This window comes from Solanum verrucosum, unplaced genomic scaffold (assembly GCF_900185275.1).
Source record: "Solanum verrucosum unplaced genomic scaffold, falcon-dt-bn FXZP01000177.1, whole genome shotgun sequence".
NCBI lineage: Eukaryota > Viridiplantae > Streptophyta > Magnoliopsida > Solanales > Solanaceae > Solanum > Solanum verrucosum.
The window spans coordinates 2,474,780-2,763,137 of NW_026020401.1; the positions used below are offsets into that span (position 1 = coordinate 2,474,780).

Sequence of the window (288,358 nt, forward strand, 5' to 3'; positions counted from 1 at the left end):
TTCAACTAATTTATTCTTGTTTTTTAATAGATTGAGCCTCAGAAAGAGTTGATATTGTTCTTTCAATTTGATGCTTATGTATGCTTCAATTAGTCTTCTGCTTGAAGTCAGCCAGAATGAGGGTTCGCTTGGGGATCATCAATGATTCTCGAATGCTGGCCACGTCTAGGTTGTAGGATCGGGGCGTGACAAATTAATGTTATGTAAGAAATTATTACTAAGGTCAGGGTTTTGAAGGAGGATATGATGGTGGGAGGTTGTGAAAATGTTTTGAAAGTATAGCTAAGAATACTAGCTTGACTGAAAATCCAATCTCCATTATCGTCTTTAAAGAAAGAAATATTATTCCTATGTCTCTAATTAAGGACAAAGACGTGATAAAACTTAGTATTTGTGTCACCGTCGTAGGTTTAATTTAGACGGGAGTGCATACACCAATGGTCCTCCTCTATTTTAAGAATATCATTATAATCCGAGATAAGGTGAATGCTTAGGTTTTGGATGAAAAGATTGCTACAAAAAAAAAGGGTTATTTTGAATACCCTCCAATCTAGCAAGGACGTGATTTTTCCTTTTATTAAAGTCCCCAAAGGTGATTCTACTTCAATTCTTAATAGTAGGAAAAAATAATGATAAGCTGGGATAAGATCCCGATTAAACCAACTGTCCGAGACAATAGCTTTAAAATATTAGTGAGCATACCAATAATTTTCAAGACGAAAATATTTATTATTATTGTGATGATCCAAATTATCAAGCCGAATAAGGAGAGAGAATGGTCAGAATAAGTATGGGGAAGGTGAGTTATAGAAGCTAAACTTGAGTTTAAAGTTGATTTGCAAAACGTCTATCAAGTCTTTTCAGAAAAAGACATTTTCCATATTTATGGTTTGACCAGATATAATGTCTTCCCTTAAATCCTAAATCTACCAGGCCATACTAATTAGTACAATTAAAGAATCTATTTGCCATAGTCCAGCTAATGTGGTTACCACCACATTTATTCGCTTGACATGTAATATCACTAAAATCACCTTCTACAAATCAATGACTATAAAAGTTATCTTTAATACATCTAAAGTTATCCCAAAGGGTATCCCTATGCATTAAGTTAGGGCTATCATAAATAATGGATATGAGCCAAAGGGAATTATTAGGTAATACGTTAACCATAACGTGCAATTCTTGGAAGGTTTGCCTCATACTAGTAATTTTAACCTGGTCCTCATGCCAAAGGATAACAATATCCTCAGAGTGCCCAATGGCAGAAGCTTCAATGATTCCAGTAAAAAATTGTATTCATTTTTAATAAACTCATAGCTCTCCATCTTTGTTTCTCAGAGCCAAGATACACTAGGTATGAATATTGAGAAGATTAAATATTCCTTCTAAAAGCTACATTGTTCGCTTCCCTACTTTTTTAGATAACCAAAGTAGGATTTCTATTCATCATGAATGGATAGAGGTTAGGTATCTCCTGATTCTTTAGAGGCATTGTCCTGATAGTGGGAGTCACCACCACCACAAGTTTCACCGCCCATCTGTTGATTGGGGGACGAAGACCTATGGAGCATTTCTTCAGTGATGGTGGTTATAGGAAGATGTACTTCTTGTCTTCCGTCTCTGGGAACAACATAAGGGCCGCTTCTTTTAGATTTATTATTTCAGTGAATGAGGTCGTACAATGTGTTTCTTCTGCTCCCATGTTTATGATACTTTAATTAGTTTTACTTTTTTATTATGTCGCGTGTAACGGGAAAAGTCATATTTTTAATTTTTATTTGAATTTGTATGGAGTATAATTATTGTTATAATTGAAATATCTAGCAATTTTTTAATTATATCAAAATTATTTAAAGTTCACCTTGTTTAATTTTTAATATCTAATCACGAGTTTAATTTTAATTAATATATTTTATGCGAAAGTTTTTTTACTTTTTTTTTTAATTGAAAGTTGTCCTAGACCACTAATTTATTAATTAAAAGATGTCAAAATAAATAAAAGACAGTGTCAAAGCTGGTCAAACAAACAAAATAAAAAAGGGAAAAATAAGTAAATACCCCGTAAAAGCAAATTAATTACAAACATATACCCCTTTACATTCATACCCCACTAAATAATTACACTATATACCCCCTTACTAATTTCGCTTAACTGATACTAAATCAGTATCATATACTGTATTGGTATCATGAAGGCTGATAATTTCGCTTAACTGATACTAAATCAGTATATATATATTGTATTGGTATCATTAAGGTTTCTTGTTCAAAAATTACAAGTATCATTGACTAATATGTAATTTCTGAACAAGAAACCTTAATGATACCAATACAGTATATAAATACTGATTTAGTATCAGTTAAGCGAAATTATCAGCCTTCATGATACCAATACAGTATATGATACTGATTTAGTATCAGTTAAGCGAAATTATCAACCTTAATGATACCAATACAGTATATGATACTGATTTAGTATTAGTTAAGCGAAAATTATCACCCCTAATGAATGGGGGGTATGGGCTGTAATTATTATGAGAGAATGAGTATTTCAGGAATTACTTTGAATTTAGGTATGAATTTGTAATTATTTTGAATTTTATGGCTCATTTATGTAGTTTTCCCAATAAAAAATTGAACATGTAAGCCCACAAAGGCCCAAAACCTAAAAATAAAAACAATATAAAACATGATAAACCTAGAAGTAGCAAAAGAGAACCAACTAAAAGTCATTTTTCATCGCAGCTTTCAAGCGACGGTAACTTTAATTAGAAAACCAGCGCCGCTCTCGATGATCAACCAACTTCGATAAAATAATCACTTATATAACTCTCTTTATCATAGATCTTATATGGGAATAGCTCAAAGAGCTTGAATCAATTTCATCCAGGACACCTATAAGTTATTTAGGTGTCATGAAATCTATTTTTTTTTTTGAATTGTCTCTTTGCTATATTTTCAGTCATTTTTATTAAAAGGTATCTATATCCCTTCTTAATTCAGTAGAATTTATAAAATATTTGAATTCGACTAATTTATTCTTGTTTTTTAATAGATTGAGCCTCAGAAGGAGCTGATACTGCTATTAGAAGAAAAAAACAATAACAAATTCCTTGTTTTTTTAAAAAAAATTCACAACGCCAATCACCAACTCGTGCCTGGTAAGCTTACAATAAATTCTATTGTTATACATTTGTGTTATACAAATTGTTGGTTAATCCTTAAATTGTGCTATTGTTTTGTGTGAGTTTTAATTATGTTTTTTAAAATTTTATTATACACTTGAAATTAATTTGTTACTCTTTTGAGTCAATTTACTATATAATTGATAAAAGAAATCTTACATGAAAGATATAATTGTGGTTGTTAAAAACATATTATTATTTCGTTATTTTTTTTACTTAATTTATTATAGGATATTATCTATGCTGTACATTTATGATATAACATGTATAAGTTAGTATGCCAGAGAAAAAATAACAAATAAATTAAATATAATATTCAAATCGTCATGAGATTTTAGTGAATAAGAAATTTTAAATATTTGATGTTCATTTATTTACTTCTCAAAATTCTTTTAACATTATCTAATATTTTGCTTATTTTTTGCATTGTCTTTTTGGTGGTTGAATAATGAGTAGATTAATTTTTAAGCTAAGTAATATTTTAAGGAGAGGAGTTTCTAATAAGAGTGCTTATCTAAAATAAGAAAAATGTGGTCCAAATGGGCAATTCTGAATTTTTACTTCTTTACCATTTTGAAGCTTGAATTTAAATAGGAAAAAAGTTACTAGACTTTTTATACTAACGCAAATTTCAATAGTATATATACATATATAAAATAGATCTAGTTTAATACATAAAATTATTATGAAATTACCTTTAGAAGTATTAGGCATAGAAAGACGGTGATTTGTTGTTCTATAAAATAATTTTATACCCATTTTATGAAAATTCGGTCCTTCTCTAGTGAATTGATCAAAAAATAAATTTGTTAAATATGTGTCGTCATCGAAAAATGTACAAGTGTGAAGTAGCAATTTTTGAAAACAACTATTACTAAATAAGTGCTATTAAATTTCTGAGATAATTACAAATTTGAAAAGATTATTTATGCTTGAAAAGAGAAATTTCTTCCTCCTATTTATTCAGAGAAAGAAGTATTTAGATGAAGTGTTATATTTAAGCGGTGTAGAACCAATTACTGAAGATGCAAAAAAATTAAGTGACGGTATCTACAATTTGTACTCCTAACAAGATATGCTTAATCAATTTATGCAATAAAATCTTATTTGATTAATTCAAGATGCTAAGGATCTAAAGTTAATGAATTTCAAAGTGAATTTACATTTTAAGTTTTTACATATCCTTATATAATTTTATCATATATATAGTCAGAACCTGACTTGTTTAAAATTGAATTATGAGTATTATTTTTGCATTTTGAATTCTTTTATAAAATAGTATTCATGTCTTAATCCTGAACAAATTAGATTTGACTATATATATGACAAAAACTATGTATACATATTTTAAAAAATTAAAATGTAAAATCACTTAAAATTCATTAATTCTATATCATGACGACCTAAGAATTAATTAAATAAAATTATGTAACTGATTGAGCATGTCTTGTTGGGAAGACAAACCGTAGACATTATAATTTAATTTTTTTTACATTTTTAGTGATTGCTTTTGGGCCACTTCATCTGCATTCTTTAGATTGTTTATTTTTGAATAAATAGGAGGATTTTTTTTCTCCAGGCATCAATAATTCGTAATCATTAGTGAAATATTCAGCAAAAGTTGTTTTTAAAAAATTACTAGCTGTCACTTGTACATTCTTTGACGGCAACACATCAATATTATTTTTTTGTGAATTCATTGGAGGAGAATCAATCTTCATGACACGTTAAGATTTTTCTTAGAACAAGTCACTTGTTTTTCTATGCTTAGCAATTTTCAAAAGTGACTTAATGCTAATTTTATGTATTAAACTAGATTTATTTTGTATATGTATATATATATTAATTGAACTTGTGTTGACATAAAAGGCCTAGTAAATTTATTTTCATTCAAGTTCAAACTCCAATTGTAGGATCATAAGAATTTAGTTTTAATTCTAGTTAATCGGATAAGTCTCGAGCATGTTAATCATTATTTGTATGTTTATAATGTATTAGTTTATGAGATCGCGCTTTATGTTGTACCCTTTTTAAAGAATATATAATTTTTTAATAAAATCGCATGTATATTATTATTTAATTAAATAATATATTTGAGTTATAAAATATAAATTGAAGAAGAAAATATCTTCTTATGATTTTTGACTTTGCTAGAATTAAAAATAAAAAAAATTAAAATACATAGATTAAAGAAAAAATATTGATTGTAATATTTTTATTTATGTTCTCACTTTACCAAGTAAGAATTCAGAGTGGTAATAAACAAGAGAGGTAAGAGGATCATCACCTCCTTCCCTGAAATTGAAATGTTTAGTTAAAAAATCAAACATAAATTGAAAGGGAGGGGGGGGATTTGGTTGTTTTCTCGAAAAATATCATATAATTTAAACTTAGCAAATTATTTTATTTTTCTATTGTGATACTTTAATTAGTTTTCCCTTTTTATTATATCACATGTAACGATAAAAATATCATATTTAAAATTTTATTTGAAGTATAATTATTGTTATAACCAAAAAATCTAGTAATATTTTTAATATTGAAATAAAAAAATAATTTTTGCCTTCTTTAGTATTTTACTACGTTGCTTAAAATTGATTTGTACTTTTGAAGTCAATTATAATTGATAAAATATCTTATATTGACAATATAATTATAATTTATTACTTGAAATTATTCATCATTTTTCTGAGTCAAATTATAAGTTATTAATAATAGCCCATATAAGTTAGTATTCCAAATAAAAAAAAATAAAAGCAAACAAAATAAATGCAATATTAAAAATCTAAATTAGATTTAAACAAAATAAATGCAACATAAAAAAAATCTAAATTAGATTTTACTGAAGACGAAACTTTAAATATTCAATGTGAATTTATTTTTCTTTTCAAAAAGGAATTTTTTTAAAAAGCAAATACACTTTCTCTAAAATAGTGTTAAGATTAATAACTAATGATAGAGAAACAACTAAATATGCATTAGCTAGTGAACAACTAAACATGCATTAGTGACTTGCTCTTTGCGATAATCTTTAAGTTCAATTTACCTCTCACTTAAAATTGCATTGTTATCTTTATTGCTCCTCGTTTCCCCCCGTTAAATTTTCTTCTTCATCTTGATGAAGCTGCAATAAAATAATTTGATCATTTTTCTTTGATGAATTTTATATTATCATCAAATTTTCTTTTTCATTTTGATGGACTTGCAGCAAATTATTTAATAATCTCTCTTTGATGAATCTTATATCGTTAACAAATTTCCCTTCTTCATTTTGATGAACTTGTATTTGACTATTATAAAAATATATCTATGATCTTCATAAAAATGTTGTCCATATTGGCACATCACACATCAAGAAAACACATCCACGATCTTCATAAAAATGATGGGACGTGTCCTCTTTTTTTAGTTATTAAAGACATGGTCGATAAAAAAATTGAAGGAAAAATAAAAAATAAAAAAGAAGAAAAATATGTACTAATAAAAAAGAAGGAGAAAACAAAAACGAGCATCCAATAAGTACTCCATAGATTAGGGATGTCAATGGGGAAGTGCGGGTTGATTATTATTTTTTATTGAACCATTTTCATTTACTATCTTGAATATTTTAATAGTTTTAAAGAAATTATCTTAATAAATAATGTTTTGTCACTCTTAACATGTAAAAAATTAAAATTAGGTTTGAACCCACATAAAATCACATATACCGCAATCCGCCCCGCCCGCATTAATTTTTAAAAAATCTCACTTCAACCCGCCCTGCACAACCTTAAACCCATACCGTCCCGCCCACATTAGTTTTTTAAAAAACCCACTTCAACCCGTCTCGCCCCGCATAGCTTTACATTCACCCCGCTCCGTTGTCATTTGTACCATAGATGATTGCTATTTATAGATGAATTAAGTCATAAGAATTGGATAGAAGGAACTTGAGAAGAAATATTATTTAAGTAGAGAATACAATTAGATGGAGATCTTTTTGTAATTCATATGATATAATTAGATATAATGAAAACGATTGAATTCTTTTAATTATTAAATAAATTAATTAGTGAAAAGAATGAAGGGAAAAAATAAAAATAAAAATAAAAAGAAGATAAAAGATAAATATTTTTCAGGCATAAAGAGGTGACATATCACCTTGTCTATATTTGATTTTATTATATATGTAGATTTTTTTACGCGTATAATATTTTGTATTACTTTTAGTTACAAAATTAGATCTAAATCATTTAATATTATTGTTGTTGTTACCTTTAAAAGATATTCTAAATTAAGACAATATTTTTTTATAATCTAATTAGTTTGAGCTTGAAATATCTAAGAAGATCTCAAAGAATTGAAGAGTGACCTCATATATACGCATTGGGCATCCATAATGCCTTTTAGAAGGGTAGTTTTGCATGTTGTTATATGGATCACTATATTAAGCATGTCGTTTGAAATAACTGGAGCAAAATAGAAAATAATAGAATTACTTGCTTTTACGAGTACCGATAGGTTCTGAAAATAATATTCAGTGAAAATCTTACAAATGTTTAATGAGAAATAAAATGTCTTTCTAATTTTTATGTGACTGATTTTAATATGAATTATAGTTATGGCACCCTATTCCTTTAAAGATCATGCATGAGGAAGTTCGATTGTTATTTCTTGATTGCAAGAAAAAAAAAGTACACAATAACACTTGGATGATCTCAACTAGCTTAATGTAGTTTGATAATTGATGTTTATGTGGTTAGCTTGGAATAACGATCATAGTTAAGATTTTAGCAACTAAAAAAAAATCAATTTTGAGATTATCGCCATATTTGTACACTGCATTCAAATTTTATCATGGTCTTTATATATTTTCAAAAAATAATTGAAAAAAACAGATAATATAATACAAATAAGCGGGAAAGAAGTGAATATTTTCAAATACATTATTGTGTGATCTTATAAAAGACATATTCATATACATATATTAGTTAAATTGAATGCAAGAAACTTGTGAAAGTCAACTTTTATTTTTTATAGGATAGAGCCCAAGAATTGTTGGACCAACACTAGGATAAAATGAATAGATCTATTACGAGACTATAAAAGAAGAGATGAATATAAGATTTTATGGCCTTGCACCTCAAAGAAAGCATGATTATGACATTGGGTCCTACTTCTAATCTTTATGAACATCACTCTCAAACACTATATTAGTTAGGTTTCTTTAAGTTGAAGAATAAATTGTGAGTTTTGTTGATATTTTAGTACTAATGTATATTTGAATCTATTTGTTAATATTTAGATTATTATTGTCACGATTCAATTCTTCGTGAGAGACACTCGCACTAAATCTCCGGTGAAAGAACCAATAATATACTAATACGCAAGCAACTAAGCATCAAAAAGGAATAGTTCTTATTAATTAAAGGAAACAATCTTTAATATGAACAAAAAATATTCCTTTTAAAATCTAAAAATCGTGTATCAAAACATCTACGTGGTCTAATATGAGATGCAACCTCAAAACAAAAAGTGTCTAACTCCTAAAAATAGATTAGAGAGAAAAGATGAACACATAGTATCTCAGAGGAAACAACTCATTCTTGGATTTAGAAAGTGTTGGACTCACAACTAAGTTCACAAAGCAACCGCTGAAATATGCCTTGTACTCAATAAAAAAAGAGCAAGTGCAGTATCAGTACACAAATTTACAACGGGATCTTATCACTTTATAAAGTCTTGTACTTGGTTCATAATGTGATTTAACTTATTGAGATCTTATCACTTTATTATTTCAGGTACTTGAACCTCTCCATAAGATTTCAAGAAGCGTTGTGTCGTAGGCTCTGCAAAAGCACATGTATGCTATAGGAATCTTATAGACCATTTGGTAGAGTGTAGTAGAAAAAATAATGCATTAGTTTTGTGTATTAGTGGTACCTTGTTTGATATATTTTTTTAGCCTATGTTTTCATTAGTTATACACTCTATTGTGTATTGAGGTATATGTATTACTAATACCATGGATTTTCATGTATTAATATATAATGCAAGGCTTTTAGCATGGATTTTTTTTTATGTATTAATGCATACATTAGCATGATTAAAGACTCAATTGCCCCTCAACTTTTTTTACATCCTTTCCATCATATTTGTGGAGGGTATCTTTGTAAATATATATTTTTTTTAAAAAAATTATGCAATGCATGTTATTTTTAATATATCAAACCAAACAATTCATAAAATGTAATGCAAGCATAACTAATACAATCGTTATTAATACACTATATTTAATATTATTTCTATACATTCTACCAAATGACACCTTAGTTGCTTATATCTCCCCCTCATGTTAGACAAACTAACATATATTTCAATCGATTTTGGAGAAGTACTCATCTTTGTGCATCATGGCATGTTTATTAGTGATATACCGCACATAAAAGTTATTAGGTGAAAGATATTTAATTTCTAACACTAAATCAATTCAAAGAAAAAAATTAATCATGATTTATTAGTTTGATGCATACAAATATCGTTGTATGCAATATATCATAATTCAAATCATTACATCAAGTTTTGTTATCATGAGCAATAATTTAGTTATTTATCTGAGGTAATGTAAAATTTTCTTAGATATTAATTATAACATAATCAAGATGAATTATTTTGTTTACACAATCTGAAAGTTGTTCTCTTAACTCAATTATTTTGCATAGTTAATTTTGTGAATGTCAACATGTAGGGTGGGAATAAACACACATATACTCATCTTATAGATGCATCTATTTAACATATCACATGACAGGTGAACGATTCGTATTCACTTTTTTATACTTTTCAGATTCTACGGAATTCAGTACCAATATTAGTTGATCTACTCAACTTCTCATGAAAATAAACAACATAAAGAATTTTTGAAAAATTCTAGTTCTTCAATGTATGTTTGAATATTTAATAGGTACATCTTTTAGATGACTAAATTATTCGTGCCAGCTGATAAAGTTATTTGTACTAGTAAACTCCAAATTTATCATGACATGTGTCTTTTATTTTAGTGAATTTTGATTTATTAATTATTATTACATGAATAAATTTCAAATTTATTTCCTTTCAATTACTTTACCTCTCCTAGAGGTGTTGTGATATCATCACAATAAAGTGCACATCCGTATTGATAAAGTTTATTAAATGATAGAGAAAATACATAAAAATTTCTATGAACTTCGCAGCAAAACTTACTTTAGTACTTTAGCTTTATGGGTAATTATTTATCCGCTAATCTCTTTTCAAGTGAATTTAAATACACCCAAACAACTGATATGGCAAGACAAAAAATTAATTGTGCGTAAATACCAAAAATTAAAGAGAAAAAGAATAAGTGAGCCCCAATTTTTTTATTTTTAGCCAATAATCTTTCTTTCCTTCATCTTCCTCATACCCTACCACCCTCCCGCCCTTAGTACAACCAGCCCCTTCATCTTCCTCATACCCCACCACCCTCCTCTGGCCCTCAACCACCATTTGCACCACCTCTTTCTTCTTCGTCACTCCCAACCTTTTTGTATTTCTTCAAAACTCCCATCCCGGCCTTATTTCTCCTCTTCAAACCCTCATCTTCTTTCTTTACCTCACCTCCTCAACCATCACTTGCCTCGCTCTCTTCCTCTTCCTCTTCTTCTTCCTCTTCCTCTTCCTCCTCCTCCTCCTCCTCCTTCTTCTTCGTTGAATATTCCATCTTCTTTCTCTTTCTTCGCAACCCCCCCCCCCCTTCCCATTTCTTTTCATTCCGTAAAAGAGTGTGATTAACGGGGGGGAAATAGAAAAATCAACAATTTGTTCTTGCTTCAAAATTATTAATTATGACAATGTTTGAATGTAACGAAACTTGAAGCTCTTTTTAATGAAAAATCTGCAATTCTTTCGTCTCAAATTAAATTTTCAATCATTATTTTGATAATGTGTTTTAAAAATTAAATGTGTTTTTGTGACAATGATTTTGAGATTTTTGATCAATCTTTCAATCGTGACTAAGTTTGTTCAATTGCAATCGTGACCGAGTTGAGGAACATGCACTCTCATTTTTTTGAATTTTTTTTTGCTTTGTTCATGGGGGATTTTATGTATTTTCTGTAAATGCTATCATATTCACTTCAGGAAATGATTTCGTATTTTTAGCATTTATCAAAAGTTCTCATTCTTCTTGAATGAAACATAATCATCTGAGCATATAAAATTATGATAGATTTGTACCCCATTCCATGTTCATATGCATTAATCAATCACTTGTCTTCTTTCAAATATATTATGCACTATTACCACATTTACTTCGTGAGCATATCAAGTGAAACAAGTTTCATGATTTTTCATAAAAACACATTATTTTACTTTAAATATCATTATAATGCATTGAGGCTTAAATTTATCGTTTTACCCATAAAAAACATTTTAAGGCCCTAATAGATGAGACTTAAACCCAATATCTTATCATGATAATACATAGGGACTTTAATCCAATATATTATCCTTTAAATGCAATGATACTTGAATCTATCGTCTTATCCATAATGAAATTTAAAAAATACTATCGATTCCGATAATAATATATTTCTTGCAACTCCAATCAAAATTTAAGTGGAGTTATTATTATTATTATTCACTTTCTTGAGACATATCCAAAGAAAGTAGTAGCTGCATCACTATTTTACTAGAGCACACAAGATGAGCACACATATAATCAACGAACTTCTATTAGATATAATATATAGTAATAATAATTCTCATCTTATGAAAAGGATATCATCCTTGGCCCATAGAATAATAATGAGGGTTGGAGTTTCATAAAATCAATCAATTATTCCTAAAAAAGAATTACATCAATTGAGAATCTAGTTCGTCCATTGAGTTAATGATGTTGTTCCCAATAATTTTAACTAACTTAAAAGAAACGCTAAGTAATGTCAAACAATACTTGCAAGAAAAATATATAATTAAAGTTCATATATAGCTAATTCATGTACATCAATATTAATAGGTCAAGAACCATATCTTAAAATTATAAAGCTATAAAATCGATATTAATTTAATTACGTTTGGTATAACGTAAACTATTATTCATGAATTTACAATGCATATTCATGTTTTAATAAGAAAAAAATGACTTGATCCCAATCCGACCCTCACTAGAATTTCTAATTTTTCTATATAACACAATAAATATATATTTATTTTATAACAATAATTATTTATATTATACTTTATACTTACTATAATAAAGGGCTAGAAGTTCAGCAGGCTTATTTGGTACTTCAGAGCGCAGCGTTCAATAATACGGTGCATTACATCGCCTTCATCAGATTTGTTTGGTTCGTCTCTTTTTATCTCTTCTCAGGTACGTGTGTATCTCCTTCTCTGTGCTCTGCTTTTGGGTTGATCTCGAGCTGTGTTTTTTTCGTTTAATTTCTCCTTTTGGGCCAATTTATCTCTTTTCTGTGCGATTTGGCGTCTTTGGATGTGTATGTGTGTTTGTTTGAACTAAATTTGGGGCTTTTTGGTTCTTTCGGCGATTTGTAATTTTGAGGCCCTTGAAGCACTGCTTTGGTGGCTCTAGGGTTGAGCCTCCTTGTTGATAAAAGTACTTTGTCAATTCAATGTCAATGTTTCCGTTAATGATGAAGTTTTGTGGGGATTCTACATCCTATAAGGCCAGTTACTGAATTCAATTTCTAATTTTTAACCATCTTAATTCGAGCACCGGAACATCAATTTTTTTAAAAAATAAATGTAAAAGAAAAAACTTTAACTTATTGGTGACTTGGGTGTAGTAGAGAAGATAAGTGTTACTTGTAACTTGGAAGCATACTTAAATTTTCAACTCTTTTTATAAGTTTAAGATGGATTGAAGGTATTATATGTGGACTTTACTTTGTGAGTTGTGAAGATTTTCAGGTTTGAGTCCTTTTAAAGTTTATTTTAGTTAACTCTGTATACTTGCATTAATGATGCAGGAAATTGCTGTGATAAAGGAAATTGAGAACATGACTGACGATAGAAGAGTTCACCCAGATTGTCGGAATGCTTCGAACCCTTATCATGAATGCAGCGAATATTGCTTCAAAATAATAGCGGAAGTAAAGAAGCAAATGAGCAAAGCTGAAGCAGGTAAAAACTGAATTTTAAGTTGCAACCCTGGAGTACTTTGACATTTTTTGGCACTAGCAATTCAATTCATATCACAAAAGTTGAACCATTTGACTCTAGTTGTTTGCACTAACCCAAAGATCAAAAAACAAAGCAAACAACAACAATTAACAATACAAAAAAATTAAATAGAAAATGTTGTCTTCTTTTTTGTTTATGTCTTTTTTTGCTGCGTAGTCAAGCTTATTTAACCTTTGGTTGAAGATACTGATGGGTATTGTTTCACTTGCCATTCTAGGGGTCCTTGGTATTACTAGGTTTTTTCCCTTGCAGACAACTGTAGTATAATGATTTGACATCCAAGTGTATATTCAGACTGTTGCAGCTTTAAAGGAGTTGTAGTAGAGCAATCAAAGAAAACGTTATACCGGAGAGAGTGACCAAGCAATCTTTGCTAGTTATAGATGGAAAAGTGAGAGCACAAGGTGTTAGCTGATTGAGAGACATATATAGTTGTGTTGTCTCCTGCATCACTGAGATCAAAATAGTTGGTAACTGGTAATTAAGTAAGTGAGGTGTTGGAAAATATGGCTGTCATGTCAATAGTACAATTATCAGTATGGAGTAGACATGGTGGTATAGTATGTATTGGAGCTGAAAACCACCTTCAGAAAACTTGAGATATATTCCTGCCGAACAGAGAAGTAAGAATTAAGAAAGGTAATTGGCGGTTTGTTGAAGAACTCTACCCGACTTGCCCCTAAAATATTCTATCCTTACACTATTCATGCCTATTACACAAGCCTATCTTTTTCTACTCATACTAGGGGCAACCTAATCTCGCAACCACTTTTCTTTCAATATATCCTCCCAATTTTTAGTAATAGGATTGGTGCAAATATTTGTTGGTAGAAAATAAGACCACTATCATATTACCAAGATTATAGTTAAGTTAGTATAAAATAAATGATGTATAGTTCAAGATTAAGGCAAGTTTTTTTAATAAAACCTTATGCTACCCGTATCTTTGTGGGTGTAAAATTTCATTTTCCCTATTTTCCTACCTATCAACTTTCTCTTCCCATGTGGGCAGGGTCAAATTTATGTATCTACAATTAACCATAGGGAAGGGCGAAGCTTGGTGTCCTGTTTTCCACACCTTGGAGCTTCATGAATTTGAGACTTGTGGATGCAAAATCCTTACATACTTCTAGTGCCTGAAATACAGATTTGCCTGTCAAACATGTCTGCAGTACAGGGGAGTGGGGAAAAGTAATTAATGGTGTCAATAGTAGTTCATGGGACGGGGAATAGTACATTTTTTGTGAATGTTGTATTGGGACATCATGTAAAGTGTGATCGGTTTTTTGTGTTAATGCCATTGACATTGAGTAGATAAATGAGGATCTATATATGCTGAAGTGGAACTTTATCATGTCAGCAAGAGACAAGATACTACACTACACTGGTTAAGCCACACACTTCAATTAGGTTGCACTTATATGTGGTCAATGCTTAGCTAACATATGAAATCTAATGATATGAGATTGTTAAGAACCTCCTGACTTAACTAATGCCAAAATTCCTTGGCTTTATTTTAGCTTTTATTGATTGGGCTTTGAGTTTTTGATTTTCAGAAAGCTAGCAAAGAGTTATGGAAGTAGTATCGTCATGCCCCAAATCTGGATGGGGCAAACAAGTACCATATGAACATATATGCTATGCAGATTATCTATGCCAGGTGTTATATCAAAGAACTATATATTGATGACTACTGATAAGGATTATACATGCCTATAACAAGGCATGACCAACTGATACAAAAGACAACACCATAGTGTCCATGTAGCCTCTAAAAGAGTAAGAAACTTGTTGATAAAAAAAGAAGAGTAAGAAACTTTGCAACTGTCTAGCAGTCGGGATAAGGCCCCACCATACCCATACTTAACAAATGTATACAACAAAATAGAATACTAATTTACTCCTTGTTCCCTTTCATTTAATATAGGCTACATTTAGAAGTAGCTCAATCAAGTAGGAAGTCGAAATAAATAACTTAACTAAGTAGATAGTCCAAACACTTAGGACGTTTACGGTAGTAGGTGAAGCACATAGCTCAAGCAAGCAAGTGACTTTATCCCATATTCATTTGTATTTGCAAGTCTCATTCCCTCAAACAATATTCTTCACTTTAGTATAGTTGAATAGTTAGACTTTGACTCGAATTTAGCCTCACTTTCACATATTTAAATAAATTTCTGACGTTAACTTAGTCGCACATATGTTGAAAGGTATAGGGTATTACAATAATTTGCTAGTATGATAAGCTCTTGCCTGTTAACCTCTCTTCTGCCCACGATGAGCCCAACAATGGTTCTTTCCATCACGTGGCTTGAACCCCCAATCTTATGGTAGGAGGTGAAAGGTCTTTACTACTATGCTGTACCGCTATTTCTTTTATAACCATGGTGTGCATGTCAACTTGTGCGCATTTCATATAATTCCACGAAGTACTTGCTACCTCCCACCAACACAAGTATCAGGTAACCTATATACCAAGACTTGGACAGATAAAAAGAAATTACCTAATGTTTTTGCCTCTATTGGAATTTGAACCTGAGACGTCATGATTTTCAACCATTTTATTGACCACTAGCCACACCCTTGGGATGCCTATACCTCTATTATCATCTTTTAAGCGTTACTTGCATTGGTTGCAGGAAGAAAACTATACTTAAATCAAAGATATAAGTATTTCAAGCATGATTTGTTGGAGATGCTAACATGTTAGGCTTAACTAGTAAAGCTCACATAAGTGTTTCCTCGAGCATTTCCGTTTGCTAGCACTTTTGTTTCTAAGGAGAGCTAATGCCTAATGTTTGCTCCCGTAGAATGGCAAATTTGTTGTTCTTTCCTAGCCTGACCTTCTTTATGCGGTATCAGGTGTATTGCAAGCTAATACTATTGATGTTCATCGCTCCTCGGTTGTGAGTTCCGATGGGGGTGAAGGTGCCCCTGATGAAAGGGATGTTGTTGAAAGTCACAGTGATGCAGATGATCAGGCTGATGGAGAGGATAATATGGGACAAGACTCCGCGAATCTCACAGGGAGGAAGAAGAAGTTATTTGAATTGAGGTTAAAAATGGTAATTGCAAATATGATTCTTTTCTGTTCATTTAGAAATCAATGCTATAATTCTGTTGACTTCTCTATTTATTACTCCATCCTTTTCAATTTGTTTGTCTTGCTTTCCTTTTTAAATCTGTTTAAAATGAATGCCACTTTCTATATTTAGCAACTCTTTACACTCAAATTTAAGCCATAAGATTCAAATGGCATTTTGGTACACTACATAAATATTTTGTTCAAGACCACAAGATTCAAAGCCTTCTTTATTTTCTTTAATTCCGTGCTGAATCAAATTAAGGCAAACACATTGATATGGAGGGAATATTTCGTTTTCTTCTTTTTCTCAAAAAAATATTTCATTTTCTTGTTTTCTTTTCTTCTTTATAGTATCTTCTATCAAATTATTTATATTCTAGCTTGTGGAATTTTATGCAGAATGAGGCAAGAAAAGCTAATCAATCTGCAATGGTAGCAGAGAAGAAAAAAACAGAAGCTCCACCAGAGTCTAGGGGAATGTCCAAGCAAAAATGGATCGAGGAGAGGAAGAAGAAAATTGGGAAGTTGTTGGATGCCAATGGGTTAGATATGAGCAAGGCATATATGCTAGATACACAAGAGTCTGCAGAGGTTAAGTACAAGAAGTGGGAGAAGGAGCCTGCTCCAGCTGGTTGGGATGGTATGACTGATTTTTCATCACTGTTCTATTTCCAGACCCCTACCCCCACCCCTCCACCAAAAAACAGAGAAAAGAAAAAACTTTACATGATTACTAAAGCTCTCAGATATAGCATGAAATGTGTCTCTTAGAAAAGCTCGCTTTGTTGCGTCCAAAAGAATCATTGTCTCCTTAGCTAATAATAAGTTTTAAAGGGTTCAATACTCTAGCCTTAGCTGCTCAGTGAGATTTATGTGTGATTCTCCGCTTCTTTTAAAATGGTCAATGAGGAAGTAAATTCTTGACCATCATGATTCGTTGGTATCAACTCTTAAAAGAAATGACAGTGTATAGGGCTTTTAGAAATGCACATTAAGCTGTGCCTGAGTTGCTTCAACTACTTAAGAGTGTTTATAGACTTAATAGTATGACGTAGAGAAGAATTTGACATGGGAAAGCTAAATTGATGTGTTCACTGTGTAACAGAAAAGTATTATTTAGCAAAATGATGGATTACATAAGAACGGGAGACCAGTTGGAATAGGATTTCAAAAGAACTATGTTTTAGAATATATCTCCACATAAGGGACAAATCAACTACAGTTTGGTGGAATGTGTCCTGATTTACACTTTTACTTTAGGAGGATAACGAAATTAGTGTGTATCTATTTCTAGAAATTTCAGCTTGGTAAACCGATTTGTATTTTGATCTTACAACAACTACTATGCCTCAATCCCAAGCTAGTTGAGGTCAGTTGCATAATTCATCAATATCATAAATGCTCTGTTTGTCCATAGTATTTCAATACTCCCTACTTGAGCATTATCTAATGCTAGGGGTTCTCTAATATATTATAGTGGTTACATCTCTAAAATACTAAATACTAGTCCTCTAGTTGGTATCGTCTGTACGGATTTTCAACTTGCACTATTTTCTAACTTTTTGCTAGGTCTACCAAAATTTTGTGATATTTTAGATCTTTTGTGATAAATGATAATTTCCTTGCATGTGGTTTTAGATCTACCTCCTATTTTAACACCTTCAATCATCATGTTGTCTCATCTAAGAACCGGTGCATTCAGAAGCCTATGTAACACGTTGCGAAACCATCTCAAGCGACATTCTCTTATTTTATCCGTTATATGTGCTACTTGTCCCGTCTAATGGAGGGATGTGTTCATTTCTGATCTTAGTTAATCTCTGTAAGACTGCACATCCATTTTAACATTCCCATTCTTGTGACACTCAATTTGTCGATTTGTTGGGCTGTAGAAGCCCAACATTCACTCTGTTATAACATTGTTGGTATTATAGTTGTTTTATAGAAGCCTTTCACTTTGGTAGATATCTTCCTAGCACATTACACTCCTGCTGCACTCCTCCATATCAGCCATCGTACTTTAATCCTATGTGGAACATCTTCATCTATCATTTTATTCTATTGGAACATTGAGCCTAGATGTCTAAACGGTCTAGGTACCTCAATTCATCCTATCTGACATCAATGCATGCTGAGATTTAATGTATCTAATTGGAAAAGGTTTACATTTTTATGGTTGTGGACGTTGTGATGTTGCAACTGGGAATTAGTTGGACTCCTTCAATTGAATTAAATTATAATATTCTATCATTTTCAAATTTTCTTTATGGATATTTTTATAGAGCTATGTTGGGAGAAGTTATAATCATCTGTGACTATGACTGTCTATTCTGGCAAAAATTCTCATGTATTTGCCCACCTTGGATTATCTAGCTTGAATTTAAGGTAGAAAAATGAACTCCGGTTTTCTGGGTATTGATTGTGCAATTTGTATTGTCATGCACAGAATTTTCGAACTGCTAGCCCGTAAGGGAAAGTTAGAATTCTTTTCAATTTCCTGTCATATGCTTCTGTAGAGCAGTAGTAAATATATGATATATTTCTGAGCTTGCAGTGAGACATGGTAAAAGTATCCGATTTTCTTATAGTTCAATCCCTTGTTTAGAAAATATTGTCGACCTTCATTGATGATCCTTCTTTTTTCCCTGGCACTTCAGAAGTTTTGGATTGTGATGCAGATGTATATGGTGAAGCTGATCTGATTTCCTTACCTATGTTATTTGTCATTTTTCAGTTTTTAATCAGAAGACGCTATACGATGCATACAAGAAGCGCACAAAGAATGTTGCTGTTGATGTAGATGAGTACAATAGAATGAAGGAAGCTGACCCAGAATTTTATCGAGAAGCTTCTAGTCTACAGTATGGGAAGGTAAGCTTCAGCCATGATACTTAGCTTTGTTTGTTTTTATTAATTTCAGACTTCAGAAAATAGGCTACCCTACACTAACATCTTTCACTTGTACAGGCACCAAAATTATCAGACGACAAGATAGAGAGGATGGTGAAGGAGCTCAAGGACAGGGACGAGAAGCGCCAATCATTTAGTCGGAGGAGAAAGTTCCATGAAGAGAAAGACATTGACTCTATTAATGATCGTAACGAGCACTTCAATAAAAAGATTGAGCGTGCCTTTGGAAAATACACCTTGGAGATCAAGAATAACCTTGAGAGAGGAACTGCTTTGCCTGATTGAGGTATTAACATGCCATGTCAGTGTGTGTTTTTCTGTATCCTAGAGCAGTCTTGTGACGGGGATGCTCCTTGATCTGTTGCTTTCCTGTATCATGATTTCAGTTAATGTCAATTTCTCTCTCTCAACCTGATGCAAATGCTTGGTGGTGGTTAATTATGGTTCATCTTATAAACCTCATTATTAGCAAGAAACTTTTTTATTATTGACAACAAAAATGTAAATATCTAATATCCTTTCCCCTCCCTAAATGAAAAGGTTTGAATAGGGAAATGATCTATTAAAGGTATGAGCTTTTCTTTTGTGACTGTGATATGATTATTACTGGCCATTTGATAAATAAGCAGATGCTGACAGAAGGATTCTCATTCTTAGCAATTTATGCATCCAAATGAGGGTGCTTAAATATGCTTGCAGAGAGGGTCAGGTGATGTAGAGTGATTTTTTAATGGTTTGGCTACAATCTGCACAAAGTTCTCTCGTGAATGGTGAGTTGTGTACGTAGAAAGGGATCCCCTTTATCACCTCGTATTAGAGCTGTCAAAATGGGTTGATCCAATTCAATCCAACCCAACCCTAATGGGCTAGAGAGTTAAATGGGTTGGGACGGGTTGATCCTTTTAATTAAAGGGCCTATAAAATAGCAGCTCAACCCGGCCCTAAGCGGGCCACAGGTTGGCCCTTCAACCAAAAAATGAACAATATTACTCTCTTAGAAAGAGTATCTAAGAGTATCGAACGTTGACGTCTATGAACACGACATCAATGCATACAAATTTTCATTTATGAATAACACACTTCGGTGAATACTTACAAAAATACATTTATGAATCACACACTTCGATGAATACTTACAAAGATACTTAATAGTCAGCGTAAGATTTAACGGAAAAATGTTGATAATTCCGCCATTCCTCACAAAAAACTAGCTAGTTTAAAAGACTTGATTTTTTATTTTTAAAAATATTTATTAATAAAAACTTTACAAATAAAACACTACTAAAAATATATATAAAAAATATTTTTAAATATTCGTAGCCCACGGGATGGCCTATGAGGCAAGTGGGCCAAATGAGGCTGTGCTAAAAAGCTTCGTTCCTAAATAGGCCAAAAAAATTAAGCCCAATTCCACTTAATTCAAGGGTTGGGTTGGATCGGCGTAGCGGATCAAAGCCCATTTTGATAGCTCTACCTCGTATATGTTGGGTTAAATCATTTCTGGGCTTTGGTTATGCATTTTTGAGTTTTGCTATTACTGAAGCTATTGCCTTGTAGGGTGCTGGTGTCAACGGGTTTTCCAACCTATTGCAAAATCCTTTTCTTGACAATAGTTAATAAGAGGTTCACCCATGACTAAGATGTCTATGTAGTTCTTGTAGGCAGGGACTGGAGAAATGGACTAGTTTGAGTGTTGAATCATCTACAAAGCATTACGTTCAACATCTGCAAATTGAGTGAAACTAACCATGATCTCTGTGCCACACCATGGGGGCATAGAACACTTTTTATTTTCACTTTCTTGCAAAACTATTAAATGACTGACATATGGTACCATTTTATTATAATATCCAAATTTGAATCAACGTTTTTAATTTCTAAACCCTTTCAAAATAGTGGTATGATCTGCATATACTCTACCTTTTTCAAATCCTATCGGTAGGATTACACTATTATATTGTTGTGGTGTGACTCAAGTCTTAAATTATCCAAAATGAAAAAGGAGAAAAGTTATCACTAGTAAACTAACTTGCTGTGGTACTGCCAATTCTGTTTTGATGATACAAAATAAAGCAAATGGCTTTATGCTGAGTTAGAAAAAGATAATGGGGACCTACAATTGTTTAGGTTTTTGGTCCTTCCATGTGAATCCACAGTAAAGGCACTTCTCGATTCTAGCACCCTCCCCACTTCACATGACAAGTGTGCCTTTTTTGGTCTCTCTATAAATAAAATAAATACTCCCATCTCTCTTTTTTCTTCTTTCTTTACTACTCTATCCGTTCATTTTATTTCAAAAATATTTTTCTTACTTTTATTGGTTATTTTTATTATAGGGAAAAGAGTCAAAATTATCCTTGAATTATGCAAAATAAATTACTTATACTCTCCGTTACATTTTGAAATTAAAAATATTCATGTCGTTATAGAAATCGTCTACAAATACTCTTAAGCGTTAACAACCCTAATTTTTAATGATGTGATAAGTCATATGAAATTAATTCCTCCATCTAAGCGTTGCCAATTAAGATTTATTATAAAAAGACGACAAGTCAAACTAATTCATATAAAATTGATAGTGTGAGTTTATTTGTTGAAGCGTGGAAATTCAAAGAGAAGAGAAGGAGTATGATTTTTAACCTTTTCATTACCGTTGGTTGCTTTTTCTTGATTTAGTCGTATTGTTTGTCTTCAAGTCAAAAAGAGTTGATGCAGGCACTTGTCATGCCAACCCTGCAATAATTTTACAGACTCAACCAAAGAGAGACCCATATGCATAGAAGAGCATCTTTGTTTTCTTTAGGAGACACGTGGCACCATCATGTGGAAAATGGTCTCAAATATCAATAAAAATTTTGAGTATCTAAAGGGGTTGAAAGAAGCTCTTTAAATGATTCCATTAAGTGGGTGTCCACCATTCAATTCCCACCCAAAAAAAAAAAAGTTTACCTATAATACAATTTTGCGAAAATGTTCGATAGAAAATACAGTATATTAGTGACGGAATCAAAAAATTTAACTTAAGCAGTTTAAAATTTAGATGAACCCCTAATTATAAATTGGCTCCATCCTAATATTAATATAATTATGGCTCGTTTGGTGTGAGGGATAAAAACATTTATAGTCATGAAATTATAAAATAGTCCTAGGATTAAATTTTGAAGTCTTGTTTGGTTGCCATATTTGGAATAACTTATCTCATCATTTATATCATAGTGATGGGATAAGTATCTCATATACATGATGAAATAAGTTATTTCAAAATAACTAATCTCAAAATAATTAATCCTGGGATAACTTGTTTCATCCACCCCTTAGTGTTTACTAGATATACATGCTCTTACATTATTTGCTCTATTGAGGTTTTCATGGAAGTTTTAGTGGACAAGGTACTTATACACAGTTATACTAGTATCCGATAAGGTGAAATTTATTTGGGGGGGTTTCAATTTCACAGGAGAGAAGAATTTGAAAGAGAAAAGACAAAAGACCTCTCTACTGCTCTCATACCAAATAAATACACATCCAAAAACTAACATTAAAGATGAAACTGTACCAAACGAACAAAATAAAATAAAAAAAAGGTTCATACATTAATTAATTAATTAATCTTCATACACAAAATCAAACAATTAAACAAGAAAAATTTGAACTTGTGAATGAAATTTCTCTTCTTCTCTGCCTGGTTGATAACAACACTTGCTTAGTTGGTTTGGTTGCTGCGGAAAGATCCCAAAGCTTTAACAGCTCCAGCTCTCAATATAAACTGATGGTATATTGCTGCTGCCATTGCTCCCACCATTGGTCCAACCCAGAATATCCACTGCAACAATTTATACGAGTAATAATTGTTATATAGTGTCGTCGATGTTAATAACATTAAATCTGTCGTAAATTAGTAAAAACATACTTGGTCATCCCAGATTTTTTCGTCGCCGTAAATAACTGCAGCTCCAAAGCTCCTAGCTGGGTTAATACCAGTTCCAGTAATGGGGATGGTAGCCAAATGAACCATGAAAACAGCAAATCCAATTGGAAGAGGAGCCAAAACCTTCATGTTCAAATTAAATACTTTTGAGTTAGTATTGAAAAGAACAAAAAACAGAGCATACCACTGCACCACTATACTTTAGTGAACAACAGTATTTATTTGTCGTCTATTTCAGAACTACAAGACCCAAAAAACAGAGCAAACAGGGAAGTTACTACTATTCAACAACATATATTCAGATTTATATTTGTTGTCTATATATGAATTTGAAACTTTTAAAATTCAAGTTTTGTCTTGTGAGAGGGTAGCTACTTACAGGGACATGGGAATCGCGAGCGCTTCTTTTTGGGTCAGTAGCAGAGAAGACGGTGTAAACAAGCACAAAAGTTCCAATAATTTCAGCACCCACAGCAGTTCCTTTGTTGTAACCAGGTTGCACAAAGTTAGCACCACCACCTTCTGTGTTGTAGTAATGCTTCATGAACAACTTAACGAAACCAACACCACAAATAGCACCAAGTGACTGTGCAATTATGTAAGCAACTGCTCTTATCAATGACACTTTCCTTGCCAAGAACAACCCAAATGTCACCGCCGGGTTAATATGACCACCTTCAACAACAACAAAAAAGTAGTTCCGTTACTTCTTTTTCTCTCTACTTTACAAAGAGGACAGAGATCTAGAACCCATAACTATTTCTGAAATTATGGATTCAAAATTAAACATTTCTTGAAATTTTAGTGATTTTAGACACATATTAATGATTCATGCCAAAAACATCAGACTCAGTTGGACCCATGAACTCAAAATACAAAGTTAGCTCAAATCAAAATTCGAAAGTTGTAGTTTTACCAGAAATTCCAGCAGTACAGTAAACAAGAACGAAGATCATGCCACCAAAAGCCCACGCAATTCCAAGAATCCCAACACCATCACATTGGTCGAGAGCGTTGAGTTTCTTGTGGCCGATAACAGTAGCAACGGTGACATAAAGGAAGAGAAGGGTGGCGATGAATTCAGCTATAACAGCTCTGTAAAAAGACCATTTGGTAAGCTCAGCCATGTCAAGAAGAGGAGCTGGAGGAGGGTCAACATAGTCCTTTCCATGATGATGAGCTTGTCCTTCTTCAATTACGTCCTTCGACATTTTTTTTTTAGAAGTTTGGCAGTGAAAGAAACAGAGCTTTTTTGAGTTTTTGGTTTTTGAGTGAGTGAGGAAGATGATGAATTTGTGCTAGCTTTTAAGGGGATAAGGAAAGGGTATTTAAGGAAATTTAACTGAGTAAACAACGAAATATTCCTGTCAACAAGATAATCATAATTAAGCAAATCATAATATAATAATAATGGTTATTTAATGCAAATTCTAGTTGTTTCTAGCTAATTGTTGTCTTCATTTGAGTTTCCTTTAACTGACATATTTTTTATTTTATTAATCTAATGCTTAATTAACAAGTTTGTTAAATTTAATTAACAATACTAAGTAAAATTCATTGTATTAGAATGATTTTATATGTGTACACTATTATATAGGTGGTGTAGGGCTTAAATGCAGTTCAATTTAACTTATGAAATTTTTTGTTAAAATATTTTTTATTAGATATATTCAATCATATCAAAGGAAAAATATTAAGTAATTACATAAACTATAAGAAAAAACATGCAGAAAAATTAATCATTCTTTTCAGCCGTAATATGAATAGGCATTTCATTCATCAGTTTATTTATTAAATTAACTCATCAAATTTTGATATGTTTAAATTTAAGAAAATACTCCTTAATAACCCATATATTTATTAGTTTAATTTATTTTAATTCTCTTGAATTCAATTCAAACTCGTCTTACTTGACATCCTACTTTTGACCTACTTCATTGATCTTTAACTCATGCTGTTATGTGTCTAATGATTTTTAATTATTGTTGTTATGCTAGAGTGTTCTTTACTTCTTTTATCTTTATATATCAATCATATATATACAAATAGACCACAAGTTTATTCTTAACTTGTAACTATACCCTATAAGAATTCAAAAGTATATTTCTTTAATCTTAATTTATGTGATATTTTTTGTTTCTTGAGAGTCAAACAATTTAAGTTTGATCAACAATTTACACATGGAATTTTTAAATTTTTTTAAATAAATTTATATATTTATAAACTACGTAAAAAGTACTATAAGTCACAATAATTAACAATTTATGTATGAAAGTTTCATAATCAAATATAAATTTGTTTGAATCTCGAAATTCAAAAAGTGTCACATAAATTGAAACGGATGGTAAATGTTAGCACCAATTTAGAGGAGGTAGGGGGTAGTTGGGGGTGGGTGGGAGAAAGAGAGACAGCAAGGCCATGTGAGGCTAATCATCTGTTGATCTCTACTCAGTACTCACTACTGAGTTGTTTGTGGGCACTTTTGTCTTCACCCTTAAAAAAACCACCCCAATCCCTAGTACTCTTTTCCTGTCCACCCCCACCTCTCTAACGGTTACATATCTTTTTCTTTTTTTTTTCAATATAAATATGTGTTATATATCTTTTATTCTTTATTGAAATTTTAGTGTTGTTTTGATAGGACGTATGAAAATTGTGTTAAATATAATGCATTGATTTGATAATGTTAATATTAGTTTTAGTTTGTTTGCATTAGTAGTGTTGATTACTTGCATTAGTTATATCAAAATTATTATTTGTGTAGTATTTGATTTGATGTATTAAAGATAATATGTATTGTATAATTTTTTTTGTTATCCTCTACAACTACTATAGAAAAAATGTTTGAGAAGGTTTTGAATGACAATTGTGTTTCTAATCACATTAATGCATTATGCATATATTAGAAACTCCTTGCATGACCAATACCTTGAATTACTAATTATACATAGCTTAATACTAAATAATATGAACAAATAAGTTGAAGAAGTATACCAAATAAAACACTAGCAATTCACTACACTAAATATACATTATTATTTTTCTAATGCACTCTATCAAATGACCTTTTAATTTCAAATCAAACCAGGTACCAAACACCGTAATGAAATGAAAAATTTCCTTCATTTTTAACTAAAAGTTTTGAGTCGTGTTTTAAAAATTAAAAATTTCTTCAAACCTCTAGTAAGAATCATTAGAATCTCACGTAATAGACTTTCTGCAACTTTAATTCGAATTAATTGAGACAATAAATTTTTAAATATCTTGATAGTTTTACTCAGGTATAAGTATTTTTAAAATACATGTTATAAAACTCCCAAATTAATTTTAAACAAACTAATTAACATCTACTGCCAAAAATTTCCTTAAAGCAAAAGAAGATATGGAGTCTAATCTACAAAATTTAGAACCAAATAATTCATAATTTGACTTGTAAGGATTTGCTCCTTAATATTTAGTCTAAATGGCTAATCCAAAATCAAGAAATTCATGGAAAAATTGACTCTTCCAATATCAAAACATTAACGTAAAAGTAAAACATTTTTAAGTTGTTGGTAAGAGTTCTTCATGTTCATATAAAGTAAAAGAGTTACTCCCTTTTATTTCAAATAGAATAAATTCTTTCTAAATTAGAAAATAAATTAATTTAAACAATTTTTTATTATAATAATAATATATTCACTGTAATCCTACAATTATAAGGTTTGACGAGATAGGACTTACTCAATTTATATCCATCTCTATAGGATAGAGATGTTATTTTCGTTTCGATAAACATTGACTCGAAAAAAAAGTTTGCCAAACAATATTATTAAAAAATATGACAACACAATAACAAATATACAAAACAAAATGAAGGGTCAAAAATGCCCTTAACCTATTAGAAATAGTTCAAAAATGCCCTCCTTCCACCTATTGATTTAAAAATGCCCTCAACATTGAAAAAAAAAAAAAAAAATGTAATTTCTAAATAATTCTACCAATAAGAAAAATAGGAGAGGACGGTAGTCCTTCCTCTCCCTCAAAAACTCCAACAAGATTCAAATATATCTACACTAATCTCCTATTTTAATTCTCGACCGTAAATCTCAAAAGTAACACAGTCTTTATATATAATCTATAAAAATGAACGATAGTTGCCTCCTAGTTAAGGAAAGTGTAAAGTAAAGCTGAAAATTACGTGAAGGTGGTAGTGGGATCAGGATGTTTTTGTATGAAAATCATTTTTGCCCATCCCTTTACCTTTTCTAAAGTAATTTTAATTTTAATTAAATGGTGTTCTTTTTATTATATTATTATAGTTGTACAAACTTGGATAGACAAAACAAATTTGCTGTCCTTATCTGGAATTAATTAATTGTGTAGCATAAGGAATATATTTATTTGAATGTAGATGCTTAAAAAGGAAACCATTTAATTTATTCTTATTGTTATTGGCTGTAGTATTTTGATCAATCATCATTATTATAATTGAAATGACTCATTACATCCTTGTGGATCATATAGGAACTCATTATTATTTTTTTTATGATAATCTTAGGTGTCTTAATATATTAAGATGCACAATTAACTAAGTAATGACAAATTCAGTCAGTCAACTTGTGGTAAAAAAGAAAAAAATAACTTATTGGAATGTGAAAACAAATAGTTTATCGTGTGGCTCGAAACTGAATTTTGTTCATTAGTTTGGTTGGATATGTTGTTATTTACTATTAGGGTTAAAAACAGTACAGTACCGTTACACATTCTTTAGAAGCTGCAAATTCACAACTTTCCTTTTTTCTTTTTGTCCTTCCTTTCATTTTTGTAAAAGTTAAGTTGGAGATATTGATCTAACCTATTGAAGAGCGTAAAGTGGAGTCTGAGTTTAGGAGGGTAAAGTGTACGCAAATGTTATCTTACTTCAAAGATATATAAATTGTTTTTGATAACACCCTTGGCTCAAGAACAACACTAAATGGAAAAAAAATCAATTTATTTTGAAATAAAAAGGATATTATAGACTTTTTAAATTTTTGACCAAATTTTCTGACCATTTAGCATTACCCTATATGTTCCATAAAGAGGAGCCTGAACGGAAGAGGATAAAGTGTACACAAATATTACTTTACCTCAAAGATAGAGAAATTATTTTTAATTACATCCTCGGTTCAAGAAAACACAACCCAAAGCAACTCAAAAAAGAAGTAATACTAACAATATTATATATATAGAGAGAGAAAATAATATGATAATCGAATAATAAAAATAAAAGAATAAAAAACTATGCGAGAATACTATAACTATTAGTATGAATATATATTAAGTAAATGTATTTTTATCTATCATAATTTGTGTCCTCCGCATGTTCCACAAATTATACGATATTGATACTTCTTTTTTTAAAACAATATACTAATAAAAAATAGGCCCATTATGTAATAGACTTATCAAAAAGAAGCATGTGAAACACAGCTGGCAATAGTTTTAGCTAACCCCACAAACTCCTCACTACTTTTTTATCTTTCTCACCAAACTTTTATCCCTTTTGCCAAACGTTGCAAATGAGGACGCTATTTGTTTTTTTGAACAATTTTTGCAATATTTTATGTCTCTTCAATTTGATTTGAGGGTTGTGAACTTTACATACAACTATAAATAATAACATATTTAGTATAATTTTACACGAAAAATTGAAAAAATATAAGATATATACAAATATTATTATTATTATTATTTTCGTTAGATATATATTATTTTTGATAGATTCTCAGCTCAAAAAAGCTAATATAATAAAAACAGAATAGACCAGAAACAAAACAACAAAAGAGTTCAATAAGCAAAAGCAAACAAAATTATGTTAAAATTGAAAAAAAAAAAGATACTTGTAAGTACTACTTAAAACTACTAAAAAAGAAGAAGAGAGGATTGATTACCTACCAGTTTTCCATCTTAATTTGTGATTTCCAAATTATATAGGATTGTGAAGTTTAATATATCATGGTAAAAGTAAAATTATTATTAACTTGCTCATTTTCATGATAAAACACAATTTATAGTTAGTTTCTTTTAGAGTAATATATAAAAGATTATTGTCTCATTGATATGTTGTCTTTTAGCTGAGAATTTAATTTTTAGAGTAAGAATGGACCATTCATTATTACAATTTTCATACCGTTGTACCAAATCCGTCAGGTCTCTTACCCGTGATTTTGAACATTGCATTAATTAATACCATATTTGTACTCTACCTATAGGCTATAAAATTAAACTTTCAAAATTTTTGATTTTAAATATATCATAATATTATCATAAGGGGTCTTTTGGTTATTTGAGATTATAATTCAAGAATTATAACCAAATAAAATCACGCAAAAATAGTGCCATTTTATGAGTAGCAGAAATTTCTAGAAAAGTAATTGGCTTATATCCTAAAAAAAAATAAAAAAATTGAATTTGGTGGAGCCAAATACAAGATTCTGGTAGACGTATCCAGGGAGTTGTTTCACAGAACCAAATAAAGACAGCGACACGTAATCGGCTTATTTAGAGGGGTTCAGTTGGTTCACGTGAATTCATGCCTTTTCATCTAAATTATATATATTACTGTTATATTTTAAAAAAAATATTTAAATAGAAAGGCGTGAATCCACATTAAAAATAACATATAATAATACCATAATGATTGAGTGCACTTCTCTAATCAAAGATATAAATTTAAATCTTATATCTATCTTATTTTTGTTAGTAGCACCCCTCCAAGTGATTATCGGTAACACTTTTGACATTTCACTCAATTTTTCTTTTCTTTTTTTGCTTTAATCTTTCGAAATTTTCAAGTGTGTAACATTGGAAATTTCTAAGATAAATTAGCACGGTAAAATTTTCATATAATTAAATCAAATGTGTATATCAAAATTTAAAACTAGTAGTATTATCTATGTTGGACCTATAATTTTTAAAATTTAACGATTCAGTGCTAAGAATGTAAATGCCAAATTAATCAAATTTATATCTAATAGTGCACCCATCATTCCAATCTATGATAAATTTAGTAATTATTTAATTTATTAAATATTTATTTTAGACTATACAATCACATTTTTTAGTTTATATTTAATTAAACTATATCATATAAATTGAAATAACGAAACATTTCGAGAGGGTTCTTTTAGCCGTTGGAAAAATAGAAAGAAATTTTTTAATTGGTCGATATATTGAATGCAGTGAATTTGTGGCCGTGAGGGAAGTGACGGCAAATCCACCTAATTCGCCTTCTTACAGAAAGCGATCCGACATCACATGCTGTTTGGATCCCATCTTTATTACACTATCCAATTTAGAGGGCGGATATGTTATGGTATTAAAAATTTCGATTCGATAATTTTAATTTGTGAAAATATCATATTATATTAATAATTATTAAATTATTTTGATATGATTTAGTATTTTATAATATGATAAATAGATTTATATAATAGAGAATTATGATTTCATATTTTATGAGATATGTTAATTGTTTTTTCATTCATTTTTATTTGTCTATTATATTAAAAATAGTTGTCAAATAATAGTTGTTCAATTTGTAAAATCAAGAGATAATTTATCATCTTGTGTCTATACTATTCAATATCTAATACTCACTATGTCCAATAATATTTATCCACTATTGCCTTGACACACCACTTAAGAAACTACTACTTATAATTTATAAATACAATGTCTTGAAAAATGTAATAAAGAAATTACTATAATTATTGATAATGGTAAATTAGGGACTAAGAGTGAAATTATCCATTGATTTCATAAAGTGCACAAGTATTGTTGAACATCCCCAAATAATATAGTGGACAACTATTATTAGGCGGATGGAGTACATTTCTCAAAGCATCTATAATAAATTAAATATATTCAAAGGGTAATGTAATAACATAACTCTTTATTATTTATTGTTTCTTAAAGCGTGTGCCAAATCAATACTCTATGTTCCTAATTACTTGTCCACTTATTCTTTTTAGTTGTCCCTAATTACTTGTCCATTTTGACAAATCAAGAATGACAATTTTTTTCTTATTATACCCTCAATTAATTACTTTGAAAAAAGGTAAAATTTATTGAAAATCTTAAGTTTTTAATTCATCCACTTCGTAATCAATAGGAGTAAAATAGTAAACTCACTATGTCAATAATTATTTTTTTAATATGTATGTCAATTTAAAAGTGGACAAGTAATTATCGACAGAGGGAGTAGTAAACAACTATTATTGGACATAGAGGGTATATAGTACTAATACTTTATGTTTATACAAATATTCATTCATTAATCAGTGACACAAAAAAATATATTTCAATCAAAATAAAGTACACCAAAATGTCAGTAAAAATCAATACAATATTCGGTATTTCAATACAATTTTTTTTACCGATATCGGATAATATATCAAGTACCAAAAAAATTTGTAATATGCATCAGATGTCACAATATTATAATCCCAATATCAGAAAATCCAAATTTGACATATAATTTGATATGTACCTACCATTCACACTCTTAATAATCTAATACGTAGCATCCTTTAGTTAGATTCGGACTACTCTTTTTCTAAACTTAACAAAATTACAAAAAAAGTAATCAGAAACTTTATAACTCTAGTGACAATGCCATTCCCTCAGGAAGGTTATATCGGTAAAATTTTACATACTTTAAAGAGGGCACTTGGCCATGAAAAATTAAATAATTTTTACTTTTTTTGAAATTTTTTGAGTTGAAGTTGAAATTGTGTTTAATCCTAAGCTTGACAAAGAATATTTAGAATTCATTTTGACCTTTTCCAAATAATTGTTTTTTAAAAAAATCACCTTTTTAAGACGTTTGGTAAATTTAAGATAAATTTGGATATCAGTTCTTTAAGATAATATTTTAAAAATGTGATACACAAGCACATCAAATCAGAGTATAAAGTTTATAGATTTGAGATTTAAATTCCTCTATTAACTAGATTTGAAATTATTAATTTATACATATTTAATAAATATTTAAAAATAAACATAAAATTTGGATCAAATTATTGAATTTGGACGAACTGTAACAAAAGTTCCAACTCTGTGACTGATGGAGTATTATTTTGATAAATTTTTCTGAACTAAATTAGACTACGATAGCCTAGATTTAAATGTGTGTTCCTACTTCCTAATAAAATATGTTAGTGAATTAGCTTTAAATTGATATCCTCATAAATATGACTCGTTTAATTTGTCTCTAATTCCCTTTTCAGTATAATAAATATGTGTTAAACTGTTGACATCGACATCCATTAATGTTACCAAAAAAAAAGAAAATAAAAACATGAATAATAAGAAAGTGAAATTGTTAGATTTCTAGCAATATTATCATTTTATTCACCATAATAGCAGGATATTTGGGAGAGATTGAACGTTATGGCAACACTGTGAGAAGTCACTAAAATTCAAACTTGAGACACAACAGTTTTACGAGTCAAGATTTGCATCATGGGGTACCAAAATATAAACAATAAACACATGAAAAAAATATACAAAATAAATTTTATTAGTTGAAGCAAAATATAGTTACATTTTAACTTGACAAGATACATAATAATAATGATAAAGTATGTGTCATTTTAGTTGTTTAAAAATAAAAAACAATGGTAGCAATCAAAAAGTATTACTCTACTACTATTAACTTTGCTAGTAGGGATGAAACTAACTCATAACCTTAGGAAATTTTGGCAACCCCTTAATCATTGTGCTGGACTTTCAGCGAAGGGGTGTCAAGCGAGTATAGGGTAGCTTCGCTCCTACACGAGAATCACTATGGTAAAGCTGGTAAATCTACAATTTTAAAAGTGGATTTAGAATTTAAAATTTATGAATTTCTATTGCGATCTTAACTTAATTCTACAGTAGTAACTGAATTCACAATCAAATATTCATAAACATTTTAGTTAATTTTATAATATAAATATAGAATTTGGACAAAAGCTACTATCCATAATCGGACCTCCACTAATGAACCAATTTACCATATATAATAGGCCAAAAGGGCATCAACCATTTCCCTTGCAAGAAAATGGAATGACTTGTCTTTTTCTTTTTGTGTTATTTTATACTATAGTTCTAGTTTGCTTGTAATTTGACGTATGTTGTCCTATGCATATGTAAATAGTATCTGTGTACCTGGCATTATGATTCTTGAATAGTGATGGACCACGTTTCTGTCCACTTGCCTGGATTCTACGTGTAATATTGTATTTATATGGAAAATAATAATGCAAAAGAACATGAAAAAAAACAAATTTAAAACCCTCAATAATACACACCGCCAAAAATGCACTCATTGAGGTTCATGCAAAGATATGAAGCATGAAATCCCAAAAAAAATTTAAAAAATAATTCTCTCTGGTGTAACCAACAACTCAACGTATTAAACAAGGGAGAGTTGTATATTTGGCCGCTTATAATAAATAAATAAATATATATTTGTCTGGCATGTTGGATATATATCTTGATGAGATGTAATTGACTCCTTTTGTATTGAAGATACTGTTTTTTTAATGTATAATACATTATAACATACTATTCCATTCCGTGTAATGGGAAGAGACGTGACTTATAGATATAAAAAATAAATGAAATAATACAATGTATCCTCCTATTCAAGGAAACACATGATGAAATTCACCCAAATCAACTCCCTCAATCATGCACATTGTTTTTTTTCTTTTTCAAAAATTTGAAATAATCATCCTACTAGAGAATATTTCCTCCGTCCAATAATAGTTGTCGACTATATTAAAAATTGATATCCGACAATACTTGTCTAATTTAAAAAATTAAGAGATAAGTTACCTTTTGTGTCTATTTTACCCTTGATATTAAATATTATTTTCATCTAACACATTTTTCAAAGCATTAAATTTAATAAAGTCAAAAGACAATATAGTAATATTACTCGTATTATTTATTGTTTCTTAAAGAATATGCAAAATTAATAGTGGACAACTATTGTTGGACAAATGGATTATAAAAATCTCAAGTAGGATGAATATAATTAGATTGATCAATTATTCTTGACATATTTTTGAAGTCTCACATTTCTTGCTGTTGAAATATACAGGAGTGGAGTTAAATTAATTTTAACAATTTCTAGCTTGTATAGTTGGTGACTTTGACAATGTGCCCCTGAGTCCTAACTTTCTCAAACTTTTTTATAATAACTTCGTTTGATCGGATATTTTTAATTACTATAATAAGATATTGTTATAAGAAACATACAATATGATATAATATGAAAGTTTCAGAAAAATCTTAGGTCATTAAAATGAAATGCTATTATAAAAAAATGATTGTTACGTAGAGATCTAATGTTAACGTCCCCTATAATGAATCTAGTCATTGAACGTTGCAAGTCAAAATTCGAGTTAATGTATATTGGATTAGGAGTTTGTAAAGAGATTTTCTTTTTTCGACTTATAATGTTGGTTCCTTCCTGCCATCTCTTGAATTAAAGTACTCAAAAATTAGATATTTTCTACGTATATTTCCATTACATTCAAATAACACTAAATACAACAAGGATGAATTAATCACCCTTCTGAAACAAAAAAATAACTTCCTACTACAACTGAAATGAGAAAGTGAACCCTCCTTACTGCAAATAACTACTACACAGAAAAAAAAAACCTGATAAGTTAAAGTAATCTAATTTCTTTTTAAAATCTTTCATGTGTAAGATTGTTGGTAGACTAAAGGGTGCTAACATCTGCAAATTTTAAATAAATTGATTTTGTATGCAATTTCACATGGGAATACATCAGTTGTTTCAGGATAAGATTGCACGATTAAAATGAGTATCTTAATGGTTTTCCATGCACATAGAAATAGAAAATGAAAAGATAAGTAAATGAGATCCCATCTGTTTTTGTCCAAATGTATTAATGACAGACATGGCCTAGCAAAAGAGTAGACTAGACCTTTCAGAACTTGGACTGACAAGGTTGTACTACTATTTAAGTTTTACCACTCGTGTGATTCACAATATCACTTACAATTTACTAGGAGTACAAGATAAGAGGGATTATTCAGGTGTAAACACAATTTTCAGTCATCAAAATAACAAAAAGATGAAAGCTTTCTAGAGAGAGTAACAACACAAAGAAAACTTATAATTTATGACATTCTTAAGAAACTACTTACTAGACATGTCATGGTCAGAGTAATGATCGAACAAAATACTTGCTTGGTGACTTACTATTTGGATTGACTTTTGGCTTTTAGCTTTTGACTTATGATTTATAAGCCAAAAGTTATAAGTTGGTGATGCAACATTTGACTTATTTTTGTTATTTGACCTTTAAAACAAGAGCTTATAAACACTTTTTAACTTTATTCAAACACTTCAAAACTATTTAAAAATTATTTTAACTTAAAAACACCTAAAATAAGTCGATCCAAACGAGTACTTAGTTAAGAAATAAAGTTGCATCTTTGCTATCAGCTATAACTTTTGGCATAATGATAACACAAGATAAAAGTTTCAAGAATTCTAATCGCATTGTACACATCATAAATGTAAAGAGTTTGTCTACATATTTTGTTTTGGACTTCTGGGACAATCTTCGCCTATGACCCCAAAATCTTTTTTTTTTTTGAGAACTTAAAACTGAAAGTAGAATCAAGACTACAAATTACTACAAAACAATGTCACCTAAAAGCAGATGCTATTTAAGAATCACTTATAGATTTAAACATTTGAGGTACTGATCATCATAGATACTTACACAAGAAAATATCTGTCACTGTGTACATTTATAGACTCCTTGCTGTGGTACTGCTTCATCTCTACAGAGCAGCAGAGTATGATAGGTTATTTTCATTCATCATCCTTTTTATGCACAAGTTGAATCACCTCAACAACCATGACTGTTAGCATTCATAAATGGCTCACTAGTACACGTAGATGAGATACTGCATTTTTTTCTACTGAGACAAGTTCTGCATCTTGCACTTGTTGACAGTAAAGAGAAAGAAATCTATTTATCAAGAGGCACAAAGCGCGTCTTAGCAAGTTTGATAAGTCTTTACTATCATACAACAACATATCCAGTGTAATCTCACAAGTGATAAGTCTACATATCTAGTGTAGTGATAAGTCTTACTATCAAATTAGGATGAATTTACAACTGAATTCGTGAGTGTGATCATATAAGCTCTACATTTAAATTCTGTCAATAAAAAGTGGTTTATTAGATAGTACTGATACTGAGTGATAAGCAATCTAAAATCTCTTCATTCATCTAAGAAAATCTTGAAGCTGGTTGAATCTGATTGTTTTGGCAGGGCAGAGCTAGTAAGGGTTCAGTGGAGAGTTACACTATTTATACATGGTTTAAATTATTATTTATGTATTTATAGTAGTTGTTGAACCCCATCGACTTCTTCCTAATTGTTAAAATTATTAATGAAATTCTGGCTCCGCCATTGTGTTTTGGAATAGTAAGTCTAATCTTTTGTATCTTATCCAAGGCCCTGGATAGAGAATAGACATGTCTTGTATGTCAATTGTACTTTATTCAAAGCAGTTATTTCCTTCAATGGACCCAACTAAATAAGGATAACGACCTTACTTGTGTGAGCCGTGAGGAGCTAATGGACCTGGGAAATCATTTCTGTACGAATCGTGTCACAATCCAACGGACCTGTTCAAGAGAATTCAACAAAAAGCAACGTGATGTTATTCTTCTAACAAATATCAATTCAATGAGGCAATAAATGTTCTCTTTGATAATTGGTGAACTAGATCAATACTTACAATGTTATTTTGAGGATCTCTCCAATAAAATCCTTGAATAAAAATCACAGCTATATTTGATGTTATGAGAATAAAGATACTAAGAGAATGCTTTCCCATCCACTCTAAAACGAACATCAAGCGCCTCCAACCATAAATATCCACCTAAAGTTCATAAGATTCGCAGGACTATCAACTTTTTAAATCAGAGTGAAAGCGACAAGTGATGATTATATTAAACAAAAGAGACACGCAAGAGGGTTTGTATTTTAAAACTAACCAATAGATATAACAAACAGAATGTGATTCCAGCAGCACCTGAGGTTACCAGCATATAACTTATCGTGTACAATGATTTGTTTAATGGCATGCCTGAAAGGAAAAGAACACAAATGTCACATTTCACGGTGGCTAGAAGCATTTTTGTTTTGAATCAAATTGAAAATTTGTTAGTTACTCCAGTTGATTATGCATTGATACCAAAAGTAAAAAAAGACGTACCTACGAAATCAAGGAATAAACCAACTGCAAGAAGTGAAAGTGAGAGGATTGACCAATTGTATAACCGTCCTTTATGATCCTGAACAGTCATATAAATTACATCCATCAATTATATGCAGTATTGTAATAATCTGGCACTAAGGCAAATCTATTTATGCTAAAGTTGTATGCCAGTACCACGATGCAAATATACTTTTATGGAAATATTAGACATATAGGAAAACTCTTTTCGGGAAACCACCACTTATGCAGTTCAATACATAACAATGATGAAGCCGTCTAATTGGGACCAAATCAAAATAGAAAACTGTTGGATTGCTTGAGACCTGAAGCATTCCTTCGACTTCTCCTGAAAAAATCTTTTCCCAACACTCCCAAGACTCGGGATAGAAATAGAGGTAAATCAGTCAGCAAATGATACCCCATGGCTCACCTGAAATTGGACAAGTATGTGACCATACTGGAGGCCAATGATGGATGTAGCAGCAGCTGTTAGTGAACTGGAAAAAGATAACCAACGGCAGAAGTTGTTAAACAACAAACTAGAGAATAAGTAAAATTAGAAACATGACATGACTAAATAATAAGTACATTTCATAAGAGAATTTGAGGTGAAGAATAATGAGAGATTTGTTACCTTACAATGCCTTCAGGATCAAAAGCGGCATGACACCAAGAAGGCATACTCTCAGAAACTGTGTCTCTGTTGGATCCATTGCATTCCTGTGAAAGATTAATATTGGTCATGAAGTGGCTAACTGTGAGGTCTGGACATAAGAGTGTCAGCAGTGCAGTTCAGTATAAGACTACCTTCATATTTCTATATACAGGTTTTGCATAGAGGTGATCTATTCCAAGAATATAGCGATCAATCATAGCAGCAGAATTACATGCAGGTCCAAGGTCTCCTCTAACAGAACATTTTACCTGGAAGTAGCAACAAAATTTACCATCTTATATTACAAATATAAGATAACTGATAGAAAAAGTTCTCCAACTCGATCAATTAGGAATAGAACTGATCATACACAAAGCGGTAACAAGGGACCAGTCATTTTTAAGGTTCTATTGGATTAAAGTGATAATAAGCTTCTATAGGATAAGAATTGATCACAAAAGTTCTTGACTTTGAGCAAGTGTTTTACATGCTAAATCCAAGGTACAAAAATTAGTACTGATATCACTCAAAGCAGTAATGACTCATCACATTCATCTTTAAGCTTCTGTAGAGTTCTTAATGTGTTACTTGGAGCCACTCACATAGTCACATTGTTTTACTTTGTAGAATATAGTTCAGGTTAAGGGGAATAGAAAGCAAACAGCTGCTAACCTCATAAATGGTGCTTCCAGTTGACTGCGACACACTGAATTGCCAGTCAGGGACATACAGGCCATATATCAACCCACAATGTATAGCAGACAATAGGAACATGATACACCTACAAATGAAGTAAAATGTTGTTAGGTAAAATTAGAGACAAAGATAACCATAGAGGACAAGAAACAATACTATATAAAAAGAAGATCGATAATAAGACTGCCAATATCATTGCAGTTGGACTCACTAGTTCTCCAAATAACCAATGAGGCCTAGTCCAAGTAGTTAGGTTGAAACCTTGTACCAACATGTCATGAATTTGACTTGCACCAGTGACAAGCTAGATTTTTATCTAATTTAAAGGGGATTAATGCCTACTTACGAGAAGTTGTTTTTTTCATAATTCTTAAATGAAGTTCACAGTATGCATAACAAGACACACTTATGGTTCCACTAAGGAAAAGAATCTGGCACGCGAGTAATACCTTCATGATGCAGAAACAGAAGATATATGTAGTACTCCAAACAATTGCACAATCAAAAAAAAAAATCTACCTGAAAATCAGGAATGTAGTTGTCTTACCATTGGCAAATATAATTTCTGAAAAGGGCAACTCTTTTCATCTCTTGACATGGAAGCCATATCTCGCACAAAGCTGCTATAATATATCCAACAGCTATTCTCTGCATAAATGAAAAGAAATGTATACTATTCTGAATAAGTAATAGAAATGAACAGGTTACATGCATAAGTTCTTCATCTGCACCTATCTTTTGACCTAATGACTAGTAATCCTTCTAACAAGAAAATGAGAACTTCTTATAATAATCAGGGAAACCAGATTAAGATGCTAAGAATCAGCATCTATCACAAAAATAGCTTAAATAGGAAAGTTAATCCAAAGCACTTCACTGAAACTAAAAAGAACAACAAAAGAAATACCTTACAGGCTAAAGCAGAGGAACAAGGGGCACAAGTGAAAGCAGTCTTTAGAAGTCTAACTAAGAAAGACTTACGAACCACTTAGGAAGGATAAGAAACATAGCTACAAAGAAAAAGAAGTCATTGGAGGCAATGCGACGACACTCATCTCCACTGGCAATGCTACTGAAACTGAAACGACACTTATCTTGTAGGTAATCTAGTCATCTCATACCACGGTAGCAAAAAAGCAAGAAAAAAAATAAAATCAGAGTTACCTGCAAAATTCCCATCCATCGTATTCTTTCAATATCTACACCATAGGTTAAACCAGTTATGCCATGCAAGTAACCCCCTGAAATGAAACAAATGTGGAATCACAATTGTCCAACAACATCAAGTTTAGATATCTCATACAAGAAAATGATATACTATGAACAAAATCAGAAGACAACAGTAGTGTAGTAGTGTTGGAATCTCGTAAATATCCTAGGATCTTCGAAATATAGTATAGCTTGATTTACTCCTGAAATTATGTATTTTGATTCTCTTTTCTGTTTCTTAGAATATGAACACGTAGATATTTCAACCCCAATGGCTTGAAGAATAATTAAGCTGAGGTTCTCTCAATTCTCTTTTCATTTGTCTTACTTTCGAACATGATATCAGAGCCAGTGTAAAACTTAATCTTCAGTGCAACTACCAGCGGAGAAGAAACTCCTGTCACTGTGCATTATTCCAGTGAGTCTGCAACAATTAGTCAAAATCTGCAGGCATTGAACCTCAACCAATACTACCACTGTGTTTGGAACCCTTCGGCAAACCAACCCCAGAAAACCCATTATCATCAGACTATTCACGTGTTGTCACATGCCGGGAAGAAGTTTGATTTTCCGGCGAGATTAACCCATGTGCCGGTGCATGCGAGGGATTCCTGCTACTTTCTGGTGACGTTCATTCTTCTATGTAACTCGCCTCCTCAACTCGACATCACCCATCCAAATTCCACTGCTTTCTGACCAACTTCCCAACTAGGCAGTCCACTTCTCCGGCGAGTACTGATACATGATTTACATAGGGGAGATAAGGGATATAATTCCTTAGGGATGACATGCAAGCATTTCAGTTGGTTATGTTAGTTAGGATTTTTTGAATACACTAAGGGCGGGAAAGTTTGTTAGTGGCAGTTGGCCTCAGCCAAGTTAGATCTGATCCAAGTACAACTATCTGGAGAAGTAATCCTCTATTGATTGATCATGAATACATTTATATTTGTCTCAATTGCAATCCTCTACTTCTATATTTCTCTTCCCTCATTTGGCTCAATTACATTTCACTCGAATTCCTCTGTAGGTTTCCTGTTTTAGCTTAGAATTCTCGAGCTTCAAGTTGAGCTCTTGCAATTCTGTTAACAGTGGTATCAGATCTATTGAATCCTTGGCATCAATAGCGAAGGTAACTACTAAGGCAATTGGAGAACCAACCAGTGGAACCCCTTGCGTGAGATGATGCAGAATATAATAACATAAATTGGAGATTTAGCAGGTAAAGTTTCATCTCTAAAAAAATTGGATCAAATAGTACTTGAATTGAAGAATCAATTAGCAGCTTCTGGGGAGACTCGAAGGAATAAAACCCCATTGGAACAGGAGTGAGGTCCTTCCCGGAATGGCCATTAAGAAGAAAGAGTACAAAGGGAGAGAGAAAGGAGTCCTAACAGTTACAATTCTCAGTTCTCACCACTCAAATTTCACTCGATGGTCAAGAATGGAGTTCTTGCAATTTAATGGAGAAGATCTGAGGTCATGGTTATTCAAGATCGAAGAATAGGCATCTCATTGAGACGCTCGTTCCCTATTCATACAATATCATAATTTGTTGCATTTTTCAGGGATGCAATTTTCATATTCTATTATCTCATTAATTGTATGCCATCCTCGACTATCCATAATATTATGTCTTCTTTCTCTTCCACCTCATGTCTCTGAGAGCACATGGTTTGTTCACAACCTTACCCCAAAAACAATAAGTTAGTTCCTTGTGCCCTTAAATGTGAATTTCTAGGTTACTAGAGGGCACAAAGGGGATAGCGATGCTATTCACCTGATCTTCAGCAGTTCACCAATGTCTTATGTTTGTTAATGTTAATTTCTTTGAAACCCAACCATTCTTCACAAATCTAGGTGATCGCCTAGACATTTCTGAGGTTGTTAGTAGTTCTATCATTTGGAGATTCAATCACTATCTTCCCCTTCATCATCACCTACAACTCCAATTCCCTTACCTATAGCTCCATTTCTATCACCTAAAACTCCAGTTCAACTTTCAACCTTCTACAACTCCACCACTCTTAATTTATCATCGCCTTCAACGTCCAACATCACATACAATGATTCACATCTTATACTGAATCCTTTGCCTACTAGGGACTTGTCTTTCCCTAGTCCACTGATTGCATTCCAAAAGGCTATCCAATCCACTCATAATCCCAATCCCCATTACACTTGTTTGAGCTATCATCGTTTATTATCACTTCATTACGCCTTCGTGTGATCTTTGTCCTCTATTTCTATCCCTAAGTCCACAGGTGAAGCGCTATGTCATCCCGAATGGCAATAGGCCATGATCGAAGAGATGTACTCTTGACATGCTAGTGGTACTTGGAAGCTTATTCCTCTACCTCTAGATAAATCTATTGTTCGTTGTCGGTGGTTGTATGCAGTCAAATTGGTCGACTTAAAGCCTGCCTTGTTGTCAAAAGTTATACTTATTTGGACTTGATTATAGTGATACTTCCTCTCCAGTGGCTAAAATAGAATCTTTTGTCTTCGTATATCCATAATTGTTGTTAGTCATTGGCCTCTTTATCAGCTAGACATTAAGAATACTTTTATCCATCGTGATATTGCTCAGGAGGAGTCTAGTTGTCTTGTATGCCAGTTGTGTCGGTCCTATATGGTTTGAAATAGTCGCCTCGAGCACAATTTAGTAAGTTCAGCATGGTATTCAAGATTGGTATGACTCGCAGTGAGGCTGATCATTCTGTATTCTATCAACATACTTCTCATAATTTGTGCTTTTATATGATCGTTTATGTTGATGGTATAGTCATCACAGGCATGATGAAAATGGTATAATTAAATTGAATCAACATCTCTTTCAACATTTCCAGAAGGACCTAGGCACGTTGTGGTATTCTCTGGGCATTGAGGTAGCGCAATCCAAATTAGGAATTGTCATCTCATAGTGTAAGTATGCCCTAGACGTTCATAAGGAGACAAGTATGACAGGTTGTAGACCCATTGACACTCATATCGACTCGTTTAATAGACAAATATGACAATTATAGGCCCATAGACACTCTTATCGACCTGAGTATAAAACTTATGACTACGAAAGAAAATCTCTAGTAATCCTGAAAGGTATAGGTAGCTAATCAGTAAGTTGAACTATCTCCAGTTACTTGGCCTAACATTGCTTTTCCTACGAGTGTTGTAGATCAGTTTATGGAATCTCCATGTTATAGTCACTGGGATGCAGTTGTTCGTATTTTTCAATGCATAAAATCATAGCAAAAAATTGCTTTATGAGGATTGAGGTCATGAGAAGATTGTTGGATACATAGATGCCGATTGGGCATGATCACCTTTTTAGAGACGATGTTTAGATATTGTGTTTTGGTAAGAGGTAATGTGGAGGAATCTTAGAAAATTAACAACAAAAGTGATTGCTCGATCTAAGTGCAGAAGCTGAATACCAAGCAATGGTTGTGGCAACTTGCAAACTAGTTGGATTAAGCAGTTGGTCAAAGAATTGAAGTTTGGAGAAATTAGTCAGATGGATCTTGTGTGCAATAACCAAGATACTCTTCGTATTGCATCAAGTCTGATGTTTCATGAGAGAACTAAACACATTGAGATCAATTGTCACTTCAACAACGACAACAACAACAAGTGAAATCCCACAAGATGGGTAGGGGAAGGTAGAGTGTATGCAAACCTTACTTCTTCCTCCACGGGTTGTTTCCAAAAGACCCTCGGTTTTAGATAAAAAACAACTCTTGGGAGACATTATCACAAAATTCGTGAGTCAAATGTTCAACTTATAGATATTTTCACCAAGTCCCTCGTATTAGCTACATTTGTAACAAGTTTGGTACATTGATTTATATGAACCAACTTGAGGGGGAATGTTAGAATCTCGTAGATATTCTACAATATTTCTAGGATCTTTTAAATGTTGTACATCTTGATTTACTCCTGTACTTGTGTAATTTGATTCTCTTTTCCTTTCTTAGAATAATCAGTTTCTCTGAATTCTTGTTTCGTTTGTCTTACTTCCTAATAAGAAGAAAAGGTCATCAAGAGCAAAGTAGGAAAGCCAAAGCAGAATCCAACAATTTGTATCCTAGCTAAAGACATATGTTAGAAGATGTATATTATGTTACTTGGTACAGTAAAATCTTCAATTTTAACTATTTTCTGCTGATGCTTTTCCTCTCGGGAATTAAACTACAGTACTTTCACGCTCAACATTGTCTTCTCATTGAGCTTAACGTACCTGTAAATTTACATTCTTGTTGATTAAGCATCTTTCTTTCTTCATATTGTTTGCTGTCCATTGTGGAAGGCGTTTAAACTTACCTCGTCTATTTAACTAGCTGAAGCTAGCCGAGATCGAGAGCTTTCTTTACATAGAGCTCCTAGATTGTACAGAAGCTGATGGACCAAGGCTTAAAATGCCAGACAGAGACGAGCTAGCTGGTCTTTTAAATGTAGCAAGTTCTCAAGAAGAAACACATTCCATCATTGAACTTCCTTTTATTTGTAAGAACTGGAGCAATATCCTATCTAGTATACCACAAAATTAAAACAGCCTCGTTTGTTGCAATGTATGGGGTATAGAAGATCCATTTCAAAAGACATATACACAGGCTTATAGTTGCAGAATATTGTTAAGGGTTGACATCAGTAGTGAGCCGTAATATTGATTTGAGAAATGCCAGCACACAAAATTACCTTGAAGGAAAATGCCAAGGACAAAAAGTTTCAAGGTCCTAATCACAACTTTCAAGGTTGCCCCAGTTCTGTCTAAAACTATCTGCAGTTTTGAAAGAGGAAAAGGTTCAGAAAGTGCTAAGAGCAACACAACCACCTGGTGACAGGCATGATCTTACTAATACGATTTAATTATAAATTGACAGCACATAGTATAGATATCTTTCAAAATGATTGGGTTTATGTCCATGATTTTATCTGAAGATCAAAGTATAGATACCTTATTTACAATTGCCAGGGAAACTCCAACAACAAAGAGGAAGAAAGGCATTACAAAGTCTGCCAAGCGGACACCATTCCATGGAGAGTGAGCAACGCTGGGAAAAACAGAACCAGCGTAATCCACAAGTATCATAAGCTGAAAGCAAATTAAAATCATAAGATGAAAATTTGGTGAAATTCCTACAAGCGAGAAGGAAAAGAGAAGAACTCGATCTTAATATAACTGCGTACAAGGAGTGTTATCAGAATCATCGTTAAAGAAACAAAGCAATTAATCCAAACCTTAAAGCAAGGAGTTGATTAATTAAAGAAGCATCTTTACAAATTACAATGGAGTTTGAGAATTGTTATCTACAGGGACGGATGCAAGTAAGTGTAGTTGTTAGCACGAATAGAACAATCTAAAGGTTTCTGAAACTTAAAAGAGGTGGCAATATCTTCTTTGTGAATGTGGTTTCAAGGTTTGTATTTTAAAGATTGCTTTGAGATAGATTTCTCTAGAACCAGGGGAGCACGAGATACAAAAGGGGATCAAAATGTCCCATCAATAAAGTGATAGCTTTCTACTCAATTGCTCTACTATTTTCTTCTCTCCATTTTGGCCTATTGTACTATCAAGTTTAGGGAAAAAGAAAACAAAAATTCATTTTTCTGTATTCCGTAGTTTCTGGACAGGTTATAAAGCAGAAAAAGACACAGAGAGAAGCCGTGGACTAAACCAACTCCAGGTTCCGATATTCCCGAGAGCAGGAAAAATCCTTCAATCTTCATAACATGCATATGAAAAAAATAAAAAATCATGCATACGGAGTTGTCAAGATCAATACATTCAAACGAACTAGAGAAATGAAGCTCAGAATTTGAATTTCATTTCAAAGCAAACAAAAGAATCAACATCTAGCTGATCGACAGCTTCGTCAAAAATTCAAATTGCAAAATTCTTTTTAAAAGCTGGCTATTCTAGGCGGAATCTTAATCTGTTATCTCATCAGTAAACAAAATCGTAAAAGTTAAATTTGCTTACAAAAACGCAGATGCCCCGAAACACATCGATAGAAACAACACGAGAAGAAGGTGTCGTAGTTTTCCTATGAGTTGCTTCACTTTCACGCTCAGCTAGCACCTCTTCCCCGCCGTTGTTGCTCCCTAGTAACGGCTCATTTTCTGCCATTTCTGAGCTCCTAACTCAACTCTCTGTAAAGCAATATGAGACAAGTATATATATATATATGGAGAAAAAGAGAAGTTTAAGCTTTGTTTGATGCGTTTGTGACAAGGACCAAGTATGAGAGTGGGGCCAAATAGTTGACCCATTTCTCTCCACAATATATAAATATATTTATTTATTTATTTTTCAATTTTTTTCAACTCAATAAATCACAACCTTTGTTATAGTCTCCAACCTTTCGATAAAACACTTTGTGATAACCTGTTTATTCGTGCATTATCAACCACATAGGAGACACAAATTTTATTAAACAAGCCTCGTGAGCTCATGACTGCGTAACAAAGGAAGGTTGGAATCAATGGTAGGCCTCTCCCTCAATATCATTCAATAATAAATGGTAGCAACAATATATTTTTCTTTCACTTTTCTTTTCTTCACACTTTCGTCTACTGCTTCTGTCCAAACTAAACAAGTTGATAACCTTTCTCTTTTAAGTAAAACATTCACCAAACAGTCAACAGTGAAGAAATTATAGTCTTGTTTGTTTGTTTGTTTGTTGTGTCAAATGGACGGATTGAGCTTAAATTTAAAAGGTTAAAATGAATTGAATTAAAAATTATGTTGGATCATAACGTATTCAAGTTTATTTTGGACTAAACTGGACTAAAAATTGAATTGAATCATGACTCACTCATTTCGACCTGCTTAATCTAAACAATATTGACATACAGTAAAACCTCTATAAATTAATATAGGTGGGACCATGAAATTTTATTATTTTATAGAGATATTATTTAATCGATAAATTAATATTTATTAATTTAAAGAACGATTTGAGATTTAATGAAGGTTAATTTTGATTATATCAAAATAATTGCATCTTACTAATTTATGTATCATATTTATTGATTTCACATAAAAAAAATATTATACATAAAGTACAACGAATACATCAAAATCATTATATCTTACTAATTTCAACCTTGTGATGTTGGGATAATAAGAGCTTTCAAGATGTATTATCGTAACAGACTCTATCGTAGGATATTAGAAGGCTATGAAGTGGGACAAACTGATTGGCAAAGATTAATGTTTTGGTTGCTATCAGTTTGTAATCCCTGCTTGGACAACAAATGTTCAGCAAGAGACAATAGCAAATTGTTTTCGACATTATAAAATTCGTTTGGGGGATGCAATCTCAGAGAATTTGAATGAACCCACTTGTGAAAACGTCATTCATGAACTCGAGGTCATGATTAATGATCTTGGTTATCACAATAAAATGGTTGTAACCTGTTGGATTATTCGGGTGAAAATGATACATGTTCAGAGGTCCAGAGCTTAGAAAAAAATGTGGATACCATCGGAAAAAACAATGTTGATGATGAAGTTGAATATGATACTATACCTTTGGAACTAGTTAAGCATAAGGAATCACTTATCACATTTAGAACTCCTCACAATTTTATGGTGCAGTTCAAAAAGACAACATCGGAGCTCTTGGATGCAATAAGAAAAGTTAGAGATAAGCTTCAACTAGATTTAAATTTTAAGAAAAAACATTACACAATAGAATCATATTTCACTAAATTATCAAAGATATATTTGTACTTTTAAAGAATTATTAATTTATGATAGAGAAAATACATAATTAACCCATTAAACTTAGGCTCTTTTTTGAAGAAGACACCTTAAGTTTGCAGATGTCCTATTACCCCACGAAACCATTTAAATCCACAATAAATACGTCATTTTAACCCATTTTCATGACAATTGTGATTTCACACTACAAAAGCGCGTGAAAGGGTAAAATTGCAGCCCCAAACCAATAAAAAACTGACACATGACATTGTTAAATCAAAGTGAAAAGAGTCCCACGTTTCTTTTTCCCAAACCACCATTAATGGCTGCTGAGAGCTTTTCTCAACAACAAAAATTGGTTTTTTACCACGCGAAGCGAATTTCTTTACTGTATACTCTATCATCTAGTTTTAGCAGTCCATCTTAAGGTCTTTTATAAGAAAAATCTACTTAACAACGACATAATACTTGATCAATTTAGCACCTAATTTACCTTTCAACAAAGAAATTTGAACCCATTTCCGTTCATATAGTTTCTCAAGATCAAAAGTATCAAAGAATCTATTCGTACAAATTCAAAAAAAATGTGAAATTCACTTATAGAACTCAAAGCTAGTCTTAATTTCGGAATACCCACAAAGCTAAAAAGGATTAAACTAATTTTTGGGGAAAAAATTGAAATCAAACACTAAATAAATAGCCAAAACACTAAAAAATAACACACAAAACTTACATAAATATATATTTACAAAGAAATTCAGAAAAAAAAATTCTTTTTAAGTGAAGTAAATCTAAAAGAATTGGGAAAAGGAATTGGAAAAGATGAACATGATTTTTTCTAAAAAGGTTTAAGGGTTAAAATGTGAGTGGGCCAGGATTTTACCCGACCCACTATTAAACAAGTAAGAAAATAAAAAAATATTATTTTATTTGGGGGTGAAACACATGCACGGATTATGAGATTGCAAATATTGTAAAAATAGTGTATTTAAAATTGTTGGAAATGGTTGGATGGGGTAATAGGACCCCACAAACTTTAGGTGTCTACTTCAAAAAAGGGTACAAGTTTGATGGGGTAATTATGTATTTTCTCTTTATGATATTAACGGGACCATATATTTATATAAGGGGTCTTCTGAAAATATATTATCTTATTATTTTATCGAAATTGGTGATTTTTTCCATTGGCCCAAGTCGAGACCGGAGGAAATTATTATTTTAGAGAGATTATTAATTTACCGAGTATTAATTTATAGAGGTTTTACTGTACTTATGTAATTTATAAAAAGAAAAGAGATCAAATTCGCTAAAAAAAAATCCAAAAAATAATAGACCTAAAACTCGAATTGAAATTCAAGACTTAAGACTCGGGCAAAGAGAGACGATCAGACCTAAAAATCGAGACACAAGACCCAACCCCGCCATGAAATTCGAAATCCAACACCAATCTTGATTTGAAACTCGAGATCCGAACATGACCTGGACCGAAACTTGATCCCGACCTAAGACCTGATACTGACCCGAGATCCATCCAGGCCCCGACCCGGGATATGAGACACGACCTTGACCTTAACCTGGAACCCGAGACCCAAAATCCAACCCCGATTTGAAACTTGAGATTTGATTTCAACCTTGACCTGGGACCCAAGACTCGATCCGAGATCTGATCCGGATATGATGAAAAATATTTGGGCAATATTTGTGATTTTATGAAGACAATCATTTTAAAATGGGTAATGTTTGAATGAGTTAAATTTACATAGTTCTAAATTATCTTAAGCTCAATTCATAAAAAATCTGGATAAGTTGGGCGAGTTCTTTGTTTTTGGACTCAATTTAACACCATAGTGAGTTGGAAATATTTTTTTCTTTTCTTTTTGTTAAACATCCACTATACAATTTCCAGTAGAAGAATTATAAGATAGAGAATCAGATCCACAAACAAGCTGAAAGTTCAGTTTACCTACTAATCTATCAAAATTTTCATATTTCTCATAAAACAAAAGTTTCCTCAAAAGGAAAAACAAAACATGTTATAACTTTTTTTGTTGTTGTACTTGATTTTATATCTTTGATTAAATAAAAGACACTTCAATTCTAATCCAACAATTTGACTAATGCCTCTTGTCCCAAACACTTTACAAGGACGGATTTCTTGTCTGAAAGGTTATCATGGCTTGCTTTATTTTTCCTTTATCCTCTCCTTTTTCTCTGTTTGGTGTATTATTTTCTTTCTTCTTTATTTATGTATTATCGACATATTTATATGACAAAACCATTTATAATTTTATAATTATAATTTTAAATAGAAAAAAATAACCATTACTAACCGAATTACATTGGCAAAATTGTAAATATATTTCCATAGTAGCTACCTTCAAATCAACTTTTACAAGCCGAATGTAGTAGGGAAAACAGAGACATAGGGTGTGTTTTGTATGAAGGAAAACATTTTTCAGAAAATATTTTCCAATTTTTTTAATGTTTGATTGGGTAAAATATTTTGGAAAGTGTTTTCTAAATCAACTCATTTTCCTCAAATTTAAGAAAAATAACTTCCCTTAAAAAATTAAGGAAAACATTTTCCAAAACTTTCCTCCAACTTCAAATTACAATTTTTTTGATGAAAAAATCAATTTTTTCTGTTTAAATAATAAATTTAAAGCTTATTTAAAAAAAATATTTTTCAACTTCAATTTTTTTATCTTTTTACCCCCCCTCACCCCGACCCCCCTCCCGCCATCCCCCTACCACCCCCCACCCACCCAAAAAAAAATTAAGTTTATTTTTTCAATATCAATTCAAAAATTATTTTCTACTCTCTAGTAAAAATAAAAGATATTTTCTCAAAAATATTTTTTATTCATAAATCAAACACTAAAAAAAAAAATCGAAAAATATTTTCTACTGACCAACCAAACATGAGAAAATAAGTCAAAGATGTACTAGTTTTTCGGAAAAAACATTTTCTAGAAAAACACATTTTTCATGAAAAACATTTTTGTTCATACCAAACATACCCATAATGTCATTAAAACAACCACAAAATGAGGCTACAGATCCGACTGAAACAAACATGTCATTGAAACAATCACACAATAAGAACAATGAAACATAAGATCTAACAAATCATCCTGCCACACCCAAGTATAGTTGTGCAGCCACTTAATGAGGAGATAAGACCAGAAAAGAAATTCACATGAATAAGATACGAAGCTATAACTTCACATATACAACTCTTATCTATGATTAACATTGGTTCTTCTCATAATGCACTACTCATTGGTCCAAGACCATCACACCGTATCGCCACCAAAGTGGACTTCTCCAACTCTTAGTCACACTCAAACTCTCAACTGAGTGTCTAAAGCGGGCTTCAAGGTAAGAACCATTATGTGCCTTCAAATACAAAGCCCATGTAAGGCTAGTCACAACAGGCAACATACACTCCTAGTCTAACATCCTTCTGTGACAGAAAACAGCACAACCAAACCAATGCAGTAAGAGTAAAGAAGCTAAAGGCACCAATGAGGACAAACACAAGAAACAATAAGAAATTCCAATAATAGATCAATGAAAATGGACATCAGCTACCAACATGATTTTATCTTCAATTTTTACTTAGAACACAACAAACCATGGCATAACAGAGCAAAAGAAGTTCAACTGAAAAGCCAGAAGGTCCGAGAAACAACAGTCACACACTTACTAATATAAGTTATTCATAGCATCTACTAAAGTATATTGCAGATATATCATCAGCAGATATGGACGCTTAGCAGACTCAAATTCACTAGACTGCCCAAGCATTCTCCCTCTTGACTTCTTCCTCTTCCTCAGGAGTGAAGTCGTTCTTGATGTTAAGTATTTTACGAATTTCTTCAGGGGTCTTCCCTTTGATCATGTCAGCAACTGTCTGACATGTCAGGTCAATCAGGCTCTTTATGTTTAAATGGTTGGCAGCCTGTAAAGAGACAAGGCAAAAGATTTAATGCAACAACAATAGATACTTAACCTCTATACAAGCTCTCAACAACAACATACCAAGTGAAATCTCACAAAGTGGTGTCTGGGGGAGGGTAGAGTGTACGCAGTCCTTACCAATACCTCGGAGAGGTAGAGAGGCTGGTTCCGAAAGACCCTCTGCTCAAGCAACTCCAAGCAGTAATAGAACAAAAAAACAAGTGGAGAAACATGGCAACGAATAACAAAGCAGTAACAATTAACCGTAACAACACCCGCAGGGTGAAATCACCTAAACACAGTAAACCTCAAAAACAAGCTCTCAACAGAAAAAGGGAGGGTCCATTGTAAATCATTAAATGCTAATAGCAATAACTAAAAAGAAATGGAAACCAACAAGTAAGCCCAGTAACAGCAGTATGCAAAATTTAACAGTTAAAAAACACATTCAACAATTGTAAGCCACTCTATGATTCAAAATGCCCAGGCAAGAACTCAGGAGGTGGAACAAAGAGGCATATCAGACATGTAAACAAAATATGCTGCAAACATGTCCATATAGCATTTACTTCTTAAAAAAATAGGAAATAAACTAAAGTATGATTACATGTTCTAAATGTAAAATATATGCTTCACTCTAATTTTACAATTACAAGCATGTTTTAGTTTTATTTTCAATTTTAGTGTTACAGAAAATCTTCTTAGTTCTTACCCAATGTTTTAGAATGAGCCACTATAGTACTGTACTGTTGTACTAAGCAATATAAAGTTCACTTGACCATGACAAAGGGAAATGTTTTTTGCCAAATATAACAGACTAATAGAACTATAGAAGTAGCAGTCAAACACCATTTCATTACTTCAAACAACTACAACCAACTGCGATATATTGTATACTACAACAAAACGACTACACATAGAAATGTCCTTGGAGCCAAACAAAGAGGAATGGATATAGAACAAATGTTCTAGTTTGGGACTGAGACATAATTGATTGATTAATTTATTCATGACCACCCTAATAAACTCAATGTATATTACCAATGAAGCTTAAACATGAGTAAACTAGAGCAGAAACTCAGTGTATGGAAGAGTCAGCAAACAAAAGCCAAGTAGATACGCAATGGTAGTCGAAAGTAAAAGTTGAATTGACAAACTACCATAGATCCACAAAATAAACAAAAACTACCAAAGAATTACCAAATTGATCACAAAAAACTAATAATCTTCTGGTTAATTTTATATGGAGGGGTGCTTGACTGGGAATGGAGTTCAATATAGAAAAAGAAAGTTCTAACACATAGAAAAGTACTTTTTAGTTAGAACATGTGATCTAAACATGTCATGACATTATCATCGCCTATAAGAGCATGTGACTAATGGTAAATGGAAAATTAAAGAACTTCCAAATATAGAAACGTTCATTCTTTATGGTTTAGAAATTGTTCTTTTCTTTTTCTGAAATGGCTTATTTGCTACTGCTTTGATATGTTTTTATTTGAGCCGAGGGTCTTCCGGAAACAACCTCTCTAACTTCACAAGGTAGGGGTTAAGGCCCCAGACCCCACTTGTGGAATTACACATGGTATACTGTACATACTAACAAGTAAAATCGTGGGTTTAATAATTTACACAGTTCTACCAACAAGAAGTCATCTTTTTGGAATAGAATAATAAACAAAGACTATTGAGATCAATAATATACACAACTACCAACAAGGAACAAACATAAATGAAGGAAAACAATCAAGCCCTAAAAGCACTTCATCCGTTCTCAGTTATATGAAACTTTTTTTTATGACCGTGGTGTCTGGGCTAGCTTTTATGCACCTTGACTAATTTCATGGGATACTTGTCATCTCCCACCAGCAACAGGTACCGCATAACTTTGTCACTGAGACTAGGACGGATGGAAAAAATCACCTAGTACTTTGTCTCCACTGAAAATTGAAGCTAAGACTTCATGGTTCTTAACCATTTCATTGACCACTAGGCCACATCCTATAAGAGCATGTCACTAAGGGTAAATGGAAAAGTTAAAGAACTTCCAAATATAAAATGTTCATTCTTTTTGGTTTTGATACTGCTCTTTTCTTTTTCTAAAATAACTTATTTGTTCCTGCTTTAATATGTTTTACTAGAGCCAAGGGTCTTTGGGAAACTACCCCTCTACCTTCACAAGGTAGGAGGTAAGGTCCCAGACCCCACTTGTGCAATTACACATAGTATGTTGTACATATTGACAAGTAAAATCATAGTTTTAATAATTTACACAATTCTACGAATAAGAAGTCATCTTTTCAAAATAGACTAATAAACAAAGATTGCTGAAATTAATAATATACACAACTACCAACAAGGAACAAACATAAATGAAGGAAAACAATCAAGCCAAAAAAATACTTTATCATTTCTCAATTATATGACTTTTTTTTATGACTGTGGTATTTGGGCTGACTTTTACACACCTCGACTAATTCCACGAAATACCTGCCATCTCCCACCAACGACAGGTACCAAGTAACTCTATCACCAAATGGTTCTCAACATTCATCAACCATTAGGCCACACCCTATAAGAGCATGTCACTAAGGGTAAATGGAAAATTCAAAGAACTTCCAAGTATAAAAATGCTCATTCTTTTTGGTTTTGATACTACTCTTTTCTTTTTCTAAAATGGGTTATTTGCTCATTCTTTAATATGTTTTACTAGGGCTGAGGGTCATTGGGAAACAACCCCTCTACCTTCACAAGGTAGGAGGTAAGGTCCCAGACCTCACTTGTGATATTACACATGGTATGTTGTACATATTAACAAGTAAAATCGTGGATTTAATAATTTACAAAGTTCTACCAACAAGAAGGCATCTTTATAGAATAGACTAATAAACAAAAGACTGTTGAGATTAATAATATACACAACTATCAACAAGGAACAAGCAGAAATGAAAAACAATCAAGCCAAAAAAGCACTTCATCAGTTCTGAATGTGGTGTTTGGGCCAACTTTCACGTACTTCGACTAATTCCACGGGATACCTGCCACCTCCCACTAGCAACAAGTACTAAGTGACTCTGTCACGAGGTTAAGACAGAGGAGGAAGAATCACCTAGTGTTTTTTGTCACCTGTGGGCATCATAACCTAATATCTCATGGTTCTCAACCACTTCATTAACCACCAAGCCACACCTTAGTTGCTATATGACACTTCTATAGGAGTCACATAGTTTATTCGACCATAAGTTATTGACTTTTGTCTCTTTCTAGTTGTTTAGATAAATTAATTAAGGAATAAACAATCACGCACACCAAAAATTGAACAATCCCACCGACGTAATAAAAAACCTATAGGAATCAATTAAGCATCGAAAGTCTTTAGATCCTCTTTAGCAGTCTTATCTTCAGCTTTAGGAACCTCCACATGGCGCTTGCAGTATTCGATGACTTTGGTTAAGATCTTGCTAGTAACGTTGGGTATAGGGATGGTGGTGTTAGTGCAGTCATCCTCTATCATATGTTTAATGATCATCTTTGAAGGAGAATTATGAACTGATCGACAAACCCTATTTGTAGGTTAGAGAGAAGAAAAAGAGGCAAGAGTGAGAAAACCTTGTAGGATTTGGTACTTATATTACTTTTATTTATTTATATTTATATTCATTTTTTATATTATCCCTTATTTAGAAATGACAGCTTCTTGGACGAACATGGCATTACAAAATTGGACCAAAAGCTATTTAGATTATACTGTGATGCATTTAACATTTTGCTATTTGTGGCCCTATTTGATTGGCTATTAAATTTCATTCATTTTTTGGGAGACATCTTTATTCTGAAATATCACACGTGTCTTTATTTGCTTATTCATTATACTTACTACAAAATATAGACCTTGGCTTTCTCTTTCCACTTCCCACAGGTTCAAATATCTCTTCATCTACTCAAAGCTCTCTTCATCTTCCATTTTCTGAAAGTGTTGTTGTAGTTTAAGGTATTTCTTCTCCCTTTGTTCTTCTTCTCTCTTCAATTTTCTTTGTGCTCAAATGATAAAATGAGACTGGCAGTTTTTATTATGTATTTTGATTCTCTTTTTTTGTTTCTTAGAATATGTACACTTAGCTATTTAAACCCCAATGGCTAAAAGGAATAATCAAGCTAAGGTTCTCTAGATTTTCTTCTCATTTGTCTTACTTTCGAACATGATATCAGAATCAACGTAAAACTTAATCTTCTGTGTAACTACCAGCGGAGAAGAAACTCTTATCCACTGTGCATCATTCCAATGACTGTGCAATAATTAGTTAGAATCAGCAGGCATTGAGCCTCAACCAATACCACCACTGTGTTTGGAACTCTTCGTCAATCCAACCAAAGAAAACCCAATCAGACTCTTTACGTGTTGTCACACGCCGGAGAGAATTCTCATTTGCTGGTGAGATTTACCCATGTGCTGGTTCGTGCGAGGGAGTCCAGCGACTCTTTGGCGACATTCATTCTTCTGTGGAACTCGCCACCTCAATTCAACATCACCCATCCAAGTTCCACTGCTTTCTGACAACTTTCCAACTAGGTAGTCCACTTCTCCGGCGAGTGCTGATACATGATTTACATAGGGGAGATAAATGATAGAATTCGTTAGGGATAACATGTCAACATTCAGTTGATTATGTTAGTTAGGAGTTTTTGAATACACGAAGGGCGGGACAGTTTGTTAGTGGCAGTTGGCCTCATCCAAGTTAGATCTGATCCAAGTACAACTATACAGTGAAGTAATCCTCTATTGATTGATCATGAATTCATTTACATTTGTCTCAATTACATTCTTCTTCTTCTACAATTCTCATCCCCCATTTGTCTCAATTACATTTCACTCGAATTGCTCTGTAGAGTTCCTGTTTTAACTTAGAATTCTCTAGCTTACAGTTGAGTTCCTGGAATTCTGTTAACGGTGGTATAAGAGCTATTGAATCCTTGGCATCAATGGCGAAGGGAACTAAGGCAATTGGAGAACCAACAAGTTGAGCCCCTACTTTAGAGGTAGGAGAATTGTGAGATGATGCAACAATTGGAGTTTTAGCCAGAAAAGTTTCATCTCTGAAAAAATTGGATCAAACAGTACTTGAATTGAAGAATCAATTAGCAACTTCTGGGGAGACTCAAAGGAATAAAACCCCATAGGAATAGGAATAAGGTCCTTTCCGAAATGGCCAATAAGAAGAAAGAGTACAAAGGGAGAGAGAGAGAAATGAGTCCTAACAGTTACAATTCTCACCACTCGAATTGCTCTATGGTTAAGATTCAAGAATGGAGTTCTTGCGATTTAATGGAGAAGATCTGACGTCATAGTTGTTCAAGATTGAAGAATAGTCATCTCATTGAGACTCTCATTCCCTATTCATACAATCGCATATTTGTTGTGTTTTTTCGGGATGCAATTTTCATATCCTATTATCTTATTAATCGTATGCCATCCTTAGCTATCTAGAATATTATATTTTCTTTCCCTTCCATCTTGTTTCTTCAAGAGCATGTGGTTTGCTCACAACCTTACTCCAGAAATAATAAATTAGTTCCTTCTGCCCTTAAATGTGCATTTCTAGGTTACTAGAGGACACAAGAGGGATATCAATGGTATTCACCGGATCTTCAACGGTGCCTTATGTTTGTTGATGTTACTTTCTTTGAAACCCAGCCATACTTCACCAATCTAGGTGATTACTTAGACAATTTTGAGGTTGTTACAAATTCCATCTTTTGGAGATTCAATAATTATCTTCCCTTCATCATCACCTACAACTCTATTTCCCTTACCTATAGCTCCAGTTCAATCACCTACAACTCTAGTTCAACATTTCAACCTTCTACAACTCCATCATTCTTGATTTATTGTCGCCTTCAATGTCCAACATCACGTACAAATGATTCAAGTCTTAAACTGAATCCTTAGCCTACTAGGGACTTGTCTTTCCTTAGTCCACCAATTGCATTACGAACATGTATTTAGTCCACTCGTAATCCCTATCCCCATTATACTTGTTTGAGCTATCAAAGTTTATTATCATTTTATTATGCCTTTATGTAATCACTGTCTTCTATTTCTATCCTTGAGTCCACAAGTGAAGCGCTATGTCATCCTTAATGGCGACAAGCTATGGTCGAACAGATCAAACTTTGTTGTTCAGCATCTTGAACAAGCCATCCCTTAGGAGGTATTATTAAAAGATCTCAATTCCTAATGAAATGGATGTAGCAGTAGTTTGTTGGAGCCCAGAGTTTTTACTTGATCCACGCTATGTGATGTATTTTTTTACATGTTAGTGGCACTTGGAAGCTTGTTCCTTTACCTCCAGGTAAATCACTTGTTGGTTGTCGATAGTTGTATCCAGTCAAAGTTGATTCAGATGGTCAAATTGGCCGACTTAAAGCCCACATTGTTATCAAAGGTTATCTCATTCAAATTTCACACTGAGCTTTTGATATATGCGTCCCAGTACTATACTCAAATATTTGGACTTGATTATAGTGATACTTTCTCCCCATGGATAAAATAGCATTTTTTGCCTTCATATATCCATGATTGTTGTTAGTCACAGTGTTTAGGGAACCATTAAGCGGAAAAAAGCAATAAGGCCCCGCTTCACGCTTTAAGCGATCTAGCGCTCGCTTTAAAAGATGAAGCGCTCACATACTCATTCTAGTGTGTGAAGCGTAAAAGGCTCGCATCGCTTCACTTCATCGCTTTAAGTGATGAAGCGCTCGTTTTCCTGAACACTGGTTAGTCATTAGCCTCTATATTAGCTAGACATTAAGAAAGCTTTTATCCATCGTGATATTGCTTGGCGGAGTCTGAGGTCTTGTATGCCAGTTGTGTCAATCCAATATGATTTGAAATAGACCCTTGAGCACAGTTTGATAAGTTCAGCATGGTCATTCAAGAGGTCGGTATGACTACGTATGAAATTCAAAAATCATTCATATTTGGCACTTGAGGAGGTCAATCTTAAGTGTTGGAAGCTACTGCTAAGAGACTCCCCCTCATCTAGAAAGGATAGGCAATTGAGAGAGAGTGAAGACGATCATTTTGTATTGTATAGACATACTTCTTATAATTTGAAGGGGAGCCTTGGAGTAATTGATAAAGTTGTTACCATGATATTAAGTGGTCACAGGTTCAAAACTTGGAATCAACCTCGGGCAGAAATGCAATGTAAGACTGTGTAAAATAGTCCTTTATGGTTGGGCCCTACCCCAGACCCTGCACATAGCGGGAGACTTAGTGCACCGGGGTGCCCATTTTATACTTCTTATTATTTTTTCTTTTAAATTGAATCAACATCTCTTCCAACATTTCCAGATGAAGGACCTAGGCAAATTGAGGTATTCTCTAAGCATTGAGGTCACACCTGCAAATTAAGAATTGTCATCTCATAGTGTAAGTTTGCCCTAGATATTCTTAAGGAGATAAGTATGACAAGTTGTAGACCCATTGATACTCATATTGACTTGTAATAGACAAATATGATAAGTTGTTACCTTACAATGCCTTCATGATCAAAAGCAGCATGACACCAAGAGGGCATACTCTCAGAAACTGTCACTGTTGGATCTATTTCATTCTTGTGAAAGATTAATATTGGTCCTAAAGGGGCAAACTGTGAGGTCTGGACATAAGCATGTCAGCGGTGCAGTTTAGTATAAAGTTACCTTCATATTTCTATATACAGGTTTTGCATAGAGTGATCTATTCCAAGAATATAACGATCAATCATTCCAGCAGAAATATATGCAGGTCTAATATCTCCTCTAACAGAAATTTTACCTGCAAGTAGCAATAAAATTTACCATCTTATATTACAAATATAAGATAACTGATAGAAAAAGTTCTCCAACTTGATCAATTAGGAATAGAACTGATCATACACAAAGTGGTAACAAGGGACCAGTCATTTTTAAGGTTCTATTGGATTAAAGTAAAAATAAGCTTCTATAGGATAAGAATTGATCACAAAAGTTCTTGACTTTGACCCTTCGGGGTGGCCCAGTGGTTTGGGCTTGGGACTTCTATGTTGGAGGTCTCAAGTTCGAAACCCCTTGCTAGCGAAAGCAAGGGGTTTGCCTTCTGGGTCGAGCTCGTCGCACCGGGCTTTCCTAGTGCGAGTTACCTCTCCTATGTGGTTTGTGAGCTATTGCATAGGAGCGGGGGTTTTACCCTGTGCGCACCCAAAGGGTAGCGGCTGCGGGTTTCCCTTGTCATAAAAAAAAAAAAAGTTCTTGACTTTGAGTAAGCGTTTTACATGCTAAATCCATGGTAGAAAAAGTAGTACTGATATCACTCAAAGCAGTAATGACTCATCACATTCATCTTTAAGCTTCTGTAGAGTTCTTAATGTGTTACTTGGAGCCACTCACATAGTCACATTGTTTTACTTTTTAGAATGTAGTTCAGGGTAAGGGGAATAGAAAGCAAACAGTTGCTAACCTCATAAATGGTGCTTCCAGTTGACTGCAACACACTGAATTGCCAGTCAGGGACATACATGCCATATAACAACCCACAATGTATAGCAGACAATAAGAACATGATACACCTACAAATGAAGTAAAATGTTGTTAGGTAAAACTAGAGACAAAGGTAACCATAGAGGACAAGAAGCAATACTATATAAAAAGAAGATTGATAATAAGACTGTCAATATCATTGCAGTTGGACTCACTAGTTTTCCAATAAAAACACACAAATTTCTCTTGTTTTGCCTCTTTAACCACCTGTTTATATCCAATGAGGCCTAGTCCAAGTAGTTAGGTTGAGACCTTGTACCAACATGTCATGGATTTGACCTCCACCAGCGACAAGCTAGATTTTTATCTAATTTAAAGGGTATTAATGCCTACTTGTGAGAAGTTCGTTTTTTTCATAATTGTTAAATGAAGTTCACAATATGCTTAACAAGACACACTTATGGTTCCACTAAGGAAAAAAATCTAGCACGCGAGTAATTCCTTCATGATGCAGAAACAGAAGATATATATAGTACTCTTAACAATTGCACTATCAAAACAAAAAATATACCTGAAAATCAGGGATGTAGTTGTCTTACCATTGTTAAATATAATTTCTTTTTTTTGAGAAGCTAACAACTTGTATTCTATTCCAAAATAAAAACCAAAACCTGCCACAACAAATTACAAGTTCCTAATTACAATTGTGGAGAGTAGCAGGAAGATCTTTAATCCTATAGCAAAATTTACACGGAACCTAAAACTGATTCTAGATCTACCATGTACTCCTGTTTACACCAACAAAGAAACAAAACCAAGCAGTTCATCTTAATCTTCTGGATGGAATTACTCTTGTTTTGGAAGCATCTGAGATTTCTTTCTTTCCACACAGACCACTAGATGCAAGCCGAAATGATTTTCCTTCTTTCTTTATGCCCAGTAATGCTTGCATAACTGCTCCATAACTTCAGAGTCTGTGTAACTTTCCTACGCATAACCCATTTCATGCCCTTCTGATTGATAAAAACACTTCACAAAATATTGGTTATTCTATAGTGAAGGAATAAATGGTTGACAGTCTCTACTTCTTCTTCATTACTTAGAAGGCACCTAGGACTCCGTTGAATATTTCTTTTCATAAGATTTTCCCGGGTCAAAACTGCCTGCTTAGCAAGGAGCCAAGTAAAACAAGACACTTTGTAGGGGATTTTAGTAACAGTCAGAGGATTTTAGTTTTCCATATCAACTTTCTTGGCCACCCATTCCTCTGACTGTTACAAGGATTAAATTTTTTGTACTACGCTCTTCTAACACTAAAATTGTCCCGATTGTGATCCTGCCATCCCAAACTATCTTGTGCATCAATAGTTCCTTTGAACTGCCCCTAGACCTTGTAAAACTCCACCAACCTTTGGATCTCCCAATCATTTAGAGGTCTTCTAATTCCACCCTAGGTTTGACCACCTCTCCACTACAGTCTACAGTGGCCCTTTGCTCTTGGTTTAGGGTGAAAGTATCCGGAAACAAGGTTTTTAAAGATCCTTGTTCTAGCCATCTATCTTCCCAAAAAGAAGTTTTCTTACCATTACCCAATTTAATATTGCAGTTTCCTCTGAGCTTTGGCCAATGGTTTTTGATGGCTCTCCAATGGCATGATTCGTAAGTGCTAGTGACCATTTTAGTTATCCAGAGATCCTCCATTTCATATTTGGCCTGTATTACATCTTTCTGCAGAGCTTGCTCACTGGAAGCAAATCTCCATAGCCACTTCATCATAAGTCATTGGTTTTGAATTTTTAAATTCCTTATCCCCATCCTCTATGCCTGTTTACTCTCAATCAGAGTATCCCCTTTTACCAAGTGGAATTTCTTGGTTTCACTATTTCCTTCCCACATGAAGTTCCTCCTCAAAGCATCAAGTCTGTCAATAACACCATCAGGAATAGGGAAAAGTGACATCATATAGATAGGCATAGAGTCCAAAACACTTTTGATGAGTGTTAATCTTTCCTCCTAAAGAAAGGTACTGACTCTTCCAATTCGCCAACCTTTTTTCATATTTTTCAATCACCCCATTCCAAATGCCTATAGATTTGCTTTTGGCTCCCAAGGGCATCCTTAAGTATGTAGTTGGTAGGTCCCTGTCCTTCCGCCCAAAATCCTAGGGATACAAGAAACTCTTGTTCCAATTAATGTGAAGCCTTGAGATAGCTTCAAAAAGAACAAAGATTACCTTATTAAAATCTTGAGTTGGTTCTTGTTAGCATCACAGAAGACGAGTGTCATCTACATATTGTAAGTAAGTAATCTCCAGATCATCCCCCACTCTACTGGATACCCTAAAACCTCCCAACCACAACTCTTCTTGAGCTATTTTCAACATATCGTTTAACCCTCCATAACGATAATAAATAGAAAGGGAGTTAATGGATCTCCTTGTCATAAACCTCTATGTGAAGAGTAAAAACCTGTAGGAGAGCCATTTATTAGAACTGAGAATTTCACAGTTGATGCAAAACTTCATCCATCTTAACCATCTACCTCCAAAACCCCTTTTACAAAGAGTCTCCAACAGGAACTTCCAATTGAGGTGGTCAAAAGCTTTTTGAATGTCTAGCTTACATAGGATGCCTGGGGCATTGCTTCTAGTTCTAGCATCAACACACTCATTTTCCATAAGAATGGCACTTGACATGAAAGCCATATCTCGCATAAAGGTGCTACAATATATCCAACAACAATTCTCTGCATAAACGAAAAGAAATGTATACTCTTCTGAACAAGTAATAGAAATGAATAGGTTACATGTATAAGTTCTTCATCTGCACCTATCTTTTGACCAAGTGACTAGTAATCCTTCTAACAAGAAAATGAAAACTTCTTAAAATAATCAGGAAACCAGATTAAGATGCTACTCTTGAAGAATCAACATCTATCACAATAATAGCTAAATAGGAAGTTAATCCAAAGTACTTCACTGAAACTAAAAAGAACAACAAGAGAAATACCTTACAGGCTAAGGCTCGAACAAGGGGCACACATGAAAGAAGTCTTTAGAAGTCTAACTAAGAAAGACTTATGAGCCACTTAGGAAGGATAAAAAACATAGCTACAAAGCAAAAAAGTCATTGGAGGCAATGCGACGACACTCATCTCAACTAGCAGTACTACTGAAACTGAAACTACACTTATCTTGTAGCTAATCGAGTCATCTCATACCATGGTAGCAAAAAAGCTAAAAAACATAATATCAGAGTTACCTGCAAAATTCCCATCCATTGTATTCTCTTAATATCTACACCATAGGTTAGACCAGTTATTCCATGCAAGTAACTCCTTGAAAAAAACAAATGTGGAACTGGAATCACAATTGTCCAACAACATCAAGTTTAGATATCTTATACAAGAAAATGATATACTATGAACAGAATCAGAAGACAACAGTAGTGTTGGAATCTCGTAAATACTCTAGGATCTTATAATATAGTATAACTTGATTTACTCCTGAAATTATGCATTTTGATTCTCTTTTTTGTTTCTTAGAATATAAACACTTAGATATTTCAACCCCAATGGCTTGAAGTAATAATTAAGCTGATGTTCTCTCAATTCTCTTTTCATTTGTCTTACTTTCGAACATGATATCAGAGCCAGTGTAAAACTTAATCTTCTGTGCAACTACCAGCGGAGAAGAAACTCCTGTCACTATGAATCATTCCAGTGACTCTACAACAATTAGTCAAAATTTGAAGGCATTGAGCCTCAACCAATACCACCACAGTGTTTGGAACCCTTCAGCAAATCAACCCCAGAAAACCCATTATCATCAGACTATTCACGTGTTGTCACACGCCGGGAAGAAGTTTGATTTTCTGGTGAGATTAACCCATGTGTCGATGCGTGCGAGGCATTCAAGCTACTTGCTGGTGACATTCATTCTTCTATGTAACTCGCCTCCTCAACTCGACATCACTCATCCAAGTTCACGGCTTTCTGACAACTTTCCAACTAGGCAGTCCACTTTTCTGGCAAGTACTGATACATGATTTACATAGGGGAGATAAGGGATAGAATTCCTTAGGGATGACATGCAATCATTTCAGTTGGTTATGTTAGTTAGGAGTTTTTGAATACACTAAGGGTGGGAAAGTTTGTTAGTGGCAGTTGGCCTCAGCCAAGTTAGATCTGATCCAAGTACAACTATCTGGAGAAGTAATCCTCTTTTGATTGATCATGAATACATTTATATTTTTCTCAATTGCAATCCTCTACTTCTATATTTCTCTTCCCTCATTTGGCTCAATTACATTTCACTTGAATTCCTTTGGAGGTTTTCTATTTTAGCTTAGAATTCTCGAGCTTCAAGTTGAGCTCCTGCAATTCTGTTAACAATGGTATTAGAGCTATTGAATCCTTGGCATCAATAGCGAAGGGAAATACTAACGCAAATGGAGAACCAACCAGTGGAACCCCTACTTCAACGATTGGGGAATTGCATGAGATGATGGAGAATATGATAGCAGAAATTGGAGATTTAGTAGGTAAAGTTTCATCTCTGAAAAAATTGGATCAAACAGTACTTGAATTGATGAATCAATTAGCAGCTTCTAGGGAGACTCGAAGGAATAAAACCCCATTGGAACAAGAGTTAGGTCCTTCCCGAAATGGCCATTAAGAAGGAAAAATACAAAGGGAGAGAGAAAGGAGTCCTAACAGTTACAATTCTCACCATTCAAATTTCACCCAATGGTCAAGAATGGAGTGCTGTCAATTTAATGGAAAAGATCTGAGGTCATGGTTGTTCAAGATCGAAGAATAGGCACCTCATTGAGACGTTTGTTCCCTATTCATACAATATCATAATTTGTAGCATTTTTCAGGGATGCAGTTCTCATATTCTATTATCTTATTAATCGTATGCCATCCTCGACTATCCAGAATATTATGTCTTCTTTCTCTACCACCTCGTTTCTCTGATAGCACATGGTTTGTTCATAACCTTACCCCAAAAATAATAAGTTAGTTCCTTGTGCCCTTAAATGTGAATTTCTAGGTTGCTAGAGGGCACAAAAGGGATATCGATGCTAATTGCCTAATCTTTGGCAGATCACCAATGCCTTATGTTTGTTAATGTTAATTTCATTGAAACCCATTCACAAATCCAAGTGATCGCTTAGACATTTCTGAGGTTGTTAGTAGTTCTATCTTTTGGAGATTCAATCACTATCTTCCCTTTCATCATCACCTACAACTCCAATTCCCTTACCTATAGCTCCAGTTCTATCACCTAAAACTCCAGTTCAACTTTCAACCTTCTACAACTCCATCACTCTTGATTTATCATCACGTGCAATGTCCAACATCACATACAAATGATTCACATCTTATGATGAATCCTTTGCCTACTAGGACTTGTCTTTCCCTAGTCCACTGATTGCATTCCAGAAGGCTATCCAATCCACACTCGTAATCCCAATCCATATTATACTTGTTTGAGCTATCATCGTTTATTATCTTCATTACGCCTTCGTGTGATATTTGTCCTCTATTTATATCCCTAAGTCCACAGGTGAATGGCTATGTCATCCCCAATGGCGATATGCTATGATTTAAGAGATGTATTCTTGACACGCTAGTGGTACTTGGAAGTTTATTCCTCTACCTCTAGATGAATCTATTGTTGGTTGTCGGTGGTTGTATGCAGTCAAATTGGTTGACTTTAAGACCCATAGACACTCTTATTGACTTGATTATAAAATTTTTACCACAAAGAGAAGCCCTTTAGTAATCCTGAAAGGTATAGGTAGCTAATCGGTAAGTTGGACTATCTCACAGATACTTGACCTAACATTGCTTTTCCTGCGAGTGTTGTAGATCAGTTTATGGAATCTCCATGTGATAGTAACTGGGATGCAGTTGTTCATATTGTTCAATGCATAAAATCATAGAAAAAAATTGCTTGATGAGGATAGAGGTCATGAGAAGATTGTTGGATACATAGATGCTGATTGGGCATGATCACCTTTTCATAGGCGATATTTAGATATTGTGTTTTGGTAGGAGGTAATGTGGTGGAATCTTAGTGCAGAAGGTGAATACCGCGCAATGGTTGTGGCAACTTGCAAACTAATTGGATTAAGCAGTTGGTCAAAGAACTGAAGTTTGGATAAATTAGTCAGATGGATTTTGTGTGCAATAACCAAGCTACTTTTCGTATTGCATCAAGTCTGATGTTTCATAAGAGAATGAAACATATTGAGATCAATTGTCACTTCAACAACGACAACAACAACAAGTGAAATCCCACAAGATGGGTAAGGGAAGGTAGAGTGTATGCAAACCTTATTTCTTCCTCCATGGGTTGTTTCCAAAAGACCCTCGGTTTTAGAGAAAAACAACTCTTGGGAGACATTATCACAAAATTCATGAGTCAAATGTTCAACTTATAGATATTTTCACCAAGTCCCTCGTATTAGCTACATTTGTAACAAGCTTGGTATATTGATTTATATGAACCAACTTGAGGGGGAGTATTGGAATCTCGTAGATATTCTATAGTATTTCTCGGATCTTGTAAATGTTGCACATCTTGATTTACTCCTATACTTGTGTAATTTGATTCTCTTTTCCTTTCTTAGAATATGTACACTTAGTTATTTAAACCCCAATTGCTCGAGGGAATAATCAGTTTCTCTCAATTCTCGTTTTGTTTGTCTTACTTCCTAATAAGAATAAAAGGTCATCAAGAGCAAAGCAAGAAAGCCAAAGCATAGAAAATCCAACAATTTGTGTCCTAGCTAAATACATATGTTAGAAGATGTATTGTATTATGTTACTTGGTATAGTCAAATCTTCAATTTTGACTATTTTCTGTTGATGCTTTTCCTCTCAGGAATTAAACTACAGTACCTTCACGCTCAACATTGTCTTCTCGTTGAACTTAACCTACCTGTAAATTTACATTTCTTGTTGCTTAAACATCTCTCTTTCTTCATGTTGTTAGCTGTCCATTATGAAAGGCCTTTATACTTACCTGGTTTATTTAACTAACTGTAGCTAGCCAAGCTCGAGAGCTTTTTTTACATGCAGCTCCTAGATTGTACAAAAGCTGATGGACCAAGGCTTAAAATGCCAGACAGAGGCGAGCTAGCTGGTCTTTTGAATGTGTAAGTTCTCAAGAAGAAAAACGTTCCATCATTGAACTTCGTTTCATTTGTAAGAACCGGAGAAATATCCTATCTAGTATACTACAAAATTAAAATAGACTCATTTGTTGCAATGTATGGGGTATAAAAGATCCATTTCAAAAGACATATATACAGGCTTATAGTTGCAGAATATTGTTAAGCGGTTGACATCAGTTGTGAGCCGTAACATTAATTTGAGAAATGCCAGCACACAAAATTACCTTGAAGGAAATGCCAAGGATAAAAAGTTTCAAGGTCCTAATCACAAATTTCAATGTTGCCCAGTTCTGTCTAAAACTATCTGCAGTTTTGAAAGAGGAAAAGGTTCAGAAAATGCTAAGAGTAACAACCACCTGGTGACAGGCATGATCTTACTAAGACGATTTAATTATAAATTGACATTACATAGTATAGATATCATGATGCAAGTCTGAGCATTATGCATCATAAGCCTATATATTTCATAATGATTATGTTTATGTCCGCGATTTCATCTGAAGATCAAAGTATAGATACCTTATTTACAATTGCCAGGGAAACTCCAACAACAAAGAGGAAGAAAGGCAAGAAATCTAGAGTAATGTAAAAAAAAGCTCTCAAACACAATAACCGATGAATGGTCTAACTCAGTAGGACCCCCCTCTCCTATGTCCTCCGGTGATCCTTCTGATCACCGAATTTCATTTCCCTTTTCTTTTCTTTCCCACTGTCCTTGCATGTGAGTTCAAATAGAAGATAGTATTTACTTTGTAGTTGGATTCAAGTCCTACGACATCACAAGAACACCTGGTACGGCGGGAGCCTGGTACGACTGGACAGAAATAAATAGAAATTGTATTACGGGAACAACTTTTAATGAGAAGTCAATGGAATGGATCGTGCAGATTTTACGGGAGGCATCATTGACAAGGGGGAATATGGTGAAGAGATGGAAGAAAAAAGATGATTTCTCAGAAGTTTTTTGCTCGAGGAACTACAATAAATATGGGCGCTACATCAGTTTAATAAATGTAAAAGGCAGGAGGAGGGAAGTTATCATCATTCCTGAATTAAATTTTAACTCAGGGTGGTTAAGCTTTACGGAAAAGGTTGGAAGATTCATTAATAGTCGTAGAAAGTTAATGAATGGGGGCAATCACAGGCTGGTGAGCAGAGACATGCCATATGCTACAGTGCTAAGGAGCATTACATGGGCTAATAAAGATTCAAAACTTGCTGAAAAAGAGAAGGCAACTCTAAAAGGGGATACAATCTTTATCAACGATGATCCAGAGGAGTACAGTGAAGTGCTAAAGAGAAGTTTGGTGGGTGCATTTGAACCTAGAGCCGAAGAAACAGTGACCCTGTCAGAAATCAGGGAATGGGCTAATCGACTGTGGAAACAAACACATAGCTTGAACATCTATGAAATGGGCAATGGACTCTTTCTATTTGAGTTTGCACTTAGGGTTACAACAGAGCAAGTGATTGAAGGAAATTGGGAATGGATGAATAATCCAGTTATCCTCCAATGGTGGAATCCAACAATAGGTACGAGATGCGGAAGGAGTAAAGAAAATTCAACTTGGGTAAAAATTGTAGGGTTGCCTTTGCATTTTTGGGATCAGAAAATTTTCAAGGTCATCAGAGATTTCTGTGGGGAGTGGGTAGAGACGGAAGAGGAAACCCAATTGAGAAATCATCTCAAATGTGCAAGAATCAGAATCAAAGGAGATAGGGCATACATACTCAAAGAAGTGACCATCGACGGGGGCGGAATATGTTACACGATGCAAATTTGGGCAGAATCACCGGTAAGAGTGTTTGCCGGACAAGACCTGAACTCCGAGGTCAGTACCCAGCGGTCACGAGGTGGAAAACCACTGGGTAAAGGTGAGGATCCTCTACAAAGTCAAAAAGTAATTGTTACAGTTGGTAGAGCACGTGTTGTGACAAAGACATGTGGGCAGTCCTCCAAATCAAACGAAATAGTGGGTCGGGGCGAGCCCAACTCAAAACAAAGCCCAATTCTAAGATTGGTGCCAGAACAAAATAAAAAGGGAGTCCTGGTCAATAAAAAGTTTGACTTGGCACGTGATAAGCAGGGGGAATCTCTAGAAGGGTTAAGTGGCATCAAGGAATTAGTGACGCAGTTCTTACAGGCTTACAACAAATGGGAAACCTCGAGTATGGTGGAAAACACCAACATCTTTGCTCATAAAAATAGAGAGTCGGTAAGCAAGACGAAAGAGGCTGTTGAACTTCTATGCAACAAAGCAAAGGGGATTGATCATTCTAAGGATTTTGGGGAGATTTCAGGGGTACAAGAACTAGTGGAAGGAGGCATGCAAATTCAACAGATTCATGATGCGGAGCCGGTTTCCATACAAAACCCTAGGTACCATACAGACTGCGAGATTGAAGCATCCAATTGGGTAAAGTCACATATTTTGGAGCTCAGTAAAACTTATGGAGTGGCATTTGAAGGTTTCAGGGAAGAAACACATGTATTACTAATGAAGCTCGATGAAAGAAAGAGTGTGATGGAAAATAAAAGGGTAAATAGTGCAGCGTCAACACCTCGTCACAGAGGAATTGGCAAGAATGAGTTGAAGAACCTACAGTCAGACTTGAGCGAGGAGGTCGAAGGTGCAAGGAACAAAGGGAGAGTCCTATCACTAACTCTTAAATGAAAGTAAATATTTTATCATGGAGCGTTAGGGGGATTAACAAGATTTCAACAAGGAATCTGGTTAAGAGCTCTCTTCTAAAATGGAGAGCTGATGTTTATTGCCTTCAGGAGACAAAAATCAATAAAGATGTAGAGGGATAGCCAAACAATTATGGTCTAGTAGATGGATGAAATGTGGGTATTCTGAAGTTAATGGTAGTAGTGGGGGGATACTAATTATGTGGGACTCAAGAGTATGGATGGGTAGTTGTGTGGAGGAAGGCAAATAGTCAATCACTTACAAATTTGAAGCTGTCCACGATGGTTTTTGTTGGTTTCTAACTAGCGTATATGCTCCACACACCAGAGCTGAGAAACTGGAGTGCTGGGAAGAAATTGCAGCAGTTAGGGAGCTATGTGGAGGCCCCTGGGTCACCTGTGGGGACTTTAACACTGTCAGAACAATGGCAGAAAGGAGAGGATGCAGAAGAATAACCAATGTAATGGCTGATTTCTTGAGTTGGATAGAGGATATTGAGTTACATGACCCTCATCTAAATGGTGGGACCTTTACCTGGTACAAAGGGGCTGACCACTACAGTGCTGCGAGACTAGACAGGTTTCTCTATTCAATTGAGTGGGAAGTACAATTCAGAAACATAAGGCAACAAATTATGCCTAGAGTTATATCTGATCACAACCCAGTTATGCTACAATGTGGTGATTTGGGAACAGAGAAAGGCTTACTTCAAATTTGAGAACTGGTGGCTTAATGTAGAAGGTTTCAATGATCTAGTCCAGAACTGGTGGAATGGTTTTGTTGTGGAAGGATGCCCAGATTTCAAATTCAGTATGAAGCTAAAGATGCTAAAACATAAACTTAAAGAGTGGAGCAGGGTAACTTTCGGGGAACTTAACAACAAGAAGAATATCTTGTTAAGTGAGCTAGCTGAGATGGATCTGATCCAGAATGATAGGGTGCTAACAGAGGATGAGATGATGATTAGAGCAACAGTTCTAGTCGAGCTAGAAGAATTAACGAAGAATGAAGAGTCCAGGTGGAGACAGAAGTCCAGAGTGTTATGGCTGAAACAAGGCGATAATAATATCAAGTTCTTTCAAAGAGTAGCAACAGCTCATAGGAGGTGCAACACCATCGACAGGCTGAGTATCAATGGGGAAGAGAATAAAGATCCAAAAGAAATCAAAGATCATATAACGAAGTTCTACAAGAAGCTATACACTGAATCAGAAAGTTGGAGGCCATAATTTGTGATGACAAATTGCCCAAGAATAAGCCAAGAGGAGCAGGAATGGATGTAGAGACCATTTTCAGAAGAGGAAGTGGTACACATTATCAAATTGTGCGATGGAGACAAAGCCCCTGGTCCAGATGGTTTTAATATGCTTTTTTCAAGGAGTGTTGAGGGATCATAAAGAGTGATGTGATGCAAACAATCCACAATTTCCATCAGAATGAAGTGTTTGAAAGATCCTTGAATGCCACTTTTGTGGTATTAATCCCCAAGAAGCTCGGAGCTACGGAACTCAAGGATTTTAGGCCAATAAGTTTGATTGGTGGAATGTACAAAATCATCGCTAAGCTGATCACCGAGAGAATGAAAACAGTGATGGGGAGACTGATTGATGAGCACCAAATGGCTTTTTTGAAGGACAGACAGATAATGGATGCCTCTTTATTGGCTAATGAGTTGGTGGACTCTAGGGAAAAACAAAAGATACCAGGTATCCTATGCAAATTGGATATAGAGAAGGCATATGACCATGTCAACTGGAACTACCTCTGGAAAGTTCTGAGTGAAATGGGGTTTGGGAGGAAATGGGTGAATTGGATCAAGTTTTGCGTGTCAACAGTGAAGTTCTCAATCATTATAAATGGGAGCCTTGAAGGGTTTTTTCAATCACAAAGGGAATTGAGACAAGGAGATCCCATGTCTCTTTTCTTATTTCTCCTAGAAATGGAGGGACTCAACTACATGGTCAGAAAGGCTAATGAAATGGGGTGGATAAGAGGTTTTGGTGCATATACAAATAGAGCTAATAATATGGAGGTCACACACCTTCTATATGCGGACGACTCTTTAGTGTTCTGTGGTGCAGAAGTGTCACAAATTATACATTTGAGGGCAATACTAACCATTTTTGAAGGCATATCAGGACTACATGTGAACTGACAGAAGAGTTGCTTGTTCCCGGTTAATCAAATTAATGACATGCAAGGCCTTGCCAACAACCTGGGCAGCCAAATAACTTCTTTTCCCACCAAATACCTGGGGATGCCCTTGGGCGCCAAGAACAAAAAATTGGAAGTATGGAGTGAAGTTTTGGAGAGAAGTGAAAGGAAGCTGTCAAGGTGGAAGAGTCAATATATATCCCTGGGAGGTAGATTGACTCTCATAAAATCAGTTCTGGATGCACTTCCGACTTATATGCTAAATCTTTTTCCACTACCAAAAAGTATTGGAAAGAAACTCAACAAGCTGAGAAGGGTTTTCCTCTGGCAAGGAAATAAAGAGAAGCAATGACACAACCTGGTTAAATGGGAAGAGGTGACAATGAGCAAAGCACAAGGAGGTCTGGGCATTAAGAAGTTGAGTACTCAGAACACCAGTCTGCTGCAAAAATGGTTGTGGAGATTCTGTTGTGAAGATATGGCATTATGGAGGAGGTTTATTGCTGAGAAATATGGCCTACAAAGCAACTGGATAACTGAAGAGGTGAATGGCACTTTTGGGTGCTCTGTATGGAAAACCATCAGGAGAATGTGGCCTGATTTCAGTGCAAAGGTGACCTTCAAAGTGGGGAATGGTTTGAAGACCACTTTCTGGAATGAGACTTGGTTAGGTGATGTAAATCTGAGGATACTTTTTCCTGATCTGTACATTATCAGTCTACAGCAGAATGACACTATAGCGCAAATGTGGACCCCTCAAGGTTGGGACCTTATGTTCAGAAGGGCTCTAAATGATTGGGAGGTTGGAAGAGTAGCAGACCTACTGCATGCTTTAAACTTGTTTCCAGGCACTGTCACAGAGCCTGACAAACCAGTTTGGAGACTGCATAGCAGATGGGTTTTTACAGTTAAATCATGCTATTGGGAGAGGAATACCAATCATTCATTGACAATAGTTTGGCCCTGGAAATTAATTTGGAAAATTAAGGTTCCTTTAAAAGTTGCATGTTTCACTTGGTTGGTAATTAGAAGAGCTTGTCTCACCCATGAAGTGCTACAAAGAAGAGGTATACAGATCTGTTCAAAGTGCTACATGTGCGGACAGAAGACTGAAGTAAATGGTCATCTGTTTCTGCATTGCAAAATAGCTACAGATCTGTGGAACATGTTCGTTTGTATACTCGGGGTTAACTGGACAATGCCCAGAACCACTTTTGAGGTCCTAACACACTGGCAAGGAATCGGAAAGAGAGGATCAAAAGAAGACTGGTGGAAAAATATCTTTGCTTGCATATGGTGGCCACTATGGAAGGAAATGAATGGGAGATGTTTTGAAGGAAAGGTTAGCAGCCCAGAGGATATCAAGATGAGATGTCTTAGTCTTTTGTATTTTTGGTGTAAGCAAAATTTAGTGGGGGAAATAGATAGCCTTGTGGAGTTTAAAAGCCAATTGTAAAGTTAGTTTTGTCTTTTTGGATTTGAGTATGATGGCACCCCCTGGGGGTTTGTAAATCCCACCTCATCGATTTTGATGAGTTCCTTTGTGTGAATACAAAGTTACCTATTTCAAAAAAAAAAAGAGGAAGAAAGGCATTACAAAGTCTGTCAAGCGGACATCATTCCATGGGGAGTGAGCATTGCTGGGATAAATAGAACCAGCGTAATCCACAAGCATCATAAGCTGAAAGCAAAAAACAAATTAAAATCATAAGCTGTAAATCGGTTCCTACAAACGAGAAGGAAAAGAGAAGAAATCTATGTTAATATAAATGCGCACAAAGAGAGTTATCAGAATCATCGATAAAGAAACAAAGCAATCAATCCAAACCTTAAATCAAGGAGTTAAGTAATTAAAGAAGCATCTTTACAATGGACTTTGAGAATCGTCATCTATAGGTACAGATGCAAGTAAGTTTAGTTGTTATGAGCACGAATAAAACGATCTAAAGGGTTCTGAAACTTAAGAGAGGTGGCCATATCTTCTTTGTGAATGTGGTTTCGAGGTTTGATTTTAAATATTGCTTTGAGATAAGATACTTAGGTTAACACTTTTCTCTAGAACCAAGGGAGCATGAGTTAAAAAGGGGATCAAAATATCCCTAGCTTTCTACTAAATTTCTCTACCATTTTCTTCTCTCCATTTTGGCCAATATGAGTTCGTTCATCTTGTACTATCAAGTTTAGGGAAAAAGAAAACAAAATTCATTTTTCTGTATTTCGTAGTTTTCTGGACAGGTTAACAATCAGAAAAAACAAAGAGAAGTTGTGGACTAAACCAACTCCAGGTTCCGATATTCACGAGAACATAAATAAAAAGGAAAAAATCCTTCAATCTTCCTAACATATATACATCTGATCGACAGCTTCGTCAAATTTTCAAATTGCAGAAATTCTTCTAAAAGTTGGCTATTTTAGGCGGAATCTTAATCTGTTATCTCATCAGTAAACAAAATCTAGGTAGAAATTAAATTTGCTTGCAAAAACGCAGAGGCCTTGAAAAACATCGAGAGAAACAACACGAGAAGAAGGTGTAGTAGTTTTCCTTTGAAGGGACGAGCTCATGACCTGGGAGACCCTTGTACTTGGTTCTATTTGTCAATTGAACCCTTATACTCACGATTTTGTCAACTGAACCCTTAAACTTATTAAAACACAATATTTTAAACACATTTGACCATTGACCAAACTTATGTGACACTAATATTGCTGAGATGGAAAAATATTTGACTGCACGCGTCTTAAAGCAAGTGAATATATATTTTTATATTAAAAATCATAAAAAAATAATGTAAATTAAAAAGAGAAAAAGTCAACCCATCAATCCCCTATCACATCCCACTCCCTCGCCTGTAACTTTCTTCTTCCTTCAGCCCCACACCCCCACCCTCTCCTTCTTCCTTGAAACCACCCACCACCCCACCCTACCCCACCCCCTTCTTCTTCTTCTTAACACCCACCCCCACCACTCACCTTACCTAACCAAATCTCTTATCTCAACCATTTTAGTTTATTTAATTTTAAAATTCAAAATTCTTCTCTATGAATCTTGGTCAATTTACACACTTCTGAAATCTAGGTTTTCGAATTTTGTTTGTGAAAGATTGAAGTTTAGATAATTTTTAAATCTTGAAGAGTAATGATGTATACTGAAAAGTTGAAAAACTTTATGAAGAAGCTTGAAGAATAACAAATGGGTTTTGTGAATTTATGAAATTAATTCAAAATTATGAAGAAAAATTATTGGGTTTGTGTTGGTAAGCTTTTAGTGTAAAAATAAATTCATGTCAAATAGGAAGAATTAGACTGTAACACCCCGTATCCGAAAATAGAGATTTCAGATTTCTGGTGTTACAGATGGCACTCACGGACACCATCCACGGACCGTAGATGGACTCACGGTCCGTCCTGCAGGTCCGTGATTCGTGACAGAAAACTTCTCCAGAACTCAGTCAGAAAATTTGGCTAAGTCCCGACTCACAGACAGACCCACGGTCCGTGGATCGAGACTTCCCTTACCAGCCTCTGACACAAACTACGGTCGACCAGCACGGACAATCATTCGATCCACGGTCCGTAGGTCTGACCGTAGATGGGGTTAGAAGCTAGTTAGATGAAAAATATTGATGGGTCAACTGCAGATGGTCATAACTTTTAGCACAAAAATAATTATGTATCCCATAACCTATGGTTAGATAGATAATTGAATTATCTTTCCAACTCCACTGAGTTTGCTAAATTCCAACCTCCGAGTAAAAAGTTATGCCCGTTTTAGTGAAGCCCTGTCGTGCAGACTCGACCTACGGACCCAATTGACGGACCGTCAGTCCCGTCCGTCAGTCACTCCGATAGCAGCTAATTCAGGGGTCTTTTGGTCTTTTCCTATTTCATTTAACCCCTAAGATACGTCGTTTAGACCCTAAATCATGAGGTTTTAATTAGTTTAAGCCTAGAAACATAATTAGAACTTACCTTAGTCAAAATCATTAATCAAAACTTAGAAAATTAGAATCAAGAAGGAGAAAAAGGTCAAGAACCCTAGTTCAAGAACGCAGCGAGGTTTCTTCAGTTCCAGCCCCGAAATCGAAAGATTTCTCCGTGGAATTCGTCACCAGGTATGTGGGATTTCACTAGTGGGTTCCTTTTGCCCATTAGGTCCCTAGAATTCAGTCAGATTCTTGATTACATGACTATGAACAGACCTAGGGTTTCTAGAATTTCAACAGATCATCATCAATTAGTTATTTAAATGTTCCAAATCAGATTATCATGTTATTGCTCAGTTTATTGCATGAATTTCAGAACCCTAGCTATGTATTTCTTTAGTTCTTGAATTACACATGCTAGGTGAGATATTTCAGTTTTCAGTTATACATGCCTCAGTTTATGAATGCATCATTATCAGATTATTTGTTGCATTCTCAGTTTGCATGTTCAGTTCGAGCTATCCAGTATTTACAGAAATTCAGTCATAACCAGTTAACTACTTAATTCATTGGGAGTAGCATAATACCGAGTTGGACTAGGGTTCAACGTGCCCATATAGTCCCAGAACTACGAGCCACGTAGGTGTAAGTCCCCTCTGTGGGCAACATCAGTTTAGTGATCACGCCAACATGCCTCTATACCTCTAGCAGGGTATATTGGGTCCTCTCGATGGGGCGTATACATCGGACTCCACATTTAGCTCATGTGGTTTTATGTCGGTTATTAGTAGCTCCCATAGTTCAGTCAGACTCTATTGCATTGACCATATTTCAGTACAGTCAGTATTCAGTCTCAGCATGTTATAAATTTGGTCATTGCATCAGTTAACTCGGTATTAAGTATTTTCAGTATCTATATCATGTTCAGATTATTTCATTGCTTCATTGCTTTGTTCAGTTATATGTTATTTCAGCTTTACTCTATCCTGCATGCTCAGTACCTTTCAAGTACTGACGCATACGTGCGCTACATCTTCTCGTGATGTAGGTTCAGGTTCTCAGCATCCAGATCACGCTTAGATCGATTCCCGATCTCCAGTTCATCAGAATCAGTGGTGAGTCCTCATTCTCCGAGGACAATAGTCATGAGTTTCTTTTCAGTATTTTTAGTCTTTTAGTTTCAGATTTTCTAGACTTAGCTGGGGCATGTCCCAGCACTTCTAGTCAGTTTAGAGGCTTATTTTCAGACATAGTTAGATTCAGCTTAGTATTTTGAGTTTGATATTTCTTTTGTATTAAACTCTCAGATTGGATATATTCAGTTATAGTATATGGGTATTCCCCATCCATTCAGATTTATTTATGATTTAGCTTCCGCATCAGTTTATTATCTTTAGTATGCTCATGATCATGCCAGCAGGGTTAGCTTGGGATCACTTGTGGTCCTAGGTCCCGTGTCCGCGTCTCGGGGGTAGCTCGGGGCGTGACATAGACCAATTTGACATGAATTTAATGCTCAATTATGAGCGAATACGAAGAACATGATACTAAAAATTTTAATGTGCAAACTTATTTTTATTTTTAGCTTTTAATTTCTTATGTGGCATTTAAAATGACATGAAATTCTACAAAATGACGTGGAATTTCATGTGTAAGCGGTTGTGCTACACTCACACACATAGAATAAGAAAGGGGTTTAAAGTATTGTGTTTTAGTGAGTTTAAGGGTTCAATTGACAAAGTCGTGAGTATAAGGGTTCAACTGACAAACAAAGCTAAGTATAAGGGTCTTCCCGGTCATTCTACCTAAAAATAATACTACTAAAGAAATGTCACTTTCTCACCATATTTAAATTCTGAATGTATTTTGAAATGTTTAAATGATATCTGGTCAATATGATCTCAAAATACAAGTAACTCTATGACAATATGTATTAATCATTTAAAAACATTGGTCCTATGTTCTTTCAATTGTAATTATTTACTAAAAACATTAATTTAGTAATATTAATTCTATTTTACAACATCGTATACTATATATGCGATACACACGTGCAACGCACGTGCCGTGAAACTAGTACATATACTTCCTCTATTTCAATTTATGTGACACTTTTCATTTTTCGAGAGTCAAACAGTTTAAGTTTGACCAAAAATTTGAACATAAAATCTTCAATTTTTAAAAAATCTATAAAAAAATTACGGTAAAAAATAGACTTATTTGAATCTCGAAATTCAAAAAATGCCACATAAAATGGGACGGAGGGGAGTATTGAAGATGGAGAAAAAGAGAAGTTTATGTTTCGTTTGATGCGTTTGCTACAAGAACCGAGTATGAGGGTGGGGCCAATTAGTTGACCAACATTATTCATTATATTTATTTATTTATTTATTTTTCAATTTTTTTCCAACTCTGGTAAATCATAACCTTTGTTATAGTCTCGGACCTTTTGATAAACACTTTGTGATAACCTGTTCATCTGTGCAATATCAACCACATAGGAGATATAAATTTTATTAAACAAGCCTCGTGAAACGAGCTCATAACTGCATAACAAATGAATGTTGGATTCAATGGTAGCCTCTCCCTCAATATCATTCAATAATAAATGGTAGCGACAATATCTTTTTCTTTCACTTTCCTTTTCTTCACACTTCTGTCTACTGCCCAGTGGCGGAGGCAGGAATTCTATCAAGGGGGTTCAAATAAAAAAAATATTGTTGCCTGAAATCGAACTCGTGACCCAAAGCTCACATAGGCGAAATCTTGACCCCCATAAACCATTGAGCTACTCCTTTGGCATATGCTCAGGGGGTTCAATTTTAAATATATACACGTACACAAAAAAAATTGATCTTAGATATATAGTGTAATTTTTTTTCCGAGGGGGGTCAGATGACCCCCCTGGACACACTATAGATCCGCCCTTGCTACTGCCTGTGTCCGAACTAAACAAGTTGATAACCTTTCTCTTTAAGTAAAACACTTACCAAACAGTCAACAGTGAAGAAATTATATCTTGTTTGTTTGTTTGTTGTGTCAAATGGACGGATTGAGCTTAAATTTAAAAGGTTAAAATGGATTGAATTAAAAATTATGTTGAATCATGACGTATTCAAATTTATTTTGGACTAAACTGGACTAAAAATTGAATGAATCATGACCCACTCATTTTGGTTTTGAACTGCTTAATCTAAACAATATTGACATACTTATGTAATTCATAAAAAAAAAGAGAAAAAAAGCTCAAAAATTATAGACCCAAAACTTGACTTGAAATTCGAGACTTAAGACTCAGGCCAAGAGAGACAATCACACCCAAAAAATGAGACACAAAACCCAACCCTGACATGGAATCTGAAATCCAACACCAATCCCGATTTGGAATTTGAGATCTGAACATGACCCGAACCCAACCCAATACCTGATATTAACCCGAGATCCATCTAGACCCCGACCTTAACCTGGGACTCGAGACCCAAAATCTAACCCCGATTTGAAACTCGAGATCTAGTTCCAACCTTGACCTGGAACCCAAGACTCGATTCGTTCCGAGATTTGATCCTGTGCGATATGATAAAAAATATTTGGGAAAATGTTTGAATGAGTTAAATTTACATAGTTCTAAATTATCTTAAGCTCAACCCATAAAAATCTGGGTGAGTTGGGCAAGCTCTTTGTTTTTGGACTCAATTTAACTCCCTAGTCTTTTTTTGTTTGTTAAACATTCACTATGCAATTAGCCATGGAAGAATTATAAAATAGAGAATCAAACTGATGAACAAGCTGAAAGCTCAATTTGCCAAATAATGTTCCAAAATTTCCATATCTCTCTTAAAACAAAAGTTTTCTCAAGGGAAAGCAAAACATGTTATACTTGATCTTATATCTTTGATTAAATAAAAGAGACTTCAATCCTAATCCAACAATTTGATTAATGCCTCATCCAAAACACTTGACAAGGACGGATTTCTTGTCCGAAGGTTATCATGGTTTGCTTTATTTTTCCTTCTTCCTCTCCATTATCTCTGTTTGGTGTATTAATTCCTTTCTTCTTTGTTTATGTATTAGCAACATATTTCTGCCGAAATCGATCTCTTATAACCATTTATAATTTTATGATTATAATTTTAAATAGAAGAAAATGACCATCATTCACCAAACTACATAGGCGAAATTGTAAATACACGGATATGTTGAAATAGGATAACAAAAGAACTTGGGCACTGCATCTGTTCAACAGTCCAAGTCCTGTAGATGAAGTCACTTTGAACTATATCAAAAACATGCATCTTATACCTTTTAGGAAGTAGCTGTAGTGATCATCAAGCTATTTGGTTTTTAGGCAATCACCATCATGTGGTGGTATCTATGCACAAATTCAACTATCACTTTCACAAGCTGAAGGTAGCACAGAAAACAGAGACATAAGTCATGAAAAGAACAGAATGAGGCTACAGGAATACAAGGTCTCACCAATCATCCTGCCACAACAGGTAACGTTGCTCAGATCCGACTGAAACAAACATGTCATGGAAACAATCACATAATAAGAACAGGGAAACATAAGATCTAACAAATCATCCTGCCACACCCAAGTATAGTTGTGCAGCCACTTAATGAGGAGATAAGACTAGAGAAGAAATTCTCGTGAATCAGATTTGAAGCTATAACTACACAAATACAACTCTTATCTATGATTAATAGTGGTTCTTCTCATAATGCACTACTCATTGGCCCAAGACCGTCACACTATATCGCCACCAAAGTGGACTTCTCCATCTTAGTCACGCTCAAACTCTCAACTGAGTGTCTAAAGCGGGCTTCAAGGTAAGAACCTACAAGCCCCCCAGACCATTATGTGCCTTCAAATACAATGCCCATGTAAGACTAGTAACAACAGGCAACATACACTCCTAGTCTAACATCCTTCTGTGACAGAAAACCGCACAACCAAACCAATGCAGTAAGAGTAAATGCACCAGTGAGGATAAACACAAGAAACAATATGAACTTCCAATAATAGATCAACGAAAATGGACATCAGCTACCAACATGATTTTATCTTCAATTTTTACTTAGAACACAACAAACCATGGCATAACAGAGCAAAAGAAGTTCAACTGAAAAGCCAGAAGGTCCCAGAAACATCAGTCACACACTTACTAATATAAGTTATTCATAGCATCTACTAAAGTATATTGCAGATATATCATCAGATATGGACGCTTAGCAGACTCAAATTCACTAGACTGCCCAAGCATTCTCCCTCCTGACCTCTTCCTCTTCCTCAGGAGTGAAGTCATTCTCGATGTTGAAAGTTTCACGAATCTCTTCAGGGGTCTTCCCTTTGATCATGTCAGCAACTGTCTGACATGTCAAGTCAAGCAGGTTTTTTATGTTTAAGTAGTTGGCAGCCTGTAAAGAGACAAGGCAAATGATTTAATGCAACAGCAATAGATACATAACCTCTATACAAGCTCTCAACAACAACATACCAAGTGAAATCCCACAAAGTGGTGTCTGGGAGGGTAGAGTGTACACAGTCCTTACCAATACCTTAGAGAGGTAGAGAGGCTGGTTCCGAAAGACCCTCTGCTCAAGCAACTCCAAGCAGTAATAAAACAAAAAAAAAACGAGTGGAGAAACATGGCAACGAATAACAAAGCAGTAACAATTAACCGTAACAACACCCGCAGGGTGAAATCACCTAAACACAGTAAACCTCAAATACAAGTTCTCAACAGAAAAAGGGAGGGTCCATTGTAAATAATTAAATGCTAATAGCAATAACTAAAAAGAAATGGAAACCAATAAGTAAGCCCAGTAACAGCAGTATGCAAAATTTAACAGTTAAAAAACACATTCAACAATTGTAAGCCACTCTACAGATTCAAAATGCCCAGGCAAGAACTCAGGAGGTGGAACAGAGAGGCATATCAGACATGTAAACAAAATGTGCTGCAAATATGTCCATATAGCATTTATTTCTTAAAAAAAAATAGGCAATAAACTAAAGTATGACTACATGTTCGAAATGTAAAATATATACTTCACTCTAATTTTACAATTACAAGCATGTTTTAGTTTTATTTTCAATTTTAGTGTTACAGAAAATCTTCTTAGTTCTTACCCAATGTTTTAGAATGAGCCACTATAGTACTATACTGTTGTACTAAGCAATAGAAAGTTCACTAGACCATGACAAAGGGAAATTTTTTTTGCCAAATATAACAGACTAATAGAACTATAGAAGTAGCAGTCAAATGCCATTTCATTACTTCAAACAACTACAACTAACTGCGATATATTGTATACTACAGCAAAACGACTACACATAGAAATGTACTTGGAGCCAAATATGGAATGGATATAGAACAAATGATCTAGTTTGGGACTGAGACATAATTGATTGATTAATTTATTCGTGACCACCCTAATAAACTCAATGTATATTACCAATGAAGCTTAAACATGAGTAAACTAGAGCAGAAACTCAGTCTATGGAAGAGGCAGCAAACAAAAGCCAAGTAGATAGGCAATGGTAGTCGGAAGTAAAAGTTGAATTGACAAACTACCATAGATCCAGAAATTAAACAAAAACAACCAAAAAATTACCATACTGATCACAGAAAACTAATAATCTTCTGGTTAATTTTATATGGAAGGGTGCTTGACTGGGAATGAAGTTTAATAAAGAAAAAGAAAGTTCTAACACAAAGAAAAGTACTTTTTAGTTAGAACATGTGATCTAAACATGTCATGACATTATCATCGCCTATAAGAGCATGTGACTAATGGTAAATGGAAAATTAAAGAACTTCCAAATATAGAAACGTTCATTCTTTATGGTTTAGATATTGTTCTTTTCTTTTTCTGAAATGGCTTATTTGCTACTGCTCTGATATGCTTTTACTTGAGCCAAGGGTCTTCCGGAAAAAAACCTCTCTACCTTCACAAGGTAGGGGGTAAGGTCCCAGACCCCATTTGTGGAATTACACATGGTATATTGTACATATTAACAAGTAAAATCGTGAGTTTAATAATTTACACAGTTCTACCAACAAGAAGTCATCGTTTTGGAATAGAATAATAAACAAAGACTATTGAGATCAATAATATACACAACTACCAACAAGGAACAAACAGAATTGAAGGAAAACAATCAAGCCAAAAAAGCACTTCATCCGTTCCCAGTTATATGACACTTTTTTTTATGACCGTGGTGTTTGAGCTAGCTTTCACGCACCTCAACTAATTCAATGGGATACCTGTCATCCCCCACCAGCAACAGGTACTGGGTATATCTGTCACCAAGACTAGGACAAATGGGAAAAATCGCCTAGTATTTTGTTTCCACTGAAAATTGAACCTAAGACTCCATGGTTCTTACCGATTTCATTGACCGCCACACCCTATAAGAGCATGTCACTAAGGGTAAATGGAAAAGTTAAAGAACTTCCAAATATAAAAATGCTCATTCTTTTTGGTTTTGGTACTGCATCTTTTCTTTTTCTAAAATAGCTTATTTGTTCCTGCTTTAATATGTTATACTAGAGCCGAGGGTCTTTGGGAAACTACCCATCTACCTTCACAAGGTAGGAGGTAAGGTACCAGACCCCACTTGTGCAATTACACATGGTATGTTGTACATATTAACAAGTAAAATCATAGTTTTAATAATTTACACAATTCTACCAATAAGAAGTCATCTTTTTGGAATAGACAAATAAACAAAGATTGTTGAAATTAATAATATACACAACTACCAACAAGGAACAAATAGAAATGAAGGAAAACAATCTAGCCAAAAAAACACTTCATTTCTCAGTTATATGACATTTTTTTTTATGACTATGGTGCCTGGGCAAGCTTTTACACACCTCGACTAATTCCACGAAATACATGTCATCTCCCACCAACAACAGGTACCAAGTAACTCTATCACCAAATGGTTCTCAACCCATTCATTAACTATTAGCCCACACCCTACAAGAGCATGTCCCTAAGGGTAAATGGAAAAGTTAAAGAACTTCCAAATACAAAAATGCTCATTCTTTTTGGTTTTGATCCTACTCTTTTCTTTTTCTAAAATGGTTTATTTGTTCATGCTTTAATATGTTATACTAGAGCTGAGGGTCTTTGGGAAACAACCCCTCTACTTCACAAGGTAGGAGGTAAGGTCCGAGACCCCACTTGTGAAATTACACATGGTATGTTGTACATATTAACAAATAAAATCGTGGATTTAATAATTTACAAGGTTCTACCAACAAGAAGACATCTTTATAGAATAGACTAATAAACAAAAGACTATTGAGATTAATAATATACTCAACTACCAACAAGGAACAAGCAGAAATGAAGAAAAAACAATCAAGCCAAAAAAGCACTTCATCAGTTCTGAATGTGGTGTTTGGGCCAACTTTCACGCACTTCGACTAATTCCACGGAATACATGTCACCTCCTACCAGCAACAAGTACTAAGTGACTTTGTCACGAGGTTCAGACAGAGGAGGAACAATCACCTAGTGTTTTTTGTCTCCACAGGACATCATAACCTGATATCTCATGGTTCTCAACCACTTCATTAACCAACAAGCCACACCCTTAGCTGCTATATGACACTTCTATAGGAGTCACATATTTTATTCGACTATAATTTTGGAATATAAAAAAGTTATTGACTTTTGCCTCTTTCTAGTTGTTTAGATAAATTAATTAAAGGATAAACAATCACGCACACCAATAATTGAACAATCCCACCGACGTAAAGAGAAACATATAGGAATCAATTAAGATATACATAAAGATTTAAAAAGATCCAAACCAGCATGAGATTGAAAAGGGTGCTCTGATCAACTTTGACGAATTCAGCATCAAAAGTCTTCAGATCCTCTTTAGCGGTCTTATCTTCAGCTTAAGGAACCTCCACATGGTGCTTGCAGTATTCGATGACCTTGGCTAAGATCTTGCCAGTAACATTGTGTAGAGGAATGCTGGTGTTAGCGCAGTCATCCTCTATCAAATGTTTAATTGTCTCCGATTCTAGCGCCACCGCATCATCGACCTCAAAGGTCTCTCCGTCGAAGCTCCTCAAACTGATCATCTTTGAAGGAGAATTATGAACCGATCAACAAACCCTAATTGTAGGCTAGAGAGAAGAAAAAGAGGCAAGAGTGAGAAAACCTTGTAGGATTTGTTACTTATATTACTTTTAATTATATATATTTATATTCATTTTTATATTATCCCTTATTTAGAAATGACAGCTTCATGGACGAACACGACATTACAGAATTGGACCAAAAGCTATTTAGATTGTACTGTGATGCATTTAATATTTTACTATCTGTGGCCCTATTTTATTGGCTATTAAATTTCATTCAGTTTTTGGGAGACATCTTTATTCTGAAATATCACACGTGTCTTTATTTGCTTATTCATTATACTTACTACAAATTATAGACCTTGGCTTTCTCTTTCCACTTCCCACAGCCCACAGGTTCAAATATCTCTTCATCTTCCATTTTCTGAAAGTGTTGCTACGGTTTAAGGTATTTCTTCTCCCTTTGTTCTTCTTCTCTCTTCAATTTTCTTTGTGCTCAAATGATAAAATGAGAATGACAGTTCTTATTATGTATTTTGATTCTCTTTTTTGTTTCATAGAATATGTACACTTAGCTACTAAAACCCCAATGCCTAAAAGGAATAATTAAGCTGAGGTTCTCTAGATTTTCTTTTCATTTGTCTTACTTTCGAACATGATATCAGAATCAGCATAAAACTTAATCTTCTGTGCAACTACCAGCGGAGAAGAAACTCCTGTCCACTGTGCATCATTCCAATGACTGTGCAACAATTAGTCAGAATCAGCGGGCGTTGAGCCTCAACCAATACCACCACTGTGTTTGGAACTCTTTGGCAATCCAACCCTAGAAAACCCATTATCATCAGACTCTTTATGTGTTGTCACACACCGGGAAGAAGTCTGATTTGCTGGTGAGATTCACCCATGTGCCGGTGCGTGCAAGGGAGTCCAGTGACTCTTTCATTCTTCTGTGGATCTTGCCTCTTCAATTCAACATCACCCATCCACGTTCCACTGCTTTCTGACAACTTTCCAACTAGGCAGTCCACTTCTCCGGCGAGTACTGATACATGATTTACATAGGGCAAGATAAATGATAGAATTCGTTAGGGATAACATGTCAGCATTTCAATTGGTTATGTTAGTTAGAAGTTTTTGATTACACTAAGGGCGGGAAAGTTTGTTAGTGGCAGTTGGCCTCAGAAAAGTTAGATCTGATCCAAGTACAGCTATACGGAGAAGTAATCCTCTATTGATTGATCATGAATACATTTACATTTGTCTCAATTACAAACTTCTTCTTCTACAATTCTCTTCCCCCATTTGTCTCAATTACATTTCACTCGAATTACTCTGTAGAGTTCCTGTTTTAGCTTAGAATTCTCGAGCTTACAGTTGAGCTTCTGGAATTCTGTTAACAGTGGTAAAAGAGCTATTGAATCCTTAGCATCAATGGCGAAGGGCACTAAGGCAGTTGGAGAACCAACCAATGGAACCCCTACTTCAGAGGTAGGAGAATTGAATGAGATGATGCAGAAATTGGAGTTTTAGCAGGTAAAGTTTCATCTCTGAAAAAATTGGACCAACCAGTAGTTGAATTGAAGAATCAATTAGCAACTTCTGGGGAGACTCGAAGGAATAAAACCCCATAGGAATAGGAGTAAGGTCCTTCCCGGAATGGCCATTAAGAAGAAAGAGTACAAAGGGAGAGAGAGAGAAAGGAGTCCTAACAGTTACAATTCTCACCACTCGAATTGCTCTATGGTCAAGATTCAAGAATGGAGGTCTTGCGATTTAATGGAGAAGATCTGAAGTCATGGTTGTTCAAGATTGAAGAATAGACATCTCATTGAGACTCTCATTCCCTATTCATACGATCTCATATTTGTTGCATTTTTTTGGGATGCAATTTTCATATTCTATTATCTTATTAATCGTATGCCATCCTCGGCTATCCATAATATTATGTTTTCTTTCCCTTCCATCTTGTGTCTTCGAGAGCATGTGGTTTGTTCACAACCTTACTCCAGAAATAATAAGTTAGTTCCTTGTGCCCTTAAATGTGCATTTCTAGGTTACTAGAGGACACAAAAGGCATATCGATGCTATTCACCTGATCTTCATCGGTGCCTTATATTTGTTGATGTTACTTTCTTTGAAACCCAGCCATACTTCACCAATCCAGGTGATCACTTAGACATTATTGAGGTTGTTACAATTCCATCTTTTGGAGATTCAATTACTATCTTTCCTTCATCATCACCTACAACTCCAATTCCCTTATGTATAGCTCCAGTTCAATCACCTACAACTCTAGTTCAACTTTTCAACCTTCTACAACTCCATCATTCTTGATTTATCATCGCCTTCAATGTCCAACATCACGTACAGATGATTCAAGTCTTAAACTGAATCCTTAGCCTACTAGGGACTTGTCTTTCACTAGTCCACCGATTGCATTTCGAACGGGTATTCAGTCCACTCGGAATCCCTATCCCCATTATACTTGTTTGAGCTATCATAGTTTATTATCATTTCATTATGCCTTTGTGTAATCTTTGTCTTCTATTTCTATCCCCGAGTCCACAAGTGAACGGCTATGTCATCATGAATGGCGACAGGCTATGGTCGAAGAGATCAAACTTTGTTGTTCAGCATCTTGAACTAGCCATCCCTTATAAGGTATTGTTAAAAGATCTCAATTCCTAATGAAATGGATGTAGCAGTAGCTTGTTGGAACCCCAGAGTTTTTACTTGATCCAGGATATGTGATGTATTTTTTTACATGCTAGTGGCGCTTGGAAGCTTGTTCCTCTACCTCCAGGTAAATCACTTGTTGGTTGTCGGTGGTTGAATCCGGTCAAAGTTGATTCAAATGGTCTGGTCGACTCAGTGTTTTGGACGACGAGAGGCGGCAAAAGGCGACAAGGGCCTGCCTCGCCACGAGGCAAGCCGCTCGCCTTTTTGAATCGAGGCGCCAATTAATACCAAAAATTAAAAATATTTAATTGCATACATAAATATCCAAAATCTCAATAGCAATAACATAACATATATAAATATCCATTAAAAGTACTCTCACAAAAGTTACAATTAACCGAAATAATTATAGAAGAATTTTTTTTTTTAAATGTAGGCAGCTGAGGGTCTCCCGGAAACAGCCTCTCTACCTCCACGAGGTAGTGGTAAGGTCTGCGTACACTCTACCCTCCCCAGACCCCACCTAGTGGGATTTCACTGGGTATGTTGTTGTTGTAAAATGTAGGCAGCGGGCAGTGGCTTCAGTAGTTCAGTTCTTATTCAGAAATCAGACTTCAGTCTTCACAATAAAAAACCGAGAGACTGAGAGAGTACTAAAAACAGGGCAAAAGAAGAGAAGATAGATTGATTCGAGAAAAGAAGAGAAGAGAGACCCCAGTCGACTTCAAGCAGTACCTGAGCAGCAGCAGCAGTCGCGAACTCGCAGCAACAGCAGTCGCGACAGTCGACTTCAAGTTTCCAATCGCAGCAGCAGCAGTTGTGAACTCTAATTCCAGTCGAGGGATTGATTTCAAGTCTCCAGTCGTGAAATGAGAAGGAGCAGTCGCGACATAAGTTTGAAAAAATACCCAAAAAAACCCTAATTTGATTATTTGGCTTTTTAATTATTAAAATTCAGACTTTAAAAAAACAAAAAAACAAAAAAGGCAATGCCTATTGCATCGCCAATTCCACGTCACCCATCGCCTTGGCTCGCCTTTTTGATCTCGCCACGCCTCACCTGAAATAGGCACAAACCCCTCGCCTCGTCGCCAAAGGCGAGAGGCGCTCGCCTTTAAGAACACTGGGTCGACTTAAAGCCCACCTTGTTATCAAAGGTTATACTCAAATATTTGGACTTGATTATAGTGATACTTTCTCCCCGTGGCTAAAATAGCATTTTTTGCCTTCATATATCCATGAGTGTTGTTAGTCATTAGCCTCTTTATTAGCTAGACATTAAGAAAGCTTTTATCCATCGTGATATTGCTTGGCAGAGTTTTAGGTCTTGTATGCCAGTTGTGTCAATCCTATATGGTTTGAAATAGACCCCTTGAGCACAGTTTGATAAGTTCAGCACGGTCATTCAAGAGGTTGGTATGACCCAAAGTGAGGCCTCATTTTGTATTGTATCGACATACTACTTATACTTTGAAGGGGAGCCTTGGAGTAACTGGTAAAGTTGTTACCATGAGACTAGGAGGTCACGGGTTCAAAACTTGGAAACAACCTCGGGCAAAAATGCAAGGTAAGGCAGCATACAATAGGCCCTTATGGTCGGGCCCTTCCCCAAACCTGCGCATAGCGGGAGCCTTAGTGCACTGGGGTACCCTTTTTATACTTCTTATTCTTTCTGCTTTTAAATTGAATCAACATCTCTTCCAACATTTCCAAATTAAGAATTGTCATCTCATAGTGTAAGTTTACCCTAGAGATTCTGAAGGAGATAAGTATGACAAGTTGTAGACCCATTGATACTCATATCGACTTGTAATAGACAAATATGATAGGTTGTTACCTTACAATGCCTTCAGGATCAAAAGCAGCATGACACCAAGAGGGCATACTCTCAGAAACTGTGTCACTGTTGAATCCATTGCATTCCTGTGAAAGACTAATATAGGACATGAAGGGGCTAACTGTGAGGTCTGGACATAAGCATGCCAGCGGTACAGTTCAGTATAAAGTTACCTTCATATTTCTATATACAGGTTTTGCATAGAGTGATCTATTCCAAGAATATAGCGATCTATCATTCCAGCAGAATTACATGCAGGTCTAAGATCTCCTCTAACAGAACATTTTACCTGCAAGTAGCAACAAAATTTACCATCTTATATTTCAAATAAATATAAGATAACTGATAGAAAAAGTTCTCCAACTTGATCAATTAGGAATAGAACTGATCATACACAAAGCGGTAACAAGGGATCAGTCATTTTTAAGGTTCTATTGGATTAAAGTGATAATAAGCTTCTAAAGGATAAGAATTGATCACAAAAGTTCTTGACTTTGAGCAAGCGTTTTACATGCTAAATCAAAGGTAGAAATATTAGTACTGATATCACTCAAAGCAGTAATGACTCATCACATTCATCTTTAAGCTTCTGTAGAGTTCTTAACGTGTTGCTTGGAGCCACTTACATAGTCACATTGTTTTTACTTTTTAGAATATAGTTAAGATTAAGGGGAATAGAAAGCAAACAGCTGTTAATTCATAAATGGTGCTTCCTGTTGACTGCGACACACTGAATTGCCAGTCAGGGACATATAGACCATATAACAACCCACAATATATAGCAGACAATAGGAACATGATACACCTAAAAATGAAGTAAAATGTTGTTAGGTAAAACTAGAGACAATGATAACCATAGAGGACAAGAAGCAACACTATATAAAAGGAAGATCAATAAACCCTTCGGGGTGGCCCAGTGGTTTGGGCTTGGGACTTCCATGTTGGAGGTCTCAAGTTCGAAACCTCTTGCCAGCGAAAGCAAGGGGTTTGTCTTCTGGGTCGAGCTCGTCGCACCGGGCTTGCCTACTGTGGGTTACCTCTCCTATGTGGTTTGCGAGCTATTGCATAGGAGCGGGGGTTTTACCCTGTGCGCATCCAAATGGTAGCGGCTGCGGGTTTCCCTTGTCATCAAAATAAAAAAATAAAAAAAAGGAAGATCGATAATAAGACTGTCAATATCATTGCAGTTGGACTCACTAGTTTTCCAATAAAAACACACAAATATCTCCTCTTTTGCCTATTTAATCTATCTGTTAATAACCAATGAGGCGTAGTCCAAGTAGTTGGGTTTGAGACCTTGTACCAACATATCATGGGTTTGACTTCCACCAGTGACAAGCTAGATTTTTATCTAACTTAAAGGGGATAAATGCCTACTTATGAGAAGTTGACAGGACACACTTACGGTTCCACCAAGGAAAAAAACTGGCCCGCGACTAAGGCTTTGCTTGGTACAATAAGCAATAGTTTAAGCTCTCGGTTTATCTGATTATGTTCCATTTATCAAAAGGAAAAAGAAAATCAATGTTGTTAAGATACTTGATCTATATTCTTCCTTTTCAGTTTCCAAAGCAATACCTTCATGATGCAGAAACAGAAGATATATGTAGTACTCCTAACAATTGCACAATCAAAACAAAAAATCTACCTGAAAATCGGGGATGTAGTTGTCTTACCATTGCCAAATATAATTTTTGAAAAACGCAACTCTTTTCATCCCTTGACATAGAAGCCATATCTCACACAAAGCTGCTATAATATATCCAACAGCTATTCTCTGCATAAATGAAAAGAAATGTATAATATTCTGAACAAGTAATTGAAATGAACAGGTTACATGCATAAGTTCTTCATCTGCACCTATCTACAGTGGCGGATCCAGAATTCGATGATTGTGGGTGCTCAATTCTTTTAACAAGCCAAAAAAAAATTCTTTCTAGAAGTTTACTAATAATATTTTTATAATTTAATTAATAAATGAAATACAAAAAATAGGAAAGTGGAAAAACAAAAAGAAATATAAGCATAATTTTGAAAAAGAAGTCAAGAAGTTTCTTTTGGCCTTTTTTCAACAAAAAAATAGATGTTGTCACAGGGGCTCGAACCCTCAATGAAGGGCACAAACGCTCCTAGAATCCTACTTCAGAACCACAACACCCATGGAACACTTTGTTTAATGGGTGCTGAAACAAACATTATATAACATTTTCAGTATTTTCTATACATATATATAAAATTTTCGTCGGGGTCAATGGGTGCTCGAGCACCCAAAACTCTACACGTGGGTCCGCCCCTGCCTATCTATTGACCTAGTTACTAGTAATCCTTCTAACAAGAAAATGAAAACTTCTTATAATAATCAGGGAAACCAAGTTAGGATGCTACTCTTGAAGAATCAGCATCTATCACTGAAATAGCTAAATAGGAAGTTAATCCATATAGCACTTTAACCAAAACTAAAAAGAACAACAAGAGCAATACTTCACAGGCTAAAGCAAAGGAACAAGGGGCACAAGCGAAAGCAGTCTTTAGAAGTCTAACTAAGGAAGACTTACGAACCACTTAAGAAGGATAAGAAACATAGCTACAAAGCAAAAGAAGTCGTTGGAGGCAATGCGACGACACTCATCTCAACTGGCAATGCTAGTATGAAACGACACTAATCTTGTAGCTTATCTAGTCATCTAATACCAGGGTAGCAAAAAAGTAAAACAAATAATATCAGAGTTACCAGCAAAATTCCCATCCATCTTATTCTTTCAATATATACACCATAGGTTAAACCAGTTATTCCATGCAAGTAACCCCTTGAAACGAAACAAATGTGGAATCAGTAACAAGAAGTTTAGATACCTCATACAAGAAAAATGATATACTATGAACAAAATCAGAAGACAACAGTAGAGTTAGAATCTCGTAAATATTCTAGGATCTTGTAAATAAAGTATAGCTTGATTACTCCTGAAATTATGTATTTTGATTCTCTTTTTTGTTTCTTAGAATATGTACACTTAGCTATTTAAACCCCAACGGCTTGAAGGAATAATTAAGCTAAGGTTCTCTAGATTCTCTTTTCGTTTGTCTTGCTTTCGGACATGATACAAGAACCAGCGTAAAACTTAAATCTTCTGTGCAACTACCAGTGGAGAAGAAACTCATGTCCACTGTGCATCATTCCACTGACTCTGTAACAATTAGTCAGAATTTCGAAATTGGAAAAAAAAAAAACTAATAGGAAAAAAATATATAAAAATATATAAGAAACCACCAAACACGATTCCACTTGCACAAATAATTTAATAGGAAAAAAATATAAAAAATAGAAAAACTCCATCATACACATTTCGGCTTGCACAAATGACTTTCACATAACAAAAATAATAGTTTTCAACAAAAAAATATTATTTTTTTATATCAAAATTTTCCAAAAATAAGCGATGACATTGGACAATGTCAGGTGGACGCGGGCACCTCGGCCAATGTCGCCTGGGTAATGCGCGCATGGGTTTGCGCTTGTGCGCGGCATCGTCCGATGTCGCTTGGCCGATATGCGCAAGGGTCTGTCGTTGTGTGTGGGCCTTCCAATGTCGCCTGACTGATGTGCGGAGGGGTATGCCGATGTAGCTTGGGCGATGAGCAGGGCCTGCCATTCTACGTAGGCCTTGGCAGATGTAGCTTTTTGGACGTTCGTAGGGCTCTGTTAATGTCGCCTAACAAATGCGCACAGAGGCCTGGCCTTGTGCACGGGAATTGATAGATTTCGCTTTGCAAATGTGTGCACGGACTTGCCTTTGTGCACATGCCTTATCTGATGTCGCCTAACTGATGTGTGCAGGGGTCCGCCGATGTCGCTTGGGGGCTTGCCATTGTCCCTTAGGCGATGCGCGCAGGGGCGTGCATTTGTATGTGGGCCTCGGCTAATGTGCGCAGGGTACTTGGTCATGTATTTGGAAACCCCTATTTGCCAATAGAAATGTTGGCCTACTTCCACACCGAATGTATCGTATAACCCCTTAAGATTATTGATGGAACATGATAGAACATTCATATTGTCTTTTGCCCTCTGAAAAAATCAAACTTTAAACAAAAATTTTAAATGGGAACGTCCAATGCCAAAGTCACTAAATGGGTAAGTCAACAATCCCTGGACTATGTAATGTATTTTATCTGTTGGGTTACAAGCGGACGATTTTAAAGAGGACTATCCATTCATTAGATAGAGAAGATCACCAAGATTTCGCAATCCGCTGCCAAATTTATTCCAATTCCAAGAGCTTGGATCGAATCGATATTGATATACCAATTTGATATAAAGTATCATACTTCAATTTAAATTTTAAATTGAATAGAAAATTGAAATTATATTTTCGGAGAGCACAACCTATGTTACCCCGAATAGAACATAAAACGACAATACAATAATAAAAGAGAAGAAAGAAAGATATTATAGTTATCTCCACACACGTTTAAGCCATACAAACCTTCTTTTCTTATACACTTCACAATCGTATTCTACTCAAAAATCCGTAAACAAAATCTCTCGTTTCTTCGCGAATCATTTTTTGAACAATGAAATCTGATCGTAGGCTTCTTTCGGATTCATGTGTTCTAGTATTCTGGCATAAGAAGACCTACTTTTTCTAAAGTAGCACGATGATTCTTAATGAACTCCAATATATTAGAATTGATCTGAAATCCTTGTTTTTGGAGTCCATATAATATCTTGCACATCTCCTTATACCTATTATCATTTCATTCTATATAGAAATTACTTGAGTCAGTTGGCGGCCATTGAGCTTCAACCAATACCACCACCGTGTTTGAAACTCTTTGGCGAACAAACACCAGAAAACCCATTATCATCAGACTTTTCATGTGTTGTCACATGCCGGAAAGAAGTCTGATTTGCCGGCGAGATTCACCCATGTGCTAGTGCGTGGGAGGAAGTCCAACGACTCTCTGGCAATGTTCATTCTTCTGCGGAACTCACCTCCTCAATTCAACATCACCCATCAGAGTTCACTGCTTTCTAACAACTTTCCAACTAGGCAGTCCATTTCTCCGACGAGTACTGATACATGATTTACATAGGGGAGATAAAGCATGTAATTCGTTAGGGATGACATGTCAGCATTTCAGTTGGTTATGTTAGTTAGGAGTTTTTGAATACACCAAGGGCGGGAAATTTTGTTAGTGGCAGTTGGCCTCAGCCAAGTTAGATCTGATCAAAGTACATATAAAGAGAAGTAATCCTCTATTGATTGATCATGAATACATTTACATTTGTCTCAATTACAATCTTCTTCTTCTTCTACAATTCTCCTCCCCCATTTGTCTCAATTACATTTCACTCGAATTACTCTGTAGAGTTCCTGTTTTAGCTTAGAATTCTTGAGCTTGCAGTTGAGCTCCTAGAATTCTGTTAACAGTGGTATAAGAGCTATTGAATCCTTGGCATCAATGGCGAAGGGCACTAAGGCAATTGGAGAACCAACAAGTGGAACCCCTTCTTCAGAGGTAGGAGAATTGTGTGAGATGATGCAGAAATTTGAGTTTTAGTAGGTATAGTATTATCTCTGAAAAAATTGGACCAACTAGCAGATCAATTAGCAGCTTCTGGGGAGACTCGAAGGAATAAAATCCCATAGGAACAGGAGTAAGGTCCTTCCCGGATTGGCCAATAAGAAGAAAGAGTGAGAGAGAGAGAAAGGAGTCCTAACAGTTACAATTCTCACCACTCGAATAACTCTATGGTCAAGAATAGAGTTGTCAAAAAGGCCAGCCCAGCACCACTCGACCCAAGCCTCGCGGTATAAGAAATTTGATGGGCTAGGGCGGGCCAACCTTTCATTTGGAAGGGGCTGAAAATGCTCAACCCAACCGTAGAAGGGCCGCGTGTTGGGGCGGGCTAGCCTTTTTTTTTCCTTGTTTTTTCTTTTCAAACTCAAATTTCTATAACATCAAGAAAATGAGAATTTTCAACTCAAATATGGCAAACAATGGTGTTGTTTCAATATCACTAGAAAAATATTTAGTGTGATTAGCATATATCTAGGATGCTAGCTACGCAAAATACACGTATCTGGTGTGATGCGTCCCAAATACGCGAGCGAGATAGGAGAATGGCAAGTGAGATGGGAGGGAGGTGAGGGCGCGTGATTTGTACACTATGTATCCTAGATACATGTGAATCTACTTGGATAGAATGTATCTAGAACAAATTACACATAATTTTAAGTCTATGTATCTCGAGATACATGTATCTGGACGCACAAAAATCAAATAAGATTACTAAAATATTACAACATGTTCATCTAAGTAATTAGCTCATACACTAGTGAGATTTATGTAAGTTACCCTCAAATAAATAGTTTTGGCCCATGAGTCGACCCCGGCCCAGCCCGATCAAGACTCAAGGGCCAAGGGCTTATCTGGGTCGGGCTTATAAGCGTTAATTTTAAATGCGCTTGAAAAATTCTATCCCAACTCTACCCCAATAACGGATTGGGTTGGGCCAGCCCTATGGGCTAAGCCCATTTATACGGCTCTAGTTAAGAATGGAGGTCTTGCTATTTAATAGAGAAGATTTGAGGTCATGGTTGTTCAAGATTGAAGAATAGGTATCTCATTGAGACTCTCATTCCCTATACATACAATCTCATATTTTGTTGTTTTTTCTGGATGCAATTTCATATTCTATTATCTTATTGATTGTATGCCATCCTCGGATATCCAGAATATTATGTTTTCTTTCCCTTCCATCTTGTGTCTCTGAGAGCATGTGGTTTGTTCACAACCTTACTCCAGAAATAATAAGATAGTTCCTTGTGCCCTTAAATGAGCATTTCTAGTTTACTAGAGGACACAAAAGGGATATCGATGCTATTCACCTGATCTTCAACAGTGTCTTATGTTTGTTGATGTTACTTTATTTGAAACCCAGCCATACTTCACCAATCCAGGTGATCACTTAGACATTTTTAAGGTTGTTACTAATTCCATATTTTGGAGATTCAATAACTATCTTCCCTTCATCATCACCTACAACTCCAATTCCCTTACCTGTGGCTATAACTCTAGTTCAATCACCTACAATTCTAGTTCAACTTTTTAACCTTCTACAACTCCACCATTCTTGATTTATCATCAACTTTAATGTCCAACATCACGTACAGATGATTCAAGTCTTAAGCTGAATCTTTCGCCTACTAGGGACTTGTCTTTCACTAGTCCACAGATTGCATTTCGGAAAGGTATTCAATCCACTCGTAATCCCAATCCTCATTATACTTGTTTGAGCTATCATAGTTTATTATTACTTCATTATGCCTTTGTGTAATCTTTGTCCTCTATTTCTATCCCTGAGCCCACAAGTGAAGCGTTATGTTATCCTGAATGGTGACAGGCTATGATTGAAGAGATGTATTTTTTTGCATGATAGTGGCCCTTGGAAGCTTATTCCTCTACCTCCAGGTAAATCACTTGTTAGTTGTCGGTGGTTGTATCCGGTCAAAGTTGATTCAGATGGTCAAATTGGTCGACTTAAAGCCCACCTTGTTATCAAAGGTTATACTCAAATATTTGGACTTGATCATAGTGATACTATCTCCCCGTGGCTAAAATAGCATTTTTTGCCTTCATATATCCATGATTGTTGTTAGTCACTGGCCTCTTTATTAGCTAGACTTAAAAAAAAAATTATCCATCGTGATATTGCCCGGCAGAGTTTGAGTTCTTGTATGCCAGTTGTGTCGATCCTATATGGTTTGAATAGTCCCCTTGAGCACAGTTTGATAAGTTCAGCAAAGTCATTCAAGAGGTTGACTCATAGTGAGGCTGAACATTTTGTATTCTATTGACATACTTATAATTTGAAGGGGTGTCTTGGAGTAACTAGTAAAGTTGCTACCATTAGACCAGGAGGTCATGGGTTCAAAACTTGAAAACAACCTCAGGCAGAAATACAAGGTAAGGCAGCCTACAATAGGCCTTTATTATCGGGCCCTTCCCCAGACCCTGCGCATTGCAGGAGCCTTAGTGCACTAGGGTGCCCTTTTTATACTTCTTATAATTTGTGTTTTTAAATTGAATCAACATCTCTCCAATATTTCTAGACGAAGGACCTAGGCATATTGAGGTATTCTCTAGGCATTGAGGTTACACCTCCAAATTAAGAATTGTCATCTCATAGTGTAAGCTTGCCCTAGACATTCTTAAGGAGATAAGTATGACAAGTTGTAGACCCATTGATACTCATATCGACTTGTAATAGACAAATATGATAGACCCATTGACACTCTTATCTACCCGAACATTAAACTTCTACCACGACAAGAGAAATTGTTTAGTGATCGCTAGGTAGTAAGTTCAATTATCTTAGAGTAACTTGACCTGACATTGTCTTTCTTGCGAGTGTTGTAATGCAGTTATGGAATCTCCATGCGATAGTCATTGGGATGCAATTGTTCTTATTCTCCAATTCATAAAATCATAGCAAATAATTGCATTTTAACGAAGTGATATGACTCTACAATTAATGGGGAAAAATGATAATTGTTGTAGAGAAACTGCTCCTCTACAACAATAGAATGAAAGATGTATGGAACAACTACTCTATTACTTCTCTTCTTTCTCCAAAAGATGTCTCTTAGCTATGAGATTACAAGTACTTATACTAGTTCTAAGGTTCCACAAAATTTGGAGGGAAAATTAGTTAGAACTGTTTTCCTGAAATGAACAGTGTCCTTTTTAACAAATTTCTGGAACTGCTTTTAACTACCTATCAACTCAACTACTTCTGTTAATGATAGTAAACAACTATAGGTAAAAACAATTACAATTGAGGTCATGAGAAGATTGTTGAATACACAGATGTCGATGGGGGTAGGATCACCTTCAGATAGGCGGTCTATATTTAGCTATTGTGCTCCGGTAGGAGTTAATGTGGAATCTTAGAAAAGTAAGGACAAATGAAATGGCTCGATCTAGTGCAGAAGCTGAATACCGAGCAATGGTTATGACAACTTGAGCACTAATTGGATTAACTAGTAGGTCAAAGAATTGAAGTTTGGAGTAATCAAACCAATGGATCTTATGTGCAATAACCAGGCTACTCTTCATATTGCATCAAGTCTGATGTTTCATGAGAGAACTAAACACATTGAGATCAATTGTCACTTCAACAACAACAACAAGAGACAAAGTGAAACCCATAAGTGGGATCTGAGAAGGGTTAGATTGTATGCAAACCTTACTTCTACCTCCTTGGGAAATTTCCAGAAGACCCTCGGTTTAGAGAAAAAAATACTCGCAGGAGACATGTCACAAAATATGTGAGTCAAATGATCAACTTGTTGATATTTTCACCAAGTGCCTCATTGGTTCTCGCATTACCTACATTTGTAACAACCTTGGTACATCGATTTATATGCACCAGTTTTAGGAGGAGTTTTAGAATTTCATAGATATTCTAGAGTATTCTAGGATCCAGTAAATATTGTATATCTTGATTTACTCCTGTAATTATGTAATTTGATTATCTTTTCCTTTCTTAGAATATGTACACTTAGTTATTTAAACTCCAATGGCTCAAGGGAGTAATCAGTTTCTCTTAATTCTCATTTCGTTTGTCTTACTTCCTAATAAAAAGAGAAGGTCATCAAGAGCAAAGCAGGAAAGCCCTTCATCCACACAAGAAAAGCATAGAATCCAACAATCTGTATCCTAGCTAAAAACATATGTTAGAAGATGTATTGTATTATGTTACTTGGTACCGTAAAATCTTCAATTTTGACTATTTTCTGCTGATGCTTTTCCTCTCAGGAATTAAACTATGGTACCTTCACGCAACACATTGTCTTCTAGTTGAACTTAACCTACCTGTAAATTTACATTCTTGTTGATTAAACATCTCTCTTTCTTCATGTTGTTAGCTGTCCATTGTGAAAGGCCTTTATACTTACCTGGTTTATTTAACTAACTGTAGCTAGCCAAGCTCGAGAGCTTTTTTTACATGCAGCTCCTAGATTGTACAGAAGCTGATGGACCAAGGCTTAAAATGCCAGACAGAGACGAGCTAGCTGGTCTTTTGAATGTGCAAGTTCTCAAGAAGAAAAACGTTCCATCATTGAACTTCGTTTCATTTGTAAGAACCCGAGCAATATCCTATCTAGTATACTACAAAATTAAAACAGACTCGTTTGTTGCAATGTATGGGGTATAGAAGATCCATTTCAAAAGACATATATACAGGCTTATAGTTGCAGAATATTGTTAAGCGGTCGACATCAGTAGTGAGCCGTAATATTGATTTGAGATATGCCAGCACACAAAATTACCTTGAAGGAAAATGCCAAGGATAAAAAGTTTCAAGGTCCTAATCACACTTTCAAGGTTGCCCCAGTTCTGTCTAAAACTATCTGCACTTTTGAAAGAGGAAAAGATTCAGAAAGTGCTAAGAGCAACAACCACCTGGTGACAGGCATGATCTTACTCAGATGATTTATTTATAAATTGACAACACATAGTACAAAATATCATAATGCAAGTCTGAGCACTTTGCATCATAAGCCTATATCTTTCATAATGATTGAGTTTATGTCCACGATTTTATCTGAAGATCAAAGTATAGATACCGTATTTACAATTACCAGGGGAACTCCAACAACAAAGAGGAAGAAAGGCATTACAAAGTCTGCCAAGCGGACACCATTCCATGGAGAGTGAGCAATACTTGGAAAAACAGAACCAGCATAATCCACAAGCATCATAAGCTGAAAGCACTAAGCAAATTAAAAGATCGGGTGAAATTTCTACAAGCGAGAAGGAAAAGAGAAGAACAGTCACAACCCAATCCACTTAAGCCATGACCGGCACTCAGTAGGCCTAAGCCTACCGAGCAAGCCTGGACCATTTTTCATGCTAAAAATTCGACAAAGTTTCCTCAGTATCAGGAGCAGTCCATAAGTTTTAAACTCGTCAGCATTGAATAAACAACAACCCAACCTACTACAATAGCAACATAATAAGTCTAAGAGACTATCAAAATCGAAAGGCAGTGACTTCCACAAAACTTTAGAAGTTCCAAGTCACCTCTTTACCAACACAAACCAAATTTACAAGACTGATTCAAGGAGCATCGGTTTAAGCAGAACCTTAATCATGCATATGTTGTGCACCATACGCATGATCAAGACCCTGCAGAAATCGGAGAGGATTGGTCTTTCTCCTTCTTTGTTAAATCTTGTTATGTTATAAGCAGCCTACTAAGCGCAGGTCATGGCTTAAGTGGATTGGATCGTGACAAGAACTCTGTTGTCTTAATATAAACATGGACAAGGATAGTTATCAAAATCATCATTAAAGAAACTAAGCAATCAATCCAAATCTTAAAGCGAGGAGCTTAGTAGTTAAAGAAGCATCTTTACAATGAACATTGGGAATCGATATTTATAGGGACAGATGCAAGTGATTGTAGTTGTTATGAGCACGAATAAAACAATCTAAAGGGTTCTGAAACTTAGAGAGGTGGCCATATTTTCTTTCGAGGTTCATTTTAAAGATTTCTTTGAGATAGATACTTGGTTGACTCTTTCTCTAGAACCAGGAGAGCATGAGAGACAAAAGGGGATCAAAATGTCCCATCAACAAAGTGATAGCTTTCTGCTAAATTTCTCTACCATTTTCTTCTCTCCATTTTGGCCAATATGAGTTCATCTTGTCCTAGCAATTTTATAGGGGACTTCCCTTCTTAGTGGCAGTGCACTGCCTTCAGATGCAGTAGTGCAATGGACTTATAACAAATATTTACTTGCTTAACCAGTGTAAAACTGAACTTCACTCATTCACTATTTACGCCTTCTCAATATCGAGAATTCCGCTACTAGATATGGAAACTTAAAAGCATGTAATGTATAATTGTGTGCTAAGAGATACGTGCAAACGCTATAACATTTTCTAGAGCTGCATAACCACATGCTTTCGGATACAAACCTTACCTATTACGTCAACCGTTCTTCCACAAAGGGAAAACTAAACACACTCTTCAATATACTTCGTTGCTAACTCACTCAATTTTAAACAAATTTAGGGGAAAATGAAAACCAAAAATCATTTTTTCTGCTTCCGAAAGAAAAAGCAGAAAAAGACGAAAGAAAAGTCGTGGACTATACCAACTCCAGGTTCCGATATTCCCGAAAACATAAATAAAGGAAAATCATTTTAATCTGTTTCCTCAAAAATTCTAGGCGGAATCTTAATCTGTTATCTCATCAGTAAACAAAATCTAGGTAGAAATTAAATTTGCTTACAAAAACGCAGAGGCCTCGAAAGACATCGAGAGAAACAACACGAGAAGAAGGTGTAGTAGTTTTCCTTTGAAGGGACGAGCTCATGACTGCATAGCAAATGAAGGTTCGATTTAATTGTAGTTCTACCATTCAAACAGGCCTTATATCATCATATATATATATATATATATATATATATATATATATATATATATATTATTATTATTAAAAATGAAAAGCTTCAATGATGAAAAGTTGGATTATCAATTTACCCTAAGCTAAATTAAATATCTAATTAATTAAATGTTAAATAATAATATTTTAATTATTTTTTGAATGGTAATTTATTTATTAGAAAGGTAATAAAAAAGAACAAGAGTCAATTAGAATTTCTAGAATTTTATGAGTCATATGTAATTCGTAAAATAATTAAAATTGAATAATTGTTCTTAAATAAGTACATGAATCAAAAAATTTCCCCTTTTAATCTTAAATTAAAGAATATGAAGAGTTGCAGCTAAATCAATATATAACATTACTAAATACGAATTTCTCTTCTTGGTTCTTCCACTAGCCGTTCTACGTATTCCTATGGTAAAGTTCCTTCTTTGCTCATCTTCTATTGTTTGTTCGTAAGATTTTGATAATTAATATATATTTTTTCAAATTAGTCTATCTATGATTTGAGATTAACATAGAGTGTATAACAAATTTGATATCTTCACTTTATTTAGAAACACCGAATTTTTTTTTGAGGAAGATGAATTCATAAGGTTAGAAATATCAAGTATGGCTTCTACATTGTCCTACAATGATTAAGTTTGATTACCTTATATTAAATGAATCTCATTTGATTCGACATTTTGTGTTTTTTTATAAATTATATTTGTAATGTTTGGTTCATTGTTTTAAAGTTACGCACAAGATCGATCTAATATTATAATGTTATAATTTCACTCTTGTTTTTTAAAGGAAGAAAATAGAAGATGGATTCACTAAAGTTAAGTTGGTATTACATTTTAAAATAACATTTATTTAACTTTATAAGAGTTTTATTTATTGATGTAAAGGGTACACGCGCGTGCGCGTGCCCAGAGACTAGTCCAATAATAAATGGTACTTCCCTTGTTTCAATTTATATGGAACATTTCGGATATCGAGATTCAAACAAGTTTATTTTTTACCGTAAATTTTTCATATATATTTTAAATATTTTGAATTGTTAATTATTGTAACTTAGGGTACTTTTTACACAGTTTACAAATATATAAATTTCATTTTTAATTTTTTTAAGATTCCATGAGCAAATTCTCGGTCAAACTTAGACTGTTTAGCTCTAAAAATGAAATGTATTACATAAATTGGGGATAAAAGGAGTAGTAACAATATCTTTTTCTTTCATTTCCCTTTTCTTCACACTTCCGTCTAATCCTTGTGTTCAAACTCAACAAATTGATAACCTTTCTCTTTAAGTAAAACATTCGTCAGACAGTCAACCATAAATAAATTATAATTATAATCATGTTTGTTTGTTGTATTAAATGGACGGATCGAGCTTAAACTAAAGAGGTTAAAAATTAAAATTGATTGAATTAAAAATTAAGTTAAATCATGATGTATTTAAATTTATTTTGGACTAAACTGAATTAAATATTAAGTTGGATCATGATCCATCCATTTTGACTTGCTTAATCTAAACATTATTGACATACTTATGTAATTCATGAAAAGAAAAGAGATCAAATTCGCTAAAAATAAAAATCCAAAAAATTATAGTCCTAAAACTCGACATGGAACTTGAGACTTTAAGACTCGGGCCAAGAGAGACGATTAGACCCAAAAATTGAGACACAAGACCCAACCCAACACGGAATTCGAAATCCAAAATCCAACACCAATACCGATCTGGAACTCGAAATCTGAACATGATCCAAATCAGTCTTGACCCGAGATCCACCCAGACCCCGGCTAGGGATTTGAGACCCGACTCCAGCATTAACTTGAAACCCGTGATCTACAATCCAACCCCAATTTGGAATTTGAGATTTGATTCCAACCTTGACCTGGGATCCAAGACTCGATCCGATCCGATCCGAGATCTAATCCTACCGGATATGATGAAAAATATTAGGGCAATATATGTGATTTTATGAAGATAAAAAGTGGGTTGAAGTAAGAATTAAATTAAGGTTAAGTTGACAACCATTCTAAAATGGTTAATGTTTAAATGAATTACCTTAAACTCAAATCCATAAAAATATGGGTGAGTTGGGCGAGTTCTTTGTTTTTGAAGTTAATTTGACACCCTAGTGAGCTGGAAATGTTCGCTTCTTTTTCTTTTTGTTAAACATTCACTATGTGATTAACCGTGAATGAATTATATGATAGAGAATCAAATCCACAGAAAAAGCTGAAAGTTCAGTTTGCCAACTAATTAACCAAAATTTCCATATTTCTCATAAAACACAAAGTTCTCTCAAGAGGGAAAACAAAACATGTTATAACTTTTTGTTGTTGTATTTGATTTAATAAAACACTTTAATTCTAGTCCAACAATTTGACTAATGGCTATTGTCCAACACACTTGACAAGAGCGAATTTCTTGTCCGAAAGGTCATCATTTCCTTCTTCCTCTCCATTCTCTTTGTTTGGAGTACTATTATTTTTTTCTTCTTTGTTCATGTATTAGCGACATATTTAAATGACGAAAAGGATCTCCTTATAGCCCATTCATAATTTTATGATTTTTTTTAAAAAAAAGAAAATGACCATCACTCACCAAACTACATTGGCAAAATTGTAAGTATATTTCCATACCAGCTATCTTCAAACAGCAACAGGAATACAAGGTCTGGCCAGTCATCCTGCCACAACAGATAACATTGCCCAGATCCGACTGAAACAAACATGTCATGGAAATAATCACATAATAAGAACAGGGAAACATAAGACCAAACAAATTATCCTGCCACACCCAAGTATAGTTGTGCAGCCGCTTAATGAGGAAAAAGACCAGAGAAGAAATTATCGTGAATAAGATATGAAGGTCAAACTTCAAATATACAGCTCTTATTTATGATAAATATAAATATTGGTTCTTCTCATAATGCACTACTCATTGGACCAAGGCCATCACACTGTATCACCCACCAAAGTGGACTTCTCCATCTCTTAGTGACACTCAAACTCTCAACTGAGTCTGTCTAAAGCGGGCTTCAAGGTAAGAACCTACAAACCCTAGGCCATTATGTGCCTTCAAATACCATGCCCATGTAAGACTAGTCACAACAGGCAACATACACTCTCTAGTCTGACATATCCTTCTGTGACAGAAAACAACACAACCAAACCATTGCACAAGCCGAGGAATTGACCTTACATTTAAGCAAAGAGTAAAGAAGCTAAATGCACCAGTGATGATAAACACAAGAAACAATATGAATTTCCAATAATAGATCAATGAAAATGGACATTGGCTACCAACATGATTTTATCTTCAATTTTTTACTTAGAACATAAGAAACCATGGCATAACAGAGCAAAAGAGGTTCAACAGCCAAAGCCAGAAGGTTCGAGAAACAACAGTCACACACTTACTAATATAAGATATTCATAGCATCTACTAAAGTATATGGCAGATCTATATACAGATATGGACGCTTAACAGACTCAAATTTACTCAAATGCCCAGGCATTCTCCCTCCTGACTTCTTCCTCTTCCTCAGGAGTGAAGTCATTCTTGATGTTGAATGTCTTGCGTATCTCCTCAGGCGTCTTTCCCTTGATCATGTCTGCTACTGTCTGACATGTCAGATCTAGCAAGCTCTTTATGTTTAAATAGTTGGCAGCCTGTAAAGAGACGAGGCAAATGATTTAATGCAACCGCGAAGAACTTAACCTCTATACAAGCTCTCAACATCAACATACCAAGTGAAATCCCACAAAGTGGGGTCTGGGAGGGTAGAGTGTACGTAGTCCTTCCACTACCTCGGAGAGGTAGAGAGGCTGTTTCTAAAAGACCCTCGGCTCAAGCAACTCCAAGTAGTAATAAAACGAAAAAATAGGTGGAGAAACATGGCAACGAATAGCAAAGCAGTAACAACTATATGCAAGGAACAATAACAACACCCATAGGGTGAGATCACCTGAACACAGTAAACCTCAAATACAAGCCCTCAACAGAAAAAGGTAAAAGAAAATCTCTACAACCTTGAGAAAATTAGATACTAAGAGGTAGGGTCCATTGTAAATCATTAAATGCTAATAGCAATAACTAAAAAGAAATGGAAACCTATAAGTAAGCTTTAAAAAAACAGCAAAATTTAACAATTAAAAAACACATTCAACAATTGTTAGCCACTCTACAGATTCAAAATACCCAGGCAAGAACTCAGGAGGTGGAACAGAGAGGCATATCAAACATGTAAACAAAATGTGCTGCAAACATGTCCAGATAGCATTTATTTCTTAAAATAGGCAACAAACTAAAGTATGACTACATGTTCTAAAGGTAAAATATATGCTTCACTCTAATTTACAATTACAAGTATGTTACTATGTTTTAGTTTTATTTTCAATTTTAGTGTTACAGCAAATCTTCTTAGTTCTTACCCATTGTTTTAGAATGAGCCACTATAGTACTATACTGTTGTACTAAGCAATAGAAAGTTCACTTAACCATGACAAAGGGAATTGTTTTTTGCCAAATATAACAGACTAATAAAACTATAGAAGTAGCAGTCAAACGCCATTTCATTACTTCAAACAACTACAACCAACTGCAGTTCACTGTTACTACAACAAAACAACTACACATAGAAATGTCCTTGGAGCCAAATAAAGCAGAAGGGATATGGAACAGATGATTTAGTTTGGGACTGAGACATAATTGATTAATTAATTTATTCGTGACCACCCTAATAAACTCAATGTATATTACCATTGAAGCTTAAACAGGAGCAAACTAGAGCGGAAACTCAGTCTATGGAAGTGACAGCAAACAAAAGCGATGTCGATAGGCAATGGTAGCCAGAAGTAAAAGGTGAATTGACAAACTACCATAGATTCACAAGATAAACAAAACCTAACAAAAAATTACCAAACTGATCACAGAAAACTAATAATCTTCTGGTTAATTTTGTATGGAGGTGTGGTGCTTGACTGGGAATGGAATTTAATAAAGAAAAAGGAAGTTCTAACACATAGAAAGTGCTTTTTAGTTAGAACATGTGATCTAAACATGTCACTAAATGACATTATCATCGCCTATAAGAGAATGTCACTAAGGGTAAATGGGAAAATTAAAGAACTTCCAAATATAGAAACGTTCGTTATTTTTGGTTTTGATACTGCTCTTCTCTTTTACTGAAATGGCTTATTTGCTACTGCTTTGATGTGTTTTACTTGAGTCAATGGTCTTCAAGAAACAACCTCTACCTTCACAAGGTAGGGGGTAAGATCCTAGACCCCATTTGTGAAATTACACATGGCATGGTGTATATATTAACAAGTAAAATTGCGGGTTTAATAATTTACACAGTTCTACCAACAAGAAGACATCAATATGGAATAGACTAATAAACAAAGATTGTTGAGATCAATAATATACACAACTACCAATAAGGAAATGAAGGAAAGCAGTCAAGCCAAAAAAGCACTTCATCAGTTCTCAATTATATGACACTTTATTGGATGTACGTGGTGTATTGGTCGGCTTTCACACACCTCGACTAATTCCATGGGATTTCTACCACCTCCCATCAACAACAAATACCAGGTGAAGCTATAGGATAGATGGGATGAATCAATTAATGTTTTTTTGTCTCCACTGGGAATTGAACCTCTGATGGCTCTCAACCATTTCATTGACCACCAAGCCACACCCTTGGCTTCTATATGGCACTTCTACTATAGGAGTCACATATTTCATCCAACTATAATTTAGAGTATAAAAAAGTTATATGACTTTTGCCTGTTTCTAGTTGTTTAGATAAATTAATTAAAGAATCAGCAATCCTGCACACTAATAATTGAACCATCGTAATCAAAAACACATACGAATCAACTAAGATATACATATAGATTTAAAAAGATCCATACCAGTATGAGATCAAAAAGGATGCTCTGATCAACATTGACGAATTCAGCATCGAAAGTCTTGAGATCCTCTTCGGCGGTCTTATCCTCAGCTTTAGGAACCTCCACATGGCGCTTGCAGTATTCGATGACCTTGACTAAGATCTTGCTAGTAACGTTGGGTAGAGGGATGCTGGTGTCAGCGCAGTCGTCCTCTATCATATGCTTAATGGTCTGCGATTCTAGCGCCACCGCCTCATCGACCTCAAAGGTCTCTCCGTCGGAACTCCTCAAAACGATCATCTTTGAAGGAGAATTGTGAACCGATCAACTAACCCTAAATGTAGGCTAGAGAGAAGAAAAAGAGGCAAGAGTGAAAGAACCTGTAAAGATTTGCTACTTATATTACTTTTATTGAGTTTTTGGCAAAAAATATTTTTCATTAATATCTAAATCTTAATATACATCCTTTAACTATCATATTGAACAAAAATCATCCTTAATATATTCAAAACTTAGCGAATTTTGTCCTTCATGAAATTTCTGTTAAAATCATTAACAGACCCATCTATGTGCAAAGTCACATGACTACAAGCATCCTAAAATGAGTCCACTACATTGGGTGTATATATGCATGCCATGTGTTTAAATTTATAGTTCATTTTACTTAACCATAATTAATTAACATATATTTTATTTCATTAAATCACGAAATAATAGAAATTACATTAATTGTGGGTATACATCCGATTGTGTTTTTTTAATAATAACTCTCTGATGAGATGTAATTTAATCATTTTCCCTTGATTTTGTGACAGAACAACACTATTATATTATATATTATATATAGATATAACACATTTGCATTATAAGAACACTTAGACTATTGTACAAAATAAACTTGTAATTTTCTATGTTACATTCTCCATTTCTCATTACATATAAATGTGTTTATATATAGGAAAAAACTTATCCTCATCGAATATATGCACTCAACTAATGCAATTTTTATTATTATGTGATTTAATGAAGTAAAATATATGTTAATTAATTATAATTAAGTAAAATAAACTATAAATTTAAACACATAACATGCATATATTGGCTTGGTGTATACACTTGGTGCGGATAAGTTTTACCCTTGCTATAGAAAGGTCAAATTTAAGTACAATAGATAAAAATGTAGATGTAATAAAATTCACGTCAGAGTAATTTGCTTCAATTTAACAAATAAGTATTCAATACTTTTAAGATCTATATAATAACTTGAGAATAGATTAGGAAATAACTTTGAAAACACCCAGCTTTTCAAGAATAAATTTCATGGGTCATTAATATTCTACCTGAAAAAAGTTTGATAGCTAAATTGTCAAATAAAATATAGTAGCATGGTAAAGAGTAGAAAACAAAAAGAAACAAAATAATACCAGTAATTTTATATATATATATATATATATGACAACAATGTTTTGAGGCAAAGGAAGATAAATAGATTATGGGAAAAGTTAATACGGAAGATGGAAAATATAAATAATTAATAATAACCAAGGTAATTTACATTATATTACAATGAATTTAAAGCGTATGTAATTAATTTATAATGGTAAAAATAAATTGCACACTCTAAAAAATAACCAAACTTTATCACTAAAACTACAAATTAAATTAACTATTTGTTTGACACGACATATATCAATTACCTATTTCAAGTGCAAAATATATATGTCACATTTCTCTCCTCGTATCCATATTTGTAGTTCTTTTTATAAAATCATGAATTGACTATCACCTTTATATGAAAAAAGAAGGCAAAAGAATGGTGATTACATTAGGAAAGCAATCGTTTATCTTTTTAAGAGTGAAAACGGAGATAGAAAATGAGAAAGGAGGACTACCACAATCATGTGCAACATTCACAAGTGCTTACAATATAAATCAACTTTAAATGTCTTTTTCACGATATTTGGAATGTCTTTTACTAATATTTCTTTGAAGGAACTACCACTCCAATTACGAAACTTAATAAATAGTAAAAATAAATTCAAACTAAGTATGCATCTACATTATTAAAAAATCAGGAATGAATGAGAATATGACCGCACATACCTTATGATTTACAAATGAGAATAATATGGAAGAAAAATTTTTCACCTAACTATTATAAGCAAACTAATACACTACATCAGACATGAAATAGAAAAAAATAAATGAAAGCAATCCAAAGAAAATGAGGCAAAAAAATATATCATAATATTAAGTTGCAACTGAAGTGAAGCAGCCCTATTACCTTATATGATAATATGCATTTATATAAATTATACTAAGTGCAAAAAAGGAATATGAACGGTATATTCAGGAAGTTGTTTCATCTTTCATTCAATATCTATAATTATATTAACTTACGATTTAATTGAGTAATAAATTGGGAAAAGGAAAGATTAGATAATTTAGAGAGTTATTGGTATTGGGGAAGAGAAAAGATTAGATAATTTATGGAGTTATTGGTCTATTTTTAAAAAACTAAATGAAGAAAGGAAAGGGTTCTTTTATTCAACTTTTAACTTGGAAGCTTTCCACTAATAATAATAATAATAATAATAATAATAATATATATATATATATATATATATATATATATACCCCGATGGAAACCACCCTTCCTATCATCATCATATATCATATATCATACTATATCATCATATCATACTATATCATATACATATATATATATATATATATATATATATATATATATATATATATATATATATATATATATGATATAGTATGATATGATGATATATGATGATGATAGGAAGGGTGGTTTCCATCGGGGCGAGTAGCGGGGTGTTTACGATTAGGGTAAAAATTAATTCAAATTAAAAAATTAAATCAAGCCGATTAAATTAATCGATTTCATTTGATTTGGGGCTCAGACCGCTACAACGATGTTAGTCACGATTGTAGTGGTGCTGCTTTAGTGATAGAATCGGGGTTTTATGCAGAAATAACCCTAAAAACCTTATTTTTTGCATTTTGTGTTCTTGGACTTAGGAGGGGAAATTTAAGGCAGGTTACACTTGATTTTCCATGGAAAGCATCAATAAAGGTAAGTTTTAGAATCTAAGTTATTACTCTTGGGAGGAGACTTCTGACATAATTTCATGGTGGAAAAAGCCCTAAGTTGAGGAAGATGATCATATATTGGCTTGGGGTTAGGATTTAGTTGCAATCTGGGAGTTATTAGGTCATTGTTTGATTGAATGTTGTGTTGTATTTGTTATTTTAGACTAAGAACAAGCTAAAGCTTTACAAAGGGTTAAAGATTCGCGATCAGACTTCTACAACAACTGTTTGGCACCCAGGTAGGCTAGGTTTCCTTAATTGAGTAGTTAGACATGTTTTCTTAACTACTGCATGGTATTTTGTGGATTGACGGGAGGTTTCATGTCTAGACCTTTGGGTATGGAGTCTAGATGACTAAATGTTGTTATTTATTGATGTCAGGGCAGGAAAAGATAATGACAAAGGAAAACCGGTGGTTCTCTAGTTCTTGATTGTTAATTTTGAGTTTTCTTAAGGGTGATTCGGTGTTAATGGTAAGATTAAGTGTTATGATATTGTTAGGTTATAACCATTTCTAAGGTTGTGATAATTAAGAAAACAAATGCGTGTTCATAAAAAGGGGTCTAGTGTTAGGCTATTGATATACGCTTGTAGGTGTTGGTTGTATGTTTCTGATTTATGTATGTATGCATGTTTACTACTTGTAGTAACATTTTTGCAATGCATGGTAGGGAGACAATGACATCATGTTGTTAATCTCATGCAATGAACTTGTGATTGTGATTTTTAAGTGGTCTTTTCCATTGCGCTATGTGATTATGTGTGATTGTTGGTTGAGTACCACACAGGTACACTAACTATGAATGATTTAGACACCACACTGATACACTAACTATAGATGGCTTGGGTACCATGTCGGTACACTAATAGCTTGAGTTTGAATTTCGTGAGAGGACCATGTATGTGATTGTGATTTCATGAGAGGGCCCAATATTTTCATTGTGATCAAGTGAGACATGTAGTTATGCACTGTTTGACCCAAGTGTTATTGTTCATGATATTGTGACTGAGAGCCTACATATTCTCCATTGTTGTTACATGTGGTTATGGTATTGCGGGTTATGCATATAAATCCAAGGTGAGGATTGAGAGTCCAAATTATGTGTTACTTGTGATAGTTGAGGTATAATTAATGTTTATTGATAACGAATCCTTAGGTGTTATTCTGCATATTTATTTTAACTATTGAGTTGAGTTTATGAGGTCTCAATGCTTTATTTATTTCTAAACTCGATTTCTATTTATCATGATGTGATTGATTTATTGAAATGGTGGTTGTTAAGTTCAACATTGGTATATGGTTAAGTGATGTGACTGATCATGGTTGTTTAATTTTTCAGAACTTACTTGATAATGGGGATGTGAGTCAAGAGAGATGAATTGGTCTAATGCGCCAGTGCCATGTACTTTCCTAGAAGGACAAGCAAGTTGATTGATATGGCTAGTGATGACATTATGTGGTAGAAAGGTTAGTCTATGATTTGACATTAGTGGTGGCCTTGTATTCGGTAATCTCTATGTGATTGTAGGATTAGATTATGATATGATATTAGGGTGACATCACAAACAAATTTGGAAAGCGTTAAAGTGACATAAAAGGCAAGCTTAGGAAGCATCAAAGTTGACAGCAGAATAATGAGGTACAAGGTTGGGTTCAAGTGTACTAGTTTATGGGTATTATATCTGAGATGGTAGAAGCACGTGGATAGAGACTTGGGGTGGTGTCTACTTTATATTATGTGGTAGGTTTGGATACCTGCCAGTACGTGTTGTTCGTACTCATACTACTCTTGCTATGCCACTTGACATAGTTTGGTTGTAGGTATTCAGTTAATATTTCATAGGTGAAGAAGATGATGATCCCTGACAGCTTCTTCTCATCTTTCCTTATGGTGGAAGTTGTGTCCTATTTTCATGCCTCGAGCCTACACCTTGGATATGACCGACACTCGAGAATCACTGCTGGTCCGCAAGCAAATATTTGACATGTCTGACTATGACACATATGACTCAATAGAATACGCGAAAGCTTTAATATATGAGCATTTAAAATATTTAAAGAACTTTTAAAACAACGTTTGAAAATACTTAATATAAATAGTAAGTGTTTAGTAAAACATCCAAGCAAAATACTGAAAACTGTCTAACTTTGTTTGTCCATGAAGCCTCTACTATCTAAAGATTGGTATCGGGACAAGACCTACAACACCTTAAAATCCTACTATTATAGAGCAATAAAAATGGAGTCCTCCGAAATCAGAGAGGTCTCACCAGAAGCTGACGAGTAGATGAAGTCAACGGAACGTCTGTTGATGACCTAAATATTTGAATCTACATCATAAAAAGATGTAGATCGAATGACATCAATATATTGAATATACAAGTGTGTAATATGACTGAATAAAACAATAACATAATTGATGACTAAATACATATCAAGTAAAACAATATATGAACAAGTAGTGAAAACCATTTGTACTTTACAATAAGATATGCAATAAAAGCAATATGAGAATAGAAAACTTTACTTAGTTGGAGTTTCTCCAACTGAAAATCATCACTATGAGCCTAGCGATGATACAATATTTTACCCATGTTGCAAGAGGCATCCTATACTTTTGTAAGATCCCATACTTTTTCTCTAATCGTGCATAATACATGTGGCTAGTATGGCATGGTTATATGAGGTGTATATGACTTTGTATCGTACATTGGAGATTAAGATTGCAAGTAGGTGGCAATATCAAGGAACTAAACTAAAGTTTTAGGTCAAAGGGACCCCTCAAACAAAGTTCATGATAAAAGAAATGGCTCGGGTAGAACTTCGCCCGTTTGAAAGGTTTAACTTGTCCCATACCTTGTGGATAAGCCTATGAGTGTAAAACATGCTAAGAATAGTGTGTTATGAGGTATTATAATAGCACAAGGGTCGTATGTTAAGTTTGGAAGTCAAGAAAATTAGTGAAACTAAAGTCGGCAAAAGTTATTGAAGTTTTTATAATAATATTTTCTTAACTTTGGGTCAAATGTCTTGGATGTTTTATCCCAATATACAAAGAGTTAGAAGGCTTATCACCCATTAAATCGAAGACCTATGAGTCTAGTTTGCAACGCACAAAACCCCATATCCAACCGACATCGGAGTAAAAAGTTATGAGGGTTTTACTATAGACTGCCGGGGCAAAATCCCGGTTGGGTTAAAAATGTGGTATGTTGGCTTACTCAACGTTTTAAGCCATGAAAACATTTCATTTTACTTCCAAACCAGAAAGAAAGCTTAAGAGAGGGTTCCTATGAGTACTTGCATGATGAAGGTCAGTTTTTAACGATTTCTACCATTAAAGATTGCCCCCGTGCTTAGAAACGTGATCTCTACACATGACAATCGCTTTCCCCTTCCATTAGCTGCGTTTGGAGCATGTTTTTGAAGATATAAATTTGTAGTTATTGGTGTTTCTTCAAGGTTTACACTTGGTTAACTAAGGTAATCATCTCGGGACTCTTTTTATGATTGTTTTTATGAAGTTCTACGGACATTTCGTCAAGTTGAGGCCATTTGGCAGATCTGCCGATTCAAGAACAATTATGAACTATTTATATGTGTGTACCAGCTGTGTATATATAGTGTTTGTGAAGTTTAGGACGTAAGGAACAACTTTCGTGAAGAATCTACAGCCATTCGAGCGTTCATTGAAAAAGTATGTTAAGGCGAAGCTACGTCCCTCATTTTAGCACCACTCTTGGGAAATTCCTAAAACGCCGAATGTGATATTTTGCTATTGTCTTGCTAGAAAGACCTTCAGTGAAAGGCATTGGGATCTCAGCTGAATTATTTTCATAAATCTGTTATTTTGATATTTCACTCGATCGGATAAATATAGTGTTCGACATCTATATGTAATTTTATCAGTTTCCTTGATTATATGTCCGCACGTATGAATTTGTATTCTTCCTTGGGTGATGTGAATTAAAATGTCACGCGAGACCCTTACTACTTGTGACCAGCCCTCTTTCTCCACTAAGGTTATTATTAAAGAAAAGCTTTAAAGTAGCTCACGACCTTCAAAACTCTCAAATATAATTTAAATGTAAACTATTAGATCACTTGGTTTTTGAAATATTTCTTTTATAAATTATCTAGGAACCAAGTTAGGAACTAAGTAAGTCACCTTAAACTTGTTATGAATATCAACAAGGTTCAGTTATCCTTCTAAAATTCGAGTTAACTTTTCAAGCTTATTTGGAAGAACATATCAGGTTCCATGAGATTGTTATATGTTATACGAAAGTTATTATGGGGTTATGAGAACAAGACTACAAATGGGCCAAGATTGGCAACATGACAACAATAACTCATAGGTGTTATTAATCCATGACAAGCTATGCATTCTACTCCCGAGCTATAATCGGGAGGTATGTGGCCTATTGCCTATATTTATATGTATGAGACACAGATGGCCACAAGTTGGCGAATATGATGTCGGTTCGCTACCGAAAAGCACCACCATTGCTAGCATTTGGTTGTGTATGTCATGCATTTGCATATATATATATATATTCACGACATACGATTATATGAGCATACCATGCATATTTAAGTAGTAGGGGGCTAAAGGTCAGCCATGAAGATTATTTGGGTTTCAGTTTCAGGTGGTATCTCTAGTACCATTTTACAGTAAATGTTTGTGATTTTACTTTTCGCTTTACATACCAGTACATTTTTATTCGTACTGACGTCCCTTTGCCTGGGGACGCTGCTTTTTGTTTTGTGTGAGCAGGTACATGCAGGGACTCTAATCGACCTACTCGCTAGGATTCAGGTTCAGCTGTGAGTTGGTAAGCTCCATCTTATCCTGGGGCTATCAGATGATGTTTACTTTTGTTGTACAGTTTGGGTATAGTCGGGGTCTTGTCCCGACAGTGCTTATGTCACTCATAGAGGCTATTGTGGACACAATATTCTGGGTTTTCTTTTTGTATGTTTCAATCTCCAGCCAATAGTCTTGGCATGTATATATATGTGTGTGTGTAAGTAGGTATGTTTTTGGTTGTGGCCTCATCGGCTAGATAGTACATCTTTATTTTTTTTTCGATTTGTCTACCATTGTTTGTATGGTTATTCTCTTTCAGGTCATGACCTATGGGTCCAGGCTTCACTTTTTAGAGGTTGTGATGCCCAATCTTTTTGCCTCACAAGTTTGGCTTAGCTAGTATGTTTCAGTGGGTAACTCGATGTATTTGGGTATCGAGTGCCAGTTACGCCCCCTATTTCGGGGAGTGACAACTTTGTTGGGGTATAAGATGCTAACTATAATTGGGGATCCATTCAATAAGGCTTCTTGAGGTAGTGAAGAGTCACCCGAAAAGTCGGTACAATCATATCCTACGTTGGCTACGTAGTTTTATGGGACATTGAGTTAAAAAGAGACTATTACTTTACTTTACTTTTATTTTTCTTTACCGACGTACTTTTCAAAAAATCAATTATATTCTTTCTCTTTCTGAACTGTCAAATAAAACATATGAAATCATTTGATTCTTTCTTTAAAAACTCTTTTCAAAACATGCATTTAAAACATATACTTATGGACTTACCTATAAAGTCCAAAATTAATGTATACGAAATCTCATATAGTAATTTTTATAAACAAATAGGGTTCATGTGATACAAAACATGAACAAAAATTTAGAATCAATATACATAATAGAAATCACAATCTCAATGGTTAAGGAATTGAAACTCAGAATAAAAAACACAACTGAATTTTAATTTTTTAAAAATTGTTGATAATGCTCTAAACATAACGTTTCACTAATTGAATTGAGATGAATGACATGAGGACGAACTATTTCAACACTATGAATAACCTTACATACCTGAAAAAAATAAAGTTCTTGATGAAGTTTGAAACCCTAGCTTGAAGAAGAATGATCAAGAAAACCTTTCTTGAGATTCTTGAATTAGTTTCTTGAAACCCTATGGCCAAGAACTAAGATTTTTATTGATGATTCATAATTGTATGAAGGAATTTGAGTTTGAAAGAATAAAATTCTTGGAGAAAGATTTACCTTGAAGAAGAATCTTGAAAAAGATTTGAAAGAATCTTGCATGGAAGTCTTATGATTTGATTTTCCTTAGGATTTTACCTTGGAGTTTGAGAGAGAAGAGAATGGTGAATTAAGAGATGAAAATCTAATTGTTTAGAGGCTTTTAGGAGTCAAAAAATATGTTTAGGGTGTGTTGGGGTAAAAAGACAAAAATGATCCTTTTTAGTATATCCCCGTCGGCTATTTCGTCATTGTACTGTATCAGGTTAGTAAAATGATCATATCTAATTACTCGAAACTTTGATTGATGTAAAATTGGTGGCATTGGAAATAAGACTCAAATAACTTTAATTGAAAAGGTTATGAGCCCTAACTTTTCATATTCTAAGAGATATAGTTGTTTGAAGTTGATCTAAGTAGAATCTTATATCAAAACTTAATTGGTAAGGAAGCTTCCAACTCAATTTTGTGCTAGGGATTCTTGTGACATTAATTAGGTGTAAAAACTTCGAGGTTCAGATTTAAAAAGAGTGGGAAAAATACTAAAATAACCCCTCTTAAAAACTGATTGGAGTCGTCTACGGAAGGCTATTTATGGTCCGTACAAAAGTCTACGAGCCGTAGACCCTCTCATAGGAACATGCTGAGTTTTCTAGATTCCTGAAGTTGGGCTGTCCTTCTCTCTTGTAGGAAGCTTACTGGGAGTGTGCCTTAGGATTTAGTTTCCATGACACCATAGGAACTTATACGACCCGTAATCCGGTTCGTGAAACTTAGACTTGATAACCAACTTTCAAGGACCCGGTTCTACGAATCTGTCTATGGTTCGTAGATACTTCTACAGGCCGTAAAAAGCTTTTGTGGCATCAGACTACAGAAATTTTCAAGATCAGATTTGTGTTAGAATTTTTGGGGTTCTACATCTTTCCCGTGGGATCATCCATCCCCGAATGATGGTTAAACTTAACTGGAAGGGTACGTATTAGGGTTGAAGGCTAGTAAGGGGTAAACATGACATGTCGCAACTTCATATTACTTAGGACATGACTTTAAATAGGAAGAACTAGAGTATGCGTATTAGGGTAAAAGGCTAGTAGGGGTTAGAGTGGTGTCTTGTCATGTAGAGGTATAATGTATCTCCTAGGACCAGTCGTGCCCTAATAGTTCTTTCCATTTGTTGTTTATTGCATTTCAATTATCATTTTATTTTACTGTTGTTACGATTTTATGTCTCATGTTTTCTCCATCTTTTTCATAGGTTCGATACACTTGAGGAGGGGGTCTTTTGGAAACCGTAGTAAGGTACGTGTGTGTAAACTCTACCCTCTCCATATCCCACTTTGTGGAATTTCAGTGGGTATGATGTTGTTGTTGTTGTTATAGTACAGTGGATTAGTTAACAATATAAGCAGGAAGTTAACATAATTGTAGTTCTGGTATAAGAATTATAAAATGACACGAAAACAATTTATTCCTTTCAAATGCATTGTTGTCATTTTTTCTCTATGAATCGTTTATTTTAATTTAGTGTATTATTAATAATCGAACTCTCTCTCTCTCTCTCTCTCTCTCTATATATATATATATATATATATATATATATATATATATATTATTTAGTTTTGATTTGATTTTAATAATTTAAAAACTAATTAAATTGATTTGATTTTGATTTTGAACAATAACAAATCTAAATAGACCTGTGAACACTTCTTGTTTTAACATGTGCGCTAGAAGTCAATTGAGGAAAGTAAAAGGATATTTTAATCTTTAGCCATCAATTAGTAAAGTCATTACCAATTACACTTACACTTAAATATTTTTTAAAAAGTATATCTATATGTACATCGAAGATCATTCCTTCTTTCTTTCTTTAGAAATGTGATGATCCATTTTTTTTCAAGCTTTCAATGAAGTGTCCATATTTGTTGCTTTCAAGGGTAAGTTTTAGCCACAAGTTGATTTCTGTTTTAATTACTGCCCATATCTTCCTTTTTTCATTTTTTAGAAAGCAGGTCAAAAATCACAACAATCGATAGAGATTGTCACGATCCATAAATGAGCGTGATGACACTCGTGTATTTCCATCAAGACAAGTCAGCCTCAACCCAACAAAACAAAAAAATGTGAAAAGTAAAACAAGAATAACATAAGAGTGGAAAACTTATTCATTCTAATATAACCTCCAAACCTAATTGTCACGTGTACAAGCCACTAATGTATAACGTGTGAAATTGAAAGATAATTACAAGTCTCAATGTCTTTATTACTCAAATAGAACAAAGTATAAAACAAGGAACAAGAGGGCCCGCCGGATGACAAGCAACTACTTCCCAATGTTTCCTCAGATGTAACCAGAAGAAGAACAATCCCATGGCTCTAGACTTAGAACCTACATAAGTGTAGAAATGAGGAGTGAGTACCAAACAATACGGTACTCAATAAGTAACCAAATAAACAAGAAAAAATTAGCTAGAATACAAGTACTCCATTCATCCCAACCAAACCTCCTCAAACTATAACCTGCATAGAAATCAGCCCAACCTAATAGTTTCACAATATACAATTCACAAGGGTTAACAATCACAATCCAATAGTCAGAGCTCAACAACGAACAAGTATAAAGAATATCCATCACAAGTATCAAATGAATCTATCACATGTATCAAGTAGATCAATCACAAGTATCAAATAGATCAATCTCAAGTGTCAAGTTCATCAAATCACAGTAATCAACACTTGGGAGAACCATTTTTCATTCGCATAATGTCACTAGTCGGAACCATTTCCTATCGGCTTTATATATTATCATGTGCTAGAAATATTTTCCTTTGACACAATATCAATAGCCGGAACTATTTCCATTCAGCTTTATATCACATCACTAACCAGAACCAATTCTCTTCAGTTTTATATCATATCACTAGCCAAAACCATTTTCCTTCAGATTTATGTCACATCACTAGCCAAAATCATTTCCCTTCGGCATTAATGCAAATTTAGGGCCTGTTTGGATGGCTTATAAAAAGCAACTTATAAGTCAAAACTTAAAAGTCATAAGTAGATGGTACCCTACTTTTGACTTATTTTAGAACTTTTTTGGCCTAAAAGTGGGTGCTTAAAAGAACTTTATAATCTTTCCAAACACCTCCAAAATTAAAAAAAAAAACTACTTAAAAGTCAAAATCACCTCAAAATAAGTTAATCCAAACGGATACTAACTATAGCGGCATACCTTTTACATGGTGGTCAGCAGGGGCGGACCCACGTGGGTTCCAAACCCCCTCGACAAAAAATTACACCAGACGTATAACGTAATTTTTTTGTATTTATGTGGATATATATATTTTGAACCCCCTTAAAGACAAAGAAATTGATAGCCCAACGGTAGGTCTCAAGGTTTGAATACCTGTGTTAGCGTTTTATTTTTTTCTTTCTTAGTTTCAGTTTTCTTTTTTTTTTTTAATTTTTAGCTTCGTTTTTCACGTTTTTTTTAGTTTTATTTTATTTTATAAAACATGCTAAAAGTGTGGTTTTAAATCCAAAAAAAATCAAGGGTCCGCCACTAAAACTATATACTACTACTTCCTTGAAATTTTCTTTTGATGGCTTATTTACACGTTTATACTTTTATTTTTCGAACCCCCTAAACGAAAATCCTGAATCCGCCACTGGTGATCAGCGACAAAATTGGAACATACCACATATAACTAGCTTTTTGTATGTAAAGCTAAAGGATACATAATAACTATGTTGGTTGGACTTAATTAGAAAATCCTTCATACATCATTAAAATGACAACAATAACATAAATAGATGAACAATGAGCAACAAGCTTATAACTAGGGAAGCAATATTAAAAGACACCAAGACAAAACATTAATTGAAAAAAAATAAAAGTATTAAATGCTCAATCAACATCCTAAGGGTGCACACCATTCTCTCCATCTCCATTGCCATTGTTGTCATTAGCATCAGTTTCAGTAGCAACTTTCTCATCTGCATGTTTATTCAGTTGTTTCTTCCTTTCATGAAGTTTAGTTCGCAGAACATCAAATAGATTTAACAAACTTCGAATTTCTCTAGCATCAAATTCATTGATGCTTTTTCCTCCAACAAGTTGATTGAAGAGGTTCTTCATTTCATTCTCATCAGCCATTTGCTCTATCTTGCTAATATATTTTCCTTAAGCATTCACTTTCTTTGAATGTAGATTTCATAGAATAAGAGTGTTTGACTTATATATATAGATGCCCAATAGGACCATATAATTTAATAACCAAAGTTGATTGAGATAATTTGACCAAATTGAGACATAAACTAATTGCATAATCTGGGTTTTAAGGTATTTATTAATTATTTTTCCTAAATAGATGTAGTAGGTAATTATTAATTAATTTTCCTAAATAGAGGTAGTAGGTATTTATTAATTACTTTTCTTAAATAGATGTAGATAAAATGCTAAAATCTTGAAGTTGGAGAAATAATCATATTTCTATAATTAGAGGGTGTTTGGAGTGACTTAAAAGTTAGTCAAACGTACTTTTGAGTCAGTTTTTGACTTCTGGAAGTGTTTGAAAATAATAAAAATTAACTTAAAATAAGTCAAAAATGAATTAAAATAAGTTAGGAAGTGTTTGGCAAGGTCAAAAATGACTTAGAATAAGTTTAAAATGACTTAAAATAAGTCAAAAATCAAAAGTAGGTCTCCACCTACTTTTATTTTTTGACTTAAAAGTCATTTCAGTTTGACTTTTTATTTTTGATTTAGAAGCTACTTTTTTTAAGCCAATGCAAACGGGCTCTAAGCAATTTCACACCATAAAGAAGATGCAACAACTCAAGCAATTCAAGTCCACATTGATCAAACGATTTCATCAATCAACAAAGTAAGGTCCATAACAAAGCAATTCACAAAGCATTATAATCAACACGTTGCCATTTTGATTAATCCTCTTTTTATTCATTAAGATTAATCAAGTGGAACAATGAGTCGATCACCTCATTCCAGCACTCCCCAACACATAAAATGAATGTAAATACATGATTCTACTAATTTTACAAGATTTAGGAGATCATTTGTCTCAATTCAATCAAAAAGTCAATCCAAGACGTGAGCCTTCTATTGCGCCCAAATCGCACACGCAAGTGTACGTGGTCGTTCAAGTATTAAAGTGACTCTTATAAAGAGTTGGGTATCGTACCCACAGAGACTTACAATTATAATAGCTTGATTGTTCCAATACTTTAAGCTAAACACAAGTGTTATCAAGATTTCAAGAGTGATTTATTTTCTAATCTAAAATTTAACCAAAATTAAACAAGCGCGATTCAATTTCAAGGTTTTCAAACAATTATTGGGTAAATTCCAAGGCTGTAGCTCTTATCAGTATTCATGCAATTTATATTATTTAAATGGGTGTTTATCAACTATCGAATCAATGATCACAGGGTTAAATGTATGATCATGGTCTCCCGACCTCTAATCGCCTACGATAAATGACAACCTAATTACATCGTTGAGCGGGAATAGGTTGGACCAAGTACTGAGCATTATGATTTGTTCCTGTATAGTGACCAAGCATGGTTTCTAGGTATATCCCTATCCTAGATACAAATTAACCCTAATTATTAAGAGAAAATCATGCTCCTTATGTCCCACGTTCTATCATTTTATTCCTCCCCCGAGTTCAATTCAGACAGTGTGTTTATTTCAATGGTGATCAGACATGAAATACGAAAAACAAGAACATAAGAAAGATTCATATGATAATCAATATTAATCCAATGAAAACTCAATAAATTACAATCATCTTGTAAACACAGCCCTAGAACTAGGGTATTTAGCTACTCATAACACTAATTTCGATCAAGCAATGTTTAATTATCATAAAGAGATCGAAAGTTAAAGAGTTTAGGAAAGAACCCTAAAAATGATGAAATAGTTCTCCAAGTCGTCAGACTTCAAAACCCAGATTTTTTTTTATAAAATAAAATATTGACCTATTTATACTAAAGTCAAAATGGCCAAATCTGGCACACATTGGCGCGACGCGAAGGAGTATCTGAAATTTACTTCATAACGAAATATGCTTCTCAGCGACGCGGTCACTCCACGGACTGTTTTGCCTCAAAATACTTTTTCGTGAACAAAATTAAAATTCCTTTTCGCAACGCGGAGAGGACATAGAGTGCTCTGACTGGAAATTACTTCACGAGCCAGAATAAAATTCCTCTCCGTGACGCGGAGAGGATACAGATATGCCTTGGAATTTATTTCTTCCTTGCTTCTTTTTGACTCGGATCTTTTGTGTTCCCCAATGTCCATTCCAATGCTCGTTTCTCCATTTAAGCTCACCTACACAAATAATCATATAGGTTAGTATCAATGAACTCAAATGACTCGATACGACTATAAAAAACACGAATTGATTTCAAACTTGGCTTAACTATGGGTAATATTAGGTCCTTAGGCATATAAATACGTCTAAGATCACTACCCCACACTTAAAGATTTGTTCGTCCTCGAACAACTTACTAACTAATCCTAGACCTAGACTCCCTACTATGGTGCTTGTGCATCCGCTACTTTCTTCCAAGGATCTGTAATCAGTTAACACATGCATGATTTCATTCAAAATAGGCATGACTCCTGTACTTGACTTGACAACTTTTAGTAACCAATGCATTCAACAACATGTGCACCATTACAAACCACTTATCTTTCGTACTACAAGTGCCCCTCACTCCAAATAATAGTCCGCACACTCAACTCAATAGATTGAATGTAGCTTAAGGACTTTGCAAACATAGTGCGCTATCACTCCACAAAAACATCATACATGCATGCATTGAGAATCATAAGCTTGCCCATTATGTACATCTACACTAATAAAGTGTGTTATGCTCAAAATCAAATAGGACTTGTTCCGGTTGTAATGTAGGCTTGAGGTAAGAGAGGATTTATTTAGATAACATTAGTGACTTATCCTCCGTAATGCACCAGATTCAATTTCCTTATTACATTCACAACTTTTTCTTTTCTTCAGCCCTCTCTTTCTACATAGTTTTCCACTAGTACTACCAACCTCTCCTTTATTTCTCACTCATCCTTTATTTTTACATTTTTTTACACTTAACAATAGTCACCCTTGACTTAGAGATTTCTCTTGAATTAAGGTGCACATTGTCCTTGTAAGGACTAGGGCAATTATCAAGATATTCTCCAAGTTAACCACCTTCAACTTAGGCTTTTAACCTTAGTCGAAGTGCATGATATCCTAAGGACCAGGGCCAATCTCAGATTTAAACTTATGGGACATCATTTTACTACCTATTTTCTCCCTTCCCCACAAACTAAACATTTCCACCCTATTTACTATTTCCGCCGTTTTCACTTCTCTTCTTATCATAGTGCATTAGGGATTTAGGATCAAAACTAAAGGTATCAATACAAGGGATTCAGCTTAGTTACGTGGGTTAGAACAAAATCAAGGCTAAAAGGCTCAATAGGGCTACACTAGGGATATTATTTCTGAAAAGGCTAATATTCAAGACATTTCAAAGAAAGCCAATTATCATTCTTTAAACAAAACACCACTTTTATTTCGTTTCAATAACATGCCGGGCAAGTTCTAGACTCAGATGTATTACATGGATACTACAAAAGAACTCACCGCTCATGGCACAAGTTCTACTCAAGAATGGGTCCATCACAACAACACAATAAGTTCATGCACAAGGTCCAATTTAAGCTTAAGTTGCAATCATTCAAGCCAAATACAAGCGTTCAACTGCATTCACATATCAACTTCAAATCATGCTTTCATACATTTTCCTTTTAGAATTTCAAGCTTCAGCACATACCAACCTAAGACTCAATGACGAAATTGCCCTTAAGATGGTTGTCATCCATCTATCATTGGGCAATGTGACTCAACTACGACTACTGGTTCAATCCTAAAATGACAAAATCTTTTTGTATTTTGTACGGTTCAAAGGGACTTTCCTTGGCCAAAGAACCGAAAACAACCTCCAAGGAACCCAAAATAAAACAAAAAAATATAAAGCAGACTCCAACAATGTTCAACAATAAAAATATATACAGACCGGTATGATTTTCACCCCTCACCCCACACTTAAACAATAGCACTGTCCCAGTGCTTCACAAAAATCAGAACAATACAAGAGGTAAGGTGAAAACACTCCCTGATCAATCCTCCATGGCATCACCCTCTTCGGCCTCATCACCAGCATGAGCGGGGTCTACCTCCTCATCAGAATCGGACTCTACGTCCGAGCTAGTACGCAATCTCTCTTCATCAGTCGGAATATCATCATCGACTGGCTCACGAAACACAGGACCCATGCCAAGCAAGGCCTTGGCGTGGGCATTCAGTGGATAGTACCTCTCAATGTCACCCAATTGCATGTCAGTGGAAGTCAGACAACCATTCTGGTGGAACACCATCTCGAGGCCATACATCCTAGCCATGAGAAGTTCATCCCTCCTATGGCGCTCTGCAGTGGTGAGAGTTGGGCCAAACTCAGTGTCGGGTCCCTTTGTCCTCGTGATGTCCACATGTGCTGGGAATAACGATGCCATGTAGTCCACGTTCTCTTTCGGAACACCTGCAACACGACACAATATGGTAATAAGGCTACGAAAAGCATACCTGCGCCCCTTATAAACCCAGTCCTTTCGCATCGCCGATTTTAGGATAGCCCCAATGTTCAACTTTGTGGGCATCATCAAAGCATAAACCAAGTAGACCCTGTCCCGAGTGATGTCCGTATAATAGAGGCCTGGTATAAAGCAATTCATTACAACCTTTAGCTAGACGTGTGCCTCCCTCAACATATGAGCATAGGGAAGAGATTGATGATATCTCTTCCCGCTGTGCTTATTACATTACACCATGGACTGAGGACCACACAATGTATGTCGAATGGCCCGGTAGCATAGGCGTATGTTTAGCCCGGTGAGCACTAGTGGATCAGTGTCCTGTGACGTACCTACTATGTCATTGATAACCGCGGGAGTGAGAGGTACATCCAATCCCCGCACAGTCACAAAATGAGATCTCACTTCCGGTGCCCAGTTGGCGTAAAACTCCCGTACCAAGTGCATGTTGCACTCACCCGACTCTGTGAAAATAAACTCCATATGCAACTCACGGATCCGCCTTAGTATCTGGGGGAATTCCCGCGCCAAAATGTTTCTGTCAATGCAAACATCTGAGAGATACGAAGACTCGGTATGCTTTTTCCACCAAGTCTTGCCTTCTTTGGTCACAACTTTCACCCTGAACCGCCTGGTTTGGCCCCTAGGAATTGCAGGTACATTGGGTACATTCCCTGCACTCCGGACATGCTTCCTCTAGCTCGAAGTGGCAACTTCCTTACCGGGTCTTTGTGAGCTTGACATGATTTCCTGGAATAAGATCAATTCAGCCCACAACACAATGATTTGTGGGTGATGCGCAGACATCACCCCATATTTACTTCATTCACTAATTCATCATTGGTACTCAGACATCCCAAAAAATGAACGACAATACCCACCTAATTATCACATTCATATAACCATATAGGCATCATAGTATTAGTCACAAACACTTGACCTTAACACTAGGATTAAGATACACACGCACTATTCCACAGATCAAGAAACATGTAGTATTACTCCAAACTTCACACTATACATATGTATCCATGAATAAACAATATCACACAGCCAACACCACCGACTTGTTGTCACATAAACATATTCAAACAACCATCCGCAACAAGACTCAACCAATAGCAATCAACGATAATTTCTACTCAAACTTTGAAATTCCTACTACAACAACATAAAGCCAACGATTTCATTCAACCAACGAAACCTAATTCACCAAACTAGAATGTACAGCTAACCCATTTTCCCCCAACACTTTAGACAAGCACATCAGGTAAATTATATTCAAAATTATGAATCATCACATCAACTGCTTAAATCACCATATGCCCACATGCAAATCCACACTACACTAGTTCTACTCAAGAATTAGAACTACATTAACAAGCATAAATAGTACTTCACCTTCCCCATAACTCGCAACACATATCAATTTGCCTCCACTACAAATCGCACCCATGACACCCTTTACACAAAACTATTACAACAACCCCCACCCTCAACAATAACCCATACTTATGAAGAAAATTAAGCAAAAGACGTACCTTTGGTGTTGAATGCGGTGAGAATCGAGAGAGGAGAAGGTGGACTTGCTTCGCGTTATGAAATGGATCTCAAAATTTCGCAAGGGGAGAAGAGATGAGGAACTTTGGGACAAACGGGGGGACATGTATTTGGGAAATTAAAGGGAACGGGTCATGCATTTTTGAAAGGAAACGGGTTGAACCTGTCTAACTTAATGAAAATTAAAAAAATACCTACCTAGGGCACGACGCAGAGGCTACATGGACCGTTCTGCCTTGCAAAATAATTAATTTTCACGAGGGCAAAATTTTAGTCCACCTCCTTTACGAAGCTGCCATCTTTTTAACGTAAAAAACATTTACCGTCGAAACCAAGTTTGGGGGCCTCCTCCGCGATGCGGTACCTTCATGGACCGTTCTGCCTCCCAGAGGAAAATTAATTCCATGCGAGGTGATCTTTACCCCAACTCGACGATGCGGCAAATGTGTTCATTCTTGTTTCCTTCACATTTGAAGCTCAAAACCCATTAGTATAAACACGATGGGTTGCCTCCCATCCAGAACCTTAGTTTTGGTCAAGGCACGACTCATAATTTTGTATTTTTCTAGATATATCTTTTTTTTGGTTAATTCCTATGAATTGAAATAACAAAATAAAAGAATTGAAATCCTAACTATTACAAGGGGTAGCGGGTTGCCTCCCGTGCAACGCCTGATTTAACATCACGGCACGACCCATCTCATGACTCACTAGTCATTCAATGTGAGCGCTTCAAGCTCACAATCAACATCATTTCTAAAGTAATGCTTCATGCGTTGCCCATTCACAAGGAAAGTAGAGCTCTTATCCTTGTTCCTTAGCTCAACCGTACCATATTGGGTCATCCTCACAACTTCAAACCGACCACTCCATTTGGATTGAAGTTTTTCAAGGAACAACTTTAATCGTGAATTAAATAGCAGCACCAATTGACCAGGCTCAAAGGTGCGTGACATGATATGCTTGCCATGCCACCTCTTGGTCTTCTCTTTGTAAAGCTTAGCATTCGCATAGACGTGAAACCTGAATTCTTCTAACTCATGTAGCTGCGTTATCCCTTTCTTACCAGCTAACTCAACATCCAGATTCAACTCTTTGATCGCCAGTATGCTTTATGCTCCAATTCAGCTGGGAGGTGACATGATTTCCCAAAAATCATTCGATAAGAGAAGTCCCTATCGGTGTCTTGTATGCAGTTTGGTATGCCCACAAAACATCATCTAACTTGTCAGCCCAATCTTTCCTTTGGGCATTCACAGTCTTTTGGAGGATCTACTTCACTTCTCTATTGGACACTTCCACTTGCCCACTAGTTTGGGGATGATAAGTTGTAGCTACCTTGTGTCTCACCCCATATTTGGTCAACAAATTTCACACTGAACTATTAATATAGTGCGTACCTTCATCACTATCATTGCCCTTAGAGTTTCGAACCTGGTAAAGATGTGCTTGCGAATGAATTTCACTACCACTTTTGCATCATTGGATGGTAATGCAACTTCCTCCACCCACTTGGACACGTAGTCCACTGCCACTAAGATGTATTGATTTCCACGGGACGATTGCGATCGCGAGCCAAACCTTCACTAATGCGAAAGGCAAATGAAATTGAAACTTGATGGAAGTGAATCGGACCTCGCTAACGTGAGCCTCACGATCGCGAGGGACACCACAACACATACATCAACAAAATCAACCAACTTTTAAATCATCAAAATGACCTTCGAGGTTCTTTTGAAATCTCATACACACAAACCATATATGCAATTTAACTAAACTCATAGCTTCGAACTCAATGAAATTATCAAAACATGAATCTAAGGTCTCCTTGATTTGTGGAAGTCACTATAAACGAGCATAATGCCTAAAAAAAATTCTAAATCTAGCTTGGGGGCTCGGAAAATTCAACCACGTCCTCACTTTGACCTAAAATCATCTGTCGAATCCAAAGAAACTCTCAAAATTTTGATCTGAGCATCTGAACCTCGAATGTTGACCAAAGTCAACCCAAAGGCTAAAATCTCAACAATTTCCAACTTAGGACCTCCAATCCTCAAAACGATTCTGAATATGAAATCGCAACGAGGTTAGACCGACCAATTTCAATATTTTGAGACTGATGGAATCGACGAAATTCCATTCTGACACTAGAAACTCTAAAAGACAGCGAAAAACCACTTTTTAACAATTTTAGCCTTTCAAAATAAAAAACTTACATAAGTCATCACTTTTAACCCAAAGCTCAAAACCAACTTTCAAAACTCAATCAAAAATGACTCGGGGTCTATATCGAGAGAGGTAAAATGATGATTTTATGAAAATTTCCAAAAATAACCTTCCGAGTTATTACAGAGATCATATCTTAGCTAACCTTCCACATTTATGCGAAGCAACCTTCTCTTCTTGAAGATGATTAATTTTCTCAGCCTAAAGGTACCATTCGAGTTTGCCTGCGAGTAGCGTGTTGCACCCCAATATACACGTAAGTGTACGTGATCGCACAAGTAATATAGATTCTTTAAGAAATGAGTTATCGTTCCTAAGGGACTTATGATCAATTTATATTTAACACTTAATTCTACAAATAAAAGTAAAAGTAACATTTTCAAGAGTTGGTGATTGATTGTTAACTACTACTACTTTCGCAATAAATAAAGTAACCAAGATTGAACGACTTAAAGATGACGTTTCAAGCAAGTCAAAGACAATTACAGGGCTGCAGCATGTATTGAATCTCATGTATCATATTATCGGCTTTGAACTAATTTCAGTTGTCAAGTTACTGGTTTATAGGGTTAATTATATGAGTCGGGCTACACACATCTAGTCACCTCCTCCAGTTAGCTATCTAACTACATCATTGAGCGGGGATAAATAGACTAACTAACGAGCATTTATATTTCATCCTACTTCGTAACCAAGCAAGTTGTTCGTCCGGGCGTCACTCCTAAACACAAATCATCTCAATCAAATGGGTCGAGCTCTCTATACTCTCTGGTCTATCTAATCTTGCCTCTCTCGATTTTAAGATTAGACAATGTATTTATCTTATGGTGATCAAGCATAAAATACTAAAACAAGAATATAGAAGTAACTTATAATGACAACCAAGAATTAATTCATAAAGCCTTTAATAATCAACAATCCATTCGTAGCTACAGCCCCAAAACTAGGGCGTTTTGCCACTCATGCTATTAGAAAACCACAAAATATAATTGTTCATGCAATTTCCAGAAAATAGAAGAGTTTAGAAGATCAAAACCTATTACAAATGTGAATACTTACTCTTGCACACCCAATAATAGTCGACCCTTAACAATGGAGCCCTAGGAATCTATTTATAAGAGTTAGAAAAGTTGGAGTCAAATCCCACTACAATTAGGAATCCCATTTAATGATTTTTTAGCTGGAAAAGTCGGCATTTCCTTGGCGTGTCGCGCCTACCATTGCGCCATAAAGGCACATGTGTTCTTGAAGTCCTGGCGCGTTGCGCCCAGCAGCGCGCCCCAAGCGTGCCCTAGTCCGGCATCCTCTGGCGCGTCGCGCCCCAAATATGCCCAAGTCCAGCATCGTCTGGCGCGTCGCGACTCAAATATGCCCCAGTCCGGCATCCTCTGGAGCGACACGCCTCTCAGTGCGCCCAACACTGCTGATTTTTGCCTTAGTCGTTTTCTTGCTCATTTTTTTTCCTTCTTTTTTCGCTCCAACTCCAATTTCATCGAGAGTTCCTGAAACATCTAATCATGTGTGTGAGTGCACAATCATTACAAGTTACACCAAAAATCAAGCTAACAATTAAAGATCATTCTTCAATTTAATCAATTCATGGGAAATATTGACAACTTAGGAATATAAATGTGCCTAAGATCACCACCCACACTTAGACTTTTGTTTGTCCTCAAATAATCTTCAAACTTATCAACTCTTTTTCATAACCCTTGGACTTGTTAACCCACCTTAAAATCAACCAAACATTTTTAATCATGATCTTGTAGTTCACATTGGATGCAACAATTGACAACATTTACACCAAGTACAACACATGCTCAAAGAATGACTCTTTTGTTATTTTTCCGGGCTAATGAAAACTCATACCACACATCAATTAGATAATTCTACACATGCCATGAATGCCCTCACTTGTTTACGTTTTGTAAAGCCTTTCACTCAAGCAATTTCAATATTGACAAGGCCTATTTTTCAAATAATCAACTCACTCTCACAAAAGAAATTCTTACTTTCCTCAACATACCATAAGCTTGTCCATAGTGTATTCTTACTTTCACATTATATTTCTCAAGGAATCAAGAGGACTTTCGTTTGGTTGTAATGTCGGCTTAAGGTAAGGGAAGGAATATTTAATAATCATTTTAGTAACTACACCTCCCTAATGCACATGTTATTATTTTGCCAACAACCTCCTTCATAGCTTTTCTTTCCTCCTAGTACACACTTCATGACTATATACCTCCCTTTGTTGCTCCATATTTGCCCTTTATTTCTTTTTCATTATATATATTTTTTTTCATTTTTTTTCATGTCTTTGCACTAGCCATCCAAACTCTAGATTTTAACATTCGAGTAAGGTACACATAATCCTTGATAGGATCAGGGCCAATGTTTTGATCATAGTTCTAAATTAATCGCCCTCAAGTTTAGTCGAGGTACATATTGTCACTAAGGACCAGGGCCAAAATAGACTTTCCTTTCCCACACAATGTAGCAATTCACCCTTAGCTATATCAACCAACATTTTCCAACCCTTCTTATTTACATAGTGCATTAAGGATTTCCATAGGATCAAAAGACTTGGTATCAAACAACGAGTTTCGCCTTATCATATGGTTTATCAATAAACAAGTCTAAAGGCTTAATGGGGCTCACTAGGGATAAATTCAATGGTAGGCATACAATTAGAGTTAAGAATTGGCTATTTCAAAGAAACGCCTCAATCACATTCCCTAAGTCATACAAGCTACTAATTCAATACACACAAGGCAAGTTCTAGATATCAAGTTAAGAAAGAACCAATCATTTCTCACCACACATGGCATTCTGATACATATAAAGATATATCAACTAACATGCTCATACAAGTTGCATTACAGTATTACTACATAATTAAGCCCATTTTCATTTTATTTCGAGTCAAACTTAAGAACACATGCTAATTACAAGGTCAACCATCTATTGCATTTTTCAAAGACAACTACCCATGACGTTTGACTAACTTATTCGGAAATAGCTTCAAAAGACCAAGGTTGTTTTTTCAATCCTACTCCTCTATGTGACTATTTTTCCCGTAAGACGATCGTCATCCATCCATCATTGGGAACTATCACTCCTAAGACGACTCTAAGACTCAATAAAGTAATAAACTAATCATATACGGTTCAAAGGGACAATCCTCAATAAAAGTACCAAAAAAAACTCTGAGGAACCCAAAAGAAAAAAATTAAACTAGAAACTAATAACTAGACTCGATAAAACAGTAAACAACTATATACAACAGAGAATATTACCCCACCCCACACTTTAAAGATAAGCACTGTCCTTAGTGCACAATTAAAATAAAGTATAAGGTTAGGAATACTCCCTGGGGGCTTTAGGCCTCGTCGTCACTGCCATCGAACATTATCAAGGCATTCGTTTCTTCATCCACAACATCATCATCCTCCTCATCCATAGCCTCATCTGCAGTAGCCTCATCATAATCTAAAGGCTCTATTAAAGCGAGACCAGACCTGCACAGAAAGGTTGCACTCTCAATCAACGGATAGCAATCCGCCAAGGCCTCCATTTCCTCGTCAGTAACCGGACGTCCTCCTATCTGCAACTGCAGCTCTGCCATACCGAACATTCTTGCCATGACACTGTCATCACGGGCTTGCCTTTCTTGAGCAGACAAGACAGGTTCATGGGATGTGTCTAGTGCCTTTGTTTGGGTTACATCAACTAATTTACCCGTCAGATCTGGGTGATAAGCACTGGTCATGTCCACTATTTACTCTTCAATACCCTCAGCCCTCAGAAAACGGGTGATCAATACCCCGTAACAGAACCTCCACCTCATATTATTCCTAAATTTCATCATACTCTGCCTCAGGATAGCCCCCGCATTAAAGGGCATGCCCTTCATCAGCATATATACTAATACCACCCTATCTCTTGTCACCTCAGTCAGATGTTTAGCAGGAAGCAACACACTACACACTATCTTTAGCCACACTCCAACCACCTGATTAAAGCTAGCAAAATGGAGGATAGTGTCTTTACTCCGCTCCCACCTAGCATTCGAATTAACCCCACACAAGGTATGTCGGATATCCTTATAAGGAGGTTTATCCTTCAAGTCATTAAACATATCAGGGTCACAATTTGGGGTTCCTAACAACTCATTCAGAATTCAGGTAGAAAACTTGACATATTTCCCCCCCTAATTAACAGGCACAGTTTTATATTTTGTTTCAGTTAGCCAATTAGCATAAAATTCTCTCACTAATGTCAAATTGCAATCCCCCTGATTTTCAAAGATAAACCTCAAACCCAACTCATTAACAGGCCGATATATATCAAGAAATTGCGACTGTAACCGTACCTCATTCACAAATTCGTCGCCCATATACTTCGCCTCTCTTTGGCATTCGAACCATTCCCAACCATACCTTTGCACAACCTTTTTACCAAATTTTTGCACCGGTTCCCGACCACTAGAGGACTTGGAAGCTTCTCCTTTTCTACTCCGCTTGGAACCTGCCACATTCTTTGCCTTAGACCATCTCCAACCCACCTCTATTTTACTCTCCATTCACTATATTTGGAGAGTAAAACAGAGAATGGGCACTCCAACCCACCTCCAAATCACCCTCTATTCTTCAAATTTAGAGAGGTGAATAGTAGTTCTCCAAATTTGGAGAACTACTATTCACACTCTCTATTTCACTTTTTCATTATTTTATTATTATTTTTATTTACTTTCTAATTAACATATTATTTTACATATAATTCCATTAATTAAATATCTAATATTCATAATTCTTTTTTAAATGTAATATAATATTTTTAAAAATATTATTTAATATATACTATTTTAATTTCAAATTAATAGTATTTTATTTATTTTTCTAATTTTTGTGAATAGAAAATTTTTATTTTGTTATTAATTTTAATTATAAATAATACGCAAAATTAAAATGGCAAGATGAAAAAAATTAATTTAAAAATACAATACATGATATGATAATTTAAATACAAGATAACAATACAAGACATGACATAATAATTTAAATACAAGATAAGAATACAATACATAACACAATCATTTAAATACAAGATAACAATACAATATAATACATAACATAATAATTTATATACAAGATAAAATACAATACATAATTGATCACAACAATAATTTAAAAATGTAATCTTCATATTCACCATTAGATGGATTTCATCTTATTATAAACGGTTGGATGAGATTCTCATCAGTACATTTAATATTTTTTAGATAAAACATTACATATTATATAATGAAGACCATTTACCACTTGAAGTCTGCACATTCATTTCATTTCAAAACATATTCAAGTAATTTGGTTTGTCCTTTGAAAACGAATTTCAATCTTGGAGATTGTTCTAATAATAATGATGAAGATTTCTCTTCTTCGTCATCATCTTCGTTAGATTTGAAATTTTTTCCTAGTACAAAACATCATGATAATTTAATAAATCAGCTACGTATAAACAACTACATGTTCCAACAAGTTCTACAAAATCATACTAATGAAGTTTTCATAGGTGGCTCCATTCCAGGTCATGTGGTAATCAATCGTGATCATGAGGCAGCTGATGATAATTTATTTCGTGATTATTTTTCAGCCACACCACGCTTTAATGATGCAATATTTTTCCATCATTATCGAATGTCCCACAATTTATTTTTACGTATCGTTGTTGCAATTAAAGATAACGATACGTACTTCGAACAACGCATTGATGCGCTAGGTAGATTTGGATTGTCTACTTTGCAAAAAATTACCGTTGTGTTTAGAATGTTGGCATTAAAGATCACGACACACACTACATGATATAATGACTACATGTATTATATTGCACAACATGATAATTGAGGATGAACGTGATCTCAATGCACTAATTCAAGATGCCGTAGAGGCTCCAACTCCAACTATAGAAATGGTGGTAGATGAAAATCTCCGGTGTGAACAATTTTCAGCTAGACATAAAAAAAAATAAGGAAAAAAATGCTCATTTTGAACTCCGTAATGCATTAATAGAGAATTTATGAGAGCAACGTATCAATTTTGAAAATTGAGTGTTTATGTAATTGTATGTCACTTTTATTTGAATTTGTCCCCTAATTTATGTACTATATTATATTTTCTTGCAATTTATGTTATTTAAAATTTTAGAATAAAATATAATTTCATATCACATTAAAAATTATATAAATTAATTATTTGGGAAAAAAGAAATAAAGGATTTATATTATGAAATATGAAAATAAGAATGAAATAGAAATAATAATATAATATTAAGGAGAGAGAAAAATATTATTTTTTAGAGAGTAAAATAGAGAATTGGGTTGGAGTTGATTTTCTGAAAAAATAGAGAACTCTATATTTGAAGAGTAAAATAGAGGATTGGGTTGGAGATGCCCTTAGGAGCCATGACCACCTGTTAAGAAGAGAAAAATAGAAAGAAAGAAAAAAGATAACAAACAAATTGGGAACAAGTAAGAAAAAATGGGGGGGGGGGGGTCCAGCTGGCAGTGGGTGAGGAATAGGATTTTTGTGGGAGTTTAATGGGGAAATTGGCTTTTAAAGGAGGAAGTTGGGGAGTGGGGGAGGAAGAAGATGAAGAGAGTTTGACAGAATGGGGAAAGTGGGTTGGTTAGAATGAGAGAATGAGGAGAAGAATGAAAGAATTAGGGATTTAAGGGGTTGGATTTTTTTAAATCCGAGTCGAAACCCAAAAAAAAATTGGGTGTTGGGGTGACGGATAGGGCGATGCGCCTCGCAACGCGCCTAAGAAGTGCCCCAGTCTGTTGGGCCTTGGCGCGGCGCGCCTCTCAGCGTGCCAGAGACACTTCTCTGACGTACGAGTCCAGGCGCGGCGCGCCAACCAGTGCGCCTGGCTCAATTTTTATTTTTATTATTATTATTACAAGCTAAGTTACAAATAATGAAAAAATCCTATCTATCTAAAACTAATAATTAGAAGTAATTCCTAGATTCTGAAAAATTGCACTACGCTTAAAACAAAAGTTCAAAATTCTAAATGATTACCTATTTATTACATATTGTTCATGGGTTGCCTCCCATTTAGCTCTTGAGTTAACGTCGCGTCACGATGCAACTTGGATCATCCATCATTTAGCTCAAGAGCCTCTAGATCACGATCTGAATCCTCACCAAAATAGTATTTCACCCTTTGCCCGTTGACCAAGAACGTAGGGTCAGTCTCACCTTGAAGTTCAACAGTCCCATGTTGTGTCATTCTTACCACTTTGAAAGGACCGCTCCACTTCGACCTTAGTTTTCCGGGGAATAACCTTGGTCTAGAGTTAAAGAGTAGTATCTTATCTCCCGGATTGAAAGTATGAGCTACTATGTGCTTGTCATGCCACCTTTTCGTCTTTTATTTGTATAGCTTGGCATTTTCATAAGCGTGGAGACGAAACTACTCAAGTTCATGCAGTTGATTCACTCTCTTTCTACCGGCTAGCTCGGGGTCCAAGTTAACTTCTTAATTGCTCAATAAGCTTGATGTTCTAATTCTACCGGAAGATGACATGCTTTACCAAACACTATGTGATAGGGAGAAGTCCCTATTGGTGTCTTATACGTAGTCATATATGCCCACAATGCATCATCTAATTTCTCAGACCAATCTTTTCACTACGCATTCACCGTTTTCTGCAAAATTTGCTTCACCTCTCTATTCGAGACCTCCACTTGGCTACTCGTTTGAGGATGGTAAGTTGTAGCAACCGTATGACGAATACCATACTTAGCAAGGAGGTTTTTAACATGATGGTTAATGAAATGCTTACCTCCATCACTTATAATTGCCCTTGGAATGCCAAAGCGAGTGAAGATGTCCTTCTCTATGAACTCTATCACCACCCTTGAATCCTTGGAAGGAAGAGCGACCGCCTCAACCCATTTACTAACATAATCCACAGCCACAAGAATGTATTGGTTTCCACACATTAAAAATTTCCACCTCCAAAATGTTACTTAACGGCATCTCATGTCTTCTTGAAATAGTACCCAACCTTTGGCATTTATCACAGCCCTTCACAAAAGCAATATAATCTTTAAATAACGAGGGCCAAAAGAAACCAGATTGTAGTACCTTAAGAGCAGTGCACTCTCCTCCATGGTGACCTCCATAAGGCTAGCATGACAATTTTCGAGCTCTTTGTGAACCTCAGATTCCGGAATGCACCTTCTCACTACCCGGTCTACACCTTACTTGAACAAGAATGGTTCATCCCAGATATAGAACTTGGCATCATGATTGAGCTTTTTCTTTTGTTGGGTGGTTGCACCAGAAGGATAATCGCCACTTACTATCAAATTAACAATGTATGCATAACATGGCACTTGAGAGATATCTAATGCCATCAATTGTTCATCCGAAAACTCTTGCCGGATTTGCTCACCTTCATTCAGATGTGAAAAATCCTCCAACCTAGATACGTGTTCTGCTATTTGATTCTCAGTACCTTTCCTATCTTTGATCTCAAGGTCAAATTCTTGAAGAAGCAATATCCATCGAATCAGCTTTGGTTTAGCATCCTTGTTGTTGAATATGTACCTAATAGTTTCATGTCCAGTAAAAACAATCACTTTAGTACCTACCAAATACGATATGAACTTGTCGAAGGCGAACACTAGAGCCAACATCTCCTTCTCAGTCACCGTGTAATTAGCTTGTGTAGAGTCAAGGGTCTTGCTTGCAAAATATATCGAGTGGAACACTTTATTCTTTCTTTTTCCCAACACTGCACCCACTGCTACGTCGTTTGCATCACACATGAGTTCAAATAGTAATCCCAATCAGGAGCAATTAAGATGGGAGCCTCAATTAAGTTCCTCTTCAACATCTCAAAAGCTTTCAAACACATCTTATCAAAGTTGAACTTCACCTCCTTCTCCAAAAGATTGCACATAGGTCTGGCAATCTTGGAAAAATCCTTGATGAATCGCCTGTAAAAACCTGCATGACCAAGAAAACTACGTACACCTTTTACAGAAATGGGATGGGGCAATTTCTCAATAACTTCTACCTTAGCATTATCAACATCCAAACCAAATTTAGACACCTTGTGTCCCAACACTATCCCCTCTCTTACCAAAAAATGACATTTTTCCCAATTTAGAACTAAGTTAGTGTCTTCACATCTAGCAAGTAATTTATCAAGATTTCGAAGACGTACCTCAAAAGACTTCCCAAAGACGGAAAAATCATCCATGAACACCTTAACAAAGTCTTCCACCATATCATGAAGAATGGCCATCATACACCTTTGAAAAGTCGTCGGTGCATTGCAAAGTCCGAATGGCAATGCGCTTGAAAGCATATGTGCCATAAGGATAAGTGAACATGGTCTTTTCCTAATCCTCGGGTGCAATCAAGATCTGGTTGTAACCGGAATATTCATCTAAGAAACAATAGTACTCCTACCCTACTAGTCGGTCAAGCATTTGATCAATGAAGGGAACGGGGTAGTGATCTTTTCGGGTAGCATCATTTAGTTTTTGGTAATCCATACAAATTCTCGACCCGGTAACTCTTCTAGTAGGAATCAACTCATTCTTTTCGTTCCTTACCACATTCATACCTCCCTTCTTAGGAACACATTGCACCGGACTTACCCATTTACTATCAGAGATCGGATAAACAATTCCAGCATCTAGCCACTTTATTACTTCCTTTCTCACCACTTCTTTCATCAAAGAATTTAGTCAACGTTGATGTTGTGCACTTGGTTTGTGATCCTCCTCCATGTAGATTTTGTGCATATATAACACCGGGCTAATCCCATGAATATCAGCCATCTGCCATCCAATCGCCTTTTTTCTCCATTTTAGGATCCTCCGTGCCGCATCAACCTGTATTTCAGACAACTCTGCAGAAAGTATAACAGGCAAAGTTTCATTAGTACCTAAAAATGCATACCTTAGGTGAGCAGGCAGAGTTTTTAACTCCAGTTTGGGAGCTTCTTCAATTGAAGGCTTTGGTGGAGGTCCTAACTCAGGATCTAATGACTCGACTCTCCGCTTGTGAGTCTTCACAAGTGCCAGATTCATACATGTTTCTATCTCTTGGGCATCAGTGTCTCCATCTACCTTATGACATGTTTACACTCTCTCTAAGGGATCTTCAGGCACTTTTACTTGTGATTATAATATTTGATCAACCATAGTAATAGCAGACAACTCTTCATAGATGGAAGACAATTTTAAAGCGAGGTAAACATCAAAGACCTCAACCTTATCATGTGCCCTCATAGTTAGTTGACCAGCTGCTACATCAATCAAAGCCCTACCCGTGGCCAAGAAAGGTCGTCCCAAATTGAATAGAACTTCGGAATCGCGTTCAAAGTCTAAGACCACAAAATCTACCGAAAAAATCAATGAACCTACTTGCACTAACACATCTTCTACCACTCCCTCTGGCCTAACAATGGATCTATCAGCGAGTTGGAGAATAACAATGGTTCGCTTTGGACTACCCAACCCAAGCTTTTGATATAAAGATAATGGCATCAAATTTATGCTTGCCCCCAAATCACACAACCCCCGGGCATGAACACTTTGCCCAATTGTAATCTGTACAGTAAAACTACCCGAATCTTTTAACTTTTTGGGCAGTCTATTTTGGATCCTTGAGCTGCACTCCTCAGTAAGTGCTCCAGTTTCATATTCAGTGAGCCTCATCTTGCTAGCCACAATGTCCTTCACGTATTTAGCATACTTCGGGATACCCTGCAAAATGTCAACCAAAGGTAGATTAATGTGAACCTATTTAAGGAGAGAGAGAAAGTTACCGAAGCATTTATTTTCATTCTGCTTTTTCAGCCTTTGTGGAAATAGAGGTGGTAATTTCTTTTGAGGAACAGGTACCTCAACATTGGAGCTTTTTACTACCTCTTCCATCTTCTTTTCTTTGTTAATTACCTCAGTAACTCTCTTCTTTGGAGCTAGTTCCTCTAATTATAACCCACTTCTAGTACTTACCGTATGCAATTACTTTGGGTTGGGCTCAGTATCACCGGGCAGCCCACCTTGGGGACGCAAGTTCAAAGAATTAGCCACTTTCGCAACTTGTTTCTCTAAACTCATTTGGGACATCTGGATGTTTCTAATATTCTCATCCTGCTTATCTATTCTAGCATTTAATTTGGTTCTTATTTCAGTCATGAGCTTTTGGAGCAGCTCTTCATTGGTCATCCCCCCTTTTGATGCACTAGGATTTGAGCCTTGGTTAGGATTGTAGTATTGTTGCCCTGCCCCCATGAGAAGTTAGGATGGTTCCTCCAACTAGGGTTGTAAGTATTACCATAATTTTGTTGAACTCCAAGCCTTTGCGCATTTCCCACATAATTTACGAAATTCGGGTTTGCCTCATATTGTTCAGTTTCATGAGTTCCACTACCACATACCTCACACCAATTGGATGTTTGTTGTACAACATTTACCGATGCCTGATTTAGAGCCATCTATTTAAAATGTAGGGTCATGTTATGTTGCATTGCATCTAATTTGGCATTTATGGCAGTAACTTGGTCTACATCTAAAATCCTTGCAGCCTTTTGGGTTGTGGTTCTAGACATTTCCCCTTCATACCCTTGGTTTCCTTCAGAAAGTTTATCGAGTAAGTCGAAGAACTCTTCACTTGTTCTAGATAGGGCCTGTCCACCTGCTGCACTATTAAGAAGAGCGCAAGCATTATAGTCTAAACCCTGAAAGAAAGTGTGAGCAAGTACCTCATTAGTTTGCATGTGGTGTGGGCAAGCATTCAAGATTTGTTTGAAACGAGCCCATGCTTGGTACATGTTCTCCCCTGGCTTTTGAACAAAGTTTATTATCTCACCCCTCAGCTTAGCGGTTTTCTTGGATGGAGAAAATCAACTCAGGAATTTCTTTGCTAGATTATCCCAAGTAGTGATCAAGTTTGGTGGCTCAAAATCTAACCAACGCCTTGCAGCTCCGAACAATGAGTACGGGAACAAAGTCAGCCTCATATAGTCCGATGAGACTCCAATTGGGATGTATGTATTGGTAATATCTATGAAGGTCCTAAGATGGATTTGAGGATCCTCATAGGGAGACCAGTGAATTGCCCATTAGAATGGAGGATCTGTACCATGTTCTGCTTTAGTTCAAATCTACCCCCCGGTGGAGGTTTCCTAATACTAGATGCTAAATTGGCTGTGAGTGGGACTGCCACATCATGTACAGGCCTTGCTAGGATGACAGGAACGACAGGGGTGCTCCTTGGTTATTCGGGTTCCCTTTGTTATTCACATTTTCCGGGTTATTCAAGTTGTCTTGATTATTCTCATCAACGCGTCCCAGAAGACCAAAACCCAATTCTCCTTGTCCTTGCTCCATACAATTTCTTTTTCTGCGTTCTCCTACAGCTCGTTCGGGTTCGTTGTATGGTTCGACAAGTTCTCATTTCCTAGCCAGACCTGAAAGTCAAGTGCCTGCAATAAACAAGCTAAGATCAAGTAATTAAAATATAAATAATCTAATTGTAGAATAAAGAAGATTGAATATAAATCAATTTCTAAGTCCTCGGCAGTGGCGCCAAAAACTTGTTGCTCCCCAATATACACGCAAATGTACGTGGTCGCACAAGTAATATAGATTATTTAAGAAATAAGTTATCTTTCCCAGGGGACTTATGATCAATTTATATTTAACACTTAATTCTACAAATAAAAGTAAAAATAACCTTTTCAAGAGTTGGTGATTGATTGTTAACTACTACTACTTTCTCAATAAATAAAGTAACCAAGATTGAACGACTTAAATATGACGTTTCAAGCAAGTAAAAGACAATTACAGGGCTGCAGCATGTATTGAATCTCATGTATCATATTATCGGCTTAGAACTAATTTCAGTTGTCAAGTTACTGGTTTATAGGGTTAATTGTATGAGTCGAGCTACACACATCTAGTCAGCTCCTCCAGTTAGCTATCTAACTACATCATTGAGCGGGGATAAATAGACTAACTAATGAACATTTATATTTCATCCTATTTCGTAACCAAGCAAGTTGTTCGTCCGGGCGTCACTCCTAAACACAAATCATCTCAATCAAATGGGTCGATCGAGCTCTCTATATTCTCTGGTCTATCTAATCCCACCTCTCTCGATTTTAAGATTAGACAATGTATTTATCTTATGGTGATCAAGCATAAAATACTAAAACAAGAATATAGAAGTAACTTATAATGACAACCAAGAATTAATTCATAAAGCCTTTAATAATCAACAATCTATTCGTAGCTACAGCCCCAGAACTAGGGCCATTTAGCCATTCATGCTATTAGAAAACCACAAATTACAATTGTTCATGCGATTTTCGGAAAATAGAAGAGTTTAGAAGATCAAAACCTATTGCAAACGTGAATACTTGCTCTTGCACACCCAATAATAGTTGACCCCTAACAATGGAGCCCTAGGAGTCTATTTATAAGAGTTAGAAAAGTTGGAGTCAAATCCCACTACAATTAGGAATCCCATTTAATGATTTTTTAGCTGGAAAAGTCGGTATTTCCTTCGCGTGTTGCGCCTGCCATCGTGCCTTAAAGGGGCCTGCGTTCTTGAAGTCCTGGCATGCCCTAGTCCGGCATCCTCTGGCGCATCGCTCCCCAAATATGCCCCAGTCTGGCATCCTCTGGCGCGTCTGTAACGACTCGGAAAATGATAGGTTAAGCAAGAGCCTATGACTTTGTGTTGACTTTATAATGAGGTTCTATGAGGGGTTTTTATGTAATTTCATTTTAATTGTGTTACATCCGACAATTTAAAATGAATATGAAGTAGCTTGAAATTGGAAGTAGTCACTTTTGGAAAAAGTTCAGAACCTGGAAATTTGGTTAAGTGTGGGAAATCAGTGAGTTTTTGGCCAACTTTGAGCAGTCATAACTCCTAGCTCAGGAAGATCTATGAGTAGTTCCAGTTATGTTTGGAAGCCCTTGGAACGATCTTTCCAACGCCACCGAGTTTGCTCGTTTCCGAGTTCGTATGAGCGAGTTATGCCCTTTGAAAGTTGGGCAGTTAGCAAGGAGTCCGTCCGGAAATTTAAGGGCATTTTGGTCTTTTCACAAATCTTTTCTTTTGAGGTTACATTATTGTGTTAGGCTGATTGTGGATCATTTTTGTTCCATTTTAAAAGAGTAAGAGTTAGGGTTCTTGAGTGAAGAAGAGAAGAAGAGGGGAAGAAGAAGAAGAAGAAGTTGGAGCTAGGATTGAAGATTTTGAGTTCTTTCTTCTTCAATTCTCGTGGGTTTTCAACTTAGAGGTATGGGGATCCTTTATCCTTGATTATTCTTCCTTTCAAGGAGCTCAATTCAAATGATTCAAAGTTCTTCCAAAAACACAAAAATCCTAATTTCGATTCTAAGCATGGGTTCTTGCATTAAATGATTTTTTTTGATGATTTACGTTATTAATGGTGTCTATTGATGGTTTTAAGAAAGAAATTTCCATGAACCCATGTCTTGGCAAGTTTCCTAAAGTTGGCTTATGAAGTGGGTTTATTATTTATGATTGAATGATGATGGAAGTATGCTTGGATTGAGTTGAATAGTTGACTTCTATTATAATCTATGCTTATCTATTGTGAATTGTTGGAGAGTTGAGAAATGGTGATTGTGGCTTGGGAAAAAGGGTAAGTGGACCTAACTTCATTGTTAAGGTAGAATTGATATAGAATTGTGATAGATTGATGTGTGATCCACTTATGGTGGAGGTGTTTACTTATTGAATGTATTGTGTTTATGGCCTTGGAGGCATTATAGGAGGAATTGAAGTGTTGACATGATATCATATATGTGAATGTGATGTGAAGGACTTGAATGAGAATCAAATGAAGTAAAGGCAATCATGTTGTGAATATAAAGGTGTTCATGTGATCTCAAGGTGATCTTGTTTAAAGTGTTATTGTATTGTGATTGAAAGTGTGTCCTCTATTATTGTTCATATGTGATGATGATGGAATGTGAAGGATCTTTATAATGTGATGTGTGTCTTGACTTGGTAGACTTAGGTGCCTCTTCTTGATACATTAGAAGCTTTGTTGAATATGAATCGATAGGATATGGCATTCCTTTCGGATGTAAGTGACGAAACCTGTTTTTGAGCTGGATAGTGTTTGGTATTTTAGGCATATCTCTTGCTCTAGAACTTAGTTTGCAGTGAATAAATATGATTTGGAAAGCTAACTCGTATAACTACAACTTTTATGTTTATGTAAAATTCTAATTTAACTGTTATGGATACGAAATATGGGACGCAACATAGGACAAGTTCTACCCAGATTCCGAGAATTGAAATCCTGCATGACCAGCGGCTAGTGTCTTGACTATATCTTTTTGTACAAAATATATTTTGCGGTTATCCTTGTTTGTTTGCAACCCTAAGAGATGTATCTACATCTTTCATGAAGGTTATAAAGTCTAGTTCTGCCATTTTCCTTTTCAAATCTAAGATGCAACATGAGGTACTAGGCTGGCCAGATTCACTGTTTTGGGAGCATAGTTGTATTTGTACATGCTAGGCTTACTTATGATGATGATCCTATTTTACGTCAACATTACTGAGCTAATAGAAGTTAAATAAGTTATGTAATTGTATTTCTAAGGTTGATATACTCGTGAACAAGTTGAGGTATGTGGGTTTGATTGTGGAAACCTTCCTTTCCACAAGTCCAACCATTTATCCTCTATTTCTACTTCAAGTTTATGGGTCCTTATGATTATTTATGAACTCTTGAATTATGGAATTACTACTACACATCCTATTATGGTCTATTTTTGCATATTATCATGAAATGGAATTATTATGTGATGTTTATGGTTTTCATGCTTCCATGATCAAATTATGAAGGTTGATATATATATGTATGTTGTTGGTGGGCTGATTTATATGTATTTCGGAATTGGTTGGACTTAGTACTCTTGAAGTACATGATTTCATTTACATGAACAATAGCCCATCATGTGTTTGATAAAATGCCCATTCATAGAATCCTTAGGAAATGGAAGGTCCAATGTACGTCCTATGAATCGAATGGTTATATAATTATTGAAATGATGATGAAATGGACACATGTATATGATTTTCTCTATATAAGTGTTGTGAGTCGACCAAGCCTAGTACGGGGGGTAGTAGGCCCGTATAACCGTATCGAGGGGTTGGTACCTTGGTTGCCTAGTACGGGGGGGTAGTAGGCCCGTATAACCATATCGAGGGGTTTGTACCTTGGTCCCTAGCTCGGGGGGTGGTAGGCCCGGGTAATCACATTGAGGGGTTTGTACCTCTTTCGCCTCTCCAAGGGGGTGGTAGGCCTTGGAAATACTATATTGATGGTCACTCACCACACATGTACTACGCCCCACTAAATATGATTTATTTTATGTAAGCATCATTATACATATCATCTCATTAATATGCTATCCATCGGGTATGATTATGCACTTTGCCTATAAAGTCCTTATCTAAGGTAATCTTGGGGAACACTTAAGTGTGCTTGAAGAGGATTGTGTGGGCGGTCACTTCTTGTCTCACTCAAGTGTGTCTTAAGGTTATATTAGGTAGAGGTCCTATGGTAATGAAATGACATGTGTCCTTCTAAAGTTAAGCATGGGTTGTATATGGATTTATGTTAAGTAGATGTATGGTTGGCTATGGTCTTATATGTTAATGATGACTTGTATTATGTCTCTTATACTTGTAAAGGAAAGGTTTTATCAAAGGATATGAAAGCATACATTTCTTGTAAATGTCCGTTGTGCATATTTTCTTGCATGGTCTCCATACTTAGTACTTAATTGTGCTAAGCCCTTTCTTTCGCTTTTTGACTAAAGTGTAGGGATTTGGAGATGGTGATATGTCATGGCTACTTGATAGGTTTTTAAGAGTTGAAGATGAAGACTTGGTGAGTCCTCATAGATTCGAGGGCAATAACCAACATGTTCCTTTTTCATGTCTCTCTAGTATTTGCTTAAGTTTTGAGTGGGCTTAGTCCCAATGTTATATTCAGGTATTAGATGGTTTTGAGACATATTGTATAAAGTCTAGAAAGTCTTCCGCTTGCTATTTATTGAAAGTATCTTTGTGTGTGAAGAAAGTTTTTAATTCCTTATGGTTTTGGTGTCTATGCGATGAATGAATGCTAAGAGGCTTGTATTAGACCTCTTCGAGGTCGAGTACGCCGGTTACGACTAGGGGGTGCTCCCGGGTCGTGACAGCGTCGCGCCCCAAATATGCCCCAGTCCGGCATCCTCTGGAGCGACGCGCCTCTCAGTGCACCCAACACTGCTGATTTTTGCCTTAGTCGATTTCTTGCTCATTTTTTTCTCCTTTCTTCGCTCCAACTCCAATTTCATCAAGAGTTCCTGAAACACCTAATCATGTGTGTGAGTGCACAATCATGACAAGTTACACCAAAAATCAAGCTAACAATTAAAGATCATTCTTCAATTTAATCAATTCATGGGCAATATTGACAACTTAGGCATATAAATATGCCTAAGATCATAGCGCATAACTAAACTTTGATCCGGGTTCATGTCCTGTCAAGGTTGCTCGTGAAGTTCGAGTCTTACTTCATTGATTTCGAACAACTTTTGTTAAACAATTTAATTATTGATTCGTAAGTTGTTCGCTATTCAAAATCATATAAAGAAGATTTGGTACATAAGGTCCATTGTTTATTCTTTATACACATAAAATATGGTATTGTTGCATTCTTAGGGCATCTCCAACTCAAACACTGAATTTGGTGTCAACACTTTTTTTTGGGTAATCAACTCCAACCCATTCATCAAATTTTACACCAAAAAGGAATAATTTTCTCTCTCTTCATTATTATATTATTATTTCTTATTTCATTTATATTTTCTTATTTCATAAAACAAATTCTTTCTAAAACATTCACCATATATAATTCATGGTGAATGTCAATTACTACTTTGTTGAATGTTAATTATTTTCTGTTATTTTTAAGTACATTGTATTATTTGTTTAAAAATTTACATGTTTGCATTTTTAATTTTTGTGAAGGTTAATTGTAGTTATATCCAATTATAATTTATAGTAGAATTAACATAAAATTATTATTTTTTTTAAAAGTCATATAGAAAAATTAATTTATAAAAAAACTAAATTTTATATCTAAAATTAATATTATAAAAATATTACATAAAAAATAATTAAATATACAAGAGATTTAATTAAAACATACAATTTGTATAATGTTTAATTAGAAGTTTGTATAATGAAATAATATTAAACTATTCAAAAAGTGAATTGGTGTGATGAATAGTGTTACACCAAATTTGGTGTAACACTATTCACACACCAAATTTGGTAAAAAATTGGTGTGGGTTGGAGCTCAAGAACACCAAATTTTACACCAAATAAGGATTTGGTGTAAAATTTGGTGTTCGGTTGGAGATGGTTATGTCGGTTAAAGGTAAAATATTCTATACATTAAGTCGTTCATGTTTGGGTTATAGAAAATTGTATAGTTTTTTGAAGTTATAATAAATCATGCCTCTTAAAGTTTTGTTTATTTACATTTTTTCTAACTTATGTTTATGATTAGTATTCTGCATAATCTTTAGTGAATTGTTATTTAAATTACAATTTAACTATTTGGTGTAAAATTTGGTGTTCGGTTGGAGATGGTTATGTCGGTTAAAGGTAAAATATTCTATACATTAAGTCGTTCATGTTTGGGATTATAGAAAATTGTATAGTTTTTTGAAGTTATAATAAATCATGCCTCTTAAAGTTTTGTTTATTTACATTTTTTCTAACTTATGTTTATGATTAGTATTCTGTATAATCGTTAGTGAATTGTTATTTAAATTACAATTTAACTCAAATTCTTTTAGGTCTGTGGGTTATTGGCTTAAATATTATGTAGTATCAATTTTATGCATGTTGATGTGAGAAAGAGCAGATTGGGTACAAATATATTCTAGCATAGTCAATAAATACATGACAATTGGTTTGCAACATTTTGATCTATTTCTAAGCGAGCTTAAGATGTCTATTCTTTAACATTTATTACGATTCTTTCTTCACGAATATTGGATTTAATTTGCAAATGAATTACTTGTTGAAGTCTATGTTCATCCCTTTTTTTATGACTATCTATAATTCATATCACACATAATTTCTCAACTATCAATCATTTTTCCCCCTAATATTAAAAAAATTATCATTTACACCAAAAACTGGTAAGATATCTTTTTAGGCGTGGTGGAACAATTAAATCAAATACTCCACAGAAAGAGAAGAGAGATTACCTATTCTTCAAAATATATTTTCCAAATCTTTAAATGTATTTATAATATGACTTTCATTATCTATTTATAGTATTACATAGAGGTAGACATAAGTATGTCATAAACATGATATAAAGGGGGGAAATCATGGAGGAGGTGGGAGACATTGCATTAAGGATTTGAAGTCATGGGGGAGTTGGAATATAATATAATGGTGAAAAGTAATGGGAACATGAGTTTATATTTAGTCGACATCCACATAAATAAATATATTACATAACACCTATTTTTATTTTTATATCATTTCTTAAATTCCACAGGTTTGATCCGGTAGAATTTGACCCATTTTTTCATTGAACAAAAGGTATGAAATAAATCTGATTGATAAAATTATCATGTGAAATCTTTGTTTTTTTCTATTCCTCGATAATATTTCATAGTTATAATGTTTACATCAATAGAAAACCTTTTCTTCTATATGAATCGATATTATTCCATTTTAAAATTCTTTCCAATACGCTCAACAATCAGCTACTCAGAGTCAGTCTGTGTACACAACTTTGTTTAATATTCATATTATAATAAGCACATTTTGATAGAATCATTCAAGCTTCTAAAATGAATGGTTGAGCAGTTATGGATTATCAACATTGAGTAGGTAGATAACTGTAAGTCCCTTTTGAACTTAGAAATAGTCTCACGTGAAAATTAAGAAATGAAAACCAAAGTATGGTTTTTTTTTTAGTCGATTCTTCAAATGGTCACTGAATTTGTAGAAATTTCTTATGAAAATAACTTCCAATAATTTTAGACAATGTGATTATCAAACTATACACATATTTCCAACAAAGTGAAAACTATCAAAAATAAAAAAACAGTTTTTAAGTTTTAAATTAAAGTTTATACATGCATCTCTTTTGGATCCAACTTTAGACCTAGCCCATTATATAAAATCTATTTGACCCAATTGTGGTTGTTGAAAAGAAGAGTAGAAACTCAAGGAATATATAGGAATTATGTTAGTATCTTCATGTGAAACACTTCTCTAATTAGACAATTTTTGTGACTTTTTTTTTTTTGTTGCTAAAACTGGCATGTATTATATTTTTACCAACTTATATGGTCTGCTAGTGTTGCTTAATAAGCAATGTTTAGTCTAATGAAGTTACTTATTATTAAATATCATTTTAGCAGTTATTGAATGAAATGTCAAGATTATTTTTTTATATATATATATATAGACATTATATATAAAGAGCATCTTACATAAATCCCACTAATTTAGATCCTAATTATTATAATTCTCAATACTTTGTAATATTACTTTTTATACCATATTTTGACCTCGAGATACATGTATCATTAAGGGCAGAGATACAAGTATCCAACAGTTTTTAAAGCTAAGATAAATAATTTATCAATTTGAATTAAAGGGGTGTAACTTATTTCCTTTATTAAAGGATTGATTGTTGACTAATTAACAACCCAACAGATTTACAGGATCTTGAGTATTAACTCTAACAAGTTTTCCTAAAATAACGAAATCATAAACCCAAATAATTTTGTTATTGTACTCTTCATCTTCTTCATCGGTTCCTTCCTTTGTATCCGCATGAATCCTACGCCAACTTTTTAAACTACATATAAAGGGGAATACATCGGCAGGTTGAGGTGCAATTTAAAATAGTCTAATTATGATAACGGAACTGAATAGAATGAAATTAGTACAAAGAATCATGTAGTTTTCTCCTTTGATATTGATCTCGGCTGAACGACCAAAATCCTTGTCATATGCATCAACCAGAAAGGTTCTCTATTGCCCTTTGTAATGCTATATGTATCTCGAGAATGTATCTCGTAGCTTCATTTTTAAAAGTTTATACAATCGAACTTCAGAGAAATATGAATTTTATCTCAGGTACATGTATCAATATGTATCTCAGTCTCAGTCTTAAAAACTGTTAAATACATGTATCTCGCCACTAATGATACATGTATCTCATAGCCTAATTTGTAAAAGTTTATACAATAGAACTTTAGAGAAATATGAACTCTATTTCAGATACATAAATAAGATGTAAAACCAAGATACATTAGAATAATGAAAAAAAAGTAATTTACATCTTTGTATACTTGTAACTATCAAGATTTAGTTTTGAATTAGGGACATGGAATTGAGAGGATTAAGAAAGAAAGGGAGATGGTGAAAGTGTTTGAAGATCATGGGGGGTGGGCTGGGGGTGAGAGATACGGAAGGTAATGGGATTTGGGGAGGGAGCAACAGATCGAAGTGAGAGAAAAACTTTTTGAATTGATAATTTACCATTAATTAATGAGTTTAAATTTTAAGATAATTATTTAATATCATATATAAGAGATTTGTGTATCTAATTAAATATTTTAAACTATATGGTATAAAAAATAAAAGTGGTATTGTGCGTAATTTTTTTAAACTAGAGGTAAATTAAGTATATATGGAACTAAAGTATGTCTAACTAGGTAGTTTTTCCATATATAAATGTGTCCTTTAATTTGGCTTCATTTCATATTTATGCCCTTCAACTTTAGGTATGCACAAGTAGACACTTAAATTTATATAAAGTTTAACAAGTAGACAGATGAGTCCTACGTGACATAACACACGTAGGACACCATGTAGGACACAAATTGCCAAGTAGGGTGCCACGTAACTACTAAAAAAATGTCAAAAAACGACGGCCAAAAGCGACGGACTGCGTCGCTTTTTTGGTCAAAATCGACGAAAAAGCGACGCAGTCACTTCCGTTGCTTTTTAGCTCAACGCTTTTCAAAAAGTGACGGACTGCATCGCTAAATAGCGACGGACAACATCGTTTTTCAAATAGCGACGGACTGCGTCGCTAAAAAAGCGTCGAACTGCGTCTCTTTTAGCGACAGACTGAGTCGCTTTTTTACTATTTTTTTTTTAAAAAAGCAACGGACTGCGTCGCTTTATTTTAATTTTCATTTTTTTTAATTTCTAAAGGGCGACGCAGTCCGTTGCTTTTTTGGAAATTTTATTTTTGAAAATCCCATAAAAGCGACAGATAAAAGGACACTGTCTGTCGCTTTTCTGGAAATTTTATTTATAAAAACCCAAAAAAGAGACGGACAAAACCACGTTGTCCGTCGCTTTTCTGGGTTTTTTTAAAAATTCAAACCCAAAAAAGCGACGGACTAAACCACGTTGTCCGTCACTTTTCTGCAATATTTTTCACAGTAGAAACTGGCAATTTATGTTGCCCACCTGCAAATGCAATTCAATTCAATTCTACACTATTCAGCTCAATCAAACACACAATTATAAACAATCTAAACAATACATAAAACAACAAACTTAAAATAACATTCAAAAGTATCTAAATCATAAATTAAAGACTTATAAAGTCTTTTAAAATTAGTTTTAAAATTTCAAAAAGTTCATAAATGTCCAGAGATCTAAACTAGGGAGTGAGATCTACATAATCATCCTCATCACTCTCGTCGTCGGTGTCATCGGGAGCCGACGTAGTAGGTCGACAAGCGAGGTTCATCACTTGTTCTTTGATTTGCTGAACGGTCTTACTCATGCTTTCTTGTTCAGCTACTCTTCTCCGTTCCGACTCTGCTAGTGCCGCTGTAAGTTTAGCTATTTGATTCGACATAGCAGCAATCTGAACACCGTCAAGTGCATCGGCTTGACCTGACGATCCAATACCTTCTAAGCCTAACTGAAGGCGTCTAACATCGTTTCGAGAGCCTAGACCATAGCATCTACCCTTGTGTGTCCCCCCTACCACTTTTTCTTTCCAAATCTGAGTCGACAGTTCAGGTGTCAATTGAACTGAACTATCTAGATTCTCAGTGACGTACTTATGAAAGTCATTCTGCATATTAAATATAAAAATTGACATCAATATATATACATATCATAAATATATTCACTATTGATATATATTATTCATATTAAATAACTTACAAAAGTTCGTTCGACCCTTTCCTCCACCCACACATCCGGATCCGACTCATTTTCTTTCTTCCTGACATGAGTCTTTTTGAAAACCTCTGGTTCAATGGGAGTGCGTCCCAATTCTTTTTCCTATAAATAAAAACTGAAATTTATAACAATATATATGTATCAACTAATTATTTATTTAAAAGTTTGAATTAGAACTTACCATCTCTCGTGCAATTGTTCCAACCGTCTTTGCACCTCCGGTGTGCAACGAGCCACCTTTAAGACTGCCTCTAGCCATTTTGGCTTGATTTGATATTGCCTTAAACTTGTCTGTGTTTCAATACTGACCCAATTCATCAAAAACATAAGGCAAAATCCAACCGGGACGTTCACCACTATCCCGAACGCTCTTTAGCCAGCTAGACAGTCTGACGGATGCCTTCCTCTCAAATGTGGTCCCAATGACCAAATTGTACCTTGACTCCCAAGTACACATAGTCTGAAAAAAATTTGAATAACGTTAATTAAATCGATAGTAAAAAAAAGTAAAGTATACTAAACTTAACTAAAAAAGTATATACATTAAAGTTATTAAACATCGTCTGGTGTATGCTGTTTGGAATCTCGCTCCAAGAGTGATAAGCTTGTGTATAGAGTCTTCTAACACACTCTTTTAAAGCCCAGGCAGCATTCTTTCCAGGATACCACCTGCAAAACACATAATAAATATGTTAGATCATGAATAATATATTAAAGTATAAGAAATAAATAAAATAAACTAACAAATAGATAACAAAACAAACTTACGATGATCGATCCGGCTCAATCATGACTCTACCAAGTATGTCCTTTTGGCCAGGAGCTAGAGCAGACATCGTATCATGTGGTGTAGCATTAGGTGCAGTTGTAGACGAGGGTGATACATCAGGATGCACAAAATGCTGAGTCAATGGAGGCGTACCGGCCATAGCATCTGACTGCTCGCTACTAGAATCTCCAAGCCTCATGGCAGATAACTGAGGAGATGTACTTATGGGAGATGGAGTACCTGCCGATTAGGGTCGTGCTCGACGAATAGCCTGTAAAGGTAGGTCCTTATAGCGTCGTGAAGGCAATGCCTGTGAAGTAGATGAAGCACCGACTGGTCAACAATAATTAGGATAATATTGCCGAGGATCCGCCGTACCAAACGGAACAGCAAATAAATGAGTATCATGGCTAATGCGCTCTGGCGCAGAAGAAATAGATCCTGCAATATCCTCAGGATCTATCGGTCTCCTAGAAAATATACATCAACAGGCATCGAATTATAAAATATACCATCCAATCCATCACTTTCTCCATGATCAATTCATACAAAATATCTTGGCTTAAATCCATTACGGTACAAATGAACCATAACTCTATATGGTTTTAAAAAATTTAAGCACTTACATGCACTACAAGGACACCTAACCAATCCATTAATCTTGAAAATGGCAAGTGTCATTGTATGTTCAATAAAATTTCTAACACCGTCAATAAACTCAGGTTTCAAACCAGCACCAGTTTCATAATGCATATTATACATCCACAAACGATGATCCATCTACAAAAATATAGATATTCAATTATATTATAAATAAAATTTAATAATAATTTGACTAGTAGTAGTCCTAAAACTAGTTTAGTATTGACAAAACCACATTATTTAATTTAACTTATTTAAACAACTTAACAACTTTTTAACTTGAACTAGTTTAGTTTTGACTTAATTCCAACAACTAAATCCATCAACAAAACCACATTTTTAAATTTAACTTATTTAAATTTAAAGCTAAGTGTCAACACTAGATGGACACAAATCGATCTTGCAAGAAAATCAATTTTGTCATCAATAGGATCAACTAGTGTTGGTACTCATGCTTAACAAATATATTATTTCTAAATTTAAAGCTAAGTGTCAACACTAGATGGACACAAATCGATCTTGCAAGAAAATCAATTTTGTCATCAATAGGATCAACTAGTGTTGGTACTCATGCTTAACAAATATATTATTTCTAAATTTAAAGCTAAGTGTCAACACTAGATGGACACAAATCGATCTTGCAAGAAAATCAATTTTGTCATCAATAGGATCAACTAGTGTTGGTACTTATGCTTAACAAATATATTATTTCTAAATTTAAAGTTAAGTGTCAACACAAGATGGACACAAATCGATCTTGCAAGAAAATCAATTTTGTCATCAATAGTATCAACTAGTGTTGGTACTTATGCTTAACAAACAATCGATGGACACAAAAATATTATCATAAAATTAAAGCTAAATATCAATACTAGATGAACACAAACACATTATTGAAAACAATTGTACTTGAACTTTAGAAATTTAGAAGCACCAACCTTATCTCCTACTTTGATGAAAGAAGCAATATAGTCTTGTATCAACTTTTTTAGATGTCGAGCTTCCTCAGTTGCCTAGCACAAAAAGTTCTAAAATTAGTTAAATTCAAGTTCAAGTTCTAATTTCAAGTTCAAGTTCTAATTCTAAGTTCAAGTTCAAGTTCTAAGTTCAAGTTTAAATTCTAATTTCAAGTTCAAGTTCTAAATTCAAGTTCTAATTTCAAGTTCTAAGTTCTAAGTTCAAGTTCAAATTCTTCGTTCACGTTCTAAGTTCTAGTTCAAGTTCAAGTTCTAAGTTCAAGTTCTAGTTCTAAGTTTAACTTCAAATTCTAAGTTCAAGTTCAAGTTCAAGTTCATGTTCAAATTCTAAGTTCAACTTCAATAATAATTCAAACTAGTCCTAAATTCAAAATTCAAACTAGTCTTAAAATCACAAATTCAAACTAGTCTTAAAATCCCAAAATCTAACTAGTGCTAAAATCCTAAATTCAAACAACTCCTTAAATACCCTAATTCAATCTAATCTTACAATTCCAAAATCAAACTAATTAACTCAAGAAATACCGAATTTCAAACAAATCCTAAGATACCCTAATTCAAACAAACCCCAACATTAAAATTTTCATTTCACAATCAACAAACACAAACTAACAATCAAATAATCCCTAATTCAAACTAACCATAAAAAACCCCTAAATCATTCACTTACTAACTAACAATCAATAAAAAAAACTAATTCAATACACTAATTAACAAATTCAATACTCAAATTTCAAGTTCTAAGTTCAAGTTCATTTTCTAAGTTCAAGTTCAAGTTCTAATTCTAAGTTCAAGTTCTAAGTTTAACTTCAAATTCTAAGTTCAAGTTCAAGTTCAAGTTCTAAGTTTAACTTCAAATTCTAAGTTCAAGTTCTAAGTTTAACTTCAAATTCTAAGTTCAAGTTCAAGTTCATGTTCAAATTCTAAGTTCAACTTCAATAATAATTCAAACTAGTCCTAAATTCAAAATTCAAACTAGTCTTGAAATCACAAGTTCAAACTAGTCCTAAAATCCCAAAATCTAACTAGTGCTAAAATCCTAAATTCAAACAACTCCTTAAATACCCTAATTCAATCTAATCTTACAATTCCAAAATCAAACTAATTAACTCAAGAAATACCGAATTTCAAATAAATCCTAAGATACCCTAATTCAAATAAACCCCAACATTAAAATTTTCATTTCACAATCAACAAACACAAACTAACAATCAAATAATCCCTAATTCAAACTAACCATCAAAAACCCCTAAATCATTCACTACTAACTAACAATCAATCAAACTAACAATCAATAAAAAAACTAATTCAATACACTAAAATTTCAAGTTCTAAGTTCAAGTTCAATTTCTAATTCTAAGTTCAAGTTCTAATTTCAACATCAAGTTCTAAGTTTAACTTCAAATTCTAAGTTCAAGTTCAACTTCTAAGTTTAACTTCAAATTCTAAGTTCAAGTTCAAGTTCAAGTTCTAAGTTTAACTTCAAATTCTAAGTTCAAGTTCAAGTTCAAGTTCATGTTCAAATTCTAAGTTCAACTTCAATAATAATTCAAACTAGTCCTAAATTCAAAAGTCAAACTAGTCTTGAAATCACAAATTCAAACTAGTCCTAAAATCTCAAAATCTAACTAGTGCTAAAATCCTAAATTCAAACAACTCCTTAAATACCCTAATTCAATCTAATCTTACAATTCCAAAATCAAACTAATTAACTCAAGAAATACCAAATTTCAAACAAATCCTAAGATACCCTAATTCAAACAAACCCCAACATTAAAATTTTCATTTCACAATCAACAAACACAAACTAACAATCAAATAATCCCTAATTCAAACTAACCATCAAAAACCCCTAAATCATTCACTTACTAACTAACAATCAATCAAACTAACAATCAATAAAAAAAAAACTAATTCAGTACACTAATTAACAAATTCAATACTCAAATTGAAAGAAATTAAAAATAATATTATGAAACTCTAACCTTCAATTAAAGGAGAAGGGCAGTGGATCGAGGTCGGGGTCAGTTGTCCGGAGATGTTGTTGCTCTCCTCGCCGGCTACTGATGTTGATTGCTTGGAGCTCGCTGGCAGGAGCAGTTAAGGGAGAGACAGAGCAGCGAACTTTCGCTGATTGGAGAGACGAGAGAGAGGCGGCGATTTGTCTCGCCGTTCTCGCCGGTGAGAAGAGGAGGGTGGCGGGAGGAGGGCGACGGGAGGAGGTTGGGCTGCTTGAGAGAGAAGAAAAGAATGAGTTTTCAAAATTAGAGGGTTTGGTCTTTTTTTAGGTAAAAAATAGGAAGGTTAGGTAGATTTAATTTGAGCCATTGGATTAGTTAAGATGAGCGGCTAGGATTTGATCTAGGATTCACTTAAAGGATGGACGGTTAAGATTTAAACTAATGTTTCAAGATTTGGACAAAAAGGGTTATAATTGCAATGAATGAATGACTAAAATTGCAACTAAAATTGATATAAGAGGCTATAATTCAAAAACGAAATTGGATTGAGGTGGCTAGAATTGCAATGAATTGAATAAGGAAAAAGCTACAATTGAAAAGAATTAGATTAGAATGGGCTAAAAATTAAATGATTTCGAGAAAAATTAAAGAAATGCTATCCAATTAAAATACTGCAAATATTATAACATTTATTCTATTTTCTACTATATTATAAAAGGGAGTTTAGGCCCAAGTATAATATAAAATATTCAAGATTGGGACTTTTTCCAATCTTCAATATTATATATTATACTTGTGGGACTTTTAAAAGCTTTTATAATATAGTAGAATATATATATAAATATATGTCACAAATGGAAAAGTCTCAATCAAGGAAATGGAAAAGTCCCAATATATCATTTACAAATGACTTAAAAAGCATTAAATATTACAATAATTACCAATTTAAAATATTTAAAAGTTATATAATAAAATAGGTTGACTATCAGAATTCTATCAGGCTCACATATATTGGGACATAAAAAATAACACATATCATTTTAAATTACCAAAAAAGTATTATAAATAATAATAATTAACAACTTAAAATATCTGAAAGACATTTTAAAAGGGTTAATTTTGTAATTTTATCCATATCACATAAATTAGGACAAAGTGACCAGTAATGTACGTTATTTGAAAGTTACATAAAAATATTATAAATCACAATAATTAATAACTTAAAACATTTTAAAAAAAAATATGAAAATTTAGATAACTCTCCAAATTTCATTTGTGTCACATAAATTGAGACAACAAAAATAACATATAGGTAAAAATACTATAAATCATAATAATTGACAACATAAAATATGTTTTGAAAAAATACAAAAAATTTCACTGATTCTTGAAGTGAATCTATCGTAAAAATACTATAAATCATGATAATTGACAACATAAAATATTTACAAAATGTTGTATGCGGGTAATCTTATTATACCTTAAATAGCGTCCAAGAAAGTACAAGTTTGTGATAAAAAAACTTATTCCCTTATCCACGCAAACAATCGCTTCAAAAACTCGGTTATTAGCCCCAAAACATATCATTTATATTATTGGGCCCGTGCATAGCACGGGCAACATTATCTAGTTATATAATAAAAATCACTTAAATTTTAAAACATTTGAATAAAATAATTATTCCGAGTTTTACTTATAATTTTAATAATATTTACTATAATTTTATAAATCATGCAAACTAAAATATATAATTTTTAGACAAAATCGATTAAAAATTTAAACTCGGAATATTTTTTAAAAAACACATATTTAACCAAATAGCACTTCCGAAAGGGTTATAGGTCTGTCAAAATTGGGTGTCAACATACCGACATCGTGAAGTCGATATTATCTAAATAAAATAATTATTTAAATATACCGACCTCTTTAGGTCGGTATTTATTAATTTATTTTAATATAAACTCACCTTTTGAGGTTGATTTTATTAATTAAAATTACATATACATACATACATACATACATACATACATACATACATACATACATACATACATATATATATATAAATATATATAGGCCAAACACATATACAGCCCCTCAAACTTGCCCTCATTTTTCATTTTGGCACTCCAACTTATCCTTGTTCCATTTTAACTCTTAAACTCCATTTTTTCTGTACCGTTTAAACACTTATACTAATTTTTATGATTTGTTTTTATTTATATTCTTCAATTGCAATTTCTTATTTTAAAAAAATAGACGTGTGCCTGTTAATTAAAAAAATTAAACATTCGAACGAACATAAAAATTTTCAAACAATAATATTATTTTTTGATATTTCTCTGTAGTTTTGCATGAAAATAAATTGACGAAAGTTCTTTGATTCTCTTTCTTAAACATTCAATCAAATTAAATAACACTACTTATTTATTTTTTCTTATCATCTAGGCTATCTAAATTTAACGCAAATACTCACTTTTAATTTTTAATATAAATCAATACGAATAAAAAAACCCATCTTCAAAAAGACTCAGCTGACTTAGTTAATAACACTACTAAAAAAAGACTCTTGTTCATTGCTAATAACACTACAAAACAATGTTAAAACTCGACTGACTTTGTTAGGTTGTCAGTGATTTTAAAGAAAGAAAACCAACACAATTTCGTCGGTTATTTTTCACACAAAAATACATAACACTCTTAAAAAAAATTATTATTTTTTAAAAAGAATTATTTTTTGTTAATTTTTAATTTTTTAACTAAAATTAAATGACACATGTCGATTTAAAATAAGAAGTTGCAATTGAAGAATATATATAAAAATAAATAAATCATAAAAATAGTATTTCGTGTTAAAATGGAACATAAAAAATGGAGTTCAAGGGTTAAAATGGAACAAGGTTAAGATAAAGCGCCAAAATGAAAAATGTGGACAAGTTAGAGGGGTTGTATATGTGTTTGGCCATATATATATATATATATATAAATTTAACTACACATCAACAAAAGTTTAATTTAATAAATTTAATTTATCGATCAAGTTAATTTTATAAATTTAAATTATATACCTTCTAATTATATAAATTTAAATTATATACCTTCTAATTATATAAATTTAATTTTATTGATCAACAAAAGTTTATCAATATCAAATTTAATATATAAATCTCCTTGAATTGATCATCGGTATTTCTTTAATTGATAATGTATTTCATATATGATCCACTAGTATATAAGACTTGATTTGTTAAACTACTCGAGGAATATATATATAATTAATCAACGTATTTCATACTCCGATGAAGTATTCTTTACATGTCATCATAATTAGGAGGTGATCACTACACTTGACATCCATTCAAGATCGAACATATATAATAATACTATCTCACATTTCATACTGGAATGGATTATATGTTAGCTCTTCACCTCTACTACATCATGACATGAGATATTAAGTTTATGATTAGACGACGGACTGATAGGATTTGTACATTACTCTATAAATATAAATATAATTATCTCCTAATTCATATCAACGTAGTTTCATACTCTAAATATGGATTATAGATATCTTTCTATTTATTTCACGAATTCTAACATTTTATTTGTAAAAGTATACAAAATTGTTACACTTTTTGAACAATTAATCGTAGGTGTAAAATGAAATTTTAATATTATGCACAATAGCAAAATTATGATTAATAGGAATATTTTAAACATACCGACCTCAGGATGTCGCTTTTATTAAAAGTAATTAGATATAATAAAGAATACCGACCTCATGAGGTCAGTATTGTCACGACCCAAGCCTAGGGCCTAGACGTGACCGGCGAATGGGGAACCCGAAGGAACCCCAAACAAGCCTCATAGCGTATCTTACACATCATTGGTCGCGAAAGCAATTAAAATGACCATAAGCGATAAGCATAATCAAGGGGGAAATCGGGACTAAGGGAGCAAGAAAAAAAAGAAGAAATGATACATAAATACCATAGATGAATCAAGCTCAAACATAATACACAACTTGTCCAACACCACCTCTAAACATAGGTACTTTAGCGGGGGCCAAGACAAACAACTGGGCTCACCCTCATAGTCAAAACATAACTAAAAGGAAAAGTCTTATACATAGCAAAAGATCATAAGCAACGTCCCCGGAATGGAGGACTCACCAATAACCTTGATAGAAAATCGTATTAGCCACGCGGAGGACGAGGGTCAAGCGGTGCTCCGATCCCTACATGGTGACATCATGTAGGCATAGAGTATGCGTTAGTACGTTTGAATGTACTAAGTATGTGGGATGCAATGCAATGCAACAAGGGATGGACATCATAGGCAAAATGCATAATCGTACCCGATAGATAGCATATTAATGAGATGATATGTATAATGATGCTTATATAAAAATCATATTTAGTAGGGCATAGTATATGTGTAGTGAGTGACCATCAATATAGTATTTCCAAGGCCTACCACCCCCTTGGAGAGGCGAAAGAGGTACAAACCCCTCAATGTGGTTACTCGGGCCTACCACCCCCCGAGCTAGGGACCAAGGTACAAACCCCTCGATATGGTTATACGGGTCTACTACCCCCCGTACTAGGCAACCAAGGTACCAACCCCTTGATACGGTTACCCGGGCCTACAACCCCCCGAGCTAGGCTTGATCGACTCACACACTATATAGAGAAAATCATATACATGTATCCATTTCATCATCATTTCAATACTTATATAATCATCCGACTCATAGGACGTACATTGGACCTTCCATTTCATAAGAATTCTATAAATGGCATTTTATCAAACATATGGTGGGCTACTTGTTCATGTAAATGAAATCATGTGTTTCAAGAGTACTAAGTCCAACCAATTTCAAAATCCATATAAAACAGCCCACCAACAACATACATATATATATACATATATAACAACCTTCATAATTTGATCATGGGGGCATGAAAACCATAAACATCATATAATCATTCCATTTCATGATAATATACAAAAATAGACCATAATAGGATGTGTAGTAATAATTCCATAATTCAAGAGTTCATAAATGATCATAAGGACCCATAAACTTGAAGTAAAATAGAGGATAAATGGTTGGACTTGTGGAAAGGAAGGTTTCCACAATCAACCCACATACCTCAACTTTGGAGAATTCTTGATGAAGATTGGAATGGAGAATTGCTTGAGATTGAATCTTGAATCCGGAATTAAAGCTTGGGATCCTTGAATTTGGTTGATGATCTTGGTGGAATTTTGGAGAGGGTTTAGAGAGAGTTTTTGGATGTTTGAGAAATGTTTTAGAGACTTGGAATGAACTAATGATATATAGGGAATATCATATGCCCTTTTGGAAAAAAAATTGTCCAACACTTAGAAAAATTAATGGGGCGGGTGAACAGTGTTTCGGCTTACTGGAAATGGCACTTTTCTGCCGGCGAGGTTTTACGAAAATGGTTATAACTCCTTCATCCTAACTCGGAATGAGGCGAAACAAATTGCGTTGGAAAGCTAACTCACAAAGCTTTAATTTTGATAGTTTGAGCTCCTTCCAGTTCCTTGTGTGCTGAGAGATATGCCCCTTTAAAGTTGACCCTCAAAATCGCATTTTTTTGCGATTTTCGAATTTTGATACGGTTGTTCTAAAATTCGGGTTAGACTCATTTCCCACTCAATTTGACCCCCTAAACAAGAATATGAAGTCGGATTTCCGAAATCATGCACGGATTTTGAGATATATGGAAATTACAATTATAGGTGTTTCCGAAGCACATTTTCGGGCATTTTTGGAGTCGTTTCAAGTATCACATTAAATTTTAAGATAAATAAAAAGTAATCATGTTAATTAAATAATATTGACATCGGGAGGTCGATATTTTTTATTAAATTAATTTTCAACTTATATAAAACCGTCATTTGGATGACGATTTATTTAAAGTTAATTGAAAATATTAATTTATTACATACTATTTAATTTTACCGACATCTGGAAGTCGGTATTATAATTTTTTTTGTTTTTTATTTTACACAAAACCATTCTCCGGAAGACGATTTAAATAAAATTAAATCAAAATATTTCTCAATTTTGTTTTTATATGGAGAAATGGGCAAAATCGCGTCTGCTAGTGCAAATATTTTTAAAAAAGCTACGGACAACGTCTCTATGTCCGTCGGTTTTTTTTAAAAAATGTTTGACCAACATTTTGACCAAAAAGCGACAGACTAAGAGACATTGTCCATCACTTTCTTAAAATATTTAACCAGATATTTTGACCAAGAAGCGACGGACGGCGTGACTTTTTTTAAATTAATAAATAATTATTTTTAATAAAAAGCGACGGACTGCGTCACTATCTATATAAAATAATTAATTAGCAAAAATCTGCAAAAAAAAAGCGACGGACTAAGCGATGCCGTCCGTCACTTTTAAAAAAAAAATTTAATTAAAAAGCGACGGACTAGGAGACACTGTCCGTCGCTTTTTTTAAATGTTTGACTAGATATTTTGACCAAAAAGCGACGGACTAAGAGATGCCGTCCGTCGCTTTTTTTAAAAACTAATTAATAAAATAAAATAAATTAAAACGACGGACAGCGTGGTTATTGTTTAATTTATAAATAATTATTTTTAATAAAAAGCGACGGACAACGTCTCTATATATATTAAATAAATTATTATTAATTATATATATATTTAGCGCAAAAATCCGTAAAAAAAAGCGACGGACTAAGAGATGCAGTCCGTCGCTTTTTGTAAAATAATTTTAAAAATAATTATTTTAATTAAAAAGCGACGGGCGGCATCTCTTAGTCCGTCGCTTTTGTGGAGCGACGCTGTCCGTCGCTTTTTAGCAGTTTTTTAGTAGTGCGTAGAACGTTTGTGTCTATTTGTTCAATTTTGTACAAATTTAAATGTCTACTTGTGCACACCCTAAATTGGTGGGTATAAATATAAACTGAGGCCAAGTTAAATGGTATATTTTGTTCTTGTTTAAGTTGCAAGATCTTTTGCACCTTACTAATTTTAGCCACTTATTTTTAAAAATTGGTTTTCATATATATATTATTTAATAAATATATCTAAATTAAAAACATCACTTATTTTGAAACGAAATTATTAAACGAATTTCTTTTTTTTTTGGTAGATAAACGAAATTATTAAGTCATTTCATGCCATATTTCAGCCATCAAAGACAACAGAAAACACGGAAGAGAATAATGCATAGTCAATCCATTAATAATTCATAAATTGGGCCAAAGAAAGTCAGACAGTCCACAGGCAGACGGCGAAAGAAGTGCGCTTTCATTTGATTTTGATTTTTTCATTCGGTGTCTGCTATTAGAGTTTGATTAAAATTAGATTCGTACATTATAAGATTCATTTAAAAAATAACATTTTTAATTTCTTTTATTTTTTTGTTATTATAGGGAAGTAAACTTGAAAATTTTAATCTAAAATAGAGAAATCTCAATCATCTCATCACAATACATACTAGGTATGAAAAAAATGTCATTGGGAGCGCCACCCTCAAATGGACCTTATATTGTGCGATCCAAATTTATTTAAGACTCTAATATGAACTCCGAATGCCGAGCGAAAAAAAAAGGGCCTGCAAAGTAGGCATGACATTGGAGGCATATCTATCTATCTCTATAGAGTTATAGACTATATATATAGTTTATAGTAGACGAAGAGGACCAGCACTTCATTTCATTACGCCCACAATTGATTGGACCCAAAGTTCCCACAATAATTAATTACGAGGCAATATCACATTTCTCTTGTGCAAAAGCCTAGACTAGAGACAAAAATTATTAGACTAAATTAATACAAAGATATTTTATTTATTTTAGAAAATATCCGACATAATCATATTATTAAAATAGTATTATACCTTATATTATTATTTTTCTCATTATATATTAATATAAAATTTTGTTCGCATAGGGCTATTTATTGGACAGATTGGATGAATAGCTATATTTAACGGTTTGACTTATCGAATATCAAATTATAATTATGCTAATTCACTAGCCAATCAATAAGCTATTGGTTGGTTCGGTATTGGATTGAGAATTAACGGACGGTGTATTGGCTCCAATATTTCATGCTCTCTTCTTTCACTTTCACTCACAATTATATTGATTTTCCATCAAACAAAATATTTTTTCTATCTCTATTTAAATTGGTAATTCAGTAATTGTAAATCACTGTGAGACACATATAAAAGTCTAAATTTTGAGGGTGCAAATACATAAGTATTTATTTAATAAAATATATTTACGATAAAAATGTAACTACAATAATTCTTAACGAATTACCGATTTACCCAATAAGAAAATTAAGTAATCCGCTCTCGCGCCGATAAATTGTTACCTATAAAATTGTAATCCACACCAACTTTTAGTCTGATAATCCAATACTAATAAATCAATTTTGTAATTAACTTATTGATTATAATTCGATTTTGAAAGCACAATAAATAAGAACCAAACTATTAGCCTCATTTTTAGTTCAACAGCCAGAGATATTTTGGTACATCCGTAGGTCTACGGCCACAGTCAGGTAAAGAGCCTGAGACACACACAAGCTAATTGAGTATTGTATCTGTGAGACACACACAACCCTATTTTTTGTTTATGTAAGTTACATAAATAGCTTTCGATGGCCGCCTTAAAATACCCCTCTATTTAACTAATTAAACTTAAATATACCTCATATTTTGTTACATTGGTGAAATACACCCCTTAATTCTCGCCAAGTTTAGTGGTATTTTTAACACTTCTCTTGACTTTTTATTAAGAGTTTCACACTCTTACAAGAATTTGAAACCAATTGCTATGTCATGTCGCAGATCGGAGATATATTTAAGTTTAATTAGTCAAATAGAAGAGTGTTTTAAAGTTATAAATAGTCCAAAATCGAAACTAACAATTTACGCTAAATATAAAGGTGTTTTCAATACTTTTAATGCGATAATAAATATAACTATTGTTTTTATACTAGATAATATATAACAAAATAAAATATAAAAAGTTCAAATTGTTAACGTATATAACAGCAAAAAATGCTATTATGGAGAAGAGAGGTTTGACTACAGTCTATACTATAAATTATTCTATATTAAATTCTCCATCCCAAAACAAACAAAAAAGGTGGATTCCTTGGAAGAGTAGATCAACTACAAAAAAGTAAAAATTATCTGACAGAAAAACTAGTACCAGTGACCCCACCCCACCCCCCAATCCTACCTACTAATTTCTGACATGCACTCACAGTCACATTTCAACAAACACAATAAACGACTGCTAAAATCAGATATGAATAATCAAATCAATCCTAAAGTGGATGATTTGAAAACCCCAAAAAGGTTAAAGTAATGTTTTCCAAGAAATAAATAATACTATAAATAAAAGAGATGCTCTGTCTCCTGTCATTGTACTATTAATAATAATAATAACTCTGTTTAATTATATGATTCAGGGGTTCCCCTCAGAGAGTACACAAAATTATCAAAGTCCAAAAAGAGATCAATGAGTCAGCTTCATAAAATAAAAAAGTTACAAGATTAACAATGTGATTTATGAATTTAGAATGACTACTCTACCAAACTAATCCCACAAATCAATGTTCTTTAACTATCAACGGTTCTCGTAGAATAAATGATATCCTTTTGTTTTAAATTAAAGATTTCGAATTTGAATTTGGAAATGAAAAATTTGTGATAACAAACACCTTAATCAAAATGTGAGTGTTCCTATATTATATGAACGGTGGTGGAGGTTTTGGTAGAATAGATAAGATCCTTTTATCCTACATGAAAGATTTAGGATTCGAAATTGGAAATGAAAATTATCTGACAGAAAAACTCTTCCCTTAGAACAAAATGTGAGCGTTCTTGCACCATATAAACATTTTTTTGGTGGTAGGAGGCCCAGAGGTTTCTATAAAAAGACCCCAATTCTAGCGAACACTATGTTCACTAAAACTTAAATAGAAGTACCCTTCCAAAGATTGAATAAGGAATTGACTTTTCTGAAAAATGATCCTTTTTGCGATGCAAATTTAAATTAATCAAAGTTCAGAACCGAACATTAGGGGAAAAAAAGCTTGGAACACTTGTCATTTTGCAAGAAGATCAAATGAAAGCCTCTATAGTTGCTTTTTTGACCATGTTACAATGAGGACATGAATGGAGAAAAGTTTCACAATCTTTGCATGAAGAAAGATGTCTACAAGGCAAAAAAACCATGCATGACTTACTAGAATTACACCTTTTGCACATCATCCTTATCGATGATTGTACTTTGTCCTCAATTGGTTGTACATCACAGCAAGACTCTGCATCACCTGATTGAAAACAGGCATTTTCTCTTAGTTGTTCAATTGTGTTGTTTAAAGAAACAACAATGGCTTCGTTCTCATTCGCAATTCTCTGCCATGTTTGATTCTCCGTTTCTATCCTTTTCAAAAAATCTTCCAACTCTTTAGACCTGTTTGCTGCTTTCGCAATTTCTTCGTCTTTTTGTTTCAGTAATAAATGAGTCTTTGATTCGTAATTTCTCAAAATTAATGCCACTTGTTGCTTCCTCTGTTCTTGCAGAGCCAATCTCAATCTCTCGGTCTGTTAATCAACAAAAAATCAATTAATTGTTAGAACCCAGCTACAAATCATCTCACTAAAATCGCATAAATTGAGATAGAAGGAGTAACCTTTACCTGTAAACTAATGAACTGATCAATCTCGACTCTCTGTTTCTCAAATTGAGAAGCCAGACTATGAGGAAACATGGTAGAATTTGACGAATTCATCAAATTCTGAATGTTATTTTTCTGATTCAGAATTTGAAACTGCTGCTGTTGGATTTGTAACAAATACGGTTGCTGCTGCTCCGGTTGAGGATTGAAACAAAATTGATTGAATCCACAAACATTATCATCCATTAAATCCTGCAAACTCCCTAACGAAAACCCGAGATTCTCCGAATACAAATGCGCTTGAATGGCCATATTTGTAAACCCACAAGCATCAATAACAAACAAAATCAGGCAATAGATGAACCAAAACACGGTAAAGTTTTGGTTTCACAAATAACAAGTTGATTTGTTCTCCAAACACAGAAGATGATAGATACATATATTGTACTATTATGCTAACATTTGTAGGCCTAACCTATAACTTGTTTACTTTTCTTGTGTTGTGTATTTATAATAATAAGTATTCAAATTTTTATGGAAACTGAAAAACTGAAAAGTTGCAGGAAGTAAAGGAAGGGTTATAAATAAAAGGTTTAATTATTTTCTTTTTCTCTTTCTCTTTCTATTCTTGTGAAGAAGCATTAAAAGAGAAGAAATTTTATAACATACAGATTTTGTGACAAAACTATCGGGTCAGAAAAGCTATTTTGTTTGTTTGTGAAAAAATTTAAAAAAATTGAATTCCATTCCTAATTTGGAGATTTTGAAGGAGTTTTATTTTTTTCATCAGTATTTTAGGATGATGGATAGCAGAAACGGAAGGGAAAAAGAAATGGTCAGTTTTATTTTTGAAAATTTAATTTAATTAGAGAAGAATTAATTTTTAGAGGGAATTCAAAGATTTGTTTTGTCAGTTTGTGAATAAGCCTAAAGAATAGGATTTTTTACAATTTACTTGCCTTCTTAACTTTCGTAACTTCTATTTTTAAAAAAAAATAATATTACGCGTTTTCTATCTTCCAAAAGAAACTGACAAATGTTAGAATACGAAGACCAATGAATTTTCGTCAAAAAAAAAAGAATAATGAATTTAATATGTACCATGTAAAAAAAACTCTTTAATTATGTGAAATTAATAAAAATATTCTCAGTGAATAATTTGGTTTTAAAATATCATTTTTATAGTTTGGTAAAAAATATTCCTTTTTTTTCAAATACATATTTTATTTTTTAAAACACATTCTATTCCTAATATAATTTTTTAACTAGCAAATGTTTATTTTACTTCAAATCGCAAAAGGACATTTTTGATTCATTAATAGGGAAATTTTGGACCAATTTATTTGCGGTAGGGGTATTTTGGATCAAATTTATTAACCATAGAGGTATTTTTAGAACAAACTATTAATTAATATATATGTGTTTAATTTTGCATTGTTCATTTTTTTACCCTTTCTGAATTTTTAATAATAAAATTACAATTTTAAAAAGTACATGGGAAAATTATAATCCACTAGTTCAAAAATTGTACTGTTATTGTTATTTTGGCTGTCAAATAATTTTCTTCGGTTATGACTTTTTTCATTGACATTAATACAGTAATATTTTTATTTATTTATTGTACTTTAAATAATTTTTTAACATATACAGTAAGTTCCATTTCGTAAGAACAAAGAAATGACACCGATAGAATTAATAAAATAAAAATGCATTAAAGAGGTACCCTGAACCTCGTTATTCTTTTGAATTTGAGGAAATACTATAAATAAATCATAAAACTTGTGAAGTTTGAAAATTAAAAAGTTGATAAAAAAATAGCAAAGCTAAAAAGAATCATTGACTTTCCAAATATTATAAACTTACTTCTTCTTTTTTTCTGTTCTTGCAAAATAACTGTGAAGTTTTTTTAAAAATAAATAAATATAAAAAATGTGCTAGAGGACCTAAATTTACACTTACTTCAAACTCAATTATTTTTTTAGTAAGGTAATTTGTGGGTATAGGTTATGCTAATCACCAAAAGAATAAAAAAAAGGTAGGATATTGAAGTACTTAATATAAGAAAAAAAATAGAAGGTAATTTAAAATTTTGAATTCAATTTTGGACATTATTAATCAATGTAGACACATTGATAATATTGATTCACGTCAGACATTATTGTCGGTGCAGCATGGTATGATATCCCCTTACCATAGGAGAGGTCAGATATTGATTTCTCTCTCAACGTCTTTTCAATCGAGTTTATCATATCAGAATTATCTAGTACGATTTACATCTCTAGTATAACTTGTAAGCTATTGCAATTTGCACACATGAGCGATTTTTTCATTGCACACTCGAAGGATAGTGACTGCGAATTTTTCTAAAATTTTAAAAATTAATCACATCAGATTGTTAAAGAAATTAAATTGATGACCATAGTAAAGTTTATTTAACAAATTAGTTGTTATTTGTTAATTTGTTTCTATATTTCTTTTTGGTATTTTAAAGAATTTTATTAGGAAATAAATTCATTGAAATACTAGTACTAGTCCATAGAAGAAGAAAAAAATAGAAGCAAAAGGAAAGTTATAGTAAAAGTCATAACACGAAACTTCACGGGTTTGACGTGAAAAGATTAATGGGAACCTTTTAAAAATAGAACCTATGTAAATTTGGGATTCAATATCTTAATCGGCAATATAACTAAACACGTTTTCACCCTTTATGCGTTCTATTTTTTTAAGAATATTTATTTTCCTTTTTAAGGATAGCAATGAGGCATGGTGGGATGGAGCGAAGTGGGGCGGAGCTAAGTGAGATTCATGGGTTCGGACTAACTCAATAGCTTTTTCGTAAATTTTATATTTTTATTAGAAAATTAAATAAATATATATATATGTATATTAACTTATGAACCCCCTAACAAAATTGATTGATGACTCAGTGGTAAGGAAGAGACTGTGGAAATGTTTTCCACACTAGTGTTGTGGGTGAAAACCCCACTATCGGGCGGGTTAAGTTTTCCCTTAAACACATTTTAGTTTTGAAATTATGGGTTCATAATTAATTTAATGAGATATGTTTTGTGTCTAGAGATACTCCCTCTATTGAACAATACTTGTCCATTATTGATTTTTGCACACTTTTTAAGAAATTATAATTAGAAGGGTAATTTTACTATATTATCCTTTGAATATAGTAGTAAATACAATGTCTTAAATTACTCTTAAAAAATGTAATAGAGAAATGACTATAATTAATAATAGGGTAAATTAAGAACTAAGTGTAAAATTATTCATTGATTTCATAAAATTGACAAGTATTCTTGGACATTCCAAAATAGTATAGTAGACAACTATTATTAGACAAAGGAAATATAGTGTAGCAACACTTTTATTCTTGACCTCCAAATTTACTTTACACCATTTACATTAAGCATATATATATAGTGGCGGATCTATGCAGAGGTTTGGGGGTGTCACGCCACCCCCGAACTTCGACGGAAACTCTATATATACATAGGTATATATATATAATATTTATATAAATATAAAGCGTGCCACCCATAGAACAAAATTGTCTGTGGTGCCATGGTAGGAGGGCAACTTTAGAAGGCTGATGTTGTGGGTTCGAATTCCATTTGTACCTATTTTTTTGAGAAATTTGATGCAGACATTTTTTAAGAAAAAAAAATAGGCTCCAAGCACTGGCACAATTTTTATTTTTATTTTTTTATAATTGTTATTGACTTAAATTAAATTAATTACATTATTACTTCTTTGACTTTTCTTTTATTTGATTAAATACTCAATAAAAGTGTAATATCTTATTATTTACATTTTATTGATTGATTTATGATATTTATCGAAAAGACAAATAATTTAATCAAATATAAAATTAATTTAATCGATAAGTCTATTTGGCACCCACGAACTCTAAATCCTGGATCCGCCATTGTATATATATAATAACGTGTGTCCTTGATCCATTGTACAAATTTAACTACACTATTTTTCGGAAAACAATATTATAGTCCCAAAATTACAATTATAGTTGTATTACCTTTCTATGAATCAAATGAACTCGAAGGGACCGTTTGGTATGAAACAAAATATTTTTTAATTTTTCATGCTTGATTGGCCAAGTCTCGATCCCATTACACACATTTGAGCCGGAAAGTATACTGACACATCATAGTATTTTGCTAGCTTATATATGATTTATTGTTTTATACTTTATTTGTTTAATCTAAACGTTCGCAAGTTCTTTCTTCTTTTTGTCTTTACCAAACCAATGACAAGTGGATTTATTTTCGTGTTTTTTTTAATACTAACAATATATATAACTTAAGTTTTTTCATTAACACAGTCACTTTCTTTTTTCTATTTTTCTTTTTCATGTTCAAACACGTTTGAGAAATTGGCTATTTTTAATTATTTTTTTTGAAATCGGCTGATTAAGGAGTCGGGTAATAGATTTTAGGAAGAAAAAAATAACTGAAGGGGCACAAATTTTGTAGACAATTCTTTTATTATAATTAAACGTATCAATTTTTGTTTTCTAGAAATATATTTCCTTTTATTCAAATTCTGCGACAACCTGTTTTTTTTTTAATTAATCCCGAAAAGAATATCATCACTTTATTATAAAAAAATATTCAACTTTAAAATTCTTCTTTATTCTTAATAAAATTATTTATAAGCTATTCAAATAATTATTTTAGACCATAAATTTAAAAAATCTTTACTTTTTTGTTGAACTTTATATTAACTCAAACAGTATCACATAAATTAGAACGACAAGTATCAGTCAAGGGATTACTTGACAAAATTGGGGAGATATAATGAAAATGTGATAAAGCAACCCATGAATAAATTTTTTGGTAGGAAGCGCTTCCTTTTGAATGGAGCTTTACAATATGTAAATCTAGGGGTGTACATGACTGGGTTGGTTCGGGGTTTTCAAATATCAAACCAAACTATTTGTGTCGGATCTTTAAATCTATAAACCAAACCAAACCAATAAAACTCGAATTTTTCAACCTCGGATTTTTTTGGATTTTTTCGGATTTTCGGGTTTTTCCGGTAAAGTATTCATACAAACATATAATTTACTTGTACTTCAAATATTTCTTTAGTCCTACCAAAATACAACTATCTAAGGTGTTTCTTAAGAAAATAACACAAAATATGATATGAGTAATGACACTAAAATATCCAACAAAAAATAATAATAACGAAATTGTGTAAAACAAATATTGCAAATTAACAAGTCATAATGAAAATGATCATAATTTAAAAGTACTAAATCATGCTAAAATAAGTTTAATAAGTATATATTAGTTACATGACTAAATATTAAAAGAAATTAAAAGTAGATTATGTATTTGAATTGTATAAACCAATGTAAAATCAAAGAACAAATATTCAATATGATTGTCATTCTTAGTGTTGAATTGATTTTCTTTTTGCATTAGTATTAATTTGATTTTGATTCAAGCTTTATTATAATTATCAACATGCATGGACTATAATCTTTATTGAACCATTCAGAATTCTAAGTTTCAAACTTGAAATAATATATTAAAAGATAAAAACTATGAAAAAGTATAAGAAATATTTAAAAATTATATCAAAGTAAATATTTTTATGTATAAAATAAAATTTTAAAATTTTATATATAATGTTGGGTTGGTTTGGTCTCGAGTTGTTTTTTTTTAGTTAAAACCAAACCAACCCAAATATAGTGGGGTTTTTTTTTTCAATACCAAACCAAGTCAAACTAACCACTAGTCGGGTTTTTTTTCTCGGTTTGACTCGATTTCCGATTTGGTTCGATTTTCGGTTCGATTTTGTACACCCTATGTAAATCTAAATTAATTGAACTTTAATGCAAATATCAAATAGAAAACCAAAAAAATAAACCTAAGAGTGGACTAATTAACCATTTTGTTAGGTGGAAGACATTTTTTTTTGGTTCATCCATCCATCACGAGGCTAACATACACGTCTTTTTGTGGTTTTATGATTGAGAAATTAAACTACATTTTTTGCCATAATATATCAACTCGTGGTTATAGTATAAGATAGTTACGGTCTTACACATTTGATTAGTTTAGTATTCCATCAGAATTTGGGTTGCTATTCAGCCCCAATTATAATATTTTATTTGATATGTTCAACATAACCACAATAAAGAACAAATAGTATTTTTATTAGAACTAAAAGATTATAAATAAATAAAATAACTAAACTTTGTAAGAATATAATTGGTTGGTTTGTGATTTTCGATCCGCTGTTAAGTCCATTAGTGTAAATTACTGTTGGACATATTAATAATCTGTATATTTATTAACTCAATATTATTTTGACTCACTCAAACTCTGTTCAATTCACCTATTTGTCACCTCTATTTTTAGCTACGCTACCACATATGCTAAATGAAATCATTATGGCCTAAATATTTAATTAGATACATATATTTTTTTATTTAGCTATTATGGAGGAGTTTATATTTGTATAATGTTGTGATTTCCCTGCTTTTTTTTTCTGACCTCTTTAATTAATAAATACATTACTTAGGGATCTCTGTAATTATTTTAGGTATGAAATTATGATATAATTAAGGCAATATGCCTACTTTTTTTCTATTTGTATTTCTGTTCACAATTTTTATTAACAAAACATCTCGCCTAAATCTCTAGGAATTAGGTGCTCTTATTAATTAATTGATTCAAAATGTACTACGCTAATTGATTCAAAATGTATTGCGCTAATAAGTTGTGTGGATTTCTTCTTATTCAAGTTTAAACAAAATTAAATGAAAATCTAAATAACTTAATATAGGTATGTACTCAACCTTATTGTAACACCACTTACCTAAAATACTAGGATGGGGCTTCTCACACTGTATAGCTAAATAAATACTCTTTCTACCTTAATTTACGTGATATATCTTTTTTTTAGTCCGTCTAAATTGTAAAGTCTTTTTTTTCTCTTAAACATTATATCAATTAAATGATATCACATAGTTTGAAGGCGGGGTGCGTGGGTGGGTTTAAAAATAAACTTACCACTAGACAATATCTAACAACCTTTTATTAAACATAAAAAATATCAAAGAGATAAGTACACGCAAGGGGGCTGGACCTTACCTTACTAATCCTAATGAAGTACCTAACTTCTACTACCTAACAAGCATGAAGAAATTAAGAGGTAGATATAACTAAGTATGAGTTATCAAGAAGAGGATGCTTAAATAATGTAAAAATATGCCAATCAAGTAGAAAGTTGAGTTATCAGCCTCAAACTTTCTATTACAAAAGCATGAATTAAAAAAGATTGATTGCCCATCAAAAGTAATTTGAAGTATTTTTCTCTTGTCTTCTTCTTCAAACCTATCCAACAACACTTGATAATTCATACCTTCTTTATGGATTTATTGGATCTTGTTGAACCTATTGATACTGTCAAATGGTTCTGCTTTACCTCTTGCATCAGTAGGTGCCTTGGAACAAACTCCCCGGTCATTTTACCGTCCCAACTATGTTGCCTTCCATGTGTCTTCTTTTTGCTTTTGTTGCTTCCACTTCTTTGTTGCCTAGGTGATATATCTCATTCCCTAGCCACTCTATCAAAGCATATGTCCAACATATTGTCTTCCTCGTCTTCATTAAGAGAATCCTCGCTCAAATCAATTGTATTTGACACTAAGGCCCTTTACTCATTCTTCTTTGCAATCACACATTTAGGCACATATACAAAAGCTTATGGACTTAATTTGCTATTCAAAACAGGTGGCGAGGCTTTTTTTTTCTTGGATCAAATCGTTGTCATTCTCTGTTAACCTTACTTGCTTTCGAGTAGTCTTCAATAAAGCATCAAAACTATTCGAACATAATAGGTCTCTTGAGGCATTACTAATATCTTGCCTCTTCTCACTGTCATGAAAATTTTCAGTCGCACCCTTTTCACTACATGGAGAATTATTTTGACTAGTCAAGGAAAGGGTCCGACTACTAGTTGAATTTTTTTGTGCAACCAGTGTCCAGTTTTTAGTTGCATTCTCTTTTTCAACTTGCAAGACATGTTGTCTAGAATTTTCAGCATCTTCAACATCAGATATATCCATTAATTTTTGCCTTGAACCAACTCGCGGCGCATCAACCCCAACTCTTGGTGTTCCCTGCGTTTTTAGTTGCATTAGACATTAAACTCATCACAACTTCTTTTGATTGCACCTCATTAGTAGCAGCCTGTTGGTTATTGTAATCACCTGTATCATCCACATTTTTTTGTTGTTGTTATATCTCTACAGATTTAGGACTTAGAGCTAACTCTTGTCATTTGAAACCTCTAAAATACCTCTGTTCTCGGTAGTTGTTTGAACACCAATATTACTTATATCAACATCCATTGAGTCTGTACGATTTTGCTCAGAAATGGCAGCAACCAATTGTCGATCTAAAGAAGTAGCTTTACTTTGATTGACATCTACAATCTTTCTTTTTTCATTTAGTATTTCTCTCGCATCACCTTGATACTTTTCACTATCGATAGTACCTTTTAAAGCAACTTCAATGGTATCATCAATTTGTTTGTTATTTGATTTCTTTTCGACATCAAACAACAACTATCTTCACCATGACCTTGGTGCTTACAATAATTGCAATATAAAGGTAGATTATCATATACAATCTCCTGAAAAACCTCGATCAACTTACCATATTTTCCATCCACAAACTGCAACCTTATACGATTTGGAAGCTTTTCCATTAGATCAAGTATAACCTTGACCTTAGCCGTACTAAGTCTTGACTTGATTTGAGTAGCTTTATCTATAGCTATTGGTTTCCCAATTGCCTATGCTATAGGCAATAGAGACTTCTTTACAAACAAATCTGGAGATAAGTTCGGCAAGAAAATTCATACCACAACTAACGTCGTTTCCTCCTTAGGATTATATCCAATGGACCATATAAAAAACCCTACATTGGTGCTTCTCTCCATTATAAAGAAGATAATGAACTGAGCGAGATAAAGCTAGTACATAATCTTCATATTGATCAAACAAGATTATGTTGTGGCCAAAAGACAACGAGTAGTTGACCGAAATAAGTTGACTTATTTAAATCAATTCACCAAAATAATACAATTTTTAAAAACTTTACAAAACTAGAATAAACGTATTTGGCAGTAACGTTTTAGGTATTATTTTATTAAAAAAAAATCAATGACAAAAAGACAAATATCTGACGGAGTAAACAGACATAAAACGTTATTGTCAAATACGTTTTATTGATTCGTTACTCATAGCCACGTTTTAAGGCTAAAACGTTACTGCCAGTAACGATTCTTTAAAATTCAATCACGAATACCTTATGAGGACAGTACAATTTTACTCCACTGGTTACTTATCTGTTGTATTTAGGAAGAACTTATTCATCTTTCCAGTTAGATTTTAAATTTTTATCTTGTCAAAATTGAGGATTAACCTGACCAAGTTATATATTTAGCATCATTAGCCTTAGTTTGCCTTTGAAAACCTGTAGATCTTTTTTTTTTTTGGATAAACGAAAACCCGTAGATCTAAATGACTTCAAGAACTCATTCTTTTTGTTTTTCTTTTTAATCTAGCTGCCCATTCTTTTTCCTTTCTGGCCGTTTACAAGTAAAAACAATAACTATTCTTGTGTTATTATTCAACGTTCTTTTGCTACAAATTACTCTGTTTGCAAAGCATGTTGGGTTTTGAGACTTTAAACTATTTTTGTGTTATTAAAAAGTCGTTAGTGTCAGTAACGTTTTAGCCTTAAAACGTGACTGTGAGTAACGCATTAATAAAACGTATTTGACAGTAACGTTTTATGTCAGTTTACTTTGTCACATTTTATCTTTTTGCCATTGATTTTTTTTAATAAAATAATACCTAAAACGTTACTGTCAAATACGTTTATTCTAGTTTTGTAATTTTTTTTTAAAATGTATTATTTTGATGAATTGGTTTAAATAATGACTTATTTCGGTCAAAAATTCGAAAGACAACAAACGAATAGTGATGTTCAAATGTAAAGTACACTCATTTAAAATTTGATTTTTCCAGAGAGTTTAAATTTTCTCTTTATTATACGTATAAAAAGTAAGTAAAAAAAGTATATAATTTAAAATATAGTACTTTAATTGATTTAGATCTCATTTGTTTGCATTTTATGAAAAATTAAATTTAACGAGTTATGTGTCCCATCCAAGCAATTAATTGAGCTCAATTGTTAGGAGTTAGTTACGAGGTTAGCATGTTAGCCTTCCGGGCTGTTAGAGTTGTTGCAATTTCTAATAGGAATTAATGAGTCTTATGCTCATTTTGATGGACATTTTTGAGATCAAAAGACATCACCCGATAATAATAAATACCTAAGATGTGATGAAGGACATTTTGTTCGCATTTTATTCAGTGTCTAGCAAAATAATCCACAAATGACGGCATCTCATGCTTGGTGTAGTTGTCAATAAAGATGTGATTGTTAGGCAATTGAAAATTGTCTTTCGGACTAGCTTTGTTGAGATCTTCTAATCGACAAAGATTTTGATTTTGCTATATTTTATCGACATAGGTATAATGTTTGTTGGCCATATAAGACTATGTGATTTCTTCACACTTTTGGTGACTTCTCATATGATTCTCAAACTTAGATCAGACTTGAACTTTCGAGTTTTCTGTTTCATTGAACTAAATTTTGAATCAATTGGTAATATGTGAAAAATAATGTTGGTGCTCAACCATGACATATCATCATATGCTCAAGTAAATATGTCAATGTATTATTTGGGCAAGCTAACAAGTCCTTTTTCTTTCAAATGGACATTGATTCTAATTTCTTTGACATGACCATCATCTCTTAGGTTTACCACTTGAGTCTCATTTAGATTTGACTTCTCTTGATTATCAAACTGTTTCAACTCTTTTTAAATGTTTTTAGGTACAATTATTTCTTTAAACTCATCATCACCTAATCGATCACTTTGTTCATTTAACTCGTGACATGCTATGACATTGACAAAATTTCAATCGTTTTTACTTGACGTTTCTTTTTTTTTTTCTCTTAAATTCTTATGGCCATTTCATGTCAGTGTGTGTGCTCTCTCGTGTATGGTTCTATAATGCTCATTTATCCATTCTATGGGCTATTATCTTGTGCTATGTGCAATGATGTTCCTTTTTTTTTTTCTCTCCTTTTGTTCATGTTGTTGTTGCCCAACTGACCATGATCGTTAAAATTTAGCTTTTGCAACATTAAAAAGTATCGCGCTTGGGTCAAATTCTAGGTTGTCTCAACTCTCATATCACGGAGACCTCAACTACAAGGGACATGCTCTTTTCAGTGAAGTTGTTTTATTCCTTGTTGTTTAGTCTTGTTTCTTGTGCTAACATTGTAATCTTACTCATCTAGTGAAGATTGTGTAGGTATTGTTTCTTCACTTATCTTTTAGATTTGAGTTGATGGTTAGAGTTAGATGTACTGATGTATTGTTGAAGTCTATATCAACTAGAGTTAATTGATGTAGTGGAAATGCAATAGAGTCATTAGACTAGAGTCTTGTAATAGAGTTATTGCAAGGAGGAAGGGATAAAGAGTTTAATTCGTAGAATGCAAAACTTTGTAATTTAAAATATGACTAGCGTTTAGTGAAATTGTTGGTGAAATTCTACGTGGTAGGTCATAGGGATCCACTTTTGGGGGATATGAGTCGAAGCAATAACAAAGATATTTCTAGTAGAACATCTTTCATAATCTCTGAAGAGATGGTTCACTAATTGAGTGAGGGATAAGTCATTTGACTCATTTACATCCAGATCATGAATATTTGGACTTCATATTATGCATGGAGACATTGCTTTTGCTAATTCAAATGCATGGAAGGATGATATAAAATTGATTTGTTATTTCCTTCTTTAAGCAATAAAATTTTCATGTAAACAACGTGTGCGCTTTACAATCTGTTGTATCTATGTATTGTTTGTCCTTCTTTGTTCTTAGTTGTTGAGTAGTCAATAACCTGGTCCCTTGACTCCTGGTGGATTAATACAAACCAACACGGTTCTTTGCTAGAGGAGTAAAGGCTCGGAGATTTCTTTTTAGGTTCGGACAAGGTAGGTCGATTGTATTTTTTTTTTTAGGAGCTTCCACCTCTTTTTGCTCCCTTTGACTCGAATTCGCAACTTTCGGGTTGGAAGTGAAGGCTGCTTACCATCCGAGCAACTTCCTCTCGTCATAATAAGAAGATTGTTAACTATTTTATATCTCTTTTTTTTTTCTAAAGTAACTTAATAAGAATACATATATATTATGTTTTTTAAAAAAGAAATAAGTCTATTAAAATTTGATTTTAGACCATCGATATTATTGAACCGCCCTCGTACTTAAAGGGCATTGCAACATGCAATATTGTGAAAGGAGAAAGAAGAGTATGGCACACACATGTAAGGAACTACAATTGAAAATAGTAGTCATAATATAGATGATTTCTCGTAGTCATCATTATACTTGTTTGTTTCCTTGTTTACACACCAAGTCCCACCCTTGATTTTACACAAAAATCAACAAACATATTTTTCTTCCTTTTACACCTAGCACATGACATTCTTTTGCCAAACCAAAACCAGAATTAATGGATCATGTGTATGTAACTATATTGACCCATCATCCATTTTGGACTGTTTTCATTGTGACTTTTCAATTTACAATGCAAACTTTTGCCTTAAAACAAGGACAGAACAATACAAGTGCTAGAAATGGAGTCTCCTCCCCGATTTACACTTCTCGTCTTTTCCCTCTTGCCATAAATAAATTTATTGATGTATAGTGTAATACCAAACGAGTTTTTTTTTTTTTTAATTAGTATAAAGGTATGTACCAAGGTTACCATCGTCTTAATTTCTTTTTTAATATAATCGGTAATAAGGTATCTACACATGTATGTAAATCGAAAGTAGGGGACGTGTTTGTGGTTCAAAATATCACTTAGAGGAAAATTTACATGGTAATCAGTATGAATTCATGTGAATCCAATAATTTTTGCCTAGATCAACGAAGTTGATTCTGAACCCTAGTGATTGTTATTATTAGTATATCATTATAATTAGATTTCAAATCATGAATCCAACCCTTATATCACTCTCTTAATTAAATTCTACGAACCGACGATAGAATGATCGTATAATTAATGCAATGATAACAACATTGGTTGAAAAGTTAAATTAATGTACATACATAGCACGCAGATGAGTGTTACGTTCTTGTCAGTTTAATTCTCTTGAATGGAACAAGTCATGAAAATAAGTGGTGAAAAAGAAGGATGGGGTCCTATGTACTAATTCTATATAAAGGATCTCTGCATGATATTAAGTGCAATACATGTGAATTGATCTTTATCAATAAAACCAAACATGTACACAAGTTCCCATCCATTCCCTGTTTATTTTTTCTGCATTCACTGCATATATATTGCCATGGAAGTACATATATACACAACTTGTGTATTATTTCCATTTGTCGCATAGTTATATATTGTACTCCCTTTCACAGTTCTTGCATGGCTATCACCACACACAAAGTCAGAATTTGAAATTTATGGGTTAAAAATTCTAGTCTCTTTACTTTATTGAGTTCTAAATTACGGAAAGTTACATAAATTCCACTAGTTTAGTAGCTAATTACTTAGATACACTCTAGTTTGCAATATTACGTACCTTACCGGAGGATACAATATGTATGTAGTGTCTATCTAGTATGATTCACATGTATTTGAGATACATCACAGATCTCGCTTCGCCTCCCTCCCCATCTCGCTCGCCTCTCTCCATTTTAGTGTATTTGGTAGCAAAAATACATGTATCTAAGTATATCTTACTATATATATGGTAGGAAACTCTGAGTTGGTGACAAGATACATGATATTTTGAAAGTATAAATAATAATAGTATATATGATAGTAAAGTATGTCTAATTATGTAGTTTTTCCACCAACAAGGGTTGTGGTGGAGTGGTAAGTACTCCTTCATCCTTAACCAAGAGGTCTTGGGTTTGAGCCCCCTTAGATACAAAGTAGCCTTTGTTAGGGAGCGTTTTACCTCCAATGTGGGACTTCCCGGCGTGAATCCGGATTTAGTCGGGCTCCAGTATGAATACCGAACACCGGATGGGAAACCAAAATAAAATTATGTAGTTTTTCCTAATTTTTAACCCTTCTGTCCAAAATAATTGTTGTTTGGGCACATGGAAATTGATGGAATTGGGAATTCACTTGCTCCTAAAATTTAAGCTTTTTTCTTTGTTACATAATTATTATAGGGATGATGAATGTGACTTTCTTGGTTTTGTCATATATCAATTATTTTGGATCAAATTTTAGAGGTTAAAAACATCAATTATTTTAAATAGAAAGGAGCTAGTATACATATTTAAAAAATTTCTTAACCTACTAAAAATACTGAATTCGTCAAAATCCATAACGTACACACTAGTTCTGTTCTTTAGGCCACCTAAGTCTCTTATAACTTCGGCCTACATTTTTCATGAGCTATCAAACTTCAAATTGTGTTGATTTATTGGTACGTACGTACTGGTATTATATAACTTTTCCAGATAAGACTTTCTTAAATGTGTACGTTTTTCTTTTGGTCCACTTGGATGGCATTATGGAGGCATGTGGGGATATATATATATAAATGTGACGTGCTATTAGTGCATTATTTTGATGCATATATATACATTCGAATGAGGATGTCTTTCTACAAATTCATCAACATATAAATTAAAGAACCACCAAACAAATTGGATAAGTTGAATTAGGTGTATTGATCGGATCAGAATTTTAAATATGAAGAAGTAAATATACAAAGTAGTTGAAGGGAGTTCAATATATCTACTAACATACATAAAAAAAAATATTAATTATTTACAAACAATATAATTTTACATCGAAAAAAGTAATTTGAATGAACTCTTTGACTCTATCTAGCTCTGCTCCTGATTAGGTGGACCAATCCCTTAAATGTCGTGTTCTTAAAAATATATTTGCATGATATGAATTTGATCGAGCAAAGGCTAAATAATTATCTGCCGCTATGATATAGTATTCATTTCACCAGTTCAACAATAATATTGCATTGGTCCCCCAGTTTGAATATATGTATGTAAGTATGTGCTTTTTAATTTCTTTGGAGATGTCTGGTGTATGATTATCGACGTGACACGTGTCGACTACCCCAAAAGACTCTGTATTGGTCATTAATTTTAATTTGATCTTAAAATATGGTCTAATTCAATGTTGGTTACGTTGATCACCGGCCTTTATCAATGTGATATGATTGTATTTATTTTAGGGAAAATTGTATATAATAGCAAACTATTAATTCAAATTAAATGCTATAAATATAGTTTGATTTAATTGTACCTCATAGTAAACTATTGCTATTTCACCTCTCTCCTGGTGAATCTCGCTCGCCACTCTCGTTCTCTCCCTCGCCTCTCTCGTTTTTTATACAAACGCAAGTGTATAAAGTGCGTTTGTGTTTGTATAAAGCGCGAGAAAATTGTATATATACATATATTTTCGTTCCCCTCTCCCAGATCTCGCTCGCCACTCTCCCAGATCTCACTCTCTCACTCGCCTCTCTCACTTTATACAAAAAACGCAAATTGCATAAAATGCGTTTGTGTTTGTATAAAGCGAGAGAAAATTGTATATATACATATATTTTTGTTCCCCTCTCCCAGATCTCGCTCTCTCACTCGCCTCTCTCACTTTATACAAAAACGCAAATGTATAAAATGCGTGAAAATTGTATATATACATATATTTTCGTTCCCCTCTCCCAGATCTCGCTCGCCACTCTCCCAGATCTCGCTCGCTCACTCGCCTCTCTCGCTTTATACAATTGATCTTTTTGTATATGTATACCAAAGCAGATTATACAATTGCTTTCTTTTGTATATGTATAGCAAAATATACATATTTATGTTTACTATGGAGCGCAATTATGCAAACTTTGCTATAGCATACAAATATGAATTTTGTGTTTGCTATATGTGAAAATTGCTCATTATTTTATGCATTTGTCATGCATGAATATATGCTACTAATCATTTGAGATATATATTGTCGTTTGTCACAATAAATATCGTAGTTGTATTTTTATAATTCAATATTATTTTATAATATGAAAGTTTTAATTAACTTTAACTTAAGTTGTTTTGCTTCTTGAATTCTGTTTCATGATCTTTAATGGTCAGTGCATCTTTCTCCACTCTTCCCTTTCGCCTGATAGAAATAATTTTTAGAGACAATAAATTTACATATTAATAAATAATGTTAAATTTTTTATCAACATTAGTTATGCACTGTTATTAGATTCAATGTCACTAAAGACTTTAGAGACATATACAAAAAGTGTTAATTACCGCTAAAAATACATATTTAACGACAATTAAGATTTTACTGTTAATTAATTACTCCTAAAAATGATTTTTGATGCAGTAATATCTCCGTCAACTCACAATTATATTAAAATCATCAATTTATCTTGTTTGGAGAACACAAATAAGTCAATTGATGCAAATCCTGAAGATTGGTGACATTAGAATAAGAAATTTTAATTGAAGCAGCAAATCCAAAATATCAAGATGTGATCAAAATCTATAAATGAATACATAAGAAAAAATCAAGAAAATTTATCATAGTCTTATCACTTATGACTATACATAAACGTTAAACGAAAATAGTAAATTTATAAATTTTGCTTAAATCTTTGAAAGCAAATACAAAACCATTAGGACTGTTAGAGTTGTTTTCTTGCAATTAGGTTCCAACCTTAAATTCAGTTTCTTTATTTTTGTGTTTGTCCTACTAATTTGTGTATAGTAATAATATCAGGAATCACATGGAAAATACGAATACGTTTATAATCTAGTAAAATCTTCATAGCGTCATCAATATTATCTCATGTTCCCGTGGCTAACAAGGGCTTTTTAATAACAACGACTAAAACCTGATTGGACTGACTTAACTTTTTAAGTTTAAAATTAAAAGTCAAATTTTAATGACTTTTAAGTCTAAAAATAAAAAGTAGGGCAGACCTATTTTTGATTTTTAACTTATTTAAGTTATTTTTAACATTGCCAAACACTCATTTTTGACTTATTTTAAGTTATTTTTATATTCTCCAAAACTCTTTCAGAATTCAAAATCTGATTTAAAAATAGGTTTGACCAACTATTAAATCAATTCAAACACCCTCTAAAACGGAGAAACACCACAACGATTATTGATACAATGTTATATGGCGTGTTTTGTGCTGGAGATCGATAACCTAATTCAAAAGTGTAATGAACTTGAATTCATTTAATATAATATGGAGATTCAATTTTTATAATATAAACTAGATCAAGCTTCTGTTTCAAGTTGAACAGATTATTCAAATAGGCAGCATAATGCTAAAATGGAGCAGGATAGGGCAGGGCGGGTCTGAACTTACATTTTCAGAAATTGAAATGGGGCGGGGCAGGGCAGGGCAGGAGGAGATTCTGTATTGGGCCAAAAGGCCCAATTTGACACCCATAATCAACACTTGGTGGCTATTATCATATTTTGGCTGATGAATAACTTTAGCAATCGAATCACAAAAAACATACATTGATATATTCTGTTTCAGTCATTGATAAACTGTATCAATACAGTTTTTCTTTATCCTTCTCGTATCGCTTAACATTTGTTTTTCTCTTGGAAAACCGAAGAAGAAGAAGAAGAAGAAGAAGAGGATTCAATTGGGTGATCTACTTTTGGGATGAAGATGCATAAGAGTCTAGAAATGGAGATTGAATAATTTGCTCCTCTGTATAACGTGTTTCTTTTTATCTTTAAACAGATTCTATCATGATTTTCTGCACGTTAATCGTACATCTATCTCAGATACAACCTCCTAACTTGACTCATACACTATATTACAACTCACAAGTGAAAATATGATGATAAATACTACTAAAAGTATCGTTGTGTATAATAAATAAGCTCCAAAATATCGCTATTTAGGAAAAATTCTTTTGTAAAAGTCCAAATAATATTTGAGTGTGTTAAAAGCAAAAAGTCTAATTTTGGTGATTAATGAGATGGGTGGACTACTTATAAATCTTGAACAATCTTACTCCCTTTGAGCTAACTTTTGAGGTGTGAGTTAGGACTAAGACCTAATTTAATATGGTATCAGAGTATGACCCATCTCACCCAATGTTGGGGCCCAAGCAAAAAAAAAAACAAAAAATGCCCAAAAAAATGCCCACGCACCAGATGCTAAGCATTGGGCGTGAGGTGGGTCAAAAATTGCCCAAAATTTCCCACGCATCAGATGCTAAGCACTGAGCATGAGGAGGTGGAGTGTTAAAAGCAAAAAGTCTCACATTAGTGGTTAATGAGATGGGTGGAGTCCTTATAAGGCTCTGACAATCTTCCTCCCTTTGAGCTAGCTTTTTGAGGTGTGAGTTAGGCCTAAGACCAAAATTTAACAGCTTCAGCGACACCACAAATTTTGTCCCATTATTTGATTGTTATAGTAGGCACTCCAAGTTAAAGAAACACACAGATACACTTGTCAATTAAGGTGCCAGTTACTAGGGGCGGCATTAATTCAGTGCATTTTGACCAATCCAAATTCAGTTTAACCCGCCCATTTAACACGAGATTCTAGTTGTCTCAATCTTTAAACGTATCAACAAACTAAACCTTGTTTCCTTGACTATGTCCAAGTTCACATAACATAGACATGAACTTCATCAAATGAATAATAATTCAAGAACAAGAGGAAGATTCATCAAAAGAACAAAACGAATACCAGGCCGAAGAACAAAGCTTCCAAGATCTTAACAAATCTTGGTCTCACCTTCATGTCTAAAAGCTCAATCCATTATAACAACACAATTATACCACAATCAAGCAAGTTGAGGTTCGCTATATAAATTCACTATGTCTATGTGATGACGCTCCATTTAAGCATGTCCGCTAGCCAAATTCAATATTCTTAATAATAAATAACTGAAAAATCCAAAACACAACTTAGGCTGCCAACTCGAAGCAGAGCAGGGAAATATTGCAAAATTGAACTCAGCAATGATGAGATACCGGAAAGAATCCCAAAAGACGGAGTAGAAGCCTAATACAATCTACTCAAGACCTTCTGAAGCTAGCAGTTCACGGGCTTGCCATTGCTGCACATTTCCCTCCTAAAAAGAAGACAAATCGAAGATCAATGTAAATAAAGGATAGGAATATCTGAAAGCACAGCTGAAACAATAGTACTTCTGTTTCTTTTTGCTACCGGTCCAATGACTAGTATCAAGGGTTACTTGAGCAAAACAAGTAAAATATAGAACCTTGAGACATTGGCTATTATAGCAGTGGAGGTTTGTTACCTATAATGTTATTTGAGCTGAGGGTCTTTTGGAAATAACCTCTCTAACTCCATGAGCTAGGGGTAAGGTCTATGTGCACTTTATCCTCTCCAGACCAAATACCGTGGGATTACATTGGGTATGTTGTTGACTTTGTTACCTATAATGAAGTTTCTTTGCATGACAATTTGTAAGGAATTTTAACTGACCTACAAAGAGATCTTCACAGGTTTAGCATTTACTTTAACGAGCCCACGGAACTCAAGGGCTATTGGAATCAGCCTAATCTATGTCTAATATGACTGAGCAGGATGAGATCCTATTTTCATGTAAGAGTTCTTGTAAACTAAGAGAGTGAAGGTTCACTGCGTTCAGGTATAGATAGTTAATATTGACCAATTTTCAGAACAATATGCCAAAAACAGGAAATTCAAATGAATGTGAATTTTACCTGTTCCCTTTCTCTTATTCCCATGAGAAGCGTTGGCCGTAGGAGTACCATAGCCCAATGCACATCCAGGAACTTCCTTAAGTCCCTGACTACCCGAACACTGAAGAGTCTCAAATCCACAACTATTAAGGCCTTGTCCATTTGACTCCTCCGAGTTTGGTTGGAGGCAATAAACCTGATCATCACATTGTAGGTTGCAGGGGTTCATAACATAAGTTCCACGAAGGTTCTGATATACATCTGCACCCTCCATTGGATTATGATACGGAAATGATCCAATTTCACATGCAATCCTTCCTCGGATGTCCACGAGCAAGCACTTGAGCCTGGAAACCTCAGCTTCCAAGACAGCTTGACCCTGCAGCCTGTTCAACAATTGCTGATTTATAGCCCTTAGCCTGACTACCTCATCCTCTAATGATGCAACCCGAGCTTTTTTCTTCTCACAGTACTTGCGAACTGCTTCCTTATTACTCAAAGGGTGTTTCTTTCCTACATTTGCTGTTGTCGACTCTGCAGTAGTATCGTCACATGGGGGAGTAACAACCTTGGTGTGAACATGGTAACAAGTGTGTGTGTGAGTTATCAGGACCAGGTGGATTGCAAGTGTGGGCATGAATACAAGCATGCACGTCCGTGAAAATTTCATTGAAACGCTTGTTCATGGAACTAGATTCTGGAATTTCACCAAAAGTAGAACTTGACAACAATTCTTGGCTAGAGAATTCAAGCTCCCTGCCGTCCATTGTAGAAATCGAGCCTGCAGGTAAACAACAAGCATTTAATAGACTCCTATTGAGATGGTATTCGGCAATCCAGTCTATATGAGAACAATAAGTCAGATAAACAAATTTCAAGAACAACAACAACATAGCCACTGTAATTCCACAGGTGGGGTCTGAGGAGGGTAGGATGTATGCAGACCTTACCCTAGCTTGCAGAGGTAGAGAGTTTGTTTCAGATAGACCCTGTGCTTCAACAATTGGAAACTTTAACAACAAAGAGTAGGATAAATATCCCTTGCTAGGAAAATTGAAGTTTTCATAACCAAAAACCTAACAAATATTTTTACTAAGTTCAAGTTCAAACAGCATAAACTAGCCAACTTCCCTCCATTTTGAAGGAGGATCCATCTTTAAGCAAGCAAATTCCCACTGCTTTTGGCTCAATAATTTTCCAAAATAACAGCAATCCTCAAGAGTCAATTTTATTATAACTTCGGATTTGATTGAATATTATTCCTGGATACTCTCAAAGAAGGCATATTTGGTCAATTTCGCATACTTTTAAGTGCATACGTGATCTTTTTTCAATTGGGGGATCCAACTAAATTAAGCGCATAGTTGGACCAAGTGCGGTTCAACGTGATTGGAGGCCTAAAGCGAAATTTCAATTCGGGGCCTAAAATATAATCAAACTTCATATACATATTTATTCAAAATTTATTTTCTTACACTATTTAGATGAAAATTATTAGTATTTTAATATTGTTTTTTTAATTATTAGTTTTAGGTAAGATTTTATCAACTCAACATTGAAAAACATCCTTTTAGTGAGACAATTATTATATGAATTGTTAACATAATTATACAAGTAATAAGTTGATAAATATTAAATAGAGATAAGATTTAGAACCATAGAATTTGACGCAAGAAGTTGATGACTTGGTATACCCCATTTTAATATGATTGTAGTAATGCTTGAAACTAAAATTTAAAACGAAATAAAAAAGAATTTGTAATTCACTTTGTTCAACACTTTTCACTATTAATTCTTATTTTTAACAAAGTACAAAAGTTGTTAAAGTGGGTAAAATAATATATTTTAAAAAAATTATACTTTTTATCATAAATAATCAATTTTTTCTATAAAAATTTTAACACATAATTTATTCTTGATAAAAATTTGGGGCCCCCGAAATTTGGGGGCCTAAGGCAAAAGCCTTATTTCCCAAAGCATAGAGCCGGCCCTGGGACCAACTATAACAGTATAGCATAAGTGAGCAGCTAAATAGGACATATCTACTCAATTTCGAATACTTAGTTATTTTTTTCGTTTATTGTATTATTCGAAAAGAAACAAAAATAATTTTGATAGCAATTCTCGTTACGTGGGAATTAACACACTCGCATAAGTTCCCTTCGCCTCCCCCCTCTCACCAACAACAATCCCACACGTACAAGTCCGGTGCACTAAGTTCTTCCACATGACAACAGAGAAGGAAAAACAAATGAAATGGTAAGAGCTAAATTTATCAGAAAAATTGAGAACAGAGTAAACTTAAACATACTTACAATGGAACACTTGTGCTTGGGAGAGGACGTACAAGAATGTCGGAGATTACAAGAATCACACAGGACATGAGGGAGAAAAGAGTTGCTACGTTTATGGAGTCCGAAATTGATACTCTGTTTTTTTTTTTTTTTGCTTTCGTGAAAGAAATCGATACTTATTTGAGGGGCCGATCATAATTAACAACTTTTTATACAATCAATAATGTGGGATTACTTTATTTAAAGAGAGAAATTGTATAAATTCATATTTTTGCAACTTTCATACCTTAATTATTCAGTATTTATATTTGGTGAAATTATTTAGGAGACTCTTGTATTTAATTATGTTTGTTTTCCTACTTATTATTTTACCAATCGAACCCTTAAATCTATTAAATATAAGATTTTAAATCCTTTGATCATTGACCGAACCTATATAACATTAATGTTGCTGAGTTTTGAAAAATGTGTGGTAACACACGTTAGTAAATACAATATTTCACATTTAAAATATATTAATTTTTTAAAAATAGTATAATCTTTTATATATAACCCCCCCCCCCCCCCCCCCCCCCTCTTTAAATTTGGCATACTTTATTAAATGCACACCTAAACTATGAAAATTCTTAATTATACCACCTCTAATATGGATTTTTGAAATTGTTACCCCCTAATATGTCACATGACACATAATTCACTTTCCTTTTTAGTCAATTCGAAAAGGAATGACACATTTCTATATTTAGTAAAAATTTAATTTATGTTCCTATTTATATGATGAAGTTGACTTGACATTAAGTTTAAGAAAGATATGCTCTAAAATAAGTCATAAATATTTATATGACGATAAATCATTTAAGGAGTAGAATGAAAATTTTAAAATTATTTTTTACGAAATATAGAAATGTGTCATTTCTTTTAGGATTGACTAAAAAGAAATATGAGTCATATAAATTAGCATGATAATTTTTTTTGTCATGTGTCATAACAGGAGGTATATAATTTCAAAAAATCATGTTTGAGAGGGTAATTAAAATTTATCATAGTTTAAGTGTACATTTTATAAAGTGTGTTAAGTTTAAAAAGGCTTTTAACTATTAACTCTAAAAAAATACTTACTAAAATATCAAGTGCATTCCACTGGCTAATTATTTTCGCCTAATCTAATTTTTGGGATAATTTTTACCAGCTGTTTGCTTATAACTATTTACCATTACCACTAAGCACTTTTGTCATCACAACTACCACCACAATCAATCACCTCTTCCATCATAACTATTATTAACTATTATTGTCAGTTGATACCACATCTATCACTTTCATCATTATATAATTATATTCACTATTACCATCATTACTATCAACCACTGTTGTCAATCCCTATTATCAACCACCTACACTATCATGAACAATCGCCAACCACAATACATTCTTCAGCCATCACCCTTAATACCACCAACTACTACTAACAACTAACTTCCCCATCACCAACAATCACCATCGCTTCGGTCATTACAACACCAAGCATCTCCACCAACACAATTTAATCACTATCATTACTAGTCACTAACACCAATCATTATCACTATCATCATAATTAGTGAACATAAACATTTTACTTATTAAATTTACATTTTTTTTATTTGAATTATATGTTTATTAAATTTACAAATAAATAAATTATCACGTTCAAATGTTAAAAAACAAAAAAATATTAATAATTTAGTGCTCATATTTAAGAACTATATTTTAATCATTCACATTCAAGTATCTTAACCTTAATAAAAATAAACGAGGTCATAATCAACTAACCTATATTGAGATATTTATTGTACACGTCAGCATCAAGTTAGTTAGGATTTCAGTTAGTTAGTTTAGCTCATAGATTGCAGTTGTATATTGTTAATCAGTTAGAATCATTTAGTTGATTAGTTGTATAAATAGTTGTTTGTTCATTGTAATCAGAATCACTTTGCATTCTGTCAATAATATCAGAGAAGCTTTCTCCTCTCAATTCTCTCTAGATTTCTCTTGCTTCATTAATGGAGGTTCATTAGTATCCACCATTTTAGGTGTGTTTTTGTTCCTCTGCTTTACAGTTTCAACATGGTATCAAAGCTAGTATAGATCGTTGTTCTTCTCGTCGTCGAATTCCAGTGTTCGTCCCAGTTCTTCTCGTTCTTCATTTCCTACCATCGTATTCGTGAATCGAGTTCATCATGGTCGAAATCACAGGCCAGAGCTCCACTGCAACAGGAGGAAACACAATTGATGTAAGTAATCCTCTTTACATCCATCCATCTGATAATCCAAGTTTGATTTTGGTTCCAGTCAATTCTGAAGGAGTCGTTTATCGATCATGGCGATGAGGTGTCTGTGAAAAACAAGTTAGAATTTATCACTGGAGAGCTTAGACGACCTCCTTTAACCTCACCTCAGTATCGCCAATGGGAGAGGTGTGATAACATGGTCACATAATGGATTCTTAACTCTCTTAGCAAAGATATTGCAGATAGTGTAGAATACGTTTCTGATGCTGTAGAATTGTGGAAAGAGTTAGAAGATCGATATGATCAAACGAATGGTGCTAAATTGTTTCAAATCCAAAAGGATATTAATGATCTAAGTCAGGGAGTACTTGATGTTACTGTGTATTACACTAGGATGAAGAAACTCTGGGAAGAATTGAGTAATTTGAGTATTAAGAACCAGTGCAGTTGTGTTTGTAGTTGTGGGGGGAAAAAAGACTATGCATAAGACAAAAACAAGATAGGAGACTAATTCAATTTCTAATGGGTCTTAATGAGGTTTATACTGTTATTAGAGGTAGCATTCTGATGATGAATCCATTGCCTTCCATGGCCCAGGCCTTTGCATTACTTGTTCAGGAAGAGAAACAAAGGGAATTTAAGCCACACAGTTAGATGTTTGCTGAAGGTAGTTCAATGAATTCTTCTATGAATGTTGGTTCATCAAGTTCATCAGGTGGAAGGTTGGCTTCTACCAATACTGGCTCATTGAGTTCAGGAGGAAGGATGTTCAGGACAAACTATTCATCTAACAATTACCCTGCAAATAATAGGTCTAGACCTTTTTGTGAACATTGCAGGAGACCAGGGCACACTGTTGACAAGTGTTACAAGATACATGGTTATCCCAACCAAGGGAACACTTCTAATGGACAAAATTTCAATCAACAAAGATGCAACAATGCTCAGAACCAGAGGGCACCAGCCAATTATAATGCAAATCATAGGTATGTTAAAGGTAAAGGGGTGGCAGCTAATGTTTTTGCAGATCCAAACATGGGAGAAACTGATGAACCTCATCCAACTTGCAATGCTAGCCTGACCAGTGAACAATATAGCCAACTTATTAATCTGTTGCAGCACTTCCAATTGGGAAAATCAGGAGATGCTAATTCTGAGGAGCAGATAACTTGTGGAGCTGCAAACTTTGCAGGTATCATAGCTTGTAACTCATCTATTGATTTTGATAAACTTTCATGTGGCTATCTCAAATCAAAAAATGACTTATGGATACTGGATTCAGGAGCTACACACCACATGACTTTTAACATCAATCACCTCTTAAACATTACTAACCTGCCATATTCTCTCTTAGTTAAGTTACCAAATGGATACAAAGTTAAGGTGACTAAAGTTGGAAATGTCAGGCTTAATGACATGATCACACTGTTTAGAGTTCTTTTCATTCCTTCCTTCAAGTACAACTTAATCTCTATCAGTTCCTTGGCTCTACATCTCAATTGCATTGCCTCATTTTCTAACTCATCTTGTGTCCTGCAGGGCCCTTCAATGAAGAGGCCTCTGGAGATTGGTAGAGAACAAGATGGGTTATATTTCCTTTGCTCAGACTGCCTGAAAAAGAGCAGTCCATTCATCTCACAACAAAGTTCAACTCAGTCACACAGTTCATCTTCAACAGAGTGTCTTTTCCATAACAATAAGATAGGCTCTCAATGTCAATGTTTTTCTCATTCTTGTAGTTCCATTTCTCATTCCTGTAGTTCCATTTCTCATTCCTGTAATCCTTCACTCAATGTAAGAAGTTTCAATTCTCAGTCTGCTAAGTCTACTGCAATGAACACCATTCCTAGTAATGCAAATAATGTACTTTCTGATTCTATGCCTCGTTTACATCATGAATCTTGTAATGACTTGATGTGGCACTACAGACTTGGCCATGTACCCTTTGTAAGAATGAAAGGAATTTCATCCATTCTTGTAACCTTTTCCCCCAAACAACCTTTTACTTGCAACATATGTCCTATGGCAAGGCAAACCAGACTCCCTTTTCCACCTAAAACTCACACCACATCAACAATATTTGAACTACTTCATGTTGACTTATGGGGACCTTACCATATACCCACCCATGACAACTTCAAGTATTTCATCACCCTAGTTGATGACTTTAGCAGAACTACATGGACACATTTATTGAGCTGCAAAAGCAATGCTTTACATATCATAAAGTCATTTGTCAACATGGTAGAAAACCAGTTTAAAACCAAAGTCCAAACCATAAGATAAGACAATGGCCTTGAATTTGTAAACCAAGAATCTATTCTTTACTTTTAGTCCAAAGGAATACTGCACCAAAAATCATGTCCTTATACACCACAACAAAATGGTGTGGTAGAAAGAAAGCATAAGTACCTCCTAGAAACAGCTAGAGCCCTTCTTTTCCATTCCAAATTACCAACCAAATATTGGGGAGAGTGCATACTTACAGCCATATACATCATAAATAGACTTCCTTCTGCCCTACTTCAAAATAAATGTCCATTCACCATATTATATAATCAAGCACCCCAATATTCTCATATGAGAAGTTTTGGATGTCTTTGCTTTCCCACTACACCTAAACATCACAGAACCAAATTTGAACCAAGATCTACACCCCATGTATTCATAGGATATCCCTTTGGTATCAAAGGCTACAAGGTGCTAAGTCTGAGCAGTAAGAAAATACACATTTCTAGGAATGTTGTGTTTCATGAATCAGTATTTCCTTTTTCCAATATCTCTAATTTTTCCGTCAGCAATCCTTCTTCCAGTTCTACATTTGATACTGATGTTTTTGATAATGATAATTTTGATTATGTTTCTTCAGAAACTGGACAGTGTGATCCTGTATATTCTTCCACCTCAACTTCACCTCCCTCACCAAGTTTTTTGCCCTCTGAACCTACTCCTCCCATCAGGAAATCCTCTAGAACCCATAAACCTCCTGTTTATCTTAAAGACTATCTCTATACTGGACACCAACCTACACAGACTTCTTTACATGCCTCTTTTTCTAATCACCATCACATAACTTCTGCATCATTGTATCCTGATAGTCAATCACTCATATTGAGTGTGTCACATGATTGTGAACCATCATCATTTAATGAGGCAGGAATGAACCCTGCTTGGCAAGCTGCAATGACACAAGAGTTGACTGTCCTTCATGATAATGACACTTGGGATCTTATGTATCTTCCTGTTGGTAAGAAGGCCATTGGGTGTAGATGGGTTTATAAGATAAAGCATAAGGCTGATGAAAGCATAGAGAGGTACAAAGCAAGGCTAGTTGTGAAAGGTTACACTCAGCACTATGGGATAGATTATACAAAAACTTTTTCTCCAGTCATCAAAATGACAACTGTGAGAGCTTTAATAGCTACTGTTGTGAAGAAGTGCTGGAATATATATCAGTTGGATGTAAATAATGCCTTCCTTCATGGAGAGTTACATGAAGAAATATATATGGACATTCCACATGGGTTGGATATTCACACCAAAGGTATGGTCTGTAAACTCAAGAAATCACTTTATGGCCTAAAGCAGGCAAGCAGGCAATGATATGCCAAACTATCTGATGCCTTAAAGTCCAGAGGCTACAATCATTCCCTAAATGATTATTCTTTGTTCTATAGAAAACAGGGTCTTTCTACTGTGTTTATAGCTGTCTATGTAGATGATATTCTACTAACTGGAACTGATCTTGAAGAGATTGGTCAACTAAAGGCTTTTCTTCATAACCAGTTCAAAATCAAAGACCTGGGGAAGTTGCACTATTTCTTAGGTTTGGAAATCCTCTATACAGAAACTGGGATGCTTATATCACAGAGGAAGTTTGTACTTGATCTTCTCAAAGAATATCACTGTACAAAGTACTCTAGTCTTGCTTCACCCCTTGATTCGTCAATCAAACTCAAAGCTCATGAAGGGAAACCTATAGCAGATCCCAGCTCATACAGAAAGTTGATTGGAAAGTTAAATTTTCTCACCAACACTAGAATAGATATTGCATATGGGGTACAACATCTCAGTCAGTTTATGCAGGATCCTAGAGAATCTCATATGCAGGCAGCATATCACTTGCTTCGGTACCTTAAAAAGGATCCAACCCTGGGTTTGCTTATGTCCTCTACTAATGATTACAAGGTCCAAGCTTTTTGTGACTCAGACTGGGCATCATGTCCTGATTCAAGGAAGTCTGTTACTGGTTATATTGTGTTATTGGGATCAAGTCCTATAAGTTGGAAGTCGAAGAAACAAGAAACTATTTCCCTTTCTTCAGCTGAGGCTGAGTACAGGTCTATTAGGAAAGTGGTTGGAGAGTTGGTGTGGTTAAGTAGATTATTTGAAGAACTGACTATACCATGTGATGGTCCTTTTCCTGTATACTGTGATAGCCAGTCAGCCTTACAAATTGCCAAAAATCCTGTATTCCACGAAAGAACCAAGCATATTGAAATTGACTGCCACTTTGTGCGAGCCAAGCTTCAAGAAGGGTTGATTTCATTACATCATATTGGCACTGGTGATCAACTTGCTGACATTCTCACCAAAGCACTCACTGGAGTCAAACATACTGCAGTCCTAGACAAGTTGGATGTCCTAGTCGCACCTCCAACTTGAGGGGGGGTATTGAGATATTTGTTGTACACGTCAGCATCAAGTTAGTTAGGATTTCAGTTAGTTAGTTTAGCTCATAGATTGCAGATGTATATTGTTAATCAATTAGAATCATTTAGTTGATTAGTTGTATAAATAGTTGTTTGTTCATTGTAATCAGAACCACTTTGCATTCTGTCAATAATATCAGAGAAGCTTTCTCCTCTCAATTCTCTCTAGATTTCTCTTGCTTCATTAATGGAGGTTCAGTAGTATCCACCATTTTAGGTGTGTTTTTGTTCCTCTGCTTTACAGTTTCAACAACCTAAACGGGATCTTTATAGCAGAAAAGCTACGTTTGTTACTAACTCAAAGTAGGTTAGTCTTTTTCAAAATACCTTTTTCTTAATGTGTTGAAAAATGCACTGCGAAACTAGGTCAAACATTGCTACAAAGCCCAACATACTAAGAGCCAATATGAATTGAATTATTTTAAATGTTTCTAAATCAAAATACAATATCTTTTACATACTTTTCGAGTATTTGTATAAGTTAAAATTAAGCTAAAACGATAAAAATAAGCCAAAAGTTAAGTTTTGGAACACTTGCAAAAGCCTTTCTCCCAATCAAGAAACCAGAAACTATTCATACATGAAACATACATTACAACTTCTTAATGATTCAACACAATGACTATAGCACATCCAAAATCTAAATTAGTATGTTGAATGGCTTACAACAGATGCCAGAATAGTAATAATCATCTTACAAATGTTACACAGATCATATAGATCTAACTCAGGAAGAGACAACGAGAGCACTTTTGTACCCAGACCAAGTCTCGATCACGAGCCAGGTTGACACTTTCCTAGAGTACTTGGTCAGGACTGCCAATCAGTAAACAAATTTTCTGCACTACTTGAAATAGGAAGTACACTGACAATCGTCTATATCTCCTTTGCATAGCCACTCTTTTAGCGAAATCACAAGATAGAGCAGGCTTTCTGACCCTTTCTCTTCTTTTTCTTCTTCTGCTTGGGTGGTTGTAGAACCACCCTAATAGCCGCATCAAAAACAGCCTTCACATTCTGCAGTTCTCTTTTGCAAAATAAGTATGAAACGAGGTGACTTATAGCTAGACCATGTAATCTTTATTTGGATCGGAAAATTACCTGCTGTGTTTTTGCACTACATTCAATATAAGCTGCAGCACCAATAGACTTTTTGAGCTCTTCACCCTTTACAAGTATGCAGGAAATGAGATACGGACAGAAGACTAGCCCCCTCAAACTTAATCATCTGGTCTAAGAAAACGAATTCACTACTACTGCTGAAACATGTTAGAAGTTGGTATACCTGAGCCGAGCTAATAGGTACTGCACCAGGATGGTCTAAAAAGAATTGTTTGTCCTCTCGAAGATCTAGTGGAAGCATAATTAATGCCGTTAAACAGAAGCACGAGAAATCACAAGAGAAGACAGGAAAAGAATGGAACTAGCCCACAGGAAGAAACAAAGTGGAGTTAAACAGAAGGAATGGACTGAAGCATTCAATTGAACCAATAAGGATGAAACAAGATACTACAAGTTAAACATGATCAACATGTTCGCCAGAAACACGTTTAGACAGAAAGAGACCAGACAGAATATTATTTAACACAAAGCAGACAGCAGAAAACCATTAAGCTCATTATATGTTTTTATTTCAAAATCCACATAGAATATGTTGCAGAATTTTGACTGAAATAATTTATGTACTTTCTCGTCAACCCTAGATATTCTTGAATTTTAGTGATGAGATAAAGTTTAAGCTCATTAGGTACTGGATTTCAAAGTCCAGAGAGTATGTGTTTCAGAACATGTTATAGAATAGTTTATGAACTACTTAGTGCTATGGTACACATACTTTAATACTAATTCAGAGACCAGTTATGTAATTAGCTTGGAAAATTATGAACTTTTTTTGTAAGGGACTTCTCAAAAGGCAAAGGGTTAGGTAAGCAACTTCAAACCACAAAGCATTGGGTGTCCTGCAGAAATGGAACTTCAACCAAACATCGCATCTTCTTCAAATTTTAGTTGTGACAGTAGGGTATTAAGGTCTCCTCAATCTCTCAAGCAGTTTGATTTCACATCCATAAAGTTATTGAACACTAATGTTTCTTCCAAATCGTATAAATTCATGGCTGATACGATAAGTGGTTCTTAGAGATAATTCTAGTTTAAGACACTTGACACCATAAGTAGTTCTTAGGTGTAATTCTGGTTAAACAGAAAGCATGAAAAACCCAACCATTATTGGTGCTTCATGCAAGAGTTCATATAGAATCAGCAGTCATGGAGGTTACATGATATCCTTTCGTAATTCCAAAAGTAGATAGCAGCATTTAAGGATTGACAGTCTATTTTTCAATGTTTAGCAACTGTCTTTCAATTACAGATATAATCTCATTCAAAATTAACAACTGATAAAGCTCAAAAATGTCTACATGATATACTCCTAGTTATTGGATCTCTATTCACCACTGAATTACTTTTCCTACTTGTAGTAACAATCGGCTCAACTTTCAAAAGGAGGAGAAAATAAGATGCAGATGAATACACGTGATGCCCAAAATCCAGAGAATAGACAAATAACTGATTCAGAAAGGAATGATTGGCTTGTAAATGTAATTCAGATGACACCAACTACAGTTTGAGATACAAAAAAAAAAACAATTTCTTTTGACATAGCAGAGTAAGAAGATAAATAATTCTTCTGCAGAACGTAACAGATTTTGACGTAGCGAGCTATGATTGGGTATATAAATAAAGGAGTCAGGAGGAAAAGGGCAAAAAAATTGAGTGAAATTTCCAAAAGGGCAACAAAAATAAGTTTGAAACCAAAAGGGTAACATTTAAACGGAAGGGAGACGGCGTTTAAATTGGGGTAGGAAGGCGCAAGTCCCTATGCGTATTGCAAGGAGACGGAGACATACAAGTGCACTCTGTCTGCACCTTTGTCTAAATAATAATAATTAAAAAAAAAAATTAGCCTCTAAAATTTTTCATGCAATTTTTTCTGTTTGCGCCAATTTTGCCTTCTGAGTTTGCCGGATCCAATTTTGCCACCATAAACACATATACATTTTAGTTGAGGAAACAATAATCATACTGTATATTTGAATACCTACTTCTAAAGTTCTAACAATTAGACTGTCCCATTCATTCGAGCCATTCTAGTGAAATATGAATACCCAGTTTAGAAATACTAAAAGCTAGATAGTGAGTACAAAATGTAAGTGATGCGGTTAGGTATAATAATTTTTTATATAATTTGATATTATTGGGTACAAAATACAAGGGACATGAAAAAAAATATAAAGGTCAAAACTTCTAGAGATTATCGTCTGCCTCGACGCGGTTGATGTGTACCTGTTCCACACATGGTGGGTACGTGTAGCCTTGTTGTTCTTCGAGGGTTGTTAATGTTATGCAAAATTAAATTTATTATTGAATTCTATTAATTTTTTATAAATGTGAAAATTGAAATTTTGTCAATTATTACAACATACATATTCTTGTGAAGATTCATCTTCTTCATCATTTTGACGTTGAGACATATCATCCCGCAATAAGATGTAAAATTATAAACATATAATTTAATATAAATAAAATATTTCAATAATTATTTAAAGAGTATATTACTTACCGTCAAAAAATTTATTCTCCCGACATCAAATGGTGAGTTTTGAAATTCATGTTGGTGTGTATCAAAATTTCCCTCGCTGAAAACCCAAAATTAGGAGTTTGAAAGTCACTATCTTCTTGTTGTGTTGAGTTGGGCACACATGAAATGGAAGCTTGCCTCTGGAGTCTTGTGTGATAAGAAAGTTCCACCTAAACTTAAAGGTAAGTTCTACCGAGTGGTAGTTAGACCGGCCTTGTTGTATGGAGCGGAGTGTTGGCCAGTCAAGAACTCACATGTTCAAAAAATGCATGTTGCGGAGATGAGGATGTTGAGATGGATGTGTGGGCACACTAGGAGCGATAAGATTAGGAATGAGGTTATCCGGGAGAAGGTGGGAGTGGCCCCTGTGGTGGACAAGCTGAGGGAAGCAAGACTGAGATGGTTTGGGCATGTGAAGAGACGGTGCGCAGACGCCCCAGTGAGGAGGTGCGAGGGGCTGGTTGTAGAGGGTACGCGGAGGGGTAAAGGTAGGCCTAGGAAGTATTGGGGAGAGGTGATTAGACAGGACTTGGCTCAGCTTCACATTACCGAGGACATGACTCTAGATAGGAAGGAGTGGAGGTCGTGTATTAAGGTTGAAGGTTAGTAGGGTTAGCGTGTTGTCTTTCCTTGCGAGGGTATGGGTTGGTAGCGTTTGTAGTAGTCCTAGCCTGACACTTGTAGTTCTTGTCTGTGATCCTATAGCCATATGTTGTTTACTGCAATTCACCTCTCACAGTATTTTCTTGATGTTATTGTCTCCGTTGTTGATTATGCACTATTTTTCTTATTGGATGTTATGTTTTATATATTGTTTCCTCTTCTTTTACTTGGTTTGGATGTACTTGAGCCGAGGGTCCTCCGGAAACAACCTCTCTACCTCCGCGAGGTAGTGGTAAGGTCTGCGTACACTTTATCCTCCCTAGACCCCACTTTGTGGGATTTCACTGGGTATGTTGTTGTTGTTGACAATAATTAACAATTCAAAATGTTTAAAAGAAACCTATAGAATTCGATTGATTCTAAAAATACTATTAATGTCACATAAATTGGAACATAATAAGTCATATATTATTTGAAATGACGTAACAAGTACTATGAATCGCAATAATAATACACAAGTACTATAATTTACTATTATTAATTTCTACTGTCTCCATTTCAAAATAAGTGAATTATTCACACTACAAAATTCAGTTGAATCAACACTGCAAAATTCAGTTGTGTAATTGAAATATTGGGAGAGGCACAGGTCACTTGACCCTTGTAAGGCGCACATACCTTGCGCCTTCCTCTGCAAAAAATTTATACATTTTTTACATTGCAGTGTTGAATCAAATCAACACTACAAATTTGCAAGATTCACACGGGTCCTTAGTTTAATACAAAATGCCAAAGTAAGGTGCAAGTCTCCAGAGGCGTATCTAGAGGGGGTGCCATGGGTTCACGTGAACCCATGCTCCCCTCTCTAGATCATATATAGTAGTGTTATATTTTTAAAAAAATATTTAAATATAGATGTGTGAATTCATGTTTAAAGTATCATATAATAATACGATGATAATTGGGTGCACTTCTCTAAGCGAGAGATAGAAATTTAAATCTTATATCTATCTTGTCTCTTTGAGTAACACTTTTTCAAGTGGTTATCAGTTACACTTTTTTCGTTTCAACTAATTTTTCTTTTGTTCTTTTCCTTTATGCTTTCAAAATTTTCAAGTGTGTTACATTGAGAATTCCTAAAAAATTTAGCATTGTAAATTTTTTATATAATTAAATCAAATGTGTATATTAAAATTTAAAACTAGTAGACGACTTATATATTTTGGACCTATAATTTTTAAACTTTAATGGTTCATATCACGAACTAAAAGTCAAATCGATCAAATTTATATTTAAGATATATGTTTTCGTAATCGTGCACCCATCTAGCTAGAATCCTGGATACGCCTCTGCAGGTCTCTTGTGCCTTGTAAGGCGCTGAGCACCCTATGCGTTATGTTAATTCGTGTCGGACTACAGTGAGGTGCAAGGTCTCTTTTGCCTTGTAAGGCGCAGAGAACCTTGCGCCCTTTTTATATATTAAATAATTATAATTTTTAAGTATTACATATATTAAATAATTAGAAAAAAATTAGTTTGTCATAATATAAAAATATATGCATGCATTTATAAATATTTTTAATTTTTTTTTGAAGTATTTAATATATTAAATAATTAGGAAAAAAAAAATACTCCCTCCATTCAATTTTACTTGTTACTTATTACTAAAACAGATTTTCATTTTTACTTGTCATTTTTTACATATTAAGAAAAGACAATTACTTTTTCCATGTTTTACCCTCGGCATTCAATACTCATTTTTCAAATTATTTTTTAAGACATCATTTAATAGGAGATAGTTTGGTAAAATACTTATATCAAAGTGTGACAAGTAAAAGTGAACATAGAGAGTAACTTATAATAATGGAGTTATATGCATGCATGCAAAAAAGTAAGCTACACATAGATAACTTTGTAAGACATAGTTGTCATGTTCATCCTATAAAAGCTCACCCAAAGTTATCAAAACTCACACAAAGTGTCAAAGCTAAACCACAGTTATCATTTTTTTGTAGAATCAAGACAATATAAAGATAATTTAATGGTAAACTTTTAAATTTATATTTTTAATTAATGATTTAACTTTAAGTTGTAGTATTAGTCCAGATGTAATTCTTTTTTTCATTTTGATATATAGATGAATCAAGAAAATTTTGCATATTCGGGATCATGATGTTTTAACGTTACAAGATAAACATCGGTCTCAAAATATTTAGAATGGTGAACTAAGTGTGAAGGAAACACGTTTAACAGTGCATCGACATGATCATGAATTATGGCAACACATAAAAAATAATCCATTTCATCCTCGTACACCAAATTTATTTTAATTACACAGGTTTTAGAGGTGTTCTTGAAGTAGGATACATTCCGTGCGATGCAAGCGTTATTACTGCTTTGGTTGAAAGGTGGCTGCCAAAAACTCATACCTTTCATATGAAAAATGGCGAAACAACAATAACTATGTAGGATATGGAAATTATGTTCGGTATGGTTGTTGATGGTACACCTATTCTACTAAAAACCCTAAATCCATGGATTTGATTACTAGACAAAATTTAATTTATAATTTAACCGGTTGGTTTCCTCTAGAAAAATGATTTCAAGGTTATAGAATTTTTTCAGTGTCATTAATTAATTATATAGAAAATTCAAATGAAATTACCGATAATTCCACTGATGTAGAGGTACTACAAAAATTTAGATTATACCTATTTTGGTTGCTCGAAGGAACATTATTTCCTGATTAGTCAGGAAATAAATTAAATTCTTATTTTTCATTAAAATGGGTGACATACATGCATTGACAACACAGGCATGGGGAGCCGCCACACTTTTTTACTTGCACCATTCATTATGTCACGCATCCATATGCGACATTGCCGTTGTAAATGATTTTATATCATTATTACAGGTTGGTCACCTTTATATTTGTAATTATTATGATTGACTATTTTTTAATACTAATAATAAAAATTATTTATTGTTTTATAGGTATGGGTGTGGGAGCATATTATCCCATTTCAACCTTTACTATTGTCTTTCAACAATGATCAACCAGAGAGACCAAAACCACTTGCATATAAGTGATCTCGAGGAAGGTTTCATCAGAATGAGGCTCGAAATATTCTGATCATACTTCGAGATGCTTTACATGATCAGATATCATAAAAAAAATTAGTTTAGCACAAAATTTAAAATAGTAAAAAAATGTGTGATATATGTTAAACTTTTTAATTTATTCTTTTTATAGTTTATTTGAAAAAATAAAACTTTATTCTCAAATCGTTCTTAATGCATTGCCTGAATGGTGTCAACGAGGGCAGAATGTGTGGATGGTGAAGGTGTCACTTATTTTCGGAATTTATCGTGAGTAACACATGGTTGATCGTGTAGTTACACACTTTGGTTTTGTGCAACATATACCATAAAATGTGCATTATTATGGTGATCATTATACCATCAATAAGCGCAAAAAAATAACAGTAGATATTCATCAGATGTTAGTTGATACTGAAAGTACATGGAATCAACGTTATCAACATCTTGTACAGATAAATCATCAAGCAAACCAAATTGATTATTTTCATTGGTATCTACAACATTCACACATGTTCATTGCAAATCCACAACATAATGTCCAAATTGGACATCAACCAATCGTAGGAAGATTTGAGGCATTGGTATGTAATATTTTTTAAAATACATAAATATCATTTACTTCTTTCATTGACTTTTTTTTATAAATATTTTTAATGAATTTTAGGTAAGGGGACACGAAAGATTGTATAGAAGGAATCAAACGATAGAAAATGATAATACTCAATCATTTCAATTGAGAGAAAATGCAAGACAAATGACATCTTATTCTAGAAATGCTATGAATGTTGCCCATTTGAACATGTGATTGAACTTTGAACAACAATTTACTCCACCAAATGAATATCAACCACCACAACCACCATCACTTCATAGATGTGGTAGACAAAATCGGGGAGGTGTTCAAATAGAAGAACATAATACGGAATTTTTGGGAAATCAATATGAGGCCAACACCAATTTATCATTGGCTACTCCCGATACTCCGTATTACCCCTTTTTGACTGTGTTGGAGCATCTACGTGTGTGCCCAAGTACACACAACAAGAAGATAGTGGTTTTCAAACTCCTAATGTTGGAATTTTGGGGTTTCAACAATTCAGCGATGAAAATTTTTGTTTTGCATAAAATACACACCACCGTGAATTTCAAAACTCACTATTTGATGCTGGGAGAATGAATTTTTCGATGGTAAGTAATATACTCTTTAAATAATTATTGAAATATTTTATTTATATTAAATTATATGTTAATAATTTTACATCTTATTGTAGGATGATGTCTCAAAGTCAAGATGATGATAATGATGAATCTTCACAAGAATATGTATGTTGTAATAATTGACAAAATTTCAATTTTCACATTTATAAAATATTAAAATAATTCAATAATAAATTTAATTTTGCGGACATTAAAAACCCTCGAAGAACAACCAGGCCACACGTACCAACCATGTGTGGAACAGGTACACAAACAACAACAACAACAACCACATCGAGGCAGACGATAATCTCTAGAAGTTTTATCATTTATATTTTTTTCATGTCCCTTGTATTTTGTACTCAATAATATCAAATTATATATATAAAAAACTATTATATTGAACCGCATCACTTACATTTTGTACTCCTTGTCTAGCTTTTAGCATTTCTAAACTGGGTATTCAAATATATGTTCATATTTCACTGGAACGGCTCGAATGAATGGGACAGTCTTATTGTTAGAAACTTTAGAAGTGGGTATTCAAATATATAGTATGATTATTGTTTCCTCAACTAAAACGTATGTGTTTATGGTGGCAAAATTGGATCCGGCAAAATCAGCTCATAAAAACTTTTTTTTACAAGACAAAATTGGTGCAAATAGAAAAAATTAAATGAAAAATTTTAGAGCCTAAAAACTTTTTATTATTATTATTATTTAGACAAAGGCGCGGGGCCCAATGCACCTTACAAGGCACAAGCAGAATGTGACTTGTAAGTCTCTATCTCTGCGCCTTGCAAGGCACATAGGGACCTGAGCCTTCCTACCCCAATTTAAATGTCGTCTCCCTCCCGTTCAAATGTTACCCTTTTGGTTTCAAACTTATTTTTGTTGTCCTTTTGGGAATTTCACTCAAAAAAAATTTCCCTTTTGGCTCCGGACTCATAAATAAAGTCTCTTCAAGGATTGTCCGACATCAGAGCTCATCCATACATTCAAGGCAAGATGTCCAATATAAAGGATGCAACCACGGTTCAAGAAAATTGTCTCCAATGAAAATAAAGTAGAAACTTGCAATAACGGCAGACAAATGAAGAGACCTTTCCAACCACATAGAGGTATTTATAGGACACAAATAATTGAATCAACAATAAAACCAGTGTAAGGAGGACATACTAACCTAGCTTTGTTCCAACAAGAATGATTGGAACTCCTGGGGCATAATGCCTCAATTCAGGAAGCCACTAAAATTAAATAGCAAGAGCAAAATGTATTAGTTCCTGTAAATTGTGGAATATCACCAACCATACATCTCATTCATCTTATTTCTCTTATAGGCATCTTTTATCCAAATAATCAAGTTTATTGGTACTTTCACTAACAAGTTGAATCAAAGAACTAAAGTAACAGTTAAGCAAGCCAAAGTCTTCCATGGACTGCTATCAAGATAATGGAGATTGCTATCACACATGTTTCCTCAGTCTCATAGTCATTTATGTGAGCAGGCAAAATTAAACTGAAAGTTAGAGATCTAATTCTAGAAAGGAGATTGCACCTTTTTGGAGACATTTTCATGGCTGGCCTTGCTGATGAGGGAAAATGCTAGTATAAAAACATCCGCCCCACGATAGCTCAAGGGTCTTAATCTGTTGTAATCCTCCTGACCTGTCCAATCAAACAGTAGGGGTAGTCAGCATGAGTGCCACAATGAGGTAAAGAAACATGGTAACTAATATCCATTTTACCTGCAGTATCCCACAAACCCAAATTAATAGTGCTTCCATCCACAACTACATTTGCACTAAAATTGTCAAACACAGTCGGGACATAATCCTGTTTACAACATAGCAAGCAAATTTAGAGTATGATGAATCAGAAAGTTTCATTTGAGGGATTCACAGCCACTACTTTAACAAACAAACTTATTAAACAAAAGCACATAAATTTAAAGCTCAATGTTTTCCACCCTTCTATGACTTCGAATAGAGAACACTCATGCTTCTATCTTAGAAACTAAACTTTTAAGTTCAGAGGCAAGATCATCAACAAAGCGTCATCTTTTCATCAGCTAAACACATTTTAATTAATTAACACCATAAGCCAAAATACAGCATGTAGCACAGAATTCACCTCCTCCCCCTCCTCCTACACAAACACACACACAAAACAATAATAAAAGCAGGTTTTTGTGAGGAATTCTACAGACACATGAAAAATAACATAGAGAAGGTTCCTGGGCTCTCGTATGAAGAACCAAATACAGCTATGCCTCTTCTTAAAAGCATAAGAAATTAAATCAAGAGGTTTCATATCGAACTTCTATTCAATTATAAATAGGAAAAACCAGTGCCCTTCTGTCTATAAAGCACATCAATGAGATAATCTTAAGAAAACTTCACAATCATATACTACTTCAAACACTATGGGAAAAGACAACGGAAAAATACAACAGAAGGAATATCTTGTTTCAATCATCACCGGGACTAAGAAAGACGGAGCACTTGTCTATAAAATTGTTTATGCTGCAGTAATTTTCGCTTTCTTCTCTCATTCCCTAAAATTCAATAAATTCCCAGTAATCAAACAGAAATGGTCTACCAACAAAGCAAGAAAACAACTTTAATCTACAGAACTACAGCTATATAACCCAAAATAAGAATTTCATTTGTGGAGTTATAGGAACTTAAACAACGAAACCCCAATTTTAAAAAAATTAGTACTTTGTTGGTCTCAGAAAAGAAGAACTTACAGTTGGGAAAGTATTGCTGGTATATGAAATGAGTAGACAAGTTTTACCAACTGCTCCGTCGCCGACGGTCACACACTTTATGAACCGGGAACCACTCATTCTTGATTCGTTCTCAAGTTTACCGGCAAACCCCTTCAAATTCTCCTTGTTTTCTTCTTGAAATTTCTCTATCTGCAACTACTGACAACAAAATAAATATTACTAGTATCGATACACTGCAGATACAGAGACCACCTAACTCAACACCCACATTAAATTCATATTATTTTACTTACTTGAACAAGAGATGAGGGTTGGGGGAAGAGAATGACTCACCCTTTTCAGTTGTTTCTTTTTTTTTTCTTCCACCTAATGTCCTCAAAATCCGGATGTTAGAGGTGTATTTTCATTATGTTACAAGATCGAGGATATAATGTTAATTAAATGAGTGTTATTAAAATCGTTCATATTTTAGAGATGAAACTAATAATTGAGGTTTAGTTTTGGTGTTTCTGAAATTTTCTATCAAAAAATGGAAAACACACTCAAATTATTGTGACCATTAATTATCCAGTTGTTTTTATTTTAAGTGGAACTAAATCATATTAGTAGTTCATCCTTATTGGTTAATAGAGAATTGAAAATTGATTTATTAATAAATAGCAAAATATTATGTTCTGAAGTAATTCATGTTCAACAATTTTGTGTATAGTTGGTAAAGTATGATTATAGTTTTTTTAAAGAAAGTTTCATAACAATGAAGCTTGACGCACAAATGAAATATAGGTATTTTTAGGATAAAGGTGATAATTTTAATAAATTTACAATACTACTGATTCTCAGTTATATCTCAAAATTTTAATCGATATTGTCAAGACTTTGATGATTAACTCTTGATCAAGGATAAATACTCATTGTTTATAATGTATATGAATTGTCCGTATCTAATTATATTCGCTCCTCATGAATTGAATCTAATATATGAAATTTTTATTGAGACTCGATTAAATTTAAATACACATTAAAAAATCTCCTATTAAATGGAAAAACATCGAAAAGTATCAATTAAAATGATAAAAACACTATAAAAAAAACGATTTCATACTAACTAAAAACATAATTGCTCTATTTCTGATCATTTAAAGGCATATCTATTTTATGATAACAATAAATAAATTCTTTTTGTCAAAATGAATAGTGGACATGATTATTTTATTTCCAACAATTCAGAAATAACTTTTGGCCCAACTGTAAACGAAAAAAATAAATATAAAAGACTTTCATAACCAAAACTTGATATGTAGAATGAAAAAATATTTTTCAAGTCTCAAGTCAACACATGCTTAGCTTATACGTCCATCTCAAGATTTCAGTTAGGAAGAAAGATCACACCAATGACCACTTGCCATTAATTTTCCTACTTTGCAATATTGACTAATTTTGCATATGTACCTTAATTTCGAAATGAAGTTACACTTGAAACAAGTTGCGTAAACAAGTAAGGCTTGCTTAAGTAGTTAAGTCGATTGAGGGTTTAAGTCACATTGTATTTTGAAATACCATAAGCACATGCATGCTTAAAAGAAAAGGTAAAACAATTTTTAATGTTTCATTTTGAGTCTTGAGTGAGAAAACAGTAATACCTAACCTCTGCTTAGATTCCTAATTATCCTGTTTACTCCATCTTTTTGCCTAATAATACATTGAGTAGTTGAAACTAAAATGCTCCCTCTACTAACTTTTTTTTGAAATATAAATCTTAAGATGTTGTCATTAACTTTGTATAACACTTACCTTAATTAAATACAAATACTTAATTATATTCACTAGGTTAGGAAGTTTGTGTGCACATGGCTTAGAGCAATATTAACCACCATCTGCATAAGTTATATATATATATATATTAAAAAAAAAAGAAAAGGTAAACACTAATGTATAAGCAAAAAAATAAAATCCTATCTCACATAGTTTACTATGTGTCTTTAAAAAAATTTAATTCCCAAAATATTTGAGGTACGTATATATAGGATTATTTCCTATCAAAATAGAATAGATATATGTGGAAGAATTCCTACATCAATCAACATATGCGGAAAATATTTTAAATTCACGAGTCCTAAAATATATGATAAAAAATATTAGGAGAATTTAAAATTAAAAATTTCCAAAACATATGATAAGAAAAAACATATCTAAAAATTTTGAAAACCTAAATTATATGAAATTTTCTTTTTCTACTTAATAACCCACTTTGTTAAAAAAAAGGACAAAATAACCAAATATCCCCCCCCCCCCTCCCCCTCCCTCTCAATTTATTATCGAATTTCTAACTAGACACTTGAACTTTACGGGCATCCTATCACCCTTTGAATAGTTTAAAACTGAAATTAAATTATTATTTTTTTAAATGCTGCTAAGTAAAAACTTTGCTTACATATTTTTTTAATGGAAGATATTTTATTTTAATGTTGTCTTTTTTGTAATCTGTTTTTTAAAAGAGAAAACAACACAAATTGGACCAATTAATGAAACCATTTATTCTAATTGGATCAACCCAAACTATTTACCCTTAAAAGGAACCATGATTCAAACTATTTACGCTTTACTCCTTTTGACGCATTAAACTACAATTACCCTTCATACCATCGAAGTATATATATATATATATATATATATATAATGGTATCAGAGAGTAGCTAAGTAGTGAATCACTACCTCTTCCTCTTTGATACCATCAAAGTATATATAAACTCTAATGGTATAAAACAGTAATTGAGCAGTTTTTCACTGAAGCACTGCATGTCCCTCCTTGATACCATCAAAGTATATATATACTCTAATGGTATCAAGGAGCAAATGACTAGTGTTTTCACTGAAGCACTATTTTTTCATCTTTGATATTGTGGTGTCAAGCATCAATTTAGCTATTTTTCACTAAATCACTACCTCTTCCTATTTGATATCATCAAAATATATATAAACTTTGATGATATCAAGCAGTAATTGAACAACTTTTTCACTGAAGTACTGCATGTCCCTCTTTAATACCATCGGAGTATATATATATTCTAATGGTATCAAAGAATAATTGAGTAGTGATTTGACAGTCTACGTGCTCATGCTGAATAGCAGCACCTTTAATAGGATCAGTCTCAATTGCATCTGCAAATTGGATTAGTTGTGCATGGTCGTGGAGATAGATACTTCAGTGAATTCCACAACCAACAGATATGCAGTGATCACACGTTTGATCCCAAAGTTGGATGACAAGGATAAATATATCAAAAAAAATATGACGAGGTGTAAATATAGCCTTTTTCTAAGAGTACATGGGCAAATATAACCTTTTTCCTCCTTTTTAAAATAAGTTTGTGGGATTTTTGAGTCCACATGTCAACTAGTAAACTATCTAATATAAGTGATATCTAAACATTTTATTTTATGTGACATTGTTTGATTTGACATAATATTATTATTATTTTTTTGAAATTTGTGGTTTAAACTAATCCTTATATATTTGTGTGACTATAAACATTAAAAGTAAAAAATAAATTTTAAAGTTAAATTGTTTCTAATTATATAAAATGACATTTTTTAAGACGGATTAAAAAGAGAAAGGTGTCACAGAAAATGAGAACTAGAAAATATTGGTTATGGAATTTACAAAAAATAAAGAGAGAAGTATTGAAAACACTCCTAAACTCAGCGCGAAGTATTAGTTTCATCTCCGAACTATTGTCAGTGTTAAAAGCACTCCTTTACTTAACTAACTAAATTTAAATACACCCCGATATTGCAACATGAGTGAAATACACCCCTAAATTCTCGTTAAATTTAGGAGTATTTTTAACACTTCTCTCGACTTTTTATCAAAAGTTCATGCTCCTACAAGAGTTTGACATCACTTGCTATGCCATGTGGCAAATCCGGAGTGCATTGGGGGTATATCTAAGTTTGCTTAGTCAAGTAGAGGGGTATTTTAAAACTGTCAATAATTCCTGAACGAAACTAATAATTTAAAATCAAGTTTAGGAGTGTTTTCAATACTTCTCTCAAAAGTAAAATTTCTCCTTTAACTAGTATACTGATCAAAACTTGCAAAGGAACTTGGAGATGAATTCTGAACAATTAAAACGGACAATAATTACTAAAAGAGAAAATTAATAGAATTTGAAATACTCACAAAGAAAAAATTTAAAAAGGATTAATATAATAAGAATGGGAGAATTTGTGATTCTTCCTTTTTTGGATGACTCATTTAAATTCTAGGGAAAATAGCGATTTTCATCCTGGTAATATTGTATAATTTCAGTTTTAATTCTTGTGTTATTTGACTATACATATTTAATTTTTGATTATTTAAAATGTGCGGTTTTGGTCCTTAAAGTTAACTATTTAACAGAATGATTATTTTAAATATATAATTTAAAATAAATTGAAGATTTGGTGATTCTAAATGCTTGAAGAATTATGTGTTACATTTTTAAAGACCGAAAGTTGTTAGGACACCATTGATAGCCTTAAGGAGCATGTCCATCTACTATTTACCCTTTCAAATGTAATCTTATTTGACCTTGATTAGTAACCATTGAAAAAGAGAGGAAGAACGAGTTGCTAATGAATCAAAACATAATAAACACAAAAGCAGATGAGATCAATTAATATTCAAGCAATTAGAATCACCAACCCTTTATTTTATAAATTTTCAAATAATTATTTTGTTAAATAGTTAATTTTTGTTAACTTCAAAGTCCAAAATCGCTCACTTCAAATAATTGAAGGTTAAATGTGCATAGTCAAATAATAGAGAGACTAAAACTGAAATTTGACAAAAATACAGGAACTAAAATCGATATTTCCCCTAGATTCTATAATCACTGAAAATGCAGATGCTTCGAATAAAAGGCAAGAAGGTTAAAACGAAATCACACGGTTAATTATGCTAAAAAGGAAGTACTTTTAATGCAAAAATATTTATAATTAATTATATTTTATGTTAACACAAGGAGAACTTTTATGGAAAATAAATCAAACAGTCTATTTCGCTAAAACGAAGAACATTTATAATTAATAAATATTATGTTAATACAAGGAGAACTTCTATGGGAAAAAATGATACGGTCTATTATGCTAAAAGGGAAGTACGTTTTATGGAAAAATATTTATAATTAAATTAAATTTTGTTAATACAAGGAAAACTTTTATGGAAAAATATTTATAAAATCAAGTCTGCCATTCTCTTATTTATATAGCCTTAAGTTGGTTTGAAAACTTGTGAAATTGAAAAACATCTTTACATAAACATTATTTAGCTATTTATTTTACCATGGCCAAGTTTTCTTTCCTCCATCTTTGTTTGGTTGCTTTGTTGTTATCAGGTCAGTATTAATAATTATATGTAACATTTACACTTCTATCAATTTTCATTCACGTTGTGAAAGTAGTCACTAATGTACCACTAATGCATACATTAGTGAAAACTGTCTAAATGACACCCTTTATAATCTGACTCTCTCCAGCATGAATGCATAATGCTTTTGTATATTGAATTGTACGTCAATTTAATTAATTTCTAAACTACTTGTGTAATTTGCAGGTGTATTTGTTGATGCTCAACAACAACCAAAAAGAAAGAGATGCAGTTTTTTATTACATCGTAATCAATGTGATCCCCAAAGCTGTTTGGATGAATGCAATAAAAAATATGGCGCTGATAGTTTCACTGGAGTTTGTGCTGGCCTAGAACCACTTAGTTGTGTATGTGTTTATTATTGTGGACCTCCTCCTTCTTAAATAGATTGTCTTAGCTTTAATTTATCGAGTAATTCTATTCATTATCGTCATAAATTACAATTAAATTCACATTCATGAATCGTTAATAGGGATGTTGATGATTTGATTTGATTCGGTTTTTCTTTAAATGTTAGAATTGAATTAAACCAGTAAAGTTACTTTTTCATTGGTTTGATTTTCTCGATTTTCTCAGTTTTTTTGTTGGTTTTTATCTATTTTTTTTTGTTATATACTTCCAAACACATATTAGATTGATTAAGTATATTGTAGCATAGCTCTACCAAATCAATTGCTATTTGAGAAAAGAAGGAAATATATACATAATTAAGTTATATATGTAACTTCCTCCGAAAAATTATATGCATTAATATTGATATTCCAATTATCTTTATTGCAATTGAATCAAACAATATTGTTAATATAATATTTAGTATATTATGATATGATTACTATATAATATTTAATTAATATTTTTTATATCATTTTGATTTAGTATAAAGGTAAAATAGTAATTTAATTTAGCACTTTGAAGCTTTCCAATTCTTTAAATTTTGACATCTAATTTAATGAGCTGTCCTTGATTCAAGTGCATTTTTTTCCAGAAAAACTTCCTAGCTCTAGACGAGTTCTTAAAGTAATTATCACTTGATCCAATCATTAGTATAAATAATCAAAATATCAAGAGTTAAGCTTGCTTCTTCAACTATTGATCGAGTCTCGTTCGGGTAAAGTAGGGTACAAAGTGAGAGGGTGATTACCGGTTAGTGTTGTATTTTTTTTGGTAATTTGGTAATTCAAAGCATGATTTGCGAAAGTGAATTCATAATATATCTAAAAAGTAATATAACCTTTTTTCTGAAAGTACATGGACATATATAACCATTTCCCCTTTTTAGAAATACTTATTTCTCTTAATACGTTCAATTATTATTAATATTTTTTTTTTAAAAAAAAGTATTAATTATATGGTAACTTGAACTCTAAATTAATTATAGGGGATTCTTGTTTCTTACCAAAAATAAGAAGAATTAGGAGACTTAACCCCTCTCTCTATATAAGAATCATAAATTGATTTATTGGAGTAGCATTGACACCCGTACGTGATCATATTATAAACAAGTATAAATGGCTGAAGAATTAGTTCTCCCCCTACTCTGCGCCTCTCCGTTGCGTCGCATGTTCCTCGGTGCTTGGCCAATATTTTCATCTTTCATTAATAAGTTTAGGTACTTAGCCAGCATGCCAAACCTTGGTCCATTTATAGGCTAGCTATTTTTACGATATATGGTGGCTTCTCTTTAGTTACATTCCCTGGTTATGCATCAGCCATGCGTTGCTCAATTTAGCTGCATGCTCATGATTTCGACATCTTCATGTTTATTATCATCTTTGGTTTCTACGTAACTCATAATATTGTGATCCATTTTGTTATAGATTGGCATCGCGATATGCTTGATGGGTGCCAGGGCAAAATTTATAATCGAGGTTATTCCTGTGATAATTCTAGCTACGTTGTATCACTCTTCTATGAATATATGCACTAGTGTAGACATAATCTCTTGTATCTCCTCTATCCTTTCTATTAAGCTCCAAGGTACCCTTGAATCATATTCCGAAGACTTCGTGAATCTGTCTCTAATATGACGTTTGTGATCCCACCCCTCTTGCAGTAGCTCAGTGCCTTCCAGATTGCTGTAATTTCTGCTTCCATGTTTGTTGCCTATCTTTTGTGCTTCAGCGTATACTAGATCTCCTTGACTCCCTCTTATACAAAATAATCCATAAGAGCTTTCTCCCGAATTGCCTTTACTAGCTCCATCTGTATTACACTTTACCCATCCTTCCTCTGGCGTTAACCACTTTTACTATGTGATAGTATAGAACTGGTTTATACTGATGGAGTAAATCAAGCATCCCCGACCAATGGTAAGGGATATTTCGTAATCAAGTATATGTAACTCTTATCAACATATGTAGTGTCGATTGACATTCAGTGTACATTTTGTCGAAAGAGACTTCCTTGTCATGTCTCTTTGCATTCCTCCTCTTCCATAGTTGCCACATAATTATTGCAGGTATTGCCTTCCTTATGTGTTGCACCTTAGGATTTGCATCATTGCATAATCACATTATGTAATTGTTCTCCTGCTATGGTAATACCTGCACAAGAAGCAAACTGCCGTTGGGTTATGGGAGCTGTTAGTAATAAATGTGTCATGGTCTCCATTTCCCCTATGTCACAACAATAACATTTTGAGACTATATATGTTCATCCTCATTCTCTTTAGATTATCATCCGTGGCAATTCTTTTCTTCCAAACTCTCCACAAAAAGAACGATCTCTTGATCCACATGCAACTCCTCCACTCCAATGGTTGTCTTCTCTAGATCTGCCTCAAAATATGATATGCAGATTTAATAGTAAAAATCCCAGTTGAGTTTCCCATCTACCATGCTTTGTCATTTGTTTCGGAAGTGAGGGGTTTGATGCTCTCCACGATATATTCTACCATCCCCTCTGAAATGTACTCCTTCAACTTTTCTATCCTCCAAGTGCCATTTGTAATGAACTCTCTTACTTCTGTATAATACAATGCCCCTTGTTTAGTCCAGTTATCAAGCCAAAAACTAACGTATTGTGCTCCTGAAGTACCTGAGAAGTTTGAGAAGGTGCCCATTTTGATAAGCTTCGGATTTGACCGTGTTTTTATATTACCAGCTAGTGAATTAGAACTTGTTTGATCAATCCTTTTATTTGTTTTCTCCCTCTCTCTCTATATATAATATTTTATTTTGGGTTTATTTTTACTTTTGATTGAATAATTCAAGAGATGTTGGTTAAATTGAATTTGAAGTCAACTATACGTTGTTAATATTTATAATTACTTAGATTGTGTGTTAATACAAGGAAAACTTTTATGGAAAAATATTTATAAAATCAAGTCTGCCGTTCTCCTATTTATATAGCCTATTTGTAAATATTTATCAAATCAAGTCTAAGAATTTATATTTTCAAGAAACATAAAAAAATTCTTACAATGAAGTTATTTTTGTACAAAAATTAAAAATCTAGTTGTGATATACTGATATTCCAATTATATCATAATGGTAATTGAATCAAACAACTAGCAATGATGTAAAATTATTAGTATATTATGATATGATTACTATATAATACTTAATTAATATTTTTTTTATAATATTTTGATTAAGTGTAAAGGTAAAATGGTAATCCAATTTATCAGGTTAAAGCTTTTTCACTTCTCTAAATTTAATTTGACACTTATTCTATTAATCCAATTACTTGTGTAGATAATCAAAATCGAGTTTTAATTCTCAAGGTTCCCATTTTTTTCTCAATTGACTTATAAATATTTTTGACTAATATTTTTTTTATCCATCTTTTATTTATGTATACGTGTGTATATATATATATATGTATCCAATTACTGACTAATGATTTAATTGTCAATAGAATTTTTAATTTTAATTTTTAATAAAAGTTCGATTTTTCGGTGCATCGAAATTCTGAGACCCTTACACTGAACACCGAACCAAAGTACCGAAGTTTTAAAAAAATAACACAAATACCAAATCGAAAAATCAAAAAATTGAAATTGAAGAACCAAAAAACCAAAACTGAAAAACCGAATTAATTTGATTCGATTCGATTTTTTCGATTTTCCGATATTATGCCCACCCCACTTTTGGGGGCAACATTGTCCCTTTTTCATCAGAACTGAACCAACCATTAGTGGATGGGTTAACAATAGGGTGGATCTTTAGCTTGGAAAGAAGGTGAAATTTTTAGGCAAACTTCGAGAACATTTTTGAGCTACGGAGTAAGGACTTTGGACTTTTTTATACCAAAATAAAATTAAAGGTAAAATTATCTCATTTCGAATGGTTATCAGGCATAGTTCTTCCTTTCTCCCTTCTCTAGTAAAATAAATATTGAAGCTCTTGTCAACACAAACTTAATATATATTAATTTTTGTCTCAATTTATGTGATAAAATAGAATTTAGAAAGTCAATCAAATTTCTTATATAATATTCAAAATGTTTGAAGTTATTAATAATTGTAATTTCTAATAGTTTTACATTATATTTAAATAATATGTATTATTCTCTATATTCTAAATTTATGTTGCACATATGAAATTCGGAAAGCCAGCCAAATTTTACAAATATTTAAAATTATTAATTATCTTAATTTATAATATATACTGTTTACATAATTTTGATTTCTTTACTACTCCACTCCACTCCATTTCATTTCATTAATTGGGAAAGAGACTCCTCTGCCACCAATTCGTTAGTTATCTCACACTAATTATTTAACTAGTTTAACGCACGTGTGTCCCATGTTAGTTAGTATAATTTTTTTAAATGATATAGGAGATGCTAAAACATGTAAGTAATAAGTGATTAAATTTAGGAAAGGAAAATTGGTTGTAGCTATACACAATCAATTAAATTGGTATAACATTTTTCTTAAGTAGTTCTCATAGATCTTATATTCAGTGTGACACTTTCCTTTTTTTTTTTTTTTTTTTAATATTTCAATGGCATATAGTTTATAGGTAAACATAAGTAACGTTGATTATGTTTGTAAATGTTTCATATCATAAAATTTGTGTCTTATTTTAAGTTAGCAGTTACTTATCGGCTATAACGATCCATCTACTTCTATTACTCTTTTTAACCCCATTACAACAATACCTCAATCACATGCTTCTTAGAGTCAACATATGCATTCTCACTATTCATTTCGCTCTATTTGGACCCATTCATTCTAGTATTTACTACTAATTTATGGATCTCAAACAATACAAGTTCTCCATATTTTCTAGTGAGACACATCTTAACAAACTAAAAAGATTCCTAGTGAATTGGTCTAATGTATGTTTACCTTATTCATGACTAAGCATAATTCCAATGATATGACTATCATATCAATTATGTACCTGATGATGCGAGGGAGAGGGGAAGAGTTCACATTTACAAAATAAGATTTGAAGCAAAGAAAATTAAATAAAAATTAGTAATTAGCAAACACAAAGGCAAAGCAAATATAAGAGAAAACTATAAAAAGCATTAGAAGTACTAAAAAATTATATCATATTCCAAAACTGAAGAGAGTCTATGCATCAGTTATACCATTCAATTAGTTAAATGATTAGAAAACTGAAAATATTTAATTTAATACGGAAAACTAAGTGCTTTGAGAATAGAAAATAATATACGGTTTAGATAGCTAAAGTTATATGGTTGCTGAAAAATGAGATTGAGCCTTTGAAGAGAAACTCATAGTAATTGACAAATAAAAAATTAAATTTTGAGTTGGATGAATAATTAATAATTAATTAATATATATAATTTATAATATTTTTATATAATGTATGGGTGAAATGGTAATCCAACTTTACACTTTAGAGCTTCCCACTTATAGTAATATATGATATGATGATATATGATAATCTTAATTTATTTTTTACTTTATTTTTTAATGGGAAAAATGTCTTAAATATATCCGAACTTTGATCGAAATTGTTGCTACGATACTGAACTTTGAAAAGGACCTTTTACCCCTCTGCACTATTTAATAGTGTATTTTAAATGTATATATATGCTCACGTGGACATCATAAATAATGTATCATTATAAATAGTAATGTGTCCACGTAGACATATATATACCTTTAAAATACACTATTAAATAGTGCAGGGGTAAAAGGTCCTCCACAAAGTTTGGTATCGTAACAGCAATTTCGGCCAAAGTTGATGTATTTTTCAGACCCTTTTCCCTTTTTTAATAGTAATTCTACTTTGTATCCTATTTTTCTTGTAGAATTATGTAACTATGAAAAATAATATAATCTATTCAAATATTTAAAATAGTACACTACGACATAACACAACATAATATAAAATAATATATATATATATATATATGTGTGTGTAGGTGGGTCCCACATAATATATGATCGATATTGCAAAATGAATCGAGTTTCTACAAAGTATTATGTGTTATTGAAGAAAGAAAAAAGAAAAAACCAACTATATTAAATTATTAAGGTACTTCGGTTTCAAAAGAAATAATAAAATAACATAGGAGTAAAATAAATAAGGAGAAAATAGGGGTTAGAACAATTCTTCAATGAAGAAGTTTTCATTAAATTATAACCATATATTTATCAATGGAACTACAAAATAGCAAAATAAAAAAAATAGGCCATGCAAAAGTCCTTAAATTTCTCCAAGCCTTATATGTATGTATGGTCTTAACATTATAAATTGAGACATAAAATAATCATTCTAAGAGAAACAAGACAGCTAGTAAACCTGGTGCCTCCTCCACAAAAGGAAGAGGTGCCTTATAGCTTACTGTCTTCTTTTCCTTGTCCTTGCATTTGCATTCATCTGTGATCATACTAACCAAAAAAAAAAAAAACACAAAAAATATGGCTATATCAAATCGGTTACTGTCGTTAGTTCTCTTCTCGTTGATGGTTACCTGTGCATTCGCTGAAAAACCTAGAGGTGTTACTTATGATGGTCGTTCCATGATCGTCAATGGTGAAAGAGAATTGCTCTTTTCTGGTTCCATTCATTATCCTCGTATGCCTCCTCAGGTAATTTCAATATATTTAGTATGATCACGCTCATTCTGAACCTATACATACGTACATTTGGTCATGTAACGACTTTATTATCATCAAATGTTTTCAGATGTGGCCAGACATTATAAGGAAAGCTAAGGAGGGAGGTTTAAACCTTATTCAGACTTATGTTTTCTGGAATATCCACGAGCCCGTTCAAGGACAGGTAATTAACAAACATGTTCATTCATATTAAGAGGTGAACATATCTCGAATTATATATATAATGGTTGTCGATGAATGTGCAGTTCAACTTTGAAGGAAACTATGACGTTGTCAAGTTCATCAAGGAAATTGCTCGACAGGGCTTGTATGTCACCCTCAGGATCGGACCATATATCGAGGCTGAATGGAATCAAGGGTATAAATATACATAAATCCGTGTAGTTGATATTTTGTTCATAATTTATATAATGATTTGTTAATCATGATGGAACAGAGGATTCCCATACTGGCTAAGGGAGGTCCCAAACATCACCTTCCGTTCTTACAATGAACCATTCATCGTACGTATTCATAGTTTACAGATGAAAAACTTAAAAGAGTATAATTTATTTCAAATGAATATAGAGGCTTAATCGTTCTCTTAATTTGCAGTACCACATGAAAAAGTACTCAGAAATGGTCATTGATTTGATGAAGAAGGAAAAGTTGTTTGCACCTCAAGGAGGCCCTATCATCATGGCTCAAATCGAAAATGAATACAACAATGTTCAACTAGCATACAGAGATAATGGTAAGAAATACGTCGAGTGGGCTGCCAATATGGCAACTTCACTATACGATGGAGTCCCATGGATCATGTGTAAGCAAAAGGATGCCCCTCCACATATCGTAAGTTTTATCTCGAAATAGGTTGATTACTTAAAATGTAAAAACAACATGTACATAACTCTGTTTTCGATTTTTTATTTTTTATTTTTTCAGATCAACACATGCAATGGAAGGCATTGTGCAGATACATTCAAAGGCCCCAATGGTCCTAACAAACCTTCTCTATGGACTGAAAATTGGACCGCTCAGTACAGGACATTCGGAGATCCACCATCACAAAGAGCAGCAGAGGATATTGCATTCTCTGTAGCCCGTTTCTTCGCAAAGAATGGAACTCTTACAAACTATTACATGGTACATATTGATATAATTTGCTTATTTTCTCGTAAACCTTAATTTAATCATATCTAAACTAATTACATTCTATGTTTTCCAGTACTATGGTGGAACCAACTATGGAAGGACAAGCTCATCATTCGTGACAACTCGTTACTATGATGAAGCTCCTCTTGATGAGTTTGGTTAGTACTGCTACCTTAAAAGTTCTATGCACCATCGATATATGTTACAGAATAAATAATCTAATCGCGGTCAATATGTTTTCAGGTTTGTTTAGGGAACCAAAATGGAGTCATTTGAGGGATTTACACAGGGCTTTGAGGCTGTCCAGAAGGGCTCTCCTTTGGGGAACTCCCACAGTACAAAAAGTTAACCGAGACGTTGAGGTAATTAATTATAAAAGAATATTGTAATTGATCATAAACAAGCTCTTCTATGTATCTTATATTAAACATTATTACTATTTTACAGATTACAATTTATGAGAAAAAAGGAACTGATTGTGCTGCATTTTTAACCAACAACCACACAACTAACCCCTCGACAGTCAAATTCAGGGGTAAAGATTATTACCTACCTGAGAAATCCGTTAGCATTCTCCCCGACTGCAAGACTGTTGTCTACAACACTCAAACGGTAAATTTTACGTTTATTTGTGATGATACAAATGAAGCAATATCATTTGAAAACGCGCAATAACAATTCATTTTATTTTTTTTAACAAACAGATCGTGTCCCAACACAATTCAAGAAACTTTGTGGCATCAGAGAAGGCAAAGGGTCTAAAATGGGAAAAGTACCAAGAAAAAGTCCCAACCATAAGTGAATTGTCACTTAAAAACAGGGAACCTTTGGAACTTTATACTTTGACTAAGGATACCTCAGATTATGCTTGGTACAGTACAAGGTAATTACAATTAACATTTTTTAATCAATCAAATTGAGTTTACTCTAATACTGGAAATTGTTACATTACAGTATCAAATTCGATCGCCATGACTTGCCCATGAGACCTGACATCCTCCCCGTGCTACAAATCGCAAGTATGGGTCATGCATTAGCTGCCTTTGTTAACGGAGAATACATTGGTATGTACATTGTTAGTCATAGTCAGTTAAATTTCACTAATAACATAAAAATTCTTTACCTAACATTTGTTCGTATTACAATTCAGGGTTTGGACATGGTAACAACATCGAGAAGAGCTTCGTATTCCAGAAGCCTGTCGCGTTGAAGCCTGGAACTAACACCATCTCAATTCTAGCTGAGACAGTTGGCTTCCCGGTATACGTTTTCTTCCTCATAAGAAATCACTATCACCATTTAACCGGTACTAACAAGTGTTTACTAATGCAGAATAGCGGAGCCTACATGGAAAAGAGGTTTGCTGGACCCAGAGCAATAACCATTCAAGGTTTGATGGCTGGTACTCTTGATATAACTCAAAACGATTGGGGACATGAGGTATATATATCTACGATACATAATTATAATTGATCTTTAAAAAATATACTAATTGTGTTGGTCATTTAATAGGTTGGTGTATTTGGAGAGAAAGAGCAATTATTCAGTGAAGAGGGTGCAAAGAAAGTAAAATGGACACCAGTAACTGGTCCTACTAATGGAGCTGTTACTTGGTACAAGGTAAACACATTTCTTTATTAAATCATATAGTGTTGATGAATAATTTTATTTATACTGACGATATATATAACGCAGACCACCTTTGAAGCACCTGAAGGCAACAACCCATTGGCTGTGAAAATGGACAAAATGCAAAAGGGTATGATGTGGGTGAATGGTAATAGCCTTGGCCGTTATTGGTCATCTTTCCTCTCCCCACTTGGACAACCCACTCAGTTCGAGTAAGTATATCAATCCATAAATAGTTTCGAAATATATATGAACATATTTAACGTGTGATATTTCATTTTCAGGTATCACATTCCAAGAGCTTTCTTGAAGCCAACTGACAATGTCCTAGTTGTGTTTGAGGAAACCGGTGGTAATCCAGCAGATATCGAAATCCAAACAGTAAACAGAGACACAATATGCAGTATCATCACGGAATATCATCCTCCAAATGTAAAATCATGGGAGAGATCTGGTACTAACTTTGTTGCGATAGTAGAAGATCTCAAAACAGGAGCACATTTAACATGCCCAGACGACAAAATCATCGAAAAAGTTGAATTTGCTAGTTATGGTAATCCAGATGGTGCTTGTGGAAACTTGATTGTTGGAACTTGCAATTCAGCAAAGAGTATGCAAGTTGCAGAAGAGAAATGCTTAGGGAAGAACTCATGCACAATCCCAATTGAGAGAGAAATTTACGACGAGCCGAGCAAGGACCCATGCCCTGACATCTTTAAGACTTTGGCTGTTCAAATGAAGTGTGGGAACAAGAACTAATTAAGTAGGGCTTATAGGCTGAATGTTGGCTATGACATATAAATGTATATAGTAGAGCTTCATGCCTTGTATTCACAACTTCAATTTGTTTTTTTATATCAAATAAAACCGCTATTATTTCAGCCATATATCTCTACTCTTTCAATTATGTTAAGGTTTGATTGCATTCACCAACTTCATAGTATTAATTTGATAACTTAAATCACTTTTTGTAACCTTTTATAGTTTGAATGTTTTCGGCAATAAAATTAATGATGATGGTACATGGAAATTGTTGGCAACAATTTTCACCTTTCTTATTTCATAGCAAGAAAAAAATTAAAGACAAGAAACATGTACTAAAAATAGTTGGTTCAAATCAAGATATAATTGAGTATATTTTTCTCATTTTTCCCTTACTAATAGTAATTACTTCTAGAAGTAATAAACATTGACTTATTAACATATACATATATATATATATCAAAACTACACCTCCTATTAATTTATTTTCTTAAAATAGTTTTAAAGAATTATTTTTCCATTTAAAATCAACTTTATAACTACACCTCTGCATTTCCCTAACTTATCATCTTATGATCATAAATAAACAATAAATAATAATAATAAAAATTTATTAAAAGTAAAAAGCTCAAAAATTTAAAGTTGGATTAGCATTTTACTCCTATACTAAATAAAAAAGTTGTAAAATATTTTATTAATTAAATATTAAATAATAATCATAAATTACTCTGTCATTTTTCCTTCAAATAAAACAAGAGAAAACTTCTATTAAATTAGTAATATAGTAAGTATATATATAAGTGGGACCAAAATATTTTAAGAATTGAATTATCAAAATGTCCATAAAATACTGAATGACATCAATATCCCGTCAATCAAATATTATTCCTACAATAATATTGTACAAGAACATAAATGTACACTTAGTTCATTAATGCATTAGGCTGTTGAATATATATACACAAAAATATTCATTAATGTTTGCTATTTATTTAACTCCTATAATGTTCTTTTTTTCTTTCTAAAAACTAAGTCTATCTTCTAATAAATATAAGGGAAAAAGGATAAATATATCTCAAACTATTGTAAATGGTATGCAGATATCCTCTGTTATATTTTTGAGACATTGATGCCTCTGCCGTCCAAAAACTAGAGCATATATATCATTTATACTAACGGACATACACGTGTCATAATCTTATCCACGAATAAGATTGTGCCACATGTCCCAATTTTGTCTTCTATTAGAGCAAAGGACATATATGCTCTAGTTTTTGGACGGCAGGGGCATCAATGTCCCAAAAGTATGACGGAGGGTATCTATGTACCATTTATGATAGTTCAGGGGTATATTTATCTTTTTTCCCTAAATATAAATAAATAATAATATAGCAAATTAATGACCTAGATAAATTAAAAGCCATGGAGTTATGTGTATTCAATTTCTGTAAATGCTTTATCTTCCGATTCCTAATGCAAAAAGTAAAACATCTCTTTGTAGTACTTCCTCCATTTCAAATTAATTGAATTGTTGAGGCATTTTTTATTTTTCAAATTAACTTAATTGTTCAGTTTTCAAGACTATATTTAGAGTGTTCTTTCAATTTTGCCCTTCATTAGTTAGTATTAGAATTAGTGATTAATTAATATTTAGTTATTTTAATCATAAATTTGACAATAATTAATAAAGTAAAAATGGAAAGTTATGCCTAATTTATGTCTCAATCTTCTTTTCTTAAAGGGTGTGAAACACCTCAATAATTTAATTAATTTGAAATGGAGGGAGTAATAAACATATGGAGAATTGGAAAAGTTACTTGGTATATTCAATGTGGAGTAAATTCTTTTGATCAATTCAATACATTCATTTACTAAATGCTATATATTGTGTATGTATAGTGAAAAATCACAAGACAACTATTTTAATTCATCAAATTATTAGATTATCAATCCTACTTTGTATAGATGACATTTTCTCATATTCATTTTGTGTTTGTGTCTCTCTTTTCTACTTTGCTTATGTGCTCTATTTTTTCTATTCACATTATAAGTTATTGTCTTTAATTCGACTTATTCATATATGTTTTCTGATCAGTTGAACGTTCATCTTACTTGGGTATGCAAACGTTTGTATCATAGTTTTTTCACTTCTTGCAACATAGAAATTTGTTATGAATATCAAATCAGGTAAGATTACTTTCTTTTTAATTATAACTTCTTGGAGTATCATGAAACTGTATATTCTTGTTTAGTGTAAATTTTGGTTAGGAATCAATTTACATAATTTAACTAATATTTTTTTGTTAAATTCACATATGATAGAAATAATTTTTGAATTAGGCAAGGGGTACACGTACCTATAATAATTATGATTTATATACATCGATTAGATATTTGAGCAATTATTATTGAATACTTGATATATTAAAAACATACATAATTAAAATTGTTCGAATATTACTTTTGAAATTCATTTGATAACAATATTTCAGCATAATGTACCTTCTACTGATAATAATCTTGATTGAATAGGCTCACCATTCATTGGTTTGAACTTGTATATTTTCTCTTCAATTACTATGCAAGTTATTGCACAATAATGATCTAATAGCCATCTTAAGGAAGACATAGATTGATCAAATTTCTATGTAACTTTTCCAAAACACTACTCTCATTCGACAACAACTTCTTAATACATATGCAAATGTGAAAAGGTGGAGACATTTTTTTAAAAGGAGATGAAAAACTTAAGACAAGAAATATTTTGAAATCACATTTGACATTTAAATTATGAGTTATGACATATTAAACAAAAGAAACTTTTATCAAATTGAATACTTGATATATAATAGAAATTGCATAATTGAAGTTATTGATTTGAGCTTGTATATTTCTCTTCAATTTTTGTGCAACTTATCACACACTAATTATAACATTTTCAAAGTTCTTGTACTAATTAAGAATGAGATACATGGGCAACATATATATTCAAGTATATATATATATATCGTTATAACAACTCCACACAATTTAGCATGGGACACACATGCCCAAGACTAGTTAACATATATGGTAGAGAAATAATATATGGAGGAATTAAAGGGAGAAAAAGACGACAACTCATAAAAGTAAATTTTAACATAATCATTATGTAAAAATCAAGGCAACATTTTATAAATTCAATTGACAATGCCAGTTACAAATTAATTTCTGAATTGCTTTAGCAAACTCAATAATAAACCAATAAAATTCCTCAAATAATCACTTTCTGATTTTATTGTGAATTCTCTAACATGTAGTTCAATAAATGTGTCTTCACGAGTGACTCGACCACCTACAATAATTTATTCGCATAAAATTTTTTAATTGATGTTGTAGCAACATCTATCAACTCATCATAATTTATCTTACCAATTTTAAGACATTCCTTGAGAACAGGTTCTTTTGCTTGCTTGAGTAGACTTACAATTTCATTGTAAATACTTTGTCTTTGATACACTTCTGAAGAAGAATATCCACCCAAAAAAATTTTACCAGCAGAAGAACTCTTAAGATCTGCTTTAAGAGAATTGATGCATGTTTTAAAGTGTCATTAGACATTCGACAAACATATTCTATTAAATTTCCGGATGAAAAAAGTTCCAAAAGAGAAATAACCAAAAATACTATTAATGTTTTCATGAAATTCATCTTCAAATATATTTTCTGAGTTATGATGCAGGATGTTCTTATAGCTAGCATACAATGTTTCATATTTATTTATCTATTTACCATAATAGACAATGTAGATATTATTGTATCTAAGATTGTGGTTATCATATCTTACTTTTATGAAACAAACTAGTAATTTGTAAGTACTATCTTTTAATTTAGGCATAAATATAATTTTCAATCAATTTTTTACTCCTTAATGTGAGGAGTAACCTATATTTGAGGATGATAACTTCAGCATACCTCAAACAATCATTTTTGGAGAAGCAATAGATAGACAAGGAACATGAAATGGGGGAATTTATTGTAATGTACTAAATATAAGATGAAATGCCAAAGGTGTATAATTTTAAATCTAAGAGAAGCAAAGGGAAGAAGGCAACATTGTGACCTTACATTTATGTACTTCACCAACTTAATAAATCAAAAATGAAAGAAGAATCTTGCTACGTATTTACTAACATTTACAAAACAAGTTACTCCTGCAGAAAACTTGAACAAGCTTCACAGCAGCAGAAAGAACCCTGGAGAAATCTTGAACAACGCTTCCATGTCAGCTGTGAAATTAAACAGCCAAAAAGAAGGCAGCAACACTTAATTATTATTATTTTATGAAGCAATAATACGTTCAAGGCACGTAAATCAGCAAGCTAATTACATGTTTTAGACAAGAAACAAATACTCAATATGCAATCTAAATAACTTACCTGAAAACTGATGAAAATAATAAAGGTTAGCAGAAACAAGTAGTAACAGAATCCTATCAATGCCTCTAGATGTTTACAAACCTTGCTATTGTTAGTTTGAAGAGGATGGTTTGACGGCACCATTATCAAGGATCAGAAGCACCAATTCTGTTGAGTTGTATAAACAAGTCTATTAGTCACTTTGACTTATGACAAATCAAACGATCCTTGACCTTCATTAATGGCATAGAGTAACTTCTTGGACATGATCTCCTGCGGAGTAAAATAATGCATAACTTACTTGGGGAAAAATAAAGAATTGATTGACAAAAGGAAAGTATAAACCACTAAAACATAAGACAACATATATGGCTATAGTAATTAGAGACACTCTACCTTAGTAGAATAGGGAGGGAGTTTCAAGTAATTAGCACATGTCATCACACTGGGCAGGTCTTCATCTGCAGATTCTGATGGGGCATTACTGCTGTGTGCTGCATTGCCAGCACTAGATGAATGCTGTGTTCCAAAGATAAATGAATTGTCAGTCACTGAAATAAAGAGATATAGCAATTAGGCACACTTAAATTTTAGCTACAGCCATACCTTCCTCACAATTGTCAACTTAGGATTCAGAGCAGCAAGACCACCTGCGGGGAGCCGAGGTGCACCAGTGACAAACTGGCAGAATGCTCGTTGCTGCTCAGGTGTGAACTCTCCCATAATCTCTAGTAACTGAGGAGAATAATTTATTACAAGTCATCAACTTGAAACAATAAGAAGTGAATGATAAAGAACATCCTCATCATCGTTGTTTCAGGCAGTTTACTTTCACCAACAGCTGAAGAACAAAAACTTACATGAATAATGGGAGGACTCTTGGATGTGAATCCATGATCGAATTTAATGTGATCTACTAGCGTCTCAGGCTGCATAACAAAAAGAATATAATGTATTCAACCAAATACAGGAAAAGTAGTTCTTTTCATAACCAGCAGATTCACGAGAACAGATATTACCTTCCACAGCTCTCTACGGCCACATAATAGATAGTCTAACTCTGAAGGAGAGAATATTTGCAGAGCTGAAAAGTCGAAAACCTGAAAGTTGTGAAGGCTTAAAAGTTATTTATTATTAGATATAAAATCATCTCCAGGTATATCTATATTGCTAATGCATTATTAAAGAAACAACAATCTGACAATAAGGAAACTATCAGATTGTCCCATTATACGCTTTTTTAACCCACAAGATTGTCTTGATCTTTTAAGTTGTCTGGAAAAAAAAAATACTCAAGCAGCAAACCTGATTGAAGCCAGATCTAAAAGCCTCCATTTGCTGCCTGATTCCAGTTTTGACAGTAGCATCAACTACCAAAGAAATGTACTCCTCCAAGTTACTGAGATCCACCTGCACATTCCATTTAAGGTATTAAAAGAAATATTAATGGAAATAACACATGCAATTGAGGGACTTCATCAGTCAAATACCAAAAATAAAAACAAAGAAACAAAAAAAAAAAATTAAAACAAAATCCAAGATATTGCGGCTCACATTCTCATCGCCTGCTTTAAGAACATATTCAGGATAGCCAGGAAGTGTGAAATCTAAACAAAGATCCTCAACTGGAGTCCCACGAAAACGCATGTCATAAGATTTGTCCAGGTTCTGATCTTTTATTGATTCTATATATTGCTTTCGACTGACAAGGGCTTGCAACTCTTGCAAAGTCTTCCCCAATTCGGCGTCAAAAGAAAGAATATCGTACAAATCAAGTTCCTGAAGTGCTTCAAGTTAGAAACGTTAGTGGAAAAGATAAGATACACCGGTGGGTGCATCAACTGGACAAGTGTGCAATGAAGAGCAGGGGAGCTTACTTGGCCAAGAACAAGCTTATAGAAGGCCATGGACAGTGGAAGGTCCAAAAGCCGTCCATCTTGAAGAGCTTTCGCCATAACACGTCCAAGCAAGCGGAAATATTCAATTGCCTTACAGAATTGACCTCCATCAACAGTACCAGTATGTGGTGACCAGGGACGTGGGAATAATCCAAGAGGTGCTTGGACAAGATCTCTATCACTCCTACTTAATTTATTATCTATATGAACTTCCATAGAATGTTCATTTGAAGTTAATGATAAACCAGATCTCCACATTCCAAGTCCAAGTTTCTGTAGATCGTGACTTATAAGGGTATAAAACTCCAGTGTAGGACCCAGGCCAGTACCAACTTCACCAAAATATTCAACTTCAAGAACAGCTTTTTGGCTAGAGTACATCTCCATTACTTTTGCAGCAGAATCCAGAATGCGGTTCCTTGAGACACGAACTTTCTGGCGCTGTAATCTGCCAACCCTAACTGCTCTCTCATGAGTAGACCCATTACCATCAGCACCTTGCTGTTGCTGCAGCCTATATAAAGCACGTGACAGCCCAAAAGCAGTTGAATAGAAGTACTGGCGCCGAGTCTCAAATGGAAAAAGAAATGGGCAGGCCTTGGTCAACTGGTAACACCAAGATGGAAGAGATCCACTACAAAGTGCAAGAGCATCCTGGATCTGTCGTGCCAATTTCGGAGTGAGCTTACTATTGACAAATTCCTCAGAAGGAATTTTGATACCCGTAGTACTGAGCTCATCTAGACTAGAAATTTTTCCTTCAGAGAAATCATCAATCATGGACAGGACTCGCAAACGGGGGGCAAGCTGATTCAGCGCCTCCAATACACGTAAGAGGTACAAAATACTGTAAGTAGGGTTACTTTTCTCCAGATCACAAGGAAGTTCTCCCTGCAATATACTATCTAACAATGATGCTCGAACCAATGAAGGATCAGCACTGGAACTTGTTGAAGAACTGGTTTTCATAGACTTGGAAATTGAACTCCCAGACCCACTCGACCTCTCAGCTTGGTTGTCTGCCCTCTGGTATGTGATAGTGTAAATATCACTCCAAACCCTGTTTCCGTCACTAGATACAAAATCATTGCCACCATATCTCTCATCATCATCCTCGTCTAGAACAAGCTGCCGCTGGATAGCCTGGTAGATAGTCAACTGCCTATTAAGCGGCTTCCCACCAACAGAAAATATTAGTTTTGGTGGATCACCAGAGCTGAGTAGAGGATGCCCATGTCGATCTCTAGCGCCCCTCACACCTCTAACACTAGCAGATGAAAGACCAGCCATGGCAGCAGCAGCAAATGACATTGCCCCTCTTGAACCATAGGAATTCCTACTTCTGAACTCAACAGAATCAGATCCCCGAGCAGAAGCAATTCTGCTCCTAGAACCACCAGCAGCATTTGTATTGCTACCAGTTGGTGTCTGTGCAAAAGGGCTATCCTCCGAAGAGTCTCCCAATTTAACATCATGCACTTCATCTGCCATGCAGATAGGAAGAGGATCATCCCTCAGCACCTGCAAAAATGGGTAGAAAAAATAAGAATGTCGCTAACACAATATTTGCACCTTCTATATCTAACATTGAAAAAGCTTTTCAGAGTGATACATCAAGAAAGGATAAAAGTATGCATATACGGGGAAGAAAGTATAACCCCCCCCTCCACCCCAAGAAAAAACAAGCAGTTCATAAATAGATGCCTTTTTGAAATATTCCATTCATGTCTTCCATACCTCCCCAATCCCTCCCCTCAAAGGAAATCTCACTGACCTCACCATTCAAGCACTTCCTTACAATCACCAGCTGAATCTCTTTACTTTATATTTTAAAGTTTCAGTTACAAATAGAAGGGAAAGGCTTTGATTGTGCCAAAAAAAATATTTCATTGTCAAATCCATGCCTAATTCAAGAATCAAATGTAGGACAAAGGTTTGCCCCCTCCCATCCATAGTTCTTGCTTAACGATCCCTCATGATTTCCTCATCGTAGGAGCTTACACAATTCCATTTCCCAAAAACTCCTTGCTATAATAGAACATATTTATCTTATATTAAGAGAACGCCAAACCAAAAATCCCTTTGATGGAAACACCACATAATACCCCAGACCAAGTCCCATTCTTTACTTGAACCCTAATCCACAAGCACACTGAGCTCATGTTTGTTTTCTAATGGAATTCTTTTTACCAGGCTTTTTTTTTTCTGATAACAGAGTGTCCGGGCCACAACTTGCACACACCTCATCCAAGTCCACGAAGTACTCGTTACCTCCCACTAATACATGTACCGGGTAACTTTGTCTACCATAACGGATAACTCTGTCCACCAAGGCTTGAACAAATGGGAAATAATCACCAAGTGATTCTGAATCGGCTGGAAGACTTTTCTTTTTCCAAACACAATCAACCCAATTAAAACAGCCCAGGGGCTAGTTTCCCATGGCCACCATTTTAAAATATTATCTACTTCTAGTTATAGAGTTAAGTTCATTAGTTGACACTAATGCATCTTTAAGAATCAGTAAACCAAAAGCTTAGAACACTTGTGCAGCTTTTAATCTAAAGTAATTTCCTTTGCCTAACAATGTTCAAGAAGACTTTGAACCCTTAAATATGGAGATCAAGTTAATCCATTTAAACAAGCTAACCAAAAACAAGAAAAATTGAAAGAACAAAAGAAATAGAGAAATCTAACAACATACATCATCATGGTCGTCTTCATCTTCGTCGGACATATCGTCCTCAATCACCAAAGCATCATCAAGTTCAATGAGAGAAGGATGCAGCTCATCATCCTTAACATGAAAACAAACAGTGAAATGTCAGAATTCAGGTGGACATAAATTCCATCAACACCACCTTAGTAGTTGAAAAATGTAAGCAAGGACACCAACAAAAAGAATCAAGGTTTCCCATAAATATCTTTGTTACATCCGGAAAACTCAAATTTTCAGGATGATCAACAAAATAATTTGATCGCCTTCAAGAAGCTAATTATGTCAAGAATTTTAGAGAGAAAAGAAAGATATTACATCAACTTGAGGAAGTTTCAGATATTAAAGTAAATGTTTGATTCCTTCGGAGTCTTGAGTTATAAAAAGGTACCACCAAAACTTGAAGGTAAATTCAACAGAGTTGGGTACTATAGGTGTTTTAGGGTTGACGAGGTTAAACGTGCTATTTGAAGGATGAGCAGGGGAAGAGCGACCGGACCCGATGAGATTCCAGTGGGATTTTGGAAGAGCACGGATAAGGCAGGTATGGAGTGATTAACTGGGTTGCTTAAGGGTATTTTTAAGACGGCAAAAATGCCCGACAGAGGGAGGTGGAGTACAATAGTTCCATTGTATAAGAACAAGGGTGATATCTGAAACTGTAACAACTACACGGATATCAAATTGCCAAGCCACACTATGAAGGTTCGGCAGAGAGTGGTAGAGATGAGGATGAGGAGAAGGGTGTCTATTTTAAATAGAGCAAAAATGCCTGACAAAGGGAGGTGGAGTACAATAGTTCCATTGTATAAGAACAAGGGTGATATCCGAAACTGTAACAACTACACGGGTATCAAATTGCCAAGCCACACTATGAAGGTTCGGCAGAGAGTGGTAGAGATGAGGGTGAGGAGAGGGGTGTCTATTTTTGAGAATCTCATGCCTGGAGGATCGAATACTGAAGTCACCATCTCATGCGGAGACTAGTAGAGAATATAGGGAAAGGAAGAGGGACCTACATATGGTATTCATTGACCGTGAATAGGCCTATGACAAAGTATCGAGGTATGTCCCCTGGAGGTGCTTGGAGGCTAGAGATGTCCCGATGGTTTATATTAGGGCGATAGAAGGACATGTATAATGGAGCCCAAACTCGAGTTAGAACAACTGTAGGAGATTTGAAACACTTCCCGATTGAGATGGAGCTGCACCAAGGATCAGTTCTTAGACCTTTCCTATTTGCCTTGGTGATGGATGAGTTGGCGCAGTCTATCCAGGAGAAGATTCCATGGTATATGTTATTTGCAGACAACATAGTACTGATTGATGAGACGTGGAACAGAGTTAATGCAAGGTTGGGCGTTTGGAGACAAACTATGGAGTCTAAAGGGTTCAAGTAGAGCAAAACCAAAACTGAATATATGCGGTGCAAATTCAGTGTTGCGTTGGATGAAGCAAACGTGGAAGTGAGGCTTGCCACACAGACTATTCTGAAGAGAGTTTTAAGTATTTTGGGTTTGTAATCCAGGAAAGTGGGGACATTGATGATGATGGCACACATCGCATTGGGGTGGCATGGATGAAATGGAGGCTTGCCTCTAAGTCTTATATGATAGGAAAATACCCACTAAACTTAAAGGTAAGTTCTACAGAGTGGTGGTTAGACCGTCCTTGTTGTATGGGTGGAGTGTTGGCCAATCAAGAACTCATATGTTCAAAAATTGCATGAACTGGAGATGAGGATCTTCCGGGAGTTCAAAATGAATTGTTTAGCTCTGTTTTATTTTTGGTGTAGACATAAATTAATAGCTCAAACAGAAGATATTTTTGACGCTTTAGACTATTCATAGGAACAACAAATAGATGTTCAAGATGTAAGTTGTAATACTTTAGAAGGGGGACTACATATTTTGATGTAGTGTACCAGTGGATATATAGATTAACTGTTACCATTCTCAAAAAAAAAAATAGTTGACACGGAGAGAAAAAAAAGTAGAAAATAAGAAATCTAAAATTAATGGCTCTAAACACTTGCGAGGTTTTATTTGAGAACCGTACAAGATTACTCCTTCATTTCAAGTAAACTCAAGCAACTACTAAGCCAAACATCTTCAATATACATACATACATACAGAGCATAACAAACTTAATAAAGTGAACAAAATTACCTCTGAACTAGTCTCCAAAATTACCTCTGAACTAGTCTCCCCGTCACCAGGTTTCTCCTCTCCTAAGGCTTTCGCCAAGGCAGCTCTCATTCTAGCAGGATCTCTTGATCGAATTCCTCTGCCATCTTTTTGAGCAGGCTTCAAAACCGCTTTACCTTTGCCCTTTGAAGAGCTTCCATCACTTTCATTAATATTAACTGCTGACCTTGATCGAGCAGAATGACGACGAGATGCAGAGGCCGGAGTGGACATAGATGGAGATGACGCACTGCCTCCAGCAGGTATAGTCCCAGACCCAGAGTTTCCAGCAGAAGCAGAGGCCTTCTGTTCAGCCTCAGGTCGCTCAACTCGGGCCCAGAGGAATTCTTCAATAGCAACTAAACTTGCCAAAGGATCAATCAGCAAAACATTTGAAGAGTAGTCACGGAGGGTTTTCTCTCCTTGAGCTCTGCAAAGGCGCAGCTTAAAAGGCTGAGACAAAACACTTAAACCTGAAGAAAGACGTGCATTTCCTGTCGATGATCTGGAACTATGACTTAACACAACAGGAAAACGCTCCAACGAACATAGAGCATTTTGAAGCTTTTGGACCAGAACAGTCATGGGAACCATACTTCCACCATCAACACCAGCAGGAAGGGCAACTGCAATAAAAGACTTGTATCTTCTGATTGCTTTTTGTCGAAGCCTAGACATACTAGTATCAGAGATTCTTTCCTTAGAAAGGTACGCAAACGTAAAATATTTCAGCAAAGAAGCAACAACTCCACTTCCACTGAACTCAAAAGTTGAAACACCGTCCCCTTTGCTGAGTTCCCCCATCATGGCAGCTATCACTTCAGCCAAGTTTTCTTCTTTTCCAACAGAACTATCCCCAAGCTGAGGGCCAAATGTTTTGGATTTTCCTTTAGGTTTAGCTATCTGCTCATCAATACCAGAATTCAACTTCATGCAGAGATTCTTCAATTGTATAAGATCATCTGTGACACCAGCTTCAGCAGCCTCAGAATCTGATGGGAAGTATTTATCCTTGAAAGCTTTTGCACATGTACTGACTGACATCCGAAGGCTAGAATTGACAGTCGGAATTTCTATCGAATTTGGCAAAGATCCAGTACTTGGAACTGGACTTGTAAGATCTTCAACAGAAATTGCATCTGTATTGGAATTAGTGCTACGGCGTCTATTATGTTTCTCCTTCTCAGCACGTGTTGGATGGGGAGGGGCAGAAACATGAAACCCAGACAACATCAAGGCATCTACAGCATGAACAACACCTTCCCGGACAAACATCTTGCCAAAAACTCTAGGGAGCTTCTCCATTAGAATCTCTGCTATTTGAAGAGCGGGGACCAATACTTGGGGATCCTTCCACGCCAAAACCCCAGCCAAGAAACTATTAAGACATTACAATCAAGCATTACATTCAGAACTCGCATTGAGAAAAATATCATTGAAAGAAATATTGTCCTATTGAAAAAACATTGCTTCCACGGGCCAAATGTTGAAGAATAATATGAAGCTTTAATTTGGTCCCAACATACCTTGACAAGTTAGTGTCATTAATTAAAGACTGAATCATATCTGCATTACTGAAATACATAAGTTTTCCAATAACTGAGAGGCATTTGTGGCGTGCTGCTGTATTTACACTGGATCCATATGTCTGATCAGCAAAACGAGCAACAGGAAGTCACATCTGTAATGTCTGTCCACTATGGTAAGGTAGTGACAGTAATATACCCATAGAGTTATAATACTAACCTGGATCAGAACAGGAAGGAGATCCATTCCAAATTGTTGCAGAAGTGCAGGTTGATCATTCAATAGTTTCTCATGAGCTGATACCTCCTGAGGAGATGCATTCAGATCCTCCTGTTTGCTAGAACCCCTAGCAGAGGATTTCCTCGTAAAAGGACCTCTAATGAACAAATTTGTGCTAACGGGAAGAGAGATGGTTCCTTGAGGCAGCGGAGGAAGTAGTTCATTTACAAGATTCACAATCTCAAAAATCTACAATAAGAAAAAAGTACACTTGGGATCTATCATAAAAGCAAGAACCACAATGCCCAGAAAGTGGCTACAGAAAGAGGTTGAATTCAACTAGCAGTTTGATTATGTGTCATGCATATTACATAAATTATATTCCCACCAAACAAAAATTACAAAGCCTAATAGTAGAGAAGTTCTCACGCCTGCCATTGAACTGTAACACTGAGCAGAAAAAGAAATAGACACCTTTGAGTGTTAACGAACTATCTAGATCCTCATTATTATCAATTGTAAAAAAAACATTCTGGACTCAGGTGTTTCATTCTAGACAGAGACACACTGTGGCCTTACTACATTGTTTTGAAAGAAAAGGCTGACCCCACTAATCCACATCACATGGAGTGTGGTGTCAATCATCTTATTACACTTTCTTCATCCAGTGTTTGACTGTACTTTTAATTTCCTCGAGAAAAACTACAGCAATTTCTCAGTATTTTCGTAGAACATCTATTCCTTGGGAGAATGACAAAGTAAAGACAAAGGAACGGAACAAAAACGGGCTCCTACTGTTTTCTAAATTCATTCCACAAACAAAAGCTCAACCCCAAATTATTGTCCACTTCCACTTAACCATGTGAAAATACATAGAATATCTAATCCTGTCTCCTCATGCCACAAATATCCAATATGCAATAGTTTCAAAATTTCTATAATTTAGTAAAATTTATGCTTCTTTTTTCCGACACTCTTGAACACACCCTTATGAAAATAGTGACAAACACAGCAAGCAGTGGATTGCGAAAATTAAAGCTATCACACATACCTGCTCCGCAGGTCTGCTCATGGCAGGTGAAATAGAGACAGAGGCTGATAAAATGTCCTTGAGGATCCCGCTGATACCAAGCATCATCAAGGTTTTAGCCCCTAATGGAGAGCCACTGGCACAAGTACAAAGAAGCCGGATCAAGCCCTGCAAACAAAATCAAGTCATAACTACATCCCCATGTAAAAAATCAACACATTCAATAATTGAACTTACTGTGTAAGTTTCTGTGCTGAGTGAAGCCTGACCACCTCCAGAATTACTGGTTGAGATGAGGGAGGCAGCCTGTGTGACAAGTCCGTGATTACAGAGTTCATCTAGCTTTTCTGGAGATGATGCAAATGCTTCAGCAATCCGGGTCAAGCAGATAGAAGCATGCTCTAATACCTACACACACATCCAAGCACCAAGAAATAAAATGATAAAGAGAGAAGGTTTAACCAAATTGAGGAGGCGAAAAGGACAAAAATAAGTTTATTAAGCTAAAAAACTTGACAAATCTCCCTGTGATTTTGTTATGATGTGATGACGATCTCACCTTCGCATCATGATACTGAAGGAGATTCGTCAACAATGGAACAGCTTCCATCACAAAGTCAGCAGCATCCGAAGGCAGCTTCTTGCACATATTTGCAGCAGTTGCTAGTGCTACTCTCTATGGGAGAATGAAAAGAAGATCAGAATGATATTCAACCTATAAATGGAACTATCAATGGCTTATGTCAATAAAATCATTTACAATTTATTAGCTTCACTACCTGAACACCAGTGGAAAAGAAATCGAGATACGATAGCACAGCCATGAGTGCACCTGCTTGCAAACAAGCAGTTGGATCTTCTTGAGATATCTTCTTTAAAGCTTGTAGAGACTGTTAAAAGTTAAACATTAGCATCATAACTTAGAATTTCAATCATGCCAATATTAAGCAAACGGCAGCACTTGCAAAGCGTATTCTCTTAGCAGAGATGTTATATTAAGAATTTCTACTTCTAGAATAACTCTTAATGTTATCATAAACATTCAAATTATTGAGCATTGAAATGAAATGAGTCCAAATGGAATGATTCACATAACCAACCCCAACTAGTTTCGGATTGAGATGCAATTATTTGTTGTTATGTACAAGGCCCAATTCTAGAGAGTGGCACTCCATTCCCTTTGGCACAAAGGAATAACTTTATCACCTGTTCAGCTAAGTCCATGTATTCAATCGTGAGTAAGCGAGCTACAAAACATGAAACCGCTCCATAGTGCACAACAGCAGCACAAGAAGATGGCAGAACATCAACCAAATGGGTTAACGCCCTAGCTGCGAGAAGCATAATATCAGGATTACTCATATGATTAAGCAACCCCACCAGGACAGGTACAAACGAGTCCACTGAAAAAGTGCTCAAAGAGTCTTCTGTCCCAATGGAAAGCATCACACAAAGCTGCGTCAATGCCTCTATTTGCTTCCCTTCTTCCCCATCAGCTCTCAAGCCCGATAATATCTTCTTCAGACGCCCATTCTGTTGGGACGAGGAAGCGGACACCATTGCTGAACTCGGCAGTAAATCATCCAAACCAGCACCCAATTTTCTCAACAATCCTTGAAGTGCACTACTTGCTGAAGTCAAATTATGTTGCAAAATCCCAGCACCACCTTCACTTTCATTATCATCTTCATCACCCCCATCAGTATCCATGTTCAATCCCATATCTCTGTCTCTATCCCTAATTTCGTGCTCTTTCTCCTTACCCTTCTCCGGATTATTTCTATCTGCCCCGTGATTCTTTCCCCGCCTGGTTCGGCTGCCCGACCCGGATGATTCATTCGTGGAGTCCATCGATTGTTGGTCTTGGGAACGATTTGTGAGTCGGGAACGAGCTGAGATCGAGTTTGAGGCGGCGCGTGTGGTAAAACGAGCTCTCTTAACAGCGCGTGTGGTGGGACCTGATGAAGGAGAAGAAGCAGAAGGCGCTGATGACGTGGCCTCCGTTCGTTTCCGGCTCCGAGTTTCCATACAAAACCGAACAGCGAACAGCAAACAAGGTCGCCGATTAATCGGCGATCAGGCAGTCCGGTAACGAAATTTTCATCATTTTTCACAAGCCCTAATTCACAAAATTGGGGAAGATTAAAAAAAAAGGGAACTTTGATTGTTTTAGCTCAATCTTCCGTCACAAATTTTGAAAAAATTAATGGAATTTATTGAATCGTAGTGAAGAACTCTTCAAGAAATCGTAGGTAAAAAAGGGATAGGATTCGGTGAAGAAGAGGAATATAAGCAAGAAATGGAAGAACAAAAGTTACTAGTTTAATTTAATTTTATTATATTAATTATTAATAGTAATAAAAATAAATATAGAAATAGAATCTAACTAGATATATTTTCATGAATTTTTTTTTTGGTTTAAGTGGATGATTAATACAAAAACACATCAGATTACGTGCTATGCTCCTAATTTTTTGTTAATCTGTCCAGCAAATTGGTTTTGTTCTCCTAATACGTGTGCTTAGTTATTGAATTCCTCAAAAACTATTTTAATAACCTGTATTTAGAAATTAAAGAGATAAAATGTATAAGCTTTACTTAACATTTTATTACTTTATATGAATCTGAAGCAATTTCTAATGAAGTAAGATTGTGTTTTATGATTATTAATTTTTCAATCCAAAAATAATGGCAATTATAGTTCAATAAGAGCTTGATGGCATGAGGAATGCTTTTCATATGGCAAATTATTAAGTTTGAAGAATGGTTAGTAAAATTCTATACTAGATTAATCATCCTTGTATGGTTCTCTGTGGAATTCTACCTTAACTTTATTTGCATTTTGTAGATTAGCGTATGATAAGTGTTACATCATTTGAAGGTATATCTTGAATGTATCAAATTTAGTATCACGCTTCAACCTTGATAGGCATGACTAGCACATATGCCATAGTAGATCCTGAACAGACCTTATTAAATATATACATTATTGGTGTGTATCAGTTAAGTCCCACAAACACAGATAATCAAACTCCAATTAATAAAAGTCAAGCCCATTAAAATTATAACCAGAAAATATTGTAGTAGTAACAACTCCAGCTAACCTGACACTAAAATTTATAATAGAAACACGTCAATGGGCAAACAAGGTCACCATGTTGATATTAACAAGTAGCAATGTGACATGGTTGACAACCTACTACTTCACCACTCAAATCTGTAAGTTTCTAAGAGTATAGATATTGGCCAAGACAAGGCCTGACTTTCCGTTGATATACAACAAAAGACAATACAACTCTAAACATGCGGACAACTCCAAAGGAAGTGGAGCTTACCGGTCAGTTAGAGCTTGACAACACTACTAAAAAAGCATGGCTACTTATTTGTCAGGGCCTGGACGTATGAACACAATGTCCTTAGGCAATAGAACATTAGTTTATAAAAGACACTGAATGATTGAGCATGTATCAAATTACATTAAATAAAAGGGATTTGGTAGTTGACAAAAATTAAAAGTAAATAGCAGGGTTTAGAACCCCCACCATCTAAAAAGAGAAAAATTTAAATAAATAGCAGAGATTTTAAATCCCCATCTAAAAATATAATTATTTATATAAAGTATATAATATAACATCTATATTTTTATATTCTACTTTTAGTTCATGAATACAAATACATTTTTGAAAACTTCACTCACTATTCCAGATTACTCGGAGTCCTCACTTCTACTCTTCTCTCACAACTACACTTCTTTACACCGTCATTTCTCTGCCACTTCAGTAGTTGACACCCAATTTTGGACCTCCACAATATAGATTAATCACTGAGCTTCTTAAATTTCGAACAATTTGAAATAATTAGTTTTATAGCATTCGAAATACTTTTCAAGTAATTTTAAAGTAATTTTAGTCGCTTTTATAATTTCTAAATAATAAATATGTTTTCTTATATAGTTTTATATATGATTAGTACATTTTATAAATATTCAAATATCATCTCAAAAAGATTTTGTTTTGTTTAAATATTTACAAATTAATTTAGTTATATAATAGTTTACATTTTTAAATTATTAGTTTATAATTAAATCAATTATTTTATTTCGTTAAGATTAAAGAAGCTCATTAATTAATTTATATTAATTCATCTTATTTAATTACTAGCCGAATTTACTAAATGATTTCAATTCGGCTACGTTTGTGATTTCGAATGGCTATAATCGCAATCCGTATGGCTATTTCTTAAACTCAACTCTAGCTGCTTTCTTTATTCCTCCTAAACCCATTTTTTTCAGTCAAGTTTAAGACTAAAATTGGGCCAAATACATACTCAATTCCCAGCCCAATACCAAAAGACCCAGCAACAATACAATACAGCAAACAGTACCAGCCGACCACTGTACAACATCTTCTTTTTCGCGTAAACCAGCAAACGAACGAAACCCAGAAATCCAGTAGCAAAATCGGCCCAGAATCGCGAGTCCAGGAGCCCAGCAATCGTGTGACCCTCCTCTCTCCCTTATTCTTCTCCGTACAAGAATATTCTCGAAGCCAAGTGTCTAAATCGAGTTGCTCCTTCGTCCTTTGCTCGAAATCGGACGAAGACCATTCTTATTCCGTTGAGAATGGTACTACTTCCAGCCGTTTTGAACCTTATCTCTATAAGGGATTTTGAATTTCGAATTCACCCTCATTCCCTCCCGTTTTCCCCCTTAAATGGACCCATTTTTCTGAAAAAATCGGAGGATATAAATTCTTCTCTCTTTCACTGTATGAGGGATTTTTAGGGGTGAGATTCTCGATAAAAAAAATAACTGAGGAGATTTTTTTTTAGGAATTGAAAGATTTACAGATTACATAGTTTACATACAAAAATACATTGTGATATAGAAGCTAAAACATTGAGGGGAATTGAAAACAGAGAGTTAGTATCCTTAGTGTTTAATCAAAGGTTTGAAGTCTAATTTGAGGTCTCCTTTTTTGTTCACTGTCTACTGGAGCTCGTTGGAATCTGGTGAAGCTCGGCTTGTGGTGAAGTCACTGCTCTTTAGTTCGTTGTCCCAGTTGCTACTCCAAAAAAGCTATGGTCGAGTTCATTGAACTCCTTACCTTCCTCTTTTCACTCCAAATGGGCCACGGAGGCCCAATTGTATTATATCTCGAGTCTTAGCCCAAAGCGAAAAGAAGACACTGATGAACAGATCCTCGAAAATTGAAATACAAGTGTTCAGAGCGAGACCAAGGGATGTATACATGCTGTATACAGTGTGATACAACAGAAAGAGGACCAAAAGCCCTTCTAAATTTCAGTTTTGTGTTGCATTGTAATTGGGCCAAAGGCCCATTTATTTGTAGTATTATTTGTTAGATTTTAGGAGAGGTGAAATTGAGCAGAAGCCCAAAGAAAATTAATTATTATGCTAGTCATTAGGATAGGTACATGTAGGCTCTAATGGGCCAAAATCCCAAAGTGAAATTAGGTCCAAGTACTGGCCCAGGTGGACAGAAAACCAGACTTGGGCCCAAAAATATCTCTCTCTATTTTATTTGTTCTATATTTGTTCATTTTTTTAATTATTTGCTTATGTGTTAGTCAATTTTAAAGTTTTCTTAATTAATTCTGCAAGAGATAATCACTTTGAAATAATTAATGTATATTCTAAAAAAAATAAAAAATAGTTATACTTATTTTCCTACTTAAATTATTTTGAAATAATTTACTTAAGTAATCCCTTATATTATTTCCCTTTCCCCTAAAAAATAATTTCAAGTCTTAAGTTTGTTTATTTCTAAACTAATTAAGCATGCTCAAATTTTAGCTAAATATTTTAATTGTCGGATAACTGTATGTTAGCGGACATTTCGGGTTCTTTCAAACCCTTCCTGAGATGTTAATGTGAACCCCGAACCCTTTAATATTTTCATTAGATTTTTGTTTTAATCTTTTGGAAAAAATAGTTTTCTTAATTTTACTTTAAAAATTAAGTGGTGACTCTTAAATATAAACCCGTAGTTTCTCTTTTTAAATAAAACAGAATGACGACTCTGCTGGGGAATTGAATTGGGTTCTAACCTTAAAATTAAATTCATTGGCTAATGTATGTTTGTTTATTTGTTTAAATTTCTGCACTATTAAACTATTGCATCCATGGTATGACATATTCTGTCAAACGACTCTTATTTTTATTTTTCACTTAAAGGACGATTATGCGGGCCGCAGTCGTTCGTTAACCAAATTATTTCGGGACACCCTGACAAATGTAGTTGGCTACTGGATAGTCAATGGTCGTTAACTGTCCCAACCCAAGTAGTTCACTTGGGTCAGCGATCCACTATAAATAAAGCCCAGTCCTAGTCAAACTAGTGTAGAGTAAAAACTCAATCCCAAAATTTAGCGCATTGACCTAAGATGACCCAACACCTAAGGCATGTTGGGCCCATTAGAAAGACCACCTTAAGTCCAAAATGGCCCATAGCCTAAGTGGACGTTCATATTTATGTGTTAAATTTAAAAGATGTATACGTCGTTTGAAAAACCATTGTCTCATGGGGTAGGGAGTTTAATAATTTGTTTGAGTCAAAGAAGGTTCAAGTTACTATTCCATCCAAAAGCATGGACATTCTGAGATGGCAAGAAAGAAGGACTTTTCACGAAGGCATAGTTTATGATTGTACACCTGTGTGAGACTTATTATTTGTATCCCTTTTTTCCCTAGTATGTATTCCCATTCAGTTTATTCATAAAACTTGTATAAAGTTGGGTTTCTGAGGCAATAGAATGTTTCGAATGACGTATACATCTTTCAAATCGTTAGGCCTACCATTGGCAAAAAGGGTCACATATCTGTTTAGAACGCGCAATAATTGTTTAAGTGTTATAACTTCTTGTGTGATTATGTTGCTTTATTTGGAGATGCTCTAACCTACTCTTTTTTGAAATTTTCTAGAAGCCCATAAGCACAAATATCAAGTCACTTGTCAAAAGTACGTCCAAATACTCTTCGAGTCTTAAGTTTCCCAACAAAATTCAAACTTCAATCTTCAAATCTTACTCTCTCTTCTCAACAAAAGATCAATTTTCATCTCAAGTCAAAAAGAAGGTCGAACTGCGTAGGACCTGAATTCTCCTCTATGAGATATGTAGGCAGTCCTTCAAGGCTCGGTCTCCATTTTGAGAAATTTTATCTTTCCCAACTTTTGCAAGGAGAATAGAGTTTTCTATAAATAAAAAATCGGAAATATAACAATGAAAGATACAATCAACTTTGTCTCGGCTCAAATTGACATTTCTGATTCATAAAGCTCACAATCAAATAGATAAATTCATGTCTATTTAGTCATTTCTCTAAATATGTGGGTTAGTTTATCTTCAAGTGAAGCAACTCTTATGTGTTTGCGGTCATATGTGTGATATCTTGCACTATTTATCACCGTCAGGCACTAACACGTTTACTTTTTGAGTTATTTTTCTTCTGTCAGGTGCTTAGAACTGATCTGTGTTGATAAGCTGGCTGAGCATCCTTATTTTACAAAATCTAAGGCTCCCAAAGATTCCTTCCCCGATCAAAGTTCGCAAAAAGGAAAGACAGTAATGGGTGATAACAATGACGAGGTTGGCTTGACTGATGTTGTCATGGCTCCGCCTGCCGCCATTGATAAAAATGAATTAATTATGCAGTTGATGTAGCAGATTGCCGAAATGAGGGTTGAAATACAGAGAAGGCAACTGTCAAGTCCAATATTCGCTTTCAATAGGGGATAGAAGACCTCAACTCCACTTTCCTCTTCCAAGCGCAGAACAGGTTCAGAACCCATCATCTAACCTTGCTTAAAATCTCTCAATCATCGAGCTAACCGCCCCAAATCCTCATCAGGCCTCCGTCTTTTACCAAACACCATTTCATTCTCAAAATGCCAACCCCCAAACTTGTTCGCCTCCTCAAAACCAAAACGTTAACAACCCACAAACCTCCCTTCATCACCAAAATTAGCATACCAACGCCTAGACTTTCCCCCAAAATTACCAAGCCACTCAAAATACCCAGAATCCCTCCATCATTGCCTCAAAAGACTACTTTTCAAATTACAATTCCAAATGAACCCTATGCCAACTATTTCGAGCTTGATCACTATGAGGAACATGAGAGAGAGTGGAGGTCAAAGGAAGAGGCAACCAAGCTGAATATGAAAGAAGAGATCAGGAAAGCCATGAAGGATCTGCATTATATTCCTAAAGTCGATGGGTTGAGTTATGAGGATCTGTGCATCCATTTGAATCTGGACCTCCTGGAAGGATTTAAAGTGCCAAAATTTGACACTTTCGAAGGAACAGGAAATCCATTGGCGCACCTGAGAGCCTACTATGACCAACTCGTAGGAGTTGGCAGGAATAAAGCCTTGTTAAAACACCTTTTTAGCTGAAGTTTAAGTGGAGAAGCGTTGAAATGGTTTACCTCTCATGAGATAAGGCAATGGTCTAGTTGGAATGCACTAGCTAAGGATTTTGTCAAACGGTTCGCCTACAATGTGGAGATCGTTCTTGATCGCTATTCTTTGGAGAGAATTAAGCGGAACTCTATTGAAAGCTATCGTGAATATGTGTGTAGGTGGAGGAAAGAGGTTGCCCGGGTTTGACCCTCTATGTCTGAGAAGAAGATCATTGAAGTGTTTATACGCATTCAAGAGCCAGAGTATTATGATAGGATAATGTTGCTTATTGGAGTAAAATTTGCAGAGATAGTCAAGGTAGGTCAGGCTATCGAAGATGGGATTAAAATTGGAAAAATTTCTCGCGTTGCTGCCCCAACCGAATCTTCAGGATTGTTGAAAAAGAAGAGAGATGATGTGTTTTCTATTTCCTGCGCATCTGATGGAAAATGACACTTTGGAAAATCCTCACCTTACAAAGGTTATCCTCAAGCTTCACAAAATTCATATCCAGCTTGTTATACCTAATCAGGTTATCAAACTCGACCACCGAGTTACCGAATTCTACCTCTTAATTACGAAACTCCGCCATCGAGTTACCAGCTTCCACCTCTTGTTTACCAAACTCCACATCTACATTACCAAAATACCCATCCATATTACCAAGCTCCATCCGTTAATTGTTCAAATATCCAATCAAGTTACCAAACTCTATCCCCGCACTACCAAAATATCCCTCCTAGCTACCAAGCTCCACAATACCTAAATTTCCAAACGCAAGCACCATCTCACCAAAATCCTCCAAACTACCGTCAAGTACCTTCACATCCAGGAAATAATTACTATCCTCCTCGCACAAATCTTGAGAAAAAACCTTCTAGAGTCTTTACTCCTTTGGTTGAAAGTCGAACATAACTTTTTGAAAGATTGAGATCAGCTTGCTTGATACAGACAACTGATCCAAAAAATATCAATGTCAACTCCAAGCTTTATAGACCCAATCTTCACTGTTCTTACCATTGAGGAGGTGCTGGCATATTACTGAGGATTGTATCAACTTGAAGCATAAAATTTAAGATCTGATAGATCAAAAGGTTGTCACTCTTCAGACTGCCACTCCGAATGTTAATAGTAACCCCATGCCGAATCATGAAGGGGTGACTATTAATATGGTTGAAGTTGAAGAAGATTAGAAAGTGGAGAAAGTTACAATCTCATCCAACCTTGAAAAGCTTGAGAAAGTTGTAGCCTCTCCAACCAAAAGAGAGAAATCCAAATTTGTGATCATGACACCTTATCAAGCTTTTGCTTTAGTGCCGAAAAAGGGTCAGAACAAGTAGAAGATCAATCAAGCTTTTCCAAAATCATTGTCTCACTTATATCAGTCTTTTCCAATGCAAATTGGTCTAGGGGAATGAATAAAAAATTGGTTCAAAGAAGGTGATATTGTGCTTGAAAAGATGATCTAGACACCAATCATACTAGACAATGAGTCAAAGGAGCAAATGCCTAGTCAGACTTCTACTCCGCTCTTGATTCCTCGCTCGTCTTGGTAGACATAGACAATTTTCCATGTTATTTCTAAAATTGGTGGTGTTTCGAATGAGGCTCGAGACCTATCCTTTACTCTATTTTTGCCTCACTATATTTAATCTCCCTCCTAATATTTTGAAAAAGACAAAATGATTTATCGTCATGGCCAAAGTTCTTATTTTCTTATTTCAAATAAAAACCTCATTTATTGCGAAAATTTACATTACTTGCTTTATATTTGCTATCTAATAGTATATTTCTATAATTTCAGTGAAAATCTTTTCAAATATGTCAATATCATGTCATGTCACAAGCTGAATGAACAAAATGGGGTAGATGCGAACGAATTTGAGGACTACAATGAGAAGATCATGGTACCCAAACACCTGTTTGAGGAGTTTAGACAGTTCAGAAGTCAAGATAAGCCGAGTACAGAAGAGATCAGAATAGTGAATCAGAAAAATGATGAACGCATCAAAGAAATCATAATTGGTGCATATTTGACCAAAAAAGCTATGGTCGAGTTCATTGAACTCCTTACCTTCATCTTTTCACTTCAAATGGGCCACATAGGCCCAATTGTATTATATCTCGAGTCTTTACCCAAAGGAAAAAGAAGACACTGATGAACAGGTCCTCGAAAATTGAAATACAAGTGTTCAGAGCGAGTCCAAGGGATGTATACATGTTGTATACAATGTGATACAACATAAAGAGGACCAAAACCCCTTCTAAATTTTAGTTTTGTGTTGCATTGTAATTGGGCCAAAGGCCTATTTATTTGTAGTATTATTTGTTAGATTTTAGGACGAGTGAAATTGAGCCGAAGCCGAAAGAAAATCAATTATTATGCTAGTCATTAGGAAAGGTACAGGTGAGCTCTAATGAGCCAAAATCCCAAAGTGAAATTAGGTCCAAGTACTGGCCCAGGTGGACAGAAAACTAGACTTGGGCCCAAAAATCTCTCTCTCTCTATTTTATTTGTTCTATATTTGTTCATTTTTTTTTTATTTGCTTATATGTTAGTCAATTTTAAAGTTTTCCTAATTAATTCTCCAAAAGATAATCATTTTGAATTAATTAATGTATATTCTAAAAAAAATAAAAATAAAAAATAGTTATACTTATTTTCCTCCTTAAATTATTTTGAAATAATTTACTTAAGTAATCCCTTATATTATTTCCCTTTCCCCTAAAAAATAATTTCAAGTCTTAAGTTTGTTTATTTCTAAACTAATTAAGCATGTTCAAATTTGAGCCAAATATTTTAATTGTCGGATAACTGTTTGTTAGCGGACATTTCAGGTGCTTTCAAACCCTTTCTGAGATGTTAATGTGAACCCCGAACTCCTTAATATTTTCATTAGATTTCTGTTTTAATCTTTTGAGAAAAATAGTTTTCTTAATTTTACTTTAAAAATTAAGTGGCGACTCTTAAATATAAACCCGTCGTTTCTCTTTTTAAATAAAACATCAGCTACCTCATAACTCTGTAAACTTTAGCTACTCACTAGATTCGGAATTGGGATAGGTGTTCTAAGGTAATATTTTCCACTTTTCACCTCTTTGGTAAATGAACCTACCTCACCTCTTTGGATTTTCTCATATGAATCTTCATAGAGCTAGAAGTTTTGTACAAATTACTAATTATATTTACTAGGTAAGTTTGTTTTTTGGTTGTTTGTATAGATGCATGAAGGAAAAATTAGGTTAATTTTGTTCTATTTTTCATTTGAAATTATCAAATGTATCATGTATTTTGTGGTAGAAATAGATTTATTTTGTTGTTGTGATTTAGCTGTCTATGTTGGTATTTCTCAAATAATAAATTGGAATACTCAAATCTCTTGAGCGACTTCATTTGGCCAGAATTTTATTTAATAAGGATGTAGTAGTGGAGGTAGAATTAGTAGAGGCAACAATTTATTGAGTCTTATTCCTAGATATCTTGCACCTTTTCAACTCCATTGATTGTCAAATGTTATTACTTGATTCTCTTTTTTATTTTTCATTTATGGACTTAATATGATCTTTTGTCACAATTCAGGGGTATCCCCTAGATTTAACAAGGCGTACAAGACTTCAAGAAGTCTAGCTCATACAAGCCCCTTAGCATATCATAACATAAGATAATAGAAAAGTGTGAAAATTTAAAACATTTTTTTTCAATACAATCGAAGTCTTTACACTTATCTCAAACCATCTAATATTTGAAAAGAGTTAGGGACATAGCCCATACAAAAGTCTAAACATAAAGAAAGACATAAAAGAACATAGTGGTCAAATCCTCGATGTTATGAGGACTCACCAAATCTTCACTTGCTTGCTTCTACTAAGAACTTAACCACGGGAATGGAAGTCAATATCGTCGGACCCTATATTTGATAAGAATGTAGGCAAGAGTATGCGTTAGTACAATAAAATACTAAATATGATGGCTAGCATAAATCATCAACATGAGCATAACATATGTGTTAGTCAACATCAGACATATATCATAATCATAAGAGATACATCATATAGATAAGCTATAAGCATAAGAGTCAACAACATAGTCATAGGTATAATCAATGCATCTAGATCAACATAACGTAAGAGAAAGACTTCATAAGTAACCTCAAAGCATGCTTGTGCAATACATGGATAAAAACCCCATAAATCTTAACCACACTAAGCAAACCAATTTAGGCCCTCATTCATAATCCTTATCTTTTGATCTCATCCTTAGCTTATTTCTCATGGACAAGGGAACATTCACCTTTAGTCAAACATATCAAGGAAGGCAACCATAGCAACAACCAAACTAAGCATACATCATACAAGTAGTCCTCATATCAAACATACTTACATTAATTCCTTTAAGTAACCATAGTTCATCATTCATTTTCATATTCTTGTTGTGGGAAAGAGCCTTAACCGACATAGACATGTGAGCTTAACATGGAATCCAGTGTTACCCACACTGAAAAAGGTTGTCCTACTTGCCTAAGGTAAAACCATGTTTTAATTTGTTATCTTAGGTGGATCCATTAGCTAAATAACCTACGGAGGCACGTAGTTTATGGGATAAGGGGATTGTTACTAGAAACCCGACCTTTTTGAGGGAGGAGCTTCCATCTCAAGAGATTGTACCCGACCTTTTTGTTGGAAGAGTTCCCATCTCACATCAATATACATTCGGTGCTAAGCATAAATCCCATAGAGTACTTATTAAGTCATAACTTGTTTCATTAGAATAACTCATTAGATCATGCGTGAGAATAACCTTTTATCGTCCATGTCCACATGTAGATTCAATAGGTGAGAAAGTCTTTCAACCTTAGAATCATCATATTGTGAGAAAACCTTTCACATCATGTCATATTCATGCATAAGTGTGTATATGAGAATAACCTTTCAACAACACGACAACTACATCATAATCATAAGCACTTCACTCTCAAAGTGTTCTTAAAACATATACATAAATCTCATAATCATGCATAATTCTCATACTTTGCCCTTTTAAGGATCGAAGATCATATTCACTCAACACAACTAGAATTCATTACATTAGACATGGATATAATCATAATTCAAGTAATCAAATCACTACATGCATAATCTCATATACTCATAATATAGGTCATGTGGGTAAAGTCTTTCCATATTAGCTTTTAACCTCAAAGCCCTAGAAATCACATTCATACTACAAGCCTTACTCTCAAGCAATACTTCACATGGTCATCATATATGCATAATTCTCAAGACAATTTAACCACATGCTTCATTTTAAAGCAATTTTAATCATATATCATCATATAAACTCAATCTCAACACTACTAATCATGATTCATCATATAAACCTTAATATATTCAATTTATGTCTACAAACTTTACTTTAAGCAACTCATGTCTAGGTGCTCTAATCTCAATAAATTCATCAATCTTAGAAGATCACATCTAAGCCCTCAATTTCCCCTTTCATGGCATAAAACCAAACTATATCAATTTCACCCTAGAATCACAGGTTAAACAAGAAAACATATATAATCATTATAAAATCATGTAATTCTGTCATAAACAATCATAAATAATCATAAACAATCATAAACAATCATAATAAATCATAATCCACTCTATTGGATCATAACCCATAACATTAGAAGAAACCCTAGTTTGACTTGGGGAATTCTTCTTCTAGATTGGGGAAAACATGGAGGCTTCATGGATGAAAGGGATCCATGAATGAATAAGTCATCATACCTTGATTATAAAGCCTAGCAAGCTTGAAACAATGGAGTCTTGACTTGACCTAACTTGACCCTCTTCTTCTTCTTTCTAGAGAGAGAATATTTGAGAGAGAATTGGGTTTCTTTTGGGGATTTAGAAATATTGACTTAATTGGGGTGTTTAACGGGTTAGAATAACTTATATAGGTGTACTAAAACCATACAAAATGACCTCACCTCATACTCATTTAAAGGGGAATTTCCCAAAAAGACCCTCACTTGGCAGCCTAGTGCCAGACACCACGACAGGCTCCACGATTTGTGGTCCTTACCAGTGATCGTGGTCCTGCTCGTGGTCTTTGTTCCAGTTTCTAGGTCACTTGGCTTGGCCTTTAAAAGTTCAAGGCATGACCATGAGACTTCCCACGGGTTGTGGTCTTCACCAGTGACCGTGAAGTGGCTCGTGGTGATGAACTTCCTTTAGGCAGCCCTTAGAAAGCTACTGCACAAGCTCTACGGACCACTCCACGAGTTGTGGTCCTCACCACTAGCCGTTGTGGTGGTCATGAAGATGAGGCAGTGTTTGCCAAGGTTGGGGCAGCCTAGGCCCTTGGCTTGGGCCTTGCCCATTTGCCTTGGCTCTGGCCCTCTAGTTTAGACTTGTTGCACCCACACTTAAACCCTAGGTCGCCTACTAGACTACGGGGTGTTACATGTGTACAAGTCGAAGTCTTACAAGCTTCTAGGTTGAAGTTAACCACATCACATTTTGTCTCTTATTCAGTTGTATAGTGTTTCGTATATTCGAGAAGAGATATACCAATTAAAATATTTTCATTGTGCTTGGGAATGATATTCAGTGGCAGTGAGGAGGTTAGAGGAAGGCGGGGAACATAAATATAAGGAGTTTGTAAGCGAGATTTAGGGAATTAGAAAGGTTAAATATCCTAATGTTGTGAGGTTAAGATCTTAATATTAGGCTCTTGATGAGAAACTTATGATTAGTGATTTCATTTCTAATGGCAACTTGGCTACTGCTCTTCATAGTGAGCTTGTCATTATAGTAAAACAACTTCAGTTTTGTTTGTCTAGTAGATATTAAATGTTGAAAGAATTATTAGAGCATTCATAATTTAGACATTTGGGGTATATTATATTCTTACCTTTTTAAAGCAAATTTTGTGTTTTATTCAAAATTCAAAAACAAATTACACATCCTTACACTTCCACGGGAAAAACCTAACCCACACTTAGCCCAACACTTAAAATGAAAACAAATGAAAAATACAACAAATAAAACATGATAAGCACACCCGATAGGCCTATAAATCTAACTAAGGCAGGGTTTCCTAACTTAGGTCTCCTCATCTCCCCTTGTCGTTTTCTCCGATCTCATCATTTACCTTGTCACTTTCTCCACTTTTTTGCCTAACATATGCTGCCACTGGGGACTAATCCATGTCTCCGCCTTTTTCTGTTGTGGGTTATCAATGTTATGGTGATGTTCGTCAAGGATGCTAGTGTGTCAGCTGACAAGAGTAAGTAACATAGTTTCTTTTTTGGCCTTTTTCTTTGTTGTTGACTTCCTTGTTCTTTCCCAGCTGTGTTTTCAGGTTCCATGGGTCGTGCTTGATGTTTTTTGTTGTTGGATCTTGTCTGATGGATGGTGACTTCGTTACTTGGTAAAACCCTCTTGATGTTCCTCCATTTTATTTTCCTCATCTGGTTACTGATTATTGTCCTCTTGTAGGTGGTTTTGTGCATGGGTAGCTCTGTTCCGCCACCTTTTAAGAGTGATTATGGCTTTCTCCAGGTTATCTCGTTCAAACTTAACTCCAGATCCTCCCATTTTGTCGAGTCCTTTTTTGCTGGCTGAAGTAGTATAGGCTAGATAACATTTCACACTTTTTCTGCCTTCAAGGCTTTTGCAATTATGTTGCTGGTGAAAACTTTATGTTGTAACCTTTCCAGGGTCCTTATCCCTTTGTTGGTGATACTCTTAATTATTGACATAGTAATTTGTCATTATTTATAATCCTCCTCCCCTCAATCTCTAAGTTTTTAAATTGTGTATGAATAATTTCCTTTGTCAATTGCTCTGTTTGCCAAATGATCTGCTAGTTTGTTTCCTTGTTGGATAATATATTGTTTATCTTGCAAGCATGTCTTAATTTATGTCACCATTTCAGCAATTATCCATGGACTTTTCCACTTATCCTCTAATAGTTTGCACATTAGCATTGAGTTAGTCAAACAATTAAATTCTTTTAAGAAATAACGTTTTTGATCAAAATACAAATCAACCGAAGGACCCTTTAACTATTTAAGGGGTAACAGAAAGAATCACACTTTTACCACTAAACTATACCCACTACAATCTGATTATTATATACAAATGCAACTTTTGTCGAACAGGGGAATGCTGATTTGGTTATGATGTAACTGCTTACAATGCTTACATACCTCTAGTATAACTTTAGCTTCTGCCATAGTATTTGTAGTACTCTCTATTATTTCTCCTTCTGCATATTTAATATCTTCCTTATCATCTCTCAAACAAAAGGCATAAGAACTGAGCCCCAGATTTCCCTTAGAAGCACCATCAGTATTATATTTTAACTAGTCAATGGGTGAGAATTCCCAAAGAACCTTCGTAACTTTCATTTTAGGACAATAACTCTCCAATACTATCAACATATCTGGCTAGTTAATAGGCACGACAATTTAAGTTTCCTTAGTTTTATCAGCATGTACATGTTCCTATTAACATTGTGAATGATTCGTGCCATATATGTCTTCATTCCTTCATGTTTCATCCTAGTTCTCTTCCTCCATAGTTCCCACATTATAAAGCTTAGTAAAACCTTATAAAATGATCTCATATTGCCTCCAACTTATGTCCCCCACCACAACATTATAACTTTTCTCAATTGAAGCCCTTCCATGTTTAGACATGCAAAAGAACAGAAGTAGGACCAAGTCCTGTTAACTGAATCAGATTTCAGGAACACATGAGCTAGTGTCTTCTGTTGAGGCCTGTCACAACACTAACATTTAGATGGTCCTTCTAGTCCCTCTTTTCTCAATCTATCGTCCACATGAATTTTGGATTTCCATACTCTCCGCATTATAAAAGCCATTTTAAAAGGCACACCCTTTGACCATATCCACTTATAAATTTTGTTCTCCTCTTCCCTATGTCTGATGTAGTGCCAAGATGATTTAACAGTGAATTATCCTCTTGTGTCTAGCATCCAACAAGGTTTGTCTGTCCTTCCTTCACTATTTGAGGGCTGAATATTCTGCAAAATATGATTTACTAACTCTTGCGGGAGTATCTCATTTAACACTTTTGTATGATATTCCCCATGCCTAGTTAGTTCATCAATCGTTTTGTATGTATCATCCCAAGCAAAGTCTTCTCTCGTAATAGCATATAAATCACCCAACCTAGTCCAGTTGTCATGCCAAACTGATGACAATCCTTTCCTTATGTGCCATAAGATCTGATGCTCAATGAGATCTCTAGCCTATAACATTTTTTTCCATACTTGTGAACCCCCTCCTCCAGTTTTCCACAAAATTGCATGGAAATGGATATTCCGACAATACTTGTTTCTCATATACTCGCTGCATATCGATGGCCTAGTTCTAAAGTTCCACCATAACTTACAAAATAGTACCATTGATAAATCTCACATAAGTTTGAATCCAAGTCCTCCTTCCTTCTAAAGTAGACATAAATTACTCCATTTTGTCCAATGCCTTCCCCCCCCCCCCCCCCCCCCCACAATTTCTCCAAAATAATTGTGCGATCATTTTTTAGACTTGATTTAAGACATTGACTGGAGGATTCATAACTGACAGACAGTGAATAGGCATGCTTTGTAGTACATGTCTGATCAAAATTGCTCTGCCACTAAACGATAGTAATTTGCCTTTCCATGCTTGAATTTTAGATCCAATCATTTGAAGCATATGTTGATAATAGGATTGTCGCTTCCTTTTGTTAAAAATGGGGCAACCTAGATAGGTGAAAGGAACTTTTTTCCTTAATATACTTGTTGCGACTTCTACCATTACTGCCTCCCCTCCTGCTATACTGTGGTTCAAATAGATTGCACTTTTTTCTTTGTTTACTTTTTGCCCTCATATATCTTCATATCTCCTCAATGTCTTTGTAACCAGTTGCATTGTTCTCACCTCCTCTTTGCAAAGAATAATCATATTATCGGTGAAAGCCAAATGATTCAATTTGTGGCTTCCTCTGGGCATTCCAAAGCATTTAAATTCCTTTTTCCTCATAAGTGAATTTAAAGCTCTTGACATTACTTTAGCTGCAATAATAAATAGCGTAGGTGAGAGTGGGTCCCTTTGTTTAACCCCTCTAGAGGATTTAAAGAAACCCTTTGGTTGCCCATTCAACAAAATCTAATACCAATTGTTACTATCAGCCTATACACCATATCAATATTATTTCCCCAAATCTTTCATAGCACATTGGTCTTGAATAGCCATTCCACCCTATCGAATGTTCTCATCATATCCAATTTGATAACTATATTCAGGGTTTTACCTCGTTTCCTGATTTTAGAGATAATTTCTTGCACCAGTAGCACATTCTCTGCAATACTTCTACCGTGTACAAAATCTATTTGCTCTATTGATATAATCTCTGGCAGCATTATTTTAAGTCTTTCATGAATTATTCTTGAAAAGATTTTGTTCACAAAATTACTTAAAGAAAACGGTTGCAGGTCCGAAAAGGTATTAATAACAACTTTCTTAGGGGGTAGCACTAAATTCGTATGGGTGATAAACCTTGGCAGTTCCACCCCTCCTATGAAAGCTCTGACCATTTTATATATATCCTCTCCAATGACTTCCCATGTATTTTGATAAAGGCCCATGTCATGCCATCTGGTCTATTTGCACTATCTTTATTTAATCCCATTACAACCCTCTTGACTTCCTCCCTTGATGGTAGACATTGTAATTCTTTATTCTTCTTCTCTGTAATCAAGACTGGTAATTCATTCAGCATCTCAAATTCATCATTTTCTACCTATTTTGTGAATTGCCTTCTATAAAACTCTATTGTTGCCTCTTCTATGTCTTCTTGGTCTTCAAGCCATTCCCCTTCGTTATTTTGAATTCGATGTAACCTCAATCGACTTCTTCTTCCTTTTGCAATAGTGTGAAAGAACTTAATATTCCTTTCCCCTTCTTTAAACCACTGCATTACTGCTTCCAAAACTCCTCTTCCCTATGTAATATCTTCTTCAGTGCAACCTGAGATTTACGAAGGTTTTCCCTATTGGTTTCTAAAGGTACTCTCTCAAATTGTGTTTCTTGCACTTTGATAACTTCCTCCAAAGTGATTATCTCCTGAAAAATGTTACCAAAAGTGTTTTTACTCCACTAAGTTAGTGTTTTATTTACCCGTTTCAATTTATGATGATATAAACTAAAAGGGTCCTCTTCAAAATCTACAGTCCAATGTTGCTTCACTACTTCCATAAAAAGATTTTTCCCTTGACCAGAAGTTCAGGAAATTAAATGGTTTCACCACATTTTTATTGGTGGTATGGAAATTAATTAACAAGGGTGTATGATCTGATCCATTTCTTACCAGATGCTCCATTTCTAACACTAGGAAGATATTTTGCATACCGTCATTGCATAATATTCTATCCTGCCTTTTGAAAATACAATCTTCATCCGTTCTACCATTCCACCACGCGTATTTGCTACCCTTAAACTTTTGATCCTCTAGGTTGCACACATTGATGCAATGATTAAAATCTTCAACTTCCCTTTCTACCACTGGACGTCCTCCTAATTTTTCTTTAACATTGTTAATCACATTAAAGTCTCATCCGACTAGCCAGGGAAGACTAGTACTACTGGCTATTGTTTCCAAGGATTCCCATAACTGAAGCCTTTCACCTTGAGTGCATTTAGCATACACTAATGAAATTACCATCTCAATACCCCTTCCTTGATTAAGTAATATGAGAGTTAGCATCTGATCTTCGTCTCTTACTATCATGTACTTCACAACCTCATCTATGAAAGCCCCAAATTTTACCATTCACATTCGTTATTGCTTGCTGCATCCCCAACTTTCTTCTATAATCATCTAGCTCATGTTTCTCCTCAAATGGTTACATCATTCCAACAAAATAAAAGTGACATCTTTTATTCAAATTTATCAGTCTAGTAAACTCTTTTTGGGTGTTTACTGACCTTATATTCCATATTAAGGCTCTCAGTGATACTTTGTATTCTTGATGATCGTTATCTTTGACCTTGACGAGGCTTGTGTTGCTTGTAATTCTCCCGCTCATTGCTTCTTCGATTTAGTAGATGACTTCTTCAGTTTACCTTTTTGTTTAGGAGACCAGTCCCCTTCCATGGCCACCTTATCAATGTTTTGTATCAAATCTTTTTTTCCCCTACTTACAACCGACTGATCTTGGTTGTCTTCTTCATTATCTTTCTGGATTGCCAAGGGTAGAACTTCATCATTTCTATCTTCATAGATAATTAATGCTCTCTCTTTCTATACATCTCCTCTTTTTTCTATTGTTTCATCCGTTTCTAACCCCGTGTTTTCCATTTTTTCTTGTATTCCCCTAACTTCATGTTGAATTATTTCCTCTTTTCCTGTTTCCATCTCCTTTGCTACCTCCCCATGATTATTAAGATTAGCTTCAGGTATTTACCCACTATTTTGTTGTTTCCTCCTTCTCCTTGATTGCTTCATTCTCAGTCGCCCTTTCTTCTTCTCCTTCTAACGCTGCAAAGGGATTAGCATCTTGCACATCATTCTTTCCCTCAATATGCCCAAACTTATCCCTTCTATATTTTTTTGTTCTTCTTACCATTCATTCCTACTTATTTTGTTTATATCCCACAATTCTTCCATTCATCAGTACCCTCTTATATTCTCTTTGCGTACCTATTGTAACATCATCCCTTTCCTCCATCTTATTCTTTCACTCTTTACTTCGAGTTTCATATAATTCTAGATGTAGAGCCCAACATTTATGCCTATCATGTCCTTGTAAGCAACATTCCTGGGAATATAGTCATACTGTACTTTAATTTATTTGTATTTTATGTCCCCCGTATCATCATCTTCCTCTATGATTCTCACTCTTTGTGGTAATTTGGCCGTCAGATCAACTTCAATTTTGACCTAAGAACAACTAGGTCTCGTTTGATTTCTTGTTTCCATGTCCACCGTTAGTTGTTTACCCACCGCTGTAGCTATAGAAAAAAATGACATTTTTTGCAAAGAAATTTGAGGGCAAATCTAGGAAAGATATCCATGCCACCCTATTGTGGTTTCTACTTTCGGCTCAAACCATGGATTCCATTTAAAAGTCCTCATCTACCAATAATTCTCTCTTGCCTTCATATAAAAGGCTGTTTTGGACAGAAGATCCACATAGTCCTCCAAAGTTGAAAGCCTGATTAATATATGTCTTGTGTCCAATACTCCTATTGTGCACTCACTCTTATTTCCACATTGTCCCGGTATTGTTCTCCTCAACTCCATGATGTCCGGTTTGCCGTAAGAAAATTTCCCAATAATAGCATATTGTAAATTTTCTTGTATGATCAGAGCTTTGACTTCCGAATCCTTCCACGTGATGTTCGATTTTCCATGTAGCATCACCACTGGTTCGGGGGAAACAACAAGTTATGTAGGGTTAATGTTTTTTGGTTTAAGCATATGAGCATATTGTATCATATTCAGTCCTCTAGGCTTAGGTTGGTGTGGATTTGGGTTTGGATTGGATTGCATAGGTAAGGTTGGGAATTCCTCCGGTGGTTGATCCCACCGGTGGTGGCTATGACCATGGAGGCCGTCGAGTTGTTAGGGTTTTTAGGTCTTAGGTTTTTGGTAGAGAGATTTTTCACCTAACATTATATATATATATATATATATATATATATATATATATATATATATATTCTTACCATAAGTAACATGATACACTGATGGATGTTTTGTACTTTCCAAATTAATGTGTGCAAAGTGTAATTCTTTTGCCCCACTAAGCACAGATAAAAAGACTATGTAACTCGAACCTTTTCCCATTTTAATTTACTGGATTGGTATTATATTTATTGATCACTCTTTTGAGGAGTGGAAATACAATGCATGACTTTTGGTATTATGTTAGTTAGGAGTTTGGGATGTTGTAGTATTTATTCACTAATATAACTATTTAATATATGCTTGATGAAGAAATAATGACTATTAGTTGTTGTGTGTTCCTTGATGATTTTGAATAGCAATTATTCACATGCCATCTAGTGATAATTTTATCTTGAATGTGTCTCATGTGCTTGCAATCTTTGAGTTAAAAGATGATTGTTTGCGACTTAATACTACACTTAGGATTTAAGTTAGATTGTATGAACTTATAGTAGTCTTTTATAATGTATCAAAGATGAAAAGTTATTTGCACCAAGAGTAAATCAAGAACCTAACATTTTCTATCCATTTCAATGGATAGTTAAAGTACATCATAGTATATTAACATAATGATCCAGCTAAAGTCAATGTGCATACTTTAACATTTACTGCAAATATAATAATTAAATATTGACATTATATGAAACCTGAAAGTGTTAGTGTAAATTTGAATTTAGTTTTAACAAGTCTTTTGGTTTAAATTGAACGACAATATTAAAAAAGTCAAAAGGTAATAGTGATAAAAGGAGAGGAGTTTAGACTCAAAACTCAAAAGCAGAACTGAAGAAGAAGAGAAGCAGTGAAGATGTCTCCTCAGTTCTTCAAGATCATCTTATCTCCACATGTCTCTGAATGAGTAAAGTTCATATGCAATGTTTTTTTTCCCTTTCTACTTTTGGTTTCTTTGAAATAGATACACTTTAATTTCAAAGCTTGACTACAATTTTCATTTGTTTTCTTCTCGTACAGTAGATCACAGATGAATTTGTAATCAAATATGGGGCTGATCTGCGAGATGTTGTGTTCCTTGAGGTCCCCACTGGCGCAATATTGAAAGTAAAATTGCAAAACTCTAATGGCATCAAATGGCTCAAAGAGGGACGAAACCAGTTGAAGAACACTATTCAATTAATTCTCGTTACCTTTTACTCGTTCAATATAATGAAAACTCTCATTTCTCTGTCTTCATATTTGATTTAAGTGATGACGAGATCAAATAACTTTCTCCACCAAATGAACATATAGTGGGCAATAAAGGAATTTGGTTTTAATATTTGTTTTATTCTCCTTGTCATTGATGTTCTTGGTTCAGTAAAATGACAACATTCCTTTCGTTAGATGGATGATATTCATTATTTGTTCTCCTCCCTTTTGGCATGGCACTGCAATGAAGTACTAGTAGTGGATCCCTCAACATCTAAGGTGATAACCACTAATCGACATAATGAAAAAGATAACTGCTACCATTTTGGATGCATCACATCACAAGTATCCACTGCGAAGTAAGCAACACACATAGGTGAAGCTTGAACAAAGGAAAACATAAGGGAATATGCATAAAAACACTGAAAAATAAAGTAATAGCTGATTCTCCATATTATAAAAAGACAAAACCCTGGTATTCCAGCATCCTCTACAATCAGGGTGAAGCTTGACAAACAAGACAATTTGTTTCATGAAAAATGGAAGGATTCTAACAATGTGAAGCTTGGCACATCTTATAAAGGAAAATGTATGACATTCCATTTTTATGGTTAATCTCATTTATATGATACTTGTTTAGTAACATGAGACTCTTACTTTGTTGTTGAGTTATAAGAAATTCTTTGGTCTTCTCTTTCTCTAAGATTTCACAACCTCTTACAAGAAAAAAATGTTACCCTCAGAGAAGCACAATTGGGATATATACTTCAAACCACACTTTACTATTACTATGTGGCCTGCTTATGTTTCCAAAAACTTCCAATTGGTAAGTTGTCAAGTCAAGATATTTTGTATTTCATGACATGTCACTATTACCTTCCGACTTTAACAGGCCTTTTGGTTTAAATTGAACGACATTAGGGTGAGGTGTTCAGAATTAGGACTTGTCTTCACTAGAGCTTTTCAACAAGCAAGACCTCAATTTAGTGATATGAATGCTTCGAGTGTTTCATGTTCATCCAATTGCCAAGAGAACTAAAATAAATTGTTGAATGCTCACAATTAAAGCCAAATACACTACAAAGAAATAGTGAATAATCACAATCAAATATGGCTGCTTCCAAGTCATATATAATAATGAAAGAAGGGACGTTACCAAAAAAATTTGTGGGGTTATTCGTTTTTCCTCCTATAATGATAATATAACATTTACATTCTCTCTTCTTGAATGATCTTGTTTGCATATCAGATGTACTAGTTTAGTTGCAGCCATTTTCTTTGCACCCACAATCTGTCAATGTCTATTTCATTAGAACTAAGTGAACAATTCTTACAATTCAATATGCCTCAATGCCACAATTTGTGGTTGCACCTAGATTTCAAAATTTCCTAACAAATGATAGAGGGAAAATATTGAATAACTACTGCATGAACTTTGTTTTTGATAGTTCTAAGACACCAAGTCATTAGAGTATTTCTGATGTTGAACTGTCTTACAGTGATACCACAAAATGTTGAGAAAAAAAATTCCAAATAAACTTAGAAAGATATCCATGTCTAAATAGGTGATCAATGTTTTACAAGTGACCATTCTTACAACATATACATCTGGATGGTCCATGAATTTTGTATTTTTCAAGGGCCACATCAGTAGGCAGTCTCATTCTAAGTAACCTTAACATGAAGAAAGAAACTTTGTAAGGCAATTTGTTATGCCATATATAGGCATCAGTGAAAAATTGTTTCTAGTAATTCTCAATACTTGCCAAGCTGATTTTGTAGTGAACTGACCGTTAGGAGTCCATACATGGAAGTATTCGCTACACTTGTGGATAATGATATCTTTGATCTGGTGAACCGAATGGTTGGAGAGAGTATTGTGAAGCTTGGTTAAATTTTATTCTTTATCTAGAGTAAAGTCGGAGACTTTGACCTTCTTAGATCTGCAAGCCACAGGGAGATATTTTCAGTTCACTCTGTCAAAAGATATTTTTAGGGATAAAAGTCTCCAAATCATGTCAATCCATTGTTCATTGAAATCGAATTTCTTCAAGGCATGACATAGAAATTTTTGGTCCATTTTGTTAAAAGTTTTTGCCATATCTAGTTTAATTATTACATTACCATTAGTGTTGGCCTTCTTAATATTATGGACCATTTATTGATTTAGAAGGATATTATCAAAAATATATATTCCTTTAAAAAAGCCAGCTTGATTGGGGGAAACATTCTTGTGGATAACCTTGAACAATATACTATTAAGTAATTTAGAGATGATCTTACAATTGAAATTACTAAGACTTATTGATCTTATCTCAGTGAATCTTTGATGGTTGCTAGTTTTTGCAATCAAAATGAGACATGAATGAGTGAATGACCTGGATAGATGAGCCTCGTTTAAGAATTCACAAATCATATGATAGAGATCAATAGAGATGATATCCCAACAATGATAAACAAATCTCCCAGAGAGTCCATAAGGGCCTGGTGCACTATTAACATTGAGTGAGAAAACTGCATCCTTAACTTCATCCATAGAGGGATATTAATCTAATAAAATATTATCCTCCTCAAAGATGACCCTTGGCAAGCTATTTAGGATAGTAAAGTCTCTTTGAAGCTTAGGATAAGAGAATTGATGTTTAAATTTTTTTATAGTCTCAGAGGCTATATCTGTATTTCCTTCGACCCAACTGTTGTCCTTTTTTTCATCTATCTGCTTCTTTTAGCATTGATAATGGAGTGAAAAAATTTAGTATTATCATCTGCTTCTTGAAACTATTTCATCCAAGCTTTCTATCTCCAATAAGCTTCTTCTCTCTTAGTGTGAAGAATGTAGTTGATCATTGACATTATTCAACTGCATCCTATTGATATCACTATTGTCTTGTAAACACGTGTCCTCAACTTCAACAATTTTTCCTTCCAACTCTTTTATTTTTTTAAAAATGTTCCCAACATTATTTTTGGATCACCAAGAGAGCTGTTTGCAAGTGTTTTTTAGCATCATAAGAAATTTTCATATAGAGAATCCCTCAGTATCAATGTTTCAAGCTTGTCTTACAGTGTCAAGAAAACTAGCTTCAGTAATCCAAAAATTCAAAGTATTTTTTGGGAATATGTTGAGTGTTATCAATAATGATAGAAAGAGGGGAATGGTCAGAGCCTGTCCTAATAAAGTGAGTAACGATAGTGTTGGTGAACTTTTGAGACCACTCATAATTAATAAGGACTCTAACTAGTCTCTCCCAAATTTTACGCCTTGAGTCCCCTCCATTACACCATGTAAATATTGATCCAATATAACCAGGGTCAATAAAGGAACAATAATACAATTGATAAGAGCATACTATCAGGTATTTTCTGAGCATTATTTTATCCTTTTTTTTCGCTTTCATCTAGTATATAGTTGAAAGCCCCACCAACCAGCCAAATAATATTGATGTTATTAGCCATGTGCCTAAGATCATCCCATAGAACTTTTCTCAACTGCTTTTTATATTTTACATAGACTGCAGTGATTATAATGTTATCCCCCTGACTATTGATGTTGCAAGTAACTTGTTGTTCAATGTTTTGAATAATTGTGCAATCATATTGTTGATCACAAAAAATCAAATTTTTTTATTGCCATTGGAATGAGCATACTGATAGCCCATCCACCTTTTAAATATGTCAATTTTGAATCTTCTGCAAAATGGATCCATTAGAGACATAAAGATAATATTATGTCTTCTTTTAAGTTGCTTGAGTCTATCAAAGTCCCCCCGAGAGGTAATGCCTCTCACATTACATATAATTGACTTAATTATAAATCTTTTTAGGTAGAATTGTAATTTTTTTACTGTGATTTTGTCACAGTAACTTGGGAATTTTGATTGCCTCCTCCTCATTTTCCTCTACTTGTTTTGCCTCTCCTAGTTTGAGTAGCTCTAGGAGAAAGTTTTATGTTATCAACCATCTCAAAATAGGCATTGTCAACTTCAATATTAGGTGTCATAGAGTTGAACGTATTCACGAGTTGGTTGGCTTCCTCATCAATGTCAGAAATATTATCTTGTACACTCTCATATTGTTCTGTGTCGGTATTTTCTTCTTCAACACTATATTCTTTTTCCTCCTCACTGATATATAGTAACTCCTCATCAGATACATTCAGACTATCTTGTTGTTCGTCAGATTCATAGGTAGTCTTTCCAGTGGTGTTAGAGTTTGAGTTGTTATTAGTTGGATGTCTGGTTTGAATTTGGTTAGGTTGGGTACTTCCAATCTTATCAGGTTGTATAATCTTAGCTTCAATGGTTACTTTCAAATTACTATTCAGAATCATCTGTATTGACATTGTCATTCGTGGCGTTGGTATTGATATTTTTCGGGGTTGTTGGTTTAGGTATTTTTGTGATTTTGGGTGGCAGATCAAAATTGGAAGAGATTCTAGGAAGATTGTCTCCCTTCTTCCTTTTTGCATATGATAATGTCTTATAGTTATTTGTTGTGGTGATTTGATCCTTGTAGTTGAAGTTTTGTTGGCTTTGGATTCTTTCGAGGCTTGGAGAATATTTGGATTGTTAGTAACAAAGTTAAAAATATCATCCTTATCTAGGTTTAGTCCTTCCTCTAAATTAGGATGGAATTTGCGGCGGTAGTAGACACGCCGATAGTGTTTTTCGGTGTTGATTTTGTGTTGTTTGAAACTTGGTTGCTATTGACTACTAGATTTGAAAAGGTGAGGGGTAGGGTTCGCTGACTTGTTGGAGTATTATTGGTAGTGTCAGACATTGCCAAGGTCGTTATTTGTTTATCTGAAGGGTCATTTAGAAATTTCTAACTGAAAGCATTGAGAGAAAAGAAAGTTTGAGAGAAGTAGAGAGAAGTCTACAAAATGCAAGCATATTCTTGTATTTCAGATCTTGGTCTTTTTCAATACCCAAGTTTTGGTCATCAAGTATGCTACATTTATCCATGTTTTGAGTTTGGATGAAATGACTTATTGTGTATTTTCCTTTGCAGATATGTGATGCTAGTGACAACAATCATAGTGACAATCGTTGAAGTTCCATGAACAGTTACAGATCATTTCTTGAGTTTGGATGCTAGCGAATATTTTTCATCAATAAAAGCAAAATTAACGAATGACAATTATTGTAGTGATTTGAAGTTCCTTGTTGTCTCGCCCCGAAGCTACCCCAGGACACGGACACGGACACGGGACCTAGGATCACAAGTGATCCAAAGCTAACCATGCTGGCATGTCATAAGTATACTTAAAGATAAACTGAAACAAGACACACTATGCGGAAGCTTAATCATAATAAAACTAAAATGATGGGGAATACCCATATACTAAGTCTGAATATATGAAAACTGAGAGTTTGAATACAAATGAAAAGTCAAACTCTAAGACTAAAGCTGAAACTAACTGTGTCTGAATTAAAGCCTCTACTGACTAGACATGCTGGGACATGCCCTAGCTAGATCTAGCAAACCTGAAACTAAAACTAAAAGCAAGAAAGATAAACATGTCACTAGTCCTCGAAGAATGAGGACTCACCACTAATGTTACTGAACTAAAGATCGGGAACCGATCTATGCGTGATCTGACTGCTGAGGACCTGAGCCTATATCACGAGAAGATGTAGCGCAGAGTATGCGTCAGTACTTGAAAGGTACTGAGCATGCAAGATAGAATAAAGCTGAATAATAACATAACTGAACAAGCAAATAAACAATGATATAATCTGAACATAATAAAGATACTGGAAATACTGAACAAGGCTAAACTGAATGCAATGACCAAGTTTATAACATGCTAAGACTGAATACTGAACTATACTGATAACATGGTCAATGCAATAGAATCTGACTGAACTGTAAGGGAGCTACTAATAACCGACATAAAACCACATGAGCTAAATGTGGAGTCCGATGTATACGCCCCATTGAGAGGACCCAATATACCCTGATAAAGGTATAGAGGCATGTTGGTGTGCTCACTAAGATGATGCCCGTAGAGGGGACTTACAACCTACGGGGCACGTAGTTCTGGGACTTGAGGGTGACTGACCCTAGTCCACTCGGTATTAAGTTTCTCCCAATTGATTAACTAGTTAACACTTTATGATTAAAATGTTGTACTACTAGATAGCTCAAAATACTGACATGCAAACTGAGAACGCAACATTAATATGCTGATAATAATGCATTCGAAAACTGAGGCATGTTTATATATATAACTGAATTAATTGACCTAACATGTGTAATTCATGAACTAAAAGAACTACATAGCTAGGGTTATGAGTTTATGCATGAATCTGGGCAGAACAATACTACAATATGATTTGGAATCATTCTAACAGCTAAAACCCAACAATTATAACATTTAAGAAACCCTAGGTCTAGATAATATTAAGGGAATCAATATTCTGACTGAAATTTAGGGACCTAATGGGTAAAAGGAACCTACTAGTGAAATCCCACATACCTGGTGATGAATTCCACGGAGAAATCTTTCGATTTCAAGGTTGGAACTGATGGAACCTTGTTGCGTTCTTGAACTAGACCTCTTTCGCTCTAATTTTTCTACGATTTGAAGAATGATCTGACTTAGGTAAGTTCTAGTTATGTTTCTAGGCTAAAACTGACCAAAACAACATAATTTAGGGGTTAAACGACGTATTTTAGGGGTCCAATGCATAAGGAAAAGAACAAAAGACCCCTGACTTAACTTATGTCAGGGTCCCCGACGGACGAGACCGACGGACCGTTGATTGACTGACGGTTCGTGCTGGTCAACCGTCAATCGTTGACTGGGGCTGGAATCAGAGGGTCCGACCTACGACCCTGGACCACATATTGTGGTCTAACCTATGGTCCGTAGGTCCTGGCGTGGGTCAGGACTTAGATTATTTTTTCTGGGTCTTTCTGGGGAGGGTTGCAGATGGTGATCCACGGACCACCAGTTCGGATCGTGGGTTGCCCTACGGTCCGTGGGTGACAACCGTAGGTTGCACCTGCAACTTTTGAAAATCTGCATTTTGGTAGTTCTAGCATACGAGGTGTTACACTTGTAATCGTAATGGTTGAAGTGAATGATATGTTTCAATTTAGTTTGTAAAACTAATAGTACACTTTATGAAATTTTTTTGTGTTGAAATATTTTGTTATTTCTTAATACTAATAAGCCCTTTTAGGTTTTGTAACACCCCAGAAAATTTTCGAACTAAGACCCGAACCTTTCTTCGTAGTGAGTAAGGTTTTTGCAAGGAATTAAAAATTTCTTAAGTGTTAAGGTCATTAGATGTAGCACCTTGAGTTCCAAAAAGAATTAAATTGGAAATAGCAAAATCTGAAATTTTGCAAGTTAAGCTAAGTATGAGTTTTGGGTCAACTTCAAACGACCATAACTCATAGCTCAGGATGATTTAGGTGTTCAACCAGATACCGTAGGAAAGATCTTTGAATTATATTTCCAACGCCGCCGAGTTTGCTAAGTTTCGAGGTCGGATGAGTGAGATATGACCTTTTGAAGATAGGCTGTCCAGTTAAGGAAAGTTAGCCGAAAATAAAGAGGGGTATTTTGGTCTTTTCCTTACCCAACCAGATTTAATTCGTTTTTAGTAATATTTTAAGGGTCTAATCCTATTAGGTTCAGTTTTATAATCCTAGTTTACACCTAGGGTTTTAGTTGAGAGTTCAAGAAGAGAAAAGAAGAAGAGAAAAGAGGAGAAGAGAAAGGATCGAAGCGTTCGTCGAGATGCTTGAGAGTTGTTGCGGATTGTCACCATGGGATTAAGCCCTAAGAGGTATGTAAGCTTCCATAGTGTTGGGTTCTTTCACCCACATGCCAATCATGATTTATTCAGCGTAATTTCGTTCTTGAAATTTAAAGATTAGAGTTCTTGATGAGTTTTTGATAAGTGTTCTTGAAGTTTCATTAAGTTTTGAAGTAAGATTCTGCTTAGGTCAACTTTAAACGACCATATCTCTTAGAATATTAAGAGTTACGTGACTCATAACCTATCCAATTAAAGGTAATTGAATCTACTTTCCAACCCCACCAGTTTCACGTCAATCCAATATCTGAGTAAAAAGTTATGACTATTTTAGTAACCTATACAGTGCTGTTACGAATTAGCCGACGGGAAAATATTAAAAAGAGTCATTTTTGTCTTTTTACCTCCAAGAAACCATAAATGAAATTATTGACTAATAAAAGGCTCAAAACAATCAGATTTTCATCTTCACTAATGAAAATCATAATTCTTGGCCATAGAGATTTCAAGAAACTAATTCAAAAATCTCAAGAAAGGTTTTCTTGATTGTGTACCTTCAAGCTAGGGTTTCAAGGCTTCTAATCAAGTTCTTCTTCAAGATTCTTGTTCTTCTAGGTATGTAAGGTTATCATAGTGTTGGACTAGTTCGTCCTCACACCCTACATCTACTTTCAGATCAGTAAAAGAGTAATCTAGGAAACTTTCCCTAGATTTGAGTATTCTTGAGATAAGTTGATTTTGAGTTCTTGAATTCACGTTTCTTTTAAAATTTATATTCCTAATTATCGAATAGCTATATTGTTATTGAGATCCTTCATATCATGAATCATAACTCTTGAATTCATAATTCAAATTCAAGAGAGAATTAAGAGTAGAGTTCAAGGAAGCCTTTGAGTTCAATTGTGAATCCTTTGAGATCAACTATCGATTTGAACTAAGTTTTGAGGAAGTAAGTCAGAGAATGAGAAGAGTCACATACATGAGTTTCATAATGTTATGTAGACTTACGAGTCAAGTCGTTCATGCCCATAAATTCCGCATGAACTCCAGAAGTTGAGTATCTTTGAGAGGAGTAGTATCTTCAAGTTCTAAGTCTTGAGTATTGCGTTCCTAATCCCCTTTGAGATTATATTTCTAAGCATGGGATTATTACATGTTACCCACAAAGTCTTTGAGTTGAATTGTTCATGCCCATAATTCCGCATGAATCCTATAAGTCGAGCAGTCTTGAGAAAAGAAGTATCTTTGAGTCCTTGAGTTGAGTCGTTCATGGTCATAATTCCGCATGAACCCTCTGAGTTGAGCATTCTTGAAATGAGTAGTATTATTGAAGTTCTTGAGTTCCAAGTATTTGAGTTCTATCTGTGGTTATTGAAAACCTTGCATTGAGTCGTTCATGTTCATTACTCGACACGAACCATATTTTAAGAAGTCTTTTACAAATGTTTTACCTTTGTTTTAAGACTTAAGTTTTGAGTTCAGTAAAGAGTGAAGAGTAAAGTTTGAAGTCCTTTTCTTCAAAAGTATATGGGGACTAAGTATTCCCAAAAAGTTTATAAATGTTTTCACATTTAAATAAGAACGGAAACTGAGATTTTCAAAGGGCCTTCGGGCTAGTTTTCAGAAAAAAGTAATAGCTTTCTAAATGAAGCAAGTAGGGAAACTGAGATTTCCAAGATAGCATTTGAGCTAAGTTTTTGAGCAATTATCTCAAATCAGCAGAAAGAAGTATGTTTTTAAAACATAAGAGCTAGTATATTTTTGGGAGTAGTATTGAGCACCGATATGGGGGAGAGTTCAGACAACTCACAGCCCCCATAAACCATGTAGCCATCATGGGTAGAAAAGGGTCATACTTTTTAGATGAGCCTTTTTCACATAGACTAGTGGATCCATTAGTAGTTCAGGTCCTATACCTTTGGCCGGGTATAGGATGCGCTGGCAGCGTGAGGTAGATCGCTGTATCATCACTATAGCTCTTATGTGATGGTTGTCGGTTAGAGAAACTCCCACAGAAGTTATTGTATTTTTATATACATCAGTTTATTGTATTTTTATATACATTTCAGAGTTATGTTGTATCATTGCATACACACAGATTTGATAGCATGTTTTTAAACAGTTTGTTTCTTTATATTGCACTTGTTTTAAATTGCTTTATATTGAAATGAGTTTAGTCATATTTAGTTGAGTATTCAGAGTTGAGTATCCAGAGTCGAATATCATATCTTTGAGTCAAATATCATATCCTTGAGTTGAGTATCTAATCTCGGAGTTGAGTATCTTATCCTTGAGTGCTTCTGAGTTGAGTAAGTTTGAGTAGTTTTGAGTACCCTTGAGTATTCCTTGAGTTGAGTAAGTTTGAGAAGAGGTAAGTATGTTTCATTTCTATCAAGTTTCAAGCTTATGTTTATGTTTTAGAATTCCTCTTACATGCTCGTACATTCCACGTACTGAGTCATTTGGCCTGCATCTTCTCATGATGCAGACACAGGTATTCAGGATCATCAACAGGAGCTTCGTTGATACATTCGAGAGTCCGAGTTAGCTATGGTGAGCCTCCTTGCTTTCGGAGAATTTCATTTACCTTTCAGTTATATCAGTTGTTAGGATGTCGTGGGTCTTGTCCCGACTTCCATCTTTATCAGTTAGAGGCTTCATAGATAGTCAGTATAGTTGAGAAGTCTGTATAATTTATTTTGTTAAATGTTTTAAAGACTAAAGTTGCCTTTTTATGGCGAGTTGTATATATTTTATTATACAGAGTTTTCTTTGGACTTAAAGTTTGTATTTAAGTTTTATGAACTTTTATTTCAGTTTTTAAGCTTTGTATGCTTGAATCAGTTTTCTGCTTGTAGTCAGCCAGGATGAGGGTTCGCTTGGGGACCATCAATGGTCTTCGAGTGCCGGCCACGTCCAGGGTGTAGGCTCGGGTCGTAACAGGTTTGACTACGATGTACATTTTAATTAGTCATTAATATTTAAAATGGTATTTTTCTAGCAAAATGCTGTAAAAAGTCACATGTTCATAAATTGTTGGGGTTAAAACACTCGTTAATTTTAATGTAAAATTCATGATTTGTGGGGATTTTGACTCCCAAAGTTCACAAATTGTTGGGATTTTGACTCCTAGAATTTGAAGTACAGTTTTATTGATATCAATTTGTGGAGTTCAAAACCCCCACTGATAAACCTCCGTTAATGGTAACAACGGTTGGTCAAAAAACTCCGTTACTTAATTATGTCACACCTAGTTGTAGGGGTTTTTGCAACTACCGCAACACTAAGAGGGTGTTTGGATTGGATTAAAAGTTGGTCAAGCTTACTTTTAAGTTAGTTTTTGACTTCTGGAAGTGTTTGATAAATATATAAAATAACTTAAAATAAGTTAGGAAGTATTTGATAAGGTAACAAATGACTTAAAATAAGTTTAAAATGGCTTAACGTAAGTCAAAAACCAAAAGTAGGTCTCTCCCTATTTTATATTTTTTTTGACTTAACAATCATTTTAGTTTGAATTTTTATTTTTGATTTAAAACTATTTTTTTAAGTCAATCTAAACGGGCCCTAAATTATGAGAAGAACAATTTTGTTGTCATGTTTGCAATTTTTTCACTTGAATTATTTGAGGATAAATAAATGTCATCTTAATAAATTGATCACTCACAAAATGTCATTTTTATTTTAAAAAATAAACCATCTACTTTTAAAATTGAAAAGACGGTCAACAATGATAAAATTGAATAAACCAAATACACATAAAAAAATGCAAGTTGTAATTTTAATATGTAAGTAATTTTTTAAATTGTTCAAAATACAAATAATTAGAAAACCACACACACACGCGCACACACACACATTTATTTAGTAACAAACAACTCTCTCTAAATAATTTGTAAGCTAATTTATTTATAATACCCTGTGTATTACTAATACCTCCAAATGGAAGGTATTAGTAATACATCCTATAATATCATGTAGGAGCCTAGGAGGTATAACTAATCTATGTATTAGTTATACATAGACTCCAATTTCTACCAAACATAGTACTAAATAATATTTTACATAATACATGAACTATTTCTTCTAATGCGGCCTACCAAACGACCCCCAAATGAAATAGGTCAGGAATTTAAACAATAATTGTGGTGTACTCACCTGCCTCGAGTCTATTCATATAATAATCCAACAACGATGATTTCTCATAGTCTCAGCTGGTACAAACAACAATCAATATTTCTATCCATCCTCTCATAATCGTAGCAACACAAAATAATCTAATATATTTGCATATGTTAGCAATTCTCAATAATTTCATTTCAAATTTCTACCTTCTTATATTTGTTTTCAAGAGGCATTCATAATAAGTAGTTGGAAATTTCTCTATTGTAAAACTCAATATTGTGAGACTTTGTATGTGTGGGACTTCGATCTTTAATCGAAAATATGCTATTTTTCCTTCGATAAATATATAGAATAGAAATTGCCTCAAAAATTACCAAAATAATTCGAATGCGTTGACGTGATTTGCCTTAACATAACAAAACACAATTATATTGTCTTGTAGCTATAAGCATGTGAAAATTATTTTTGATTTGGATGGCGGTGAAATTCGATCTCAGGACCTCAGCCTGCTCTGATACCATGTTGAAGTGTGTGACCATCTCATTTAAAACCTTAAGTTGCTAGAGAGAACACACTTTTATTATTTAATTATATTATCAACAAAGATGAGAGGATCTTCTTGTATGAGTCCTTTCTCTAAGAAAAAATAAATTCAACAAGTTCTCCATTAATTAGATTGAAAACATGACAGTTTTAATATAAAAATTAATTTATTTCAACCATTTCTTATTCCTATATTGCTCAAACAATTTTCTCAAAAAATGAACGACTTACTAATTCATAGATCATACGGACAAGGATTATAATTTAAAAATGTAACGGACCCTCGCTTTTACACTGTTTAACATTAAATGTTTGTGATTAATCTTGTTACTTTGATTTTCATTTCATTTTTGGTAGGTTTAGTTTGAAAATTGAAAATCACCAAAAAGTGTCGTTATCTTTAGGATTTTTTTTTTTCATTTGTTAAAAAGAAGAAGAGAAAATTAATTAAAAAATATGCTTAAGGATGACTCTACCCTCATACCTCACCTTTACCTCACACAAGCACAACTATATTCTCACTGCACTATACTGACACACATGTGTACACACTCACGTTTTCCATTATAATTCAATAAAAAAAAGTCTTGAGCTTAGTTTATGGATTTGATTATACTATGGCACTGCTATAAAAATTGAACTTGAGTATCTAAATGTATAGAAGGAATTAATTTTGATTAGGGTAAGCAAATTTAGGCTAGTCTAATTGCTTGTGTGTTCTTTTATCGTTTTCATTAGATTGTATTCATTTATGGGGAATAAATGGAGACCGTTCAAGGTCATGACTTTGCGTCTTGTATATGGGTTCATTAATAAAATGGTGATGTGTTTTGACCCAAAAACATTTTTGAAAAACAATAGAGTAATTTTTATTCATTAAAGGAGTAGACTTAGTCTTTAGGTATGATACACAAATCGAGGTTGCACTTATGTGTCTTAATTGGTATATGTCGAGGTTGAGGTCGTCACTAGGCATTTTAGTTATAAAAGTCAATCTTTAAGCGGAACATAGACAAACGATTTATTGAAGATTGATTTAAGTTAAGTATAAGTTGATAAAAACGATTATGTTAAAACCATGAGACTCATGGGTGTCTCATAGTCAACATAATTCCTTACCCAATTTTTTATTTTCACAGACCAATTAAATAATCATTTTCTTTTGATTAGGGATTTAAAGAGGTGACTCTATTCTTGTAAATAAACTAATCCTTATTCATTCCCTTTAGTTGGAAAAATCTGACGACATAAACACAAAGGGTGTGATAATTAAAAATTTCGTTCAAGCTTTGAAAAAACATAGAATTTTCTTGGATCCGTACTGACACTTTTTTGAGTTTTCTAGCATTTTGTTAGCCATTTTCTTTTTTTCTCAGGCCGTCTCAACCATAAGGCCAATAAAGCAATCGCTTGGGGACTTAATTTTTTGGGGCCCCTATTTTCTCTCAAAGATATATATATATATATATATATTGTTAAAAAAATTCATGTACTGATAAATTTGAAAATAATTTTTTGTATAGAATATATAATTGAGAAATTGAATATTGTTTAGTTGATTGTAGTGTCTTTTCTATATTCTCATGTGGCTAGTTAATTGTAGTATCCTTTCTAATTTCGCATGTGGCTATCTATTTTGTTGTCTAGCTCATTTATATTTTGACGATTATCACGAACCAACAGTATTGTGTTCTTATACATACTTTTCATTATTGAATATTCGTAAGTCTCTCAAACATTCTACATTATGTGATATCTATTGTTGTGTGTTTATAAAAAGACTAAATTTATTTTTGGTGTCTTGTTCAAATTTCAAGTACTAAAACTAATCAACACTATTTTAATATTATTTATTAACTTATCAAATTCATCGCTACACTATTTTAATATCATCATATTTTTAAAATTTTGAGTCATGTTTTATTATTCCAACTTTATATTATATAATTTTCATTGAAGAGTTACATTATTTGCATACTTACTTCATAATGTCTACATATATCCTGCCTCTCCAGACCTCATTTGTAGGATTACACTAGTATATTATAATTATTCAATTTATATTTATCAACTAAAAAAATAAGGCATCTTTATAATGTTTGGTTTTAGGCCTCCAAACTTATTGAGACGGCCCTGTTCTTTTCCTTAACTAATGATTTTCTTCATTTAATTTAGGTTGAGAAGGAAATAATTCAACTAACAAGAGAAAAATTATAAACACGAGAGATTCACATCGGATTCTGTCACGACCCAAAGTACACCCTAAGCGTGACATGACGTATAAGACCTCGAAAGGTCCTACACAAGCCACTTAGCATGCATAATACAAGATAATAGAAATAAAGAGGTTCAAATAGATAGCCTTATAACATAAAGAGTTTGACAAAAACGGAAGTCTAACATAGTCCCACCTAGCCATCTATTACATCAAAAGAAGTGATTGGGATGTAACCCATACATCACATAAAAAGTTTGAAAACGGTAATAAAGAAAATAAAACATAAAAGAGTGACATCGTCCTCGAAGTAAGAGGATTCACCAAGTCTTCAAGTCTCTAATACAATCAACTAGCCACGAACGGAAGGAGAAGAGTCGCCATGCCCTACATTAGTGAAACAATGTAGTCACAAGTATGCATTAGTACGTGGAATGTACTAAGTATGAGGGGAATGCAATTAAACATGCGACGGGATCATAAAGGGGACATAATAAAAAATATGGAATGCATGACCAAGTTAAAACATAGTAAAATCATTTAAGAAGATTCATAAATCATGAACATGGTCAACGCATCTTTAAATCATAAATGAAGCTTCATAAAACATCAGTAATTAACTTAGTTTGTTTTGTGGGATGTTTACCATTAACTGACATAGACCATGTGAGCTATAACATGGAATATGGTATATCCCTCAATACTGAAAGAAGGGGAAACTACTTACTAAGGTAGAATCTGTACACATCATCTTTTGCTAAAGTGGATCCGCTAGCTAGGTCATTTAAGACAATCTTATGGTGGCACATAGTTATAGGACATGGGTAATCACCGCTAGTCCACTCGGTGCTAAGTGTAAATACCACGGAATAGTCATTTGATCATATTCATTTTATCATCTATGGAAAAGTACAATTACGATACTAATCCAAGTTAGAGACATTATAGAGTAGCTCCTTACACACCATGTATGAGAAAACCTTTCAATATCCATGATCTTTTCATAGTAGCTTTATAAGTCCCATAGTCATTAACTTCATGCTAGAAATGCCCTACTACTTATAGAAGTAATTTTTAAAACGTGATCTATAATCATTGATGGCATATTCGGATACCATACTAATCAAGACCTAATTTAGAAATATAGCTCAAAAACATTGAGGGTAGTTCTAGACGTCATTCATCTCAGTGGCCAAGCTTCATAGAACATATAGATACCTTCATCTATAAGCTTACTTAAGTCACACACACATTGATTTCATTAAAGGATGCATGATTTCATAAAAATATATTCATAGATTCAAGCTTCTTCATAAAGTTGAATAAGTAGACATACACATCCTACGTACATGACATGATACGTGTAGGACAGTGTGTCTACTTGTTCAACTTCTGAAATTCCTCTGAAGGAGTTGATGGATTGAATACACTTTGGAGTACCTCATTCCTTGGTCTCAATTCGCATTTATACTCTCCAACTTTAGGTGTTTAGAAATAGACACTTGAGTTTGTATAAACTTGAACAAGTAGACACACACGTCCTACATGACATGATACGCGTAAGACATCAAGTAGAACGTGTGTGTCTACTTGTTCAACTTCTGGAATTCCTTCTGAAGGAGTTGATGGATTGAATACACTTTGGAATACCTCATTCCTTTGCCTCAGATCGCATTTATACTGTCCAACTTTGGATGTTTACAAGTAAACACTTGAGTTTGTATAAAATTGAACAAGTAGACACACACATCATACATGGCATGAGGACATCAAGTAGGATGTGTGTGTCTACTTATTCAACTCTATAAAGTTTAAGTGTCTACTGGTGTACATCCAAAGTTGATGGACAAAAATGCGAGATAAAGCCAAGTTAAAGAGAAAATTTATGTATTATGCCTATTTTCTTTATTTTTGGTATTTCTTAATGACTCTTTTTCAAAAAATAAAATAAAATATAAACCAATGAGACATTGCCACCTTCACAAGATTCCTTCTAATGAACTCACGTTGTTGCCATGCTCACCACCTGGAATATACACACACTCCAACACACAAAATAACAATACATATTAAAAGACACGCCATTACACACACTCACGTTTTGCTTGCTTACCCTTTCAATTCGATACACTCTATTCATTATATATACTCACGCAGACACATTGGGAGAATGGGAGAGCAAGGCTCAAAGTTCCGATAGTAGCTTTGTTGGTTGGCTATCTGAACTCCATCAACAAGGTTCAATTCCCTGCATTGTAATCCTCTCTCCCATTTCTCTTTTCCGCTATTGAAAAAAAAAGGTTTTGTTTGAGGTTCCGTCTCTAGTTCCCGGTCTAGCATTCCATATTAAAGGAATTTACTATCAAGGTCTAATTCTTTTTCCATCTCGTTTAATGCTTTAGATATCTTATGCTAGTGGTAATATCTTTATGGAGTTAATATCTCAAAAGTTCACTCAACTTTGAAATTTATTTTAAAATGTCATTGAACTTTATTTTGTATCAATAAAATCACTCAACTTAGACTTTTGTATCAATAAAATCACTTAACTAAATTTATCATTAAAAAAACATTTGACATAGCAAAATAAATTATTCTTTTATGTCATATAAATATGAACTCTATAAATAAATTAAAAAATTTAAAAATCGTTAACAAACTTTTACGAGCAAACTTAATTAATGAATAAATACTTTTATAATATTAAAGTATGTAAGCATCATGACATTATTATTATTATTTCAAAAAAAAAAACATTTACACAAAATTGACTGGTTAAAGCAAAAAATTAAGTTGAAAAATTAATATTATAAAAAGGGATCAAGATTTACAGAGCCAAAATAATTTTAAGCTTCAATGGAAAAGTACTATAATATGTAAAATTATTTATATATATATATTTTATTTTTTAAAAAAAAAAAGTTACAAAAGAAAAAAGACAAATTTTGTTCGGGCATTGTTGTTTAGTTTGCATTGTTGAAGAAAAAGGTGTTATATCTAGAAGTAATTAATTGAGGTCACAATTTTAAATATTTTAGTACTCTTATTCAGTCTAATGAGTCCTAATTAGATCTGTGAACGCAACTTTCATCAATAATTTGTTTGTGCTAATTCTAAGAAATAGATACACTAGTGGACCAATAAATAAAACTCCTAATTATTTCTTTATATTTAGTAATTAGTAAATTAAGATAATATCATAAGAGTATTTGTTTCACTAATTAAGTTTACACATAAAAAAATTTAAATTAGTTTTCTTTATATTTTATTTATTTGTAGGGTCTATTTTATATGACATAAAAAAAATTAATGATAAATTTTGTTGAGTGATTTTACTAACACAAATGTCTAAGTTAAGTGATTTTATTGATACAAAAGTCTAAGTTGAATAATTTTATTGATACAAAACAAACTTTGATGACTTTGCTAGATTATTCCTAAAGTTGAGTGATCTTTTAAGATATTAACTCTATCTTTATGATGATGGTATCTTAGTGAGCAATATTGATATCCTGTTTTCATTGATTTTTTGGCTGAAATTTGTGTTGTCCAAATTGATTTGTTAAGCTAATGTGAATGAATGATTAGATGGTATTGAAAGTGATTAGAAACAAATTAATAGAAGGGGTAGTGGGGTTAATTTTATTGTTCTACTTACTTTATTAATCGAATCACTAGAACACGCATAAGGTTATTACGTATGCTAGATAATTTTGGAGTTAGTAGGCAAATCTCAGGTTCATCATCTTTTGTCTTAACTAAGATTGCAATTTTGCGTCTTAGATCTAGTCAATTAATAAAGTGGCTTGTATTTACACGTTTGATCCATAACTATGTGATAATTTCTTTAAAAAATATAATTAATCGGAAAGTCATATTTACGACACTTAAAGTGACATCATAAATTAATACGCTTAAAAACTAGAAATATTTTATGCGAAATATCAGTTCCGATAGCAAGATATTTTTATTTTTAATGTTATTTTAGTTTTAAAATATGGTCAAGGAGCCAATTTTTTTTAGTTAAAGACGTGGCACTCATGTATCATTTTGAAAACCAAAATTCTAACTTTTCAATGAGCTATTAATGAGATGTTTCCCACCTTGAAACAGACCCAATACATTGCCTATTTGCTTCGTGTGTCAAAAGACAACGAAGTTCAATTCATGAGAGCACAACACAATGGATTGGAGTAACCGCAATCCTTTTCGGGTTAATTAAGAGATTTTAATAATACAAAACATAATTTTATGATTTACCTATTCATAATATAGTTTTGTGACATGTGAAACTTGAAACAAATCTTTCTTAGACTTGTAATTTTTTCCTTCAAGAAAATCCGTATTAGTATACTTATTCATAGATCAGAAGGACTAAAATTAGAATTTATGAATAATTCCGGAGTGGTGGAATCAAAGAAAGCATGTACTCTATTTGTATTGCCTCAATAGTCACGCTTTCAAATGATTTTTTATTATGGAAAAACGTGAGTTTTGAGTTTTTTCATAGTTGTCCACTTTTGGATAGTCAAAAGTGAGTCGAAAATATGTCATAAGTTTTTTTCCAAATTGGATTTGGAATTTTATAGAAAAACACTTTTTTTTTTTTTTTTTTTTTACCGTGGTTTCCGGGCGTCGCTTTGCGAACCCGACTAGCTATACCCACCGGGTCCCGCTGTTTCAAGGCGGGTCCACCACGGTTAGTTCCACGGGGCCCTGGAGACACGGCCGGTTTGTAATGCCTCCAGTGGCCCTGCTGGGGCTCGAACCGGCGACCTGAAGGACTTTGTCCCAGGCCTTTACCAGCTGAGCTACCCCTCAGGGTTTATAGAAAAACACTAATTTCCAAAATAAAGTGAATAATCATTATGGAAAAAAACAATTTTTTAAAATAAAGTGAATAATTTTTATGTTCAAACGGGTCTTGTACTTATTCATATATGGCAAGGACTTAAATTAGAATCTATTAATAAATAAAGAATAAAATTAAAAAGAAAAAGAGAAAGTTTGAAACAAAAATATGTACTCTATTTTTGAATAGTCATGACTTTTTAAAAGCAGAACTCAAAATCCAAAATAGATTACACAGATTATTTATATATATATATATATATAAAATAATTTCTTTTGTAAACAATATCCTTCTGTCAAATTACAAAAAAAAAAAAAGGTGAGTTTTCATTGCTGTTTATATTTGCAGCCATTTCTTTCTATCTTTATTTTTTTTCTATCTAGATTCCTTTGTGTGTGTGTTGTTTCATTGATTTAAGTAATGCCTTTTTTTTCTAAACTTCGTTCAAGTTTGGTTATAGCATAAAGTTTTTTCGAATCGATTTTTTTCTGAATTTTCTAGTATTCTGTAAGCCATGTTTTTATTTTCCTGAGCTGATTTGTTTCTTCATTTAATTTATGTTGAACAGGAAATAGTCTAACAATCAAGAGGAGACGACATAAACACGAGAGAGAGAAACACTGATTTCAATCCTTTTTTTTCTCTTACGATGAAGGACAGTGAGTATGTGATGGTGAGTTAGATTCTTTCAAAACCTAATCTAATTTTGTCATTCAATTTTTTTACATTTTATTAGCTTGTTCTTTTGCCCTTTGACCTAATAAGTGTTTATTTTTCATTTATTTTATTTTATCTCTCATTTGGATATTAGAGAATAACATCTACTGATATATGTATGAAAACACACTCCTTGCCTTTGTAGTAGAGTCAATTTTTGTTATGTTCACTAGATTTTGAATTGATATCTCATGTATCAATGTAGGGTAGTTCCAAATTTGTATGACTTTAATGCTCAATCAAAGTTAATTGGCATAGACAAACGAAACCATGATTGGAAAAACAAATAATCCTTTTTGATCCCTAATATGTACTAGGGAAATAAAATTGTTATTCTATTGTAATTTTTCCGAAAAACTTCATTTATTATTTTTCCGTGTTTCTAAAATTAATAAAAGATTTTCTTACATGATATGTTATGTTTAATGTTTATTATAAGGAGAAAGCTTCACGTAGTGGTTCTGCTCCCAATTAATTGAACTCTTTTGTGCTCATTCTAATACTTTGTTTCCAACTTTGAAGCTATTAGTATTATTGAAGGAATGTTTTAATTTTTTGTAATTCCGCAGTATCTTTGGCATGAAACTGAATTGAGAAGGAAAGAAATGGAGAACCGAAAGAAGATGATGCAGAAACAAAAATCAGAGGTAGACAGTGAGGAGAAAAAGGGAGGGGATCAACACGGCTCCGTTGAGAAAACAATGATTGACAAAGAAGTAAGTGCAATCTGAATACACTTTAAATTTCACACATCACCCTTAGCTTTTTTTTTTTCTTCTGAGAATCAATGTGTGTGCAGCCTGCCAAGGAAAATGCTAGGATTTCTCCTCAACAAATTGATGTTGTGCAAAGTCCATCAAAAGAAAAACAAGAAAAGGTATTATAACAAAACTTAGGGGTCGTTTGGTTGGGAACAGTTATTCCAGAATTAGTTATCTTAGGGTTAGCTATCATGGGATAACTTATCCCACCATGTATATGAGATAAATTATCCCATCACTATGATATAAATGGTGGATAAGTTATCCCAAACATGACAACCAAACAAGATACAAAAAATCTATCCCATCACTATTTATTTTTATCCCTCAGGTTTAAATGCTTGTTGTGAGTTCTCAACATGTTTTTGTTGCAGCTTACTGATGAAGATGTTGAGACTTCTGCTCAACAAAATGATGTTCCACAAGAGAAACGACAAAAGGTACATTACTTTCATGCCAACACTAAGAAAAAACTCATTATACGTTTAGACTAGAATGAATTTTTTATTTTTTGAATTTTTTATGCAGATTGAGTGATTCCTTTTGTCTTAGGAGGAGCGTATTCTGTTGCCATACATACGCTCGGGTATCAGTTGGTGTCATGATTTTACCAAATACAGTTTCATAATTAGACTGTACTCGTTTAAATTTCATCTTTGAAAACTTTGTTGTTAAGTTTTTTTTATCTGTTTTGCGACAATCTTTTATTAGATCTTATGCTTATTGGAGTTATCGATCTCTTCATAGTTTTGTGTTACATATATTGCTACCTTTGAGATTACAAACGTTGCATAAGCAACTCTTTTACTGAGGAAAAGAAAATTACAAATTTATTTATGCTTCTGTCAAGAAGCAAAAGCAGATAATTAACTCTTTCAAGACAAAAGTATTCTTACCAAAATTTTGTGTTTACCAAACTGTTACTCGCTAATATTTTACCCATTTATCTCTAAAATATTAATTAAACAACCGTCTTCTCCTTTTCCTTTTTTGTTTCTACTGTCTCTTCTCCCTCATGATTGTTTTTTTTTAGTTTTAAGATTGGTCAAATGAAATTTGTTTATCAAACACTTTAATGTACTTTTTGAAAAGCTATTACACAGGTGTTTAAAATAAGCAATTATGGGATACATCAAAGTTTCTTGAGAGGACTAGTTAACTATCGTGTGGAAAACACTGAGCAAATTAAAATTTTCTTACCATTAAAAATCCACTCAGACCTGTTTTTTTTTTTTCCTTTACAAGCCAAAGTAATGGTCCAAAACATAGCATATACTACTATTACTGTTGAAGTGTGTGACCATTTCATCTAAAAGCTTAAGTTGTTAGAGAGAGCACACTTTTATTATTTAATGATATTCACAACAACTACAACACTCCTTTTTCTATCCATTTGCTTCAACTTTCAAAAAAATTTAAGGTGTAAAACAGATAAAGAAAAGATTTTGATTCTTCAACAAAAGATAATGCTTTCTATTTGAATATTAAATTTTTTATCTTCTAGTTACTAAGTTCAATTTAGTTCTTCAACCTCTTTGCATCAGTCTCTGTTATACAATAATAACTAATTAGAATCCCTAACATCCACATTATGGAGCTTTTAATATTAGGGATTTTGTGCTTTTGCAAGAAAAAATATATACTAGAGATTCTCCAAAATATCACACTATCCCTACGCTGACTTAATTGAAAAAAAACTTGACATGTGTTGATACTTTCTTGCGCCCGTTCAAATATATATCACATGAATATTTGTGGATAATATTAGTATAACAACACAAAATGAAAAAGCTTTTTAGTTTAGTATTTTGGTATGAAGTAAGTTGGCATTGGAACTAAAATATCAACAAGTAAAAATTTCAAGAAAGAAATATGTTATTTGATTAAAATAAGAAAGTTATAGTAGTAAAGTGGTTTTCCCATTATGAATAAACGTTCAGAATTGCTGATTGGACTTTTTGGAGTTATTTGATGATTCATTTATATGGCTTTGATAGAAGTATGTTAAGAAATATATTAGTTTCCTCATATGTTTTGTAATAACCCCCTTTTTTTTTATGAAGGGTTAATTGGTTATTTAATCAATAATAATAATAATAATAATAATAATAATAATAATAATTAAGAGAAGTGGGCCAAGTCCATTCTCTTTATCTATTTTATCATGTTTAACGGTTTAAGTGATTAAAGGAGTACAGAACCGTTAATTCAATTTCCTTTAATCACTTAAACCGTTAAACGTGATAAAATAGATAAAGAGAATGGACTTGGCCCACTTCTCTTAATTCTCTTAATAATAATTATCAGTGATGATGTTTATTCAATTTCCATCGTGGCTTGGAGATCTGAGAGTTAAACGCTAGCTATAAATTAATTGAAACTTTGTTAAAACTTTGTGCTGTGAAGTTCATTGTTATCGTCAATTCATGGTTTAAAGTGTGGGATATTAATTAGGTTTAGCTTTAAGATTAAAAGTTAGGAATATTGAGACTTGACTCCGACTAGCATATGTATATTGATATCGTTAATCAATATTTTGCTTAGATTGAGGCAAGTGAGTTTTGTCATGGTTGGTGTTCTACGTGTGCAAGGTTGTGGAACTTATCAATAGCGGGGTAAGTGAGACTTTAAGCTTTAGTAATTGCTTTTCAAACCTGCTTTGTAAATATATTTTATCTGTCTGGTCCAATATGTGTTGGACAAACGTGTGCTTGGGAGAATCAATGGTCTTTGATCAACTGCAAATATGTATATTGCGAAGAATACTGAATATCCTTTTATAAGTTACGCATGGTTTTATGTTGGATTTTCTTCATTTTCGTGATACAATTATTAGGGGCATACATAGCTCCCGTAATATGTTAGGGGCATACATGTGCTGCCGTAATATGTTAGGGGGATCTTGTACATGCTATCGTAGTATATTTTGGGCGTATTATATATGATGTCGTGGACTTTTCGAGGTGCTAGGACGATCTGTTTCACTGTCGTTTATGACAAGCTTTGAGTGTGGAATGAGTTAGAGACATTTAGTGTCCTTTTTGACATTTGTTTAGACATATTGATCATTATCTTATGAAATATATTGTTGTGCATATCATTATGTGTCTGTTGTGTAGATGTATTTTCTAACACTTGTTTCAGGGGTAGTAAAGTTGTGGGTTGAGGATCTTACTGGATTATATTTATAAATAACTCACTCCTTACTTACATATCTATGCAAATACTATTGCAGAGGGTGAGACTAGTGGCTGACGAGTTCATTCGTGTGGATTATGTTGCTGACGTGAGCCTTCACATTGTTTGTGGAGGTTACTGTTTCAGCTTTATCTATTTATAGTATATAACTTCTTATCTTGGGATTTGCATGCCCGACATTTGAACTCATGTAACTCCAATAAATGCTTCATGATTTTACTGTGGGATTTGGACTAAATATATATTATTAATTAAGTGACCATTTCTTTTCATAAATCGATAAATGATTTTGGTTGGATAATAGATTATTTTTAATAAATATTGATGAGCTTTTGAGTTGCACATATTTTATCTCAATATTTAGATAATTTGGATAAGTATATGAATGAATATTTAGTTATCCCCACATGTGGTGTTAGTGAGTGCTAGTCACATCTAGGGGTATTTTGGAATATGACATGTTTAACTTAATCCGGTTATAATTTGTTATGGAAGATATAAATTAGACATGAAGATGACCTTTTTAACTTCAATCTCACAAGTAGATTGCATCATATAAACTGACTGGAGATTTATCTGCCATTTATTTATTTGTGCTTTCATGTGCAAAATTTTGTGTTGTACCACTTGCCTTTTTTACCCAACAGTATTAGGGGATTGTCGTAGTACTAGTTTTCCTAAAATAGAGAGTTTAGAATTCGAAATTTGTCGATCAATATTGGTTAGAGGCGAACACTAGATTTGAAGACGATGGGTGCACCATCAAGGGCTAATGCACGCTATTTAACGCATGTTGTGCAATACTGCTTTGGGCCTTAATTGAATGACTTTGAGTGCAATGTTTGCTTTGTGCACTTTGCACCATGAGGTCACGTGTTCAAAACCATCCAACCGCCCTTACCCTTGTTTCTTTTAAGCTTTTGTAAGCTAAATCCGGGAAAAAATGTATAATTTACAGAAATTCCATACATTTGGGGGTTATCCCGAAAGTTTCTCCAAGTACAAAAATCTCAAATTTTTCATTGCTCTCGAATACATTCTTTGGTTGTTCAATACATTTCAAATGATACATTACTTAATATATAATGGGAGGGATGTTTCTGAGAGGGGATGTGAATGTATTTGAGGGGAACAAGAATGTATCCGAGAGGGGATAAGAATGTTTCCGAAAGGAGATTTTTGTAATTTTCTTAAATGATAGAAAATTTTAGAGATTATGATATCTTAAATTGTGTATTTATGTAAATTTCCAAAAAAAAAGAAGTAAACAAAGGAAGGTAGTAGATGACAGGATTCAAATCCAGTTCACCAAGAGATGGTATGTAGCAATTTCAACCAGTTCACCAAACTCACCTTGGTGTCTTAGTATGCCTTATAATATATATTAATATCTCAAGGTATATAGCAATATACATATATAATTTTTTTGAAGTTAACTAGTGCACGTGCACCCATACCCACACCCTTCTATATAGGTCTGCCTCAGTTCCCAAAGGTGCATGAGCTGAAATGAACTAGATAAAATATGAGTTAAAACATGATTTTCTTACGTAAATGTACTGCTGAAAAAAAAAGAACAAAAATGACTGCATGTATATGTAATGTAGGTATAATTAGTATATAACATACATATATATACATTGAAAAAATTCATCTTCCTCAACGAGTTGATTTTTTTTTTTTCAATCCCTACCAACTCAAACCTCATCTAAACAGTCTTAAATTTTAGATATGAGTTTCTCTTAATGTTTCAAGTCGTTTGGATACTATTGACTCTAACGATCCACGTTTGCAGCAAGTCGAATTTCAAAATTTGAGCTTTGAAACTCTTTAATGCTAGATTTCAATGGACATCAACTTAAATCTTCCTCTAAATAAATCAAATTTTTAGATATGAGCTCCTCTCAATGATTTGATTCTTTTGAAACGATTCACATTTACGAACATGTCAAATTTTAAAAATTATTCACGTTTTCGTCCTCTGTTTTCTTCGATGGAGGACGACAACAAAATTGAAATTTGGAAATCTAAATTGAAATTATGCTCTAAATGTCAAAGGGTAAAGGGAAGTTGAATCAAAGTTCAACAAATATAATTACCCCAAAAATGAAAAAAATATAGAGCATAGTTAAATCGAAAAATGTTGAACCAAAATGCACTTCACTTACAAGAATAGTGGTTAAATGATCTTTTTGAGTAA

At 34.0% G+C, this 288,358-nt stretch overlaps 8 protein-coding genes and 1 pseudogene across 17 annotated transcripts; 2 read left to right on the forward strand and 7 right to left on the reverse strand.

Annotated features, from left to right (window-relative positions):
• The first annotated feature begins 12,496 nt into the window (after positions 1–12,496).
• LOC125840010 (uncharacterized) lies at positions 12,497–19,957 on the forward strand. Its single transcript, XM_049518990.1, has 6 exons — positions 12,497–12,561; positions 13,178–13,331; positions 16,254–16,456; positions 16,876–17,116; positions 19,211–19,347; positions 19,444–19,957. The coding sequence occupies exons 2-6, from the start codon at positions 13,208–13,210 to the stop codon at positions 19,669–19,671; spliced, it is 933 nt and encodes a 310-aa protein (XP_049374947.1). The 5' UTR covers positions 12,497–12,561; positions 13,178–13,207; the 3' UTR covers positions 19,672–19,957.
• Positions 19,958–22,962: 3,005 nt separating this feature from the next.
• LOC125840061 (aquaporin PIP2-7-like) lies at positions 22,963–24,608 on the reverse strand. The gene is made up of 4 exons (XM_049519053.1): positions 24,231–24,608; positions 23,694–23,989; positions 23,297–23,437; positions 22,963–23,209 (listed from the first exon to the last, which is right to left on the reverse strand). Exons 1-4 carry the CDS (start codon positions 24,523–24,525, stop codon positions 23,090–23,092), a joined length of 852 nt encoding a protein of 283 aa, XP_049375010.1. The 5' UTR covers positions 24,526–24,608; the 3' UTR covers positions 22,963–23,089.
• Positions 24,609–36,026: 11,418 nt separating this feature from the next.
• LOC125840058 (uncharacterized) lies at positions 36,027–102,289 on the reverse strand. 8 transcript variants are annotated; one of them, XM_049519051.1, is made up of 14 exons: positions 102,226–102,289; positions 45,122–45,259; positions 44,863–44,944; positions 40,123–40,199; positions 39,506–39,606; positions 38,935–39,043; positions 38,415–38,531; positions 38,242–38,327; positions 38,038–38,104; positions 37,605–37,683; positions 37,384–37,475; positions 37,125–37,268; positions 36,940–37,011; positions 36,027–36,154 (listed from the first exon to the last, which is right to left on the reverse strand). In XM_049519051.1, the coding sequence occupies exons 2-13, from the start codon at positions 45,254–45,256 to the stop codon at positions 36,976–36,978; spliced, it is 1,125 nt and encodes a 374-aa protein (XP_049375008.1). In that variant the 5' UTR covers positions 45,257–45,259; positions 102,226–102,289; the 3' UTR covers positions 36,027–36,154; positions 36,940–36,975. The 8 variants fall into 8 exon arrangements, with proteins under 8 accessions (XP_049375008.1, XP_049375002.1, XP_049375003.1 ...); XM_049519045.1 differs by lacking the exon at positions 102,226–102,289 and adding an exon at positions 46,148–46,312; XM_049519046.1 differs by lacking the exon at positions 102,226–102,289 and adding an exon at positions 46,148–46,312 and having other exon boundaries at positions 36,027–36,235.
• On the reverse strand, positions 81,536–85,416 carry LOC125840063 (SKP1-like protein 1B; annotated as a pseudogene).
• Positions 102,290–105,721: 3,432 nt separating the features above from the next.
• On the reverse strand, positions 105,722–108,686 carry LOC125840062 (SKP1-like protein 1B). Its single transcript, XM_049519054.1, has 2 exons — positions 108,304–108,686; positions 105,722–106,053 (listed from the first exon to the last, which is right to left on the reverse strand). The coding sequence occupies exons 1-2, from the start codon at positions 108,580–108,582 to the stop codon at positions 105,880–105,882; spliced, it is 453 nt and encodes a 150-aa protein (XP_049375011.1). The 5' UTR covers positions 108,583–108,686; the 3' UTR covers positions 105,722–105,879.
• An 11,659-nt stretch (positions 108,687–120,345) lies between these two features.
• On the reverse strand, positions 120,346–240,816 carry LOC125840013 (E3 ubiquitin-protein ligase UPL3-like). Of its 2 annotated transcripts, none has more exons than XM_049518992.1 (18): positions 239,879–240,816; positions 239,452–239,562; positions 239,232–239,348; positions 238,910–239,080; positions 238,694–238,840; positions 237,643–237,891; positions 237,423–237,544; positions 235,903–237,274; positions 233,699–233,791; positions 230,974–232,515; positions 230,651–230,875; positions 230,402–230,506; positions 230,116–230,196; positions 229,957–230,025; positions 229,703–229,831; positions 229,493–229,615; positions 229,270–229,369; positions 120,346–120,356 (listed from the first exon to the last, which is right to left on the reverse strand). In XM_049518992.1, the coding sequence occupies exons 1-17, from the start codon at positions 240,698–240,700 to the stop codon at positions 229,304–229,306; spliced, it is 5,544 nt and encodes a 1,847-aa protein (XP_049374949.1). In that variant the 5' UTR covers positions 240,701–240,816; the 3' UTR covers positions 120,346–120,356; positions 229,270–229,303. The 2 variants fall into 2 exon arrangements, 1 of the variants encoding a protein (XP_049374949.1); XR_007443717.1 differs by lacking the exon at positions 120,346–120,356 and adding an exon at positions 228,746–228,967 and having other exon boundaries at positions 229,199–229,369; positions 239,879–240,815.
• Positions 167,741–168,673, reverse strand: LOC125840017 (probable BOI-related E3 ubiquitin-protein ligase 2). The gene is made up of 2 exons (XM_049518995.1): positions 168,341–168,673; positions 167,741–168,245 (listed from the first exon to the last, which is right to left on the reverse strand). Exons 1-2 carry the CDS (start codon positions 168,629–168,631, stop codon positions 167,760–167,762), a joined length of 777 nt encoding a protein of 258 aa, XP_049374952.1. The 5' UTR covers positions 168,632–168,673; the 3' UTR covers positions 167,741–167,759.
• LOC125840018 (rac-like GTP-binding protein ARAC3) lies at positions 197,996–208,991 on the reverse strand. 2 transcript variants are annotated; one of them, XM_049518997.1, is made up of 7 exons: positions 208,738–208,991; positions 207,734–207,821; positions 207,544–207,653; positions 207,169–207,232; positions 198,732–198,796; positions 198,548–198,613; positions 197,996–198,463 (listed from the first exon to the last, which is right to left on the reverse strand). In XM_049518997.1, the coding sequence occupies exons 1-7, from the start codon at positions 208,834–208,836 to the stop codon at positions 198,359–198,361; spliced, it is 597 nt and encodes a 198-aa protein (XP_049374954.1). In that variant the 5' UTR covers positions 208,837–208,991; the 3' UTR covers positions 197,996–198,358. The 2 variants fall into 2 exon arrangements, with proteins under 2 accessions (XP_049374954.1, XP_049374955.1); XM_049518998.1 differs by having other exon boundaries at positions 198,317–198,473; positions 208,738–208,990.
• LOC125840019 (beta-galactosidase 13-like) lies at positions 220,808–224,818 on the forward strand. The gene is made up of 16 exons (XM_049518999.1): positions 220,808–221,144; positions 221,242–221,337; positions 221,420–221,532; positions 221,611–221,677; positions 221,769–222,005; positions 222,099–222,299; positions 222,382–222,466; positions 222,552–222,670; positions 222,756–222,920; positions 223,013–223,191; positions 223,263–223,372; positions 223,459–223,568; positions 223,641–223,748; positions 223,821–223,928; positions 224,004–224,149; positions 224,222–224,818. Exons 1-16 carry the CDS (start codon positions 220,974–220,976, stop codon positions 224,694–224,696), a joined length of 2,490 nt encoding a protein of 829 aa, XP_049374956.1. The 5' UTR covers positions 220,808–220,973; the 3' UTR covers positions 224,697–224,818.
• Positions 240,817–288,358: the final 47,542 nt, after the last annotated feature.

Bases quoted from the DNA above. Each gene is read 5' to 3' on its own strand.
- LOC125840010 (XM_049518990.1), top strand. From the start codon at position 13,208: ATGACTGACGATAGAAGAGTTCACCCAGATTGTCGGAATGCTTCGAAC. The intron at 13,332-16,253 runs GTAAAAACTGAA...ATGCGGTATCAG, and splicing joins AATGAGCAAAGCTGAAGCAG to GTGTATTGCAAGCTAATACT. The intron at 17,117-19,210 runs GTATGACTGATT...GTCATTTTTCAG, and splicing joins TGCTCCAGCTGGTTGGGATG to TTTTTAATCAGAAGACGCTA.
- LOC125840061 (XM_049519053.1), bottom strand. From the start codon at position 24,525: ATGTCGAAGGACGTAATTGAAGAAGGACAAGCTCATCATCATGGAAAG. The intron at 23,990-24,230 runs GTAAAACTACAA...TTGTTGTTGAAG, and splicing joins CTGTACTGCTGGAATTTCTG to GTGGTCATATTAACCCGGCG. The intron at 23,438-23,693 runs GTAAGTAGCTAC...TTGAACATGAAG, and splicing joins CTCGCGATTCCCATGTCCCT to GTTTTGGCTCCTCTTCCAAT.
- LOC125840058 (XM_049519045.1), bottom strand. From the start codon at position 46,294: ATGGCAGAAAATGAGCCGTTACTAGGGAGCAACAACGGCGGGGAAGAG. The intron at 45,260-46,147 runs GTAAGCAAATTT...ATTTGCTTTCAG, and splicing joins TTCGGGGCATCTGCGTTTTT to CTTATGATACTTGTGGATTA. The intron at 44,945-45,121 runs GTATCTATACTT...TCAAAACTGCAG, and splicing joins CCCTGGCAATTGTAAATAAG to ATAGTTTTAGACAGAACTGG.
- LOC125840062 (XM_049519054.1), bottom strand. From the start codon at position 108,582: ATGATCGTTTTGAGGAGTTCCGACGGAGAGACCTTTGAGGTCGATGAG. The intron at 106,054-108,303 runs GTATGGATCTTT...GTCTCTTTACAG, and splicing joins TCCTTTTTGATCTCATACTG to GCTGCCAACTATTTAAACAT.
- LOC125840017 (XM_049518995.1), bottom strand. From the start codon at position 168,631: ATGGCCATTCAAGCGCATTTGTATTCGGAGAATCTCGGGTTTTCGTTA. The intron at 168,246-168,340 runs GTAAAGGTTACT...GTTGATTAACAG, and splicing joins ATCAGTTCATTAGTTTACAG to ACCGAGAGATTGAGATTGGC.
- LOC125840018 (XM_049518997.1), bottom strand. From the start codon at position 208,836: ATGAGTGGTTCCCGGTTCATAAAGTGTGTGACCGTCGGCGACGGAGCA. The intron at 207,654-207,733 runs GTAAAATGGATA...TTGATTGGACAG, and splicing joins GGGTTTGTGGGATACTGCAG to GTCAGGAGGATTACAACAGA. The intron at 198,797-207,168 runs GTTAGTATGTCC...TGCTTCCACTAG, and splicing joins TCTTGTTGGAACAAAGCTAG to ATCTTCGAGAGGACAAACAA.
- LOC125840019 (XM_049518999.1), top strand. From the start codon at position 220,974: ATGGCTATATCAAATCGGTTACTGTCGTTAGTTCTCTTCTCGTTGATG. The intron at 222,921-223,012 runs GTAAATTTTACG...TTTAACAAACAG, and splicing joins TTGTCTACAACACTCAAACG to ATCGTGTCCCAACACAATTC. The intron at 224,150-224,221 runs GTAAGTATATCA...TTTCATTTTCAG, and splicing joins GGACAACCCACTCAGTTCGA to GTATCACATTCCAAGAGCTT.
- LOC125840013 (XM_049518992.1), bottom strand. From the start codon at position 240,700: ATGGAAACTCGGAGCCGGAAACGAACGGAGGCCACGTCATCAGCGCCT. The intron at 237,275-237,422 runs GTATGTTGGGAC...ATGTCTTAATAG, and splicing joins AATGACACTAACTTGTCAAG to TTTCTTGGCTGGGGTTTTGG. The intron at 229,370-229,492 runs GTAGAGTGTCTC...TTTACTCCGCAG, and splicing joins TCCCTCCCTATTCTACTAAG to GAGATCATGTCCAAGAAGTT.